The 232,714-nt window shown below is 40.3% G+C and overlaps 12 protein-coding genes across 29 annotated transcripts; 4 read left to right on the top strand and 8 right to left on the bottom strand.

Annotated features, from left to right (window-relative positions):
* Positions 1-1,356: 1,356 nt before the first annotated feature.
* Positions 1,357-25,024, bottom strand: scinlb (scinderin like b). Its single transcript, XM_061694614.1, has 17 exons — positions 24,921-25,024; positions 20,159-20,346; positions 16,353-16,507; positions 12,165-12,326; positions 10,606-10,755; positions 8,630-8,719; positions 8,265-8,397; positions 7,677-7,765; positions 7,340-7,555; positions 6,305-6,426; positions 6,131-6,221; positions 4,463-4,633; positions 4,209-4,383; positions 3,314-3,429; positions 3,150-3,227; positions 2,973-3,033; positions 1,357-2,026 (listed from the first exon to the last, which is right to left on the bottom strand). The coding sequence occupies exons 2-17, from the start codon at positions 20,337-20,339 to the stop codon at positions 1,866-1,868; spliced, it is 2,151 nt and encodes a 716-aa protein (XP_061550598.1). The 5' UTR covers positions 20,340-20,346; positions 24,921-25,024; the 3' UTR covers positions 1,357-1,865.
* Positions 25,025-30,160: 5,136 nt separating this feature from the next.
* On the bottom strand, positions 30,161-60,299 carry ccdc18 (coiled-coil domain containing 18). Of its 5 annotated transcripts, XM_061694609.1 has the most exons (25): positions 59,833-60,299; positions 58,201-58,359; positions 57,878-57,984; positions 55,278-55,406; positions 55,013-55,109; positions 53,098-53,219; positions 52,729-53,017; positions 52,511-52,598; positions 50,665-50,882; positions 50,408-50,518; positions 49,004-49,135; positions 48,581-48,715; positions 48,416-48,493; positions 46,840-46,956; positions 46,320-46,487; positions 43,204-43,346; positions 42,387-42,550; positions 41,333-41,546; positions 40,508-40,607; positions 40,288-40,419; positions 38,010-38,123; positions 37,768-37,905; positions 34,701-35,090; positions 31,728-32,384; positions 30,161-30,455 (listed from the first exon to the last, which is right to left on the bottom strand). In XM_061694609.1, exons 2-25 carry the CDS (start codon positions 58,330-58,332, stop codon positions 30,435-30,437), a joined length of 3,996 nt encoding a protein of 1,331 aa, XP_061550593.1. In that variant the 5' UTR covers positions 58,333-58,359; positions 59,833-60,299; the 3' UTR covers positions 30,161-30,434. The 5 variants fall into 5 exon arrangements, with proteins under 5 accessions (XP_061550593.1, XP_061550594.1, XP_061550595.1 ...); XM_061694610.1 differs by lacking the exons at positions 58,201-58,359; positions 59,833-60,299 and adding an exon at positions 57,466-57,631 and having other exon boundaries at positions 57,878-57,958; XM_061694611.1 differs by lacking the exons at positions 58,201-58,359; positions 59,833-60,299 and adding an exon at positions 57,466-57,602 and having other exon boundaries at positions 57,878-57,956.
* Positions 60,300-61,189: 890 nt separating this feature from the next.
* mtf2 (metal response element binding transcription factor 2) lies at positions 61,190-78,279 on the bottom strand. Of its 2 annotated transcripts, none has more exons than XM_061695061.1 (15): positions 78,107-78,279; positions 75,538-75,724; positions 74,294-74,375; positions 71,728-71,838; positions 71,539-71,639; positions 70,627-70,745; positions 70,443-70,538; positions 70,206-70,274; positions 69,517-69,640; positions 69,155-69,222; positions 68,877-69,038; positions 66,703-66,814; positions 66,511-66,569; positions 66,258-66,359; positions 61,190-62,837 (listed from the first exon to the last, which is right to left on the bottom strand). In XM_061695061.1, exons 1-15 carry the CDS (start codon positions 78,109-78,111, stop codon positions 62,462-62,464), a joined length of 1,773 nt encoding a protein of 590 aa, XP_061551045.1. In that variant the 5' UTR covers positions 78,112-78,279; the 3' UTR covers positions 61,190-62,461. The 2 variants fall into 2 exon arrangements, with proteins under 2 accessions (XP_061551045.1, XP_061551046.1); XM_061695062.1 differs by having other exon boundaries at positions 70,627-70,742.
* A 4,634-nt stretch (positions 78,280-82,913) lies between these two features.
* On the top strand, positions 82,914-95,022 carry dipk1aa (divergent protein kinase domain 1Aa). Its single transcript, XM_061693734.1, has 6 exons — positions 82,914-83,243; positions 88,482-88,616; positions 89,456-89,563; positions 90,683-90,859; positions 92,188-92,319; positions 92,473-95,022. The coding sequence occupies exons 1-6, from the start codon at positions 83,190-83,192 to the stop codon at positions 93,151-93,153; spliced, it is 1,287 nt and encodes a 428-aa protein (XP_061549718.1). The 5' UTR covers positions 82,914-83,189; the 3' UTR covers positions 93,154-95,022.
* An 882-nt stretch (positions 95,023-95,904) lies between these two features.
* rpl5a (ribosomal protein L5a) lies at positions 95,905-102,056 on the bottom strand. Of its 2 annotated transcripts, XM_061693737.1 has the most exons (8): positions 101,972-102,056; positions 101,649-101,718; positions 100,643-100,758; positions 100,430-100,564; positions 99,142-99,344; positions 97,705-97,882; positions 97,213-97,304; positions 96,849-97,010 (listed from the first exon to the last, which is right to left on the bottom strand). In XM_061693737.1, exons 1-8 carry the CDS (start codon positions 101,972-101,974, stop codon positions 96,908-96,910), a joined length of 900 nt encoding a protein of 299 aa, XP_061549721.1. In that variant the 5' UTR covers positions 101,975-102,056; the 3' UTR covers positions 96,849-96,907. The 2 variants fall into 2 exon arrangements, with proteins under 2 accessions (XP_061549720.1, XP_061549721.1); XM_061693736.1 differs by lacking the exon at positions 97,213-97,304 and having other exon boundaries at positions 95,905-97,010.
* Positions 102,057-111,290: 9,234 nt separating this feature from the next.
* gfi1aa (growth factor independent 1A transcription repressor a) lies at positions 111,291-119,342 on the top strand. Its single transcript, XM_061694645.1, has 6 exons — positions 111,291-111,402; positions 111,556-111,729; positions 114,522-114,889; positions 116,175-116,312; positions 117,787-117,952; positions 119,164-119,342. Exons 1-6 carry the CDS (start codon positions 111,291-111,293, stop codon positions 119,340-119,342), a joined length of 1,137 nt encoding a protein of 378 aa, XP_061550629.1.
* A 1,929-nt stretch (positions 119,343-121,271) lies between these two features.
* rpap2 (RNA polymerase II associated protein 2) lies at positions 121,272-135,898 on the bottom strand. Of its 3 annotated transcripts, none has more exons than XM_061693120.1 (12): positions 135,803-135,898; positions 135,678-135,723; positions 135,026-135,137; positions 134,785-134,883; positions 134,597-134,662; positions 134,404-134,492; positions 133,914-133,949; positions 131,798-132,782; positions 131,036-131,145; positions 130,664-130,744; positions 128,646-128,714; positions 121,272-121,456 (listed from the first exon to the last, which is right to left on the bottom strand). In XM_061693120.1, the coding sequence occupies exons 1-12, from the start codon at positions 135,846-135,848 to the stop codon at positions 121,312-121,314; spliced, it is 1,884 nt and encodes a 627-aa protein (XP_061549104.1). In that variant the 5' UTR covers positions 135,849-135,898; the 3' UTR covers positions 121,272-121,311. The 3 variants fall into 3 exon arrangements, with proteins under 3 accessions (XP_061549104.1, XP_061549103.1, XP_061549105.1); XM_061693119.1 differs by having other exon boundaries at positions 135,026-135,140; positions 135,803-135,894; XM_061693121.1 differs by lacking the exon at positions 128,646-128,714 and having other exon boundaries at positions 130,678-130,744; positions 135,026-135,140; positions 135,803-135,894.
* On the top strand, positions 135,811-152,216 carry glmna (glomulin, FKBP associated protein a). Of its 2 annotated transcripts, XM_061693117.1 has the most exons (20): positions 135,811-135,969; positions 136,235-136,297; positions 137,568-137,693; positions 138,881-138,994; positions 139,067-139,175; positions 140,349-140,643; positions 140,709-140,811; positions 141,281-141,462; positions 143,007-143,060; positions 143,716-143,746; positions 145,607-145,696; positions 145,810-145,851; positions 146,046-146,119; positions 146,308-146,392; positions 146,467-146,576; positions 147,671-147,734; positions 148,348-148,483; positions 148,564-148,634; positions 148,725-148,796; positions 148,948-152,216. In XM_061693117.1, exons 1-20 carry the CDS (start codon positions 135,847-135,849, stop codon positions 148,990-148,992), a joined length of 1,989 nt encoding a protein of 662 aa, XP_061549101.1. In that variant the 5' UTR covers positions 135,811-135,846; the 3' UTR covers positions 148,993-152,216. The 2 variants fall into 2 exon arrangements, with proteins under 2 accessions (XP_061549101.1, XP_061549102.1); XM_061693118.1 differs by lacking the exon at positions 148,948-152,216 and having other exon boundaries at positions 135,812-135,969; positions 148,725-148,886.
* Positions 150,015-162,015, bottom strand: cdc7 (cell division cycle 7 homolog (S. cerevisiae)). 4 transcript variants are annotated; one of them, XM_061693124.1, is made up of 13 exons: positions 161,860-162,015; positions 161,623-161,698; positions 158,803-158,889; positions 158,586-158,721; positions 158,368-158,461; positions 157,278-157,420; positions 154,923-155,241; positions 153,162-153,266; positions 152,791-152,954; positions 152,637-152,719; positions 151,282-151,431; positions 151,110-151,208; positions 150,015-151,027 (listed from the first exon to the last, which is right to left on the bottom strand). In XM_061693124.1, the coding sequence occupies exons 2-13, from the start codon at positions 161,696-161,698 to the stop codon at positions 150,912-150,914; spliced, it is 1,572 nt and encodes a 523-aa protein (XP_061549108.1). In that variant the 5' UTR covers positions 161,860-162,015; the 3' UTR covers positions 150,015-150,911. The 4 variants fall into 4 exon arrangements, with proteins under 4 accessions (XP_061549108.1, XP_061549106.1, XP_061549107.1 ...); XM_061693122.1 differs by having other exon boundaries at positions 150,015-151,208; XM_061693123.1 differs by lacking the exons at positions 161,623-161,698; positions 161,860-162,015 and adding an exon at positions 160,353-160,434 and having other exon boundaries at positions 150,015-151,208.
* A 296-nt stretch (positions 162,016-162,311) lies between these two features.
* On the bottom strand, positions 162,312-188,809 carry hfm1 (helicase for meiosis 1). Of its 5 annotated transcripts, none has more exons than XM_061694600.1 (41): positions 188,193-188,809; positions 186,493-186,586; positions 186,293-186,408; positions 185,826-186,075; positions 182,096-182,427; positions 181,613-181,654; positions 180,707-180,777; positions 180,486-180,618; positions 178,924-179,075; positions 178,761-178,838; positions 177,634-177,789; positions 177,351-177,551; positions 177,194-177,282; positions 177,077-177,120; positions 176,861-176,962; positions 176,585-176,730; positions 176,357-176,451; positions 175,362-175,495; positions 175,244-175,291; positions 174,804-174,884; positions 174,533-174,624; positions 174,333-174,439; positions 172,952-172,999; positions 172,756-172,853; positions 172,541-172,675; positions 172,384-172,469; positions 169,759-169,842; positions 169,456-169,613; positions 169,282-169,385; positions 169,009-169,194; positions 168,876-168,941; positions 168,637-168,761; positions 168,380-168,459; positions 167,729-167,826; positions 166,636-166,713; positions 166,474-166,511; positions 166,222-166,399; positions 166,020-166,065; positions 163,517-163,589; positions 162,818-162,954; positions 162,312-162,669 (listed from the first exon to the last, which is right to left on the bottom strand). In XM_061694600.1, the coding sequence occupies exons 1-41, from the start codon at positions 188,392-188,394 to the stop codon at positions 162,621-162,623; spliced, it is 4,632 nt and encodes a 1,543-aa protein (XP_061550584.1). In that variant the 5' UTR covers positions 188,395-188,809; the 3' UTR covers positions 162,312-162,620. The 5 variants fall into 5 exon arrangements, 4 of the variants coding, with proteins under 4 accessions (XP_061550584.1, XP_061550585.1, XP_061550586.1 ...); XM_061694601.1 differs by having other exon boundaries at positions 180,707-180,774; XM_061694602.1 differs by lacking the exon at positions 188,193-188,809 and having other exon boundaries at positions 186,493-187,661.
* A 117-nt stretch (positions 188,810-188,926) lies between these two features.
* On the top strand, positions 188,927-203,391 carry znf644a (zinc finger protein 644a). Its single transcript, XM_061693836.1, has 6 exons — positions 188,927-189,191; positions 195,083-197,525; positions 199,133-199,702; positions 199,967-200,092; positions 200,471-200,573; positions 202,498-203,391. The coding sequence occupies exons 2-6, from the start codon at positions 195,086-195,088 to the stop codon at positions 202,700-202,702; spliced, it is 3,444 nt and encodes a 1,147-aa protein (XP_061549820.1). The 5' UTR covers positions 188,927-189,191; positions 195,083-195,085; the 3' UTR covers positions 202,703-203,391.
* Positions 203,252-229,033, bottom strand: LOC133411442 (uncharacterized). Of its 2 annotated transcripts, none has more exons than XM_061693838.1 (13): positions 228,839-229,033; positions 228,444-228,562; positions 227,498-227,591; positions 218,015-218,441; positions 210,709-210,822; positions 210,431-210,547; positions 210,195-210,267; positions 207,082-207,148; positions 205,937-206,084; positions 205,167-205,227; positions 204,214-204,344; positions 204,038-204,127; positions 203,252-203,627 (listed from the first exon to the last, which is right to left on the bottom strand). In XM_061693838.1, exons 1-13 carry the CDS (start codon positions 228,943-228,945, stop codon positions 203,607-203,609), a joined length of 1,569 nt encoding a protein of 522 aa, XP_061549822.1. In that variant the 5' UTR covers positions 228,946-229,033; the 3' UTR covers positions 203,252-203,606. The 2 variants fall into 2 exon arrangements, with proteins under 2 accessions (XP_061549822.1, XP_061549821.1); XM_061693837.1 differs by having other exon boundaries at positions 203,253-203,627; positions 210,691-210,822.
* Positions 229,034-232,714: the final 3,681 nt, after the last annotated feature.

The raw sequence follows: 232,714 nt of genomic DNA, 5'->3' as shown, positions 1-232,714 counted from the left end.
GTAAAATGAGTTTGAAATATTAAATTGTTTTTTGTGGTATATTTATGATTTAAACAAAACTAAAGGCAATTATAAACATTGCAGTTTTGCGCTATTTGAGGCAGGGTTTGGTCCCTATCCTTGGTGAATATGGATAGATGATAATAAGCAGTACATAAAACGGATGGGATAGCAATTGTATTAAGTACGAATTTGAATAGAGTGGTGCCTCGACTTGCTAAATTAAATCCTTCCGTGATCACACTCAAAACTCAAAACACTTGTATCTCAAATCCTCTTTCCCCATTGAAGAGAATGGTAATGTCATTAATCCGTTGCAACCCCACATTGTGCTTCTTCTGGTGTGTGCCTTGACCACCAGAGGGGGCAGTATGATAGACACACAGACCCAAACAAAGTAGTAGTTTACAACTAAGTGACTCAATAAGCAGCGGTAATAGTTATTTTTCACCTAGAATATATGCCTGAGTGTTTTAATATTGTCTCTTTATGTGTTGCTGCACATTTGTGTTCAATTATGTATTCTTTGACAGTAAACTTTAACCGCGAGTGGCATTGAACAGCTCAAAGCGTCTTTTTACAAAAAACAACTGTTTACTATGTGCCAAACTGCTGCTTGCTGTGCATTGAGCTGTGTTTGCTGCCGCCATCCAGTGCTTGTATCTCAAAATTTTGCTCTCAATTCAAAGCAGTAAAATCCGCCAAAGTGTCAGCTCATATCACAAAATACTCGTAAGTCGGTCACTCGTAAGCCAAGGTATCGCTGTATTCTTCAAAGCAGACTGTAGTCCTATTAGAAGGCGCTTAAACTGAAGTGCATTTCAAAGTCATTTTCTCTCTGACAAGAAAAAAGCTTTCAATGGCAAATTGGCAACTTCAGGATAACTGTGGACTAGTAACTAGCACATCTGGCTCCCAGTTCTGAGGGTTGGGGTTCGAATCATAAGCGTAATTTACAGCGGGGACATGTACAGTACCAAACTGTTTTAAAAAAAATAATAATAATAATAAAAAAGTTCAAACCGCTGTTAACAACATGCAGTTTGAACCTCCAATTCGAATTCTCTCAGGCACCACTAGAGGGAGCCCGCACAATACCACACTTTGAGAGCCACTGCTCTATACTGTTGTTTTATTTGTATGTTCTCCCCGTAAATTTTCCTCGGGCCTACTTCCACCTTCTAAAAACATGCATGTTGGAAAGACTAAATTGCGACTGTGAGTATGAATGGTTGTTTGTCTATTTGTACCCTGCAATTGGCTGGCGACAACTTGAAAAGAATGGCGAATAAATGAGGGGAGTGCTTCTTTTGTATGATTGCTTAGTTGATTTGTTTCGTACACGTACAACGAGTGTTTCAACTCCAAAGAGTTTTATTTCAAAGCCACCCATGACAGCATTTCATGGATACAGTGCTAAATTGTGTGCATGCATAAACTTAAGACGTGTTTCACATCACGTTAAAAATGGAGCATGCAACCTCTAGTAAGTGCAACAATCTAGTACTAAAAACAATAACACAACATAGAAACAATGAGGCAATGGATTAAATGTTCTGTATGGCGGTGGTACAAAGATTGATGATATATTAGTAGATGAACACCGCTGTCTTTCAGGTTTTTTTTTAACGAGAGAAGGTGGCAAAATGAAGATGACAAGTTGTTGATGCAAAAGATAAATAAACCAATTATTTCGACCAATTATAACATCAAATAAAGAGGTAAAGTATTATTTTCTAGAATACTTCACCGCTCCCTCACCTTTAAACCTGATTACAGTTTTGGTTTTGGCACTTAGGAATTAAGAGGTAAGACAACCAAAAGGGAAAGGTGCAAAACCGGCCAAAGACGTTGGGGTTTGGTGTTCAGAAGCGAGCGCGGATTCTTTCCAACGGATCCGTCTCCCACATCTTGGGGTCCCAAGCATGGAACCAGCCGGTGAAAATCGGCGGTTCTGCTCCTTGTTTGATGGTAGTGATGGGCAGCCCCTTGCGGCCGGACGGGTCTGAATCCAGATAGTCCCTTGCTGTAGGAGATGAGTGAATGAAAAGATTAGGATGTGATGAAAAATAAACCAACATTGCAATAAATATCTTTCTGAAAATGTACATTTTATATGTCCAACTGAAAATGGAAAGGACGAATGATACGAGGATTCAAGTCTAATATTCTCTCCCTTGGTAAATGGGTGGATAAGAGGAGGGAGAAGGAATCAAAACAGCATTTACGTCCCGAGCAGTGTCTCTCCACATGAGGGGCAAGGCTGAAAAACAACATTTGAAAGCCTGTGACCTTCAATCCCTGAGGGAGCACTCTAATAATAAGCCAACGTGGGTCTATAAAGGATAGCCCTGCTTGGACTCGGACTGTACAACTCTACAATCTAATGAGATACAATACAAAATGCTGCCTTCACATAGATAATACTCCATTTTGATTAACACTAACATTCATTTATTATTGTGGCTATAGTTTGCAGTGGTGTGCAACTGAGAGGAGTTTCTTATCAAAAATCTTTTTTTTCGACATCTCGTTGTACCTAATAGTGTGTCCACAAACTACAAGCCACAGTCAATGTCATCCAGAGACATCGGACATGCTGACATCTCTCATCTGAAACATTCTCAGGCAAAGTGTGCGCATCGACGTCTTTGCCCTTTTACATTTACATTGTCACTGCTTAAAAAAGGCCACAATGTGAGGGTAGGGTGCTATGTGACGTGCCGATGGGTAAGGTGCACATCTCTTGAAAACTCCATTTAAGATCAAAAGGTTAGGAGTCATTTGATACGCTCATTGTTCATTTTTAAATGATGATTAGTGGGGGGGTATTGAGTGAGAGTTTTTTAGTGTCTCTGAGATCTTTGTGTGTGTTGTGTGTGTGAGAGGTAAATTTTATTGTTGGCCTATATGAGACCTTATACATAGCCACTTAAAGCTATTTATGGTTTTCTACTTTTTGTACAACCAACCTAATTTGGGAGCTCCAGTCCTTTCCTGTGCATTAGCTTCATTGCCAATCCAAAGGAAGAGCTGCATGGAAGAGAGAAATACTCACTAAGCCCATTTTGTATAATCTATAATCATAAGGACATAAGTGAGAATTGCATCTACAGTCTCAAAACATAAAAACAGAGTGGACATCATACTTGGCTCCAAGTGTCCAGAATCATGACATCATCAGTGGCCAGGTCAGACTGAGTAAAATCTCCTGGTACTTCTTCAACCTGAAAGGAATATAAGGAATACACTGTAGTGTGCCAAACCATTAAAGCACTACGTATATTCACTACTGTATTATGATTTCAGGTACAATGAGTCTTCCAGTTTTGTTGGAGCAGCCAAACAGACGCGGAGGCTTGATCACGTTCTGCAGAGTCTTGGACGTCTGGTATTCCTTCTTGCCACCGAGGGTGGACCAGAATGCAGCTGAGAGGAAGAACAATAGTATATACTCAGCACAGTCGCACACTCAGTCCTAATTTAATTAGTTCTGATATACAGTCACAACCCACTTCATTAGGTCTCCGTGTCTGTCTGTCTGTCTGTCTGTCTGTCTGTCTGTCTATCTGTCTATCCGTCCATCCATCCATCCATCCATCCATCCATCCTCTGACTATCTTATTGTGCAGATGTGCTTAATGTAGTGACTGTTCCTGCATATAACCAAAGACAATAATCAAGTGTTACCATTCTAGTAGTAAAGATCTAAATGGTACAGATTTGCGGTTAAGCATACGCAAATTCGCCTATTCCAGGGATGGCCACACTTGGAGTGGCCCCCTCAATTGATTATTATTCTTATTTATTTTTATTTTTTGGGGGGGGGATTTAACGTGGTAGAGGAAATATTGAGGTCCCTATATTAATTTTTTAAACATTAACTCGCCCAAGAAAATTGCAGTCCCATCTTTCCCACTGGTAGCGCTGACAAAAAATTGTGGCCCCCGCCATCATGTACGTTGCCCATCCCTGACCTATTTACTGACTTTTGGGGATCTATCCACCGTTAATTGCTGAAAAACTCACCATTACTAATATACAAATATTGCTTTGGCTTCAATTAGCCACGTCTAATAGAAAAAAGTAGTTTGCCGCCATCTTGAGGCATCAATAGTCAATAACAAACCTTTTTGGGTGAGCATCAAATTTTTTGCTATTCCATCAGGGGTTCACTGTATTGTCAGTCATTCCACAAGGTCACCCACCTGGCTCTTTTCCCTCGGAAACATGGCTGGCACTTCCTCCGAGGAAGTCCACCACGTGCTTAGCGGCTTCCATCTCGTCGGCGCTGGCACCCACACCTCGCCACACAAACAGACCGCTTGGCGACTTCAGTACAAACACGTCGTTGGTGTTCAGGTTGGAAGCGGAAACGTCAACCTGAAGGAACAAATGACGACCAGTGAAAAGTGGGAATCTTTACAGTGGGTTGACTAACTCTAATAAAGGTACTCCTCACCTCCACAGCCCTGGTAGCATGGGAGGTGCTCTGCCGGATGTGGAAGAGGCGAGTGCTGCTGGTTTGAGTCTGTCCACCTTTCCGTGACGTTCCTCCGCTGTGGATGATCATGGGTTTGCTCTTGAACAGACTCATCAGGTGGGGGGGCTCCTGGCCCTGAGTCACCCTCACCTATAGATCACAGTGAGCGCTGGCTTCAAATTACCTAAAAAATATATACTTAGCTCTCCAAGTACCACCATCATGACCAACATTAAAATTAAACACCTCAAGTGTTTATCAACAAGGCAGAGGCTTTATTACTAAAAGTATATTTAATATTATTGGAAGCCACATAACATTTTGTGTAAATATAGTAAATTAAAACAACTAAATATAGTTATGATTAAATTAAAATGTATTGCATATAAGTTAAATAAAAATTGTACCAGTTCTAACAGATTAAATGGAAATGTGTTGCACTTACTGTAAATTTAATACAACTGAGTGTAATTAACAAATGCACTCTACTGCGTTTTAAAAAAAGGTCTAAGCCACTAAAACATTATGCACAGCTTGAACATTTAATTCAGTGATTCTTTGCATACCACTAGAGGAAGCCCGCGTACCACACTTTTGAGATATACTGGGCTAGCTAGAACAAGGCAGAATTTGTTGCCATGCAACCCCTCATAATCCTAACAGCAATTAAACATACATCCCATGCGTACCCCTAAATTCTATAGGAATTTAATAAATGCCTATTTTTGAGAAACAAAACCTCATAATGTTGTGATAAGAAAGTCATATTTTTTTGCAAAAAAACTAAATATCCAGTCAATCAAATTTTATAATTTTATGGGTACACACAGGCACACAAAGTTTACTTGCTAGAGAATTTAAGCCTACCACACATTTGCACACAATCCATTACATATTTTTATGTTTAACTGACAAATTACTTATTTTTTATTTATGAGTAACATAGTTTGTAGCAGCTTCTCCTGGCCATGTGGAATAACTTAATTCATTGATAATAATTAACTTGCCATTTAGAGCATATAATCAGTAATCCATTTAGCAGAAATTTGTGTTATTATTACTGTTGGTATTATGATTCACAATAATCATGGTATGAAGACGCTTAAGCAATGGCCACAGTTAGAATTGATAGAAGAGCGCTCTCTGTTGGCCATTCAAAGGTGTTGTAATTTTCATGGCTGAAGAAAGTTGAGCGAAGCCACTTTCAATGAATGCTGCTTGCCTCTCTCACCCATACAATTGCATCCATCCATCCATTCTCAACACCACTTATCCTAGTTAGGGTCACGGGGCACTGGAGCCTATCCCAGCTGACCTCAGGCAAAAGGCAGATCGCCATTCAGTCGCAGGGCACATATAGACACGGACAACCATTCGCACTCACATTCACACCGTCACTGAGTGGGAACTGAACCCACGTCGCCTGCACCAAAGTCAGGCGAATGTACCACTACAACATCAGAGACCACACAACCCTACAATTTCTGTCAAAATAATGTGTTTCTGTGCCTTCATTTAATTAACCTTGGTTGCCTGCAACTTTCACCAAGTACTTCTTATATCATCATACTGATTGTACAGACTACAGATTGTTAAGTATTAACATGATCAAGAGGTGTAGTGTACAATACATCGACAAGCTCTAACCTGAACCGGTGATCCTCCCATTGAGTCATCCAACTTAACAGTGAGGAACGCTGAAGCAGCCAGTTCGTCCTGTGTAGCCTTCAGCCCCTGCCTGACAAAGTCACACGTACAGATTAATATTCACTTTTAAGTAGTTAAGTAGTCAAGAACCAGCAACTCCATACATACACATACCAAGTGTATATGATTTGTCCCGTCTTGTAGGTGTAAAGGATGAGGTAACAGTCTCCACCATAGAAGTGACCATAGGATGCGGGATCCACAGGAACCATTTCACCATTCTCCGCACGCCAAATCTACAAACCACACCAGATCAATTTGGACAAAATTATTTTAGATTCCATTAAATACACATATTTCTCACACACAAGGTACACCTGTCCAAATCCAAGAAGAGCGAAGAGAAGGAGGTGCATCAAAAATGCAGGTGAGGTTATTGATGGCCTTGAAAGTAAGCAGGAGGATTTTGAAATGTATTTTAGATTTAACGGGTAGCTAATGGGTTTACTAAAGAAGTCGAGCTGGTAAATGTAATTTCAGCCGATATAGCCAATGGGAATGAAATGTGCGATGAAGAGGAGGGGCCCCAGGAAAGAGTCTCGGGGCAAACCGGTGGGGACTGCTGAAGGGTGGGAGGTGAATTATTTACGATGAATCAACTTTACTTAATATTTACTATCCATCCATCCATTTTCTAAACCGCATATGCTCACCAGGGTCACGGGTGTGCTGGCGCCTAGCTCAGCTGACTTCGGGTGAGAGGCAGGGTACACCCTGAACTGGTGGCCAGCCAATCGCAGGGCACATATCGACAAACAACCATTCACACTCACACTCACATTCATACCTACGTACAATTTAGAGTCTTCAATTAACCTACCATGCATGTTTTTGGGATGTGGGAGGAAACCGCAGTACCCGGAGAAAACCCACGCAGGCACGTGGAGAACATGCAAAACTCCACACAGGTGAGGCCGGATTTGAACCGCGGTCCTCAGAACTGTGAGGCAGATCTGCTAACCTGTCATCCACCGTGGTGCAATATGTACTGTATTTGACTAACACTGTCATTGAATCCTATTTTGTTGTATTGTGGATTCAGTTTGCAAAGTTGTAGAACTGCATGATGGTGATTATTGATACAGCTTTTAAATGTACTCTCATTATTCTATATTGTTGTTGAGTGTCTATGCCCCATGGGTATTTTACCTGGAACTTGCCCTTGCCATCGTCTACCATGCCATGCTGAGCTGCCATGGCTTTATTGGAGTGCAGGCTGGACGCGTCAAAGGGCACCTGGTCCACTTTAGCAATTCGGCCAATAGTGTAGGCCTGACACGGCCCGGTGGTCTCGTCTTTGTCCTTCCAGTCACTGAAGAACTGCTTGAACAAGATGGTCTCAGCTCCTGCTGGAAGTACTTGGAGCTGCAAGAGGAAACAAGAAATACTGTATTTGACTTAAGTTTTTCTGGGCCAAATTGTTTGGTTGTTTATAGTTGCAGAGTAATGTGGCACAATATAGTAATGAAGTGAAGTGCAGCAATACCTGACACTTGTTGCTGTATCCTTTGTCTTTAATGAACTTTTGGCCTGCAGACATGGCGGCTTTACGCTCTGACATGTTGGCTTTTGGACCTGATTGAAGGCCATGACAATGAGACAAATGAATATCCAGTCCACTCACTGGACACGTCATTAGGTACACTTGCGCAATCTCAGCTCATCAGATTCAATAAAAGAGGTGGATCAAGGAGTTCTCTGTTGGCGTATACACTATCAGAAGCACTGACCTACATCCATCCATCCATTTTCTGTACCGCTTATCCTCACTAGGGTCATGAGCGTGCTCGAGCCTATCCCAGCTATCTTCGGGCACAAACAACCATTCACACTCGCATTCACACCTACGGGCAATTTAGAGTCTTCGATCAACCTACCACGCATGTTTTTGGGATGTGGGAGGAAACCGCAGTGCCCGGAGAAAACCCACGCAGGCATGGGGAGAACATGCCAACTCCAGACAAGCGAGCCCGGGATTTGAACCCCGGTCCTCAGAACTGAGGCAGATGTCACTGACCTACATTTACAACCTAAATTCTAATATTGGTTCCATGGATTTGTTATACGTAATTACCTTTCCAAACAAATATGTTCTTGTCTACTCCATTATCCAGAATGTAACACTCCTCGGGAGACAGCATGGCCTGTTTAAAGGGGCTGGATGGTGCCACCACAGACAACTTCATGGAACCTGAGGCATCAGAGATCTGAAATGAATAGAAAAATGACAGATACAATGGCTGTATCAGAACTGGCAAAAAAAAAAGTTGCTTTCTCATTGTATTAACATTTTTAAAATGCAATAATAATGGTTGTATTTTTTTTAATCAATCATTGTTCAATTGTTAAAATCCGTTTTTTCCATGCTTATTTTACTCAAGTTATAAATTGAAATATGGCAAAATCCACGTTTACAAAAAAAAAACTTATTTTCTTTACCATGTAGAGGGAACCCTTCTTCCTATTGGAGGCTTCCACTTTTTCATCATCAGGAGTGCTTGGTGCAATGGTAGTTTTGACTCCCAACACCTACAAGAACCAGAGGAGTTAACTACAGATCATCAATATATATTTTTTTTTTATTATGAGATGCACTGTAAAGTACACCTATACCATAACTATAGGGTGTATCAAACATGTACAAACAGATGGCTCAATGTACTGTATGTTTCTGTTGGCATTAATTGTAAACAGACTTGATAACAAAGGAAAATTGATCCTCAAATCCCACTGGAAGTTCGAAAAGAGTAGAATATTATGTATTATTTGCATCATAACCATTATCTTTGTATTATCAGCCTGGGACAAAACAGACATCAGTTAAAGGCATGGCATTATGTCATGGCATTCTTGTTAAACCAGTGGTTCTCAAACCTTTTAAACAAAGTACCACCTAAAAAAGGAAGTTAACATGGATCTTTGACTTCTAAAGCCGTCAATGACAGTGATTAATATTACTTTTACTATAACATGCAGTTTGTTTTTGTTTGTAACTTTGTTATTGATTTATTGTTTTCAAAATTGTGCTGTTTGATTGTCTTGTGGGTTATGTTTGTTCTTTATTTATGTACAGCACCTTGTTTCAGATGGAGCTGTTTTTAAAGTGCTCTATACATTTAAAATATTTGAGTTAAACAGGAAAATTAAAACATCTGTACTTTAATTAAAAAAACAAATAATCATGAACTAATAATAATAATAATGCATTACACTTACAGCGCTTTTGTAGACACTCAAAGACGGTTTACAATTGCAGACATTATTTATTCCCTCCACAGTCACATCTGTCGCCACAGCCGCCCTTCTGCCCTTTATTCCGCACCTCCGACCACCACCAAACATCCAAGCACATTCAGTCATAGTCAATATGGGTTAAGTGTCTTGCCCAGGGACAGGACGACGACATGCGCTCGTTGCAGGGCGTACTTCTACCCTCTGTGCCACGTCACCCACAGGCACAAAAATAAAGAAAAAAACAATGACCTAAATGTTTAAAAACAAGCAGTTCTTAAAGATTAGGTTCAAATGTCTTCAACTTTGATGTTAAAGAGAGAGAACCCACATGCCACTAGTGCTACTCGTACCACATTTTGAAATCACCGAGTTACATAATGTGCGTACATGTTGTGCATTTCGAAAATAACCCTTGAAAGGTCACTAACTAAACTGTAACCCCAGGAGTTTACTGTACAGTAGACCCCCTCACTATTAACAAATTAATCTTATGTTTTTAAGGAATCCCAGTTATTCATGGTAACCTATGTGTGTTTTTATTACCCGATCACCCACTTATTCGTGGAAACACCCACTTATAAAGAATTTTTCCACATGCCGATTATAAGGAAGTGTCAATTATTTGCGAATTTTCGCTATTCGGAAGGGATAAGGACCTAGTCCCACCGCGAATAGTGAAAATATGTGAATAATTAGAAGTCTCTTATTAACGACTGCATTTCAATATTTTTCTTTTACATGTTGTGCCTGTTTATTTTTTTTAATTATTTTTAGACACAGAAATAAATGTAAAAAAAGAGGTCATAATTCCAATGCGGCCTGACAGTCCCAAATAAGGTGTAAAATATTGACAGAATTTTGAGATGCCATGTATATTTTCCCCCCAAAAAAAGGCCCTTTGTAGCCTCTCATTAGTCTTCTGTAGACTTTTTTCCATCCTCCCTTCAAGTGTTTACAAGGCAGAGAGTTGGCCCCAACTTGGCCCACGAGCAGCTCATTACAAACGAAAGCATTGTGTGTGTTTATTCCCACGCTGACCATTTCACTGGACGTGACACGCATCTTCACAGCTTACAGCATCTGCTCACAGGAGACCACATTTGGGCTCAAACATCAAGTGCATGGCTGGGCTCCGCCAAGGGAGGATGAGAAAATTGTTTGCGTGTTTGTGCCGCCGTCACCTCTGTGATCTCCTGTGACTCTTGGCCCTCATCCACCATGTGCAGCTTGGCTCGGCCGTTCCTCTCGTTGTCTCGGATGTGTATGGCCACGTGGGAGGCCTTCAGCTTCTCGAAGCGGTTACACTCGCTGCCGCACCACTGGTAGATTTCCTGGTGACACAAGACAGGAAAGAAAAACAACATTGATTGATCGCGGGAGAAACATCTGGGGCAACTGTTTGATGACAAAGACACAAAGATCATTTGCGTTTTTATGACAAAACGAAGCAGGTTGAAGACTCGACATTGTCCATAAGTGTGAGTGTGAATGCGTGGTCTACCAAAGCCGGGTCACCAAACCGTTTTGAAACTGAGAGCTACTGTAACTCTTGGGTACGGATTCATGCAAAGGGCTACTAGCAGTTTGATACATACGTTACAAGTTTACTGTCAAACTAAACAAAAGACCGAGAATCTTCTCAAATTACCTTTATACATGAATACAAATAACGTTATTCACCTGTGTGAAGACTGATCATGTTAATGATCAATTATCAACAATGATTTAACAAAGTAAAAAAACATAAAATAGTAATAAGCAACATTTTATTTTTATAAACCTCTGCAAAATGTTCACATTCTCAAATGATCACTTCTATAACATTTCTTATAATCACAATGCCATATCACTGGTGAGCTATTAAGGGCAACATGTTGGTGACCCCTGGCCTATTCAGTGAACCCCAACTATTCGTGAAGGACAGGACAGGCCCTGCCATGAGTAACAAAAATCTGTGAGTCAATGAGGCCCCTGCTAAAAAGGTTTATAATTGCCTATATATGCCACAAGATGGCAGAAAAGCACTACTTTTTTTTTTTTTAATTAGGCAAGACTATAGAGCCTAACTAAATTAAATTTCTCTCAATTCAAATTAAAATTCCTAACTCCTTGGCATTAATATGCCACAAGATGGCACCACAGCAATACTTTTAGACAGGGTTTTAGCCTGCTCAAACACAGCAAGTAGGTGCTTTTCAGCAAATAAAAAAGGATAATTTGCCAATATGTGGTGGAACACTATACTGTCATATTTTTTTGCATTTATTTAGCTGTTTTCCCCCCAAAATAGATTTATGAAAACATCAGGTATTCATTTTGATTTATTTTTCATTCATTTATCTCATCGACTAATTTGGTGTACCCCGACTCCCACCCGAAGTCAGCTGATGATTTATTGTATATGATTAACGAAAACATATTTGTAAAATAAACCATTTTAAATACATATTGAATTTTTAAAAATCTTATTAAATAATTGGCGAATTCATAATAATTACATTATTAATACTACAGTTGAAAATGAGCATGATTTATTTTATCTATTTATTTATTTATTTTTTACATACACATTTTATTTCATTCCATCTACGAATGACATTGCCCATCTGTGTGATTTGTCTAAGTACTTCTTGGATTATTGAGTGTATCGAGAATATGTTTGTGTCTCAGCATACAGTATACGACCTCTCATCCACAGTCATACAGTCATCCAAACTAAGTGAAATGTCAGCAGGCTTACCTTTCCCAGGTCGATAATGAAGCAGTCCCCCTTGTTGAAGCTGGCCCAGGCCAATTCCACCTCAGTGGCTCTGATGGCCCTTCGACCTTTGACGTGAAGCAGTCGTTTCACGTTCACGTCATTGGTCACGACGTGTTGAAAACCAGATGCCACGCCACCTTTCTGTGAGAACATGCACAGACTTTTAGACACCTGACATAGGGGATTCAACTGAAGAGCATATGTGAATCAGGTCAAATGAGAATACTGAGGTCCGAAATACAGTTAAGCCCAAAACCTATTCATATCCTGGCCAAATTTGGAGTTAAACTGCGTTTTTATTTGGTGAATCTTTCAGCTGGAAATGACACAAGAAAGTAGCAAAAGCTGTCTAGAGATATTATCCATATACAGTATTCATTTTGTATGGCGCTTGCTGTCTTTTGGCTCACAATACCTCCTTGACACCAATTACTGCTTTCCTATTAGCCAGGGCTTTCATGCTATGCTGTGGTATCTTAGGGCACTACAGAAAGACCAAAAAACACACAAATAGTTGTTTTTTTTCGGTGAATAGCTGAGGATAGGTTCCAGTGGAAAAAAATGGAAATAGGTGAATAGCAGGCGGAACGGTGGTCGACTGGTTAGAGTGTCTGCCTCACAGTTCTGAGGACCGGGGTTCAATCCCCCCGCCTGTGTGGAGTTGGCATGTTCTGCCCGTGCCTGCGTGGGTTTTCTCCGGGCACTCCGGTTTCCTCCCACTTCCCAAAAACATGCATGGTAGGTTAATTGAAGTCTCTAAATTGCCCGATAATTCCCACTGTCTTGCAACATTTTGGTGCCAAGAAACTGTCTCAGTGGGTTTAGGATCTTCATTAAGACAAAGTAGTGCTTTGCCACCAATTTGTGGCCTATTGGTCGCAAGAAACTGTTTACGTGGGTTGAGGAGATTATTATAGACAAAACTAGTGCTTTCCCACTATCTTGTGGCATCTTGGTACCAAGGAACTATGTTGAAGTAAGTTGAGAAGCTTCAATTAGACAAACGTACTTCTTTGCTATCATCTTGTGGTATCTCTAGACAGTTATAAACCGTTTGGTGAGGGTGTCTTTTATTTACAGATTTTCGCTATTCGCTGCAGACCTTGGTCCCTATCCACCGTGAATAGTGGGGGAACACTGTACTTTCGTATTGTGTTGTCACTATTTGTCATGACTTCTGATTTCATATTTTATTTTAACAGTCAAATGCAGGGTCATTTGTGTATATGTAATAATATGATGCAGTGATTATACATTTACTGTATGATTTCCACAGTCGTGACGGCCCGCTGAGGGAAATCAAAACTACGATGTGGCCCGATGTGGATAATTTTGGGATTAACTGTACATGACAGGGTTGGAGGTTTGTTTACTCAGATGTTTTCATGAAACAAAGAGGTCACAACTTATAGCACAGTGAGAATGACTTGGATTTTACACAACACTGTAAAACGCCATCAACCCAAGAGACATCGCCCGAATCATCAAGGAGGAGGACCTGTGTTGTACCTTGGAGGATGAACTGTCTCGTAAAGTGCCGTCCTTTGAGAAGCCGTGAAGCAAAACAAGTATATTCACAAGTCACGCAAATGGAATTTACAGCAATTGAACAACAGACATACTGTATGCTCATTAGTGGCTGAATGGAGACAAATCAACAGGCCTTTTAGTTCATGAGAGGACAAACAGCATTTCTTCTTGTGGAACAAAGTCCCACTTTTCCCACAGGGTCTCGCCACAGTCTGGAGGAGTGGCTTCAAAAATGAAACCACATTCACACCGCCCGCCTTTCTCAAGAGCCGGGCCGTAAAGTTTTCCATGGCAACAATGTGGCCAGTGTTTGTTCTGATGGAAAGATTGATTCCTAAAAGACTCACCAAAATTATGGCAGAATGAAAGTACACAGTGTTCTACCAATAAAAATAGACCACAGCACACTTACAAAAAGTGGGCTTTAAAATTACATTATTTTTTTAAATCAAATGACGAATACACTGTGTTACTTAAGTTAAGCACAAAGATCTGCTAATAGAAGAGGAAATTGTGACTTGGCAAGATTTCTTCAAACAAGCATTTCTTTAAAGCCTTGAGCTAATCAAATCTCAATCACAAGTGAAAATACCTTATTAAGATTTTTAAGGGGGGAAAAAAAGAAACTTACATCTTCAACTACATTTCATTTTAACATGCAGGTCTGTGTCATACCCATTTAAGTGTTAATTTAGACAACAATTGCCCAACCATCCATCCATCCATCCATTTTCTGAGCCGCTTCGCCTCACTAGGGTCACGGGCATGCTGGAGCCTATCCCAGCTGTCATCGGGCAGGAGGCGGGGTACACCCTGAACTGGTTGCCAGCCAATCGCAGGGCACATACAAACAAACAACCATTCGCACTCACATTCACACTTACGGGCAATTTGGAGTCGTCAATTAACCTAGCATGCATGTTTTTTTGGGGGGGGTGTGGGAGGAAACCGCAATGCCCGGAGAAAAGCCACGCAGGCATGGGGAGAACATGCAAACTCCACACAGGCGGGGCCGGGGATTGAACCCCACTCATCAGAACTGTGAGGCAGATGCTCTAACCAGTCCAATTGCCCAACCACCATAGCTTAATGAAATGTGAAAGTATGAATTACTACATTTCCCCCGTGAGGCACTATGAATGTACATTCTTTCACCATAAGGCTTTAAATTAGCCTGTGCACTACAGACGTAAATGTAAAGTAGAATGTGGAATATAGTACTTAATTTAAGCAGAATAATCTGCTAGATTTTCTAAAACAAGTCAACATAGCTGGCCTAAAAAATATATATATTACCCATTACAATAGAATTATGGTATTTCTTATTTTAAGCTAAATGTACTCATAACAAGTAATAAAATATCAATAAGTTATAATACTGTGCAGTGTTGTTCATCTTTAACTACAATAAATAAAAAAACATTTTCCACCGTTAATTTTGATGTCTGATCATAAAATGTTCATGAAATAACAATACCACCAATTCACAAATTTTCCATAAATATGTATTTAAATATACAGGTACTACCTTCACTTATTAGAATAAGGGTATAGTATCAATTCTGACAAATTGTCCTTCCTCAGGCACCATAAATGTACATAAGGCGTTGTGTACATTAGTTGTGTAAATTAGCCTGTGAGGGTTTGAATGTGTCTGCTTGCATGTCAAACAAACAACAAATGTGTCTTTTTTTTATGGAACATCCTGTCTGACTGTGTTTTTTGGTCAAGGTTCTTGCATAGAGAAAATGAGTGTTTTTCCAGATAATTATAGCCAGCCAAAGTTAGAGGAGGAAGTTTGGGGTTTGAGACAACGAGAAACAGACGGGCAGTCGAGAAGCGGCCTTGCAACTTGTTGTGGACGCAGTCACGCCATGGCATGGAAACACTGAAGAAGGAAAGTGAACTTCAGACTCATCAGCATAACTATGCGACAAAGTGTGCAAGGAGACGACAATGATTAAACCATGGAGATATATTAAAGTTGCTGACACACAGCCTCTTCCATTGAAGTGATTCAATATAACAAGCTGTAGTTTTTAATCCACTCACTGCTCATCTAACATGGTCACAATATGGTAGGAGAAGGTGCTCTCACTTACTAACAACTTTTTTATTCAAAAGTTAGCCCCGACCTTTATCTAATTAGTTTTTATGGCTTGGTATGTGCAGAAAGATTATCTAAAAAGTCATTAGGTCGGTGATATTTCACATGATTGTGTGTCTAATTCAGCTTGTTTAGCTAGTCTGCCCCCTAAAATTGGTTATGCTAATTAAAATGTATTTATTCATTTCTTTATTGCTTTATCTTATTAAACAATTGGTTAATTAATTTATTGAAAATTATAACATTAAAAATGTTAGTCTGCAATATTTTTGTATTTATAACATTAATTGGATTGAATAATAATTATTTTCTTTAATTTAACTCATTAGACTTGTATCTATGTGTAAGTCAAAACAAAATATACTGTATGAGTAATGTCATAAAAAGAATACCGGTACATTTTTTGGGGTGACCTAGTAATTTTCATTCAGCATTAAAGATGACAGGTCTACTACTGTGGAGGCCAGTATTGGAGGAAATACAGCCCATACTTTGTACATACAGGGCTTGTAGTTTTGTGTGGAGCTCACCTTGTATGTGACGCCCATCTTGAAGTAGCCCAGGAAGGTGTTGGACTCGCTGTTCTGCACCTCGCGGAACTGCACTGGCCCGCCACCCAGGAAGTCGTCCAGTTGAGTGGCGAAGATGGCTGCCGCGCCGCTCTCGTCCTGAGAGCACTCGTCACCTGGAAGGGAGTCACAGTGGTACTTTTGACTTAAGAGTTTAATTTGACTAGACTTGTAACGCAATTTACCGTAATTTCTCGTGTTTAATGCGCACCCATGTATAGTACGCACCCCAAAGTTGACCTCAAAATTCTGGAAAACCCTTCTACGTATGTATAATGCATTTTTACAATGCATGATTTTGCTTCTACCCAGATGATCAAATCAAAGTATTATCTGTATGTTGTAGAATTTGTAAAATTTGTAATTGTAGAAAATTGTAGAATTTGTAAAATGTGTACAATTATTTAAAGAAAACATGAAGGACCAGGTGAAACACATTTAATTTTATTTTAATGGGATTCAAATTAGATGGTCAAGCATTTCAGAAAAGCATTAGCATTAAACAAAATATAACCATAAAGAAATTTATGTAATGGTTGTTCAGTCATCAGTCATATTAAAAAAAATAATAAATATTTCACAAATTCTGCCAGGGTATGTAAACTTATGAGCACAACTGTACATATATGAAGTTATAAGTACCCCTGTCGTATTGGAATGAAAGTGTAGGCTACACCTTTTTTATAACCACTAGATGGTGGTGGCATATGAGAATGAAAGTGTACACCTTTCTCATAACAACTCGGGGGCGGTGGCATTTTTGGGATAAATGTCTATAGCTTTTTCATAACCTGTAGATGGCGGCATACATTTATAAAATGGGAAAGTTTTTCCCTCCCTATTGTCCCCTATACGTATGTATAATGCGCACCATTGACTTTTGACAATTTGTTGGGGGGGGGGGGGAAATGCGCGTTATACATGAGAAATGACGGTACTTCCATCCATTTTCTTTACGCTTAACCTCACTAGGGTCACGGGCTGCTGGAGCCTATCCCAGCTATCTTCGGGCGGGAGTCGGGGTACACCCTGAACCGGTCGCCAGCCAATCGCATGGCACACAGAAAGAAACAGCCATTCGTACGCACATTCACACCTACGGGCAAGTTAGAGTCTTCAATCAACCTACCACGCATGTTTTGGGGATGTGGGATTTTTTAAATCTTAATGTGTGGGGTCTTTCACAGATAAAAGGGTTAGAATAAAATCCTTATGTGTGTACCAGGCCTGTACCCGTGTATTTCATTCTTTCAGTGCTTCTATATTAATTTCAGTGATGTTGTGAGCACGGTGCGGTGTCCTTACGGCACCTCTGATTCAGGGATGGAGACTCTTGACTCACTTCAGCCACAGCTGCTGGATGAATAACGACACAGTGCAAACTTTCCAGTCATTCTACAAAATTGCAAATCATTCAAATCTATGTAAGAAGGAGGGACTCCTTTTTGAAAGTTGACTTGCTATACAGTGAACCCCTGCATATATGCGGTTCGGCATTTTCAAATTTGCTGATTCACAATTTTTGGGGGGGAGCCTATCTCTGTTAGTCACTTTAAAAAGTCATCCATTCACTGTTTTGGTGCTCAGATATCACTCAAGTAAATTACAGATGCCTGAAAATTTTACTTAAGTAGAGTAATGAAGCATGTGTACTTGGTTCCCACCACTGGCAATAATACAATTGAATCCTTTCTACTCCTTACTGCAGTATATTTCAGTCTAGACTCTTTTTTTTTTTTTAAATGTACTTTTACCAAAGTATAGGAGTTGAATGAGAACTACATTTGGGAGATTCTCTTTATTTATTCATTTATTTTTTTACACAAGCATGTGTACTTCTACTAAAGATGAGCGTGTGAGTCCATTTGCCAAGTGGGATTTTTGCAGCTACATGTTAGTTGCAGAGGCCCATCTGTCTGCTGGCAAACATGTACGGGCTGGTTCCCGTCCCCCGTGGGTATTCCCGATGTGACTCGGGCTGATTTGCTTGACATTTGCAGAGCATGAGAAAAAGATCACGTCGACACCAGACGACAGTAGTATGTCAAGCTTGTTTGAATGTGAAGAGAACTGAGACTGAGAGTACAAAAAGAGGGAAGTGCGGATTCTCACAAACAGCTGCAACTTTTTGAGCACCACGGCATGAGTGCTTGCGGAACTTTGTTTCAGTATTGACGTTGTTTGCCTGATCTGGTCTATACGCACACAGGATTATGTATTATGTAACGTTCAAGTGCCAGAAGAAGCAATTCTGCTGATGTTAAATGGGCTTGTACAGGCTATGACAATAACGAAGGATTGCACTGAGATTAAAATCAAAAGTAAAACTGACATTTTTCATATATTTTTGTATTTTATTTTTATTATCCCTGCAAAATTGTTTTAAAAAATAATACAAATACAAAGTTTATTCATACAAATAACAATCATTGCCGATATTATGTCGTGTGTTTGTGGCAAAATAGAGAATATTAACTTCATTTTCTTTATACAGTACAAACAAAGATTTAAATATAAAAAAATATCTCCAGTTATAATGATAAAGTCCATTATTCAACTGTAAAGCTTTTTTTCAATGGTTCATGCCTGCTTCATCCCCCAAGTTTTATGTAAATTATTTGAGTAGCTTTTATGTAATATTGCATTACATAAAAAAACCTGTGGCACAAAAATCATTAGCTAACTTGTTTCATTTTGTTATTTACCTAAACTAAAGCGTGCCACGGAGTGTTTCCTAATTGAGTTCCTGTTTTGAAAACACTTGTTTTTTCTGCAAGATTTCACAGTGCAGCAGCAGCAGCAGAATGAAACCAAGAAGTTTCTGTATTGCACCAACACAAGCAACATGCAGTAAACAAAGTCAAATGAATGATGATTGCTTGTAGATCACATTCTTTCATCCGGCCCACTGAGCATTTACAAGAGCCAGAGTCCTGTCAATTCATTTATCGAATTAAATAAATGTTGCGATTATTTCCATTCACCACCATTTTCCGCACCGCATTTCCTCACGAGGGTTGCAGGCCTGCTGGAGCCTAACCCAGCTGACTCTGGGCGAGAGGCCGGGTACGCCCTGAACTGTTCGCCAGCCTATCGCGGGACACATAAAAAAACAACCAACCATTCGCACTCACATTCACACCTACGGGCAATTTAGAGTCTTCAATTAATCTACCATGCATGTTTTGGGGATGTGGGAGGAAACCGGAGTGCCTGAAGAAAACCCACGCAGGCACGGGGAGAACATGCAAAGGCCACACAGGCGAAGCTGGATTTGAACCCGGGTCCTCAGAACTGTGAGGCAGATGTGCTAACCGTCCGTGCTTAATTTATTCTAAATAAAATTTAAAATGTTCGAATAAACTATTTTACATATTTAATATTTGCATGTATTCAGTTAAATAATTGGTAAATGTATTTTTTGTAAATAATACAAATAATAAATAATAAGAAAATTGTACATATACATTAAGGTTTTTTTTTTTTTTTTACTATTTTGTTCAATAAGTGGTAAATTAATCTTATTACACAAATACTAAATAATTCAATTAAAACAAGATAATTCATTCTTAAAACAGGATAATTTATAATATGAGTCTCTTATATAACATTAGAATGAACTATTTTACATATTTTACCTACAAATGCAAACTATTTCCAACGAAGTAGCCGCCCCATCTGTCCGTTTGAAAAATGAAAAGCGGCACAAAAGTTTGCCCGCCCCTGCTGTCGATGAAAGCAAGTTGTGCTGTGTTGTATTGCGTTACCCAGCCACATGTGTATGTTGTATGCGGGCGCCGAGGTGGTGAAAAGCAGCAAGTAAGCATCTCCGCTGTAGAAGTTTCCATGCAGAGCCTTCGGAACGGGCTTCAGGTCCAAGTTCTCGATGCGCCACACCTGAAGGCCGGGCTGCTTCCCTGCACCTGCAAACTCCTTATGGGACACCATGATGGCTCTACCAGCGAGTGGAGACAAAGAAGAATGCTGAATGAATGATTTTGCATTGCAAAGTTCTGCACCAGCAAACTTGCAAATCAAATGTAAGCACAAAGGGGAAACTTGGGCAAACAACGGAGAGAACACACTACATGCATGTTCGTGGCTTCCTATTGTATAGAAACATTATGATCACATTCTCTACAACTGTGCTTCTCAAACTTTTTACACAAAGTACCACCTCAAAAAATTCTAAGTTCTCCAAGTACCACCATAATGACCAACATTAATATACAGTCACATACGAGTTAATACATTAAAAAAGAAAAGGCTGAGGTCTGGTTCCTGAAAAGTATATTTATTGTAAGCCACTGAACATAAACGCTGTGCTTAAATATAGGGGGAAAAAAACTATATTTAAATAATGATGCAATTCAAATTTTGTATGCAAATGCATTGTACTTAGAAGTTAAATACAACTGACGTGCACTTGACAAATGTATTGTACTCGATAAAAATAAAAACTCAAGTCACTGTAACATTATAATCATGCTCAGTTGGAAAATTAAGACTGCCCCTGAGACGTCAGCTGAGATAGACGCCAGTATACTCACAACCCGAGTGAGGGACTTTAGTATTCGTACGATTCAAACGTATTGCACATAAGAGTTCAATACAAGTTATATCAAAAGAAATACTTGGGGGGGAAAAAAACGGTCGAAAAAATTTATGCACATTTTAAAAGTTAAATACAACTGAACTGTATTTAACAAATATACTGTATTCAGTTTAAATAAAAGTTTCTCCATTTCTTTTTCAAAAAGAAAATCTACGAAGGAACGGCTCATAGTTTGAAAAACTCAGAAGTTGGGGCACTAGTAAGTCAAGGTACCACTGCAATTGCATAAAATCAGTTTTTGTTCCATTCTTGGTTTATTCACATAAATTTCCTTTAATTCCCGCAGAAACCTTGCAAACATAGGCTTTTCCCATGTTTGTACGACAACTGTTTGTTTAAAACCAGACATACTAGATATTAAGCATGGAAGTATTCTCCTCTCGCTGCGTCTGTATAAAAAAAAAATAATAATAATCGGTGTTGTCTAAAATACCTGAAAGCCATGCTTGAGTAAAAGTATCTTTATAATAAATAAACTTGAAGACTATTACTTGAGTAAAAGTCTTAAGTAGGTGACATTAAATGTACTTAAGTATCAAAAATCATTTTTTCACATTAAACGTACTTAAGCATTGGAAAGTGAGCAGTTAAGAGTTTTGCTTGTGTTTTTGTTGATTTTAATTCTATCTATTTATTTAACTTCAGCGGTGCAGTAAAAATATCGACATGTTGTCTATTGCGAAAAGTCATCTGGCACATATTAGCCTCTCCAACACGGTAACTATACGTATCTACACAGCTGCCAATGCACAGAAATTCACTTCCACAACAATTTGTCCAAATTTGTCTCAATTTCCATATTTTCAAAATGTTGTCAAGTACATTACCGCGGGACAGTTATTGCAGTATACAATGTAATAGAATGAAAATAATTCTGCATACTGTTCAATTGCACAACATAATCATTACTCTATAATCATCATCGTTAATAAATTATGGCTTCAATATTTGTTATTTTAATGTTTTTATCCCATCACCCTTTTAATTACGGACGCAGATGCAGTCTGAATAAAAGATTTTGACGCGCCATCGTCAAATATATCTGTGTGTATGGATTAATTTGCCTCTAACAATTCTGTTTTCATCCTTGGTTTAAAAAAAAGAAAAGAAAAGAAAGTCTATTAAATGAGATTAGTCAGATCTCAAAAGTCAATTAAAACTCAGCACTCTATTTTGCAAACAAATAAATAAAATTGATGATATATTGAATTGGATAGTTTATGCATGGAGAATAGTTGAGATTTCTATTTTGTAAATGTACTTGTATAGATATCTTCTCTTGCATGCTATTTATGTAATAGATTTCCTATATATTTCCTATATCCTCCATCGCTATTGGAATGATGGAAATGCCCACATTGTGGGACTAATAAAGGTTATGTTATCTTATATTACAAGTATTTATTTAAAAAAAATTTCTAACCTGACTCCGTTCTCAGATGAGTTTTCCAGTGACGTATGAACTCATTTCTGGAAATGTCCACAATATGCCGAACTGATGCTTGTTGTGAAATTCGCCGCCACCATCTGGCACTCGTACCTCAAACGTTTGCTCGCAGTTCAGACAACTAAACTGTCCGAGCCATGGCTCGATCTCAATAAAGTGCCACTGCATTCTTTAAAAAAGTGATTTTCGCATTAACCTGTTGTTCACAAAACTCCCCAAAAAAGCCACTTTTTTGAAAGGATTGTAAGGACAGTGCTATGAAAAAGGTAGCTTTCTGAGGTTTTGTGAAAATCGTTTTTTTTCCCCCACACACAAAAAAACTGAGCGATGCGTATGACAATTGCCCATGATTAAAACATGTCAAGCAAGCATAATAGCAACATACCAAATAAACTTTTGCTTTGGCACACTGGCTTTTGCCTAAACCCATCTGCCAATACAGTCGAGAAACTGTGATCTGTCACAATGCCAAAGATGCGAGCGAGATTATGCGATTACGCAAGAGCCAGATTATACATTTTATTGAGGCATCAGGATTTTTGGTCAGTTTTTTTTAAACATCAACCACACACACAAATGCATACAGTGCACACAATTAACACTTTTGGGGAAAGCCCAAACTCTTGCATTTAGAAATAATCTTGTAAACAACAAACATCATCGTAAAGCCCCACTAATGTGTCTCGGTCGGCTGTGTGCTGGTTTTATTGCACTGCTCGGGTTACAAATGCAGGAAATCGCTTTGTAGAGTAACTGGAATAGATTCTGATTGATACATTCTGAAGCAAGCACTCAGCTTGGTTCAATTCTTAATTTGTGCCAGCCAATTGATCGGCAAATACCACACAAAACAGGTATAACGGGGACGTCAAATACTTTTGGCTTTAATACCATTGTCATAAACAACTGTTCAGGAGTGATGATGTGTATTTTATAATTATATATGAATTTTAATTTTTATTTTGACCATGAAATAGGTATAATGTGCGCAGGCTGTACTAATTTGGGGGTTTAATGTCATTATCACAAACAACTGGGGACATTGAGGTATGTGAATGGAGCGCACCATTGCTGAAACATACAAACGAGAATGTCGTCTACCTTTTAGAGAAGGTGCAATCCATTCAGTTAACCTACTGTCCAGCAATGCTATTATTATCCATCCATCCATTTTCTGTACCGCTTATCCTCACAAGGGTCGCGCGTGTGCTGGAGCCTATCCCAGCTATTTTCGGGCGAGAGGCAGGGTACACCCTAAACTGGTCGCCAGCCAATCGCAGGGCACATATAAACAAACAACCATTCGCACTCACGTTCACACCTACGGGCAATTTAGAGTCTTCTATTAACCTACCATGCATGTCTTTGGGATGTGGGAGGAAACCGTATTATTATTACTATTATTATTCATTTGCATTTTTTTTGCGCACATTACACCTTCTTCTAGGCCACAAATGAGTATTGTGTGCTACTAAATACTAAATTGTGGCCAAAATATACTAATTCGTAGCCACAGAATAGGTAGAACACGTGTGCAAAGTACTAATACCTGGGTTTAATACCATTAGCATAAACAACTCAGGATGTCTGGTTTAGCAAATGGAGGGCACCTTTTGCTTAAACCTGCAATAAAGGAACTACCTCTCCGTTTCAAGAGAAGGTGTACATATTTTGAGCACATATTATACCTAATTTCTGGCCTCAAATTAACATTTTGTGGCTACTAAATACTAATTTGTGGCCACAACATAGGTGTGATGTGCGCGCTAAATAATAATAATAAACTTCAATATTCCTTACAATTTCTCAAGAAGGTATGCTCCGTTTGCTTACACACGTGTCCAGGAATGATTTTATTCATTTGTACTTTCTACGTACATACCTTATTAGTGGGCGTCATTTTGCTTCATTTTATTGCTAATAAATACGAAATTGCATCCACTACATAGGTATAACGTGCGCACGAAATACTAATTTGTGGGAACAACTTGGGACGTCTTGTGAAGCAAATGGAGCGCACCTTCGCGTTGCCGTGGTATGAAGGTGCGCTCCATTTGCTTGCGCAAAAATCCAGGAATGATATTAACATTATTTGCCACAAATTAGGGTTTTATTCGTAATATGTTACTATACTGTGTCCACATTTTAAATGTGCCGAGGGCTAAGTAAATCAAATCCCGTGAGAGTGTGGAGCGACATCACTGTTGCTACTTGTGTTCCATGAGGAACCTCACAAGGCTTTCAAGAGGAAACTCCAATCCAAACCCTGCACAGTGCCACTTTTATTACGTTACATAACGATTTACGCTCCCTTCGTACTTTTTTCTTTTAACCTCAAGGCGAGGAAAGTTTGTTCTTGTAACATATAAAAAAAAAAAAAAAAAATACAAGAGGATCTTTGCAATAGTCAACCAGAGGAAAAGACAATAATGAAGAAATAAGGTTACAAATGAAAGACTGGACTTACATTTGGAGAGGATGGAAGGACAGAAGTGTTGGCGGAGGCTGCAGATGTGGGAGTGATCCGGGAGGGAGGGCTCGCGCGCTCGCGTGCGCGTGCGCGTTGTCGGCGGGGCGGGGGAGAGGCGCTTTGATTGGCTGAGAGAAGCAAGAGAAAACAAATAAATAGCCAGATGCTCTTTTAATAAGACCCACAGCCTGTCTTTAATAAAGTGACTGATAGCAGATGATGGCCACTTCCTGCTCTTTTCCGGATGTAAAGTGTGTTCAAACAGGGAGGGTGCAAAGTTCACCGAGTTCACTTTAAACACAAGAGTAGCAATGTTAGCACCGTGGCTGTTTGCGTTTGAGCTCGAGGTAGTCGCGTGTGTGGCTGAAAACAGGAAAATGTTCGGCAATAATTTTTGATTTTTTTTTTAGCCCCCCCAAAGTAATTCTAATCAAATCTGGGGAACCACTGACCTTGCTGGTGTAACTAGCTTGCCAATTGTTTCTAGGCAGACTTCATGGGCCACGCTCGTTTGTACAATTTAAAACAGTGATTCCTGAATTGCTCCAAAAAACAATTATTGAATACAAATAGTGTATCTTTGTTCATCTATCTATGCCAGCGACGTAGAGTGACGGGCAGATTGAAGCTGTCAATGCTCTTCCACTAGATGGGAGAAGGTACAATTGAACCTGTGTATCCACACCTGTTGCCATCCATACGAGAGAATTCTGCGGTGCCTTGCAAAACGACTTTCATTAATTCCATTCCATTTGACTATATTGTACTAAAAATATACAATAGTTACATTATTGAATGTAAAAAAAAATAATCTAACCATTTTCTACTTTTTTTTCTTCTTCTTCTTCTCTGCTTTAATGGACATTCTGATATGCGCGCCTTGGCTGGCCACCTAGGGCAATATAATACAGATGTAGAAATATACATGGCGATGGTTTAAACTCCTTAATACGCTGAAGTAATATATCGATTTTTCAACGTTTATGGACAATGTGCACATATATTAATCAAAATAAAAAGAAATGAAGAGATGATTGCACAGGATTAGTCATTCTTCACAGAACAAAGAATACATGACTGTATTCTTCTACTGTCTGTCTGCATGTGTTGCTCCACCATTTATGTTGAAATAGTCCTTGTTTAAACAGTTATAACACTGCAACACTGATGCAATTCATCAGTCTGTCGATGGCATTTGTATTTTTTTTTTCAACATTAACCTAAACATACTTACAGTATCTAAAGCAAAGCTATGTGTTTTTCTTTTTTTAAATACACAACGTGCAATTCCGTTTCCTTTAGTTTGACACTGAACTTCACCTGGGAGTGGCAATAGACAGCTCGCCTCTTTTACAAAGAATTGTTCACCATCTGTCAAACTGCTGCTTAATGTGATGTGACTTGAGTTCACTGCCACCATGGTTGTATCTTGAATTTTTGCTTGCAAGTCAAAGCAAAAATAATCAATCCGAACAAGCTCGAATCTCCAAAACCTAACTAAAAATAATTTCGGTCACTCGTATCTCAAGGCACCACTGTATATACTTTTTGTGACATTTTTGCATGTTTGTCATTTAATGAAAAATATGCACCTCAGCTCAATAAAGGTTTGGGAATTACTGCCATAAATCAATGACCAAATTAGCATATGCCAGCCACACCCATTATTAGCATATGCCAGCCACACCCATTGTTATGCATTTTTTTTCACAATTTAAAACAATTCCCCATATGTTTGTTAAAACACCTCAGGGATCAAGCATTCGATCTGATTTAAAACTTGTCTTGCTGAAATGACCCTTAGCTTGCAAAATGCCAAAGAAAAAGCTAAATATTTACCATAGAGTCAGGCTTTCAGATTCAGCCTTAAGTGGACACTACATCCTCATAGAGAACCAAGTGTGGGGTTCGGATTCATTATTGACACAAGGCTACGTTTACATTGTACAGAAACAAAACCATGTAAGGAGTAACAATTAAGGGAGGTTATGAAATGGACAGGATGGGCCAGAATTCATGTCAGTGTTAGCACAAAATCTTCAGGCTTCTGCTAGAAAGCAAAAAAATAAATAGTGTTGATCGGTGGAAAAAGTTTCAAAAGGATTAATCTTGGTCTGTTTTTTTTTTTTTTGTAATCCGCGACCCAAGTGAGGATAAGCAGTACAGAAAATGGATGGATGGATCACCAAAACCTGGCATTTGAACCGGTATGTGTAGACTTTTTATATCAACTGTATCTTCTACTCCATCCATTTGTTTACATGAGGATACCTAACTGGTGCTAGAGTGGTGGCGCCGGGGCGAGTGTGATCGTTGAACAGGAAGTGACAGCAGGACCCGCTGGCAGGCCGGAGACAGCTGATGGTGCACATCCTCAGCCGCAATGGATTACTCATGGATCTCATCATGTCAGGCTAAAAGGGACATTATGGAGAACTGGAACACCAATTTTTTTCCAACCTCTTTTTAATGACCACTTCCACCATCGGAAAGGGGATACAATAATAACATGTTTTTAACTTACCATATACCGACATTTGAGCTTCTTTGTTTTTCTTGTTTAGATTAGATTTTCTTTTCTTTTAATTCCTCAATAATACTGTTTTTTGTTTGTACTTTACCCAACTGTCTGTCTGTCTATTTAACAGTTTGGAAGAGGGCATTTTCTTTTCCAGCATAGTTAATAAAATAAGCTCCACATCAAGGCACGGGTAGTTTGTCCAATCTTAAAGGTCACCATGGTAACCACTTCCGCCTTTTATGCGTGGGGGGTTGACTTGAATAATGGAAAGGCAACAATTGTAGCCATGACCTTACAATAAAGCACATTTTGAGGTTCTGATCCAAAATATTGCTGCTCCTCAAATGTCTCCAAAACTCCACTGAAATACAGTTTGAATATGCTACTGAATGTTAAAAAAGCCACACTTTGAGCCGTAGTCCGTGTGTGTTACAATTGAAGCTTCGGGGTGTGTGGTCTCTCAGATAAGAATTGCACTGCCGCATGGTGACAGTTTATCTCTGTAAACGTGGTAATGGAGGTGTCAAGTAGTCATTGCACCATAGGCAGATAACCCATTCAGAGTGGAAACCATTTCAAACAGAAAAGATCCCCTTTTAAATAGAGAAATGCTATTAGTAGTGCCGTCAAAAACAACACCAAAAAACAGCCCTATGATCAATGGTGGGAAGTAATCAAGTATAAATACTTGGTTACTGTGCTTATGTAAATGTTTCAGGTGTCTGTACTTTGAGAACAGGGCTGCAGCTATTGATTTTATTATTATTTTTTTAAATCAAGTAAATATTCTACAGAATATTCCATTGACTGAGTAATCAAATAAGAACTGATTTACCATTAATAAACAATAATATGCATGATTTGCAGCCATTATTTATGTCCACCTGGGGTTGTCATTCCCACATTCTATTGTAGTATCTGTGACTTTGGGTGTGTATGGCTTTAAAAAGGTGGGGCATGGCCTGGTGAATGATGTGGGCATCAGCGAATGAGAGTGTAGAGTTGGTTGGCTGTTGACGTCAAGTGACTCAGGGTCAGTTGTGGCCATTGGCAGCTTGCGTATAAATGTGCTTATTACGTGTTTATGTTCGTACCGTTTGTTCAATAAAGTGTAAAAGTGCTCCGGCGGCTGTGTCTATCCTTGACCACTTGCGGAGACACTGCAATACGTTTTAACCATGGTAGGCTATATTAAATTAGCTGACATCAATGCGTTACCTCGTGTTGGCGATCGTAGCCGTGCTGTTATGTGAAATCCTTTGAGTACAGAGTGTACGCACTATTGCCACCTCTGCTGTTAACTACAATCTAGGGAGTTGTCCGTCTAAAAGCAACATGTTTAATTACAGTATGTCAACACTGGGAGTTATCTAGCTCAGTTGTGCTTTGTGTGTGTATGACTGCACTTTCATCCGCCTTTAAATAACCCCTGCAGTCACGTCTGCAGTTCAAGCCTCGCAGCTTTGTCAGAAAGTATTTTCCAAACATGCCCAGCTATGACACTCGTCTGTCTCGTTTGTCCAGTCGTGAAAGAAAGTAAGATGACACTGCTAAGGTGACCATTTGCAAAGCTTCTCAACTATGATAGCTTCAGTTAATCACACAATAAAGATGACTTTGGGGGGGGGGGAAACTTGTCAATCCCTTTATAATGGGCATGTACCAAGACAAAATACTGAAAATAAGTCATGAGTTCGCAAAATGGAGACTAACATTGAAAGTAGGATGTAGACAGTGTGAAACCTGCAACTATTGTGAAAAAAATACAACATAGGAAGTTGAATGGAGGAACTAGAGCACTGACACAACATTGTAGCAAGCCACAGTCAACCACATCCTCAATATACAAGGCTCTTAACATGCAAAAGCAAAGAGATGATCCTCAGAAAATGCAGATGCTTGTAAACATCTGACTTTATCAAATTATTTTGTTTTTGTTTGTTTTTTTGTTTTTGTTTTTTTTGCTTAGGAACTTTCCTTTCCTATCTGAGCGGAAAGTACTTGTAAGAAAGGTTATTCGAATTTTAAAATTGCTTTGGAAAGGTGTCTCATTGAAACGTGTAACCCACCTTTAGCATAGGTTACTCCTGGCCAACATTTACAAAATGATGTTATCCATAACCCTTTACGACAGCAATATTTAAAGCAACGGGCCACCAACTATGTATGGTTTGCAATACTTGCCATCACACGATGACAGCAGTTAGTCGAATTCATTTGAAACAGTGCTGTCGTTTTGCTCTTAATATGTGCCTTGGCTCAACAAAGGTTGAGAAACACTGGCTTATTAAATGTGTTTTTTTTTTAAAGGGACAATCCTAGTTTTCACTAAGCTAGTAGAATTGGCTTTGAATGCAATTTTAAAAAGAGGCTTTAGAGGGTTGGGGTCTCTGGGGGGCTCATCCATTGGTGGGCCCCTGACCTAATGACCCCATGTGGGGATGCTGCACAGTTGTATATGTGGAGAAATGTTGATCTACAGAGAATTCAGTGGTTTTGTTAAAATGCCATTAATTGTGCCATTGTTATATAATCAGCACAAGATGCCAAACCCAAACAAGCTTGAGTCATGCTCGAAATTCAATTTGACCTTCACTGAGGATCCGGAGCCAAAGATTCCTGTCTTGGATTGGAAAGCAAAAGTCGCTATGGTAACAGGACCCCTCAGTCACCAGCAGCATGAGAACTTTAGAATGAAACACCTCTGGAGAATAACACTAGTAAAAAAATGAACATTTATTGAAGTATAAAAAAAATGAAAACTCTGAATGTAGTTTAGAAAGACATTTGACATGAAGCACACACATTCTATTTAAACATCATTCACACGCGGTAACTTGTTTAATTGTACAATAAAACACTTTTGAGTTTGTGTCCAGAAACAACAACACAACACTTGGACTGAATAACTTACATTAAAAGGAACAGAAAGACATGTTGAGGATGGGGTTGACGAGGATGTAAACAGTACTTCTTCTCTCCAATGCTTTTCATGCCTCCTTGGCATCCATCTGAGGGCAAACAAGCATATGTCAGTTCACTAAATGAAAACAAATTATTTCAAGATGTGGGAATGTGGCAGGCTCGTCGTCTTACATAAGAGTGATGTCCAATGTTTGGCTAGAACTCTCCTTCCCTTTGTCACTGCTGATTTTTATTTAGATTTCGTCAGTTATTTGGCACACTTTGTGAATTAATGGGGCTTCTCAATATGAGCCTCACACGTTCTAACTGAGTCCAAGTCTCCTCAACTACAGTAATTATTTGTGTAGCAGAGAAGCCACACTGTTCCCACTCCTCCTGGTTCTTTCTGAACTGACTTTTTAGACAGTCTGCTGGAACTTGGGTTTGCAGTCTGTAGGGCTGCACCTATGGAATATTTTTAGAATCTAGTATTCTACCGATTATCCCATTGATTAATCGGATAAAAATGTATTCTCCATTGCAACAACAACAATGCAACACAGTATGTGTATGTAAGGTGGAGGTATTATTTTTTGTCCACTTGAGGTCATTATCTATTCTACTCAAACATCTGTGACTCTGAGTGTGTATTTACAAGGGAGGCCTGGTCTGGTGAGTGACGTGGGCGTCAGCAAATGAGAGTGTAAATTTGGCTGGCTGGCTGCATGTCTGCCCCGCATGTAGATGCGCATATCCAGTGCATTTTTTTTATAAATCTAATCATCTGTAAGCCATTAATTTTTAAGGACAATGTTGTAAGATCAGTTTGAAATGCTATTTAAGTGTTTTGGCATAATAGTTTGTGGTATATTTACAGTAAGGTTTAAACTATTGATATAGGGAATCGTAAAGAAATTTGGGGCATGCGTCAAGATACTCCAAGTTTTTGTCCAATGTAAAATTGCTTTGGAACACTACCTGAGTATGATGTTAATTACGCCATTGCTGTCCCATCATTGCAACATACTGGATCAACGCCAGCTGGTGGACCTTTTACAATAAACATTGAACAAATAAATAAAGCACTTTATGTCCATTAATGTCGGGATGTGTTGCTACTTATATTAAAGATATTTTCGCACCACAACTCACAAATTTGTCTTGTGCCGAAAATCCAACAATACCCCGGGGAAAGGGAAAAGGAAAATCATCTTCCTGTATCGGCACAATGAAGTGGGCTACATATTGCTTTTCTAGTGGCCTTCAGTTGTTCACTACTTTTCTAAATGCATTGCGGGATACATTAATTGCACTATATAGAGGATCGGGAGTGATTTTGAATGGTCCTTCTTGAGTTTCTATTGGAGTGGTGCTGTTACCTGAAGGCTATGTCCACTCTGCGATGACCCCGGGGAGCTCCACAAGGATGGATCCTTCTGATTGGCTAAAGTCTGATTGACGAACCGCAACATTCCTGCCAATGAGCTCGTGTGGTTGCCCGGGGTGTCCGGCCCTACCCGTTCGTCATCTTCCTCCTCCATCATGGTTCGCTCCGTGCTGGAGATCGTTTCGCCCCCCATGTAGGTGAGGGGGTCGAAGGAGATCTCGCAGCTCGACGACGGCTCAGTGCTGCTGAGTCCCTGCCAGCTGGGGTCTATCGTGTCTGAGCAGGACGACTCCCATGGCTGCTGACTCAGCGCCTCCCTCAGTGTCCTCTTGAGGCTCGGAGGGAGCTCTAGGGACAGATCGTTGCTGCAACTCTGCAGCAGCAGCTGAAGGCCCGCATCAGATGGAGGGGAGGTTTTGGTTTGGCAGGGAAGGGAAGTCCAGGGGGTGTGTGGTGGAGAGATGGAATTCGCTGGACGCATCTTGGGAGAGGAAGAAGGGCAGTGAGGGGATGAGGAGTCCTCTTGTGGGTGTAACAAAGGATGGGCAGATGACAGGGAGCTAAGGGTATTGTACACAGCTGGATTCTGACGTTCGGCTGCTCGCTCCAGTCTGGAGATTTTGGCTTGGAGACGAGTTACCTCAGACTCCTGTAGTGGGATGAGAGGAGAGGTTGGCAGTGAAAAGTAATTCTCTGGGATTTTCAGAGGTGGCAAAAGTACTCACACTCTGTACTTGTGTAATAGTACAGACACTAAAATCCAATTTCTATACCCCTAATATTCATTAAGGTCACAGGTGTGCTGTAGCCTATTCCACCTGAATTTGGGCGAGAGACGGGGTACACCCTGAACACGTCGCCAGCCAATCACAGGGCACACATAGACAAACAACCATTCGCACTCACATTCACACCTATGGACAATTTGAAGTCTCAATTTAACCTACCATGCATGTTTATTGAATGTGGGAGGAAACTGGGGTAACCGGAGAAAACCCAAGCAGGCACTGGGAGAACTTGCAAACTCCAAATGGGAAGGCCCGAGCCTGGATTTAAACCCACGATCTCTGAATTGTGAGGCGGATGTGCGAAGCAGTCAGTCACTGATTGAACTCCATTAAGCAAAAGCAAAAAAAGTAGATTCTGAAATGTACTTGCACTTGTAATGGTTACTCCTTGTACTATTCCGAAATAAAGAGATGCCATTGTCCAACAAATGAAAAATCAAACCCCTGGTTAAGTACTGCAGTTTTTTTGGGTCTCAGATTTTATCACAACACCAGAGAAGACAGCTGACACATTTTGGCTGGCGCATTTTAGGAACCGCCTTTCCCTGTGGAAAAAGCAGTTGCCAAAAGATTTTAGTTTAAAATGGCTTACTTTAAGCAGGATCCCTCGCTGCATCATGGCCGTGGTCTGTTACCGCAATTTCTCGTGTATAATGCGCACCCATGTATAATACGCACCCCCAAAGTTGACCTCAAAATTCTGGAAAACCTTTCTACCTATATATAATGCATTTTTACAAAGCATGATTTTGCTTATACCCATATGATCAAAACAAAGTATTATCTGAATTTTGTTAGCTTTTTCAAATAATTATTCTGAAGTTAAGCACTTTATTTGAACATGTAATAGTTTCTTTTTATTGCTCTTATTTTGAAATTCACAGCCCTACTTTTATTTAATAAATGAGAAAACACAATTGCGCTAATATGTTTGATTACCCAGGCAGAATTTGTAAGATGGGTACAATTCTTTAAAGAAAACATGAAGTACATTTCATTTTAATGGGATTAAAATCAAAACTGTCAAGCATTCCAGAAAAGCATTATCATTAAACAAAACATAACCATAAAGAAATGTAATGATGGTTGTTGTTCAGTCATAAATCGTATTTTAAAAAAAAAACAATATTTCACAAATTCTGCCAGGGTATGTAAACCTATGAGCACAACTGTACATATACGAAGTCATACATGCCCCTGTCATATTGGAATGAAAGTGTAGGCTACACCTTTTTCATAAACTCGAGGTGGCAGTGGTATAATAGAATCAAAGTGCACGCCTTTCTCATAACCTCGAGGTGGTGGTGGTATATTAGAATGAAATTGTACACCTTTATCATAACCTCTAGATGGCAGCATACATTTATACAATTTTAAAGTTTTTTTTTCATTATCCCCTATACCTATGTATAATACGCACTATTGACTTTTTACATTTTTTTTGGGGTGGGGGGGATGCGCATTATACCTGAGAAATTACGGTATATGCCGGTCTCGGTGCTGTGAAATGCGTAAATCCACGCTGGCTGGCAACAGCTGCTAGTTAGCGGTAGCTGGCTCCCTCTCGTCAATCATCTGGCACGATGTGTTGAATAAATCTTGCATAACTTCATACAATTCATCTTGCTGCTCGCAGTCTACCATATACATCCGTGCAGTTCCTTATGGCCATTGGACACCTCTTTCCACGGAGATGATCGTCTCGGGGGAGACTACGGCTCAGTGAGCCACATGATCGGCTACAACAGTGGCTACAACTGTGCATATATGCACATGAGCAGTAAGTGGTGGCGTAAGTGAAAAAAGCATTGAAGCGCTTCAATACGTACTTTGATTCGTTTTCATTCGAATGCGAAAATTATAATACGGGATACATTTTTTCAAGCGGGCTCGCGAGTGAATCTGAATTGCCACTCATTCGTTAGGAGCTCTAATCTCAACCATTGTTGACTTTACTTCCCTCTGTTTACATCTTTTTTATGTCATGTTGTCAACCACGGATATTAAAAAGTAACCTATTTTGACAAAGTAAAAGTAAAGAAAGTACAGATGTCTGTTTTCAACTGAGGGGGTTAAAGTAAAAAGTCGGCAGAAAAATAAATAAGTATAGCTAACTGGAAAATCTAGAGTACAGTAATGACCACTGGTGATTTTAGCAACATAGCAAAGCACATTACCTTGATGAGCAGGGACTCACTGTTGGTCTCTATGGACCTCTGAGAGGAGTCAAGCTGAGTTTGGAGCCAAGCAGCTTGGACCCTGGCTTCTTTCAACTGAGCACTAAGCTGCTCCAGCTGGATTTGGAGCTGACTGTTCTGAGCCTTGACTTTCTCATACAAATTACGAGTCCTCGACAGTTGACTCTCTCTCTGCAGGAGCCCGTTCTGGCTCTGCTCTAATTGGGTCTGGAGATGACTGGTTTGGGCTTTGGTGAGGTCCAGCTCCACCTTAGTTTGTTCCAGCTGCATCTCCTGCTGCTGGAGTTTAGAGGCAAGCTTGTCCTGCGAGGATGACATGTGCGAGGACACTTTGAGGAGCTGACCTCGGGTCTGTTGCAGGGACTCCAGCTGACCAGGAAAAAACATTACATTAGCATATGGTGGAATTGAGAACACTCCAGCTTACGCACACATTCCCAAAACATGCATGTTATGCTAATTGCAAGACTCAGTGATTCTCAAAGTGCGGTATGCAAAAGAACAACAACTAACAAAGAAACCCAAGTACAGTAGTAGTTCAGTTCTATTGGTGAAGTTGAGGTCCTTATGTGCTTATCAATGTTTGCTAATGTTAGCATCAGCTGACGCTACGTTATCTTAATGAATGATACCATCTGCGCATATTTTGTCCAGATTTAAATGTGCCTTATTTCTGTAGTGTCCCTTTGATATGCACATTAACACACCAAGTTATACCTCTTCAGTTAGTTACTGTACATTTACAAATGTACAAGACTTGTGGCCATTACGTGACACGTGTGTACGAGTGTTTCTACTTTTAGAACACCTTTTACATAGTGGTTGCATGTTTGCATGAGGGAGGGCTCGAGGATACTTAACTGTTTTCTGTCACACTGCTTACTATTGCTGAGTTAGAGGTTGTGTGCAGCTTGTGATAAATTTCATAGTAAGCTTCAAGTTTTCCACATAACTCAGTGGTTGCAAATGGGCTCCTAGCTAGCTTCAGGCGAGTTAACTTTGTTGTGCTGACGTCAAATTGTGATCTTCGTGTCTGTTACTATTACGTGTAGAACATGCAGGGAGCAAGAACATGCGGGCAGCAAGAGTGATGCATTGTCATGTTGACCCATGTTTGAGAAACATGGAGGGAAATGTAGCATTTTAGGCCCGTTGCTATAGCTCACACAAAAACAAAACAAATAAACCAAACGGAGGGCGGCACGGTGGACGACTGGTTAGAGCGTCAGCCTCACAGTTCTGAGGACCCGGGTTCAATCCCGGCCCCGCCTGTGTGGAGTTTGCATGTTCTCCCCGTGCCTGCGTGGGTTTTCTCCGGGCATTCCGGTTTTCTCCCACATCCCAAAAACATGCATTAATTGGAGACTCTAAATTGCCCGTAGGTGTGACTGTGAGTGCGAACGGTTGTTTGTTTGTATGTGCCCTGCAATTGGCTGGCAACCAGTTCAGGGTGTACCCCGCCTCCTGCCCGATGACAGCTGGGATAGGCTCCAGCACGCCCGCGACCCTTGTGAGGAGAAGCGGCTCAGAAAATGGATGGATGGATGGATGGATAAAACGGGACTAAACTACCATGTATTGAAATGACTACAATGTGACTAAGACTAATAATAATTTTCATCCAAAAGACTAAACAACACTGCACTTACATTTTTATTCAAACAGTCACTGAGAAGTAAGACATTTGTGGCTGTGGCTGGATGTCTGACATAGTAAGAATTAGGGTATAAAGAGAAATGGAACTAACAAGGAACATGCGATTAAAAAGAGGAAACAACACCAGACAGAAATAGACAATAATTGTTCAATATTACATAATACAGAGGAATTAGGAACCATCAAAGGCTGTCACAGTATCATGATGACTGTGTCCAACCGCCAACAACAGTTAATTTGAGAACTGACATCAAACTGAAGGAGGTTTTTTCAGACTTTTTTCAGTTAGCATTACGTAGACCTGAACAATGTAATGTGAGAACAGCAGCATAGCAAAATGCAGTTTCCACTAATCCCCCGCTATTTGTAGGGATAGAGACCAAGCCCCGCAGCAAGTATTGAAAAACCACCAGTAAATAACCCCCCGCCCAAAAAACAATGTTTATTTATTATTGCCTAAATAACCATAAATACATCAAAAACTCTGGCCCCAAAACAGTTTAATATCAATTCAAACTTAAAAATAAATGGCTTAAAGATGATTTGCTTTAGGCCAGGGATTTTTAGGGCAGTACTGCTACCACTTGTGGTACGCGGGCGCCCTCTAGTGGTATGTGAGCCTATCATATGTTACAGTGGCTTAAACTTTGTTCAATACGTTTCAGTTATATTAAACTTTTAGGGACAATAAATTTGCATTTAATCTTACAGAACTGTTTGTTTTCACACATTCATTAAGGTACATCTTTTAACTTTTTGGTGCAATACATTGTTATTGAATCATTATGTAAGTAGTTTTATTTCCTATATTTGAGTGCAGTGTTAATATTGTTAGAGTGGCTTACAATAATAGGAATAAATAATTTTTAGGAATAAAAGTTCTGCATCTTTTTTGATGAACACTACCTACTACATGACTTTATTTCAATGTTAGTCATTATGGTTGTGCTTGGTGTAAAGTGATTGTAAAGTGCAATTGTGAAGTGTCTTTGACTATGCTGAGAAGCACTAAATAAGCATAATGGATCATCACTATCATTATTATTTAGACAAAATGCACCAGAGGTGCTCATGTCACACATGCCGTAAAGACTCTACTAACTTCCACTAACAACCCAGGCTAAACCCAGCTCTACCCCGACATATGAAGCTCATCGAAATGTATCACTTCAATATAACTTCTTGACACCAATTCCTATTTACAGCACAAAAAACGTGAATAGGTAAATTTGTGAATAGCAAACCGTAAAGATGTGTGGGATTACTGTATTTGATTGTGATTGTAGTTTGCAAAGGTACGGAATTGTTTGTAATTGTTGCTAATATTTGACTCTCTCAAAAGTGTATCGAAAAGAATAGAAACAAGTCTCGACATCGGAGTGTGGTGTACCTCGTTGTTGTGTTGATCCCGCTCCAGATCCAGCTCCCGCTCAAGACAAGCGACAATGTTCTGCAACCTGGCCTCGGACTCCTGCCAGCGTGTCTCCTTCAGAGCCAGCTCTTCTTCTGCATGGCGCATCCTCACATCCTGCTCATGTATATACACATTAGACTCCACCATGCCCGGTCTTGGAAGCAGTGAAGCTAGGGCGTGCATACATTTACCACATCAAGCTACTGAATGGTGTTTACCTGCTCCTTCTCCTGCAGCTTGATGGCATCCAGTTGTGACGTGAGAGCGTCACAGTGACACTGAGCTTTTTCAAGCTCCTGCAGTAAGGTCTGAAGTCTATGCTGATGGGAGTCCTGAAACACAGCATCATTTACATGTAAGAGCTCATCAGGTGTGCATGGGAAATTTTCACTCAATTGGTCTGAAATGTATTATTTATTTACTACCTTTTTTCATCTATGCCAACGACTCAGGCAGAACAATGAAATGCTCTTCCACTCGATGGCAGAAGGTACAATTAACCTGTGAATCCACCTTGTTGTCATTTATACGACAGAATAATAGCTTTGTGTTCTCCTAAACAGGCCCTGATTTCACACTGAGCAAGTCGCCTTTGGTTAAACCACACCTGTACAGTAGTATGCAACTCTCTCACCCCTGATATCTGGATTTTGGCCTATTTTACAGCTGGTTCTCTCCTCTCCTCCCCACTCCTCTCCTGCTCAGAGAGGGGGCCAGGTGGCGATGAGCAAAGTAAGGTATGTTGGTGTGGAGGATTCTGCACTGCACCGTGATGAGATGATGCTGTTTAAACTAATATTGTGTAGCATCATGACTCACATTTGTGAATAAATTGAGACAAGCATATCATTCTTTCAATATACCTATATATATATTTTTGTGAATTTTTTTAGGGTGGTGTGCCTTGTGATTTTTCTAATGTGAAATATGTGCCTTGGCTCTATAAAGGTTGGGAAACAATGATCTAACGATACACTCATAAGCAACAAGATGGCGTATGCCTGTACAATCTAAATGTATTCACTATCCAATATAACAGCTATATTACATTTACTCCTTTTTCAAAGGTAATAACTGACTGACTTTTACAAAAACACAATGGAGTGTGCTATTTACCAACAATAATTTTAAATATTTACAGAGTGAACTGAATTCTTCATTTTGAATATGTAAGAATGACATCCCAAAAGAGAACAACAAAATAAAAAGATTAAAATATATTTTTAAAATCAAGTTAGTAAATTACACGATCAAAAAGGAGGAGGAAGACAAAACATATTGTCTCCTACCTCATCTCAACTTCTTTATGATTCTAAATAACTATTACTTTCGATGAACATTGATATAATAATAATAATAATAGGCGGCACAGTGGATGACTGGTTAGCATATCTGCCTCACAGCCTATGTGCCCTGCGATTAGCTGGGGACCAGTTCAGGGTGTACCCCACCTCTCGCCCGAAGATTTCTGGGATAGGCTACAGCACGCCCGTGACCCTAGTGAGTATAAGCGGAACGGAAGATGAATGAATGATTAATAATAATAATAAGATGAATTTTTCCATTTTAATGAGGTAGAAAGATGTCTGTTATGGACAGGTATTGCTATTTAGTGGTAAATCAACGACGAAATGCAACTGGCGGACCCACAGCTCCATGGCAAATGAGCAGCTTTCAGTGATCCTGTCCCAAATTCTAAATTAAAATGACATTTTTTCTGTCAGTGTCAAAATTGCAGCGCTGTTAATGCTGCAGTGATAATGGTAAGTGACGTATGATGCGAGATAGAAAAGATTAACTAGACAGACAGATTTATCAAAAAATATGATTTCCAATTGTCCCTAAAGGCAACACCCAAAATAGATAGATAGACCAAAAAGTTTTAAGAGCTGCATTTCCACCGGCCGTACTTGTACCATGAACCACAGGATATAAAGTATTTTATCCCCAAAACAACAGTTCTGTCTGTTCTTTATCTAGGCTGTCACATGCGCTGTACTTTTTCAATTGGGATCTTGTGACCTGATTTGGTCAAGTCATATATATATATATGTATATATATATATATGTAAATATGTATATATATATATATATATATATATATATGTAAATATGTATATATATATATATATATATGTATATATATATATATATATATATATATATGTATACACATACACAAAACATTTATGTGTCTATGTATAATGCATTGTTGGAGTATCGGATCAGGACTGTATCGGCAGATCCTCAAAAATCAAAGACTCGGACCTGGGTGCAAAAAAAGGAATCCTACTACCTAGGATAAACCTAAAATGCACAATAACTTTATAAGTGAACTTAATTTGCCCTTGAAACCTTTGAATGCATGTCCAACTGTTCAATCTTTGAGTCCATTCTGCACAAGAGCTGAACGGCAAAATCCACAACCACAAGTTGTGCATAATATAAGAACCTACCCTTTACACAATTCTTGTGCAGTCTTATTCTACACCTGACCTTTGTTTCCCCGAGTTCCCTCTGTACATCTCTCAGCTCTTCCTCTCTGGCCTCCAGACTGCGTTCCAGTGCCTTCACCTTGATCTCCATTTCCTGCTTGTGCTCCCGGATGGCCACATCCAGCTGGCCCAGCTGAGGAACAGACAGCGAGACGGAAGCATATATAAGTGTTGTCCAGAAATAACACCTAATGTACTTCAGATAAAAACCTATGCTGTACCAGTGTTGCTCTCCGCTGGAGCTCCCCCTGTCTTTCCTTCAGGGCACTGTCCATATCTAAAACCTCATGAGTCCTCTCTTCCAACTCCCTCTGGGTCTCACTGTGAACATGCACGCACACGCACGCACATTACCTTATTAATAAAACCATGTTAATATCTCATTAATGATTGTGAACATTAGTAGAGGTTTATAATCAATAGTTGTATATTTGTGCATTTCTTATCCATGTTGCACAGCAAGTGAGAAGGCAGATTAGACTGCATATCTTAGTGTCATTTTTGTGTGTATGAGATTATTAAGGCACATTTTAAGGAGCGGGGTTGTTTTTGGAAACATTTTTTGGGGGGCTTTGCTTATGCTCTGAGGGACACTAACGTGTAGTGTGTGAAGACCAATGAACTGAAGTCTTGCAGTCATACAGTGAAATCTATATATTGTTAATGTATGTTCCCTTGAGTGCTTTGTGTAAAGTAGCTGTAGGCAGTAGCTTACAAAAAGGCTTTATAGATCAGTGGTACAGTATATACCGTCTTGAAATAGTAAATGATTACATCACAAAAAGAATGTATGATCAATAAGCTTAACATTTGTTACACGGAATTACAAGACATTTTTCAGCTCAAATGGAAAAGATTACATCATCTACAGATGTGCATATCGTTACATCACAATCGTTATATGAACTCTCAGTAAGAAAAGTATAACATTGTCATGATATGGTTTTAGAAAAGAACAATTGTTTCAAACACAGAAGACACAAAATAAGAGCTCGGCATGACTCCATCACGTCCGCAGAAGAGTTCACGAGGGAGCGTAGCCTCACCTAAGCCGTATGCTCAGTTTTTCCACCTCCACTTGCCGTTCGTCGGCAATGGTTTGGATCTTCTGCAGGACGTCATTGAGCAACTGGAGCTGCGTCAGAGTCTCGGCCAGCTCCTTTTGCACGGTCTGCAGCTGGCCGTCCAGGAGCTGGACCCTCTGGACGCAGTTGTGCTTGTCTGCCTCGCAGCGATGGAGCTTCTCCTCCAGGTCCACCACTAAAGACAGGAGAAGAGAATTATGAGCAGGCTGAAATAGAATGTGAAGATGACAAACTGGCTTACAGGGTTCCCCCAGCTATATCGCACCTCACCTACCACGGGCCCCGCTACATCCCAGATTTGTTTGTTTTTTTAGGTCTATCGTGTCATACCCGCAATATCGCAAAAATCTGTGGTTGATAGTGATCATTCTTTAATGGATTTTAACTAGGGATGTTCCATTCCACTTTTTTCAGACAAATACCTATTGGCAGCCATAACGAGTACCCGATACCTTGAAATAAGGCAGGTATCGACCCGATATTGATACCTGGTATTGGTACTCGGTCATCCCTAGTTTTCACAGAACACAGCGGTACCTTGATTTACAAGTTTAATTCATTTTGTGACCAAGCTCATATTTTCCTCATTGAAAAGATTTTAAATGTCATTAAAACATTGCAGCCCCTGAAAAAACACCACTTTTTTAAGTTTTGAATAACTAAAATAGTATTGTATTGTGAAATATAAAAACATAAAACATAACGTTGTTAAGCCGAAGGTCACGTACAAACACTGCAGTATTTGTGTGTTGTCAGTGCCTTTGAAATACATTTAAAAAAAATACATCAAGTTAGTAAATTACACATATTCAAAAAGGAGTAGGAAGAAGTAAAAACATAGTCTCCCACCCCTAGCTCAACTTCTTTATGATTCTATGTGCTCAACTTCTTTATGATTCTATATAACTATTACTTTATGTGAACATTGATATGACACTATAACTATTGAAAAACAAAATGTTTTTTAAAGTAATTTTCAGGTCAATCTCTCACAATGAATGGGGTATTTTCTTACCCAGGTCATTCTTGTTTTCGAGCAGACTCTTTGTTTGCTGCAGATTCTTGTCCATGATGCTGATCTGAGATGTCTTGATGGTGACGTCCTTCCGCAGACTCTGCAGCTCTGACTCTTTAGACATGAGCTCCACTTGGTAGTTTTTCACATCTGTTGACACTTTGCTTTGAGGATATTAAGATAAACAAGGTTCTCATCATAGGTAATTTCATTTAGCAATTACATACAACACAAGCATTTTACATAAGCCCAAATTTTAAACAACAGGCATTACATTCAACACATTGAATCTTATTCACCTCACCTTATCATGAGCACAGCACCCATCTTTAATATAAAGAGTACCCTCTGCAATTGTCAGGGACGCAAAAAAATGGCTTCATGTGTCACATGAAAAAGAGAGAACCCTCCGCAATGATTAGGGATGCAAAAAAAATGCTTCGTGCCACATGAAAAAAACAAATAAAAAATGCCAATGTGATTTTCCTCTGCAGCTGTTTGAAACATCACAATCCAGCAGAAAGAACTGGCTTTAAACCCAAGCAGATCCCCACTTATATACATACACACATAATGATGAATGAGGGAGGCAGCGCAAGAGGGGCTGTGTTACGCCTACTGTCATGCCATGTAATCATAAGACAAGGCTAATATTATCATCAAACGGGACAACATATTTTTTAAAACAAACATGTCAGTCATAAGGAAATATATTACATAAATAGTATTTGAAGTACATGATGTGTAAAAACACATGGACAACAAGCTGTTAATGAAATCTGTATATCTACTCGTGTGATGGCACTGCTGTTCTTACTTGAGCGTCTCAGACAGTTTGATGTTCTTCTCCTTCATGTCATGTAGCCCCTTGTCCTTCTCGTCATCGCCTTCCCGTCTGGTCCTCACCTCATCCTGCAGAGATGCTCGGGTTCGCTCCAGCTGATGCTCCAGAGTGGATACCTACAAACAAGACACCACGGCATGTCTTTGTATGTTATATGGTCGTACAATCTAGAATTCCACCAAGTCAAGATACACCTCTAAAGTCACACAAAATTGCAGTCATGCATCAGACTTCAAACCTCAGTTCCACCAGCACGATAGGGCTAATTCTGTTTGTGTTTAGATTTTGTTAAGATATGTTACGAAAAGTAGTAGAGAAAATACGGGCAGTTATGTCATGAAAGTAGCAACACTGCAAGATATACACTATAGCACTTTTTCCCCAGCAACACCATCGACAAGGAACCGAATGATCATAAAATTAAACTTTCTACATAATTCAGAGTAAAATCAAATACAAGCAACTATCAATTGCTAAAACTTTAAATGAATTAGGCATTTTACAGAGATTTTGGACAAAATTATACTAAACGCTCATGAAAACGGGTTGTTTGACATCTGATATCACCTGTTTCAAACCACACTGTTAAGTTTATCTCATGAACTGCAATGTTGCCACTTTCTTTTTTATTTGCTACAGAAAATGATTCATCTACCAAAGCAATGATGGTAAATCAAGCCAAAGAATGTACAGTGCATCCAGGAAGTAATCACAGCACTTTCCCACATTTTCTGACATTACAGCCTTATTCCAAAATGGATTTTTTTTTTTTTTTTGGGGTCATTAAACTTCTACACACAACAACCATCCGTCCATTTTCCATACCACTTATCCCCACTAGGACATTTGCCTCACAGTTCTGAGGACCCGGGTTCAAATCTGGCCACACAAATCCCATAATGAAAATGTGAAAAAATATACTTTTAAAAAATATATATATTTTGTAAAAGCTGCTTGTAACATAAAATGTACATTTTTAAAAAGTTGAAGCGCTATAAATACATTCCGGATTCATTGTACATGGCAAACACTCACGTAACATCCATCCATCCATTTTCATGAAATAAATATTGTCTGATTATTTAGTGTGCAATAATATCAGCACAGATACTGTTTTTAGAACATGCTGTGTGTAGCTCAGCTTGCTGTATGGCTAACATTGTCTTGGGAGATGGGACATGAAGTTACAAGCTTAAAACACTTCTGTGCTATTTATGTGGTCACAAGATTTGACTGCTTTCCCCCTGCAAGAAATGCTTCGTTATCTCTCGCACATTACACCCTTCGAGCTCTATGGGCACGCCGAATTAGCAGCTAGATCATCTATTTGCTAGTCAGACCACAGTCACCACAGTTCATAGGTTTAGGAAATTCTGTTACATAAACAAAAATCATTGCTCATGATGTGCTTTGGTTTTACTTTACATAAACACTGGTCGTCTTTTCGTTTTTTTTTTGGTCCTGTTAGGTCAAGCAGAATCGAGGATCTGTATCCCTTTTCTGCCGGGACAGTTTTACTGTGTCACAGTGGAGTTTTTAAGCTGCCGCTGTGGTTTCTATTGAGAATCAGAATCGATCAGTCGAACAGAACAAAGTTTCTAGAGAGGAGAGAGAAACAAGGACAAAAGACAAAGGACTAATTGTAAACAGGATGAGAAAAGTAAATCATTACATATCTACAACAATGAAACATTAAATGAGTATTGCATGGGGCTGTACTGTTACACACTGTGAGGGAAGGACAGGACAAGATAGAAGACAGGTGAAGAAACATGCAGGACAAGGGTCGTGAACCCGGCTATACAACTGAAGTGTGGTGGGATTGACCATGTAAATTATAAAAGTCGATTAGACGAGAGTGAGTGAAGGCCTCTTTATACTCCCGCGCTGGCGCGGCCAACAACGCCCAAATTGCATCATGTGACAAACGCATTGGCCCGCACGGCCACTCTGCATCACTTGACACGCACACGGCAAATTTTTTTGCTGCGCATAGAACGCCGCGGACATCATCTCTCATCATTGGTCACATGCTGTGATGACGTACTCAGCGTGCCCCTTGGTTCTACATACCATCTACGCCGCCGCCTTCTCAATCGATTTTGCAGCATAATTAAACGTATCATCTGGTCATCTAGGTCATTCTGGTCATTTGTTCTAGCAGATACTGTTCCACGGTCGCCATTGTTGTTGCTTTGTTCCTTGTTACTGAAAGGAAAGTAAAAACCTACTTGAAATGGCCAAAAAAATGCAGAGGAAACTCCACCCTGTGGTGTCCTAGCCAATACCAGCCGTAGCGACATTTTCAAAACTGCGCGCGTGGGTTGCGCTCGAGTATAAAGGCAAAACTACGCGTGGGATAGGCGCAATGACGACGACGCCCGCGCGAGTATAAAGAAGCCTTGAGGGGATACACAAGGAATTAGCATATTCATGAGTGATTTGTCAAAATAAGTGAGTGGCCCCATACCCAATGAAAGAGTCCCAGGAGTGTGTGCCTGCTGACACATGCAAGTGAATTGACACCGTTTTGCATGCACAAAGACTGACAGAAGTGTCCTGTAATTGCCTCCACCACGGAGACTGAGGACCCCACCCAATCAATCGAGGAGCGGGATCGGGCCCAGGGGTCCACCCGAGAGCAGCTCGGTGGAGGGGACACGTCCCACACCGAGGGAGCCAGGGTGGTCCGCCGGCCCCACTGAGGCGCCCCGACACCTGACCACCCGGTGTGGGGTTTGGTGGGGTCGCCTGAGTTGACAACATCTCCTGTGCGAGTGTGCTCAGTGTGTTTTTCAAGTTGTATTTATGAACAGCATTTTATTTCAGCTGTGGTTGTTATATAAATAAATAAATGAGTTGAGGTACATTTTACTGCTGTCACGTTTGATAAACGGCTGAAAAGTACATTGGTGACTGTCTCTCTCCTTTCCCACATTCGAGGGCATTACAGTAAGTATAATGTAAAAACATGAAAAGTGATCACAAAATTTTGCGAAACATTTTGGGGTGCGAACGATGAACCGTGGTATAGCGGGGGAACACTGTATTGGCAAATACAGTTCATGAATCATCAAAATAGTACTTACCTGTTGCTGCCAATGACTTTGGCTGTCCTCCAGTTCAACGATTCGGGCCGAGCTATCAGTCAGCATCGTCCGCTGCTGCTGCAGAGACAGCTGAAGCTGCACGTTTTGCTCACTGGAGCTTTGAGCCACCCGAGTGACACCATGAAGCTTTTCCTGCTGCGAACACACCTGAAGGGGGGGACGACAGGAGGTGACGAGAGAATAAGGAGAGCAGAGGACCAGAGATTTCTAACTGTCATTAGGCTTTCATCATTGACATTAACTTGGAAGACAAACAACAGGAAATGAGGGGGCGGGGGGGTGAACGACTTCAACAGCTCATTCTATATTACACCGGTAATTGAGACAAAAATCATCATTATTTCAATACTTTTTGTGACATGCTTGTTTGGTAGTGTTTCTAATGTCAAATATGTACCTCCACTCAATAAAATAATAATAAAAGTGCCCTTTACACACAGGGCAGGGCAATGTGAAAAAGACGGCTTAGATAGCCAGTGTGAAAGCGGTGACTGTGTACCTCATCTTTAGATCTCTGCAGCTTAGATTCATAGCTTTTCTTCATCTCCTCCATCTGCTGAAGATGCCATGTCAGCTCCTCTCGGCAGGCTGACAGAGATGACTGGAGCTCATTCTCCTGACGCGCGCACAAAAGTCTAAGTCACCACTCGCAGAACGTACAACTTTTAAAGGAGACATTATGAAAACTGGCTTATTAATTGTTTCAAGACAATTAGTTGGGTCTCTGCAGTGCTTGGCCACGTATGAAGTGTGAAATTAAACCAAGTCAACCTTTGGTTATCGTTCTGAAATGTGTCTGTGAGCAAGCCCTTCTGAAATCTGCTGAATTGTGACATCACACTACTATGGTTAAATAAGCCAGTAGTGGCTTTGCACAGGCGCCATCTGGGCTCAGAGGGGTGAACATCTCCTGCTCTGAAGGGAGCCTCCAACTCTCCAATACGGCCACAAAAAGTCACTAGATTTGAAAGATTTGGAAAAATACGGGTTTGAAGAATTGCTAAATATAGTGACAAAGTCGTCGTCAATATAGTCGTTGGTACCTTAAGATACAAGTTTAATTTGTTCTGTGACCACGATTATAACTCAAAAGACTGGTATCTCAAATCATCTTTCCCCATTGAAATGAATGGAAATGCTATTAATCCATTCTCGTCTCCAAAAAAAAAAAAAGTCTGTAATGTGTTTTCTAATGAGAAAAATTGCACAACTTCATAATATATTTTCATTACATAATTAAACAGAATGTAGAGAAATCAAACAATTGTTGCCACATTTTTGGTTCAATTCAATGGACATCTTGTTGCTTCTTCTTCGGTGTGCACTCTTTAGCCACTTGCAGTTTACTACAGACATACAGATATGGATATACATGAAGACGGGTGAGTCCTCAATAAGTCACAATAATATTAGTGGTTCTTCACATAGGATAAAGAATATATTCCTGTGAGTATTGTTATATTATCTGTCTACATGCAATCCTCCACCGTTTGTGTTCAAATATCCGTTGCTTATATGGTTATAAAACTGCCACATGAACGTGATTCGTTAGCCCATCTATGGTGTTTCCCATTTTGTGTTAGCATTAAGCTAGCAGAGTTAAAGGATAAGGTATGTGGCTGTTTTAAATACATGTAATTCTCTGTTTGATTTTTATTTTGACGGTAAACTTAAACTGGTAGTGGCAGTCAAAAACTTTAAACCTCTTCTTTGAAGAATTGTTCACCAATTCTATCTGCCAAACTGCTGCTAAGTTGAGTTCAATGCCACCGTAAACTGCTTGCATCTCAAGTTTTTGCTCGCAGCCCAAAGCAAAAATATCCAACGAACGATGCCTCATATCGCCAAAAGCTCGTAAAGCGGGTCACTCATATCGCAGCGCACCAAGGCCATTACACCTAAAGTATGTGAAAATGGAAGAAAATATTCATTTGTACGTCCACTCAAGAGTTTCTACGAGATAGCATATGGTCTTGTCCATTGATCCTTCAAACAAAGTGTGTTTACAATCTCCATTCAAGCTCATGTCCAAGGACACGGATTAGTCATGTGTTGCAGAACGTTGTTCCACTGACCTTGGTGGCAGACTCAGCTGACTGCTCTTTTAATCCCTGGAGCAACTCTTCATTGTGTCTTGCTTCAATCTGCTTCTCCTGGTGCCAAAACAAATGGCATCCACCCATTCACAAACAGCGTATTAAGCTTGTAGTAAATACACCTTGCCTGACAGGAATCCTTACCTGTGTGAGCTGTTCTACGGAGGTCCGGAGCTCTAAAGCCAGAGCCTGAGCCTCATCCCTTTCTCTCTGGAGAGAAGTCAGCTCCTGCTCCATCTCCAACACCCGAGAGTGAGCTTCCTTCACAGACAGCTGTAGCTGCAAATGAAAGAAAGAAATCCCTTTACATTTATCTTTAATTTTGCATATTACACAGTAAAAAAATATATAAATATTGCATTATTCCTTTTCCTCTTGTCTTAAGGTCACAGTAGCTACCTTGTGAAAGATACAAAAATGAACAATCTAGACAGTTTTTTTTTGTTTTGCACTATTCATTCCATCATGACTCAAATATGCAATACGAGGGTAAAGTGAACCAAGTCTACACTGTTTGAATTTGAGGAATGTTAAAAATATATACATGTATATGTAAATTCAAATCACCATGTCAATTCTGTGCTGCTGTTCGGTGCATTGCTGACTTTGTGACTGTTTAGTCTTCTCCAAAGATTGCTGGTACTCTCTTTGCTTTTTGCTCATCAGTGTTTGGTAGTGTTGAAGTGTGCAGCTCTTCTCCTGAATTAATACCAAAAAAAAAACAAGTTAAGATAAGAAAACAAGGACTATATAGTTATAGACGGCAATAAAAAACCTAAAAAATCCTAACTTCTAGATTTTCTCAAGCATTTTCAGGTGCATCTCAATTAATTAGAATATTGTAGAAAAGTGAAACACATTATTCTGATGCATTGAAAACTTGGGACAAAGGTGTGAAAATCAAGGGCCAGGGGCCAGATGCCACCCGCCACATAATTAAATGTGGCCCATGAAAGCAAATCATGTACATCAAGTTCCATGATTCTTGCTAAAATCCATGTCAAGATTTCAAACTGTTATATGTAATACATAATTACGTGAGCTATTGCAAGCATTTTTTTTGGTTACCAAACCCCTTTTTACAATCACTTGATCAATAGTTGAACAAATTATCATCCTTAACTTCTTATTTCAAAACTAGTTATCCATCAATTTGTTCTGTATAAGTAATATTAGGACAGAGAAATGGAACATTTACATACAGTATATGGTTTCACAGTCATAACCCTCTGTGGGAAACAGTAGCTACAATGTGGCCTGCGACAAAAATTTGTATGACACCCCTGATAGAATAATACTCTTCACAAGGCCAATTCGTGTCTAATTTCCGTATTGAAAAAAAAAAAAAAAAAAAATCAGTTTATATAATTTCTTGAGATGGTAAATTGTGGGTGTTCACTGCAAACGATAATAATCAAAATTATTGAAAATCAAATCATTAAATATTTCACTTTGAGTGTTGTGAATCTAAACAATGAGTTTCACTTTTTGAATTGAACTACTGAAATAAATTGAGTTTTCCACCATTAATTTCTAATGTATCGAGCTGCATCTGTATGTATTTGACAGCACAACTGGATAATACAGGTAGTTCTTCTACCCAGTTTAAATTCCAGTTCCAGCCCTAAAAACTATTTCTGTGACATAAAATTGATAATTGCAGGAAAAACGAAGTTGGAGGTTGCATATTGGCCTGTAGAGAAATGTGAACAACTGTTCGAACCACACAAAATGTGGACTTATCTCAAATAAAACTGTGACGTGCTTTGCACGAAAACAAACAAAAAAACAAATCTCATCTGAGGAAGGCAAACTACTTTAAATCTAAGTATCCCGTTGTGACTGAATATGATACTTATACAACTTTCTAGCGGGCTAGCATTTAGTGGACATGCATTTGGAGATTAAGTCAAAGAAAAATTGAGTCACTGTGTCAGTGTGTATACATAGGAAGGCGAGTTTGTTTTGTACCTGCAGTTGCTTTTCCAACTCCGTATTCTTCATTGCAGCCTGACTGTAGGCTGAAGTTTTCTCCTGTAACTGTTTTTCAAGCGCAGCAACTCGAGCGCTCTTCCTCTTTAGCTGAGTTGAAACAAAGAACAATGCAAAGCTCTGACACGCTGCCAAAACTGTGAAACCGCGTAAGAATACAAAGTGAAGTATTAAATTGTCACATTTGCTGCATGGCCAGGACAAGCAGAAACGGAATGACTGAAAAGTGGCATTACTTCTTTCTCCGAGGCTGTGGTTCTATTGCCTTTGTCCATCAGTTCCATCTGGAGGTTCTGGTAGTGGGAAGCTCTTTGGGCCAAGGAGGCCTGTAGAGAGGAAATCTCCTCCTGGGCTCGGTTCACACAGGTCTGAAGCCTCTCGACCTGGGTGCTTTGTTTAGTCCGCTCGGCCTCCTTTAACTGAAGAACTTGTAACAGATGCTGGTAACCTTCACCTGAGAAGGGAAGATGATAAAATGACTGGAAGGGTTGGGCTTTATGATGCCAATATTACTGTATTGTGTTACTTTGATGGTTTATTTAGGGCAGGTACTTTTGAGGAAATGTGTGTATGCATGTAGTAAAAATCAGTCAACTGCTTGCCTTTAATTTTCCGCCTTTCTTTTTTGTGTTGCGTCATATATGGTGTATCATGCCCGTTCTTGGTGAAATAATTAAAACCAAGTGTTCTGTTTGTTGTTGTTTTTTTTATTTTGGGTTCAGAGAGGTGGTACTGTGAGACTAGTGGATACCACATCTTCTTCACATTTCTGAGGCTGAGGAATGAATGAATCTCAGCTGCAGCCTGCCTGTGCGGAGTTTGCATGTTCTCCCCATTCTTGCGTGGGCTTTCTCTGTGTACTCCGGCTTCCTCCCACATAACAAAAACATGCAGGTTAGTTTAGTTGAAGACGAAATTAGGGGTAGGCAAGTGCCACATTTGAGTTTGAAATATGACAGATGGGGCAGCTGAATCATAGATGAGGTGGAAAAAAGAAAAAAGAAAAAAAAAAGAAAAATATGCAAAATATTTGTTTTTATTTACATTAGATTAATTAATTATTGCCATGAATAAATTATAATTTTCACATTAATCACTTACAATGAATTATAATTAAAAATTTATTTAATACAATGTAAAAGTATATTTATGGAATAGTTAATTTTAATATATAAATATTGAAATGAAAAAAAAAAACAAATTAAACTAAAAATAATTACATTCATTCATTTTCCGTACGGCTTATCCTCACTAGGGTCGCGGACGTGCTGGAGCCTATCCCAGCTATCTTCGGCAAGAGGCGGGGTACACCCTGAACCGGTCGCCATCTAATCACAGGGCACATATAAACAAATAACCATTCACACTCACAGTCAAACCTATGGGCAATTTAAAGTCTTCAATTAGCCTCCCATGCATGTTTTTTGGATGTGGGAGGAAAACGGAGTACCCAGAGAAAACCCACACAAGCACGGGGAGAACATGAAACTCTACACAGGCGGGGCTGGGATTTGAACCAGAGTGCTCAGAACTGTGCGTCAGATGTGCTAACCACCGTGCTGCCCAAATAGATTACAATTAAACAAAATACTAAATTACACATTCAATTCCAAAAATTACATAAAAATATTCATAATAATCCAATAATTTTTTTAGATCAATAAATGTTTAAATATTCATAAATACATTTTTACTAACCAATTTTTGGGGGCAAAATTAATAAAATAATGCAAGAAATATAAGACAACTTTTGATAAAGTAAATGTTCGTTGGGCCGGATTAAAGAACAGTGTGGGCCATAGGTGTGAATATATGAATGGTAGTTTGGCTATGTGTCCTGCGATTGACTGGCGACCAGTCCAGGGTGTTACACCCCCCTTTCGCCCAAAGTCAGCTGGGATAGCCTTCAGCTCACCTGCGACCCTAATGAGGATAAACAGTATACAGTAGGAAATGGATGGATGGCGGATCATAATGAAACTTGCATGTTGTATCCCTCTTTAAAAAAAAATAAAAAATTTAAATGCTGAGAGAAAAAAAGAAGAAAGGAAGGGGAAAAAAAGTTCTCGGGGTCAACCGTACCAGGTTGAAGCTTCATCATCTGTGCAGTTCTGGAATAGTCAACAGGGGGCAGGATGCAAGGCCTCACACACAATGGTCCCACAGCATCCTAAAATTAACACAGTAAACACATTACATATTATATTAACCTATTTTGGCTTTATGTACTATATTCAACAAATAAGTTATGAAACACTGATAATGAAATCATGTGAGGCGTAAACAAAGTATCTCTCCACCTCTCGGAGATGCAGCAGGGATAATATGGCCTCCAGGCTGGCGGTCTCTCCTTGGCTCTGCTGAGCTGCTCTGTGGCTTTGGGCCAGGCACAGCTCCTGGTTCTTGGTCAGAGTGTGCAGGTCTTCCAGTTGCTTGCGCAGAGAATCCAGCTCCCTGCATTCTGCGTTGCGGTCCGTCAGCTGCCTCCGAAGGTCTGAGCTCCGCCGTCCAGCATCCTCCAGCTGGGCCTTGAGGTCGGAATGCTCAGCAGCTGAATTCTTTGCCAGCCTCGCTTCCTCCTTTAGCTGGCTGTGAGACCCGTGAGGAGGTAATGGTAATGATGAATTAGACAAAATAATGATAGGAGCTAGTGGAGTTAACATGCATACCTGATTGTATGACTCTGATCGGCCTTGTCTCTCTCCAGGTCAGTACACTTTAGTTGTAACTTTTCTTTTTCTCGCACACACTCAATCAGATTCTGTTTTAATTTTATTTCACTCTCCATCACCTAGAAAACACAACAAATTATTGTTTTAATTGTATTTAGGCCAAGGATGTCCAAACGTTTTCTAATGAGGGCCACAAAGAAAAATGAAAGAAGGCGGGAGGCCCATGTCAACTTGTGTTGATGAAACATGCTAAAACCAATTTAATAATGCTGTAGGTCAACTAATACAAGCAGGTAAATGTATTTCAAGAAAAACAATCTCAACCTCAGAATGCTGTTATCACTTACAAAGTAACAATTATAGTATAGTACAGGGATTAGGGTGATATCTACATTTTTTTAATAAAGAAAACTGGGGGCTTGTCACATTCACATTTAGAGACAAATTTTAATTTACTGTAATTTCCAGTGTATAATGCAGACTCATGTATAATACGCACCCAAAAAGTTTACCTCAAAATTCTGGAAAACCAATCTACCTGTGTATAATACATTTTTACAATGCATGATTTTGCTTCTACCCATCTGATAAAAACATTAAGTATTATCTGTATTTTGTTAGTTTTTTCAAAATAATTATTCTGAAGTTAAGCACTTTATTTGAACATGCAATACTTTCTTTTGATTTACTTAATTTAATTTTGAAATTCACAGCCCTACTTTTATTTAGTAAATGAGAAAACACACAGTTGTGCTCATATGTTTGATTACCCAGGCAGAATTTGTGAGATGGGTAGAATTCTTTAAAGAAAACATGAAGGGCCAGGCGAAACACATTTAATTTTATTTTTATGAGATTCAAATTAAACTGTCAAGCATTTCAGAAAAGCATTATCATTAAACAAAACATAACCATAAAGAAATTAATGATAGTTATTGTTCAGTCATCAGTCGTATTAAAAACAAAACCCAGTATTTTACAAATTCTGCCAGGGTATGTCAATTTATGAGCACAACTGTACATATATGCAGTCATACGTACCCCTGTCATATTGGAATGAAAGTGTAGGCTACATCTTTTTCATAACCTCTAAATGGCGGTGGCACATTAGAATGAAAGTTTGCACCTTTTTCATAATCTCTAGATGGCGGCATACATTTATAAAATGAGTTTTTTTTTTTTCATTTTCCCCTATACCTATTTATAATGCACACTATTGAGTTTTAACAATTTTTTTGGGGGGGGGGGTGGAAATTGCATTATAGACGAGAAATGACGGTACCTTTTTCATAAGAATAATAAGAAAAAGAAGAATCCTCAATCACAATAATAATATATAAAAAGTGTGATCTTGTAAATTTCAACTTTCGTTACATTTTTATTATTTTTTAAATTGTAACTTTTGTAACCTTTCGATGTTTAATTTTAATATTAGAATATGGGACAGGCCAATTAGAAATGTATAGCAAACCAAAAATGGCCCTCGTACCAGGCTTTAAGCTAATATACTGAATATTTAAAAAAGAAAAAGAAAAAAGAAAAGAAAAGAAAAAACAACATACCATATACAGTGCGACTGCCAAATTCAACCACCCTAAAGCTAAAAGTTGTACAGTTTAGATATTGAATAACAAAATATGCTTCAAGTCACATGAAAACTAAGGTCTAACTTTCATTGTGAAATTCTCATGAGACTTCAGCTTCGTAAACATCTCAAGATTAATTTTTTAAGTGTGTTTTTACTCTTCTTCGGCTGTTTGTGTTGCCGTCATAAAAGGTTAAAATGAGACCTAAAAAAACAATAATTTCCTGTACAGCTATTAGAAGTTTTAGAATGGTAGCAGTTTCACTCTGAACATATTATTTCGAAGGACAACCTTAGAGGTTCCACTGTATCTGACTAAAAATCTACCTTTTGAAATTTAATGTCAACGGTGGCCTTATACTCTTTGAAAGCTGCTTTGAGTTTCTCTGCATTTTCGAGGGCTTGGTTTCTTTGCTGCTCTGCCCTGTTAAAAATGAGAGAAAACATGAGAACTACAGTACAAATATATCATGTTGTAAATTAGATAAAGAACAGTGCATTTTCAGCACAACTATATTTAACGTAATCCCAAAACTGTGAACTATAATAAAATGACAACATTGTTGAATTCCAAGCACAGCTAAAACGTTACCGTTTACACAGAGCAGTCTTGCTGGCCAGCTCTTCTCTAAGAGTGCTTAGTTTCTCGGACAAAGTTGTTACCATGATGTCACTGTGAGCCGCTTCCTCCTGGCAACGCTTTGCCCTCAGCTCTGCTGCCCTGACAAACACAAAAACACACTGGCTTTTAGGATATTCAGAAAGGAGGTGTAAAAAGTTATAGGGACATAGTTTTCAACACAATATAAAAAAGAAGTAAAAAATGATAAATATATAAAAAATCATGCATGAAGCCATTTTTACTGAGCCTTTAAATGTGCGTTCATATTTATGAGGGTTTATATACTGTACTAACACTGTTGACAACTATCACAATTCAGTTACCTGCACAATACCAGATTGTATAAAGTTTTCTAATAAACTCCATGCTCCAATAAATCTCAGATTGTGCCATACACTTGAAAAATAATGGAAAACAGTGATTCCCTTTTTCCCCCTGTAGAAAAGAATAACCTTAGGTCCCACTAGGAATCTGTAATTACCTTCACTATAACTGATACATACCACCATGTGTTGTGGTAGATGTCTTTACCACAAAACACACCACCTGCACAGCAGACATGGCATCGGTAAAGCTGACACTTACTGTGGAGTTTAATGTTGCTTATTCAGTATGGAACAGTCTTGAAGAAAATATATTACATATTTCAGCACTCAATAACAATTATGGACCAGAACAAATTTTATATATATATATATATATAATTTTTTAAAAATAATGAAAAAAATAAAGAATGTGCGTCATTTATTATTTTTGTTTTGTTTTGTCCTGTTCGGCTGTTGGATGGAAAATCTGTATCCCTTTCATGCCGGAACAGTTTTACTGTGTCACAGTGGAGTTTTTAAGCTTCAGCTGTGGTATTATAATTGACCTTTATTGAGAATCAGACTTGATCAGTCGAACAGAGTAAAGTTTCTAGAAGGGAGAGAGAAACAAAAACAAAAGACAAAGCACTAATTGTTAACAGGATGAGAGAAGTAAATCATTACACTATCTACAACAATGAAACATTAAATATGAGTGTTTTATGGGGCTGTAATGCTACATCCTGTGAGGGAAGGACAGGACAAGATAGAACAGGACAAGGACAGGAGAAGAAGCATGCAGGACAACGCTTGTAAAAAAAAAAAAGAAACAAACAAAGAAAAAAGCCTGTTCGTAGTTCGGCTAAAGTATTGTTAGCAAAGAAGGAAAGTGACCAACATTTTAGACAAACACGGATTTGTCTTGGCATCGCTTTTCGTCAGTGGAGAGCACTAAAGAAAAAACTTCGGCTGAGAACAGACAAGGATGTCGCCTTGCAGCTGTCAGATCAGTAATTAACCTGCTTTATAACATAGTTCGAGTAGGGTGTGTTGCTGTAACATGAACCATCTATCCATCCATCCATTTTCTGAGCTGCTTCTCCTCACTAGGGTCGCGGGCGTGCTGGAGCCTATCCCAGCTGTCATCGGGCAGGAGGCGGGGTACACCCTGAACTGGTTGCCAGCCAATCGCAGGGCACATAGAAACAAACAACCATTCGCACTCACAGTCATGCCTACGGGCAATTTAGAGTCTCCAATTAATGCATGTTTTTGGGATGTGGGAGGAAACCGGAGTGCCCGGAGAAAACCCACGCAGGCACGGGGAGAACATGCAAACTCCACACAGGCGGGGCCGGGGATTGAACCCGGGTCCTCAGAACTGTGAGGCTGACGCTCTAACCAGTCGTCCACCGTGCCGCCTGGTTAGAGAATTTATATTCTAGGAAATGGTGCTATAAATGACATGTTAAGAAATATAATGTTTGCCCGCATTGCGTGAAAGCCGCTGTGAATCCTTAGACGGTTACATAAAACGCCAATCTTAAGGTGAACATACATATCTATACTCAGATACAAATAAGCAAGTCTAACTAACTTATTATTTTGCAAAATAATTTTTAGACTGTTGTCAGACACCATTACCCCCAGAATGTATCTCCAAAGCAGAGTTGTACATGTATATCTAAAAAAATAATAATAAAAAAAAATTGCATGCGTGAATGCACAGGTCATTGTTCAACATGTGATTTCTTCACTTGTGATGCTGCGACAAATATACTGAGATACAAATTAGCATCCCTAATTAACATATTTTGCATTCCTGTAGCAGAAAACAAGGATAAAATAATTACCTCTTCCAAATAATCCATCTTTTTCCCCACTTGTTTTTCTTTCAAACATTTGAACATCAAAATGTTTGAGATGTGCTCTTGAAGACACGGTGGGGGAAGGGTCGGAAAGGTAGCCGGGTTGAAGGTGGATGAGGAGGCTGACAAGCGACAAGGCTTTGTTGTAATGCTGAATTCCAGCGTTAGGGGGCGCCAGAAATCGCAGATTATAGCTTTATTTAGAATTAGTAATGCAATTATGAATTATTTACTCTACTGTTGACTATATAGCTCCACCACCTGGCCTTGCATAATGACATTTAGTGCATAATAAATCCCTCAAAATCCCTCTCTGAGGTTATATAAACAGCCATATAAAACATATTACAGTACAGTATGTGTCAAATGGGATCATATCATGTATGTCATGACTTACTTTAGTTCTTTGGCTTTAGTCTCCACCTCTGTTTCAAGATTAAAAATCTGCTCATTCATGACTGACAGATTGTTTGCAGACACCATCCTGGAGCCTCGCAGGTGTCCCTGAAAAACAAAATGATTACATGTGTCATATGTCCATTATGACATATTTGCCTCAACATTCAATCCGTATTTAATTTTTTATATCCACTGAATTAATGTGATCCAAACAATTTGCTTAAGGCTTCCATCAGAAATTGCATGGCGAAAACAGATAGATAAATTAACCACAGTCTTGATATGTCTCAGGATGTTTTTTTTGTTTTGTTTTTTTTTAACCTGAGAGCTGGAGGATAGGAGTTCATACGGTGTAGCATCAAGGTCACTGATGAGTTGGACATCCTGCATGGCCAAACAGGCATTTTCTTGGCGTGCATAGCCCATCTTCCGCCTCGCAGAAACGGACTCCATCTCATGGACGGCATGAACTAAAATGGACTGAATAAGGATAGACAGGAGTGTGAATTAGAGATGTTTTTCTGGGGTTAGGTATAGATCCTAGATTATTTGTTACAGCAGTTACTATTTCTAATTTAAAATCTAAACTCTACATCGCAATCATTCCCACCTGCTGTGCTGCAGGTACAGGTACAATTAACCTGTACTGTATATCAACCTGTTGCTAATCATACAAAAGAAGAATATCTTTGTGCTGCAACTAATTTTTGTAATCGCTTAATCTATTATTTTTTGATGAATCAATACATTGGATTAAGAAAAGTTTTTAAAATTTCCATCCCTTTATTACCAAATTGGACATTATTTTAAATTGACAGTGCAGAAAATGAACAAACATAATTTGCCTATGATTCAGGTAATGGTTTTGTCCATAACATGTCATAAAACATGTACTGCATCAAATGTTTTTGATGCAGTACATGTTTTTGATGCAGTACCGCCTAAGGGATCAAAGGTCACGGGCATTCAATGTTGGTTTTCGGCCTTGCTGCTTACATGCAGTGATTTCTCCAGATTCTCTGAACCTTTTGATGATATTATGGACCGTAGATGATGAAATCCCTAAATTCCTTGCAATTGTACATTGAGGATCTTTGTCCTTAAACTGTTCGACTATTTTCTCACGCACTTGTTCAAAAAGGTGAACCTCGCCCCATCTCAGGGACAATTTTAAATAATAAAAAAAAGAAAGGTTCTCTAAATAATTAATCAATTATCAAAATAGTTGTTTATTAATTTGATAATCACTTAGTTGTCAATCAATTGTGACACCTCTCAAAAAACACATTGCAAGCATAAAATGTATGGAAAATACTGTACGTATTGTAGTGTTTTTGTGAAAGATACACAGAGCCAGGGCCTGGTGAGGTGGCATGTGACATTTGTGAATGCGTGTGAGTGTCTGGGCGTGAGCAGTGGCCAACAGCACCTCCTGCGGCGGTGTACTAAGTGTGTTTATGTGTTTTATACATGACTTAAAAGTGCATCAGCGACTGTGGCTCGCCGTTCGCAGATGCAAGGTCATTACAGTTAGTAAGTATACTGTTAACACTCTTTTTTTAAAAAAAAAAAACAACAAAAAACAATTGCTTTAAAAAAAATTTAGCAAATGATGAACAGCAATATAGCAGGGAAATATTGTATATACTTCTTTTCTGACTTTTCTGTTCGGTTGTATGCCATGAGATTTCCCTTGGCTCAATGGTTGGGAAGAACAATCACACGTGTGGATCGGAATGGTTTGTTAGTTGTTTGAGAAGGACAGCTGATTCTTTTACGCACACACCAAATTCTAAATGCAAAATGGAATCGTTAAAAATAAATCATAAAAATGCATTTTAAAAAAGCATGACATTCCAACAACTCACAAATCAATTTAAGAGACAAAGATTGGCATTCAAGTGCTACATTGTTACAATGAATAAAACATTAATTGCTATGTCATGGACTCACCCAGTTGTTGTCCCACACGTCTAAGCAGATTCATTAGGTGTCCGGACTGTTAAATCATCTTCAATGACATACTCGATGTTACATGCAGCCAGCTCAGTGATCGACAACGTTTACAGTGGTAAGCGGTCGACTGCTCCAATCAGTGATATCAATGTTGAATACACAAATACAAAAAATGTGTCCATAGCGGTACTTGTTGAACACTTTCAAGAACAAACGATGCATGACTGCATGTCAGCACGCTAAACGTAAACAACGATGGTAGCTAATCAACAGGTGGTTAGCCGAGAGATGTAAAGTCGCTGCGGTCTTTTAAACGTAAAAGTTACCAAATAACCAGCCGGGCCATGGTGATAAAATATATATTAGCTTGCTGTAAGTTTTTTTCTTTTAAAATAAATAAACACACTGTAATTTCAATTCATCTTCTCATTCCGTATTAGAGGATGACTCTTAGCATTAGCCAACAAAATCTTGAACAGTTTGTCTCCGCCCATGCTTTTTTTTAGTCCGTTTGGGATTGGATGGAGAATAACTACTTACAGAATGATTGGTAGAAACGTTTGTCAATCGCACGAGCCGCGAATAGTGGCGGAAGAATAAAATACCCAATTGCAATCGCGGAAGCAGAGCATAAAATACCCAATCACAAACGCGGAAACTAAACGTAAAGGACAAACCTCCCTTTAAGACCAAAATGTCGCTTTTATTTCGTTATTCGGAAATAGCCCCTTTTAACTTGTATAATGATTGATAATGTGGAGTAAGACAAGTCAATATCTACTTTGAAGTTAACCGCCTGTTCTTTGGTTGCAGTGATTCGTTTCTCAAACAAATAACCAATGTCCCTAAAAATCTGTCCATTGAGGTTCCCTGTAATGTAAGCAATGTGTAATCCACACACACACTTTTTGGGAGAAGGGCCAATTTTAGGCAAAGTGCCCTTGTGTGTGTGTGTGTGGAGGGAGGATGGGGGGGTAATTTAAAAAAAAAAAAAAAAAATGTTCAGCAGGAACCCCTCCCGCCAGGATTTCGGTCGAAAGAAGATCGATCGTCATCAAATATATACATGAAGCACGATACAATCGACTTTACTCAAATAAGTATTTTACCACCGCACAACTTAATATGAACAGGAACTACTCAGATAATGAGCAAATCCTGACAGTGGACATGACTGTATTAAAACAATTCAAGTATGACTTAAAAGCTCACTGTAGGTTGTTTTAACAAAACAAAACCTGTGTCAAAGTAGTCACAAGAACAGATTTTTGTGTGCCTGTCTCATCAGCAACACACAGCAAGCCCAACTGTTAAATTCAGAAAAGAAACAATACAGTATGTGACAATCATTGACGCAGCACTTTATTATTATTTTTTTTTTGATTATCAAACAAAGTAAAAACTCAATAGGTCCTTAAAGATTCAAATCACACCACTTTATAACGTGAATTTTGTTGTAAAGCTTTGGGTCTACAATGACAGAACAATATCTTTTAGAATGACCTAAATACATTGTCTGCTGAAAAACACATTTAGTTATTACATGTGTTGTTTTTAGGCCAAAATATTTTTTAAGAACTTAATAAAGAAATGCTGCTATATTTTGAGCATTTAACTTCTACTGTTCATGTGGGATCCAAATCAGGCATCTACCAGGCTGAACAGCAAAGACACACATGGAAGTAAAGTGGAAAAATGTACTGTAAAAAATAAATGTAGTTTATACTTAAACATACAGTATAAAACAACAATTTGCAGCAGCGCATCTCTTAATTGTCTCCTGAACAGCACAAAAATGAGCACACTTTCCAAAACTGAACTGAAGGCTGCCAGACACAATTAGAGGTACTTGCAGATGGGAACAGAATAGGGAACACACGTATAGAGGGATGTTATAACTCTGCAAACACTGTACAAAAATAAATGTCATCCAAGTGGACACAAAAGTTCACGGTGCAACATCAGTGGCAAAACAAAATTTCCCCTTATCATCACCCAGATTGGCAATGTCACAAGTTTAACACAGGCTACATTCCTTGAAAGAAAATGTAATTTTATACTCAGTTGGTTTGAAATTGACACGCGTATTAACTGGTTTTACAATAAAACACCATCATTGAAAGCCTACAGGTGCAGTGCATTGAACAGTTTTATGCATAACTGAGGGCCTGTTGTAAACATTCCAAGCAACGACAAAAGAAAAAATTGCTAAAGAGCAAAGAGATACAAATATGCCAAAGCCTCATATATACCAATGAACTGTAAGATATGTTTGAATGTATAATATTCACAGTGGACTGCACTGAACCAGTAGGCTTTGCAGAAAGCTTCATAACACTCCAGTCTAAACTAAACAGGTACATATTACATTAGCCTAATAGCACAATTGCCAAGTCATTTGTAACTTTAAAAAAAAATACCAAGATGCTTGCTAAAAAAAATTGTTTTCTTTACGTTAGGTTATGGTAATCAGCAAAGTTTGAATCACGACTAGACTCGTTCGTTGAACTGGTTGTGTTTTTTTCTTGTTTTTCAAAAAATGACAATGCAATTATGCTATAAGGCAAACAATTAAATTAATGCTCTGATTAAAAGCCAGGTGTACAGTTAAGACACCTCTTATAGTCTAGGAGGCAGTGACACCCTCCCACTCCACCAGGTACTGCACCTTGCCATCCAGGGTGACCCTTCGAGCCAGGACTTTGTACTTCTCTCCACAAGCCAGCCTACCCGCTGGCCCAAAATAGGTGCTGATGGAGCTCTTGAGGTGAGACAGCTGGCTGTTGGGGTCCATGCCGTGAACTATGTCTGTAGAGTGCAGTCCCGGGAGAGGGGTCGCCATATCTGCGCCAGAAGCATTGGGGTCGGCCTGCCTGGGGGAGAGGATCTCTGGGTTGCAAGGCGGCAAGGCTCGCCTTGGCCGCCCGCGTTTCCTTTTTAAGGGTGGAGGGAAAAGAGGCATGGTGGAAGTAGTCGACTGGGTCTTGCTGGCGCTGCATAGGCTGCGGGGTTAATTGGAAGGGATAAAGGGAGGTTAATTCGAATATTCATTGAATCAGTGTTTCCCTAGCCTTAATTGAGCCAAGGCACATATTTCAAGTTGCATGAAACCAAATTCTTTATTAAGCTTCTTATTACATTTGTGTATTTTCAGAAATTTTCCATATTTTTAAACTTATGGTCAAGAACATTCCCGTGGGATAGTTATTGCAGTTTATTATGTCATTGGATGAAAAATATTCTGCATACTGTTCAATTGTACAGCAGAATCATTACTCTATATCCTAAGTGTAAATAAATTATTGCTTCAATATTGATATATATATTAATATTTTTAATGTATTTATTACATCAACCTTGTAATGGCGGATGAGTTACAGCCAAATGCATGCTATTTTTGTATTTCCTGTCTCCACTATTGCTGCTGATATGATGCAAACTTCCTTATTATGGGACTAATAAAGGTTATCTTAGATCATAAATATTAACTATATTAATGTACATTTAACCTTAAAGGCCCGAACCTCCACTGTGACACAGTAAGACTGTTCCGGCATAAAAGGGATACAGATTTTTCATTCTGCTTGACCTAACAGCCGAAAAGGACCAAAAAAACTAACAACAACAAAAATCAAAATAATAATAATACAATTTTAAAAAGGCCCATTTTCTCAAGTGACGTAACGGACAACCGGTGGTGGACGAATTCATTTCCGGTTTCGGTCCCTGTGTGGCTGTCTAGCGTTATCGTGTATTATAGTAGTTTCTCTGTAGAAACTTATTAATTTGCCTACTATTTTGCTCTTCAAAGTTGATTACTCTCTGCTATAACGCTAGTTAGAAATCCTACATTGTTTACATATTTGCAGCTATTAACATTTAGTTCATGGATGACATTTATCAGTGAGTTTATAAACTCCTTTTGTGTGAGTGGTCTTTGAACACGCCATGTTTTTCCCTTTGCCGTTCTTGCAGCAAACTCTACAGTATTACTTGTAGTCCCGTCTCACACTTTCTGTTGTGTGTAGATGCCAAAGGACCAAAATAAACAAATTAATCAATCGGAATACGAGTCTGTGGTCTCTAACAGGAGCAGATCCCTCTGTACTTTGCCACTCTAAAATAGAACTAGCGGGAGACATCATACTCCCTTTTTATGATCCTCTGATATAACAGGTCCTGCTAGACCTATGTGACAAGTGTACTGTATCACTCAATCACTTATTTTGGTGTTTTGCGACGCCATGTCATGATAGCGTACCAATTGGCATGGCGTCCTTGTCACTCTCTTGTTAATTACTTCCCATACACCCTTCGTGATAATGAGAATTGTCTGAAGTGTATCTTATTCACTGCCATGGAGGCGAGGATTAGTGACTTATGCTGTGTTGACAATGGATGCAAAGCGAACGTTCACATCCGCGGCTCGGCATCATATTTAGCCGCATTAGCTTTAGCTCGTAGGTAGCTGGGGCGGCACATAATAGCGTACAACAAGAATTCCCCCGTAGTATCGTTACTACTGTTCAATCTGGATGTGCCATTTTTTATTTGTTTGTTTTTATAATACAGTGCAAACGACCACGCGCTGGTTGCTGGCTTGCATCATAACAACATCCTGTTTTGGCCATTTTATTTTGGTGACAAAAGCCTTTCGTTTCGAAACCGAAAATGCACTTTTGAGCCATTTTCGGTAGACATATTTCAGTGCATAATTAGGCTTTACACGATCAAGAGCTTTGGGGCCGATCACAAAGTTTAAAAAAAAAAAAAAAAAAAAACGATAACCGATCACAAGATGAAGCAATGTGTCTATTTAAATGACTTGTTCATTTACTGTATATACTTGTGTACTGTACACTGAGTATCTTAAAAAATATCTTGTCAGGTCATGTATTCTAATTAGTCAGGTCAAGCCAACATTACAACATGATAGAAATAATGGGTGCTAACTTACTGTAATTAAATTTCTTTATTGGAATTAAATTACTTCACACACACCGAAACTTTAGAGCATGATTCGACAGAACGCTGTTTACGTACAACCGTTAGTGCTAGAACTAGCTTTCTAGGCTACTTCACGTTTTGTTGCCTGCTTGCAAGCCATATCGTATTAAAAGTACGTGAACATACCTCAAGCAGTCCTTGAATTAAAGTGCTCTCTCGAGCACCGGTGACCACCAGCACATGTTTTCCCCCATTTTGTTCTTACAATACACACGACGCAATCCATTTCTGTTGTCGTGGCCGTGTTAACGAGTGTAACGGGTTGTGTTTGAGTTGACAAGATAAAGCTCAGTAATCGTAAAAGACGGGATGGGGTGGTATCGGACTAGAAGATTTTATTGCAGTAGTCTGACATAGTGCAATCGTGAAAGACTAAATTTGTCTTGCAGTCTGATCCAAGCATTACGTGTTGTCTGTCTCAGACGTGTTGTCTGTATGTACCACACCGCCGACATGTATTTTTCTAAATAACTTTATTGGCTGTCAGATATTTACAGTACTATGTCAAAAGACACGCGACAAGGCTAAAAATAAACTGGCTTTTGGATTCAAATATACTGTACACAATGGCGATGCAGAGTAAATGTCCTTTGCGGAGCCATCGGCAAATCCTTACTCATTGAAAGCAAAAGGTGGTGGGTCCGCGCAGCAAACTACTTACGGTGCCTCAAGCGAGTGGAAATATTTGACTAAAAATGAGATGGGTAGTGTGGTCACTTGTAAAATATGCAAGTCTATCCTCAAATATAACCAAAGCACAAGTGCTATGAACGCCCATTTGAAAAGGCATCCGCTCATGCTACCTGATAAACAGCCCAAGTCCTCACATCAGGTGCCAATTATCACATTCACCAAACGTCCTCCCGTAACAGTGAAGACTGAAAATATACTGTAGCCTCTAGTTAGATGATGAAACAAGGACGAGCAATGGTCCATCAACAACCTCTTTATGAAAACAAATGGTGAATGTCAGCCGTAACAACATAAAAAATAAAAAACATCCAGCTAGTGATTCAGCCAATCCTTCATCCTGCAGACATACGCCAGCACGCTCCTCCTGTACATCCTTCCAGTCGCACTACATCCCGACTCACTCACTGCTACACCTCAGAATTTATAGAACTCCAGCAAAATACCAACAATAACATTATTGCAAAGGATGCCCTCCTCCTGGGATTTGTTTTAAATAATGGTAATGTCACAAGTAGTGACCCTACTGTTTTGTTAGAGTTGTGTTGTTTTTGTTGTTGAATTGATGTAAAATTTCGACAATTCGACTTTCTGCAAGGCTGTGAAAGGAAGGTGTCTGAATGTGTTTGGATGAGTAAGGCAGTGGGTGGAGCGACTGTTAATATGGTTAAAACATTCGGCTGTCACAATCATCCCTGACGTAGAAGATTGCATAGCTAGTGTACCTGGATGGTCTTGAGAGGCTAGTTGAGGTAGTTTCTGTGGTGCTCAGGGCTCCGATAGACTCCACATCTGAGGTTTGAGATGACAGTAAAGACCTGTCACTCCTGGATTGTCACGTAAGAGAGACCATAAACACAAAAACAGAGACAGAAATACAAAACAAACAAGTCATTCGAATATTCATCATGGAACTCATTATGCAACTGGTTCTCACAAGGCATTTTAAAGGTTGTATTTTGAAGTTTATTCCCTTACTTGACAGAAGAAAAGCGATCCAGTGAGTGGGAGTCTAGTGGCGTGGGCTTTCTTAGTTCCTGTCAAATAATAAAATAAAGTTCTCATTTCTTGTACTAACAGCGGCTATGACACCGGTACAATAAAGAAATACCACTGTGAAACTAAGTGTACACCCAGTTCCCACCCACTAAAACACACAAATGTACACACGTGGGACAGGAGTTCACTGGAACATCTGCGTTTCGTCTGCCTTTCCAGTGCACGCGTTGCTTGCTTCCTCTTCTTCTTTTTGGACTTCTTCCGTGCCCCGTTGGTTAAGGTACTGCAAGTAACAACATTTCAAGTCACCATTCAGTGAGTTCCAGTCAGATTGACACAGGAAGCTGCCCAAAGTTTAACATAAGATTAAAGATTTGTTCTCAAATGTTGTAAGGATACTCTTGAAGAAATTAAAACATTCAAACATTCATTATCATAAACCTTGAGTTCAAGGAAACAATATGAAAATTTTATATTTAGTGACCAAAATGATCATGACTATCATCAGTATTATAACAATATTGCTAAACGTACATTTTATATACAGTAGGATTTCTCACATAGAGGACTAAAAATTCTGAGTCACAAATCAAAACACTCCAGTCCTACTGTAATGCTTGCTTAGACAAACGCATTTTTACTACATTTCAAAAATGTTAACAGAGAAAGAAATGTAAAACTAGTTTTCCATCCATCCATCCATTTTCTTCCGCTTATCCGAGGTCAGGTCGCGGGGGTAGTAGCTTTACCAGAGAAGCCCAGACTTCCCTCTCGCCAGCAACTTCATCCAGCTCTTCCGGGGAGATTCAGAGGCATTCCCAGACCAGCCGGGAGACAGTCTCTCCAGAGTCGTTCCCAGGGTCTCCTCCCGGTGGGACATGCCCGGAACACCGCACCAGGGAGGCATCCTAATTAGATGCCGGAGTCACTTCATCTCGCTCCTCTCAATGCGGAGAAGCAGCGGCTCTACTCTGAGCCCCTCCTGGATGGCTGAGGTTCTCAACCTATCTCTAAGGGAGAGCCCAGACACCCTGCGGAGGAAACTCATTTCGGCCGCTTGTATCCGTGATCTTGTTCTTTCGGTCACGACCCACAGCTCTTGACCATAGGTGAGGGTAGGAACGTAGATCGACTGGGAAATTGAGAGCTACGCCTTTCAGCTTAGCTCCTTCTTCATCACAACGGAACGATACAAAGTCTGGATCACTGCAGATGCTGCACCGATCCGCCTGTCGATCTCCCGTTCCATTCTTCGTTCACTCGTGAACAAGACCCCAAGATATTTGAAGTCCTCCACTTGGGCCAGGATCTCATCCCCGACCTGGAAACGGTATGCCACCCTTTTCCGACTGAGACCATGGTCTTGGATTTTGAGGTGCTGACTTTCATCACAACTGCTTCACACTCACCTGTGAACCGCTCCAGGATGAGAGTTGGAGCTCACGGCTTGATGAAGCCAACAGAACCACATCATCCGCAAAAAGCACAGCTGTAATACTGAGGCCACCAAACTGGACCCCCTGTACGCCTCGGCTATGTCTAGAAATGTTCTCCATAAAAGTTATGAAAAGAATCGGTCACAAAGGGCAGCCTTGGCGGAGTCCAACCCTCACCAGAAATGAATCCGACCTACAGCCGGCAATTCGGACCAAACTCTTGACACTAGTCGTACAGGGTCCGAACAACCCATATAACCCCATACTCCAGAAGTACCAAGCACAGGAGACCCCAAGGGACACGGTCGAACGCCTTCTCCAAGTCCACAAAATATATGTAGACTGGTTGGGCAAACTCCCATGTACCCTCGAGGACCCTGCCAAGGGTGTAGAGGTGGTCCACTGTTCCACAGCTAGGACGAAAACTACACTCCTCCTCCTAAATCCGCGATTCGACTAAAATTAGTTTTATGAAACCAAAAAATATAGAATCAGCAAAACTATGCACTTGCAAACAGCAACAACCATTTTCATACGTGTAAGTAGCACTGCAGCTAGCTAACATTTATAGAATCGAGTATTCTACCAATTATTAACCAGATAAAAATGGATTTTGCATTATCAAACAGTAACGTGGCTGGGAGTTGGAGGTAGGTTCTACTGTAGCATCTCTGACTGAGTGTGTATGGTTTTAAAAGGCAGGGCCTGGCCTGGTGAGTGACGTCGTCGTCACTGAATGAGAGGCAGCACTGTAGCAATGAGCTGACTGTTAACTGACTAACCTTTCAGCCAGTCTGCATGTTGAGTGACTCAGCATTAGTTGTGGCCATCAGGTGCTCGTGTATAAAATTACTATTTTATTTTTTGTTATACTTATTATATGTTAAAAAATTATACCTAGCATCTTACCTCATGCCAGATGGCAATTTGCTTGAGTTGACAGTGATCCCACATGAGGGGCGCTCCATGGGTCTGCTGGCTGGTTGCTCCCCACTGGGGGGAGTGGGAGGGAATCGAACCCTCAGTCCAAACAAGTGCTTCTTCTTCTTTACCTCCTTTCCCGACATGAACCTGGCAGAGACAATAAGGGAAGACACTGAACACTGACACTGAACACAACAATACACTGAAGATCTCAGCATTGGAAATATTGAACATATAGGTTATTAAGCATGGCAAGAACCTACTTGGTTGTGTTGCTGTTTAGTGCCTCAAGAACACACGCAAATCGCATTGATATTGGAGTACTGGAAAGCTGTTGATGTTACACCAAAGACAATCAAGATTTTAAAAAGGTGTGAGGAACCAACAGCTGTCAGTTTTATGTTAACTGCCAGTACTTACTTTTAATTAGTTTTACACATAAGAAAAAAACAGACAGCAATTTACAGTAATCAAGACTGTACATGTTAAATACCAAAATATTCCATATTATTAGAAAAGCTTCATCCGTAGAAACAATGTGGTAGCTTATACTATTTTCAGGTCATTTTAAACTGATAATAGCACATTTTATGATGATTTACATTATATCAGGTTTGATCCTTACCTCACCAAGCTGTAGCAGCTCCCAGTTGTTGTTGATATAGGCCATCAGGTCCATCTCAGATTCAAAGTACTTCTTCTTGTGGATCATAGTCAGGTTGTACAGGCTCAGGTGTGTCACATCCTCCCTGTAACATTTTATGTCATTTATGTGGCTTTGTTTTATATGTATGAGCATTTAGGAAAACCTATCTTGTGCAATTAATTTACTGTTTCAGGTATAACATTTGATATCGGAAAGAGTGACATGTCAATGCATTGCTTATTTATTAAAAAAAAACAAAAACAAAAAACTGCAGATTCTCAGTCATCCACGTCATAGTGATAAGTCCCACAGGTTGAATCAAGGCAACTGGACTTCTTGTTTGAGAAGTTTTCAACAAACAAGAACAGTCCATTTGGTTTGATTAAACCTTTGAGGATATAAAACAAAAATAAAAAATAGTTGTTACAGTTGTTATATTATATTCACAATAATTCTAGTGGCTATAAATAACACTAAGATAAAGGAAGGCAGGAAACAGACAAGTGCATTTAATTATGTTCAAACACAAGTATAAATTCCAAATTAAGCGTTGTTTGAAACTCTTCTTTTACACTCCTGTAGATAGCAACAATGCACAAAAAAAGCATCCACAGTCTTCTATGGAAATTCCAGCATTTGTTTGTACTGACAATGAAGCAGCAGCTTACCATCTGAGAGGCAGTCGGCTCAGATACTCCGGTCCACCGTTGCAAACAGAGCAAATGAAAACATAAAACCTGAACACAAAGAAAAAGAAAATATCAGATAATGTATCCAAGGTTATGAAACGCTGTTAGACAAATACAATTGATATATGAATGATTTGTAAACACTACATGGAAGTCATGTCGTGTCGTGAGGCGCCAGTCAATTTTAAACCAGGTAAGAAAACTGTGGCTTATCACCTGTCTCCATAGAGCATTGGCATCGGTAAGCAATGGAGGCAGGCTTCATGGAACCACTGCTCACACCTACTGCACTGCAGCATCTTCAGGTACCAGCTAGACATACATGACATGAAAAAAGGTGAAGCTGATTGGTTGCGGGTCCAGCTATGACAGATGACATTTTTCATCTTAGGTCACTCACTTTCCTGGACCTCCACAGTAGCAGTAGCACTGCTGCATGTTGGTTCGGTGGTCTTCATCCCACTCCAGTTCCTCTGGGGCATATGGGAAGGACAGTTCCATGTGTTGTGTGTCCTCCTGCTTCAAAACACAAAAACAAAACTATTCATTTGGCTTCCATGATCTTGTGATTTATTGAGCCTGAAATTTTTAAACGCAAAGGTATTATGGAAGGGCATTGCAGTGTTCCCACGCTATATCACAGTTCATCATTCGTGCTCCCATTACATCACAGATTTTTAAGCGATTGTTTTTAAGGGTTTTTACAGTATACGGTCAATTCCAAATTTAGAGTTGTACTCAAAAAGACGAGAGGCTGAGACAGTCTCCAACTGACCCACAGTAAGTCTATCCCACAGAGCACAGACAATATACTGTATGCCTGTGAGTATTGTTGTTTGTTTGTTGCTCCATATGTGTTAAAGTATCAGTTATTTGCAGGTTTATAATTACTGCAACATCTCTGCTAATTTGCGTTAGCCAGTCTATAGCGTTTCACATTACATGTTAGCAAAGAGTTAGCAGGCTTTTCATTAGATGAAATATGGTTTGGTTGACATTCTGTTTTTTAAATGTACATTTATTTCACTTTGTTTTAATAGTAAACTTAAACTTGGAGTGACAAACAGCTTGAAGCAAGCATGCTTTACCTTTTATTTAGAGAACTGGGAGCGAGAGAGTGAGAACAGGCACCAAGAAATACTTTGAAAAGTCAGTTTTAATGCATTCAGAGCGTGTAGGAAGGGCAAAACTATATAAAAAAAATGCTTTTTCATATGTTCTTTGTGGATTTTCATTAATTACGGGTAGATCTGGAATCTATCCCCCGCGATAAACAGGTGTTTACTGTGCTTAAATTAAAAATGAGCAATACCTTTGGGAAAGCATTGAGCTGACATTCGGAGCAAAGCCATTTGTCGTCCGAGTCAATGACAGCAGCATCAATGATGGGCGAGTGGCAAATCTGATGGTAGCCTGAGAGACAGCAAACACATTATAGTTTTTTATGACTCAAAAAATAAAAAATGAAAATTCAACCAGTTAGTTTCAATGCAAGGCATACCTTGCCCACACTTGTCACAAATGACAATCTCATTGGGTTCCTCGGACGTTTCATCCTGACATATGGAGCACACGATGTCATCGTCATCCTCGTCATCCTCGTCTTCGTCTCCTAAAACGGAGAAGATATTTATTATAAGGCAAGGAACAGCTTCCAAAAACCTTACATAACACGTTGAGAATACCAAAAAAGAGCGATGATGGAAAATATGTGGATATATGGGGTACAGTTCACATTAAAACGTACTGATAAAGGTAGTGTAGTGGGTCATTTTGTTAATATAGTCAGCCAGACCTGCGAGGAATACAAAGTTATCAATGTCCTTTCACCATCGTTCCTGTCATACTGCGTTGCGTGTTTTTGTTTGCACACGAAGGACAAAATTCCTGTTTGTTTTAATTTCTCATTTTAAAAAACAGTATTCAAACAACTTTTTTCATGTTTTTGAGAGTATTTTGAGGGTAATAGCCTGTCAGTGAAACTCCATCCTTTGTAGTTTAAAATGAACCTACCATATTTTCACGACCATAAGTCGCACTTCAAAGTCGTAATTTTTTTCCAAAATGGACAGGGCGCCTTATGTGTGCACCGAGTTCCAAAATATATAAATGTTGTTGTGTGATGCGCGCTCCGCTTGACTGATTAGGAGAATTTCCTGCCGACACGCTGCTTATACAGATGAAAAGCGGACGGGGCAGAGGACAGCATGCGGACGTAAAGGGGGAAAGGTGCGCGTGAAGGAGGACGCTAAAGGCACACCCCCAGTAGGTATATAGCGCCGGTCAAGCCAGCTTCCACTCGTTAAGTAGCAATCAAGCCAGCCACCCCTAATTTTGTTCATACTAGGCATTACGGTAATAAGTCGCCAACTCGCCGCGAAAGCCACCTTCAAAATAAAAGCTTCCCAATAATACGGACGTCAATGCGCTTCGGTTAAGGAATGCAACCACCAAGGTTAATTTGAATGCATTAAAAAAATGTAGTTTATTAGTTTTCAGAGACTTTTATTTTGAAATACAATATCAGATCTTCATCAAACCTCGTTTAGTGGAGTCCTTGGTGGTCTGTCACACAGATCTGGACTTGTCTTGCGATACCAATGGGATTATGTTGGGGTGGCTTTGGCTCAGTAGGTAGAACAGGTTCGAATCCCTGCTACGACTGTTCGTATGTCGAAGTGTCCTTGGGCAAGACACTGAACCCTAATTTGCTCCCAGTGGGCCTGGCAGCACCTCGCATGGCAGCAGTCACCCATTGGGTTATGAATGTGTGTGTGAATGAGAGGCTTTGTAAAGCGCTTTGGACACTGTGATGATGTTGATAAAGTGCTATATAAGTGCAGTCCATTTACCATTTATTTTTCCTAAGCTATCAAATAAACTACATTTTTTAATGTATCTCTGGATTCAAATTAACTTTGCTGGTTGCATTACTTAACCGAAGAGCACTGACATCCGTATTATGGGGAAGCTTTTATTTTGAAGGTGGCTTTCACCGCGAGTTGGCGACCTACTACCGTCCTACTACAAAATTAGGACCGGCTAGCTTGACTGCTACTTTACGAGTGGATGCTGGCTTGACCGCAGTCGAAAAATGCACCTACGAAGAGACACGCTTACGAAGCACAGTTTAAACTGCAAGCTATCAGTTACGCGAAGGAACATGGGAATCGAGCAGCCGCGAGAGAATTCAAGATCAACGAATCCATGGTTCGCAAGTGGAGGAAGCTGGAAAACGTCTTCTTGAGTTGGGAAACCAACTCAAGAAGACGAAGCCGAGTTTCCGCGGAAAAAAAAGAAAAACAAAACGCGGAAACAAGGCGAGGTGGCCCGAGTTGGAAGACCAACTCGAGCAATGGATTAATGAAGTCCAACCGCTGGACATCGGTGTAAACAGGGCGTTCAAAGTGAAGTTGCGAGCCACGTGGGAGCCATTGATTACAGATGGCGAACACAACTTTACTAAGACTAGGAGGCAGGGCCGGGGGAGTTACGCCACCATTTGTTAATGGATTGTGGATGCCTGGGCTAACGTGTCTGCTTGCACTGTTGTTCGAGCTTTCGTAAAAGCCGGCATAATTTCTGAAGAGCCCCACGGCAACGAGACTGACTCGAACCTGGCGTGTTTGATTGAGAACTTGCCCAGCTTTTCATTTCAGTTACGGAACATGGGGACTTTGATGGATTTGTGGATGAGGATAAAAAATAACATGAGTACATTGTTAAATACTTCAATAAAGTACAACCGAACTCAGTTTTGCTCCCGCTGCCTTTTTAAAAACATTGTTTTAGCGTGCACGCATGCTACCATATGTTTTAAGATAGCGTATGTTTTACCGTGCCTGAGCCCAATAATACGGTGCGCCTTATGTATGTGTTAAATACAGAAATAGACCCCGTAACTGAGAGTGCGCCTTTTAATACGGTGCGCCCTATGGTCGCTTATGGTGATAAGTCTGTCTGCAATGGACAAAAGAGCATGGATGACATTGACAGTAGTAATCTAGCATGTCAAACAAAATCTTGTCATAAATTGTAAAGTATGGAACTAATACTCTCCTGCTTACCTGTCTGAATATCTTTCCAGAGAACCCAAGATTTGGATCGATCCTCAAACACCACAAAGCATCGCTGCTTTTCGCGATCGATCTGCAAGAGTCAAGAAACATTATTTAATCAATTCAATCTTCCTTTCTTTTGTTTGGGCAGGAATTTGACCAGAATGTTCCAGAAAAATACTCCTCAAAGGTGAACCAAAACATCAGAGTTCAAACCGCACATGTAATGTGAGACTAATGTCGTGTGCTTGTGTTTTTCTTTTATTTCGCCCTTATGTGGCTCTTTTAAGTTATTCCAAAAGAAGGACCAATCTCATCAGAAGAAGCATGTGTGAAAATAAGAATATACAATGGCACCTTGACTTTAATTTGAGTTTAATTTGTTGCATGACCAAGCGTCTAATTCAATTTATTGATACGACAAATCAATGTTCTCCATTTAACTTAACTGAAATTCCATTAATCTGCCCTCTACCCTCTCCCTCAAAAAAAATGTTTTTGCTACGTTTTTTTTTATTTAAAAAAAAAAAAAAAAGGAATTCTCTTGATTAAAAACATAAAACATGAGAGAATGTAAAGAAATAAACTAGTTTTGTGTAATTACTGTACATATTAACATTCTAAACCGATGTTAAGTACTTCGATACCGATACTGAAACGAGACAAAAACCTAAATGATCACTTTTTTGGGAGAATTGTTTGTTATCTGCTGAACTGTGCAGAGGTACCGGTACCAAAAACATGCAGTATTGTTTCGTTATTGACAGTGAGGTATCGCTATGCTTTTCTAGTATCGGTATATCATGCAACCCTAGTACGTGCAGTAGTATTCGTGTGTTGGACGTGTACCATTAAGGGCGTGGCTTAGTACGTGACATCAGAAGTTCCTGATGGTCTGTTGTTTAGTCTGCATGTGAGCGTCTGGGCGTGAGTTGTCACCTCCAGCAGCTCTTTGCGAGTGTTCTCATTTTGGATTTGTGTGTTGAACAATGTTAAGTTCAATAAATGGCTAAAAGTGCATTGGAGAATGTGGCTTTCCTTGCCCACATGCGAGGGCATTACAGTACCTTAATTGCAAAAAAAAAAATTCCGCTTCATTTGCGAAGTGGCATATATAAAGCTTGCTCATAACTCAAATTTTGTCTCGCAACACAAAGCAAAAATATCCACGAAGCAATGCCTCGTAACATGAAAAACTCGTAAGTTGGGACACTGCTAGGTCAAGGTACCATTGTACTTCCTTGTGCACTAACCTTAGCGATTGTCCCCAAGTAGATCAAGCCATCGGACCACCGGGCCAAGACGTCCTGTCCCTCAGTGAACCTGTCCTGTTCTCCATACACCACACTCGCTCGGCTCGTGGGGGACAAGGGAACAGGCTGCTGCCGTGAGGGGTGGGATCTCTCATCGACAGACAGATGACTCAAAACGCCTGAGTCTCTGGGGGAACATGGGGAATGGGAGAAACGTTAGTAAAAGGAAAATGTGTCATTCATTCATCTCCCGTTCCGCTTATCCTCACTAGGGTCGCGGGCGTGCTGGAGCCTATCCCAGTTATCTTCAGGCGAGAGGCGGGGTACACGCTGAACTGGTTGCCAGCCAATCGCAGGGCACATATAAACAAACAACCATTCGCACTCAAGCGTTAAAAAAAGCTGTTTCGTTTTGCAAATAATTAAACAATTACATTTTTCATCAAACATAAGGAGGGTAAAGGGTGTTTACTGATGCGTGTTTGATACAATACTAATACATTATCTATTCTGTGGAAATTTTTAAAAAGCAGTTAAACACAAGCGATGGGAAATATCGAAGTACAAATACGTGGTGGCTGTACTTGAGTAGATTTTCCAGCTATACGCAGTGAGTATTTCATTATTTTTCTGATGTCTTTTTACTTTTACTCCCTACATTGCAATGCAAACTAGAACTAGCAGACATTCCAACAGGTTCTTCCCTCTTGCGATCAACATCTTAAACACCTAACCTACAATTCCATGACAACATTCTGGCAACTTTTTGACTTGAGTTCGTTATCACATTTCTGTGGGGCCAATTATACATTACTCGTGCACTCACTGTAGTTGTCTCGCTACGCTGCACTATTTGAATATCTGTTGTTGACCGGCTGATAATTAGCATGTTATGCTTATCGGCTGATCAGCTTTAATGTCATAATTCGCTGATCCGATCAATGACGTTATTGATCTGCTCCACAAAAGACATTTAGTCCGCATCTCCATCGTGTAGAGTATAGTTTAATCCAAAAGCTAGTTTATGTTTAGACTTGTCACGTGTCATTTGACGTAGTACTGTACATATCTAACCGCCAATAAAGTTTTTTTTTTTTTTTTTTTTTAAATGTCGGCGGTGTGGGACAGACAACACGTCTGAGACAGACACTTTTACGATCACTGGGCTTTATCTTGTCAAATCAAACGTGACCGGATACACTCCTTACCATGGCAGCAACAAAGGATCGCGCCGCAGAACAAAATGGGGAAAACGTGTGGTGGTGCTCACCGGTGCTCGGGAGAGGACGTTTACTGAAGAATCTCTTGAGGTATGTTCACATATTTTTAATACGATACGGCTCACAAGCAGCCAACAAAATGTTATGTAGCCTAGCAAGCTAGTGCTACCATTCACAGTTGTACGTAAACATGCCGGCGTTCTGTTGAATCATCCTCTAAGTTTCGGTGTGTGTGAAGTAATTTAATTACTGTAAATTAGCATACATTATTTCTGCCATGTTGTAATGTTGGTTTGAACTGACTGATTAGAATAAATGACCTGACTAGAGAATACTTTTGAAGATACTTAGTGTACAGTACACAAGTATATACAGTAAATGAACAACTCATTTAAATAGATACATTGCTCCAGATCGCATCGGTGATCGATTATCGTTTTTTTTAAACTTGGTGATCGGCCCCAAAAATCGTGATTGTTTAAAGCCTAATTATGTTTGTGATCATTTTTAAGATTTTAGCTTACAGCTAACAAAAACACACATTTTAGCATTTCAAAGAAATTAGAATATTACAAAAGACAAAAAAATATTTTAATATGTTAATAAGGTTGGAATTGGCCTTCTGAAACGTATTTTCTTGTGTTGAATGAATATGCATAATTCATGAAATTTCAGTTTTGGAATTGCAATGCTGAAATACAATGAACTCTCACACAGTATTCTAATTTATCGAGATGCACCTGTATTTTTTTTGTTTGCATGTACATTGTCTGCATGCAGTGACTTTTTTTTTTTGTGTGGGAGCTTTTTTTTGTGTGGGAGCTTCTCCAATATCCATTTAGCTTCACCAATATCCATTTATAACAGCATAACATCTACTCATCTCATGTTTTTTTATATGAACTGTGGAAGTTTCAAAAGGCACCTTATTGTCGTATCATATTGACTCTTTTAAGGACTCGAATCAGTACTTCTGCTTTTACCTTTGCATATATTTTTTTATATTCGTATCTTTACTTTTACTAAAGTACAAAATGTGTCAGTAGTACTTTTGCCACCAAAACATAGAGTTATAGAAGAATTGTTTCTTATTTCGGTGTCCTGTCGTGACTGTCCCTTTGTTTGAATGGCTGCGCTCAACCACGTTAAATATGAAAACTAGCCATTGAGAGGTGACACTGAGGAAGCAAAATACATATTCTATCGTTGTCAGAACCCCAGCCGAGCCAAAGTGTTTGCATAAATTAATCCGCGGAGCTAAATCTTTAGCCAAGCCAGTCGGACCCCCCCCACACACACACACACATACACACACACACACACACCATCACAGGAAAACATGACAATACCTCATTCGGGCACCTCCGCTTCTACAGCTCACTTGAGTAAACAAAGTCAATATTCGCGTGTTGATTTTTTTTACAGCAAACGAGAGCAGCCCAAACGTATCGACTATGCACCCTTCTCAGAAAATAACAAACGGCTCATTTTCCCCGAGCACGTTCGCCATTTTGGTTTCCCGCTGATGCTCAGCGAGTGCATTGTGGGAAGAGCTTCAACGGCCGCTTCCTTATCTGTTTACGTTTCAATTCCGGACTAAACCAACAACTAGACATGTCTTTCACAGTTTCACAGACCAATGTATCAGAGTTGTGGTTTGAGCAATTTACAAGCACCTTTTAACGAGATGTTTGTCTAAATGGGGGATGACAACAAAATGCAAGCCATGTTTAAATGTCGCCACATTTACGCATTTTTACCACTTTTAGAAACACATCATGCTTTCTAAACAATTGTAAGACATTGGAACAACAATAAAACAAAAAAAATCTAAGGTTAACTGTCTACCAGTTTGCATAATGTTACCGGAAGTGTATCATATACTTGTCTTCTTCTTGTTGAATTTGATTGGCTGTTGGCAACCAGTGGGCAGGTGCATTACCGCCACCTGTCGGACTGAGTGTGGATCCGTAAAAGGAAGAAGACATTTAAAAAGAAAAATAAAGAAAGAATGGCTATGTCTACAGTATATCCTTTTAATTAATTCATTTAAACCTCTATCCGTCCAATGTAGCCCTATGAGGGCACAAGCCAGTGCAAACTGTAGGCCGGTCCCAAGCCCGGATAAATGCAGAGGGCTGCGTCAGGAAGGGCATCCGGCTTAAAACTTTGCCAAACAAAAAAAAAAAAAAAGAGTATCAGATCGAGTGATGAGGCTGAAACTTGAAATTGAGGGTGTTATGTATAATGTGGGCGGCACGGTGGCCGACTGGTAAGAGCGTCAGCCTCACAGTTCTGAGGACCGGAGTTCAATCCCCGGCCCCGCCTGTGTGGAGTTTGCATGTTCTCCCCGTGCCTGCGTGGGTTTTCTCCGGGCACTCCGGTTTCCTCCCACATCCCAAAAACATGCATGAATTGGAGACTCTAAATTGCCCATAGGTGTGAATGTGAGTGCGAATGGTTGTTTGTTTGCATGTGCCCTGCAATTGGCTGGCAACCAGTTCACCATGAACACCCGCGACCCTAGTGAGGAGAAGCGGCTCAGAAAATGGATTGATGGATGGATGTATAATGTGATTAGTGGCTATGCCCCACAGGTAGGATGTGACCTAGAGGTGAAAGAGAAATTCTGGAAGGAGCTCGACGAAGTAGTTCTGAGCATCCCAGACAAAGAGAGAGTCGTGATTGGTGCAGATTGTAATGGACATGTTGGTGAAGGAAATAGAGGTGATGAAGTAGTGATGGGTAAATACGGCATTCAGGAAAGGAACTTGGAGGGACGGATGGTGGTAGACTTTGCAAAAAGGATGCAAATGGCTGTAGTGAACACTTTTTTCCAGAAGAGGCAGGAACATAGGGTGACCTACAAGAGCGGAGGTAGAAGCACGCAGGTGGATTACATATCAGAATCAGAATCAGAATCAGAATCATCTTTATTTGCCAAGTATGTCCAAAACACACAAGGAATTTGTCTCCGGTAGTTGGAGCCGCTCTAGTACAACAACATATTGTGCCGATGATGTAATCTGAAGGAGGTTACCGACTGCAAGGTTGTGGTAGGGGAGAGTGTGGCTAGAGATGACTCTGGTGGTGGGGAGGAAGATTAGGAAGACAAAGGCAGAGCAAAGAACCATGTGGTGGAAGCTGAGACAGGACGAGTGTTGTGCAGCTTTTTGGGAAGAGGTGAGACAGGCTCTCGGTGGACAGGAGGAGCTTCCAGAAAACTGGACCACTGCAGCCAAGATGATCAGAGAGGCAGGCAGGAGAGTATTTGGTGTATCTTCTGGCAGGATAGGAGAGAAGGAGACTTGGTGGTGGAACCTCACAGTACAGGAAATCATACAAGGAAAAAGGTTAGCTAAGAAGAAGTGGGACACTGAGAGGACCGAGGAGAAGCGAAAGGAATACATTGAGATGCAACACAGGGCAAAGGTAGAGGTGGCAAAGACCAAACAAGAGGCATATGATGACATGTATGCCAGGTTGGACACTAAAGAAGGAGAAAAGGATCTATACAGGTTGGCCAGACAGAGTGATAGAGATGGGAAGGATGTGCAGCAGGTTAGGGTGATTAAGGATAGAGATGGAAATATGTTGCCAGTAGTGTGCTAGCTAGATGGAAAGAATACTTCGAGGAGTTGATGAATGAGGAAAATGAGAGAGAAGGGAGAGTAGAAGAGGCAAGTGTGGTGGACCAGGAAGTGGCAATGATTAGTAAGGGGGAAGTTAGAAATGCATTAAAGAGGATGAAAAATGGAAAGGCAGTTGGTCCTGATGACATTCCTGTGGATGTATGGAAGCATCTAGGAGATGTGGCTGTGGAGTTTTTGACCAGCTTGTTTAATAGAATTCTAGCACGTGAGAAGGTGCCTGAGGAATGGAGGAAAAGTGTGCTGGTGCCCATTTTTAAGAACAAGGGTGATGTGCAGTGCTGTGGGAACTATAGAGGAATAAAGTTGATGAGCCACACAATGAAGTTATGGGAAAGAGCAGTGGAGGCTAGACTCAGGACAGAAGTGAGTATTTGTGAGCAACAGTATGCTTTCATGCCTAGAAAGAGTACCACAGATGCATTATTTGCCTTGAGGATGTTGATGGAAAAGTATAGAGAAGGTCAGACGGAGCTACATTGTGTCTTTGTAGATCTAGAGAAAGCCTATGACAGAGTACCCAGAGAGGAACTGTGGTACTGCATGCGGAAGTCTGGAGTGGCAGAGAAGTATGTTAGAATAATACAGGACATGTACGAGGGCAGCAGAACAGCGGTGAGGTGTGCTGTAGGTGTGACAGACGAATTTAAGGTGGAGCTGGTACTGCATCAGGGATCACCCCTGAGCCCCTTCCTGTTTGCTGTGGTGATGGATAGGCTGACAGATGAGGTTAGACTGGAATCCCCGTGGACCATGATGTTTGCAGATGACATTGTGATCTGCAGTGAAAGCAGGGAGCAGGTGGAGGAACAGTTAGAAAGGTGGAGGAACAGTTAGAAAGGTGGAGGCATGCACTGGAAAGCAGAGGAATGAAGATTAGCCGAAGTAAAACAGAATATATGTGCATGAATGAGAGGGGTGGTGGGGGAAGAGTGAGGCTACAGGGAGAAGAGATAGCAAGGGTGGAGGACTTTAAATACTTGGGGTCAACCATCCAGAGCAATGGTGAGTGTGGTCAGGAAGTGAAGAAACGGGTCCAAGCAGGTCCATCCATTTCCTACTGTATACTGTTTATCCTCATTAGGGTCGCAGGTGAGCTGAAGGCTATCCCAGCTGACTTTGGGCGAAAGGGGGGAGAGGGGAAGTGCCCTAACACCCTGGACTGGTCGCCAGTCAATCGCAGGCCACAGATAGCCAAACTACCATTCATATATTCACACCTATGGCCCACACTGTTCTTTATTCCGGCCCAACGAACATTTACTTTATCAAAAGTTGTCTTATATTTCTTGCATTATTTTATTAATTTTGCCCCCGAAAATTGGTTAGTAAAAATGTATTTATGAATATTTCAAAATTTATTGATCTAAAAAAATAATTGGATAATTATGAATATTTTTATGTAATTTTTGTAATTGAATATGTAATTTAGTATTTCGTTTAATTGTAATCTATTTGAGCAGCACTGTGGTTAGCACATCTGCCTCACAGTTCTGAGGACCCGGGTTCAATCCCTGCAGGGCCCCGCCTGTGTGGAGTTTGCATGTTCTCCCCGTGCCTGCGTGGTTTTCTCCAGGCACTCCGGTTTCCTCCCACATCCCAAAAACATGCATGGAAGGTTAATTGACAACTCTAAATTGCCCGTAGGTGTGAATGTGAGTGTGAATGGTTGTTTGTTTCTATGTGCCCTGCAATTGGCTGACGACCAGTTCAGGGTGTACCCCGGCTCCTGCCCGATGATAGCTGGGATAGGCTCAGCACGCCCGCGACCCTAGTGAGGAGAAGCGGCTCAGAAAATGGATGGATGGATGTTTGGCTAGATTATCTGCATTCTCATTTGCTTCTTTTCCTACATGAGCAGGAATTTATATAAATCAAACACTGAATAGCTTACAGTAGCGGTGTGCCTTATAAATTAGCTCCAAATGGCATTATTCAACGGTTTTGCGCAGCAAAATAAGGACTGTGACAGTTTTTTCTAAGGCACTGAGGAGGCACTTCAGGAGTTTGTTTTTAAAGAAATATATTTCAACATATACATTTTGTTTATTTATTATTTCTTCCTCTTCTTCGTCGATCTTTAATATGTGCAGCACTTAGTTAACGACTGCGGTTGTTGTTGTTTTTTAAGTGCCCTAGAAACAAAACTGTTTTTTGTTTTGTTTTTTTTGCAGCGAAAAAAAAATCGCTGTACGTTGTCAATATGATAAAAGTAAACCATAGTACTAAAAAAAAAATACCTTTGAAATATGACTTTATCTTTAGCGGAAGTGGTGGTGGATCGCCATCGCTTGATTTTGAAGGATAACGGAAGTGTAGTCATACAAGCGAATAGCGTCAAGCTCTCACTAGACACTCCGTTTTGTATCACTAAAGTATATGAGGCACTGGTAAATGGCACACCCGTTTTTCATTTGTTTCATTTTGATGGAAAACTACCAAATGTTTTTGTTTTTTAATTTAATTTAATTTTCCCCCCTTTTTTCCCTTTTTTTTTTAATGCTCCGTACACACCGCGCCTGCGCACTGACCCGAGCCTACTGCTGTTTTCTGCATTCGGGTCCAACTTAATTTTCCTGGAAAACCAGCTGCTGGGACGAAGAAGACAAATGTGCGGACAGACGGCACAGCACCGCGCCGCACACGATGACCAAAAACAACATTGGTGAAACGAGATAATGTGCATTGATTTCTATACGTTGTGCACGCGAGGCGAGACGCTCGATCCTGCGTGGCTGATGTTGACTGATGTTCTCCAGTTTTGAGATGATCTATTTTTGTGATGGCGAAGGGGCTGTTTCCACGGGCCTGGGTGAAGAAGTCATTCTATTTCCAAGTAAGACAGCTTGCCGTATAATTGTGTGTTTTGAATGAGAACTTGAAGCGTGTGTAATATATGTCACATCAGGCTGACAACTGGCTGCAAACGTCTCTTTCCTCGGTTTTATAATACCTGAGGAATGTCGATGAAAGACTGTCCTGTTGACTCTGAAGCATCAGTGATCACATCCGAGATTAAGATTATTGTTTACCCACATTGTCTGCATGTTTTGGGACTGAGGCGCGACAGTATTTTGGTTTTAGAATAACAACCCAGGGAGGATGGAGGCTGAATTGTGGACATTTTACAGCGAAAGGCATACGCGGAGTGTCAGAAAAGATATATTTCAAACTACAAACTACCATCAACCATCACGTTTGCTTCGTTCTGTCCACGAGATGAGACGAGAGTTATGGCAGGACAACACAATATCCCTGAGCATCGGACAGTTCCTGGCTGAGAAGAACATCGTCGTGCTTGGAGCAAACTTTTCTACTAACCTGACCTGGCTCCGTGGGATTTTTCCTTTTTTCTCAAGGGGACCCGTTTTGAAGACGTGGATGACATCGATATAACCCTGACGATGGAGCTGCAGAGGATCCCGGAAGAATCCTTTCAAAAGTGCATGCGCAATGCATTAGACTCCAGGGGGATTACGTGGAACTTTTCTGACACACCACTCATACAAGTGTTCAAGCAGGGGTTGTCAAACTTTTTGTGTCCAGAGACTCCTTACGGAGCAGATGTTTTTGTAAGGAACCCCTCACAATCCTGACGCCAACTGAGCATAACTAGCATGTGTATCCCTAAATGATATAGGATTTGTTTTTAAATTGTCTATTTTCGAGGGTGGAAAAAAGGCGAAATGTTAGGATAGCAAATTCATATTTTTTGGGGGAGGAAAAAAGTTGTAATTTTATCAGAATAAAGTTGTAGGTCTTCAAGAAAAAAACAAATCGGAAGTTTTGTGAGAACAAAGATTTATTTGATCTGGATAAAAAGTTGGATTCTTATGAGAATAGAGTTAATATTTTTACAAGATTAAAGTCTTACGATTAAAATTATTATTATTGTATTTCAAGGGGAAGAAAGACATTTCAACAGTTGAATTTAAAAAAATACAACTTTATTCGTGTAATATTTTGACTTTCATTCATTAAAAGATGTCTTTGTTCGCGACAAAAATAGGACTGTACTGTGGTACCTTGACTGAAGAGTTTAATTCGTTCCAAGTCTGAGCTTGTAACAATTTACAGTGAACCATATTTGCGGTTCGGCGTTCGTGAAATCGCCTATTCCCAGATTTTTTTGAGCGAGGGAACATTTTCTTTCCCCTTTGTCTAGTATTTGCTGTTTTATTTTTGTGCTCAGGCCACAGCAATAAATTGTACTTTTGTTTTTAAAAACTAGGACTTTATTCCTGTAATAACATTATTTTTGTTCTAAAACAAAACACACTTTTTCATACAGGGATGTTAGATTTATGTAGTGCTACTGTACATCAAATCATAGAAAATTTGAATTCACCCAAAGCTAAGGTATGGGAAGTAATTGGTTAATTATGTTGGTTTTATTGGTCTGCTGGTCCCCATACGTACATATGCACTCTTTTAAATGATACAACATCATAATATATTGCAGAACAATTGTCAGAACCCCAAGATACGGCTTGCGAAGCCCTAGGGCTCCAGGAACACTAGTCTGAGAACCACCTTTTTTGTCGAGAAAAGTCTTGGGAAGCACAAAATGACCCAGTTGGATAGTCGCCTGTCCCCTCTACAATGCATTCGCCCAAAGGAACAGCTGTGCAAGAAATGTTGCGGCTCCCCAGTAAACAGAATCATTGATACATTCTTCCCATAACTAAGATACTGTCGTCAAGATGTGAGACACACAGGCACACATATATGCAAAATGTAAATATTATAGGTGAGGGGAGAGTCAAAGATGTTGCTCATGGACATTTATTCCGACAATAAATCCTCCTCGGGTGTATGAGCAACAGGTTGCTCGGCAACATGTGAACATGATACTGATGGCCTTTGTCTTAGCTGCAGCAATACTGCACTGAAAACCCATAATGATGGAACATGGCTAGTTACTAAATACAGAATGGGTTGCAATGTGGTTTTGCATATTTGTTTGAAATGGGTTTTCATCGAGGGCAGCACAGTGGACAAGAGGTTAGCATGTTTGCCTCACAGTTTGCCTCACAGTTTTCAGGTTCCTACGGTTGGAGTCCCAACTGCATTGCCCTACACTACCATTAAAAAGTTGATTGAACGTTTATTTTTAGGACTGCAACGATTAATCGAATAACTACAAAATTAGATTGAATAAAAGTTTAAACAAGATCATTGCCTCGAAGCTTCGATTGTTTTCCCACACAAACTAATGTGACTGCAGACGCACGCACCGCCCGATTGTAGAAATAATTTGGCACGATGGCAATGAGCCAGGAAGTACCCCGTACCAGTAGCTACACTGTATCGGTACACTGAGTCAAACTTATTTAGAAGTTTGGCGTCACCCAGACAATTTCCTGATTTGCATAAAAACACACTATCGTGTATTTACTGTACATACAGTGCTGTTCAAAAGTTTGAGGGTCATTTATGTCTTTTTAAAGAAAAGCACTTCTTTTTTTTTTTTTTTTTTAACCACAATAACAATGTGCTTTCCAATAAAAAATAAGGACATTAAGAAGTGACCCCCACCCCCAAACTTATGAACGATACTGGGGCTGCAACTATTGAATATTTTTAGAACGGACTATTCTACCGAACGATAGTGTATATTAGGAGTTTGTGTGGGTTAAATGTTATTGGGATTGTTTCTAACAGGTCTCTATAAAGGATTATCGTTTTGTGTATACTTGTCAATATGATGTGTTTGCGCGTCTTAAATTCAGTGTGCATGTTGCTGATTAGTATTAGTATATATTGCACATACTGTAAGTCCATTGTCCTGTTGTATTGTCTGCGTCAGATTTAATGGCAAATCTACTGGAGCCAAAGTAAGTCGGACAGTAGTGTGCCTGCAGGCTCACTATTCATTCTTTACATGCTCATCTTTTCAGGCCGGATAGTTGTGTCTCAAGTGACGCGCAAAAGTGCTCTTACAGCAATATGGGTCAAGTGGAGAAAGGGCGAGGTCGGGTTGTTAATACAGTAGTAGCTTCCCAAGCTTTTTATTTTTTTAATTTATTCATTTATTTTTATAACCTCAAGGACCAAATTAGAATTCTAGTTCCTCCCAGGCTGCAGTTAAGTAATTACAGCCTCAAACAATAAAACCGGCCCTGCCTTACTGGGCCACATATATGAGAAAAGAAATTTGCTTTATCCTCAGATTACTTGAAGAACAACATCCACATTTTGGCCCTCACGGAAGGCTCAAACTATTGCTGACACAACAAGTTTGACCATTTGTCGTTTCAGTTTTTGCTAAACAGTGTGCTTCAGTGTTCACCCGTCTGCTGGATAAACACTTTCAGAAGCACTGACCTACATTTATAACTGAAATTCTAATATTTGTTCCATGAAATTTTAGTAATTTATTTCCATCCATCTTCTGTTCCGCTTATCCTCACTAGGGTCGCGGGCGTGCTGGAGCCTATCCCAGCTATTTTCCGGCGAGAGGCGGGTTACACCCTGAACTGGTCGCCAGCCAATCGCAGGGCACATACAAACAAACAACCATTTGCGCACACATTCACACCTAAGGGCAATTTACAGTCTTCAGGCAACCTACCATGCCTGTTTTTGGTATGTGGGAGGAAACCAGAGTGCCCGGAGAAAACCCACGCAGGCACAGGGAGAACAGAACATGCAAACTCCACACAGGGGGGGCCGGGATTTGAACCCCGGTCCTCAGAACTGTGAGGCAGATGTGCTAACCATGGCCACCATGCCGCCCAACAATAACATAATTACATTTATTGAAATTAAAACAATTAAGGCTGACTGGTTAGAGCGTCAGCCTCACAGTTCTGAGGACCCGGGTTCAATCCCTGCCGGGCCCCGCCTGTGTGGAGTTTGCATGTTCTCCCCGTGCCTGCGTGGTTTTCTCCAGGCACTCCGGTTTCCTCCCACATCCCAAAAACATGCATGGTAGGTTAATTGAAGACTCTAAATTGCCCGTAGGTGTGAATGTGAGTGCGAATGGTTGTTTGTTTGTATGTGCCCTGCGATTGGCTGGCAACCAGTTCAGGGTGTACCCCGCCTCCTGCCCGATGACAGCTGGGATAGGCTCCAGCACGCCCGCGACCCTAGTGAGGAGAAGCTGCTCAGAAAATGGATGGATGGATGGATGGATGGACGGTTAGCACATCTGCCTTGCAGTTCTGAGGACCAGGATTCAAATCTCGGCCCTGCCTGTGTGGGTTTTCGCCAGGTACTCCGGTTTCCTCCTACATCCCAAAAATATGCATGGTAGGTTGATTGAAGACTCTAAATTGTTTGTTTATATGTGCCCTGTGATTGGCTGGCGACCAATTCAGGGTGTACCCCGACTCTCGCCCGAAGATAGCTGGGATAGGCTCCAGCACGCCCGTGACCCTAGTGAGGATAAGCGGTACAGAAAACAGGTGGATGGATGGATGTTATTGTTATTTTATGTTCAATATTGTAGAGTGCTATTTTTCTTCTTAAAAACGTGGTGTTTTTGGGGCGCTGAAACGAATTAAGGGATTTCCATTCATTTCAATTGGGAAAGACAAGATACAAATATTTTGAGTTACGTACATGATCACGGAACAAATTAAATGTGTGATTCAAGCCATCACTGTGTTTTAGAGGATTTCATTTGAACTGATGTTTCTCTAATAAAGAGCAACAAGAACAAAACAAATGTGTTAGTTATTGTTAGTTTAAGTGTGTTTCTATAGTTTGCTTCCTATTCAATCATTTTCAGTTCAAATCAATTAATTTGCTGCATTCGGTCAGATTCTTTGAATGTAATTTTCAAGAAAATGTGGTACGATTAAAAACAATTGTACTTTGTACACTTATTTTCAGTGGTGGGAAGTAATGAAGTACAAATTATTGGTTTCTGTACTTAAATAGATCTGTCAAGTGTTTGTACTTTTCTTGAGTATTTTTTTTTCCTCTGATGACTTTTTAACTTTTACTCCCTACATTTGAAAACAGTTATCTGTACTTTTTTTTTTTTTAACCTCAGCGGATGACGACACAACACGGACGTGCCCTAATACAACTATATAATACAATGCTCTCTCGTCTGTCTTTGCAGGCCCGTATCTCCTTTGTAAGGGTGAAGTACTTGTTCTTCACCTGGCTGACGGTGCTGGTGGGGAGCTGGGTGCTCTACGTGCAATACTCGGCCTACACAGAGCTGTGCAGAGGACACCAGTGCAAAAATGCTATTGTGGGTTGAGTTATCGATTGGCTTGTGTTTATCTTGAACACATTAGGAGATTCTCATTGATTGATTTATTTATTTTTTAAATGCGCACGCCGCAACGCTGTGATATCTTGTCGATGTTTTAACACAATAGGTTGGGTGGCTGTCTAGGTCAATGTTCTTGGCCTTCCACAGCTCCATATTAAATAAGATGACACATTTTTGCTACCCTGTGTATGTAGATTGGTAATTGCAGTTTAACTCATTTAACAACATTATCATTTAATGTTATAAGAATAAAGTCTTATTTTTTTTCCCTCCAAAAAAATCATAATCTTTACGACAAAGGCATATTGTTTGGGATAAAAAGTAATCTCTTGAGAATAAAGTCGGATTATTATGATATTAAAATCAAGTTTAACGAGCAAAGAGTCATATTTTAGCAAGTATATTTTAAAAAATACATGAATATATACAACTTTAATCAAGGAATATTATGCCTTTTATTCTGGAAAAGATGCCTTTATTTTTATTTTGTTTTCAAGTAGGACTATACGTGGTACCTTGATTTTGTCATATTTTTCAAGTGGTATTTTTTTCAAGAAAAAAAGATGTAATCTTTACAAGAAAAACAAAAGATTTTGTCAAGATAAAAATTCTAAATCTAATGAGAATTAAATTGTATTTTGTACAATCATGATCCAGTGGAGTAGCAGACCCCCGCATACTTGCGGTTCAGCACCTGCGGCTTCACCAATCCGCACTTTTAGACCATAGGATGCAATTCAACCAATGTGTGGTCATTGGAACCTGTTAGTGAATAAACATGACAACACACAAACTGTTTGGTCTTCGTCTTAAAGTGTGACAAATATAGGAGAGGAATCATTGACGGGTCGGCCTGCAGCAGCCTGTGTGATAAAGACACGTTCTACATGAGCAGATGTCTGTCAACACTCCCAAACAACCAGGTAGGAAATGTTGTTTCTCTCTTGCACTGCTTCCAGTATGTGGATGTTAGATTTCTTTTTTTTTTTTTTGTCTAATCAGATTTCATGCGTTACAATGTCAATCAAATCTGCCTCGGACCTTCAGAATTAGTAGGACTTGTCACTTCAACTATATTAGCAATTGGACTGTTTCTTTAACCTAGGGGCGTGAAATGTACAGACCAGGGGCCAGAACTGGCCCACCGGGGGGTCCAATCTAGGCCGCGGGCATTTTATTGCCCGTCAGGCCAGTTTTAGTTAATTTGTACATATACTCTTATTTTTAAACTTATTTTTCTTAAGAGATAGAAAAAAGATTGGTGTGGTGGGGCAGACCTCCAATTCATATGTTGCAAGAGAGTGAGACTTTGTGTGAAGCAATGCCAATATACAATTGTATCATATCATGTATTGTTTGTTAGTAATTTCATGTTCAAATCAGAATAAGCTTTATTGGCCAAGTATGCAACAAGACACACAAGGAATTTGTCTCCGGTATTTAGAGCCACTCTAGTATAACAGCAAACAGCCACTATGACGGAATATACATTTAGGACATTAAAAACGTAAGTGTGGAGAGTCATCAAGCAATGAAAGTGTACATTAGTGTGGTGATACTAATATAATGGCAATTGTGCAAATGATGCAAAGTCCTCAAGCAATTTAGAGGAGTTTAAAGTGATTAATAGTGCAATGAATGATCTGATAAAGTGACAATTGTGCAAATGGTGCAGAGTTCTCAAACACATGAGTGGTCAGTAGTAATCAACAACGGAATGCAAATATCCATCCACCAATTTTCTGAGCCGCATATCCTCACAAGGGTCGCGGGAGTCCTGGAGCCTATCCCAGCTATCATCAGGCAGGAGGCGGGGTACACCCTGAACTGGTTGCCAGCCAATCACAGGAATGCAAATAGTGCAGCATAATAAAACAGTGAGTGTGTGGATAATGTAGAAGTGTCCCGACATTTATTAGTGTCACTGTCAATCTGGCTGTATACAACTACAAGGCAAGTGGATAATTGCACTTTCATTCTGAAAAGCTCCCCACTGAAGGCCCCGTTCACGATTAAAAACATGTATATCGGTCTTTCACCAGGTGTACACGGGAAGCTGGGGAGATCACGAAGGGATCATTCGCTGTCATTTGGGGAAAGTCACGCACTACGAGATGGGCGATGAGCCGGAGCCTCAGAAGGAGATCCCTGTGTTCGATACCCCCACTAGAGGCACATCAGTGGAGAAATTCCGAGAGATGGTCTTGAATCACCTCAAGGTAAAAAAAAAAAAAAAAAAAAAAAAAAAAAAAAGTGCCAAGGGCAAAGGAACCATGTGATTTATCCTAGTCAATAAGAGAACATGTATAGAACTGATTCCCAACCAGTGTGCTGTGGGGAAATTACCCAATTTCACTGAATTGGTCCCAAACATTTTTATTTACAACAAATAATGTATCTTTGTTTAACTATCTATGTCAGCAACATACAGTATAACGACAGACAGAACATTTAAATACTCTTCTACTAGATAGCAGATGGTACATTATTAACCTGCGTATCCATGTTTTGTGAGATTTTTGTTTGGTGGTGTGCTGTGAGATTTTTCCCAATGTAAAATGTACACCTTGGCTCAATAAAGGTTGGGAAACACTGGACAGACAATAAACAAGTACTATACTTAAATAAATTGACGTATTATCGTAATTGTCCATTGAAATGCATATACTGCCTAATTTTGTGAGATTTTCTTTTCAATATAGCTTACATAACAAAATGTATTAAATAAAAATAATACCGCCAAAAGCCTGAGTTGAACTGATCTGTACTATATTATATATATATTTTTAGCTGTAAATAAGACAAGTGGCAAAATACCTTGTGCTCAGAGATAATAGTTGAATATACAGTACAGTGTATACAACGCGTTCTTTTGTTTTGGATCAACAAAAATATAAATTTTTAAGAATGTAATAATATAAAAAGTATTTTACATGAATAGCTCTTATTACAACTTCTTAAAGCCTTGGGGTCATTGTGGTCATTTCCAGGTAAAAGATACTCATTCATCTATATCAGGGGTGTCAAAATTTTATTTGTCACAAGCCACATTGTTGGTACGGTTTCCCTCAGAGGGCCATTATGACTGTGAAACCCCAAAAATGTTTCATTGCCTCATCATAGTATTATATATATATATATATGCAACAAATTGATGGATAACAAATTTTGAAATCAGAAGTCCAGGATAATAGTTTGTTCAACTATTGCTCAAGTTACTGTACAAATGGTTTGGTAACAAAGAAATCCTTGCAATATTACAACATTATTTATTACATATTATGATTTGAAATTTTGTTACAGATTTGAGCAAGAATCGTGGAAGTTGACAAAAATGATTTGCTTTCACGGGACATATAAAGTGATTTTGTGGGTCAGATGTGGCCCCCAGGCCTTAAGTTTGACACCTGTCATCTATCAAAAAATTGACTTTAACATGTTCAGTGTATAAAGGTAAATATAATTTTAATAATGTATGTCATGAAATTAAATAACATACATACTTCATGTTCTCTCCCATGGCGCTTTGTGTGTGTGACCTTTCTAGTCCAAACTTGGAGATCAGACCAACCTTGGCGGTCTGGTGAGTGTGATCCTTTCTGTGGCGGACGGCAACAAAGACGGAAAAGTGTCCCTGCCAGAAGCTCGCTCCATGTGGGCCCTCCTGCAGATCGATGAGGTGAAATGACAGCCGACATCATTGTTTCCATTGAGGTGTAGAGGAGTGGATGCAAGTAACAAAGTTTGACTCTGTGCTTCTACTTCAGTACAGAGTCTGAGTACTGGACACAAATGGCGCAGTGTGTTTGGCTGACCTGTTCTGTTCTCTCAGGTTCTTCTGGACCTGCTGCTTCAGGAGCGTGGTCACACTCCTCGCCTCCTCGGTTACTGCGGCGACCTCTACATGACCGAAAGGGTCCCCCATGGGCCCCTATACGGTTTGTCTGTACCCTGGCCGCTGGTCTCCTGGGTGCCTGGCGGCTTACAGCGCACCATGGACCAGTGGTTCGCCCCCTCGTGGCCTCGCAAAGCCAAGATCTCCATGGGCCTCCTGGAGCTGGTGGAGGACATCTTCCACGGCACGTACGGCAGCTTCCTCATCTGCGACCTGGCGGCGGCCCACTTCGGCTACACGGACGGCCACGAGCTGCGTCTCACCGACACCCGAGCAGTGGTGCCGGAAAGCCAGTTCCGGCGGGGCATGCGAGCGCTGCGCTGCGAAACGGATGCCGACTGCGTGTATGGGGTGGACTGCCGGACGTCGTGCGATACGGTACAGAGACGCTGCAGGGAGGAGCCCGTCCGGCCCAATTTGGCCAAAGCGTGCAGTACGCTGAAGGACTACCTGCTGCACGGGGCGCCGTCCACCCTGCGGGACGAGCTGGAGAGGCAGCTGTATGCCTGCATGGCCCTCAAGGGCGATGCTGGGCAACTGAACATGGAGCATTCGCTGCTCCTCAACAACTTGAAGGCTCTGCTGTGGAGACAGATCTCACACACTAAGGACTCATGACCAGGAGGAAGTATGCTCTAACAATGCTGTGATATAATATGTGAATAAATGACATTTAATGAAGTTACACTACTCACACAAAATGTAAGGGTTATTGGGCTTTCGGGTTTAGTTTCAGGGCGGACCTAAAATGTACAACTGTTAAATGAACTGAAGAGCTGAACTGCTGGGCAGTATGGCTTTTTTGTTTCTTTGCTTGTATTTAGCTTTTTTTGTAATCGTATCGTTCAACTTATTTGAATAATTTCTGCCCTATTTTGTTTCAGTAATTGTTTCACAACTTGCTGTTCTCTAAACAGAACATTTAAACCTAATTAAACATAGGGCTGGGTGATATGACTTTTTTTTTTTTTTTAAATCAAATTATTCAATTCATCGTGTTAGCCTGAATATGTTTCAGTCATTTTTGCACAATTGGCTGTTATCTAACAAGGAGCGCAACAGAAAAATTCATAACACATAGGGCTGGGCGATACAGCTTTTTTCCCCCCTAGCTTTCTTTCGTAATCGAATTACTCTTGTTATTCGATTGATCGTATCAGCCCTAATTTGTTTCAGTACTTTTTGCACAACTTGCTCGAAAAAGAACCTGAAGGGAAAAATTCTCAACAGGGGTTTGATCGATGAAAATTTTCAAGCACACTCACTTCTGTCCCTTTCTGTGACTCTTCTAGTTTCTCTGTTGTAACCTGCTGATGGCACTCTGTGACACTCTTCAGTAGCCACTTTCCTCTGAGAAGATCCTGTCTAAAGCCTCGGCGTTGCAAGAGGGAGGTGGCCACTGAGACTGAGCTTACAATGTAATAAGCAGGTTACAACAGAGATACAGAGAGACTGGAAGAGTCACAGAAAGGCATACATCCTTGGAAGTACATTCATTCATGGATCCTCCTTGTTGAGGAAAAACAAGTAGTGCAAAAAGTATTGGGAACAGTTGGACATAAAAGGTCTAAGTTCACCTGTAAAGCTTATAGTGCATTTAGGTTCATTCTGAACTTTCACCTCGCAAAGAGCAATATCCCAAAAGACATTATGGACATTTGTATACACACTTCATTCATGCAGTATATATTTTTAACTTCCTGTAGGTGTAACGGCCATGTGTACAAATTCTTTTGCCCATATAGCGTAGGTTCAGGGGCTGGAAATGACAACCGGGTGATGAATATTTAGAGAACATAGACTCTTAAAGCTGTGTAATCACGTTTTGGAAAACTTGAGCTGGGACACTCGTTGAAGACTATCCAATCCTTGTGTTTTTCTGGATTTTTTTAACAATTCATATTAGCGGGGGTTTATGTAGTATCAAGAAATATGGACGGTCCCCATTTATTGTGATGACTTTTGCATGCTTATTTTTTATGAAAACGTATTCATTCGAGGTACTGATACTAACCAGTTAAGGCGCTAGTTATGAAGGTTAAATATTTTTTTTACATTGTCAAAACTCTAGTAACACTGGTTCAGAATGGGTTTTGCTTCAAATTTGGAAGGAAAGTTATGCATTTTCACTGTCACATTTCCAAAGGATTCGGTAGTCAGTGGATCATTTTGGGCATTGCTAAGTCACTGAGCGGAAGCACAATCGTTAGTGACACTAGAAGTAAATCTGCAAAGGTTGAATCAAGGCAACTGGACTGTTCTTGTTTGTTGAATCTTTAATCCAAAAGGCTTCCTCAATTCTAAATTCCCGGTGTGGCTCGGTGGGTGTGTTCCTTGGTGGTGGTCAACAATGTGGTGTTGCCCAGTATGGTGAAATGGCCGTCTTGCATAGCAATCAATCGTTTACTCGTCTTGTGGAAAAACAGCTCATTTGGGCCTCCCTTCCTGTTGAATGAGGTGATCCTCAAGGAGTTGGGGGGGGGGGGGGGGGCGACGTCAGGACACTGTTATTGGCAGACAATAAGTGATGCCTCCTCCTCTGTTTATAGATGGCTTTTACCTCTTTCTAACCAGTGGTCATCCCTATCCATAATGTGTACGTTGTTGTCCTCAAAGAAATGGCCATTCTTCTTGAGATGCAAATGAAACTCTGATTCTAGACCCGAGTAAACCTCCCGTTGATGCTGTGCTATGCGCCTGTGCAGCAGTTGCTTAGTCTCTCCAATCTAGAGGTCATTGCGTTTCTCACTGCACTGCACAAACAACATTGCTGAGTTTTCTTCTTGGGATTTTGTCCTTGGTGAACCAGGTTTAGTCTGAGGGTGTTAGTGGGTTTGAAATGCATTGGGATGTTATGTTTGGAGAAAATCCTTCTGAGTTTCTTTGACAAATCCGATGAAGAAGCCTTTCAGATTAAAAGTGAAACATTTCAACAAACAATAAATCCAGTTGCAACCTTTGCAGATTACCATGACCTGTATGACTGAGAATCTACACAGACATATGATACTTTCATGCCTGGGCCATGAGTTGTGTGAAGTGTTTGTATCTTATATTGTTGAATACTAATAATCAATCACAGAGCTGTATAGTAATTTGTGAATGTTAGCCACTTATTTTTCCACTAGAAAAAGAACGACCTTATTGTACTGCCTCAATTTTGGGTTTCACCTATCACAGTGCCATAAGAAACATGCTAAAAGTCTTATGAATGTTGTGTGAGAAGATCTTTTTCCAATCTAGTGGTTGCACTTGAATGCTGTATAAAAATGCACAAGGTCTATTCAAGGCACAGCTGATAGGAAGTAATTTTTTTAACTCGTGTAATGTCATGATCTACAGAAAAAGCTGCTCAACGCTGCTGTAGGGACTAAGATGTTTTAATAGAATAATACATGCATGATTTTGCACAACTGAGAATAAAGTACACACTATTTTGCAGTCTTTTACCACATGACTTTCATTTTTAATTAAGTGGGAAAAATGCAACTTACAAAAATGTTTATTGGGCTTTGGGGTGAAATTTCAGGATGAACCTAAAATGCACTGTAACCTTGACTTTTTGAATGCATGTTCAGCTGTTTGACGTTTCAGGTACTTTTGCACTTGCCATTCTCTAACAAGGAGCTAAAGGGCAAGATTTACAGCAGGTGTTCGAACCCAATCACTTTTTTTGCCTATCTGCCGATAGTCTCGATACAGTACCTCAGAAATGAATTGAGAAGAAACAAGTGCTTCCAAAATGTTTACATTTTCTTATTTTTGGAATAAAAGTATCCTGACATGATACTTTTTGATATGGTTATAAGTGTAGTGCAGCAGAGGTTCAAATCAAGTAAACTCTTTTGATAGCATATCATTAGTGCCGGACAAATAACCAAAATGTTTTATTTAAATAACAAAAAAAGATCTTAAATTGACAATTTTACAGAGTGCAAAGTAAGTAAAACTAGCACTGAACTTTTAAGAGTGTTCACTCACAAGAGGACTGCTTAATTTACCAATCCTTGAACCAGGACATTTATTATTTGAGTGATAGAATAAACACCTGCTTTGAATTTTGCCGTTCAAGTTGTGCAAAAAGTACTGGAATACTGAACAGCTGGACTAAAGCGTAGGCGTCAAATTACATTAAACTGTAAATGTTATAGAGCATTTTTCACCTGAAACCCAAATATCCCTTTTTGTGAGTAGTGTATGTGCCAAGGTACCAAATGTGAAAGATTAAATCAAGTATGCCATTCCCATGCAATTAACAACTCATCCATCATAATTCCACAAAGTACCGGAATCAATGGACATAAACCCTGAAGTTGACTTTGGAATAAATTTATTTGTTTGTGCTGTGCGCTGAGGCGCCGGAGCGGAGCCGCTAACCGTTGCCGGCCTCTCGCTCTTGCGCTCGTAAGAAGCTGGCCTTTTTCTGGGCGATGCGGTCCTTCCTTTGTGCCAGGGACAGCTTGGCGCGGTTCCATCTGCCCAGAGAGGAGCAAAGAGTGGTACCATTAACATTCAGAACAGTTGGGGGAGTGCTCAGCAGGAAGTTGAAAAAAAAGAATAATAAATACAAATCACCAATTGTATGACAAACTTGGCTACAATGTCACAAGCCAGTTTTGTGAAGCATGCACTTTTGTCACTTGATTGGAAGGAAAATAAAATTTATACAAAACCCACCTCTTCTTCTTTTGGACCTCTTTTTTGGGTTTCTTTTCATGAACAGGGCTCGCTCTGATGGCGGCGTGTGCTTTTTTGTACATTTCCTCTACCTGAAAAGTACAAAAGCCCCTGTTCATGTCTACATTACTGTGTGATGAAACCACAGTACAGTATTGTGCTTCTCTCAGAGAACCACTGTCAGCTTATGTAGTAATATATAAAAAAAAAAAAAAAAAAAAAAAAAAAAAGATTGGACAGAAGTTTAAATTGTGGAACTTGTGAGAAGACTGCTTGGTTAGTAAAATTTGAAAAGTGTACAAATGATGAAGCTAATGAGAGCCATTTTCAATCACCAAAGGAAAAACTAATTAGCATAAAATACGTAAATTTGGTCTTTAAAGAAATTCAATTAACATTTCAACTTTGTCGAATGAACATTACAGTCAACCACTGCTTATTTGTGGTTTGAGTGGGCAGCCCTCAAAGGCGAAAGAGTGACCTTGGACGTACTGTGTCCGGTGTGACCCCGTTCTTGATGAAGCGCGAAAACTGCCTTTTGTAGGTGTCCTCGTCCTCCTCCATCAGGTACGACATGTAGTCAGCCACATTCATGCCCATGATGTGCTTCCGATGCACCTCAGCGTTAAATTCTTTGCTCTCCGTGTCATAACCGGGGAAACGTTTCAGGCTGAAAACAACAGGGAGACAAGACCTCAGCAGCTCATTCAGTCAATAATTATGTCACAAATGAATAGATCAGCGATACCGAACCAGTGCTTTGAGAGATTGAGTAAAAAGACGTAGTTAAAAAAAAAAAAGTCAAGGTTTTTGGGCAAATCTCTGTTCCAGTGACTTACTGAATAGTGACAGGCAGAACAAATGCTTTTCCACGAGGTTGTACAATTTACCTGAATATCCACCTATTCTTTTTTTCCTTCATCCTAGCAGAGACTCTTCTGTCACATAACACACCTGAGACCTTCCTCCACCCGTTCCAACCTGCTTGGACCTGTTTCTTCACTTCCTGACCACACTCACAATTGCTCTGGACGGTTGACCCCTTGTTATTTAAAGTCCTCCACCCTTGCTATCTCTTCTCCCTGTAGCCTCACTCTTCCCCCACCACCCCTCTCATTCATGCACATATATCCACCTTTTGCCAGTCATAATAGAATAAACAGACCTACAATTCACCCTGATTAAACACATTTGTGAATAAATACGATTATTTCAGTATCGAGTAAACTTAGCATTTTGTCATTTGCATAATTGCTCTTTATTTATTTGTTTAATATATTCTCCGTTATTCATTTGTGCTCAGGCCAACGCGATTAAAGTATTAATTTGGCGACATGGTGGAATTTAGGCGTTGTTGTTAGTTTAAATATACTGCTATTATTCAACCAAATGTGAAGGTTGTTTGTGTTGAATAATTTACCTACTGAATATAGTTATTATTGTAACATGGATTCATAATTGTGTACATGCTAGATGCACAGTGTTAATCCTTTATTTTAACTTTCAAGCCAGCGTGTGACTATGTATACTTTCAGAGGTTCGGGGGTCAATTACTTATGGATCTTTACTATTCGCAGCAGGCCTCACTCCCTATCTTCACTGTATACACTTTGTGACATTATTGTTTGGTGGAGTGTTGTGGTTGTGAGATTGTTTTAATGTAGTGCCTTAGCTCAATTAATGTTGGGAAACTGACCTAATTGTTAAAATCAGGTTGGTTGGTTGTGTTGCTTCTCTCAGCCCCGTCTTGAAAGGACAGTAAACATCACCCAATGCAAACGAAGGACCAACTACATTTTGCTCAGCGTGCTTGGGCTCATCATCAAGAAGCAGAGAACCACCACCCACAAATTGGACCAGTCACTCACCGCAAAAATTACCACCAAAAGAGTCAAATATAAAGACGTCCAGAAATCGTCAACAACTGACCTGTGAGGAATGGCCAGCCCCCCATCGACGGCTCCCTTCAGCGCTCCAAACACTTTGTTCCCCGTGGTGGTTCTGGCCAGGCCGGCGTCCAAGTAGCAGGTGAAGGCGCCAGGCTGACCGTCCACACTCTCCACGTTGAACTCGTCGCCCGTCACCTCCACCTGACCCTCGTACACCTGATCCATGCCAAACTTGTGCAAGAGCTAAGACAGAAAAGTCCTTAGAGCAGAGTTTCTCAAACTGGGGTCCACAAAATTTGCAATAAATTATGCCATATTCATTTATTTTTATGAGAAAAGTTGTAAGATCAGTTTGAAATGATACGGGAATAGAGAGTAGTAACATACAGTACCGTATTTTCACGACCATAAGGCGCACTGCACTAAAAGGCGCAGTCTCAGTTATGGGGTTATTTCTGTATTTAATACATACATAAGGCGCATCGTATTATTGGGCGCAGGCATGGTAAAACATGCGCTATCTTAAAACATATGTAGCATGCATGCACGCTAAAACAATGTTTTTAAAAAGGCAGCAGGAGCGAAACAGAGTTTGGTTGTACTTTATTGAAGCATTTAACAATGTACTCACGCTATTTTTTGATCAATCCTCCTCCACAACACCATCAAAGTCCTCATCTTCTGTATCCGAAATGAACAGCTGGGCAAGTTCTCAATAAAACACGCCAGGTTCGAGTCAGTTCCTCGAGTTGGTCTTCCAACTGGGGCCACCTCGCCCCTTTTCCGCGGAAACTCAGCTTCGTCTTCTTGACTTGGCGAAGCTCGTTTTCCTGCTTCCTCCACTTGCGAACCATGGATCCGTTGATCTTGAATTCTCTCGTGGCTGCTCGATTTCCCATGTTTCTCCATGTAACTAATAGCTTGCAGTTTAAACTGTGCTTCGTAAGCGTGTCTCTTCGTAGGTGCCATTTTCGGGGGTCCTTAGCCAAACCGATGCACATACCGGAACTATATACGTACTGGGGGCGTGCCTTTAGCGTCCTCTGTCATGCACACCCTTCCCCCTTTACGTCCACATGCTGTCCTCAGTCACGTCCGCCTTCCTCTATATAAGCAGCGTGTCGGCAGGAAATGCTCCCAGTCAGTCAAGCGGAGCGCTCATTAAAGTCACACAACAACAGTTAGAGATTTTGGAACTCGGTGCGCACATAAGGCACGCCGCAATATAAGGCGCCCCGTCCTTTTTGGAGAAAATTTAAGACTTCCAAGTGCGCCTTATGGTCATGAAAATACAGCACATGTATATTCGGAAGTACTTTAGTTCTTACCCGGCGGGCCAGCACGAGTCCAGTACAGTAGGCCGCAGCATAGTTAGTGAGACCTACAGCGATGCCATATTTAGGTAGCTCGTGGGAGTAAGCGGCACACACAATGTGGTCTCCTTCAATCTTTGCATAGGCAATCTGTCAGGAGACATAACACAATACAGTTAAATGGGCCACCAGAGTACATGGGACCAATTCAGGTGTGCCGCAGCTGACCTGGCAGCAGATGTCCCTATTAGACAAGCGGACGATCAGTCGATACTTGGGTGTGTTGTACTTATTCTTGTCCTGTACCACCAGGCGTTTGCGGGCATAATAGTCCGTTTTCCCCTCTGGAACACAAAACAAATTAGTTAAACGGTTACTCGGACACAAGGCAAATACATTACGAGTGCATTAGTGGATAAAATGATCCACATATTTATGACTTTCCAGAGCCAAAAGGCTCTGGAAAGTCCTGGTCATACAGGCATGTTTCCTATCAATTTAGATAAAACCCATACTATAGAGGGGGATCGGGAGTTAACCCAAGTAACTGATGCCCCCACCCCCAAAACATATTTGCCTATATTAAGTTTAAATTGTAACTTTACCACAAGCTAAGATCTCAAGACACTTTTACATCATTTCAAACTCATCTTACAACATTACCCTTAAAACATAGCACACTTGTACATGTCGAAGACTCTCCATGACAGCTCAGGCTTAACCTAGGTCCTCCACTTAGCTCATTAATGATTGGGAAACACTTTAAAATCTATCATCAAAACCGAAATTGTCATGATTACGTACATTGTCAATACATTTGATTTTTGTATAGTTGGTGATTGGATTTTTGCTTTGTCAATGTATTTACAACTCTGAAGTTGCTCAAATGTGTCTTCATCAAACTGATATTGAGATTGTTATTTCAGTATATACACTTTTACCAATTGATCAAATACCAGGTTGATTGGTTGTGTTGCTTCTCTCAGCCCCGTCTTGAAAGGACAGTAAACATCAGCCAATGCAAACGAAGGACCAACTACATTTTGCTCAGCGTGCTTGGGGATCATCATCAAGAAGCAGAAAACAACCACATTGATTGTAGGCAACGAAATACAAAGTAAGAAGTGAATTGAATCAGTACGTTTGCACAAGCAGCAGTACTCCTACTTCAGTACAGAACGCTGAGTACTTTTGCCACTTCTTACGATGTCATTTGGTGTTAAAAGTGTTATACCTCTCCTTCGCCTATATTTGACTTCATATCTCTTGAAGTAAGCCTTGTTCTTCACCACTTTGACGAAACCCTTAAAAGAAACGAAGCATCCAGATGCTTGTTAGGAACCAGTGACACATACACACAAAATGTTACAGGGCAAGTTTTAGGCCAGCTTGAGTTTCGTCTGCCAATAAAAGCGCCACGCTGGAACTCAACGCCGGCCTTTAAAATCTGACGCCATCCGACCTCCAAACCGCAGTAAACACTCAACAAACATTTATAATCTACGTTTACACGTACGCACGGGATGAAAACATCGAATATCATGACGGTTAACTCACCATATTAACGGGGTTTCTTCACGTTTTCCTCTCTGAATCGATAAAACTAGCTAGTACCCTGCAAGCGGAAGTTAGCCAGTTGCTTATAGTACCCGCAGCGCCATCTGCAGCATTGGAGGCAACATGACATCAAGACCGACAGAGGGCAGCCTATTCATATTCATATTCATTCGTCCATTTTCTGTACTGCTGGACCCTATCCCAGCTATCTTCGGGCGAGAGGCGGGGTACACCCTGAACTGGTCGCCAGCCAATCATAGTGCACATGTTTTTCTCATTTATTTATTTATTTTAAATTATTATTATTATTATCTCTACTAAAAAAAACAATGAAGACTTGTTTGTTTGTTTTTAACTGCAGAGCCGTGAAGACATTGACACAATTCCAACAACTCGGAATGCAGAAATGAAATATAAGTTGACAATGTACCCCATTATGATTATTTGATTAGAATAAAACAGTGTTTCCCAACCTTTATTAAGCTAAGACCACAGGTGGATAGAATGGCATAAAATTGTACTCAAGTAAGAGTACTGTCAGAATACCATCACTCGGGACAACGACAACTACTCGTGCACTGAGTAATTCGTGAGTAACTGCTGATCTTTTTTTTTTTTTCAATAAGAGTATGAACATTATACAGAAAAACACATCTACGCATTCCTGTAGTCCAGTTTCTACATTCAAACACAATTTGACTCGGAGGTCTTTATTGTTACCAATTTCATGCAATAACAAGCTATTATAGATCTTCTGTAGCTGAATATTTTTATGGAAGAATGAAAAATATCCCTAAACGCTATTAGATATGACTATATTTGTATATTATTAATCACTCACTTGTCATTAGGTATTCCAGAATATTAGAAATGCATTATAGTATAATGTGTTGCAGTTGTACCGCACTGCAAACTTCACCCACAACTATAAAAGTATTGTTCAATTAAAACAACTGCAATAAATGCCACATTTCAGGCCTCAAATTTCTATACTCAATCAGAGTTGGTTCACTCGTTTTGTGATTTATTCCACCTGTGTGACTATTATAATAGGAGTGGAGCAAAGTTTCAACAGCAGTGGTTTATTAGACCAACGTGAGCAACAGGAAGAGGAAATGTCACATGGCTCACAGTGTGGCTACACGGATTCCCACACCCAAACACCAAGTTAGCATTGGGAGGGCCCTATCCATACAGTTCCATGAAAAAGTATTTGCCTGTTCTCAAATTCTCATTTTTATAGTTTCAAATGTAAATAGCAGACAAAGATAACCCAAGTAAACATAACATGCAGTTTTTTAAATGGTAATATTCTTTGATTAAGGGAAAAAACTTTACAAAGCCACCTGATACTGTGTAAAAAAACAACAAAAAAGTAATTGCCCCCCTTGTTAAATTATGAATTATCCATCCATCCATCCATTCTCTGAGCCGCTTATCCTCACAAGGGTCGCGGGAGTGCTGAACCTATCCCAGCGATCATCGGGCAGGAAGCGGGGTACACCCTGAACTGGTTGCCAGCCAATCGCAGAAATTATGAATTAATGGTGGCTAATTAAATTTTTTGGAATGCTGAGTTGATTTTTACTGACCACACCCAAGCCTGATAACCTCCTGACCTATTCTATCAAGAAATCACTTAAATAGAACCTGTCTGACCAAATGAAGTTGGTCAAAAGATCTAAAAAAAACTGTTTGAAAATAAGGAAAACAAAGAAACAAATTCAAATTCAAACACATTCAAGAACAGTCAAGAAATAAAGTAATTGACATCTGTCAGTCGGGAAAGGGTTACAATGCCATTTTCTAAAGCTTTAGGATTTCAGAGGACCATGATGAGAGCCATTATCCTCAAACAGAGAAAACATCGGTGAACCTTCTCAGAAGTGGCCGGCCTACAAAAATGACCCCAAGCGCAACCGCGACGACTCATCCAGCAGGTCTCAAAGGAACTCAGGACCACATCTGGAGAACTGTAGGCTCATTGCTTCAGTTAAAGTTCGTGTTCATGACTCAACAATATTGGAAGAGACTGGGCAAAAATGACATCCATGACGGAGTTCCAAGGCGTAAACCTCTGCTGACCAAAAATAACATAAATGCTCTTCTTAATTTTGCAAAAAAAAAAAATATCTGAATGATTCTCAAGATTTTGGGAGAATAGACCGACGAGACAAAAGTTGAACTTTTTTGAAGGTATGTGTCTCGTTACAGCTGGTGTAAATGCAACACAACATGTCAGAGGAAGAACATCATCGTCAGTCAAACGTGGTGGTGGTAGTGTGATGGTCTGGGGCTGCTTCTTATTCAGGACCTGGACGACTTGCTGTGATTGATGGAAACATGAATTCTGCAGGTGGGTTTGGAACATATCCCAGGGATTAACGGAGGTTCACTACTTCACTATATATTTTTTTTGTATGATATTTGCTGGAGGGAGCTGAGCAGGGAATAAGTACAGGCAAGTAAGTATTTTATTTTTAGACCAATTTAAAAACAACAGCTGAAATAAAGTGCTTGACTAAAAACAAACATAAAACTTAAGACAATTCAACATAACATGAAATAAAAAACAAATAGGACACTAAAACAAAGGCAATCTCATAAGAGTCTCATGCTGTGTTGTATGGATTAAAAATGGGTCAAAGGCAGGTTTTAAAGGTTCTGTATTTTAACAAACCAACTTTTTCTTGTATTTGGGATGTAATATTGGGTCTCTGGGGCCTCAGTAAACATGCAAAATATGAATTAAAATTATCCACGCATTCCTAAGATCCAGAAATGTTCTGCCTGGAGGCCTGAAATCAGATCATTCGAATTTCTCGACCTTATCTCCTTCACTAGCGAAGATCTCCTCCTACCTCTCCACTCCGAGCCAGCGCTGTCAACATAACAAACACGTGGGCTCTCACAAGTGGGTCTTCTACGCAGAGGCAACCAATCAGAGGAAAGGGAGGGAGCTGTTTTAGCCAAATAGGGACAAAGTGGATAAAAAAACAGGGGCAAACAGAAGTAGCTGTCAGAGGAGCCTTTTCTGGACCTAAGTACATGTTAGAGAGCCACTCTATGGAGAAATAGCCAAAATATGGGACCTTTGAAAATGGACTTTGAGGGTGGCTTGTTGAATGTGCATCAAGAGGTCATTCCCTAATTTGGGACCAGCAACCGAAAATACACTATCCCCTCTGAGTTTCCTCTTAAATGTTGGTATACCATTTAGAGATTTAAATAAAAATACCAAAGTCCCAACATTAAATATAAAGTGCACAAGCAGCTGGTGTAGGGAGGCTACAGTCGGAGTTATATGGTCCCTCTTACGTGCTGCAAGTTAAGAGGCGAGCGGCAGTATTCTGAACCAAATGGAGACGTTTCAGGGAGCACTGGCTGATGCCAAAATAAAGTGCATCAACAAGTGGAGCTGACAGATATTTCCAGACACCCTCTACATTGCAAAAAAAAAAATCTTTGCTTAATCAAATGATGAAGTACGAACCCGTGAACTAATAAAAATCCAACCCAAAAGCAGAACCAAAATCTTCTACCTTACAGTTCCAGGCAGATAAAATATCTCAGTGTCACGCTCTGGCATTCTCATAGCGCGATAAGAAAAGTCAAAGTCACTCTTGCGGGCCGCTTTTTCACAGACGTTCAAGCTTGTTTTCTGCAGAACTGATTTCACAATGAGGAGAAAGCAAATGTCCAGTCATCTGACAGCCACAGTGTTCAGCAGTTACACCGTAAATGATGTGATCTGATACTGAGTGTGTCAGTACTGTACTCAATGCTCATTTTGGGAGCTTAAAACAATGAGCTTTGTTCCACATTTTCACTTCTTTTCTGGTAAGTGTGAAAATGAGAAAGCATTTTTTGGGGGGGTTTGTTTTCAGTGCAATTCTCAAAATGAATAAAAAGCAGATAGCAAAATGTATTTTCTCTTCTTACAATGGAAGAATTGTATGAATGGAACACACCATAACTACAGTGAACCATCATGGTTCACTGTAGTTATGGCAGCATAATGTTTTGAGGCTGTTTTTTTTTTCAGATGGAACTGGGGCTTTAGACAATGTTGATGGGATTATTGACAGTTTGAATTAGCAGTCAGTGTTGGCACAAAACCTTCAGGCTTCTGCTAGAAAGCAAAACACACAAAAAAAGAAAAAGTGTCAGGAACAGCCTACTACAACATCTGAAATGTATTTGGGATTTATCAGAGGCTCTTGAAATTGCTGATGTGTGCTGACTCCCATATAACATGAATTTGAATATGATTAGTTCATTCTGCACAGCCACGGCCCTGTTGTAAGGGGGTGTGCACACTTGTGCAACCACGGTATTTCAGTTGCTTATTTTTACTTCCGTCTCTATCCAGTCGACCACCGTGCCGCCCGTCTTGAAAATATATTTTTTTAATTATGTTGTACAGGTTATAGATCACATTCATTATTTTTCTTGGTCTCCTTTTTTTTATTATGTTGTACAGGCTATAGATCACATTAATTATGATTATTTTTTATATAGTAAAATTGCATTTGAAAAGGGTTGTGTAGACCTTATATCCATTTGTGACTGTCTCCATGTCATTTGTGGTTGTGTGTGGCTATTGGCTACATTATAAAAATACATTTCCATCTAGTCCCCCTGTCAAGAGTGTGAGAATTGAAGTGAGCTGCCACTTCTTTTTGAACACCTTTGATTTATTTTGCAATAAACGTCTTTCAAATGTAGGCCATATGAATGATTGTTTTCATGCATTTAATAGAAACAAAAGATATTCTTTAAAATGCAGATGGAGCAAAGTTAACAAAACACCAAATTTGAGTCACTACCTTTGGTTTGAGTATGAGAAGAAATTCTATTAATAAATTAAGCATGACCTCTGGCAAAGATCCTATGCTCAATTCTTCTTAAATGTCAAATAGAGCAAACAAACACCTGTATAAACATACAAATGAGCCACAGGCATGAACTGTGACCTTCCAACACCCCCTCAACCCCATCCAAAAGACGCACAGAGACACACAATAACCAGGAAGGGGTGAGCAGCTTTCTTCACATCCACACTCCAACGTTCCCTGGATGAGGTCCCCAGCGTAGATTTACAACCAGAAACGGGTCGCTTGCAAACAAGGGGAGCTGCTGATCACAGTGACAGATGAGGGGGGGCTGATTTGTAGACTGTTTAAAGCATAAATCCAAGCATCCAGTTTGGTGTTGAGTGTTTCTTCCGTTGTTCACACTTTTAAGGATCTGACCACAGTTTCAGCATCGCTGTGTGATATAATCTGAGGGCAGAGGTGGTAAAAGTAAGCAGAATCTATACTTTACTAAACTAGACTACAAGTACAGAAATAAGACTAATTGAAGTGCTCAACATAAGTGAAATTGAAAAAGTATAGACTTTGAAATGTATTTAACTTCAAAAGTAAAAAGTAGAAATGTTTCTTTTACTGTCAATTAAATACATTTACGTACCCAATTTTATACATAATTTGTTCTGCCTCATAAACTCTCCCCAAGCTCTCAATCAATCAAGATTTCAACCACTGTATGTCACTTGAGTGTGACATACAGTGCAACTATATGTTGGTGAGAAAAGCTGGGCGTGTATCTTTAATAGAATGTGAATGTGGCAAATAATAGATAATAAATGTGATAATAATAGATAATAGAATGTGGCAAACAAAAATGTGCATGCAGTGTTGTGTCAGCGTGCAGCCAGTAATTTCTATCAACTCTCTCCATTTACATCTTTTTGATGTCATGTCATCATCCACACAGGTGGATAAAAGTAAAAATAGTAAAGTAAGGAGCAGAACGTTTTCAAATGTAACGAGTAAAAGTAAAAAGTATTCAGAAAAATAAACACTCAAGTAAAGTACAGATAATCTGACCAAACAATCATCAGTAACAAAGTACTTGTATTTTGTTACTTCCCACCACTGTCCAAGTACATCAAGTACATAATTGAATCAAATCAGTAATAAAAGGCTAATAAATTACAGCAGGATTTGGTGTGAGAAGGGTGAAGAAATAAAGACGGTAGCTCTTGTGCGAAAGAAGAAGTGTATTGTGGTCAGCAGCGTCCAGTAAATCATATTCACTGTGTTCAAACTTTGCTCCTATCTGCGAGTTGCACTCGGGCCACCTTGGAGGTTGTGGGGGAACAGCGGTGGGCTATGAAATTGTAATAATTATTCCCAACAGTCTATTGTCTTAACTCCAGTCTTTTTTCTTAGCTGCAGTTTTTTTTGTCCATTCATATTTAAACCTCTATTTGTTGCCATGTGAATCTAATCTGCCCCGTGCCTTAAGAAGCAGTTGTGCTGGCCCATGTAATTTAAACTATATTAGCAATGGGATTGCTAATATAGTTTAATATAGGATTGCAATGGGAAATTCACCTTACAGGGCCAGCTGTCTGGCCCACTGTGATGTCAGCATTTTCCCATCCTCTGATTGGTTGGTCAGAGCAAAACTGTTTGACGAGCAAAACACATCTATAGCAATCTGCACACATTCATACGTAGATTTAATAATCACCATCTCTGGTCATACTGACCAGAGATGTTTTTTTAATTATTATATTATATATATTATATATATATTATATATATATAATTATATTTAAAAAAAAAAAAAATTGTCATGTTATCAGCTAAATATTGATTATGAAGCATGTTTTAATGTAGTATTAATGGTTTTATAATTTTGGCATGATAGTGGTGGTATTAAGAGATGGATTAAGTCAGTTAAGTCCCAACAGAAGGCCCGGGTAGGCCTTCTGTAGGGACACTCACAGGGGCCGCTTGCGGTCAGGAAAAGGACTCAAATCAGAATGGAGTGTCATGCAGAGATGGTTTACATGAGTAGGGGGCGTTGGGTGTGTGGGGGGATGTCACTCTGCGGTTAGGCTGCAGGAGTCAAAGGAACCTGTGAGGGGATGAGATAGCGATTTGTGGTTTTCATTGAGATGCAGGACAAACGGACTAAAAAAAAAGACCCAGACCAGGGAAAGTCAGTTTGACAGTTCAGGCTTTTTGGGGCATACAGCCAGTTTTAAAAATCAGTTGCATGTGACAATGAAGGCTCTTAGTAGACTATGAGACTGAGAAACCTTCTTTGTTACCTTAAAAACTGCTTATGTATAGAGTATTTATTGATACGTTTTTATATAGTTTTTGCTACTTGTTCACATTCACATCTACTTATACTCGTTATAAAATAGTTCAACAGCCAGTTGAAACCAAATGAATAGAGATAAGAATACATGAAATACAAGATAAATATGAACAATGTAGCACAGTGAACGAGTGGTTATCACATCTGCCTCACAGTTCTGAGGTTCTGGGTTTGAATCTGGGCTCAGGCCTTCCAAAATCAAGCATGTTAGCTCCACTGAAGACTAAATTGTCCATAGGTGTGAATGGGAATGGTGCAGTATCAGTGCACTGTGAGTACGGGGCCACATGTTCTTAAGTGTGGGGCCTATCGCGCTCCCTCCAGCTTCATCAAACAACCTCAGTTCCCACACGGAACACAAATCCACACCACTTTGACCTTGGCTATATAGCCCAAATCTCTGATAGGATTTGAAACTGACAGATTTCCTAACAGATGTCATGTTGCAGTTACATATTTGTGCCCCCCCCCCATAGTGGGCAGACTAATTGAGAGCATGCAGGTAGGGAGCTTTAATGGTGTAAAACAATCAGGCTGAAGTCAGTGGTTGGTAAGTTGAAGCAGAGCAACTGTAAAGTTACACCTCAAGTCTCCACCAGCAGGCTGTTGTGCTGTGTTGTGTGTGTTGTGTGGCGGGCGGCTCTTTTAACAGGATCGGCTTACAAGCTACCTAACAACAAGGCCTCTATATGTCAACTTGTCCGGGTCATCCACAATACACAGATGCGCTCTTTTTTTGCTCTCTTTGAAAATATAAACTGACTGGCCACCACATTTATGCCGACACAGTCAAATGGAAAGTACTTTTCTAAAATGAAAGCAAAAATAAGCAAAGTAATTTCTAAAAGACATCAAACTTTGGAATGCAGGCATTACAGTCTATATATACACTGTACATACACTTGTATATTTGTTTAAGATATAATGACATTTCTACACTATAATATTCAAGAAATGTACTTTATTTAAATAAAGCTAAGTTATCGACACAACAAAATGTGCACTTGATTTGAATAATTCATTGACATAAAAACTATCCATCCATCCACCCCGGTCCTCAGAACTGTGAGGCAGATTTGCTAGCCAGTCGTCCACCGTGCCGCCGACATAAAAACTAGATTTAACTAATGCATTGACTTGCAAAAACTAGATTTGAATAATTGATTGAAGTCACACTTTTTTGAGGCAAAGAGTTGGCATTTTTTTTAAGTCAATGAATGAATGAATGTGGTTGAATGTTTGGTGGTGGTCTGAGGGGCCGTAGGCGCAGAATGGCAGCCATGCTGCCATCAGATTGCCCCAGGGCAGCTGTGGTTACACATGTAGCTTGCCACCACTGGAGTGTGACTGAAATGAAGGTGTGCAATTGTAAAGCGTCTTTCAGTTCTGTGAAAAGCGCTATATAAGTCAAATGCATTATTATTATTATTAAATTATTTGGACTTTGGAGCGGTAGTGTATATATTATAAATACATAAATAAGGTAAACTAAATACTGAAAACACTTATCGGTTTTGATACAGTTCTTAGAATCTCAGTGCGTACGTGCGTGTTTTGGTGCATTTTACAACATGATAAATTGCAAAAAATAATGTTGTTGTTTTTTTTAATACAAAGCTCTCAGTGCACTAAACAAAAAAGTACTTAATATTCGGTTGCACAGAATTAAAATGTGGTAAACTGACGTATTTTTCTCCTCTTTTATTTGAAAATAATCAAATAATGTTAGTGTTTAACTTATTTGGGCTAACAGTGTATATAGTGAACACTAACAGTGTATATAGTGAACACTTTTCTGGTGTCGCGGTATATTTACTATTGTGGTTGAAGTTTGCAGTAATGTACAAATGCACTATATTTAATGTTATGGCTCTGAGTGTCAATTGATCTTGATTTGGTAAGACTTACATGTACCTGTGGATGCATTCTAACTTTGAGGAGGAGGCTGGGGGTTTGACCACCTGTCACGCAACACCTGGCAAGCAGTGCGGTCTCTCTGCGCATGCGTAATAGTTCTTAAAAAAAAAAAAAAAAAAAAAAAAAAAAAAACAGTCCCAACCCCAAGTCGCTCAAGAGCCAAGAAGCGTTCCAGTCAAGTGAGAGGCAGTGACAAGTACACAGAGAATTGATAGGCAAAATGCCGAGGTCTTTCTTGGTGAAGAGTAAACGGGCCCACAGCTACCACCAGCCCCGATACCTGGATGACGTCTACATCGGCCTGGATGCGCTCCTGGCTCACATCAGCGCGGGTTGGTCATGCGTAATTACGCACGGAATTACGCACCATCTAGATCTCTTTCGCTCTCTCTTATAACTCAAATCAACAGATTTGACAAAATAATGTCCAATGAAAACATTATTATTGTTATTATTTTAAATCATGCTTCTGTTGTTAACTTTAGAGACAAAATGTCAAGTGGTGTCGAGCCTGGAGGCCGAGACCACGGACAGGCTGCCCCCGGGGCGCCAGCTCCTGTCTCCGGGTTCACTGCCGTCCAGCTCGCCGCTGAGCTACGGAGCGAGTGACCGAGCTTCGGACTCTGATTTGTGGCGTCCTCCGTCTCCGTCCTCGCCAGGTCTCGTTGTTTTTAAACTGTCTTTTAGCGGCCGTAAAGTACAATCAAAGCATCGTTAAAAGTTAAAAGTTTACAGTTTACATTGTTTAAAAAGCCGCAAATAACACTTGGAATGTACTATTTGGAAGTCAAACTATATTCATTTTATGTTTTATCGATATAATTAGCCAAACTAATTGTAATTTAAAAAAAATATATATTTTGTTTAATTTTAATATTTCTTTTTTGATATATATTATGGCGTATATGACTGTCCCACCCAAAATCTCTAACTTGAAATTTATTGTAATGGTATTTTCTTTAATTTAACTCATTAGATTTATAGCCAAGCCATGTCAATAAACACAATCAAATAAAAAATAAGTATAATAACCAATGAAAGCTTTGGTGTGGGCAGCGTGGGTTCAGTTCCCACTCAGTGCCGGAAAACTAATGAGATTCTTAGATGCCACCATAAAATTACAATACATTTGGCCGATTATACAAAAATAAAAACATAACATAGAGATATTTGAACATCCAACATTTGTTTTTACAGTTGTTTTCAATGTGTACAGCAAACTTAACAGTCGTAAGTTTGTAAAAGTGTATTTTGACATCCAAATAGTACATCACAATTGTTCCTTGCATTTTTTTGGGGGGAGGGAAGGAATGTAAACAGACAACTTTTAACATTTTCTACAACTTTATTTAGTTTGGCTATATGGGTTGGTCTAGAATTGGAAGACAGTTTATGTAGGAACTTTTTTTTATTGATTTTTAAAAAGAAATATGAGTAACACGGTTGTGTTAGTTTGAGTGACACACTCCCTTACGGCACAAAACATTGGAAAAATATGAAAAATAGAAGCTGACTTATTGTAGTCTACCCATGGTCAGTGCAATTAGCTTGATGAAGCAATTTCTACTGAGTCATTTAGCTCACTTTTTTTCTCTTCTAGATTGCTAAAAGGTTTAGTAATTGTGTGTTGCGTTGCATGTAGTGTATGTTCAGAGACAACTTTAGACCATAATTATGATTACTATTCTAAATATCCTGTATCTGTGATAAAACCAAATTGTAAAGAATTACAAGGAAGACATTAACAAACTTGTTCAAACTTATTTTACCTGTAGTATTTAAAACACTATTTAGTCTGAAACACTTTTTGAATCAATTGAGCTTACTTTGTTACGTGAGTTCATTTCCCGAATGTGCCAAAAACAACCTTGTATACGGCGGTGCGAGATACCAGCTAATGCGTTAACGCCTTGCCGCGACACGGTGTTCTGTCGTCCCACCCTCGCAGCACATACACAATGAATCGGTTGCAGCACATACACAATGAATCGGTTCGTTCACAGTGCGTCGTGCCCTGCTAAACGTGACGTGAAAAGACTTTTACGGACGCACGCACACACTGTGTGTGTGTGTTTTGTTCTCCGCCGAAACCCTTGGGTTCGATCGAATCCAGGTTAGGAATGACTGCATTAATTCATTAAGCCTCCCGGAAAACAACAACAACAAATTCGGTAATGTTTTTTCATAAGGAAAATATCACTCTATCTTGCTTTATACAAACATATAGCGATAACATAATTAAATAGAATGTAAAGAAGGAAACACTTTGTGCAACGTGATTCATTCGTTGTGGCTTACTCGGCCACCGAGGGGCAGTATAATTCAGTCATGAAGACAAAAATGAAGAAGACTTTCACAACTCCTGACTACAACTGTAAGTGACTCAGTAAACTGTAATAATATTAGTCATTTTTGCAGAAGGTAAAAAATATATATGCCAATGAGTGTTGTTATATTGTCTGTCTACGTGTCTGCGACATTTTGTGGTCAAATATTCATTGCTTAAATTGCTTAAATACGGTGGCAGCGAAAGAGCACAACAATCGCAAACGCCAGAACACGATACATTAAAACTACATTAAGGTGCAACAGAAGCGACCGCGGGACTCCCTCCGACTGAATAATTCATAACTCACTGCCAGGACCAAGTGACTAAGTGTTATTGAACGAAGTTGGAAAATGGATGAGTTATGACATTCCGAAATTGCTTACTTTTCAAAATAGCTTACTTTCACTTACTTTCCCAACTTCGTTCACTGAAACTTGTGCAACTTCCCACCTCAGTCACTTTTTTTCCCTCAACTTTATCAAACAAAGTTATTACAAGGATAGATATCGTTAACGGTTTTGAAATGTGATTCTTTAGCTTTTGGTGATATAGATAGAGTGAGGTATTTAGTTCTATTCTCAACTTTAATTTCATTAGGATCATTTTTTTAAAAGAGATTTTTGCTTATTAGAGATAAAAGGAAGCCCATTGGTCCATCGGCAATATGAGTCCCGGTAATCCGGAAGAATTATACAGTCGGAAGGAATCCCGGCGCTCACTTCCGTTGTACCTAAATGTCACTGTGTTGTGCTTTTAATGCGTTGTGTTGTGGCGTTTGCAATTGTTGTGACCTGTCTCAGCCACCGTAGTTATAACACCGCCACTCAGATGTTGTTCATTATCCTGTCTATGGCGTTTACCCTAATGTGGTAGCATTAAGCTAGTGGACTTTAAAAGCAAAGTTACATGGTTGTTTTAAATACACAACGTGTAATACTGTTTGTTTCATTTTTAGTTTGACACTAAACTTCACTGTCACCGTACAGCCCTCGTACCTTCAATTTGTGCTCGTAAGTCAAAGCGAAAAAGTCATCCCAACAACGGCTCGTATCTTGAAGAACTCGTAAGTTGGGTCACTCGTATTTCAAGACACCACTCAACTCAAATTTGACCTCATTCCAGATTTAGAGGAATGCTCCACACCCACAGTGGAGGACGGCCACCACTTCAACATGTCCGTCTTCCCCGCTTACTCCTGGTCCTCCTACCCCGCTTCAGACCTGAGGCACACGATACCAGCTCCGTACCACCGACGCCTGCACCAGCTGGACCTGGAGCAGGGCCACGCGGAACCTCGGACCAAAGGGTGCTACCAGGACTGCTCAGCTCCGATCCAAATCCAACAGATTTGCGGGATGAGGAACGCGGACATGTTTGGGGACATAAAACAGAAGCAATGTAGGTCTGAAATCATCAAGCGTGAAGATGAGTTCATGTGCTTCAACCAGCTCGATCCTGACGGCTCCTACAAGTGCATCAAGTGTTATAAGGTAATGTCACCTCTACAGGTTCAACAATTAATCGATTAATTGATAACTAATTGACTGTCAAATGAATCAACAACGACAGTATTTAGGTAATTGACTATTTAGAAACCTCCTTTAACTTAAATTTGTCCAAATCATTGGAATTTCCGCCTCTCAAGAGTAAATATTCTTTAATCAAAATAAGACATTTGCAAACATCTGTTTTTACTTTGGAAAACAATGATACATTTCCCCCCCCCTATGTTTTTACGTTACGGACCAAACCAGTCACTGAATCATCAGTTTATGTGATTTCCCTCTACACTGTCAATTTGAAATAATGTTCTGTTTTTTATTGAAGGGATGGAAATATTTTTTTTTTATCCAATTCATTGATTAATTCCATCCATCCATTTTCTGAGCCGCTTCACACAGGCGGGAGCAGGGATTGAACCCGGGTCCTCAGAACTGTGAGGCTGACGCTCTAACCAGTCATCCACCGTGCCGCCTCATTGATTAATTGAAAAAAAATAATTGGCAGATTAATTGATTAATAAAAGAATCAATAGTTCCAGCCCTGGTCACCTTACCTGCCATAACAGACGGATCGATAAATTGCTATTAGGGGTTGAACTGACATCTTGACTACTCTGCATCTGCGTTTAACACTTAAAAGTCAACTAACCGCTGACCACACTACGTGCAGTACTCCCACTAATTACAACCACCAGTAGTGTAATGGTGAGCTGTATTTTTAAACATTTGTGAAACTGGTCCGTAACGCCCTTCTTGACACAACCCACCCATTTTTTTCATCATCACCCATTTTCAAGGAAAAAAAAAAAATCATTTTTATTCACGGATGGTGAAAAAAGTAACAAGCATATTTTGACTAAGTAAGGAGTAGAAAGTACAGTTATGTTTTTTTTTTTCAAATGTAGGGAGTAAAAGTAAAACGTCATCAGAAAATTGTAAAGTACAGATACCTGAAAATTTCTACTTTCTACTTTGTTACTTCTTACCACAGTCAGAGAGCTATTCAGGATGTGTAATATTAAAATTTGTAGAGGTACTAATCTCATATTTTGTCATATAGCTGAAAATGTAACCAAAGTATGCCAAAGTAACCACTGCTAATAATGTTAAATGAATACCTCTCTGGCATGTTATTGTAAAGGCAAAGTTATTTTTGTCATCAGATTGTGCAATTGCACTGATTTTTTAATATTTCCCCATTGATGACAATTGATGGCAACAATTCAGTTCTTCCAATGAGACTAGTCTGAATGTCCATCTTTTGTCCCCAAAGGTCTTCTCCACGCCCCACGGCCTGGAGGTCCACGTAAGGCGGTCGCACAGTGGGACGCGTCCGTTCGAGTGTGGGATTTGCGGCAAAACCTTCGGCCACGCGGTCAGCCTGGACCAACACAGGGCGGTCCACTCGCAGGTATGTAGGCCAAGTTGAAATCATAAATGAAATATTCATTCTCCTTTTTAAATTGTGTCATTTTTAATGCATGAATTTATGATTAAATAAACAATTATTTTATAAAATAGATTGTTGTCACAATGCCAGATTTCAGACTTCTATAATATACCTGCATAATGTTCCTTTATACCAACTGAAATGATGCCATGAGCATAAAGCTAGCGGGCCTTCGTTTGACAAAATTATGTGGTTTTGTTTGACATTTTGGCGCTTAAATATACTGCACAATGTTTAATTCCCTTAATTTTAGGTGACATTCATACAGTAAACATCAAGTGGGGGTTGTATGATATGTGGATTAGACTTTTGCCTCCCATAGCTGCTTGCCGTAGTTATTGGGGGGGTCCCGGAGGCTGAATGAAGTACACTACAGTCTACCACGTCACGCTCATCTGACTTGATTTTTTCCCACATAAAAAGAATAGAAATAAACAGCTTCAAGCAAACACACCTAGCCTATTTATTGCTGAACTGCGCAGAAGTACCGGCCCTAAAAATATGTGGTATCATTTCATTTTTGACAGGGTGGTATTGCGGTACTTTTGTAGTACCAGGATACTGTACAACTCAAAATTAATACAAAAATATAAAATGTAAATGTATTTTGTATAATCATTTGCAATAAATTAATACATCCATCCATTTTCTACCGCTAAATTAATACATTCTTTAATAAATTAATTAGAAAATAAATGTAATATATAGATAAAATATTTTAATATTTTCTATTTTGATTATTTACAATAAGTTAACAATCCATCCATCCATTCTCTGAGCCGCTTCTCCTCACAAGGGTCGCGGGTGCGCTGGAGCCTATCCCAGCTATCATCGGGAAGGAGACGAGGTACGCCCTGTACTGGTTGCCAGCCAATCGCAGGGCACATACAAACAAACAACCATCCGCACACACATTCACACCTACGGGTAATTTATAGTTGTCAATTAACCTACCATGCATGTTTTTGGGATGTGGGAGGAAACCGGAGTGCCTGGAGAAAACCCACACAGGCACGAGGAGAACATGCAAACTCCACACAGGCGGGGCCGGGGATTGAACCCCGGTCCTCAGAACTGTGAGGCAAATGTGCTAACCAGTCGGCCACCATGCCGCCTATATAATGTTATTTTACTTATAAATATTTTTTCAGCCCTGAATTAACCATTGTATCCACTTGTTACTATTCATACAAAATAATTAATTGAATATACTGTACAAATACCGGAACACCACATTTTCACAAAGTACACTGACACAAGATAATCATTACTACAGTATACAGCCAACATATACAGTATATATATATATATATATATATATATATATGTTTTTTTTTTGAAGGTGTGCTGTGAATTTTTCTAATATATGTGCCTTGGTTCAACAAAGTTTGGAAAACACTCATATAGACATATATAAATATATATGTGTGTACAGGATAGAAGCTTCAGCTGCAAAATCTGTGGGAAAAGCTTCAAGCGCTCATCCACACTGTCCACGCACCTTCTAATCCACTCGGACACGCGGCCGTATCCGTGCCAGTACTGCGGGAAGAGGTTCCATCAGAAGTCGGACATGAAAAAGCACACGTTCATCCACACAGGTACGAAACAACACTAAGCAAAGCCCTTTGAGCATTTATTGCAAACCTTGATATCCAGCTAAAGGACCATGCACGAGTATGCTTGTCCTCACTAGTTAAAAAAAATCACTCGTAGACCGATTATATTTTACTAGTAATGTTTTTTACCCTACTGTATGATATTTCACCCCAGTACTTGGACAACTACTTTACTAATGTCACAAAACTGTGCACTAGTTGACAACGCTACTAGCACTACTAGTGAAACTGTAGAAACTGTTACTTATAGAATTTTATAAGGTCACTAGTAGTACTAGTAGCATGCAGCTGTCAACTAGTGCACAGTTTTGTCTCACTTTTAAAAAGTAGTTGTCATAATAGTAAAGAAAGTATGGGGGGGAAATATTACTCATTCTACTAGTGTACCCTAGTTATTCTCCTAGTTCACTGAATTGTGTTACTAGTTAAGAAAAAGGCATACTAGTATGTGGACCATAAGATGGGTATCAAAGATGTCGAAGAAACGCTCAAACGGCTTCAAGGGTTGCCGTTTGAGCCTTTATTCTACATGCTTGATAGGCCCTAGTTGGCAACTTTGTGCTACCAGTACTACGAGCGACATTAAAAACATTCTACTAGTTAGCATCTCGTGCTTCACTACAAGTACAAGTAGTACATCTTAAGGTTAATGTCCTGGTACGCTCTGTCCTCACCAGAAAGACAATTCAGAACGCTAGTAGAACGACTAGGGAAGACTCGTAGGAGATCTGACTGGCAACATTTTTTCCCCTGGACTAGTGCCACTTTTGCCCTACTAAACCTCACTAGTAAACTACTGCGCTGCACTAGTAACACTATTCAAACCAACTAGTAGGCATGTGTTGCACACTACTAGCCTCTCAGACCCAACTAATGGCACCAAAAATCCCACTAGTTGTTTTGTCTTATTAGTAACGTGTAGTTGCTCTACTAGTATGACAAAGTTGTCTTACTAGGGTGCAGAAATGCCAGACAGTAGTGGAAAAAAAACATAAGTAAGACAATCTTTCTACTTGTACACCTTTTTCATTCAACTAGTGCATTGAATTGTTTTACTAGTGAATGGCAAAGAGCATCCTAGTACATGGACCTTAACGTGAACATCAAGGATGTGGACTAAATGGTCAAACGGCCTGCTTAAGAGCCATCTCAACAAACCGACGTGTGATTGCCACGCGTCCTTTTGCGCGCAGGCGAGAAACCGCACAAGTGCCAAGTGTGCGGCAAAGCCTTCAGCCAGAGCTCCAACCTGATCACGCACAGCAGGAAACACACAGGATTCAAGCCGTTCGGCTGCGATCTATGCGGGAAAGGCTTCCAGAGGAAAGTGGACCTGAGGAGGCACAAGGAGACCCAGCACGGACTCAAATAATCGCTTCCAGTTTGAGCCTGAATTGCACTTTCCCCCCCATGTTGTTATTGCTAGACGCATGCATAGCTACACGATTGTGTTTTTGACTATTTATTTTTATTTAGCCTGGCAAGTCTGCACCTGGGGTTGTAACTACTATTATTACCATGAACATGTATTTATTATTCCTAATTATACTTGTTTCCCCTCAATAAATGTTAAAACAAATCACAGCTCAAGAATTATAATTTATGGATTGTGTTTATTCCCCATTTAGATTTGAATGCATTTTGTTTTTCTAACGCTTTATTGAGCAAGCACATAAATTTTTTTCTTGTCAAACAGTTCCACACGGTTGCTTTCCATGGCTGACAATGGGGCACTCTAAAAGCAGCCACACCAGTAGACTTTTCAAAGATGCATTTTTGACGCAGCTAGCTAACTGCACATCGCGTCTGTGCCTGAACACCTTTGATGCACACAAAGGCGCGCATGTTAACGTATAGGGGGTGCCACGCTTGATGCCAAAGTGCGTCACAAAGCACCATTTTCGCCCTGCCCAAAAATGGTACATGGTTCTAAGTCTTTTCATGTTTTCAGCAATTATCTCCAAACATTTCTAATGTATTTAGAAACAACTCTCTAAATTCACTGCACGGGTTCTTTAACCCTATTCAAAATGGGACATCAGACGATATATAGGGCAGTGGCAAAATATCTATATCTATATACATATATATATATATATAATATATACTGTGTGCATACACACACACACACACACACACATATATGTTTTCACTTGCTTACTCATTTTAATCCTCAAATGGAGATTTTAAGAAAATTATTGAATTGCATTATAATGGTATAAGTGGAATAAGAGGCCAGTGGGCTCTTGGAAAAGTAATTCCAGCCCTCTGTATTTTTCACATATATTGGGGACTGACAATAAATGCTACCGTACCATATCGACATACTGCAGTTGTTGTGACTTTCGCTGTCTCGATAAAATGGTGCAAAAACGAAAGTGTCATGAAACTTAAGAGGAAAACAAACATTTGGGGTTGAAATTTTGAATACTGGGTCTTAGTCTTACAATTACTACGAAGAGCTACATTACAAGGAAATATTACCATTTTATTTCCTTTGCAAATGAGAAATAACAAAAAAAGAACCTGTATCTGATTAAGTGATTGCTTGCATTAAAAAAACAACAAAAAAAAGTAGCGCTTTGCGAGCTATCAATCAGGTCTCCAATCTATCGACATTGTAATATTACTTGCACCAAACAGAAAAAAAAAAACGTTTTGTTGTGACTGCCATCTGGTCAATATCAAATACCATACCCATAGAACAAATGTCATTAAGGTGCCATAAAGCAGCCTGTGAAGGAAGTCTACTGGACTAGCGTCACTTTTATGACCAATGTCAAATATCTTCCTAGTGCAGCAATAAGCTGTGTGTCCACATCACTCTGTTTTTACTGGGTGTGATTTGTTTGGATACACGCAAAATTCGGAGCTGTAAGAGTTCCGAGGAACTGATTTGCACACAGCTCACCCTTGGTTTTGCTAATGCTGCTCAATATATATCTAGTAACATGACAAAAACATGGAAACATTAAACAGTACACATCATACTCACCAGAGAAGCCCATTATTAAATGCATTAATTTTTGCTTGTCGAACTTGGCCAAAAACAACTTTTGCTCTGACCAACCAGAGGATGGAAAAATGCTGATGTCATCGAGGGCTCTGTTTATATGATGGACCAGCACTGCTGATTCTAAAGGCCCTGGGCAGATTAGATTGACATGGCAAAGGCTAAAGTCTGATAGGACAAAAAAAAATGTTATGGACATACACATACTGGAACACATGGAGGGGAAAGAAAAAAAAAAAAAAACAAGAACTCAAATTAACAAACAGAAAATACTTTTATTTGGTTCAATTACAGCCATGTCCATTCCCTGAAGTGTATTGTGTGTATGTCAGTGTGGTGGGGTTTTAAATGGCTGGAGAAGGTTCAACAGGTCTTGCTGCTGTAGGCCCAGCTCTTCCATGAGGGTGTTTACGTATGAAACTGATGAAGGCGTCTTCAAGGCTTCGCCAACCACTGGAGACACACTGGACAACCTGCAAGAAAAGTGACGCTGACACCATTTTCAGGATGTGAAAGGCAGTTATGAGGCAGAATTTAATAAAAACTCACTGCTTGGTCAACACTCAAGCCAGATCATAGAATCATAAAAAAAATTAATTAAAAGAATGTAAAATGTAAACTAGACATAAATACAGTGGTATATTGACAGCATTGCTTTTTAAATAGAATTTCAATCAGAAAAATATGACTCAAAATGTAACAAAATTGTTTGTACCATTGTGTGTGTTTACCCTATTTTGTCTCAGCTCTTGTGAATCTTACAAGAAAAAACTCTCAGTACAATGCAGTACTGTTACAATGACAATCGAAACCAAGCATTATTTTTTCCCCCTTTTGTATTGAATCTCAATGTACCCAACATGGATAGTTAGAAGGATGACAATGATTCCATGTGGTGCATCTCTAATAAGACACTTGCACCTTATCTCCTGCCTCTGTCCTCCATCTCTACCTGTGTGGAGTTTGGTTTATCTGCAGTTCTCCTCAGGTTCCACTGTTGCAAAGGGGGACATCCATTATTCAGGTGGCTTGAACAATAGAGGCCAGATGAGCTTCGCAGCTGCTGGGTAGCAGATAGATAATCACACCATGCCAAATTATTCATGGCGGAGAAATAGAAGCCTAGATTTGAATGGGAACTGATGAAATCATGAGGTACCACTGGCATTGGTTTATATGTACGGGTGTTATGTAAAAATGAAAGAAAAGTCACCAATCAATCCAATTTGAGATTCACCCATTGGATAATGACCAATTATTACAGTGATACATTCCAGGCACACCAGAAGCCTTGCAGGACAATTGGGGGCCATTGTAGGGCATAAAACAAAAAGTGTTTTATCAGAGAATGCGTGATTTTTACCAGCAGCCAAGAGAATGAGATGAGGGTTCTTAAATGTTCATTATTTTATACATTGGGAGTGAGCCACGCAGCCAATAGAAAAACAAGTAATTGACGTCCCCCTAAAAAAGGTTGATAACTGCCTGAAGATGCCACAAGATAGCAGCAAAGCACTACTTTTGTTTAAATGAAGCTCCTTAACTCACTTTAACACAGTACCGTGGCACAAAGATGCCACAAGATGGCCCAAAGGAATACTTTTATTGCTTTGGCCTGAGCACAAAAACAACAAATAGTTTTACAGTTTTTCAGCAAATAATGAGGATATGTTTAAAAACAAAAGCCACAAATATAAATATATTCACTGTACACATTAACATAACTGCATTGTAATCAATATTTGTTATTTTACAATTAAAAAAAAAACTAAAATAGTTTTTTTTTATATAAAAAAAAAAACAAAAAATAAAAACTTGTAAAACCACCATAAAAATGATCTCTATAAAACACAGATTTCCACATTATAGTGGGGATTTCTAAGACAGACAAATAGTTATGTTCTGAAAAAAAAAACTTAAATATAACAGGGCCGTGGTAGGTGAATCACAATATAAAGCAGTGGGGGAACACTCCAATTTTCAGTCTTACGATTAATAAATGAGGCGACAGCATCACAACAGTTTTTGGAGATATAAGCCACTGATCGGCCAAATTTTCTGTCTTGAGTTTTGAGTAAAAATCTCAGTTATGAGCACTCGACGGCGGTAACAAACTTCACAACTCGCAGCAGTTCGGCAGGCAGTGTACAATTCTTCCAAAAAAGAGGCCAAGTACTTGCTTCAAGCTGTTTCATGCCACAAAGAGAACGTGTACTAAACGAATCACCACATAATCTGACTGATGAAAGTCCGCTAGCGTAATACTAACACACAATGCACAGTGCCATGGACAAGCTAAGAAAACTAGCATCAGTGTTGCGGTCTTATAACCCTTGAAGAGACGGATATTTGAACACAAACTTTGCAGGAACACATGGAGACAGACAATATAAAAATACTCAGAGGCTAAAGAATATATGCCTTTATGAAAAACGACTAATATGACTGCAGCTTACTGAGCAGTTGTGACCATCTTGTCTGTGTATAAACGTATGCATGTTTTATACTCCCCCCTAGTGACATACACCAGAAGAAAAGAAATGCATGAAATTGTGACATCAACTTTTTAATTCTTTACCTTCTCTTTAATTGTTTATGCTTTGTTTTTATAAAGAAAAATACTCTGCAGTGCTATTTTTCTTATTCATTAACAAAACATGCATTGCATTTGCATCCATTTCAATAAGCAAAAATTAAATGAGATACATTACGAGTTATGAGTGAGGTCATGGAACAAATTAAACTCTTAAGTCCAGGCACCACTGTCTTTCGCCATTGGATAGTTCACAGAGCAACATTATTTTGTTTGCAAAATGTTTGTCAAATATTAAAATAACGATGTTGTTTTGTAGGTCAGCTAGGATGTTGACGTAACTTACTTGGGTCTCATAAATCAGAGCCAGTTGAAATCAGGTGAACCTTTTCCCAAGTGCCAGTTTAACGTGCATGTGTGTGTGCGCGCGTGTGTGTTTAACTTAAGAGGTGAACAGGGCTGCTTGTGTGCTTTCCGTCCTCCATCACGGATCTGGAACGGGACAATCTGGGTGAGATAAGGCCAGATAAAGCTTGTGTGTGTACTCAGATGGGAGGAGCTGTCCGTGAACTGCCGTCGCCACGAGCGCATGCACCCTCGCATGCCATATGGCGCGGACGCGACAATATCCCATGCACCGCAATGCCATGGCACAATGCAGGAGATACATGACTTGCCTGCTTTTGTATGAAAAGCTGAATCATACGAATTATTTAAATGCATACGATGGATAAATATCCAGAGACCACTTACAGGGGAGACATTTTTCAAAGGGCCGCCTCTTAAGCCAAAATGTAACGAAACTTCACTAGCATGTGGACCCCTGAATGCCAAAGCAATTAAAAAGTTGCCTATCTTTGAGAGACCAAAGACCAAAGAGCTGTCAAAGGACACCAGAAACTAAATTGTAGACCTGCACCAGGCTGGGAAGACTGAATCTGCAATATGTGAGCAGCTTGGTGTGAAAAAAATCAACTGTGGGAGCAATTATTAGAAAATGGAAGACATATAAGACCAATGATAATCTCCCTTGATCTGGGGCTCCACGCAAGATCTCACCCCGTGGTGTCAAAATGATCACAAGAACGGTGAGCAAAAATCCAAGAACCACCTGGGGGGACCTAGTGAATGACCTGCAGAGAGCTGGGACCAAAGTAACAAAGGCTACCATCAGTAGAACACTACACCGCCAGGGACTCAAATCCTGCAGTGCCAGACGTGCCCCTCTGCTTAAGCCAGTACATGTCCAGGCCCATCTGAAGTTTGCTAGTGAGCATTTGGATGATCCAAAAGAGGATTGGGAGAATGTCATATGGTCAGATGAAACCAAAATAGAACTTTTTGGTAAAAACTCAACTTGTCGTGTTTGGAGGAGAAAGAATGCCGAGTTGCATCCAAAGAACACCAAGCATGCGGGTAGAAACATCATGCTTTGGGGCTGTTTTTCTGCAAAGGAACCAGGACGACTGATCCGTGTAAAGGAAAGAATGGATGAGACCATTAATCGTGAGATTTTGAGTGAAAACCTCCTTCTATCAGCAAGGGCATTGAAGATGAAACGTGTCATGCCTTTCAGAATGACAATGATCCCAAACACACCGCCCGGGCAACAAAGGAGTGGCTTTGTAAGAAGCATTTCAAGGTCCTGGAGAGGCCTAGCCAGTCTCCAGATTTCAACCCCATAGAAAATCTTTGAAGTGGGTTGAAAGTCTGTGTTGCCTAGTGTTAAATATATTGTAGAAGTTATCATTTATTTGCTTTGCTTGCATTAGTATTATGGACGATTTTGAGAAAGGAAGATGTCTCGCCTTCAAGAAGATGACTCAGCAGGAATCATCCGATAGAAGGGCGCCTTGACCAAGGACGTGGCCGGGGACGTGGCCGGTGTTGGTCTCATGTCTTCACCTTGAAACCCTCCCCTTAGTATGTTGTGTCTTGTAGCTTAGTATGTTATGTCTTGTAACTCAGAAACCTCCCTATTTCAAATAAATACAGGAGCGACGGGAGAGATTGTTTAGAGCGTGATGAGAGGCTGTAATCTGAACAATCTCCCATACGTCCTCCTCATGAGCAAAAGACACCAGCGTCTTCATTCCTTTTGTGTCTATTTTTATAGGTGTTGGGTGAGATAGATCCAACATTAAATTGGTCCTTCGATCCGGATGTCAACACACCTGAGGATTCCAGTTGTGGAGCTGACTTCTAGTTAAGAGACCGTGGCCACGGCAAGTAAGACCCTTTACGAGACTGGTCTTCGTTCTCCTCAACTGGGATCTGAAGGTTGACGACAATCCACAGTATTGAAGACGACTTTGGTGAGTTAAAATAATTTAAAAAAAAAAATTAAAAAAACGTTATTAAAGAGTGAGTGAATTGCGCGACAAAGAAGTCTGCAGCAGAATAAACCTTGTGTAATACTAGTCACTGACAAGTAAAAGAGGGATGGCGGAGTCCGAGAAATTCCGCGAGGACGGCGGAGTCCTGTACGTACTTAAATTCCGTGTTTCCGCGTGTTTGTAAAAACGTTACTAGTATCGTGTGAATGTGTAAAAGTATGAATGTATAAGACAGGATTGTAAGTGACAACTGGGTTTGGAAGCAGATGCAAGAATCCTCCGCCCTGTGTGGGTAGAAGTTAGAGGATTACCAAAACCCAGACATTCATTGTCACCCTGTCATTTTGAATAAAGTCAGTATTGAGGTCACTCTAGGTGCAAATAAACTGACTTCCAAATTCACAAAATGGGAAACAAATAACAGTAAAACGGATCCAAAAGAATGCTTAACGTGTAAAGACTGGAAATATGTTCAACTCCAAAACCCTTCCAAAATAAAACATTTAAACACGTGGATAACCAAATACGGTTTCGGTTCAACTTCGAGACGAAATAAAATGTCGACAAAAAATAATATATCAAAAATGGAAAAAGAGGGATATGACAACTTATTCTTCTGGCTAAACATGGAGTCTAAAAGAGAAAAATGAAGTAAGAAAAAGAAGGACTTAGAAAGTGAACAGAAAAGGCAGGCAGGTAGGGATAAAGACATGTTGTTTCAAAGACAGGAAGATGACGAGACAGGACCAGCAGTAAGAGTAAGCGGGAAAAAGATGGTTGAAAAAAAGTGTGAAAAGAATGAGGAAACAAAGGCATCAGCACCCTTGTACACGTTTTTGCCACCTCATGAACTTCCTCCAACTCATGAGTCAGAACCTCAACGAGTTTTACGATCAGGAGGGTCAAAAATTAATTGGTCTAAAACTATGGGAGGAACATTGTCTCCCATTCCGAAAATAACAAATATAACCACAGACGAGGGAGAAATGGATTTATATCCAATGATTGAGGTGGCAAATCCAAACGTCCAAGAGGACCACAAAGAAACTATTTTCGTCTATAGGACCTGGACTAATGAGGATGTGAAAAAGGCCGTAGCCGGCATCACACCTTACAAAGTACACATTGTCCAGTTTGTTGAGGAAATGGAAAATCTTACACAGTCCTATCATTTAAATGGAACAGAAACTCAACAAATTTGGATGACTGCAATGGGGCCTGATTGGCACCTTTGCCGAGGAGATTGGGACCCAAAACACCATGGTGTTGTAATGCCACATAATGACAGAGAATTACAACATCGAGTTAGGGCTTTAATAGAAAGAACCACAGCCAGGTTCCGCAAAAGGGCAAATTACACGGAAATTAGTAGGGTGAAACAAAAAGACGAAGAACCTTTTGAACTATATGGGGTTAGAATGACCGCTTGTTTTAAAGCAAACAGTGGCTTGAATGAGGATGCCAATCCTCAGGGCCCTTATCAACAACAGTTAAAAAAAATTTACTGTGAAAGTCCAACCATTTATTCACAAGTAATGACAACACGCATGTCTAAATTCACTCCCCGAGGAGGGAGCCAAATTTTACTATATGTAGATGATGTTCTCCTGGCATCTCCAGGTGGAGAGACATGCAAAGATTCATCGGCCTTACTGCATCATCCAGCAGAAGAGGGACATAAAGTTAACAAAAATAAATTGCAATTGTGTAAAAGGCAAGCTAGAAGATAGATCCAACACCTAGAGACAGCCCCAAAACATCACTGCTCGAGAGGAGATCTGCATGGAGGAATGGGCCCAAATACCAGCAACAGTATGTGAAAACCTTGTGAAGACTTACAGAAAACATTTGACCTGTCATTGCCAACAAAGGGTATATAACAAAGTATTGAGATTAACCTTTGTTATTGAGCAAATACATATTTTCCACCATAATTTGCTAATGAATTCTTTAAAAAAATCAGCCAATGTGATTTTCTGGATTTGTTTTTTCTCATTTTGTCTCTCATAGGTGAGGTATACCTATGATGAAAATTACAGGCCTGTCTCATATTTTTAAGTGGGAGAACTTGCACAATTGGTGGCTGACTAAATACTTTTTTTTACCCCACTGTATATTTTGGTGACGTTATGATAATAAAGTTGTATTTTTTCAAGAAAAGAAGTAACCTTTACAAGGACAAATGTATTTTGTTTGGATAAAAAGTCAATCTTAGGAGAATGAACAATTGTCAAGATAAAGTTGTAATATTATAAAAATAAAGTAAAAAAAACAACGGCACAAAGTCTCATTTTAAAGTCAATTTTAAAAACTAGAACTTTATTCCTGTAATAATACAGCTTTTATTCTGGAAAAGATGCTGTTAGATATATTTTAGTAGTTATCATTTATTTGCTTAGCTTGCATTAGTATTTTGCATTAGTAGCTTGCATTAGTATTATGCCTTTATTCTCTAAAAAATAGGACTATACTCTTGAAAAATATGACTTCTGTTCTTGAGATAAATAGGACTTTATTACTGTAAAATTAAGGCTTTTGCGCAAAAAAAAAAAAGGATGTCAAATTTATGTGATGATATGTCAGAATCATATCTGAGCTTTTTATTGGCCCAAAGCTAAAGTAGGGGTTTAGTTGGTTTAGTTTGTATTATTGGTGCACCTGTCCCGATATGTAGGTATGGACTTTCCTAATTAAGTACATACTAATTAATTGTAAATTATTTTCCGGACCACCAAGCTACAGCTAAGGGACCACAGTTTGAGACCCAATGATTGAAGTAGAAGCCACACTTACAGATGGAGAAGCACTACAGCAATGAGCGTCCATTCAGGAGGTTTGTGGATGATGTTGGTGTTGGTAAACCTATGGTATTATGAAACAAAACCCCAAAAAATAGGCAAGGTCAGTCCCAATATGACACATCACTGTCTTAGCAGGTGAAAAGCCTGAATGTCATTGTTGTATGAATGTAAAACGTACACATTCAGAATGAGTGGCATAAACATGGCTTTGCTGTACTACGTGCCATGATGTATGTCTTTTTGGCAGCAGCGCATATCCTTTAGTTTCTGTTCAGGCGTGTCAGCGGGGCCTCTCGGCAGAAAACAATAGAATTCCTGGAAGCCGGAGTTCTCTTAAATCACCGACACAGTGATTTAAAAGCAAACCCGTTGAAAACGTCTTAAACAACCAACGGGGTAAAAAAACAAACAAACAAAAAAAAAAAACTAGATTTGTTTGTGATTTTCATTCCTTAATTTCCTTAATTTCCCACAAACATCATTAATAATATCAACTCATTTTCTATAGCACTTATCCTAACTGGCCTATCCTAGCTGACTTTGGGCAAGAGGTGTGGTACATCCTGGACTGGTCGCCAGCTAATCACAGGGCACATATAAACAAACAACCATTCACATTCACACCTATGGAAAATTTTGTGTCTTCAATGAACCAAACATTCATGTTTTTGGAATGTGGGTGGAAGCCATAGTGCCCAGAGAAAACCCACGCAAGCAGGGGGGGCTAACGAACTCCACAAAGGAAGGCTGGAACCGATATTCAAATTCCGAACCCACAGAACCCAGAGACAGACGTGCTAACCACTCATCCATCTTGCTGCCCTCTATCACTACAATAGAAGAATTTTTTCTTTTCTTACTTCTAAAATTTTTTTAAATTAGGGTTTGCCACGGTTCTTCCCTTCTTCTTTCTTTGGATTAGCCATAATTTCCTTGTTTTTGAGCAATAGGGTCACTTTGAGTCAGCCGGATGATTTGCTTTGTTGGCAAATTTGAACGCAACATATATTTCTTCTTTTACATTTGCTTAATGACACAATTTGATCTGCTACGTTAAGAATTTTTTAAGAAAAAAAAAATATGCATGGTAGGTTAATTGAAGACTCTAAATTGCCTGTAGGTGTGAATGTCAGTGTGAATGGTTGTTTGTTTATATGGGCCATGCGATTGGCTGGCGACCAGTTCAGGGTGTACCCCGCCTCTTACCCAGAGTCAGCTGGGATATGCTCCAGGACGCTCGCAATCCTAGTCAGGATAAGCGGTTCAGAAAATGGATGTATGGACAGCAGAATGTTTTGACTTCGACTGATGACTGAACAACAACCGTCATTAATGTCTTTATGGTTATGTTTTGTTTAATGATAATGCCTTTCTGAAATGCTTGACAGTTTAATTTGAATCCTATTAAAATAAAACTAAATGTGTTTCGCCTGGCCCTTCATGTTTTCTTGAAAGAATTGCACCCATCTTACAAATTCTGCCCGGGTAATCAAACATATGTTTGGTAAGACATACATATTTTCTCATTTACTAAATAAAAGTAGGGCTGTGAATTTCAAAATAAGAGCAAGTAAATAAAAATAAAGTATTACGTGTTCAAATAAAGTGCTTAACTTCAGAATAATTATTTGAAAAAACTAACAAAATACAGATAATACTTCATGTTTTGATCATATGGGTGGAAGCAAAATCATGCATTGTAAAAATGTATTATACATGGAGGTACAAGGGTTTTCCAGAATTTTGAGGTCAACCTCGGGGGTGCGTATTATACATGGCATTATACACAATAAATTACGTTGTTTTTTAAAATCTCAATTACCCAAGAGCATATTTGTATTGCTTGCATTTTGCAGATCATTCCGTAATAAGAGTATTGAGTAGGCATCAGTTGCTGCTGTGAAACATGAACATGTCCCAGTGGAAGTGTGTCGCGGGTGTGTGTGTGTGTGTGTGTGTGTGTGTGTGTGTGTGTGTGTGTGTGTGTGTGTGTGTGTGTGTTGCAGTCACCTGAATGTCCTGACCAGGTTGTTGAGGTCACTGGTGATGTCACTCAGAGTGAGACTCAGCGGGCCCACAATGTTTCTGAGACTGGACAAGAAGGACAGAAATGACTACAAACCAGTAAATCTATAACTAACCAAAACAATTTTCAGTCTCTTGATAATTAGGCTTCCAGTAGTTACAGTGTATACAGATCACAGCATTTATTCATATTTCTGCTGGTTATTCCTTGGCACAGATTATCATAACCTGAGATATGCTCAGAGAGCAAAAGAAAATGGGTGTTCACATATGAAAAAATTGTGATATAGGACACACAAAAGACAAATATTTGCATTGGAATGTGTGAATAAAATCAGGAAGATTGTGGACACACACCAGCTGGCCAGCTTCTCCACCGTGATTCGCTTCTGGATGACATGCTGAGCTTTGGAGTCAACCAGCGGCAGACATGTGGAGTCACTTGTGCTTTGGTCCTGGATGGTTACCTGGTGGGACAAACACATGACACATTTTTGATCATAGTGTTTTGAAATGTTTTGCTGATGCAAGTATGGGAACTCGGCAGGCTGATTAAAGCGCATCACGATAAATTGACGTGTCAATATGTAACCGATGAATTCACTTTTCAGGAACACTGTTTTAGGCACGTAAAGGAGAGCACTCTAACACTGCTAAGCTATGCTAACTGAACAGTTTAGCTCACAAATAGCTGGTCCAACAATGTGCATCATGTCATATTTAATTGAGAAAAACAAAGTATTAGACAAAGTGGAAACTGGTTTTGGAACCTTTAAAAAATATGTGATCGTGTTAGTACAGATATTGAGTGTGAAGTGGCTTATGTGCAAATATATGCTGTCACTGAGTAAGATTATATGACTAGACTTTTGACTTGCTGAACCCAAGTAATTACTTGACTTCCTTGACTTTTAGTTTGAACTTGACTTGCTTGATTTTTGCCACAGTAAGCTGGGAGTTGCTTGAAACTGGAAGGTTAAGACTCAAGATAAAACCAAAAATGCCTGAAATACTATCAGTGGCCCTACTTCTCCCTAAGCCACAAGTGCTACCAATGTAATTACCTAGCGCTCCCTTGTGGCCACCAACTTTCACACTCATGTTTCCCCCTTTACTCACCTCATTTCCATTCATCTTCTCTGCGTCCTCAGGCACAATCCAGATGCCTTTGTAAAACTCTCTGACCTTGAGTACCATATGCTGGGTTTCCCTTTTGAGTGTCTCATAGTCCGGAGCTGCCACTACGGCTCTCCTCTGCTCCCCTCCTCCGGTCCCCTCAGTCACATCATCCTCAAGGTCATCTTCATCTAATTCCTCCTCCTCCTGCTCTTCTTCTTTCATGTACGTAGAGGGCGAGCCAAGCGTACGGTCAGCACCGTGCAGGAATTTAATGCTCTCGTCTGTGAGCCAATCGTTCAGTGTCACTCTTAAGGATTCGAGGAGAGCCTCTCCAATCAGGTTGTGTTTTGTTGCTGGGCCGTGGTTCTTGAGAAGACTACATAACCCCGTGGCCCCTCGCTTGCTCATCCCTACATGGATGATATTGAGGCTGGGCAGGCTGTCTGCATTCAACTCGACCAGATCTCGGCCATTTTGTGAAATGCTTTCACTTTGGTGAGTTGATTCAGTAAGACTAGAAGTGGTTGGGGGAGTTGTGAAGGCTTTGTGAGGGGGTGTTGCAGCATGGAGGCTGCATGACTTCAGTTGATCCGTCACCTCGTTCACTTTGGCTTCCTCACGCACTTCTTCATGGTTCGTTTCACTTGCAAAAGACTCATCTCGTGTCATTTTGCCTTCCTTTTCTACTTTCTGCTTTTGTTGACGCCGTCTGCTTTCTACCTTTCTCCTTTCTGCCTCCAGACGTCCAACTCGTTCACCTTCATTTTTACATTTTGGCCGGTCACCCCAGTGCACCCTGGGTCTCTGTTCCCGGGAAACCACCCTGGGAATGAAGTCCTGCTCCCGTTCGTCGTCGCTGCTGTCGCTGTGGCTGGCTGTGAAGGAACGCTCCCCCGGGTCCTCATGTTGAGTAATCAAGGGTTGTTCAATGTCATCCTCTTGGAGGCATATCGCTGTCAGACACACCTCCTCACCAGAACTTCCGCTGGACACAAGAGTTTATATTTTTCCATGGTTATTTACAGTATTTCACTAAAGTGAGTACAACCCTCACATTTTTGTAAATACAGTGGTGTTTAATGTACCGTAACATGCTTGTAACTTGAAAACTTGTATCGCAAATCATCTTTCCCTATTGAAAGGACTGGAAATCCTGGCTTTCTATAACATTGTACTTAAAAAAAAAAAACATACAGTAATGACTGAATTAAACAATTGAATGGCGATTGTGCTGCTACTTGCTGTCTGCCTTGGCCTCCTTGGGGTCAGTATAAAACAAAAAAGACGGATATACTGATCATTGAGATGTCTCACTTCCTCTCTCAGCTCATCAGTACGGCACTAATACTAGTCGTTCTATGCAGACAATCAAGAATATGACTCGAGTACTGTTATGTTGTCGGTCTACATGTGTTGCCACACTGTTTTTGTTCAATCCTTTGCTTAGAGGGTTAAAGCACTGGAATATAGATATTTTGCGTTAGCAATGAGCGAGCGGATTGAAAGGCTAAGCTATGTGGTTGTTTTAAATACATAAGGTATAATTATTTTTGGTTAACTTTGAACTTCAACTTCAGCTATAAACAGCTTGAAGCCTTGTTTTTGATGAATTGTTCATGATTTGCCAAACTGCTGTTTTTTTTGTTAAATGAGTTTAATTGAGTTCACTGCCACCATGTAGTGCCACATGATTGCTTGTACTTCGAACAACTCATAAGTCGGGTCCCTCGTATCTTAAGGCACCACTGTATTTCTTTTCATGGGAAAACACTGAAGAAAGGACACTCAGTGTACAGTATAACTTTGTAGATTTACTACTTTGACACACCTGTTCCCCATTCACACCTGAGACCTTGTGACACTAATGATTCACATGACACCAGGTAGGGAAAATAGCTGATTTGTCCCAATTTGGACATTTTCACTTAGGGGTGTATTTTCCTTTGCTGTCAGCGGTTTAGATGTTAACGGCTGTGTGTTGAGTAATTTTGAGTGGACTTTGTCCCATGAAAAGAAAGTATATTATCAAAAATGTAAGGGGGAACTCACCTTAATGAGATACTGTAAAGGAAAAAATATACTGTAATGGAATATTATCAGTGAGGCAAATACATACATGTCGCCTTTCTTCCTCAGCTTGATTTCTGGAGGTCTGCAAGAAAACTCAATGATTTTTACTTTATTATTGTGCACATTCATACATAGGGGGGGAATATGGCCACAATATAGATATAACATGCACACAACATACTAATTTGTGACCACAAAATATTACATTGTGGCCACGAAATTGGGTAACAAGTGAACAAAATACTAATTGGTAGGTTTAATATCATTCTAAATCTCATAACTTTAACATAATAAAATGGACAGATCCTTTTCTAGAAACTATAATACATAGAGAAGTATTTAAACAAATATTCTATAATATTAATAGAAAGAGAAACTAGGAGTGCTAATCTGTTGTGTCCACCTTTGTGATTAAATATTGACATTCAATCGATAAACCCATGTCTTTACTCTTTTGATATTATGGTTATTTTTAGTGTGCGTTTCAAAATGCCAAGTCACACTTGTGTTTCAAATTGGGAGTTTTGCTCACGTACCTCTCATCCTTCCGAAGCCAGAGTGGGGTCTTTGATATCTGCAGCTCAAATTCTTTGGATGCTTTATAGCAAAAGTTACTGCAAAAAGACTACACACAGAGAAAGCCAAATAATAATTAAAAAAAAACAGTTTGTTAGGGTGCAACACATATTTCCTGAACTATTCTATTTAGTCAAATGCAGCAGCACTCACCTTGCGTTCCGTTATGTCATACACCTTATTGGTCTTAGTCGAGATTTTGTACTGTTGCTTTGGGATCTGTAAGGTAAAAAAATATATATATAATTTTAAAAAAAATAAAACGTAGTATCAGAAAGGAGGATCTATACAGTACATCTGTGGTGCACATTAATAAAGGTATGATGAATGAATGCAGATACCTTTCCCAATTTATTTGCACACAAAGGATAACCACACAATTTGGTGATGAATCTTTCCTCCACAACATCTTTGTAATTAGCAGCGGTGATTAACTTGGCCTGTATGGTGAAAAAAAATAACGTGAAGAAATATGAATGAGTTAGAAATCCTCCAGTAAAGTCTAAACACCTTGGGACTGTTGAATAGTGACTCTTGACTTTAAATTGGAGGTAAGGGCCAAGAAAAGTGGCCTAAACTCACACAGTCGAGCAGGAAGTCATCAGACACGCTGTCCTCTATGAGACGCTGTACCACCTGTAGGGCTCTTTTCTCCAGTTCCAGTCTCTCTCTCAGCGTTTCCCGGATCACATCTCTCCTGACAAATACGCACATGAGTATTAGAGTACATGGGGAGAACACAGCAGAGGGATGTGTTAGCACAGTGATTCTCAACCACTGAATTATCCAATTTCCCGTAATCTGTCAAAGAATTATCTTGTATTCTATATATATGCCAGCGACGTATATACGTATACGTATGACAAGCACGCATTGTGGCGAATTCATTTTCTTTTGCTAGCCAAAAAACTACGAGCTTGCGTTTGAAAAGTCTCGGATCTGAAAAAAAAAACATACATGTAAGGTGCTTTTTTTTTTTTTTTTTTTTTTAGCTGTTCCCATTAGCTATTTCAGCTTTTTTTTAATTTGTATTTTAGCAACAACAACAACAACAACAACAAAAACACTGGAATTTGCTTGCTTATTGGGCAAAATGATCAAAACAGGTATTGTATACAATTGACAGTAAAATAACCACATACATTTTTTTTGTTTTATGATGTAAACTACGTGCCCTGGCTGGGAAAAAAGGGAAACACTAGTTAGTAATACAATAAAAAGCCTTTATAAACACCTCCTTGCTTCTTCTTCCGCACTCAGCTGCTTGGCGTGTTCTCCACCTGCCACGACAAACAAACAATACAGTGAAGTACAGTGAAAGAAAAGCAAATAATTATCCAAAATAAACTCTCAAATGACCTTTTTTAGCCGCTTTCGGGAGAATTCTCCTTTCCTCGGTCTCCATGTTGTTTCTGCTTGGTACGATTTCAACTTTGATCCGTGACGACACGAATCGACGGCGAGACAGAGGAGCCGAACTTCAACCAGGGATTCTTCACAAACTAGCGTGGGCTTTATTTGTACCGGTAAAGTCAAGATTGTTTCATTTTACTCGTCCCATACTAACTACACAATTACTAATATATGTCCGTGATTGAAAGTGGTTTTAGCAAGCTTTGAAGTTTTCAAAGAGGTATTCTCGACGTTTCGAGCGGCTAAAATCATAGCTACTAGCATTTACTCGTCTATTTACAGTGACTGGTGTACTCTAGTGTTAATTTCTTTCATTTCAATAATTTTGATGAGCTCAAGCACATTATCACTAAAGTGTTCAGTCGTTGTTTGTTTTAGGATTGTCCTGTGAAGACAAACGGAATGGCTCTGGATCAATTCAGTGATGTGGTGCAGAGATGTGTGAGTCCAAACTGGGGGAATATTTTACAAAACCCCCACATTTTCATTATATGCCAATAAGAATGTGTGTTCCATAATTCAGCCCAGTGTTAACCAACCTTATTTGAGACAAGCAGCTCACAGTTGACATTAGAAAAAGCTCATGGCACACCATCAAACAGAAATGTCACAAAAGAGGAAAAACTCTTTTGTCTCGGGCCGCCTTGTAGTTATGATTTCCCTCAGAGGGCCGTTAGAACAGTGAAACCATATAAATGTTTAATCATCACAAAAACATATTATTACCACTACACAACAAATTGAGGGATAACTAGTTTTGTAGTCAGAAGACAATAGTTTGATCAAATATTGTTTGTTACTGTAGAAGAAGGGTTTGGTAACAGAAAAATGCAATATCTCAACATTATTGTTTATTATTATGACAATTTAGAATTTGGGTACAGATTTTTGCAAAAATCACGGACGTTGACGAGCATGATGTGCTTTTGCGGGCCACATAAAATGATATGATGGGCCGCATCTGGCCCCCGGGCCATGAGTTTGACACCTATGCTCTTGACGTTAATTGTCATCTCGTGAGAGAGCATATTTGTACTGCTTGTTACTATACGTTGTTGGCATAGATAGAATAATAGAATAAGCTATATTATTTATAGTAATGATAATATTCAGACAAATTAAGTGAAAGTGGATCCTTTCCCTCGTTTACGGCACTAAAAAAATACAAAACTTTGTGTGAATTTTGAAAGACAATTTTTTTTATTGTGCATCTAAAAACAATGACCATTTCATTTGTTGAATTTCCCATTTTACGACACTAATTAACACAAGATTATTTTAAAATTCATGCTTCAACATCACTATTTATTGGTTTTGACTTCTTTGAGCAAGATGCATTTTCATTCCACTGATCAGTTTCTAAATAGACAGCACGGTGACTATTGATTAGCGCACGTGCCTCGCAGACAAGGTTCGGAGTTTGAAACAAAATTCTAAATATTGAATCAAAGGTGAAATCGAGGACAGAGAAGCAATTGTATGGCATTAGGGAAGATGATAGCAATTACTAAACATCCAATAGCTTCCAGACACTTTTTGTGTGTCCTACCTGACAGTATAGTGGCTGGAGGTGTTAAATAACTTCAGGAGCAAGGCATCGATCAGGAGTCATGTGTGCCTTTATTAGTACAAATGCATGTCTTTGTGGTTCATTTTAGTGGACGTGAGATGTTTTCCACCCTGTTTTTGTCTCTCTCTCTCTCTCATCTAGCAAGCCCTCCCAGCTGACAGCTACACCCCTGAAGATCACAAACTCTTTATGACTGCTGGTCGGTCATGCATCGAGGAGGGAAATAGTGCTCAAGTACTCAGTATTGTGTTGGATGATACAAATCAGGTATATAACATATGTTCCAGACTCACACAGAAGAGGTGAAAATCTGCAACATAGCAAGACCATAAAAAAACAACATTTTAATAGTTTTACCCCTCCCACACACTTTTAACAAACGTAACTTTTTAAAGTATCCCTTACTCTCTCACTGTCAAGAAGTGGGAGAGTAGCATATAACATCACTTTGAGGAAACGAAAAGAATAACAGACTCTCGCGTGTCTAAATAAGAGACAAAGCGTCCTTGCTTCAAGCTGTTTATTTGTTATTCCTCGTTGAAGTTTACTGTAAAATTGACATAAACGAATGAGAATGAAACGTATATTTAAATACCAAAATGTTCAACCAAGCCATATAATTTAATTGAATGGCAGTCCGCTTGCGTAATGCTAACATATAATGTGCAACGCTATAGGCGGGGTAACAAAAATGAGCATAAATGTTACAGCAGTTATAAAACTTCAAACAATTGCTACTTAAAGACACATGGAGCAGCAACACATACAAACAGAGCAGAACAATACTCACAGGCATATATTTTCTCAGCTCTGTGGGACCAATTATCCATCCATCCATTTTCTTCCGCTTATCCGAGGTCATGTCGCGGGGGCAGTAGCTTTAGCTGGGACGCCCAGACTTCCCTCTCCCCAACCACTTCATCCAGCTCTTCCGGTGCGATACTGAGGCGCTCAGAGGCCAGCTGGGACATAGTCTCTCTCCTCTCGGTGGGACGTGCCCGGAACATCTCACCTCACCAGGGTGGCGCCTAGAAGGCATCATAATCAGATGCCCGAGCCACCTCATCTGGCTCCTCTCAATGCGCAGGAGCAGCGGCTCTACTCTGAGCCCCTCCCGGATGACCGAGTTTCTCACCCTATCTCTAAGGGAGAGCCCGGGGAGGAAATTAGAGACCTGCTCTGCTTTTTCTTCTTGCACTTCTATTATGCTGCATGTTTTCCAGTAGACATCAGTGTGGCCTGTTACGGCTCAAATTGGTACGATACTGAAGCTGCACAACTATAAATTTGGACTTGCCTGTATACTATAAAAATCTATAAAAACGATCGCTTAAGAATCCACGATATAGTGGGGGCACACACGACAAACCAAGATATAGCAGGGGTTTACTGTACTGGCCAGCGACCAATTATTAATCTTAATGTTGCACATGTAAATGTCTGTTCCTGTGTAGGACATGGTGAGATGTATGGGGTGGAACCTGCTGGCTCCTCTGGTTCAGGTTCTATTGCAGAAGGAAGACAAGAACCTTCCTCACTGTCTGGCCATTTTCAATCATCTAATAGAGGTTATTGGATATTTTATCATGCCTATTTGTTTTTGCAAGGTGTTGTTGATTTTAGTGGTTGTTATTTTCTAGACATGCAGGCCTAAAGAGTTGCTGATTGGCCTATTGGAGCAGTTAGAGCAGGAGGAACCAGTTATCATAGCAGAGACCCTCCATCTGCTATTGAAGCCTTTGCAGAAAGGTTAGGAATGTCATTCAGCTGTGCGTACTTAACTTTAGAAAATCTCATGGCACCCCCCCACCCAGAAAAAGGTCACAAAAAGTACTGTACACAGTGATCTTCCGCACAATCGGAGTTCACTTAAGTTTTTATTGGAGGAACCTCTCCCGTGTTATTTGCAGAAAAACTAAGCTATTCCCATTTTTTTTTTGCTATTTCTGAAATACCCTAAGATGCCACAAGATGGTGCCAAAGGTCCTGTCTAAATTAGAACGTAGTAATGCTGTTCCAAGGAAGTGCGTTAAAGTGATACAGTTCGCCTGAGAGACAAGCGTTGCATGTCGGGGAGGAACTAAGTTTAGCCTGGGTTGTTAGTGGCGAGTCTTCATTGAATGTACACACTAACTTAGGGTGCATTTTTTTCTGAGTAAGCCATTTGATTTTAAGGGTAATGTACAATGAGTTTAGGACTGTCACTATCTAATCTTTTTACAATCGATTATTCCATTGAATAATCACCGCCCCAAATAAAAAAATAATAATAATTCTTTAGAATTACTCACAGATTTTATTCTCATTTATGAGGAATGGACAATCATTTAACTGCATACGTTGGTACTGACTGTATGGTTATATGAGGATGTGAGTACAGGAGAAGCTTGTTCATAATTGCTTTTGTTTCCTTAAAAAGTATTTCTTACACACTTTCAAAAGGTTAATCATGCCACTTTATACTCCCACTTGATCTCTGCTTAGCCATCAGACAGCCATCTTTGTTCACAGGGGGCGAGCTTTGCTTCATTTTTGTTCTTTTTTCCTTTTGTTTTTTTCTTTTTTTGGTGGGAACCTACCGCCAAAACGCTTTATCCCCACTTTTTCAAGTTTTTTTCCCCCAATGCAATTATAATTGCCGTCAATTATAGCGTCCGGCCCGGTTCCTAGACCCACTGTATTCTGTTGTATGAATGGCAACAGCTGGATACACAGGTTAATTGTACCTTCTACCATCAAGTGGAAGAGCATTTATTTCTTCTGCCTATTGCTATAGTTTGCTGGTATAAATAGATGACCAACGATGCACTAAATAATTATTTTTGCACCAATTAAGTGACATTGGATAAATTCCCATGGCACAGTATTGCTCTGTGGTTGTAAACCGGTCTGTTTGACTACGGTGTGTCTTGATGCCGCTAGTGTTGCTGCGTCTGGGCAGCCGTAAGGCGTCGTCTTTGGGCATGGCCTTGTCCTCCGCCCTGGAGCAGTTGGCCAAACTGCCCATCCCTCAGACCAAGGAGCAAGAGGAAAATGACATCTTCCTGCTTAGTCGTTGCTGCGCTGACTTGACTGACTTTGTCAAGCCCTTCATCCAAGAGGCTAAACAAGAGCTCCGCATCAGCGACTGCAAGCTGAGCGCAAGCTCTGAAGAGTCAACCAAACTTGACTGGGTGTTGCTGGGTCAAGAGGAACTGAGGACAGAACTTCTGAAATTGTAAGTGACAAATTATTAATTGTGTTAAGCCCTTATCCTGATTCCATGATGTTTCTCCCTTGCAGCTGTATGAGTTCATTGAATCATCCTCTTCTGGAGGTGCAACTCAATGGTCCAGACACTCTGGCTTCTCCTTGTCCTCTGAGGGATTTTGCCACAGAGATTTTGGTTTGACAACCTCCAACATCATTTGAATAGCCATCCACCCATTTTCTATAGCGCTTGTCCTCATTAAGGTCACGGATCATCTGGAATATATCCCAGATGACTTTGGGCGAGAGGCGGGGTACATCTTAGACTGCTCTCCAGCCAATCGCAGGACATGTATGGACAAACAACCATTCACACTCACACCAAAAGACAATTAAAGTCTTCAGTGGCGCTAACATACATGTTTTTGGAATATGGAGGAAGTTGGTGTACCTGCAGAAAACACACACAAGCTACTCACTTCAATATACTATTCTTTATATTCTAGAAAAATGCATTCAAGTGTAAATATTGTCTCCATTATTTGCAGCACAAAAGGCAGCTGGGATAGGCTCTAGCCTGACAGGGATCTCCATGAGGATAAGTGCTATAAAAAAATGGATGGATGAACTTTCCAGCTGAGTGTGCTTGCGTGTGTGTCTTGCAGAACAATCTCAACGCTATCGGGGAGTCCACGCCGGGCCTCGTGTATCAGGCTCTGTCCAAGAGGAAAGAGGCGACAGGCTTTTTAGAGGAGGAAGTGCGCTATCCCAAAGAGTCCTTAGCCAGCCTGGCTCACCTGGTGTTCGTTCATCACCTGGCCGCTGACACCTTCCCCTGTGTCTTTAAGTAAGAGAACTGTAAGATAGCCAGGGTTTTTACTCTCAATACAGGAAGCCGTGAACGTCTCGTTTAATGGGTTAGAAGAGTTCCTTGGAGCTACGATTGTTGCAACATCTTGGTTGATTTGACGGCTTTAACCAACTATTAAGATTTGTTTTATTTAAAGTCCCTGTTTAAGTCAAAATAGCTTCTTAATTTGACACACAATTTGAGTGTTGTTATTGTGCAACATTTCAATGATTATAAAAAATTGGCAAGTACGGTATATAAAATGAGGCTTCAAAATTGTGAAAAGTCAAGCCATTTATAGGCTGAAATATGTGCCACCTGGAATTGAATTTGAATTTACAAACTGAATTTGAAAAACATAATTCCATCCATTTTCTGAGTCGCTTCTCCTCACTAGGGTCGCGGCCGTGGTGGAGCCTATCCCAGCTATCATCGGGCAGGAGGCGGAATACACTCTGAACTGGTTGCCAGCCAATCGCAGGGCACATATAAACAAACAACCATTTGCACTCACATTCACACCTAGGGGCAATTTAGAGTTGTCAATTAACCTACCATGCATGTTTTTGGGATGTGGGAGGAAACCGGATTGCCCGGAGAAAACCCACGCAGGCACAGGGAGAACATGCAAACTCCACACAGGCGGGGCCTGGGATAGAACCCCGGTCTTCAGAACTGTGAGGCAGACGCTCTAACCAGTCATTCAAAAACATAATTTATAAATAAATAGATTAAAAAAAAAAAAAAAGCTCCCCGCCTTGCTCTTCCATCTGCGCAGTCATGACTGACGAAATGCTCTAAAGCGACCATGCCAGCGCGAAGCCCCAGATGACACACTGGCTGTCAAGTCGGACATTTTGTAAAAAATAAAATAAAATAAATAAATCCTCCCTCATTGCACTTCAGTCTTTCTTCGCGTGACGTGCGCACACTCACAGCCGACAATGAAGCCCTCTAAAGTGGCCATGGCAGTGAACTATCCGAAAGGAAGATGCATTTTTGGGGTGGAGGCAGCTACATGTCGCAACTGTGCTAGATAATTGCTGATGCAAATGATGGCGCTCAAGTTCTTATAAATTGGGGGGGAGGGGCGACTTATACTGCAGTAAAATTTAAATGATGAAAAAAAGTTTAAGGCAATATCTCCACAGTTGAGTAACATATAATTCTCGGTCTTTTCATGAAATACCTTCAAATGTATAATGTTGCTGAAATGCATATTGGTAAGTCACAGTCTTCTGGGACATTGTTTTTGTGACGATTGTTTGTTTTTCATTCTTTGACAAAAGGGCTCCACAGTTTTGTCTTGACAAAGAAAAAAAACTGAAAAAAATGAAACTGTTATGTTCTGGACTGCTTTGCCGACTCATGGTGTCATGAACCTGTGAGGAAAAAGAGAAGGCAGTTTTCCTGCAATGTATTTATCATGAGTATGTTTAAAGCTGCTCGATTGTGGTGCTATTAAGATTAGTATATGTGTACAGTATATAAATGATGTGTGATAAGGTGTGCACATGCTTACACGGTGCTCTGTCTTGCAGTCCGGTGTTCTGTCTTCGGTGTAATATGGATCACGTCAACCTCCTGCTGTCCAGGTAAATGCAATCCACTCCCTCTGAAATACTGTTGGGCCATCTTGGAGTCTGATTTCTGTTCAAAACACATCTTTCCACATCTCGTGTTACAAAAGTATTTTTATTAGTACTTAGGACATGGAAACTCCACACAGGCGAGACCAGATTTGAACCCGGCTCCTCAGAACTGTGAGGTAGATGTGCTAACCAGTCGTCCACTGTGCCACCCATCAGCAACATATTGGGGGAAAAAAAAGAACTATGAAGTAATTCGTTTTTTGGACCGGTGAATTGAACTCTGAACTAGTTTGCATAGAAAAGGAACGTTCCCAATACTGATCCTGTATTATTTTACATTGCAATATATATCACAGGTTTACAAAAAATGGCTATGTAATTTTTTCCCATTGTCGTGCCTATATGTATGTCAAATTCCTTGACATGGTGAATTTGTTATAATGATCAAAATTATAAACACTAAACTCATGAAAATATTTCACTCTTTGTGAAGTGACGCAATATAATAAATGAAAATAACTTCGCCCTGATATTCTCATTTATTGAGATCACCTGTACCACGGGCTGCATATTCCCCACTCCTGATCGACAGCACTAATAGAAATTATCATGTGGCTCTTGTCCTCATTATCTCTTAACATCCTTTTGTTATTTTCAGAAGTGAAGAATTCAGGATTCAGAAAGGACTGGTAAATATTTTTTGTGAAACACACAGTGGTGTTTACATGTATAATATATATACAACGGCAATTCCAATGAAGTTGGGACATTGTGTTAAACAAATAAAAATAGAATACAATGATTTGCAAATCATGTTCGACCTATATTTAATTGAATACACTACAAAGACAAGAGATTTAATGTTCAAACTGATAAACTTTATTGTTTTTAGCAAATAATCATTATCTTGCAATTTTATGGCTGCAACACGTTCCAAAAAAGCTGGGACAGGTGGCAAAAAAGAATGCTCATCAAACACCTTTGTAGTGTTCCTCCTTGCAGATCCTCTCCAGTTCTGTCAGGTTGGATGGTGAACATTGGTGGACAGCCATTTTCAGGTGTCTCCAGAGATACTCTTGGGTTTACAATTGGGTTTAAGTCAGGGCTCTGGTTGGGCTATTCAAGAACAGTCACGGAGTTGTTCTGAAGCCACTCCTTTGTTATTTTAGCTGCGTGCTTAGGGTCTTTTGTCTTGTTGGAAGGTGAACCTTCGGCTGAGTTGAGGTTCTGAGCACTCTGGAGAAGGTTTTCGTCCAGAGTGCTTTCGTCCTGTACTTCACCGCATCATCTTTCCTTCGATTACAACTAGTCGTCCTGTCCCTGCAGCTGAAAAACACCCCCACAGCATGATGCTGCCACCACCATGCTTCACTGTTGGGACTGTATTGGACAGGTGATGAGCAGTGTCTGGTTTTCTCCACACATACCGCTTAGAATTAAGGCTAAAAAGTTCTATCTTTGTCTCATCTGACCAGAGAATCTTATTTCTCACCATAATGGAATCCTTCAGGTATTTTTTTTTTTTTTTTTTTTTAGCAAACTCCATGTGGGCTTTCATGTGTCTTGCACTGAACAGAGGTTTCCGTCGGGCCCCTCTGGCATAAAGCACCAACTGGTGGAGGGCTACAGTGATGGTTGACTTTCTAGAACTTTCTCCCATCTCCCAACTGCATCTCTGGAGCTCAGCCACAGTGATCCTTGGGTTCTTCTTTAGCTCTCTCACCAAGGCTCTTCTCCCCCGATTGCTCAGTTTGGCCGGACCGCCAACTCTAGAAAGGGTTCTGGTTGTCCCAAACATCTTCCATTTCAGGATTATGGAGGCCACTGTGCTCTTAGGAAATTTTTTTTGTAACCATGGCCAGATCTGTGCCTTGCCACAATTCTGTCTCTGAGCTCTTCAGGCAGTTCCCTTGACCTCATGATTCTCATTTGCTCTGACATGCACTGTGAGCTGTAAGATCTTATAGAGACCGGGGTGTGGCTTTCCTCATCAAGTTCAATCATTATAATCAAACACAGCTGGACTCCAATGAAGGTGTAGAACCATCTCAATGATGATCAGAAGAAATGGACAGCACCCGAGTTAAATATGAGTGTCACAGCACAGGGTCTGAATACTTATGGCTGTGTGATAATTTCAGTTTTTCTTTTTTAATAAATCTGCGAAGATTTCACCAATTCCTTTTTTTGCCCCCACCAATATGGGGTGCTGTATGTACATTAATGAGGAAAAATATGAACTTAAATGATTTTAGCAAATGGCTGCAATATAACACAGTGAAAATTTTAAGGGGGTCTGAATACTTTCTGTACCCACTGTGTGTCTGTGTCTATATATATATGTGTGTGTGTGTGTGTGTGTGTGTGTGTGTGTATATATATATATATATACACATATATATATATATATATATATATATACACACACACACAAATTTCGTGTGCATCCATGCACGTTCATGACAATAAAAGGTGATTCTTCTTCTTAAATGCACGTGTTGAATATACACAAAGAAAATGACTGTTGTTTCCTGTATGCTGTGCCACAGGAGCTTTATGAAAATCGTCTTGTTCGTGTGGAGGATAACAGTCTGCCTTCAGAGCTATTGGAAATCAAAACATTCCTTACTGTACCTCAGGTAAACCTTCATCAAAGCCTTTTTTTCCCCTTTTTATTGAAACTATATGTAGCTGTGATTATCCTTTGCTGGAGACACTACATGCCAGTAATTGTTTATCTATTTGTTTGTAGAACTTAACCAAGGTCATGACCATATGTCCAAGACATGATTTGGTAAGTGGATCATTTCCTCTCACTCAGCCATTTTATTTGGTACACCTGCAGTTGTAATGAGGTCCAATACAAGAGTTTTCTGAAATATTGAGAAATATAGCAAATCTGAAATTTTTGTGATGTAGCAAATTGAATCTCATACCTAGGTTGCGGCTCATGCACATTAACATGAATCAAATGCTCTTCAATCACAGAGATCCAAAGCTTTGAAGGTGTTCCAGCTGAGCATTGAGAAGTTCAATCTTGAGGCCAAGTACAATTTTTTCAAGTAAGTTCCACCTCACAGCCTTTAAAGTTACTACAGTGTATCTGGAAACTACTCACAGGGCTTCACTTGAGAGACTTTTAGAATTTTGAGGGAAAAACATTTGTCAGCATAACAAAATGTGAAAAAAAGTGGAGCGCCGTGACGACTACTTTGGTGTAACACCTTTTTAACCAGTGGCTTCATTACAGGTTTATGCTGAAGATGAGTAATCACTCCGGCATAGAAGGCTACATCATCAAAAACATCAGAAGTCAGATCGACGTTGCCCTGCGAGTGAGGCGGCTCTTTACCGTAACTGTGGGTGTCATCAGATGTTCCTTCTCTCATCGCGTTTGTCTTGTATGCAGCCTGGCAACAGTAACATCTGGTTTGAGGGGGTTCACCTGCTCCCTCTGCTGCGATTTGTCTTCACTCTCCAAGACGGCCCGGAGACTGACCTCCTGCAGTATCTGGACAGGTGAGGTCCATGTATTAGTCGCCCATTACCCATTAGTAAGAATTCAGCGTACTCATAGAAATGACTATCTTACTGGTAATGTTTTTTTTCCCAATACTGGGTAACACTACCCAGTAACACCACTAGGCCAAACTAGGAGGCATGTGTCATACACTAGTAGCTTCCCAGACTTTACCAGTAGCATTAAAATGCCCACTAGTAGTTTTGCCTCACTAGTAACATGTAGTTGTACTACTAGTGTGCCAAAGTTGCCCAACTAGTGTGCACAAATGTCATACAGTTGTGTAAAAAATTATTACTAGTAGACAGTTGTTCAACAATGTGACCTAGTCATTCTACTAGTGTTCTGAATTGTCAGAGACACTGTTAAATGCTGTTGGGGTCGTAGGGTCCTTAGTAGGTGCCTAGTGTGCTTTTGTCTTAGACAGGCTGTTTTATTATTGCTATTTACGTTTTTTTTTTTTTTTTTTAAATCAAGGAAAATACAAAACCGAGAATTATTTGGCCAAGTTGTATGTGTAGAAAGGATACGTTATATACCATTTTCTACTTTAGATTATTTATTTGAGTCTGTCGGGACACTTCTACATTATTCGTGCACTCATTGTAATAGTCTGGCCACTCTGCACTATTTGCATATCTGTTGTTGACCAATACTGGCCATTCATGTGCTTGAGAATTATCTGTACCATTTGCACAATTGTCACTGTTCCAGATTCTCGCACCACTAGTCACTTTGAACTGCTTAAAACTACTGTGTTTATGTTTTTATGTCTCAAAAGTGTCATACTAGAGCGGCTCCAATTACAGGAGACAAATTCCTTGTGTGTTTTTGACATACTTGGCAAATAATGATAATTCTGATTCTGATAGTCTGCTATGTTTAGCTAATGTCTGGTCTATATTTATACTATAGATCACGACCCTAGTGAGGATAAGTGGTACAGAAAATGGATGGGTGACAATTCTAGTTAATTCTAGTTTTATTTAATGTATTCTTCTATTTTATGTTCATTCATAGGTGTCTTTGCGACTTATTAGGCTGAATTGTAATTGCATAGTTAAATTTTTTGTTCGCGTTGTTTTCCCACCAGGGTCATGGAGTCTCTGAACTTGCTGCGTTACCTCGTGATAAGAGACAAAGTGACGGAGAACAGGGTGAGCTTCATTCTGACTTACAACATTGTGTGACTCTTATCTCCACATTAGCACCTTACTCAGGCTTTTTACACCAAATACCACCTAAAAAATACTTGGCTCTCCAAGTATTTTAAAAGACAGTAGCGTACTAGGCCGCTCATCATCAAAAACAAGACAGAGGTTTTATTCCTAAAATTATATGTGATAATATTGTAAGCCACTGTAACATTACGTAGTTTAAACATTAACACAGTCCTCAATATAGGGAAATAAAAACTATTTAAACAATGATTCAGTTAAACTGTATTGTACATAAAGGTTAAATAAAAATTGCACCTAAATATATATGTTTACATAAAGTTCTTAAAGGTTAAATGCAAACATGTTGTACTAAAAAGCTAACTATAACGGAACTTTTCTGCACTTCAGCAGTGATTCTTTCGTGTACCACTAAAGTGAGCCAGCATAGCACTTGTGGCAATAGTACCACATTTTGCCAATCTCTGGTTTAAAATATCTAAAAAGTAACTCAAAGTTCCACACCAATAATAGGAAATGTGTATTAGTGCATATAATAATTTTACATGCCAATAGTGGCTCCATTTGCCTCAATGATGTATCAATCTTTCAGACTGGAATCTGGACAGAGCTACAGAAAATAGAAGGTGTGTTCATGAAGCCCCTGCGTATTGGACTTAACATGTCTAGAGCCCACTATGAGAGGGAGCTCAGCACCACCCTGGAGAAGAACAAGAGAAATGTCAAAGGTCAGGCCAACACATGTACTTATTACAGATATTATTAAAGATAATGCATTATGATGATCATTATACCTTCCTCTCCACAGAGACATCTGTGATTTCCGTATCTGTCGGTGACGAGAAGCTGCCAAACATGACGTCGGAGTCTCAGATTCAGGTGAGTGGTTCAAGTGTTATATTTTGGTTGAATTGAATTTACTTGGAAGAGTATTGTGACGATGTTATTCTCATCAATGTTCCCCAACAGGCCCTCCATTCGGCCCTGCACACCTTCGACATGATGGAGAGCGTACTGGTACGAATAGAGGAGCTCACGGAGGTGAAGGGCTCCATCTAGACTTCAGCATCACTTTAACTTGTTTCAATTCACTTCATGTTAGCATATGTCTAAAATATGGCTACATTGTCATTATGCAGTTTGTCTCATTTTTTTTTTTTTAAGCAAGTCTGCTAACAAACTTTTCTGTCAGGTGTGGGAAGTAGCTGAACCCAAGAGCAGGCCGAGGCTGATGTAAAATGATGAACAGTTTATTGAGCAAAGGTTATGGAAGTGGTCCTGGATGTGTTGACAGGCGGCACCGTGGACAGGTGGAAGGCAGTGGATAGAACGGGGCTGGCAGGAATGACGTGGATCAGGAACACTGGGAACGAGGAGACTCAAGAGTTAACAAGGGAACGATGACTCGAGTAGGTTACATGAGTACGGTGGGCCGTGGTACCGCTAGGAGAGGCTGCAATACTTTGGCGAGGATTTCCGGGAACAGGCAGGCTTAAATACCAGTGGTGATGAGGGTTGATTGGAGACAGGTGCGTGGCTTGAGGAGAAGCTGAAACAGAGAGGGGAGGGGGGAGAGAGGACGAGAGGGCGGAAAGCGCCATCTAGGCTCCAAAACGGTACTGCAGTGCTGTACATGGCATTTTCTATACAACACAGTGCTTTTTGTACTGTAAGTAATGTTTTCTATATTTAAATTATGGTCATTTGGAACAATTCTGAAAGCATGGGTGTGTTAATGTGTATGTCACATCACTATGCACATAAGACAATCAATACATCCCAGTCAGAATGTTTTATATATATTTTTGAATTTTAATAGAGAAGTCTATTAAGATATACAGGTTACTTTTCTTTTAGCAAATAGCTGAACTATTCCCTTAAAACAAAATTTGGGGTAAAGATGCAGAGTGAAAGACACTGACCCTTCTTTAGGCAGGGGTGGGAAAACCTTTGGGATCAAGGGCAACATTAGGCTTAATATGAACAGATGAGCCGGCTCTTTTGTAGATGATTTGATTTTTTTTTAAAAAAGCATCGCAAAATATGTAAAATTCCTATTCATTTTTGATACTCTACCCTTCCTGTATATTTTATTATAATTTAGTTAACCCGTTTTTAATAAAATAACCATTTTGATTAAATCTATATTCCTAATACTTTATTAATGACAAATTTTAAATCAGTGAACCAATTATTCATTTGTGATAAATGACTAAAAAAAAAAAGATTTTAAAAAAAAAACATTGAAACTATCCACTTTTAGGGGAGAAGTACTTCAGTTTTATTATAATTTAGTTATAACCAATTAACCAAATTAATAAACTGAAACTCTTTGTTTCAAAGATGTTAGCAATAAAAACAAATTAAAAACAGAAAAGGTATATAAAAAAAGGCAAAGCAGACATTTTAGACATGTTCAAAAGGGGATTGAAGTATAAAATGTGTTAAATTACGTTTTACTAATTTTTTTAATTATATACAATAAATCAGTGAACCAAATGTACAATTGAGATAAATTAATACAAAATATAAAATAAATTTTAACTAAGCAATTTTAGGGGGGAAACTAGCAAAATTAATGCAACAAATATTACAAGACTCTTGATGTTTGGTGAGCTGGATTAAGGAACATATACTATATGTATATACTTTGCCCACTCCTGTCTATACATATACCATTAGCTATAGAGTCATTAAAAATGCAGAATCAGAATTTCTACCTTTACAAATAAAACTCAGCTGAAATTGACACTCTTTACCTTACTTACTCTTCTACATCATAGCTGCCATTTAAATGAGAAAGTGAAAATTTCCATGGAGGTCTACTTCTATGCTAATCTCTGTTGCAACCTCTGATGACACTGTAGCCACTTTCGTCTTGAGAACATCTTGTCGGAAGCCTCACTGAGTTCTGAGCGTCACAGAATGTTATCAACAGAGATAACCAAAAGAGTCACAAAAAGGCATTCAAAAGTTCAAGGAAGGTCAAATGAAGTCCACCTTTAAAGGCTATAGTGCAGATTAGGTTCATCTTGAAATTCCACCCAAAAGTCGAATATCCCAAAGTTTTTGTGAATAGTGTAATGGTGGGGATTTACAAGTGTTTGAAGAGCGGGTGCTCCAGGGCTTGTGCTGCTGTAAGTCTGGTAGTCGGGTTCAGATCCAGTAGGCGGTCCAGGAGGTCGTAGGCCTCGTTGGGTACTGTATCCCACCCCCGTTCATCGTGGGCCAGGCAGTCCTTCCGTGAGGAGGGTTTTGGGGTTTTATCCTGGCTTTTCGGGAACAGCGGCGGAGTCTCGCCTGCTTGGTTTTTAGGTCGTTCATCCGAAGGTTTAGAATCAAACTTGGACTTACTGATCGACGTGACTTCTTCTGGTCTTTGTACTCTGAGCGTCTCACAGAGGAACCTTAGGTCCTGCCGGGGAAGTTCCCGACTGCACAACACCACCTTGCCTGGACAGAATGGATGATGATGATTGTGGTGGATCAAGCCACAATTACATTTAACAATCATACTGATACGCACCGAATTCCTTGGCAGCTCGTACAGTCTCTCTGGAACCTCGTATCGTCATAATCTGAGTCAGAGCCACCATGTCGTCATTGGCTTTGAAGAACGGGTAGCGTCCACTGAGCAGCGAGAGCAAGGTGACGCCAGCTGACCACACGTCGATAGCTGAGTAAATGACCAAACACATTTATTTGAAAAACACAAAGGAACCTACAGCTACCATACAAGGTGTTAAGGCTTCTTTATCCTGCGCGCAGTTTGCCTTTTTACTCGAGCGCAACCCACGCGTGGTGTTTTGAAAATGTACTGCAGTTCTCTTCCAAGTCGGAGGTGTCGCTACGGCTGGTGTTGGCTAGGACACCACAAGGTGGAGTTTCCCCTGCATTTTTTGGTCATTTCCGGTAGCCGTTTTTACTTCCGGAACAAAGCAACAACTACAGCGCCCGTGGAACAGTGTTTTTTGATGGTTGTTTATTGATTATGGTAAAAGAGAACAACAGTCAAAAATGCTGTGCTTGTGCTTTTCGTAATGGCCTAATATGCCACAAGATGGCGCCAAAGCCGTGTCTAAAGTCGGTTTAGGGCAGCACGGTGAACGACTGGTTAGCACATCTGCCCCACAGTTCTGAGGACCCGGATTCAAATCTGGCCTCGCCTGTGTGGACTTTGCATGTTCTTCCCCTGCCTGTGTGGGTTTTCTCCAGGACAGTTAATGCTTCACAGTCCCACTATATTGCAGATTTTTTATTTGTACAATGGTGGAACAGTGGACGACTGGTCAGCACATATGCCTCAGAGATCTGAGGACCAGGGTTCAAATCCGGCCTCCCGTGAAGAGTTTGCATGTTATCCCCCGTGCCTGTGTGGCCTATCTCCAGTTTCCTCCCACATTCCAAAAACATACATGGTTGATTAATTGAAGACGCTAAATTGCCCGTAGGTGTGAATGGTTGTTGTTGTTTGCCCTGCAATTGGCTGGCGACCAGTTCAGGCTGTACCCCGCCTCTCACCCAGAGTCAGCTGAGCTAGGCTCCCGCATGCCCACGACCCTTGTGAGGATAAAGCGGTACGGAAAATGGATGGATGGATTAAGTATGTTGAAGTGATACGTCTCAACTAGAGACAATCTTTTTATGTCGGGGAGGAGCTAAATTTATCCTGGGTTGTTAGTAGAAGTTACTGAGACGTTAACATCTTTGCTGCATGTAGAGAAAAATCTAATCATTATAGGGCCATTTATTTTAAGGGCAATATTTTAAGATGGGTGAGAAATTAAATTCAACTGTTTTGGGATAATAGTTTGTGGTAATTTATGGTTTAAATAACCAATAAACATTTGGGGGGGAACACTTTCTGTTTAACACACCCACCTGTGCCTTGATTTGGACACTTGGTGAGAACCTCTGGCGCTCGGAAGCCTGGAGTTCCCGCCCTGGGAGCCACCTGCTGCTTCCTTTGGAGGCACAAGAGAAGCGAGTCAAGTACAAGAAAGCCAAAAGGCAGCCTAAAACGTCAAGTCTTTACCTAGACAGACAGACGTTGCAGACACGGTCTGTTTGGAAGCAGTTACAGGTGAGAAGCGGGTGGACACCTCGCTTAGCTTTCTGCGTTCTGACAGTTGCTGGTCCCCCTCTGGCTGAAGGGAACCTTCGACTTGAAAGCTCTCCTGTTTTCACAGGTTTTGCAAACTGAACAAGAGGAAAACATTAATTTAACAATATAGTCTTGACTTTGGCTGTAGGTTACATGTTTGTGAAACTAATCAAACGGGATCACTATTTCTCTTAAGTTGTTAAAAATTTAGCAGCACAACATTCTCTAATGAAGACAAACACTATTGAAAATGGTTGAAAAAGGATGCTGAAAATGTACTGATTTGAAGCAACAAGGCTTACTTGTGTCTTAGTTTCTTGTTTGGTGGTTGTGGTAGTTGAAGCGCAGCTGTTCAGGTTCCTCTCGCTAAATACGGGCCTGGGTGCTTTGCGTAACCCCACTAAATCCTGGAAACAACAAACATGGATAAGTGTAAAAAGGAACAGGACATAAACTTAGGGGATGTTTTGGGAATCAATCACTTAATACCTACCCACTTTATGGGGATTTCTATACAGTGGATGACAGTTCATAAGAAAATTCCTAAATAGTGATTAGGAAGTAGGGAATGATTCTGTGCGGAATCATTCACTCATTCCCGACTCTCTAATCATAATATAGGCATTTTTATATAGTGGACTACACCCATATAGTCCACCTACACCTAGTTCTGAGACATTATAAAGCAGGGGTGTCAAACTCATTTTTGTCGCGGGCCACATCGTAGTTATGGTTTCTCTTGGAGGGCCGTTGTGGCTGTGAACCCATATGAATGTATGATTGTCTCATATTATTACATATGCATAAATTGATGGATAACTACTTTCAAAATCAGAAGCCAGTAAAAACTGTTTGTTCGACTACAGTATTATTTTAGAATGAGGATCGGCAACAAACATTTGCAATATCTCAATATTTTTAAAGGTTTAGACAATTTGCAATTTTGGTATTTAAGAAACACGAAGTGGATGCACATGATTTGGTTTGGCGGGCCACATAAAATGATGTGGCGGGCCGAATCTGGCCCCCGGGGCACCAGTGTTATAAAGGGTAACTTCAGACATAAAGCAGAAAAGCTGACGTCCTGAATGTCAAAACAATGACGAGGACAGACCAAAGCTACATAAAGAAGAAACAGAGCTGAAGTGTTGAATCTTAGATTAGCTCCCTTGAGCTTCAGGACAAAAAAACAGAAACATACAGTTAAGTCCATCCATCCATTTTCTGAGCCGCTTCTACTCACAAGGGTCGCGGGTGTGCTGGAGCCTATCCCAGCTGTCATCGGGCAGGAGGCGGGGTGCACCCTGAACTGGTTGCCAGCCAATCGCAGGGCACATAACAAACAAACAACCAGTCGCACTCAGTCACACCTACGGACAATTTGAGTCACCAATTAATGCATGTTTTTGGGATGTGGGAGGAAACCCACATGCAGGCACGAGGAGAACATGCAAACTCCACACAGGCGGGGCTAGGGATTGAACCCGGGTCCTCAGAACTGTGAGGCTGACGCTCTAACCAGTCAGCCGCCTACAGGTAAGTCCTGAATCTCAAAACAAGGCCCATGACAGATAAATGGTAAAGAAAAAAAACAGTGCTGAAGTCTCGCATTATTTATTAGCTTCCTTGCCAAGTGGAACAAGGTAATTTTCTTTGTGCTTATAAAAAGATAGTTGTATGCTTCACTGCATTTTGTCCTGAGCTTGTGTTCGTTTGTACTTAAGTTTTCAGAGTTCGATGACTGCACATGGTGTCTAATGGTACCAATCTTCAATTTAAGTGCAGCACCCATCTGAAAATGTCTTGCTCTTGAGCTGAGGGACAGCTACATTGCATTTCTAATGACCATAATTTGTTCACTACTTTTCAAATTGCATTGTGGGATACATTAAGGGCACTATATAGGGGTAAGCCTATACTCAATATATCCCACATTTGAAAAGCACTACAAAATGGCAACCTCACAATATAGTGCCGTATATAGTGGATAGGGAGTGATTCTAATTAGAACAGCTTTTTGCCCCATTCGCCAGGAAGGAAAGTGGTCATCCCGGTGCAGACACCTTTGTGTGCTTTGTTTGAGAAGTAAAGGCCCCCGCTGTGGTCGTGACAGAACGTGATTTTTTAATCTGCGCTTTCCGAGTCGTTGAAGAGGTGTTGGCGGTGGAGGAAGAGGAGAAGGAAGGTGGGTGAGCTGTGGATGGTGGTGGAGGCAGTGAGGTGGAGGCTGTGTTGGTAGAGGGGGATCGAGGTGACGCTTTGTCTCGTCTCTCTCTGGAGCCTCCGGCTTTGGGTTGTGACAACTTCTGTCTGACCACCTTGAGCAACTCGATCTGAGTGTTGGCAGTTCCCTGAGCCAGGCCGAAGTCCACCAGGGCAAACCTACACACACACACACACACACAAACATTGTGTATCTATGTTGGGGTATGCATGTACTGTATGTACAATAATGCCTTGTGATACGAGTTTAATTTGACCACACCCGTAACACAAAACACTTGTCTCTCAAACCATCTTTCTCCATTGAAATGAATAGAAATGCCATTCGTCTGTTCCAGCACCCAAACCCAAAAACTAACTAAAATGTTTGTTTAAATAAAAATAGCACTCTATATTTAATAAAAACATACAATAATCGCATAGTTAAAAGTAAAGAATTAAACAGCTCCTGTCACATTTCTTTGCTTAAATTTAATGGCCATTTTGCTGCTGCTTCTGGTGTGCGCAATTTGGCCACCTTTATATTAAAATAAAAAATTATACATATATTTGAAAATATCATGAAATATTTCACTGAGTGTGTGTAGAGCATCTATGGGTTTCACGTTTTGAATTTAACTAACTAAATTAAGCTTTTGACACTATTCTAATTTACTGAGATGTACCGTATTTTCACGACCATAAGGCACACTTAAAAGTCTTACATTTTCTCCAAAATGGACGGGGCGCCTTATAATCTGGTGCGCCTTATGTGTGCACCGAGTTCCAAAATCTGTAAATGTTGTGTGACTTTGATGAGCGCTCCGCTTGACTGACTGGGAGCATTTCCTGCCGACAAGGAAAGGCGGACGTGACTGAGGACAGCATGCGGACGATAAAGGGGGAAGGGTGCACGTGAAAGAGGACGCTAAGGGCACGCCCACAGTAGGTATATAGCGCCGGTATGTGCATTGTGTAAAACCTCATAGGTTAGGCTAAGGACCCCCGAAAATGGCACCTACGAAGAGAGACGCTTACGAAGCACAGTTTATGAACTGCAAGCTATCAGTTACGCTGAGGTACATGGGAATCGAGCAGCCGCGAGAAAATTCAAGATCAACGAATCCATGGTTCGCAAATGGGGGAAGCAGGAAAACGAGCTTCGCCAAGTCAAGAAGACAAAGCGCCGGACGAGTTACGCCACCATATGTGAATGGATTGTGGATGCCTGGGCTAATCTGCTTTGACTGTTGTCCGAGCTTTCGCAAAAGCCGGCATCATTGCTGAACAACGAGACTGACTCCGACAATGACGAGGGAATCCGGCATTCGGATGGAGAACTTGCCCAGCTGTTCATTTCGGATACAGAAGATGAGGACTTGTGGATGAGGAGTGATCAAAAAATAACGTGAGTACATTGTTAAATACTTCAATAAAGTTGAGGAGCGATCAAAAAAATAACGTGAGTACATTGTTAAATACTTCAATAAAGTACAACCGAACTCACCGTTTACATTGTTAAATACTTCAAGAAAGTACAACCGAACTCAGTTTTGCTCCCGCTGCCCTTTTAAAAACATGCACGCTAGCGTGTTTTAACTAGCGTATGTGGTACCATGCTTGCGCCCAATAATACGGTGCGCCTTATGAATGTGTTAAATGCAGAAATAGACCCTGTAACTGAGACTGCACCTTTTAATGCGGTGCGCCTTATGGTCGTGAAAATGCGGTACTTGTAACTGTACCTGTGACGACCGACAATGCCAGGAATATAAATAATGCTGTCACGGCTGCGAGGCAAGTTATGGTATAACTTTTATTTGCTAAGGAGCTATTTATTTGTAAAATATACTCTGTTGCTAAGAATGCACCACAGAAGATAGGTGATTTATCCATCAGATATATTTGTTTTTTTATTAATACACATACAGATTTTTTAAAAAGGCAAGAAAATGTCTCTCTTGTATCGGAAAAATATCGAACTGTGACACTTAACTATCAAACCGAACCGTGAATGTTCTGTTAATGTCATAATTCGCCAATCCGAATGTTCACCCCCTAATATTATATACGTACACGCACACACACAAGACAAAACTGAAGATGAAGATGTTGCGTGTTGGTATGTGGTAAGTCATAAAGTGTAGTCTTATTAAACATGTTTTTGATGTTACAGTTGAATGACAGGAAACATGGGTTACATTGTTACTACTCACGTCTTCGCCTTCCTGTTGTAGAGGAAGTTGTTTGGTTTGACGTCGCGATGGATTATACCAAACTGATGAATGTGTCTGAGGGCCTTCAACAGGTGGTAGATGTACAGACGAACCTCTTCAAAACTCAATGAGCCGATGATGTCCTAGTTGTTATATTTTGACCACATCAAATGTTTGGTTAGTATATTTCAGCAAACTGAAATCTATGTGCTGCTTGTTTTAGGGACTCTACACCAAAACATTATGTACACATGCAAAATAAATTGGATTCATATGGTAGATGCCATGACAGCTGGTATTTACAGTGAACCTCGAAATAACAGAGCTGGAACCAACGGACTACGGATTTAATGGACAGAAATGGTAGTTTCAGTTGGAACTCAAAACACCTCTTTGTACCAGACGAAGTCCGTTAGTTGCAGAATTGGCAGCTGTTGTTTACTGCCGCAACCAACAGAGACTGACAGTTTCGGCTTCCGGGAATTGTATTAACCTTATTATCGGTGACAAATTGGAATTAATGAAGACGTTGGAGTCGGAGGTTTCCGTGGCCAGAGTACCAGTATGTGAGGAATACGTTGGCTTTGTTCTTCCAGCCCAAACAAGCGGCTCATGAAAGCGACCTTGGCTTGCCACCACCAACAACTTTCTCCTACCAGCATGCCATTAGCACCCCTCCCAAGCACCAGCACTGCTTTGGAGTTCTATGGCTTCAAGTAATTCCTACTGTCGAGGCCCCAGTATACACTGACGCCACTTTCACAGCAGTATTAGACTATCACAGCAATATTTAAAGGCAAGTATAGGTAAACTAAAATGCTTAAAACATTTTTACATTTATTTACAATAATTTTCTTCAAATTAAATGACAAACTGCTTTAACAGACGACACCCCCTCCCATTAGTGTGTTAATTTGAGGTTTCACTGTATATTTTTGGGGGGTTTTAATGCTTGTGATTGTGCGTCAGTTTGATTTATGTATGCTGTCCTGTTCTATCAATGCACTTTGTAGATGTGTTTTTAAAGGTGTTGTATGAATATGACTTGTATGTCTGATTAGTTTGTTATCTTAATTGAAATGTTTCTTACCACTATTGCTTGATGTTCCATATAAGGCATGACAATCACTACATGATCCTCCTTCCTGAAGCAGTACTCCACACCCATTACATTTTCCCTGCCCCTACAAAAAAAATAAAAGAGTGTGAAGTGTACTCTTTAGGTTTGAGCCAACAGGTCATTTAAAAAATAAATAAATAAAATGACAAGTCAGTAAATCCAGAATCTTCCAATCAAAATCAACAAACCCAGCAACGGTGAGACACTGGAGCTCGGCAGCAATTCTAGCGGGATGGCTGGTAGGGATGAGATGTTTGAGGGCAAACACGTCTCTGCTACCGTCACGCATCCGAGCCTCACCAAGGTAGACTGTGCTGAATGTCCCTAGCACAATTGAGAAACACACGCAAAGCAAACTGAGTATGTATATAGAGAGAAACGCGTGACAAATGAGTAACAGTGTACCTTCTCCGATTTTGTCTATGATGCGAAAGGTCTTGGCAAGCTGAGGAACAGCCTTGTAGAGGGATTCAATGTCTGACTCCACATCCCCTGAAGGAAAACAGGAAACCTTTTATATTTGGCAACCAACCCGAGTCTTGTCTGTGCGGTCGACAGGCTAACCATCAGTACACTGTGCTGTGATTCATCTGTGATTCTGAACTGGTTGGGTCGGGACCCAAAAGTGCGTCATTCACCCATTTTGGCTGGGTGGGTATTTAAAAAATACAGGGGGCTCTCGGTTTATGACGGTAGCGACATATGACATTTCGGGGTTATAGGAGGAGTTTTAATACAGTTTTACATTTTAATACAGTACAAGAAGGCACGCGCAATTAGAGCTGTGTTTTTCATTGAATTGTTATACACCTATGGCCTGGAAGTGTTTTTTATACAAATATTTACTGTAACTATGACCTTACTACTACATTAGCCTAGGTTAGTTATGGGTTAGTAATTCCGATTTGCATACAAATTAGCGCTACGTTGCCGCCGTAGGAGCAGTGAAATATTTAACATAAATCCCTGGTCGGACTTGCCTTTTATCTGGAAAATAAAAATAACATTTTGACGAGGAGTATAGATGCAACTTCCAGCGGCATATGAACAGCCGACATTACAATACAGTAGTTCATTCAAACTGTTACGGTGGCTTTGGTTTACGTCCTTCATTTCCTACAAAGACAAACTAGTACTGATATTGCACTTTCCTAAAAATGAGATCAGTGTCAACATAAACATATAGTTATGTTTAAAAATATGATAAACTTAACATACATGGCATGTTTTCAAATGCTACTTTTCAACAATACATGTTCTTTATTGTTCTTTGCGATCAGGATTTTTGGGGCCGATCACCGAGCAGCGCGTTTAAAAAAACGATAACCGATCCCAGGATGGAGGAATGTGTCTATTTAAATGACCTGTTCATTTACTGTATATACTTACTTGTTCAAAAAATTATATTTACAATAAATAATGTATCTTTGTTCCTCTATTTATGCCAGTAAGGCATAATGACAGGCAGAACAAATGAAGGGTCTTCTATTAGATGGCAGGAAGTAAATACAGTAATTAATGTATCCACTTTTTGTGACATTTTTGTGTGCCGTGAGATTTTTCAATTGTAAAATATGTTCCTTGGCTCCAAAAAGGTTGGAAATCACTGCTCTAGTCAGATCGTGTATTCTAATCAGTCAGGTCGAATCAACATTACATAACAGAAATAATGGGTGCTAACTTACTGTAATTAAATTACTTTATTTTTCATTAAATTACTTCACCCACACCAAAACTTTAGAGCATTATTCGACAGAACAGCGGCATGTTTACGTCCACCCGTTCGTCTTAGCAGTAGCTTGCTAGGCTACATAACATTTTATTGCCTGCTTGTGAGCCGTATCGTATTAAAAAACGCGAACATACTTCAAGCAAGCCTTAAACGAACGCCCTCTCCTGTCCTGAGCACCGGTGACCACCAACACACGTTTCCCCCCATTTTGTCCTTATAATACCGTCGGCGCGGCCCACTCTTGTTGTCGTCGTCACGGTAACGAGTGTATCCGGTCGCATTTGAGTTGACAAGTTAAAACCCAATGATCGTACAAAACGGGATGCGGTGGTTTACAAGATTTTATTGTAGTAGTCTGATCGTGAAAGAGCAAATTTGTCTTGGAGTTTGATCCGGGCATTACGTGCTGCCTGTCTCAGACGTGTTGTCTGTCCCACACAGCCAACATTTTTTTTTTTAAAATAACTTCATTGGCCATCAGATATTTACAGTACTACGTCAAAAGACACGTGACAAGGCTAAAAATAAACTAGCTTTTGGATTCAAAAATACTGTGCAGGCGGCGACTCGGAGTAAATGACTTGCGGAGCCGATCAATGACATCATTGATCGGATTGGCGAATTATGACATTAAAGCTGATCAGCATAAAATGCTAAATATCGGCCGATACCGACCAGTCCGATAAAATCGGTGTAAAGTGTAATTACTATGCACTGGAGTGTAGGGGAAAAAAAGACCCACGCAGTATTTTTCAGTACTGTCGTCTGTCTGTACTTTTGCCGATATGATAAGCCAACAGACACGGCAAATACTCTCTGTGCGGCGCAAAAATACTGCATACTATATAAAAGCTTGTGCTCAACTATGGTTGGAAACTTGCTGGAAGTTACGTGCATGTATTACATAACATATAAACAATGCAAATATGAATTTTAACTGACCAAATAACATCTTTGTCACCTGACCTTTAAAACATGCAATTCAATCAGAAATGTTAGAATTAAGCTTGTAGCTATGTATACACCCTATTTAAGTTATTTTAATACAGTAAAGTACTTTTTTTTTTTACTTTTCAAGTACATTGTTTTTTTTAATGCAGTTCAGTTGTATTTAAAATTTTAGTCCAGTACAACACATTAACCTTTAAGCTTAAAGATCTGTGTCTTTAAACATTTATGTGGAATTTGTATTTAATTTATGCGGACTACATTTTAATAGAATCATTATTTAGGTACACTTTTTTCTTTTCCTATGTTTAAGTGCAGTGTTAATATTCAAACTGTGCATAACGTTTACAGTGGCTTACAATAATAAATATACTTTTTAGGGATAAAACCTCTGCTCGGTTTTTGATGAACACTTGGGCTCACTATGTTACTGTATCCTATTGTGGGTCATTATGGTGGAACTTGGAGAGCTAAGTATTTTTCGAGGTGGCAGTTCGTGTAAAAGCTTTGAGAAACACCGGATTAAATCATACACCTTAACTCACTTGGGATTTTTTTCTTTCCAGGCATGATGCAGCCGTCTGTTGCAAAGGTTTCAGTGCAGACGACAGAAGACTCCATCTAAGAATCAGGAAGACGAAAAAAATCATATATGACAAATGGCACTGAAATTTAGACGTATTTTATTCGAAGCAAACTATTCTCCTTTTACATTTTAAGCATACGAATGCTACTCTCTTAGTTTACCGACGAGGTTACCAACAAAATAAGAAGAAACTTACCTCGTCGACGTAAATAAAGTGCAGCTATATTCAATGGGTAAACCAAGGGTTAGTACAACGTAACATACAAGTCCGGAGCGATTAGGTCCAATTGTTAAACGATGGTTAAGAGCTCTACAGGTGCAGAAAGCGAAGTTTCGCCTTTCTTTTCCGCCAACAAACTACCCGCTAAAATGACGTCACGGCAGCGAGCTCTCGCGATAAGGATGAAATGAAATACCGTGAGAGGCGGGGTACACATCAATTTTAAAATAATATTGATAGGTTTTCCTTACTTTGTCTAAGTTATATACAAACTTTGTTCAAGTAGCTCTCGAAAGAATGTTTGACACAGCTCATATATTATATCTCATACTGTAGATTGTGCACGTGTACCGAATGAAAGGTGCAGGGAACCTACGAGGGTTCTCGTTGTAAGTGATTGAAATAATTGATAATTCATTGACAATGTCTTGTCTCAGTCATAAATAATTTTAATGAATTAATAAATATGATGAAATGCAAACGATGAAAGTACATTATCTTCTTGAGATGTAAACAAAAACACAAACTTGAAATGAGGCCCTAACAATAGCAGTGGCCCAACAATTTACAAATTCACAAATAAATACAAACCTGTCATTAATATCTTAAGCATGTACCGTTTCTTTACACTGAATAAATATGTTAATGACATATAACATAACAAACCGTATCTGGGAAATATACAACATCATACAACATTCATTAGTGGGGAAAAATATTTTTTTCCTCCAGTAGTTCTAAAATATACCATCAAATATTCCAAGAAAAGCTTCTTCTTCTTCTTTGCTGTTGGTGGTGAAAATAGAAGGTTTAAAAAAAAGGGTGGGCATATATTAAATTACATGGACACAATGCCAAAACATTTGAAAGAAAAAAAAAACAATGAAAGAACAAATTATTTGAGCTTTAGCTTTGCAATTAAATGTGCCCGTACCTGCTGTTGTCAGTCGCAACACTCGGTACACTCATTGTTGAAAAGAAATTAAATCTTTGAGTCAGTGGCGCCACACAGGTTGAAGTCGCTCTTTCTGGTAACTTTGTTGCGATTGCTGTACTGAACATGCTTGAATTCTGCTCGTGAAAAAAAAAAAAAAAAAAAAAGAATCATGTACAAGACGTAAATTCTACCAACTGCAAGTAGAATAAAGATTTCACTGGGTTTAGTTGTTCACAGGCACTTCTGGTCAATAAAAAACATATTACTATTTTGCTTATATTTACATCTGCCCATACAGCGATACTATAAATTTTTTTTGTTGTGAGCAAGAAAATGTATATGATGACTTCAAAAACATCATACACATATCATCAGCAAATATTGTATTGATATGTGTAATTAAATATGGAGGTGTTCAAAACAAATATTTTGTAGGATAAACACTTCATGACTAAGTAGCAGTCTTCAAATAAAACAGTATTAACATGAAGCGTAATGATGAAATGAAAACTAAATAAATTAATAAAGCCCAAACCAATGTGCAAAATTACAGCTACACTTTTACTACTAAAACATGTATTGTGGTTCACATACATGTTCAATGTTAAACAAAATTGATATTTTACTGTCTTCACTTATCAATATGTCACACGTCTTATTGTGTGTTAGTCAGTCTGTATGTCAGCATACACACACCATTGTTTGGTTCTGCTGTCTGGCTGTAAATGGTGAGGGTCCAGGATTGTTCAGTGTAGTCTGAGAAACTGATCTGAGGGGAAAAAAAGTAGGGTCAAAAAGTCACATTTTACAGTTTCCTTAGTGTATATAAAAAAAAAAAAAAAAAAAAAAAAAAAAAAAAAAACAATAAATCCTGTAATGGAAGACTTGGTTTTAGCTAGGGTTGAGACGATTAATCGAATAGCTTAAATAATTCGATTACAAAAAAGTTGATGTAAAATCTCTTCCTTAAAGCTTTACCGTGATAATTTTTCCACATGGAGTAATGTTACAGACTCACGTACCACTGCATGTAGAAATAGGTTTGTGAGAAGGTGGCGAGCCAGGAGCAAAGAATGCGTAAAAAACAGAAAATGTCTAAAATCTAAAAATATTCAAAAAATAAATATCCAAGCCCTACATTTAGTGTCCCCCTGAGCTCAACTTGAATTAGATAAGCATATCATTTGTGACAACATAAACGTAGATCATTTTACGCTTGAGACTATGTGAGTCCCAGGATGGACGTCTGGAAACAATGAGTTGCAGCCCTGGAACAATGAGTCCCTGCAACATATCATCACGGCGTACAGATAGTAATACAGTTGCTTTGCGGTCCCGCTATATTGCAGATTTTTATTTGTACAATTTGTACAATGGTGGCACGGTGGACGACTGGTTAGCACATCTGCCTCAGCATTCTGAGGACCGGGGTTAAAATCCGGCCTCCACTGTGTGGAGTTTGCATGTTCTCCCTGTACCTGCTTGGGTTTCCTCCCTTTTTAGGACGATATATTTTCCGAAAATCTATCACGATAAACGGTAGTATCGTTCATGTTTTTTGGGCCACTGATATAATGATATTGTAAAGAATAAGTACATCCTTTTTAAGAACAATGAACTTTCAATTCTAAAGAACATTGAACATTGGCATTGTATTGCAGAACAATGAATAAAATTAGATAGATGAGATAAAGATTAGATAAAACATTCTCACTCTGTTCACAAAAAAATTTGCACTTAAATAAATATTAAACATTTGGCACATAGGTAGTCATTAACCCACTCAAGGCCCAAAAAAATCTTAAAGCCTACCAAATTTTGGATGACTAAATAAGCGGCTCAGAAAACAGATGGATGGATGGAAATAAAACACCATGTATGTACTCGAAAGTCTTTGTCACCGTTTTTATATCTGATGCCATATTTTAATATCAGTTATTTTTTAGTCTTTATTTTTATTTATTGTAGGTGGCACGGTGGTCGGCTGGTTAGCACATCTGCCTCACAGTTCTGAAGACCTGGGTTAAAATCCCGGCCCCGCCTGCGTGGAGTTTGCATGTTCTCCCCGTGCCTGCGTGGGTTTTCTCCAGGTACGCCAGTTTCCTCCCACATCCCAAAAACATGCATGGTAGGTTAATTGAAGACTCTAAATTGTCCATAGATGTGAATGTGAATGCAAATGGTTGTTTATATGTGCCCTGCGATTGGCTGGCAACCAGTTCAGGGGTTACTCCGCCTCTCGCCCGAAGATAGCTGGGATAGGCTCTAGCACGCCTGCGACCCTGGTGAAGATAAGTGGTACAGAAAATGAATGAATGAATGCATTTATTGTATGAATTGTACGTACTTTGTTATGTTGTTTTGTACAATTTCTGCTGCCTGTATAATTTCTTATGCCTCTTTGCTTTTGAAAAGGAGATTTAACTCTCAATAAATAAATAAAATGTAAAATAAGCCCTGCCCTCGAGCTGCTGGACTGTGATGTGAGACCTTTACCTGTCAATCAAATGATCCTGAAAATGACAACAACTGCCAGAATATTGATAATGTATGCCGCTGTGGTTATTGTTTACAAACAGTTAACTTTCCCGTGTGCGTGTGTGTATGTGAGGAACACCCACACAACTCAGAGCGCTAATGTTTTAACAATGTCACCGTGGTCGAGTGAGCTTTATAGCTCCAGCCCTTAGCTCGCTAGCTCGAAGGGTAGCGTATGGAAAACAGTTTCCCTTAAGTGTCTCAGTTGTGTGCCTTTACAGAGTAAACAGGTTCTGCCAGCAGCTTGTTGTATCGTGAGGGGCGTGGCGGGTGTTACCACAACGATGAAAATTTATCTAATCCAGAAAAAAATCCCGTGTCCATTGTAAGGAAAGATAACCCACCCTACTCTGCCTCTGATTGGCTAGCACTAAGACACGATTCATACTTTTGATTCATTGTATGTGGAAGCTTTTCACCAACACACACAAACACACATACAGACACACACACGTAGGGTGGGTCTTAAACCATGCGTCTATGGATGCAGAATGAATATGCTGCTAATTTTTGTGCGTCTCAGAGGTGGGACGCATCAAAGGAAAACCCCTGCATAAATATTTTGCAGCTATAGTAAAACTTGGGCAATAGTTTGAATGTTTCATAACAACATTATTTAGTTACACATTTGCAGTGAATGTAAGGGATGTTTTGGCCCTACCTCAGTGCAATGGCAGTAGGGCGACACGGTGGTGTTGCCACATAACCTGCATTTGCAAACATAAATGTCATTGTTGTGTTACACTCAACACTTCTGACTTATTAAAATGACATATTGAACTAAATGTACACAAATATAAAAGAAACAATCAACACACAATTTTCACAGTGAGCTAACAATAACTCAAACCTAATGAGGCTACCTGATATGTTGCATCCAGTTGATTGTTGAGTTTGAGTCAGTGACGTTTCACTGGCATGGACGGATTTCTCATCATCAAAGTCGCCCCAATCATTTCCCAGGTCGAAACTGACACTTGGTATTTGGGACAATGTCTCACTGGTAATGTGATTGTTCTGATTTGACACTTGCCAGGGTCTCTGTGGGATAGCACATGCTTGATAGAGTAGGCTGTGCTGATTGAGTTCAAGTGCGCTTTGGGGTTTTAACTTACAGCAGTATGTGATCCGGCATTCCTCCACCCATCGGAAGCTGAGTATCAATTAAAACAAATGACAGGGCAGAGATTAATTATTTTTGCTTAGTTGTCTACGTTGGGCTAAAGCATGAAAATCAGGAATTATGGTTTAAAGCTAAGAGAGTTGGGGTGTATAACCTTGTTGAATACGAGGTGCAACATTAGCTTGGACTGGCTTCTCCATCGTTCTGTGCGTGTCCATAAAAATAACATCATCTAAAGAGAGAATACGAGATGCCAAAAAACACTTTGGTCAGAAAACATACACCACTCCCAAAACGTTAGGGATATAGTCAATTGTAAATGGACTGCACTTATATAGTGTTTTCTCTACACCATCACAGTGCCCAAAGCGCTTTTGCATGAAATTTCAGGATGAACCAGCAGCTCTGTTCAAACTTGCTGATGACACTCTGTGACACTTAAGCCATATATTGTATGTCAAACTCGGGCTCGCAGGCCAAATCAGTGTTGCAATTATATTTTGACCATATCAAATGTGTATTTTGACCATATCAAATGTGTATTAGAGCTGTCCTACCAGTATATAGTGCATGTGCTGCTAACACTACAAATCCCAGAATGCTTTGCTAGTGTGTTGGCTTGTCAGTCAAGACCGGAAAGGGCCCCCTCCCTTTCTGTTGCAGTCATTAGCAACTATGCTACCAGTCTCCTTGGGAAAACCTATACCTCCCCTTCCCAAAAATTGCCCAACGAAAGATGGAAAAGGGGAGCTTTCAAGACAGGTGGGAGGCAGATTATCTGTTCATAACAGATTTTAGATTTAAAATCTGCAGATTTTATCTATTTAAATAAGAAACAAATACCAGTAATGTGTCATTTATTGCACATTTGATTTGTCATGTGGTTATAATTTTATAGTTTGCTTATTCCAGATTTGGTTTCGTTTTTTTTCATATGATAAGGTTTAACATTACATATCTGGAGAGAAGGGAAAACATGCACAATCGCAGTCAATTGCCAGTAAATATTGAGTGTGGCCTCCGACTTTGACCCAATTTTTTATTTTGGCCCACTGTGAATTTGAGTTTGACACCCCTGCTCTACGCTCGAATTCGAGCTACTGTTGATCAGTTTTAGGTGTCGGCTTTGTCTCATGTCAAAATATGAAATCCATGATGAAGAGGACTGTTTGAACCTGGAAATGTATTTGTTGATACTTAACCCTGCAATGACAAAAGTTAAGAATTTTAAGGAGTAACAGTGGTACCATTGTCAAAGTCATCCATATGGTGTGGATACTGTGAAGAACCTTCTCTGGTCTGATCCATCATCACAGCGGGAGCATTGTGGTAGTATCCGTCATTGCTTCAAGCAACATATAAACAGTGCAATTAAACCTTTTGACTTTATATTTAATAATTGTGAGAATGCTGAAGAGCATGTGTTGTTCTGCTCCCAAAAGTGTGTTTATTATTATCCCCCCCCCCACACACACACACACACTTTTTGGACATTCTACTCCCTTCACATTTCTCAAAAGATTCAAATCATTAAAAATACCAAGATAAAAAAAAAAATAATCAAGAAAAATCCACATTTTACACTCAATTAACTCCCATTCACGTGACTGGGACATTAAATAAAAAATTTCCGCATCCTTCAGATTCCAATTTCAAGCTATTCAGCTCATTCAGGATATTTTGGGAACTACTGTATATTTCACATTTATTTTCTTATTCCCCATTTCTTAAACCAATTCAAACCATTGCAACTTCACATTCGATATTTGAACAATTCAATTAAATCCACAGTATTTAAGTTCAGTGTCATCTCTTCAGCATTCATACACAATTTCTACAGAAATTGCATTCTCTAGTTGTTGATTATTGTCCCATTTGGAGAAAAAAATGGAGATCACCTGTACAAGGCATGTAGTTTCCTAGGTTTGTATGAAAACTGCCGCATGTTGACACCCACAGAGTCCTCCGACATTTTCATCTAACGAGAAAACAAAACCAATATTCAAGTGTGACTGAAATCATAATTAAAAAAAAAAAATCATACATTTTTCTCTGGTCAATGTAAATAATCATCTTGCTAGCCAGCAAAAATAATGTGTTGTATTGTATCCCCTGCTATGTTCCTCTCACCAGTGGGAGTTGTGTATCATCTCACCTTGAGTATTTTCACTGGCGTGGGTGAAAGTGTGTCACACCTACTCCTCAGATCACTCAAATATGAAGAAAAACCTCCGGCTTTGCTTGCCAGCCTCTTTCGTGCCACAGTTACACCGATTTTACCTTGGGGCCAGATGAAGGATTCTCAGTAAAATTTGGACGAGGGGTATTTATGACCAAATATTGTTTGTATAGATGCAAGGACAGACTCGTAGAATGATGAATGATTATACTCACAACAGTCATGGCCACACTGGTCCTTATTCTTGCAGAGGTGGTTGCACTGTCTTTTATTACCTCCATCTGATCACATTGAATAAATGGAAATTGATTACTTTTACATTTTCACCAATGCAGATGAATGTAGTACCTTGCTCTATAGAAGATGTGGTGTTTCCCCTTCGAGGTGCAGCTTTGTCAACAGAGTGTAGGTTTGCTGCTGACTGCTGTGGTGTCTCTTGAGCAGACTCATGTGACAGGTTGTCCAGATTATCAGTCTCAAACTTGCGTGCTCCAGAGTAGTACACATTGAATTTCTGATGGATGTCGAGGCCAACTGTAAGAGACGAAGAGGCATAAAATACAATTTGGTCATAAATTGTGCATACTTTTGAACATTCGTGTAAATTAAACATAATTTCACCATATTCTGAACTGATGAGATTAACACTGATCTCATCTCCCTTCAAGGCCTTTACCACCTCAATTTTCTTTGACCAGCTACTGCACCTTAACAACAAAAGGTCACTGGAAAAAAGTTAAAGGTTATTACTTTTTAAGCAGTACACAATCAGTCAGTTTGTCAAACATCCCCTACGTGAATTTTTGCCGGAAGACACAATTGTTGTTAGAGTCTCCAATGACCAGAGACACATAGTGATGGTTGGGAGCTGTTCTCCTGGACAGCAGCAGTTCTCGGTTTTTGAGGTTCACCTTCACGACAATCTCAGCAATATTGCAGCTATACCTTGGCAGCTGTGAAATACAGTAGTGACATGAGGGAAAGTTGAGAATTATATAGCTACTATTCCTAAAGAAAACTTACATTGGGGATATCTAGCCATCTTAAAGCTTCAGTACATGACAACACTCCTGTGAAACCTTTAGCAAACATTTTTACCTGCTCCAAGGTCACCTCATACTTCGGGAGGTGCAGGATAAATTCTTTAATTTGGTTTCCAAATGGTGGATGTCTGTTGAGAATCTGCACAAAACATATATTGCTGTGTAATTTATCATATATAATTACATAATATATTAATAAATAATATACAACTTGGAAAAGGCGTTCGACCGTGTCCCTCGGGGGGGGGGTGCTTCGGGAGTATGGGGTACCGAACCCCCTGATACGGGCTGTTCGGTCCCTGTACGACCGGAGTCAAAGTTTGGTCCGCATATCCGGCAGTAAGTCGGACTCGTTTGCAGTGAGGGTTGGACTCAGCCAAGGCTTCCCTTTGTCACCGATTCTGTTCATAGCTTTTATGGACAGAATTTATAGGCGCAACCGAGGCGTAGAGGGGGTCCGGTTTGGTGGCCTCAGTATTGCATATCTGCTTTTTGCATATGATGTGGTTCTGTTGGCTTCATCAAGCCGTGACCTCCAACTCTCACTGGAGCAGTTCGCAGCCGAGTGTGAAACGGCTGGGATGAGAATCAGCACCTCCAAATCTGAGACCATGGTCCTCAATCGGAAAAGGGTTGAGATCCTGCCCCAAGTGGAGAAGTTCAAGTACCTTGGGGTCTTGTTCACGAGTGAGGGAAGAATGGAACGGGAGATCGACATTACGGATCGGTGCAGAGAGACTACATCCTTCGGCTGGCCTGGGAACGCCTCGGGATCCCCCCGGAAGAGCTGGATGAAGAGGCTGGGGAGAGGTAAGTCTGGGCGTCCCTGCTAAAGCTACTGCCCCCGCGACCCGACCTCGGATAAGCGGTAGAAAATGGATGGATGGATGGATGGATATAAAATTATGTACAAATACATGATTGGGCAAAAGTGTTAGGTCAGCACTATCTTGTAAAACATTAACTAATAGGACACTGAAGCAAATACAAAGCTACATGTATACAAAATATATTTATGTATACATTTGATCATACATATACACATCCTAAATTAAATTTTATTATCTCAATCAACACCTTGTGTAATATAAAATATATATAGTGACACATTACACTGAGAGCATGTTTTGCCTTGAATGTAAAAAAAACATTAAGGCAAACAAAATGGTTTAGGAAGGTTTGAATAAATATTTTTTAGATGCATTGGTCAATGAGGGCCAGTTGAAAGGTCACCACAGCCACCAGACCTCACCCCAATGGATTTCTTCTTTAGGATGACGTCAAACATAAACTATATTCAAGAGACTGTGCACTGTTGATGACATTCCTACGTTCAGCAAGCAAAATTACTCACAATCAAAACCTTTGAGACCAAGTACATTTCAGGGCAGAAACCACACTATTGCATTGTTTGTTATTGTAATGGTAACCCAAAAAACGCTCTTTTTTTATTTATTTCCCACAATAAAATCTGTACACACTACGTTTGGCACTTCGCTTTATAATTTATAAAAATAGCTAGCATGTAAAATAGCAGAGGATGGTTTCGATCCATTGACCTCTGGGTTATGGGCCTAGCACGCTTCCGCTGCATGACATCAGTGGAGTGTCCCAGAGTATTCCACATCTATGTCCACCGTATTGCACTTAACCCAGAGCCTTTGAATCCCCTAGCCTAGGTGGATTCTGTTAAGTAAACAACGAGCGTAGTGAATCACGTGCATGATTTTTTAGGATTGTCTTTATTTATTTTTGATGCCATCCATACAATCCTGACACACAAGACTATTTTATTCGGATTTGGGACCCGCACTGTGAAGCTCCATTGACCGGGTGTCCGGGCACTAGCCAGGAATCGAAATGTCGCCGGCTCCATTAAAGGCAGCAGGATGTACCAATAGTGGTACAGGATGTAAGATAAACTGATCAACAAATTGTAGTTCTAGTACTGTACAGTAGTGTAGAAGAGTAGACCAGTGTTTACCAACCTTTATTGAGCAAAGGCAGATATTTTGCATTATAATTCCCATAGCACACCACTGAAAAACTCATCTATTGTCTGTTTTTGTGCTCAGGCCCATGTAACATCAGTTGGCATCTTGATGACAAGGAAAATATTTAAAGTGAGTTGAGGATCTTCATTTAGACAAAAATAAGCCACCATTTTGTGGCATCTATGGAAAATTATAAAGCCTTTTAGGGTTCCTATCCCCCCCAAGTAGCAGGGGGTTCACATACAGTATTGCATTTTTGTTGCATTTCTTGCTTTTTTAATTTTACATATCCAACTTGGATACATTAAATTTTCATGATTTTTTTTTTTTTTTTTCATTTTATTTGTTGTTTGGTTGTTTCGAATGACTTTTTTTTAATGTTTGTTTGATTGCTTTGAAAATTTGGGAAGTAATACAACATCCCCTTTTCAGTAGTTTTGGACCTCAACATTGTCTTCCACTGGCATAATCAAAATACCAGTTGACGCCATACTATAGGAAAGACCATATCCTTTGACACTAAAATACATTGAAAATATTTTATCATTTTATATTTAGCATGGCAAATAAGATGTATTTGGGAAGGTCTATCTAAAACTAATAAATCTTGGCCCAACTTAAAAGAAATTAATAAATGCATGCTCTTTAAGGACTTTGAAGAGTGCTCATCACAGATGTAGACTGACCAGCTCAATCTGTCGCGGGTTGGTTTGCTCGATCTTGCTGAATGTGGTGAGTCCAGCATTCACCATAGCAGTTGACAGGGTTTGGCCTGAAACACAGTATTAAACGTTTCACATGGACTGTTTGTGCAAGTGCAATGCGATTTAGCGGCTGACTCACCTATCTTGTCAAGTTGTTTCGAGACATACGGAGAGTTCTCCCAGAGTTTTGCTCTGAAACATTTGGCCAGGATCAGAGAGTTGAGCAGAGTACTGAAACCCATTTTGGAATGCTGACTCAGGTATTCAGAAAGGCCTGATTGGAGTCAAAACATTCAAAGTTGTAGTCTGCTTTGAGAACCCAAATACATTTGTTGTCTGCTTTGGCTGACGTACATTTGCTGATGCGCATCCCATTCCGGAAGATCTTTGCTGTGTCTTGAGTAAGGCCAAACTCTTGAATTGAGATAGACCCTAAATGAGCTTGAATCAAGCTGCAAAGTAATAAAAACACAGGGTGAAGTGCAATTTGACATAGGTATTTCCTCTTTATTAGACACAACCTTTCCAATGAGAAAAAAAATTCACCTACCAGTTCACTTTCATATTATTGCTTTTGATCTTTCCTTCCATCGGAAACCTGAGAAATACATGTGGGCTTATCTGACCTAAACTTGACCCCACTTCCTAAAACACATCATTGCTGTCGGGTGGAAACCTCGTATGTCCAAACATGGTCAATTTAATATTTTTTCCACAAGTCAATACTATTGGTCTGTCCCCACGCTGTCTGTTATTTTATGCATTATTAACCAATTTATTAACCAATGTGTTGAAAACAGCTTGAGCACAAATCTATTAACTCTCTGGAACGCTCAACTGCCTGAGTAGGATTGTAACTCTGCGGGAGCCATGTAGCATTATGTCACCTCAAGATGGATAGTCTTGATGATTTTTAGATAAGAACAAGTGAAAATAGTTAGGTTAAATAGATTTGAGTAAGCCTATTTTGTTAAAAATTGATTGTTGTAATTCTTTGGTACAGTAGGAACTGGTCAGCCACAAAGGTTAACTGCATGAAGATTAATTTCCACCTAGCTCATCATTTTAATTATTGAATCACTCATGGCTCTAAGACTACGGTGGACCTGAAGTGCAAAACACAACAGCAAATAACTAAACACAACGGCAAATTAATAACACAAGAGTAAATAACTAAACACAATGGCAAATAAAAAAACGACAACAAATAACTAATCACAACAGCAAATAACTAAACAACAGCAAATCAAAAAACACAACAAATAAGTAATCACAATAACTAAACACAACAGCAAATTAAAAAACACAACAGCAAATAACTAAACAAGGGCAAATTAAAAAACACAACAGCAAACCAAAATCACAACAGCAAATAACTAAACACAGCGGCAAATTAAAAATCACAACAGCAAATAACTAAACAACGGCAAATTAAAAAACACAACAGCAAATTTTTGTTTTTTTTAATTTGCCGTTGTGCTTAGTTATTTGCTGTTGTGTTTAGTTATTTGTTGTGGTGATTAGTTATGTTGTTGTGTTTTTTAACTTTGCATTATTTAGTTATTTGCAGTTTTTTTAATTTGCTGTTTTGTTTAGTTATTTTCTGTGTTTTAACTTGCTGTTGTGTTTATGTATTTGCTGTTGTTTTTTTATTTGCCATTGTGTATAGTTATTTGCTGTTGTGTTTTCTAACTTGCTGTTGTACTTTACTTTTTGTTGTTGTTGCTGTTGTGTTTTGCACTTCAGGTCCACCGTAAATATAAGGTATCATTCCATCTTGAATGATGCAGTTTGTTCACTCCAACAAGATAAATTTTTTTGCTTGTTTCCTGAAAAGCAGTGATTTTGGAGATGCAAGAATTCTGCCTGACAGCGACGATATTGAAATGATGACACATAAATCAACAAAGGTTATGATAAATAGTAAATGCCTGATGGTGGTTCTGTTCTTGTCCCGGTTGAAGGTATTCAAGGGCCTTTTCTCTGTCACCCTTAGCTGAATGTCACTGAACTCTTTGCTCTTTGACACCAGCTCAATCTGCACACAGAGACATTTCTTACTGATAGCTGTAACAACAGGAATTCCACCAAAGTTAAAATAATTGCTGGTTCGCCTGCTCAGGTAACCTACCAGGTCAGGCAGGTTCTCCGTGCCAGACACTTTGCTGAACTGCAGCATGGTGTCAAAGGCAACACAGTACCTTGCCATCAACTTGCCAGCCTCTGGGGGAAAAAAAAAAAAAAGGGTGGGATATCCTGAGAGCTCAAACCTCTGCCAAGGCTTAGTAAAAAAATTAAGCCAGAAAGTTTCACACAAATAATTGGACAAAAGCCCAAGATGAAAACAAAAACAGGTAACAACTTAACTTTATTATAAAGTGCTACTTAAGGTGCTTCACGACCTGTAGGTTTAATATTGATGTCCTCATCCATAGTGATCAGATTGATAGAGGACAGGGAGTTGAGGTTTTTCAGACACAGTTCTACATTAGGAGAGGAGAAACAGAATTTTAAATTGAAATTAGGAGATAGTAGCACCTTCCACAATTATCCCAATATAACAAAGAATAACGAATGAGGATTCTGTGAATCTGTTTGAATAATCTCCAGATCCACACAATGGATAATTCATCCATCCTTCATAATGCAGGTGAATTTGAGCCTATCCAAATTGACTTCAGACAAGAGGCGGGGTACACCCTGGACAGGTCGCCAGTCAATCAAAGGGCACCTTTAGAGTTTTCAATTAAATGCACATGATTTTTTTGAGAATGTGGGAGGACGTTTGAGTACCTGAGTAGCTATGGACAATTAACTCCAAGAAAGAAAAGCAAAAGCCTACCTTGAAGTTTTGATTCAATTCCACACTTGTCTATGTCAGCAGAGAAACCTGAAATGGTGAGTTACAAAACTTTTAAAGCTGTCTCCTAATGGTGAGATACTTTCTGCGGAGAGATAACCATAGTGTGTTGGATTTTTCAGCGCTCGGATGTAGAGGAAGGTGGAGCGTATCCAGTCCAGAGCCATGTTGACATCGCTGATGGTTTGGAGAACTATCTCGGCATTCAGGTGCTCCACCAGGTGACTGTGCAAACTGTCCGAAACACATTTAGTGCTCTTTGGCATACAGTGTTCCCCCGCTATATTGCGGTTGACTGTATACACCCCCCACCATATTGCAGATTTGTAAGCGATTGCTTTTTAATGTTTTTTCATATTATATAGAGCTGCGCACCTTCGGTGTAGTATCACATTTTGTGTGTGTAGTATAACATGCCAGGCAGCGCTGAGGTCTATTGGAAAACATCCAGCATAATTAAGAGCAAGAAGAGGCAGAAAAGGTCCCCAACAAATCTGGAGTAGTGGTTGTTGTGCTCGCAGAGCAGGGAGAATATATGCCTTTGAGTATGGTTGTCTGCTCGGTTTGTATGATTGTGTTGCTGCTGTGTGTGTGTTAAAGTAGCAGTTGTTTTAAGGTTTATAATTACCATAACATCTAATGGTCATTTCTGTTAGCCCATCAAAAGTGTTTAAGCTAGCAAACCTTTTTTTCTTTTTTTAGACAAAACTAGATGGTTTGGTTGAACATTTTGGTGTTTAAATATACAATGTTTAATTCTCTTTTGTTTAATGTGGTAGTTGGTTAGGGTTAGTAAAGTAAAGTAAACTTCAACTAGGAGTGACACATAAACAGCTTAAAGCTTATCTGGAGAATTGTGCGAGCGAAAGAGTGACAACAGGGAATAAGGAATACAAAAAGGTGTGCTTGAACAAATTTGAATGTGTCTAAAGCATATGTGAGGAGTAAAACTAGTTCTAAACAATCTTTTTATATGGTCTCGCCCTATTGCTGATTTTCACCTATTGCGTGTAGGCCCGGAATGTATCCCCCACGATAAACGGAGGTTCACCGTGCTACGGTTGTATCAACTTTCCCTCTGAAGAAATGCAATACCTGCTCTCGATAATCTCCATCCCATTCATCAGTTTCATATGCTTGTCTCTGGTTTGCAGTTTGGTCATGATCACTGCAGTGGCAGATGTGTCAAACTAACAAAACAAGAATATTAAGTCATTAAAAAGCAGGTTTGTAGCACATCTAAACACCACATTTGATTTTTTTTTCATTCCATTTTTTTTAAAACACATTATATTCTTACTAGCAAGTCCATTGTAATTCTACCTGCGGTCTTCCAGCCCGACCAATCATCTGCAGCAGGTCCACCTCACTGTACTCTTCATAGGACCCTGCAACATACTGCATGGTGGACTTGACCACCACCAGGTGAGCAGGCAGGTTCACTCCCATGGCCAGAGTGCGTGTGGTAACTACAAGATTGGAATACAGACAGACAATAACACTGTAAATGTGCATCACCAAAATGAATGGTACATGGAGAAGTTGTCTGAACATATGGCCGAAAAGAAAAACAGAATCATGTGCCTGACACAGTCTTACAAAGGACAGGCAGGTCTCCAAGAGTAAAAGCCTTTTCTATCAGTTTTCTGTCCGATGCTTCCACTCCAGCGTGGTGGTAACCAACCCCTAGCATCACCAGCTCTAGACACCAAATTGTGTTATCAGCATGAGTCCAACATTCAACTGCTCAGTGAATTACATTACCACATTTTTGCTCAACTGGCCAATATAATTTTGCATGACCAAAAAACTCACCTTTCAGTTTTGAATCCAGAATGGACTGTGCATATGTCATCAACCTGCGAGAAGAGATGACAGACTTCCAAAGCTGTTACATGCAAGAATGTGTAGTTTATGCTGTTGAATGTGCACCTTTGCTTGTGTTCGGCGGACATAATAAACCGTGTATCCTTAGCCAGAACAGCAGCTGACTGCTGGGTTCCTTTCCTAGTGGAGCAAAACTATAGAAGACGATGATTGTTGTCACAAGGTTAATCCAACGTTACATTTAAAAAGGGAGTAGACGCACCACTAAAGCAGGCTTCTGGTCAGAGTAAGTCTGTATGATGTTGGCCATCTTGTAATTGAGAGACAAGTCGAACTTGAACTCTGTTTGGTTAGGGTTGCAGGGGAATCCTAACACCACCTTCCTCAGCTTCACCGGGCGGTGGCTCTCATCCAATTCCAGATATGAAGCTGGACCCTTCTCACTGGATAGCCAGTCTGCTACCTAAACATAAGGAGATAATACAGGGACTAGTGATGAAGCTTTACTCGAGCTACAGATGGGAGCAGAATTCGATTGTACTTACATCAGAAATATTGGGTATGGTGGCTGACACAGCCACAAACCTCATAGAGATGCCTGTATCTTGGTTCTGGACTGTCCTGTAGGCATGTACAGCCTTCATTCTGCTAACCACCACTTCTAGAGTGGCACCACGGGTTGCATCCTTCACTACATGAACCTGGAAGAACAAATGATTATCTTTAATAATTTAAGGGGTTATATTTTTCCAAGACAACCTTTTCTAGTATTTGGGATGTAATATGGTCACTATGGTGCCTTCGTAAACATCGATCCACATTCCGTACCGCTTATCCTCACTAGGGTCACGGGTGTGCTGCAGCACACCCGTGACGGGGTACACCCTGAACTGGTCGTCAGCGAATCGCAGGGCACAAATAGACACACAACCATTCGCACTCATATTCACACCTCTGCACAATTTAGAGTCTTCAAATAACCTACAATGCATGTTTTTGGGATGTGGGAGGAAACGGGGAGAACATGCAAACTCCACACAGGGAAGGCCGGATTCGAGCCCGGGTCCTGAGAATTGTGAGGCAGATGTGCTAACCAGTCCCCCACCGTGCCACCTCAGTAAACGTGAAATATAAATTAAAATCTTCCATGCATTCTTGAGTTCCAGACTTATTTCTGAGAGGCCTGAACTCAGGTCATTAAAATTTCTCGAGCTTATCTACGTCACTAGCGAAGATCTCCGCCTTCCTTTTCCGCTCCCAAGCCAGCGCTGTCAACGTAACAAACACGTGTGCTCTCATAAGTGGGTCTTCTATACGGAGGGAACCAATCAGAGGAAAGGGGGCCGTCTTAGCCAAATATGGACAGAGCGATACAAAACTAGGTCAAACAGAAGTAGCTGTTAGAGGGGCCTTTACTGGACACTCATATGACAAAACCAAGATGTTGTTTTTTTTTTGTTTTTTTTTTAATGAAATTGGCACTATACTACGGCCATGTTAGAGAATCGCTCTATGGAGATCTCAATAGCCAACATACAGGACCTTTAATGAAGGAATTTGCGTCATAGGAGGTTGGGATTCAGATACAAAAAAATATATCATCCTATCAGTGTCTATCAAAAAGGAGTTCAATTTCACACACAAGGGCGTAGTATTTGATAAACAGACTAACCTCATCAATAAGGAAGAGCCTGACCAACTGCAGCAGACAGTTGTCCTTCCACTTTCTTGTCATGCTGTCCCATTTTTCCTGAGGAAAAAAACATACCGTGATTTGACATACTCAAGTAAGCCTTTTGCTCAATTTTTTTTTATGTTGCAGTCCTGTCACATACTGGAGTGGTCAGGATAATGTGGGACTCCTGAATTTCAAAGAAGTCGTCGATCTCAGTGTCACCAGTCAGCTCCTTGCAAATCAGCCCCAGAGGTCCAAACTTTTTTGTCCAGTTCTCGAAGCACTGACTGCAGAGAGCTTTAATGGGAGCCACTGGCAACCAGAAACAATCCATAAATGTACAATCTCTATTGAATTTAAAATAAATAAACCCAAATTATTTTAAACCCATTATCTATACTATATTTCCTTCACTTCTCCAACCTTACAACAGCTAACTACACAACTTGATTTTATTTAGTGATTTTATGTGTTTTGCGATTTCACTGTTTTGTTTAATCTTTATCATTCATTCTGTTTTTATGTTTGGATTTTATCTTGTTCAACACCTTTTCAATTATTCTTGTTTTAATCATTATTTCTTTACCTCTGTTAGGCACTGTATTTGCCTGGTATATGATCGCTGCTATACAAATAAACTTGCCTTGCCTTTAACTGTCACAGTAGACATCCATCCATCCATCCATTTTCTGAGCCGCTTCTCCTCACTAGGGTCGCTGGCGTGCTGGAGCCTATCCCAGCTATCATCGGGCAGGAGGCGGCGTACACCCTGAACTTCTTGCCAGCCAATCGCAGGGCACACAGTAGACATCATTTGTAAATTTTTATAAAACCGAGTTGCTTCAATGACGATGTCACTCAACAATGGCAACTCCGATGGGGACAGACCGTGAATGGTAAAACATAGTAATTTACTAGATTCTAAAAATATATTTATCTTTATTTAGTCGGCAGCCGGCACGGTGACCGACTGGTAAGCACATCTGCCTCACAGTTCTGGGGACCGGGGTTCAAATCCTGCCCCCCCTGTGTGGAGTTTGCATGTTCTCCCCGTGCCTGGGTGGGTTTTCTCCGGGCACTCCGGTTTCCTCCCACATCCCAAAAACATGGGCGGTAGTTTGATTGAAAACTCTAAATTCCCCGTAGGTGTGAATGTGGGTGCAAATGGTTGTTTGTTTCTATGTGCCCTGCGATTGGCTGGCGACCGGTGTACCCCGCCTCCCGCCCAGAGATACCTGGGATAGGCTCCAGCAGCCCGCGACCCTAGTGAGGATAAGCGGTAAAGAAAACGGATGGATGAATGGAAAAAAATATTAGCATTGAATTATAATTTTTAAATGAAAACATTTCTGATGATGTTTAAGTGTCTTAAAATATTTAAAATACACTAACACATTAGCTATGGGCTTACATGAGATTTATTATTGGATTATTATTGGCCTGGAACTGAAGTTGTTTAGAGTGTATAATGAGAAATTGAAGAAATTGAGGTTGAATGCAAAGAAATGCTGTGACAGACCAGAAATACCAACAAATATTATAACACTGGTAAATATATCAATCCCCAGATACAATGCAATGCAATATATCAATCTCTAGATACAATGCAAATATGTATGTATGTATATGACCCACAAAAGGATATTTTAAAGAGACATTTGTAATTCTTATTTTTTGTTACAGAGGACAAACTGTGTGAATCGAGATCAATTGTAAACTCACTATATACAGCTTTGATGCCTCTCCAGGGCTCTGAGGTCTCCATCAATAGGTGAATGATGGCGAGTTCAAACAGCACAGTTTTACCAGATCCAGTTGGAGCACATGCCACAAAGTTCTTGTCTGTGTAAAGAATCTGAGACAAACCAACAGAGATGCCCAAACTGTCTAAGTCACTTCTCTCAAAACTTGAAGAAGCAAGACTCAGTTGAAGTAATGCTTACATCATCTAGAGCTTTAGACTGGACGTAGTTGAAAAAGGGGAACTCGCTGAAGACGGGTCTGAACTTAGCTGCTGTTAGCAATGGGTCAGGAAACGAAAATGTTAATTATTTGTGAAAAAAATAGAAGTAAAACATTTCATTTGGAGACCCTGTAAAGTAAATTCAGAGATTTGTATCTAAAAACGTAGTCCTCAACTGATTGGGGAGATAAAGCATTAAACTGTTTTTCATCATTTCAGTTTTCCTAATTATTGGGTGTGGCTAAAACAGTGCCCAGTGACACGCTTGGCATCGTCCATGAGTCCCTCAGCTCCCCCACTCTATAAGAACTTGAGCACCTTCAATCATATCAGTGGTTATATGCCACAATTGCAACGTACAGTTTGGTAGTTAGCTATGCTAACACCCCAAAAATGCATCTTTGCTTCGGATAGTCAACCGGGATGGCCGCTTTAAAGTGCTTTATTGCCAGCTGTTAGTACATGTATGCTACACCGAGAAAGGCCTTTTTGCCCAGCGTGTGGACCTGGGCTTCGGGCTGGCGTGGCTGTTTTGGAGCACTTTGTTGTCGGCCATGAGTGCATGCATGTCACAGATCGAAGGCAGAAGAGCGAAGGAAAAAAAAGTTGGACTTGACAGCCAGGCGTGGGTGCATGCATATCACAGAGAGAAGGAAGAGCAAGGTATAAAAAAATTAAAATAAAAGTCCAACATGACAGCATGTGCACAGAGACTTGATTTTTCACAATTTTGAAGCCTCATTTTATATAATTGGCAATCTTTTTAATCATTCAAATTTGGTACGATTGTTAACAACACTTCTCTCCAATTTGTCAAATTTACCTTTATTTTCACTTCACAGCGACTTTCTTAATTGTATTTTTTTCATATAATAAAAAAGGATACAGATCTCAGAGACTGGGCGCAAAATGTCAGATCCTGAATATCCTACAATGCACACAAGACACATTAAAAATTAATGTCACACTGGACAGGACATTTAAACTTACCATAAAATAAACACACTTTTTTCATATGTACTGTATATTTTGTGATATTTTTGTTTGGTAGTGTGCTGAGGGATTTTTTTCTAAAGTAAATTTATGTGCCTTGGCTCAATAAAGTTTGGAAAACACTGGGATTTTCTCTCTATCCACCTACTGTTCCTTTCTGCCACCTACTGGTACGCATGTTCACTTAAGCTATCCAGTCAACGGAGGAGCTCACCTCAGTTCACCATCATAACCCAAACACATTGTGCTAGCTGCTGTGATGGCCACACATTTGCATGCTCATTAGCTGCAACGTTATTCAGAGGCTATATGGTAATCAGTAAGAGTGTTTTTTAAAGGTGTTTTCTTTTTTAAGCGTGTCTTTGCAGTGCAACACCTTGGATGTGGAGCGGCTGAGGCACGACGGATGGAACCAAGGCTCTCATTGTGCCCTTGTCCTGCCTTTCTACATAGGCCGCCTGCTGGGAGGATTTGACGCTCGCTGCAGATGAGAACAGAGGAGGGGGGAGGGAAGAGGCTGGCTGGAAGGGGAAAGGAGAAGCGCCTTGGCTAAATGTCGCCCTCGGTGACTGAAAAGGAGGCGGAGGTGCTGTTGCCATGGCAACGGGACTGAGAAAAGTTTGAGGTCCGGATGCTGTATGACTACTACAGAGGTCGTTTGCATTTGAAGAGTCACCTCCACGCTTCGACACGGGAACCTTGAAAAAGCTGTTGTGGGCAGGAGCACAGCAGAGAAAAAACATTAACACTCTCGTAGCTGCAGTCCAGTGTAGAGGTTTTTTTTGTTAGTTTTGGTCCTGTTTCGTTTTGGAGGATATGTGTCCCTTTTGTACCGGAACAGTTTTACAGTGTCACAGTGGAATTTTTAAGCTGCCACTGTGGCTTCGTGGTATTCTGATGGATATTTATTGGGAATTACAGTCATTCAGTTGAACAGAACAAAGTTTTTAAAGGCGAGTGACAGAAAAAACAAAAAGGAGAGAGAGTGAAAAGGTAAGTAAATAATATAGGAAAAGAAGACAACAAAAGCGAAAGCACTGGCTGTAAACAAGATGAGGAAAGTAATGCATTATAGACCTAGTACAAGGACATATTGGATTCAAGTGTTGTATGGGTCAGTAGTGCTACCCCCTGTGAGGGAAGGATTGGACAATATAGGACAGGACTGGACAGGACAGGTACAGGAGGAGAAGCATGGAGGACAGGGGTCGTGGACCCGGCTCTACAACTAAAATGTGGTGGGAGTGGCTTGGAACATTATAAACATCTGCAGGACCAGAGTGTGAGGGGAAGGTTACTTTAAAGGCAAGCTTTGAGTAACAATAGTAACCTTAAAAGATTGAGCCTCCTTATGAAATACACTAGTGAGACCCAAACACTGTGCCCCAATTTTAATAAATCGGTCCGAAAATTATTATTTATTGACTACAAATTGTTCATTTGATCTTTGCCAGTGACGTCTAGTGACAGGAGGAAAATGCTCTTCCACCACCACCCCTACTACCACACATGAACATTATTGCAGCATACAGTGGTGCCTTATAATAAAGTGACCAAACTTACACACATTTCAAGATATGAACCGTCATTCGGACAATTTTTTGCTTCGACATGCGCGCACAAATTTGAGATATGAGTGCTGTATGGTGCAGTGAACTTAACTCCCTTTACAACAAGCATCGATTTGGCAGTTAACAATTCTTCTAAAAAGAGGCTTCAATGTGTTTCTTGCCAGTTGAGTTTACTGTCAAATTAAACATAAAACAAATAGAATTACACATTGTGTATTTAAAACAACCACAGAACTTTACACTAGAACAGTGGTGGGCAAACTACGGCCCGCGGGCCACATAAATCACATTCAATCCGGCCCACCAAAGATTGGTACAGAATCGCCCAAATCACATGACTACATTAATTTAACCTTGTCCTGTAATGCCGAGTGGTTTCACCAGGTTGTGCTGTAAGGCCCAGTGGTTCCACCAGGTTCTCCTGTAATGCCCAGTCCTTGCACCAGGTAGCGCAGTAGGTACAGTGATACATTGAGTTGACTTTGGCTGTTCTGTTTTTACTCTGCTACTGCTCTGAACCCTTCTTCAACCATGAGTGGACCAAAGAAAAGAAACGTCGACAGTGAGTGCTGTGTGTTTAATATAGAATGGACAACTAAATACTTTCTCACTGAAGCCCGGTCAAAGGCTGTTTCTAATTTGTTAAGAAACCATTGCGGTTTTAGAGGAATATAGCATCAGGTGTCACTTTTCTACCAAGCATGCTGATTATGCTAACAGCCAATCAACGCAGGAATTGATGGCTACGGCTCAGGGGTTAAAATCAAGCTCAGCAAAACACTTTTACCTGACAAACTGCCATCCGAGATTCAGTCACACAAGACCCTGAAACAGCGCCACAGGAGCTGCAGATGGAACTGATTGATCTCCAATGTGATACCGTCTTAAAAGAGAAGTTCAACTCTCAAACTGGATGAGTTTTATTCTTCATTAAACGCAGACAAATTTCCAAAAATCCGAAAGATGGCAGATAGGATGCTGGTGCTGTTTGGCTCTACATATGTGTGTGAACAGACTTTTAGTGTGATGAACACCAACAAAACATCCTACAGATCCCAGCTGAGTGATGAACACCTCAGATGTGTTCTGAGAATTGCCACAACAAAACTAACACCAGACTTTGATGCACTGGCAAAAAAAAAAAAAGGTGATCGCCAGAACAACACTGTTCCCATTCATCCATCCATTTTCTGAGCCGCTTCTCCTCACTGGGGTCCCGGGCGTGCTGGAGCCTATCCCAGCTATCATCGGGCAGGAGGCGGGGTACACCCTGAACTGGTTGCCAGCCAATCGCAGGGCACATACAAACAAACAACCATTCGCACTCACATTCACACCTATGGGCAATTTAGAGTCCTCAATTAACCTGCATGCATGTTTTTCAGATGTGGGAGAAAACCCACGCAGGCACGGGGAGAACATGCAAAGTCCACACAAGCGGGACCGGGGATTGAACCCCGGTCTTCGGAACTGTGAGGCAGACGCTCTAACCAGTCGGTGACCGTGCCGCCAACACTGTTCCCATTAAAAGTAAATCTAAGTATGAACACTACAAACTGTTTGTTTATTTTTTATATGTAAGCATTTGGTCCTGGCTTGGCCTGCCTGTCAAATTTTAAAAGTCAATCTGGCCCCTGAGCCAAAAGGTTTGCCCACCCCTGCCCTAGAAAGTCCGTTTAACTTAATGCTAACAAAAAGTGCAAAACACCACAGGCAGGCTAACAAATAGCATCAGTGTCGCTGCGTTATAACCCTTTAAAATCTATATTTGAATACAAATGGGGAACCAACACATGTAGACAGATAATATAACTAATTACAGGCATATATTCTTTATCCTCTGCAAAGAACGACAAATATTACTGCAGCTGACTGAGGAGTTGTGACCATCTCCATGTATATCTGTATTGTAATGCCTCCAGGTGGCCATGACATGATTAACCAGAAGAAACAGCACAATATCAATTGAATTGAAGCAAAAACTGTGGCAAAAACTTTAATTACTGTATGTTTTTATAAAGTACAATATCATAGCGAGATATTTTTATGAAAGAACAAACCAAAAAAAACATAGTAAAAACATAACTAACTACAATGAAAAGAATGAAACAGTTTGTGCATCATGATTAATTCATTGTGGCTCATTGTAGTGCACAATTTGGCAACCGGGGCTCAGTATAATACAGACGTAAGGATATACAGTACATGAGGAGACTGTCACAAAGGCACAGTAAGCTGCAGTAGTATTTGTCGCTTTACGTAGTGTAATTCTCTTTGTTTGATGTTTAGTTTGACAGTAAACTTCAACTAGGAGTGGCAAGAAACAGCTTGAAGTCTTTTTTTGAAGAATTGTTCACTACTGCCATACTAGTTCACTGCCACCATACAACACTAAAATGTAATTTTTTTTGGCAAGTTAGAGCAAAAAATGTGATAGCCCTAAACAATAGACTAATCACCAAAATGAACATGAGTGCCTGAAAGCATTGTTCACAACCAGATGTACAGCTAGAATAAATATGAACTGCCACTTGCCTTCTCTGCAGAGGTGGACCTTTTCTGTCATCCACAGATAAATACTTCATACTGATGGTTCCTCGATTAGTATCTTGTGGACTGTCATTTTCATCCACACTACTCTGACGGGGACCATAACAGAGGTCCCTAAAACCTTCACTGCCCCAGGGGCCATCGTATCTACTGTTGCTGCGGGAGCCATCTTTGGTCTCTTCATTCTCCTTTTCAATGGGATTGGTTGACAGCTTTTGTGGGAATCCTGCGAATTCTAAAGCAGTTAGATCTGAGGTTGATAGCAATTATTATGTGAATGCTTCTTAGAACACTTATCCTAATTTGTTGACAAGGCAAGGAAAGAGAAAAGCCTATTCAAGCAATCATCACAAGTGAGTTACGCAGTTCAATTTAGTTTAAGTAGCCAGACAAGGAGCAGTTTATGCAAGTGAAGTGAAAAGGAATTCACCCTAATCCAGAACATAACATACTGTACAGGGAAGCGAGCGACTTAGCCTCTTCCTGCATAACCTGTGTGGGTGGAATCTGTGAAAGAGATGGAGGTTCTTCCAGCTGCCATGGCCTGACCTCCTGGTGCAGTGGCTTTCTGTTGAAGACAACCCAAAAGAGGCAAAATGTTAATTGAATTAAAAGGGTTGAGAGCGAGTTTTAGGGGTCTCGTTGTACTCACACTTTGTGGACGAGCGGTTTCTCGAAAAATAGATTGTCCAAGGACAAGGTGCAATCATCTGAGTCCAACATCTCATTCAATAGTGTTTCCCAACCTTTATTGAGCCAGGGCACATAGTGTCCATTAGAAAAATCTCACAACACACTACCAAAATAAATGTCACAAAAGGTATCTATCAGTACTGAGATAATGATGATCTTGTCTCAATTTACTTAAAAAAACAACTTCTGGGCCTGTTTAGTTGAACACAAACCTATTATTCTGTTGTAATAATGTAAACAGGGGGTTACACAGGTTAACTGTAGCTTCTGCCATCTAGTTGAAGAGAATTTAATTGTTCTGCCTGTCACTATACGTCACTGGCATAAATAGATGAACATACATACATTATTTTTGGAGCAATTGGCGGTAAGTGAATTTGGTAAATTAAGATGATGGTGTGGTGTCAGTACCAGAAAAATAACAAAATATTAATGGGTCCATGAACTGAAATGTTTCTTTTGATCTACACATTGCCAACATTGGCTGTGTTTCGCTTTGGTGGAGACATGCCCTATTGAATTCAACAGTATATATGTAAATTTGTCAGTAAATGTTTCCCTTTGTTGGTATCAGAATCAGAATCATCTTTATTTGCCAAGTATGTCCAAAAAACACACAAGGAATTTTTCTCCGGTAATTGGAGCCGCTCTAGTACGACAACAGACAATCAATTAACAGAGAACACTTTTGACACATAAAGACATTGAGAAAAACAGTCACTGAGCAATAAAGGGTTGCTAGTTATCTGGTAATGCCGGTACATTTTTTTTTGGATATGGTATATGCTATGCTATGGTACAGTATGGTAGCATTCATTGTCAGTCCTAAATATATGTGGAACATGTAGAGGGATTAAATTACTTTTCAATTACTTTTTGTGATGCTGTCACAAAAAAACAAAAAACAAAACAAAGACTATTTCCATCCATTTCTATGCTGGATGAACTGGTCATCTAATTTATAAAAAAAAAGAAAAAAAAAGAGCTGGCGACCAGTTCAGGGTGTACCACGCCTCTCGCCCGAAGATAGCTGGGATAGGCTCCAGCACGCCTGCGACCCTAGTGAGGATAAGCGGTACAGAAAATGGCTGGCTGGATGGAAAAAAAAATCTCTGTCCATGATACCGCTTATCCTCACTGGAGTCGTGGGTGAGCTAGAGCGTATCCCAGCTGACTTTGACCCAGAAGCGGGTACACCCTGGACTGGGCCAGTCAATGGCAGGGCACATATGGGCGAACAAGCATTCACGCTCACATTCACAGTCTTAAATCAACCTAACATGCAAGTTTTTGGAATGTGGAAGGAAAGCAGAGTACTTGGAGACAACCCATGCAAAAATGGGGGAAAACAGCCTCAAAATGACCCTGTGACAAAACCAGCAAAATTATATATTTACCTTTTTTCATATTTAACGGTAATATTTGATTCTAAATCTATCTGTGTCTGAACATAACAGTTGCTACTTAAATTAGCCAGTTGGACATGCACCTTTCTTTAGCCCAGTATATTTTAACTGTGATTATTACAGCTAGTTAACAGTATGGTTTTACAGCTAGTTAACAGTATGGTTTTAACAGATAGTTAGCATTTTATTTCAAATTTAGATGTAATAGGAACAAACTGGATATGAATTTGACACATAATACATTTTTGTTTACCGGCGCGGATAAATGGTGTCCTATGCTGATAGGAGCTATAATTAGCGTAATACCCAATCTGAATGTAAGAGATTTTAGTAGTCGTGAGTCTTGCCGGTTTGGTTCCACCAAACTCCAGATCCCTCTCAAAGTAAATATTTGGCAGCTTAATATTTTGACGAACAGACGGTGGACAAATATCTGGATAATTATGGAAATTCATGTAATAATAGGGTGGGGAATTCAGGTTTTTCTTTATGAGGGTGTAAATCAGGCAAATTTAGGACTACAAAGAGCACAATTCTATTTATTTATTTGATTATGTTGATGATTATCATTATTATTTTCAAAGAGCACGGAATTACCTCCCAAAAAAGTTTAGAAGGCGTCATACGTAAATTATATTGACAAAAGAAATGAATTCAATTCGATTCCACTATTTAAACGTGATCAAAGCCGCAACAAAGACCATTGGGGCATTATGGTAATCAACGAGGCCGACCCCTGCTTGCGTGAGCGCAAAGTTTATATACATCATCCAATATTTTTATTTAATAAAAAAACACAGCTGTAAACTGAGATTCACGCCAATTACACCTTTGAAAACCAATACATATTTACCACCCAGCTACCAAAAATCTGCCACCAAAGGGAAGAGGCTTATTAACTCATTTTTTATGCCTCCTCTTTCGAACGAACCATTAATACATCTCGCGGGGGTGCACGCGTCGACTCGTAATATTGCGTGACTAAATTCAGCGCGAAGGCAACTCCACTCACTTTTATTCGGAGCTTTAATGTACATTTCTCACTCGTTTAAACGCCGCTAATGGTCAGTTTGTTGGCTTTACCGCCGAGCAGGGAGGCATATATACAGCTACCCATTTTCAAAAACAATGATCTGTGCCACACCAGACCACCACGGAAAATGGCGACTGTGAAGTAGATGGAAGACGAAAGTCAGAAATTATCAAATGCACGGAATTCCCTGTCTCCGGTCTCCATCTACACCGTTGGGGGGTAAAGTGTGCTTGTTTGTTCCCTTCTCCCAACATTTCTTTGATATCCGTGTCGAATGTGGCTATGAGTGTTTTGTCATTAGCTCCAGTTTAGCCTAGGTAATGAGGTTTTTTGGGGGGGTATGAAGCAAGCAGCCTTGTTGGAAATGCTCTGCAGCCAAGCAGCATCCAACAACACGGGCGAATATTAATGGTAAACATGACGTATTTTCTAAGAAACAAAATGAAAGCAGCGCGTAGCAGACAAGCTTTGTCTGGAAACGTATCCAAACTATATTGTGAGCCGGTGTACGTCCATAAACTACAGTCATGAAAGTTTAAGTTTTTCACAATAGTCACAGGCGTTTAGTGAAAAACATTCATGTGACCTGTCCATTCGCGATTTTGTGTGGAAGTTGTGCTCGTATTTTGTTGTGGCTCATCCAATTGTTATGACACATTTATTGCCCTTCAGTTCCAATACCTCTCTGGTTTCGACCTTGTGTTCTTTAGAAAATGGTTCCAATTTAATCGTCAAGCCATGGTCATTTATGCTGTATTCGTCTTGTAAAACATTGTAACAGCCGATGATGGACCAGTAATGCTTCAGTGACCTGATTCCAATTCTGCATTTCGGGCCAGAAACAATAAAAGTACACAAAAAGGTTGTAAACAAAACAATGAAACGTTAATTTACATGTGTTTCCCAACCTTCATTGAGCCAAGGCAAATGTTTTACATTAAAAAAAATCTCACGGCACACCACCCAACTAAAATGTCACAAAAGCACATACACAGATGAATTGTGTACCTACTGCCATCTATTGGAAGAGCATTTAATTGTTCTGCCTGTCACAATATGTCGCTGACATGGATAGGCGAGTGAAATACATTATTGGTAGAAAATAAATAATTGTTTGACTAAATAAATAAAACTGGATACTTTCCCGCACACAGCGGATGGGAATCACTGCCTTTAGACTGTAGTCGGGGTGCCAATAACATGCACACTTCTGAAACAAGGTTTTTGGTATTTTACGTTTAATGAGATGCCACCCCCATTGTTAGTTGGTGATACAGTAAACAGCCGCCTCTTCGCAGTTCTCGATTTACATATTCACCTATTCGCGGATCTCTGTATTTTTGTGATCTTTCTTTAATGCCCTAAGATGCCACAAGATGGTGCCAAAACCAGAGCTAATAGTAAAGTAGTAGTAAGGAAAAACAAACAATTCAACGTTGCCTGTCTCTGTGTGAAAAGGTAATGGACCCCTAAACCTAATAACTGGTTGGGCCATCCTCAGCAGCAACAACTGAAATCAACCATTTTCTATAACTGGCAATGAGTCTTTCACATCTCTGTGGAGATAATGTTGGCCCACTCTTCCTTCCAGAATTGTTTGAATTCAGCAAAAACTGAGGGTTGTCAAGCATGAACGACCTTTAAGGTCATGCCTCTGCATTTCGATTGGATTCAAGTCTGGACTTTGTATGGTCTCTGTATATTAAGGAGCCAGAGTTGTTAGTGGTTACAGAGAGTTTGCAAGTTTTTAACGGTACGGTTGTAAGATGAGTTTGAAATGAATCTTAGTTTGGGGTAGGGCTGCACAATGATGGCCAACATAATAATCATGATTCAATTTGATCAATATTGTAATCATGATTATAAATTATAATTAGTCCTCATGTTAGGGAAAAATCTCAATATTTATTGCACTAGTTTTCCACAAACAATATGTAACAGTTTTCAGTGTAAAATTAATCTTTAAAGAATCAATGATAGATAAATAAATATACCCAAAAACTTCAACTTTACCAAGGGCTAACTGAATAAACATGCTATTACAAAGTGCAATCACAAATTGCAACTTAATGCAAGCAAATACAGTTAATGCATAAAATGCAATAACATTAGGCTGTAAGCAACAACTTTTCATTTGAGATATATAATGAATTGTCAAGGACGGGTACTAGTGAGGATAAGCGGTACGGAAAATGGATTGATGGATGAATGGATGGGTGGGTATGTCTCCATTGTTCTGCTTGACAGTCGGTCAGTCGTGCACGGTCACAAACTTCAACGAATTCGACAGTTGTGATTTCCCTCTCTATTTACTCCTGCCGTTTTTTCATTGTGGTTAGTCCAGCTGAAAATTTTAAGTCAAGGAAGCCGCTACAACGATTGGTCACAGTGTCTTACCGTGACACGCCGCCTCTCCGCCAACGTGCCGAGAGCCAACTGCAAAATAAAAGCTTTATATATTACTACATTGGACATCAGTGACATTTTAGGCTTTTATTTTGAAGTTGGTCCAGGAGCGCTGTGCCGGCGCTTAATGAAGCCTTCACCGTACGTTTGCCACCACGGGGGGCTGGCTGACAAAGTTGCTGATTGCTGCAAATGAAAAGTGCTTCACTTGCAGCAGTGCTCGCATCCATCCATTTTCTGTTCCGCTTTATCCTCACAAGGGGCACGGGCGTGCTGGAGCCTATCCCAGCTTTCTTCGGGCGAGAGGGCGTGGTACACCCTCAGCTGGTCACCAGCCAATCGCAGGGTACATAGAAACAAATAACCATTCACGCACACATTCACACCTATGGGCAATTTAGAGTCTTCAATCAACCTACCATGCATGTTTTTGGGATGTGGGAGGAAACCGGAGTGCCCAGAGAAAACCCACACAGGCACAGGGAGAACATGCAAACTCCACACAGGCGAGGCCGGGATTTGAACCCCGGTCGCCATGTCCCAATCATAATTTTTCGGGACCCGAGTCACTTGATTTTTGAGTATCTGCCGATACCGAGTCCAGATCCCATACCTTGGCAATGCATTAAGAAAAACTCTTAACACATCTCAGACCTAAGGAGAATCTGATAATTTTATAAAACATAATATGATATGGGATTTGGCGTCCTATGTTGGGAAGGGGAAAAAATTGGTCCAAAAACAGCCCGATTGTTTTGAATGCGTGTACTGGAAGTTACTTCACTTCTAGGAGGAAGCTTCACGTTCAGTCAGAAATTTCATGAATAGAAGTGACGTTATCAGCCGGGACCTTTTTGTTCTGCAAGGCTGGAGGGGAGCGAGTGTATGGGGGATAGGGCATCAGGTTTGCTGTTGCGGGATCCAGGTCGGAAAGAGAGGCTGAAATTAAATCGGCTCAGGAAGAGGGCCCAGCGAGCTTGTCAGGGGTTAAAGGGTTTGGCGGAACGGAGGTAAGCAAGGTTCTTGTGATCAGTCCAGATGATAAACGGTACTTCAGTTCTCTCCACCCAGTGCCTCCATTCCTCTCTTGCCCAAATTATGGCCAGCAGCTCTCGGTTGCCAACATCGTAATTCCTCTCAGCAGGGGACAGGCGATGGGAGAAAAAGGCACAGGGATGGAGTTTCTGGGACGTGGGGTCCCGCTGCGAGAGGACGCCCCATGCCCCAGTGTCCGAGGCGTCAACCTCCGCCACAAATTGGAGGGAGGGGTCGGGGTGGCGCAGGATGGGAGCACTGGTAAAGAGGGTTTTGAGTTGGCTGAAAGCCTGGGATGCTGACGGAGTCTACTGAAAGGGGGAGCTGGTGGATGTAAGGCTGGTGAGGGGAATTGCGACCTTGCTGTAATCGCAGATGAAGCGGCAGTAGAAGTTGGCAAATTCGAGTAGTTCTTTCCGGGTGGTGGGTATGGGCCAGTCAATGATTGCCTGTATTTTGACAGGGTTGGGTTAAAATTGTCCTTTGGCAATGATGTAGCCAAGAAAATGTATGGAGGAAAGGTGGAATTCGCATTTTTCGGGTTTGACATACAGACGGTTTTCGAGGAGGCGCTCAAGTTCTTGGCATAGAGTGGGGTATTGAAAGCGGTCTTCCATTCATGCCCCTCTCGGATACGGATGAGGTGGTAGGCATTTTGTAGGTCCAATTTGGTGACTATCTGGGCATTGCAGAGGGGTTCAAATGACGGGTCGATGAGTGGTGATTTGTTTTTTTATGGTGATGTCATTGAGTCCACGGTAGTCTATGCATGGGCGGAGAGTGGTGTCTTTTTTTTCAACGAAGAAAAAACGGCCCCTACCGGAGAGGAGGAAGGGCGAATGAGTCCAGAGAAATTTCCAGGTCTTTACTGAACACCGGAGAGAGATCATGATATTCTTCGGGGACTCGGAGAGGTCAACTGGTGTGGTAGGTGGTGGTGGTTTACAGGAGGGCAGTATAGCAGAGAGCAGGCAGTGTGAATGGCAGTGAGGGCTCCATCCAGTAATAGATAAACGCGTCCAGTCTATGGCGGGGTTATGTTTCTTGAGCCATGGAATTCCAAGGACTAATGGGGTTCAGGGGACGTGATAACAAAAAGATAAATGTTCTCACGGTGACCTCCGGAAATAAGCAAGGTGAATGGCAATGTTTGGAGGGTGACAGGGGATATGACTCGGCCATCCAGGGCTGTGACTTTTTTGGGAGACGGAAGTGGTTGGAGAGGGAGTTTGGGCTGATGTGCTATTCCTTCGTGAATAAAATTATCGTCTGCACCGGAATCTATTCGGGCAATAAGAGGTGCAGAAGGCGCGGTGCTCACTGTGGAAGTGATCTTACGCTCTCGAACCCCCCTCTATCGTGCTCTCTCTCGTAGTCTGTGCGAGTGCGATCAGATTCTCTAGAGGGGAGCGCTTGTCATGGGCAGCGAGCTCGTCCATAAATTGTTCAGAAAGACCGTTCAGGAAAATCCCCCTTAGCGCAGCGTCATCCCACCCGCATTCAACTGCAAGTATCCTAAATCCGATGGAATATGCAGCTACGGAACTGGCGCCCTGAGTGAGCGTAAGGAGGCGGTGGGTGGCTTCGCTGCCCTGAACGGGGTTGATCAAAGACCTTTTTTAGTTTGGCGGGAAAAGTATCAAATGACTGGAGTACCGGGATGTGGACCATTTAGCTGCTTTGCCTCGGAGGAGGTTAGTGACAAACGCGACCTTGGATTGTTCGGTGGGATAAATGTACGGTTGAAGGTTAAAAACTAGGGAGCAATTAAGGAGAAACTGGCTACATGCACCTAGGTCCCCGGAGTATGGCTCGGGTGGAGGGACATGAGGTTCTTTGTACGGGAGGCAGGGTGGCTCAGAGGGAGTACTTAGTGAGGAGTGGTCGGATTGCATTTTTGAAGAAAGGACGGAGACTTGTTGCGTGAGGGAGTGTAAGGATTCCACGATTTCTTGAATTGCCTTGTCCTGTCGCCCTATGTGGGCGCCTTGGAGGGTGAGTGCATGTTTTAACGCCTCCGGGGTTGCTGGGTCCATGGTTGGCCAGAGTATTCTGTCACGAATGGATTGAGATTGGACCCCGTAAACACCGACTTTTCATTTGAAAATCTTTGTCAATATAGTGAATTGTCAAGGGAGGGTATGTCTCCGTTGCTCTGCTTGATTGGTCAGTCATGCATGGACACAAACTGCAAAGAACTCGACAGTTGTGATTTTCCTCTCTATTTACTTCTGGCATTTTTTTTTTTACGTCAGTTAGGCCAGCCGAAAAGTTAAACTCAAGGCAGCCTTTACGATTGCTAATAGTGTCTTACCGTGACACGCTGCCTCTCTGCCAACTTCAAAATGAAATCTTCATACATTACTACATTGGATATCAATGCCATTATAAGCTTTCATTTTATAATTGGCCATGGAGCGCGGTGCCAGGCCTTAAGGATGCCTTAACCATTCGTTCGTCTCTTAGTGAACTGGCTGACAAGGTTGCAGGCACTGCTGCAAATGAAGCACTTTTCATATGCAGCAGTGCCTGCATTTGATATTAAAAATAAAAAACAAAAACAAAACGCCAACAATCAGACTCATTTAATCGTGGCAGCCAAAATATGATCAATTAAAATTAGATTCATTGTGCAGACCTAGATTTGACTTTTTTTTTTTTCTCTCTAGGTCATGGCAGCTGAAATGTCATGTCTGACTGGTGTTGATGGAGATGACAAAGATGCAGATCCTGACATCAGTGCCCTCATCCTTCTGCAAGAACCAGTGAAAATGGCAGAAAAATCAATCCCTTCCAATGACTCTTTTTACAAACCTTCCCAACAGCAATCCAGTGTCCTAGATGTTCTGTCAAACACTGATATGTTGTCCCCAGTTGGCTTGGGAAATAGACTCTCTTTACACGAGGCAACACAGGCGGATGACGTCAACACCATAACGATAGAGAAAGATGAGGAAAGAAGCATAACGCAGTTAAAAACTGTGCAAGACATAGATACAGCTGGAATTTGGGGTTTTGATGTAGAATCACCAGAAAACTCATCAGATGGCTTAAGCAGTACCAGTGACCTCCAGTGGGACCCCCGTAGAGAGTTTATGCACTTTCTGTGGGAAAATCACAGTGATTCCTCTGGTGAAGAGCCTAAAAAGGAATTGCAGTCTCTCAACAGCCAGAGCAGAAGAAAACGGAAAATGGACATGGTTATGATGGTGGATCCCACAGAGGACCTATGCCCTGATTTGACTCACAAGTCATCTCAGGATTTTTCTGATAAAGAAGACCATGTGGACTCCATTTCTCTCAACGTCAGACAGTCAAGGACTATCTTCAAGTTTCAGACATCACAGACGGAGAATGTTCCAAATTATCCCAATGGAACCATGAAGGCGATCAAGCAAGTTCTTCGCAGTGCACCTGGAAGACATTCACACGAGGACAACCCAAGCCGTGGTCTTTCACCATTTAAGGGGAGGCTCATGATAAATTCCCATTCTGAAGAGAGAGCTTCTTGTTACCCGTGCTCAAAATGCAAGCTCATTTTCAAGAAGGGCCATCATTTGCAACGCCATATGAAAAGTCACGAAGACCCGCCAAATAATTTGCCAAAAACCTTTATTTGTAGAGAATGCGGAGAGTCTTTCAGACAAAGTAGTGTACTCATTGAGCATGTTAATATACACCATGAAAAAAGATCAACACTACCTGACAAACTCAAAGGATGGACTGATGATAATGAAGATAACGATGCAAAGCTTTTCTGCCCTCAGTGCCCATTCGGAACCAACTGCCCCAAAACGTTTGTGCAACATGCAAAAACCCACGCGAAGGACAAGAGAATCTTTAAATGTGACAAATGTAACTTCAGGACTCTGAGTTGGGCTGATCTTCGGCGACACATCATACAGCACACTGATTATGCAGTTAGAAAACAAATCAGGGCCAATCAGTCTGATATCTTCTCCTGTAACATTTGTACTTACAAAGCTTTTAGCAAAACTATTTTTAAAAATCACCTTTGGCGACGCCACCAACTAGAGTTGGAGGAATACCAAGTCGAGCAGTTTGGTGAGATAGACGCACAACCATCCGAAGAGCTTCACATTCCTCCTCGCACACCCGTAGAAGATGCAGAGTTAACGTCAAAAATCATGATCAAGAATCAAGTCTCTTTAAAAAGAGATTCTGCCACTGAGTCAAACGACATTTTAGATTTATTCAAAAATAACAAGATGAAGAGAGGTTTAAAGTCCCAACTCACTGAATCCAAACTGGACAAATCCATTAATGTTCTGCTATCACGACAAAAACATGGAAAGAATACTGCAGAACAGATGAAATCTGCTCATGATTCAACTAGTGGAAATAATTCTGATCAAGGAGCAGCAACACCAGATAAGGAAGATACAACTTTATCTACAAATGGCCTCACAGGATCATCACATGGTGCTAAAAGAGTTCCTAACAGAGGCGGTTTGCCCAACTGCATCCCAGATCAATCGCCCATCAAGAAGTCCCCATCAAAAAGAAAGATGTCAACACCATACCGCAACATGTCTGACCAAGAGTCATGCTTCGTCTCGCCAAATCCTTTGCCAAGCCCTAAGAGACTAAACCAAGGAGATCTAGAAGACTGCAACAAAAAAGACATTTTCCATTTTAAAGATGCAGACAATCTTGAGAATGGTGTCAATCAAGAGAATCATAATATAATTTATACTTATAGCAGAAGAATGTCCATACGTGGTGCTCTGCAGGCATCGAAGAGACTCTTTGAGAAAGTGAAGACTGAAGATCAGGACGACAAAGACCCCACAATCAAAGAAGAATGCATTGAAACGGAAGTGTTCCAAGAAGCCTTTGAGTCCCCCCCGATGCCGTTGACCGAATCCTATGCGGACGACATGCCAAAGTTGGACTTGGACTGCAAGAACTGTCCATACTGCCCAGCAATCTTCCAATCGGGAGTGAGTTTGTCCAATCACGTGAGAGGACATCTTCACAGGGTTGGACTGACCTACACGGCACGCCATGTTCTGACTCCCGAGCAAGTGGCTTGTGAAGACAGGCCGAAAGTTCGACGGAAGATAGCATCATTCCGAAAGCTGAAAAAAGGTATCTGCTGATTTATTTTTGGGGTTTGATTAAATAACTGGATTCTGTAAAGTCCCTGAAGTAAATGTCTTGTAAATTTGACACCCACAGATAAGTGTTGTTAACAACCCTGCTAAATTTCAATGATAAATAAAAATGGACAACAATATGAAATGAGGCTTCAAAATGGTGAAATATCAATCTGTTGTCTGCACTCTGAAACGCTGTGGGCATGTGCACTTAATGCACTGAAACCACACCCTACTAAACTGTCAACTGTCAATCAAATATTAGTTCTATGATCTGGAAAAACGAATGCTACTTTGGCTAACATCTGTCTTATGCCTACACATAACTACATGCTTGAGCCATGAAAATATATCCGCCTACAGGCTCCAGTGGCTGGAATATATCCCACCGGGTTGTTGTGGGGCGTTTCTACCCAAGGCGCTCTAGTAGGCACGCCAGGTTAAAGCCCTGGTCCACACACTGGCTGTCAAGTCTGACTTTTAAACGTATTCTCTCTGCCCCGCCCTTCCATCTTAAGGCCTCTTTATACTCTCGCGCAGCCGACAACGCCCGCATTGCATCTCATGACCGACGCATTGGGCCGCGCGACCCCTGTGCGTCACTTGATGCGCACACGGCAAAAATTGTTGATGCGTGTAGAATGCCGTGTAGATCATATCTCGTGATTGGTCCGTTTTAGTCGCACCCTATAATGAGGGACTCAGCGTTCCCCTTGGTTCCACATACCACCTACGCCACCGCCTTCTTGATCGATTTTGCAGCACAATTAAACGGATCATATGGTCATCTAGGTCCATTTGTTCTAGCAGACTCTGTTCCACGGTCGCCATTGTTGTTGCTTTGTTCCTTGTTCCGGAAAGTAAAAACGGCTACCAGAAATGGCCAAAAAATGCAGAGGAAACTCCACCCTGTGGTGTCCTAGCCAATACCAGCCATAGCGACACCCCCGACTTGGAGGAGAACTGCAGTACATTTTCAAAACTGTGCGCGTGGGTTGCGCTCGAGTATAAAGGCAAACTGCGTGTGGGATAGCCGCAGTGACGTCAGCGCGGTCGCTGCCCGTGCGAGTATAAAGAAGCCTTTACTCTGCAGGTCGTGCATGCACTGACAGCTAGGTGACAATGAGGCGCTCTACAACGGTTATGCCCAAAGCCTTGGTCAAGTAGGACTTAATAAAAAAAATTAAAAAAAATCGCCCCTTCTTGCTCTTCCATCTTTCTCTGCGTGACGTGCACACTCCTGGCCGGCAACGAGGCGTTCTAAAGTGGCAACGGCAGCATACTCTCCGAAGGGAAGATGTTTTTTTGGGGTGCAGGAAAAGGTAGCTAGCTAACCACAAGTTGCAATTGAGCCGGATAACCATTGACGCGAACAAAGGTGCTCACGTTCTTACATACTGAGGGGTCCAAGCTGCTGGGGCCCAAGGGCGTCACTGCGCCTCGTTTTAGCCATGCCCAAAAAAACATTCAGTAGTACATTGTTCACAGTCTTTGCAGGTTTTCATTATTATATACAAACGTGTGTAATGTATTTAGAAGCAAAACTCTGAATTCACTTTACAGGGTCCTTAATGGTTGTCTTTTGTTATCTTGTTGCAGTGTTGCAGTTGCAGCCCGATTCTGAGGAGACCGACACCCACTCCTGTCCATTATGTGGGGACGTGTTTGATAATAGGAAAGGACAGTCCAACCATGTACGTGGCCACCTCAAAAAGATTGGTCGAGCCCATTTATCAAAGAACAAATCCCCAATAATTGTACTCAAGGAGTTGATGCGCAACAAGAAGGAGTATTTGAGGGCTGTTCATATTCTAGGAAAGAGACGAAATAATTTTCATTATGGTGCTAATAATTTCACGCCATCCTCCTATGGAATCCCCCAAGATAACACTGACTCAAGGGTGTGCGCTGATGTCAAACCACTCATACCTGCATTTTCAATATTGGAAACAGACTCTGGCAGAAGGCAAATACAGACTAAGGTAGAGGAGCAAGATTCGCTCACAGACACGACCGCATTAATAGGAATTCTGAAGAAGAGAAAGTGCCAGGATGAAACCAAACCCAAGGGAATGTTGAATATATCGAGGTATTCGGTAGCAGTTTCCTCCAACGGTGAACAAAGTTCAGGAACAAGAGTCGTGTCTTCACTGCCAATCCCAATATCAGGTAAGAAACATCAAAAAGGAACTCACCATTATTTTGAAGCATACATCCCGTACCCACACCTTTGCACTTCATTTGTCAAGGTTTTTAGTGTGGAAAATGGATGGATGCTTGCAAAATCTACTTAAAGTGTACTTTCATGTTACTTCCCATCCCTGCTATTATCATCACTCATCATCACTATTTTTAACTATTAAAGTTGAGGAGTTGAGTATTCTGCTCAAGGTGAATTGATATTGAGGTGATACGTGTATGTGCCATTTACAGAGAAAGGTGAATTCAACCGGAAGGTGTGTGTCCACTGCGGCGCAACTTTTCACAGTGGCGTTAGCCTTTCTAACCATCTGCGAGCATGTGCAAAACGGAAAAGAATGGCCTTGCTCGAGGGTACCGGTAAGTGCCCCATTTTAAGTTACAAAAAGTACTTAATAGTTACAAAGTGAGGAAAATAATTATTTGATCCCCTGCATAGGGGGATTGTATTTAAAGAAGTGGGTGGGCGTATTTTCATAATGCGTTGGCTGATTTACATTTAGTCAAGAGTAAATTTTACAAAATTAGAATTACTCACCCTTGGATGAAGTCTCACATCAAGTGACATCACGCAGAATGATTGCTTGAGATTCAAGTTTTTGTGGAAATTTCAAGGCATCATTTTTCCAGAAAATTCTGGATTTCATTGAAAGGCAGTTTGGAATCAGTCCAAAAATTTCAAATGTCAGCCTCCATACTCAGTCATTTTTAATTTAAAAGGTAAATGGTTTCTTTCAGAGGTTGATTGTAAAGCGAGGAGGCAGCGTTTAAGGCCCAGCTCAAAGAAGAAGGTGACTCCGTTAACACAAACTCCAGAGGAAATGTACAGACTTACATGCAGGTAAAACGTCTTTATCATTGCCCCTTTGTCCCAAGTCATTCGTAGATTAATTTAAATTCTGGGGGGGGGGGGGGGGAAATGTGGATGTAAAATAGTTTATTTTAGTAATATAAATTCAGTTTAATGATTAATAAATAATCAAGCCAATCTTATAACAAAACATTCATATGTAAAATAGTTTTTTTACTCACATTTTTTTATTTTATGTAAAAATACATTTTAATTATAAAATATTTATTCAAAAAATATTAAACTAAGTTTATGTAAAATAGTTGTTACAATAAATCCATGCATTTTCTCTCTATTCTTGTATTTTATGTAGAAAAAGAAAAATAATAAAATAATTCATGCAATGTTTGTATTTCATTATTTACAATTGTTTAGCAAAATAATGCACACTATTCCATAAATATATATTTTTTAATTTTGTGAAAAAAATTAAGAGTAGCGGCACGGTGGGCGACTGTTTAGCACGTCTGCCTCACAGTTCTGAGGACTCTGGTTCAAATCTGGCCTCGCCTGTGTGGAATTTGCATGCTCTCCCCACGAAATGTTGTTTGTTTATATGTGCCCTGCAATTGGCTGGCGACCAGTTCAGGGTGTACCCCGCCTCTTGCCCAGAGTTAGCTAGGATAGGCGCCAGCACACCCGCAACCCTAGTGAGGATAAGCGGTATGGAAGATGAATTAAAATAGCCAATTATGTAAAACTATACAAATTACTCTAATTTTAATTTCCATGTAAAATTGTTGATTTTAATAAAGCCATATTAATCATGATTTCTTATCCAATACCGATTTTAATATTGTCAAATGTAATAAAATTATTAATTGAATTCTATTCATTTTATTTTAAGCAATCATCCAATTATTAAATGCAAAACAATTTAAAATGTATTGACTATCACTTTATTGTCTTCTCAATTAAATGCATGACTGACTTCAAGTTTAGTTAATGGTTGACCAGGTATCAGTGACCTTAACTGTTAATCTAACATAACTAGCTGCATCTGACCGATGAACGTAGACCTCGTCGACGTTGTCTTTTATCTTTGAGTTGCAAATCTTGCATGTTGTTCTAAAAAAAAACTCATCTATGAATCCAAATGTAATAACCTTTAGCGTTCCCTCCATTATATTGGCTCAATTAGGTGGCTCAGCCCTCGTCTCCTAGCGGGCTGGTGGCAGGGTTGCCAGGTTTACGACAGCACGTCGAGTCCTTAATAGCCAAGCAAGTCCGAAGTCCTAAAATTGGCAACTCCAGTCTAACTCGAGTCCCCCACCTCTGTCAAAGGTTTTTTCGTTTGAATTAGTTCATTGCGAATGACAATAACACTCGAGCCCAGTCTACCACACCCGCCCTCCCGCCCAAAAGCAAAATGTTTAGAACGCAAACGCGCTGATACACTTGAATACAATGCGCTTTTATCATTTTTAGTGCGCATGGACACCTACGCGCTACTTGTGTGCATTAATTACACTTAAATAGCGCTTTTCTAGGCACTCAAAGACTCTACAAATTCACACATTATTCCGTCACACCCCGGTGGTGGTAAGCTACATGTTTGGCCTCAGCTGCCTGGGGCAGTCTGACAAAAGCGTGACTGCCACGGCCCCTCCAACCACGACCAAACATCAAACCACATTCATTCGTAGGCAGTGTTAAGTGTCTTACCCAGAAACAAAACAACGACACCCTCGGGGATATGAACCGGCGACCATCCAGTTGCAGGGCGTACTCTTACCGTCTGTTCCCACAAATTGTTTTTTTTTTGTTATTAACAATTACAATTAACAATTTTCATAATGAAATACATTTAAAGTAAATTTAGGGAAAAAGCACTTGTACTAAAAACTGCAAAAATATTACAGGACGCTTAACGGAGCTGTACTGCATGCGGCTACTGTTGCTTTTGTGGTTCCAGGTTCTGCGACCTGGTCTTCCAGGGTCCCCTGTCTGTCCAGGAGGACTGGATCAAGCATTTACAGAGGCACATAATGAACACTGGTGTCCCTCACACTGGGCTGGGCATGGTGGAGGTCACTTCACTACAGACCACTGGCTTGGCTTCTTGTGTCAAGACGGACCCGGAGAGCTTGCAGCCGACCAACGCACTCGCTGCCTCCTGAAGACGGTGGGCACCTTTTTTGGGGTGGCGGGGGTGTTAGATTTTCACTAGACTGTAAGGTGTATGTACATTTTTCACTTTTTTAGTCAAACAAGTACTGGCCAAAAGTACACTATTGCTCTTTGTTAAGAACCTTCATTATTCAGGATATTGCCCCTTTTCTGTTTTTACATCATCCACCATTTTGGAATACACTTCCAAATGGGACTGTTTTGTTTCATGCAGTACGTGTCTTTTGAAGACAACTTTTACCTCAACCTTTTTCACAATTTGGGAGCACCTCTACTGTATCAATTCATATAGCATACTAAAAGCAAGTTTTCTACTCCATCGTTATAAACCCATTGGCACTTTGTATGGCACGGAATTTGAGTATTTCAAGTGATTCGTATGTTAAAATTCTTTTTTAAAAAAAAAAACAAAAAAAGGTGACAAAATGCACATTTGTTTGAAATTATTATTATTATTATTTTTTTTAAAGTATTTCAGTAATTTTGTTTCAAAATAAATTTTATTTGTTCAAAAAAAAAAAAAACTTAACATCCAGTGCTGTTCACCCGCGCTTCACCCATCTACAATATTTAATGATGAAATATACAGTTTTTAAATAATTTTATTTTGAAATGTATTATATCACAAATACAAGGCTGAAAACATTTGTGTTCTAAATAAAATTAAAAAAAACGCACAACTTGACTTTGCCTCATTCATGTTTTTTTTTTCCTCCCATGAAGGTCGGCTCAGGCGGATGAACAAAAATGAAACAAAAACAAATTTGTTTATTTACCTGAAAGGCTCAGAGTTTGTAATTTAAGTCTTGACTTGTATGTGGTTATGATGGTGGAAGTTTGTTGTTTACTTGTGGCAAATAGCACCATGTGTTGATCATCTTTCGAGGGCCGTTTTCATTCAAAGTGGCTGAAACCCTGATGGGGGAAAAAGGATCAATTAGGTTGGTAAGAAAAAGCAGTGCTCAACAAAATTAAACCTTGAGTTTCAGAATATTGGATAGCAAATACATGCCGGAAGCCGTTTGAGCATTTATTCAATATCCTTGATATCCAGCTTAAGGTCCATGTACTAGTACGCTACTAGTAGACCAAAAGTGGCAATAATAGTGGGGGGGGAATTAAACAAAAAAAAACAATAGTAAGACTCATTCTACTAGGGCACTGAATTGTCATACTAGTGAGGCCGAAAAGCATACATGGCGTAGTATATGGACATTCTCCTGGATATCGAATAAATGCTCAAACGGCTTTCCTTGGAAGTATTATTATTTATATATTATTTATATTATTATTTTATCTTTTTTTGTTATTATTTAAAAGCATACCTTGATGAAATTCTCAAACTGAGGCCGCAACTCTTTCATGATGGTATCTGCTTTGTCAAGTGAAGCGCGTCTCCGTTGTGCATCAAATTCCTTCAAGAAATCAACAAAACCGACGGCATTTGTTGAGCAAAATTCCATTTTCAGCATATATGCTCCAAGATGAAGACGGATGCTACCTTCGTGTTGGAGAGGTGTTCCGGAGAGGTAATGTGATTCTGCACGGCCGCCGCCGATGTTGATACGAGGACCTGGCACGCTGCACAGTGCAACAATGACACCTTTGTCATGTGGTCGTTCTCTTGCAGAGCTGACCACAGATGAGAAATATGGTAGGTTAAGGCACTGATTCTCAATCACTTTGCTGCAGGAAATTATCCTCACTTAAATGGTCTGAAAATTCTGATTTATTCACTCCAAATAATGTAGCATCCATCGATGCTAGCTACGTATAGTGACAGACAGAACATTGAAAAGCTTAACCACGACATGGTGGAAGGCTAGTATTCAGGCCAGTAGTATTGATGAGCCTCGTGAATTTTATTGAATAATTTAACTACTGTTTATGTGACATGGGCGGCACGGTGGACGACTGGTTAAGAGCGTCAGCCTCACAGTTCAGAGGACCCGGGTTCAATCCCCGGCCTCGCCTGTGTGGAGTTTGCATGTTCTCCCCGTGCCTGCGTGGGCTTTCTCCGGTTTCCTCCCACATCCCAAAAACATGCATTGACTGGAGACTCTAAATTGCCCGTAGGTCTGACTGTGAGTGCGAATGGTTGTTTGTTTGTATGTGCCCTGCGATTGGCTGGCAACCAGTTCGGGGTGTACCCCGCCTCCTGCCCGATGACAGCTGGGATAGGCTCCAGCACGCCCGCAACCCTAGTGAGGAGAAGCGGCTCAGAAAATGGATGGATGGATGGATATGTAACATGGGTTCATGATTGTGTACATGCTAGATTCATGGAGTTGATTGACACTTTATGATCCTCTCCATTTTAACTGCTTTTTCAACATCTTGTGGAATCAATACACAATTACAAACCCCCTTTGGGGTTTTTAATTATTTGCCGATTTTAATTTTTTGTGCCAAGACTCGGTGCCTATTTCTTTGCTAATAGCAGTCTATTAATACCTTGAAGCGCACGATAATCAATGGCTCGGCTGCACTTCATACTCTTATACAGCATGACATCCTGCAAACAGAATTAGAAAATGAAAAACAGACACTTAATGGGTGAGAACATTGACAGGTCACAATATTAATAACTTGTATACTTGCATCTACACATTGACTTGTTTGTCAGTTCTGGAGCATTTTTTAGAAATCAAATAATCTGTAAGCCATTTATTTTTAAGGGTAATGGTATAAGATTAATTATAATTAAATGTCTTGGATCATAGTTTGTAGTCTACTTATTTGTGGGATGAATTAGTAATTGAAACCTTTTTAGAGGGGGGTGTCAAATGCAGTTTTTCACTATTTGCTGTGGAGCTTGGTACCAAATACGAAAAGTACAGGGGCATCTTAATAAATTACAATGAGAAAACTTCATGTATTTCTGTAGTTCAATTCAAAATGTCACATAGAGTCAACTAAACAGACTAAACTATGATTTTGTTATTATTTTGATGATTTTATCTTACACTAATGAAAACCCACATTTTACCATCTCTAAGAAATTAATAGGTTACATAAGAAACAATCAAAATGATTTTAAAATGGAAATGAGTTTTGAATTGGCCTTCTGAAAAGCATTTTCTTGTGTTGAATGAATGTGTCAAATTTCTGACTTTCACTTTTGGAATTTGCAATGCTGAAATACGATGAACGATCCTTAAGTATTCAAATTTATTGAGAGGCACCTGTAACCTTGCACATAAAACAGTGTGATCGGCTCTTACCTGCAGGAAGGCTATGGACATATCATCATAGGTATTGTGCTTCTGGATGTGCTCCATGGTGTCCCAGTGAATTTTGCTTTCCAAGTGTTTCTTCAGCTCCTGCCCATTGCTCACTTCGATGTCACATAGGTCACAGTTGATTGTTATCCTTCAAAAGACAATTCTGTAATATTATTTTGTAACACCACTGTGTCCCGCTGGAGGAATTTTAGATTAAAAGATTAGACGTAAATATGTAGGTAGGTAGATATCTGTTTCCATAGGTAAATTAAGGAAGATGAGTGATCCAATCATAGCAAAGCTTATTTACATGTCACATATTAATGAGAAATCCAACCGTTTCAACTGCCATCCTTAAAAGACCAACAAGAACATCTTAAAATATGGGCTCTGTGGAAAATTTTTTTTTAGCCTCATATCATAATTGCCAAAGCTGTTTTTAACTAACTGTCGCAATATCAAAAAATACCAACGTGCTTGCTAAAAATAGTTTTTCTTTATGTCTGTGAAGATTCTCAGTCATCCATCCAGGTCATAGTAATCTGCAAAGTTTGAGGCAACTGTATTCTTTTTGTTAACTATCTTGTGTTTTTTTTTTTTTTTTCTGAAAAACGTTCAAAAATGACGTTTGCAATTATGCTATTAGGCTAAGGAGGTTTTACTTCTGTTTTATTGCTGTGTTCATACTCATGTAACAGCTGTTTTATTTAGTTGCTTTAAAATGATCATTTCCCAACATCTGTTAGCATTAAGTTAGCCAGCTTGAACCAAGAACACTTTGCAGTAATTTGGAGAACTGTTAACTGAGAGTGTGCGCATGAGCAGAGCAGATCTGAATACCAGTTGGAATGCTTCAATCCAGAAGAATGAATCAGATTTTAAAACGTGAACATTTAACACTTCAATTTGGAGCTCAAATTAACATAATGAACAGGAGACACAATTTTGGTGAATGTGAATGAATTCATTTTGAATGAATGTGATGGTCCCGGAGTCAAGAAAATCTGCAAATAAGCCGCATAGTTGCTTAAGTCACAAGGGTTCAAGTTGAGTTCTGAAAGTTTTGAACTTTCCGGTAATGACTGAATTAGTAAAGCTCTCCATGTAGTGGTTTCACACAATATAGAAACATTTGTGTTACTCACTGGTCCATTCGTACAGATTTTCTCATTTTTCTTTTTATCCTTTTTGCCAGTGCACTGGGCTCCGGTTCTGCAAAGCAGTGGAAAAACAAATAAAAACACATTATTAGAGTTACAGGTGAGCTGGAGCCTAACCCAGTTGACTACACCCAGGACTGGTCGCCCGTCAATCGCAGCGCACATACAGTGGGTACGGAAAGTATTCACACCCCCTTAAATTTTTCACTTTTTTTTTATATTGCAGCCATTTGCTAAGATATTTAAGTTATTTTTTTCCACATTAATGTACACACAGTACCCCACATTGACAGAAAAAAAAACGGAATTGTTGAAATCTTTGCAGATTTATTCAAAAAGAAAAACTGAAATAGCACACAGCCATAAGTATTCAGACCCTTTGCTCAGTATTTAGTAGAAGCACCCTTTTGAGCAAATACAGCCATGAGTCTTTTTGGGAATGATGCAACAAGATTTTCACACTTGGATTTGGGGATCATCTGCCATTCATCCTTGCAGATGCTCTCCAGTTCTGTCAGGTTGGATGGTGAACGTTGGTGGGCAGCCATTTTCAGGTTTTCCAGAGATGCTCAATTGGGTTTAAGTCAGGGCTCTGGCTAAGCCATTCAAGAACATTCGCGGAGTTGTTCTGAAGCCACTCCTTCTGTATTTTAGCTGTGTGCTTAGGGTCATTGTCATTTTTGAAGGTGAACCTTCGGCCCAGTCTGAGGTTCTGAGGTTAGGGTTAGAGAAATTACTACCAGCATTTTGTCTTTCTTCAATGGAGGCTAAAACTGTGGCTAGTTATAGTCGATATTTATACTTGTGTTTGTATTTTTATATCATAATGCAGCCCTATGGGGGGGCACAAGTCAGTGCAAACTGTAGGCCGGTCCCAAGCCCGGATAAATGCAGAGGGCTGTGTCAGGAAAGGCATCCGGCTTAAAACTTTGCCAAACAAATATGAGCGTTCATCCAAAGAATTCCATACCGGATCGGTCGTGGCCCGGGTTAACAACGCCCGCCACCGGCGCCGTCAACCTGCAGGCCGCTGGTGGAAATTCAGCTACTGTGGGTCGAAGAAGAAGAAGTGGAAAGCGGGTTCTTCGGCAGAAAGAGAAGAGGAAAGCACAGGGCCTAGAACTGAATGTGGGGACTTTGAATGTTGGGACTATGACAGGAAAATCTTGGGAGTTGGTTGACACGATGATTAGGAGAAAGGCTGATGATATATTGTGTGTCCAGAAAACCAGGTGGAAAGGAAGTAAGGCTAGAAGTTTAGGAGAAGGGTTTAAATTATTTTACCATGGTGTAGATGGAAAGAGAAATGGAGTCTGGGTTATTTTAAAAGAAGAGTTGGCTAAGAATGTCTTGGAGGAGAAAAGAGTATCAGATCGAGCGATGAGGCTGAAACTTGAAATTGAGGGTGTAATGTGATTAGTGGCTATGCCCCCACAGGTAGGATGCGACCTAGAGGCGAAAGAGAAATTCTGGAAGGAGTGAGACGAAGTAGTTCTGAGCATCCCAGACAGAGAGAGAGTCATGATTGGTGCAGATTGTAATGGATATGTTGGTGAAGGAAATAGGGGTGATGAAGAAGTGATGGGTAAGTACGGCATCCAGGAAAGGAACTTGGAGGGACAGATGGTGGTATATATGGATATACATATATATATGTATATATATATGAAAGTTCTATCTACCTACCTATGTAGATAGATAGATAGAACTTTCTCCCATCTCCCGACTGCATCTCTGCTCAGCCACAGCGATCTTTGGGTTCTTCTTTACCTCTCTCAACAAGGCTCTTCTCCCCCATTGCTCGGTTTGGCCGGACGACCAGCTCTAGGAAGGGTTCTGATCGTCCCAAACGTCTTCCATTTCAGGATTATGTAGGCCACTGTGCTCTTCGGAACCTTAAGTGCAACAGAAATATTTTTGTGACCTTGGCCAGATCTGTGCCTTGCCACAACTCTGTCTCTGAGCTCTTCAGGCAGTTCCTTGGACCTCATGATTCTCATATACTCTTGACATGCACTGTGAGCTGTAAGGTCTTACTTATATAGACAGGTGTGTGGCTTTCCTAATCAAGTCCAATCAGTATAATCAAACACAGCTGGACTTCAATGAAGGTGTAGAACCATCTCAACGATAAGAAGAAATGGACAGCACAGCAGTTAAATATGGGTGTCACAGCACAGGGTCTGAATGCTTATGGCTGTGTGATATTTCAGTTTTTCTTTTTCAATAAATCAGCAAAAATGTCAACAATATTTTTTTTTTCTATCAATATGGGTGCTGTGTGTACATTAATGAGTAAAGAAAATGCATTTAAATGATTGTAACAAATAGCTGCAATATAACAAAAGAGTGAAAAATTTAAGGGGGTCTGAAAACTTTCCGTACCCACATTGTAGACAAACAACCTTGTAAATTTATAGTATGGATGTTTTAAGTCTTCAATTAACCTGAGTTGGAGTATCTGGATAAAATTTAGGCGAGCACGGGGAGGACATGCAAACTCAGGACTGAAGTGCTAACCAGCGGTCCACTGTACAGTACATATGTTAGGTACAGTCCAGTTGTCATTAACTTAAGTATAAAACAATTATTATTCATTTGGGCCTTGATGTGATGAGGTACAAATGTAATAATTTATTTATTTATATATATATTTTTAATACAAAAATACTTCAAAACATACAGCATGTTCTCTGGCAAATATAAAACTGACAAACATCCATCCATTTTCTGAGCCGCTTCTCCTCACTAGGGTCGCGGCCGTGCTGGAGCCTATCCCAGCTGTCATCGGGCAGGAGGCGGGGTACATCCTGAACTGGTTGCCAGCCAATCGCAGGGCACATAGAAACTAACAACCATTCGCACTCACAGTCATGCCTACGGGCAATTTAGAGTTTCCAATGAATACATGTTTTTGGGATGTGGGAGGAAACCGGAGTGCCCGGAGAAAACCCACGCAGGCACGGGGAGAACATGCAAACTCCACACAGGCGGGGCCAGGGATTGAACCCGGGTCCTCAGAACTGTGAGGTTGACGCTCTAACCAGTCGCCCACCGTGCTGCCACTGACAAACATTACATACCAAAAACATTTTTACCTTCTTTTACGGGCTCCTCGATTTCGAAGTCCTGCTGCAACGGGGGCGAGGATAATCTAACACGTGGGATCATCTGCGGAGGCGAATATGAGGCGGTTGTTTCAGAAAATCAATGTATTGTCAACGATTAAATACTAAAAAAACAGAGCACGAAAAAAAGCTAAGGCCGTGCTAGGTCAAAATGATCCACTCCAGTCCTGAAGGTGGCAGTAATGTGCAATATAAAGTTTAGCAACCTGCATCTGCTGGGTTTGGTGGGTTGCTGCCCCAGTGCAACCTGCGTGTATGGTCTTCTCCTTGATTTCATAGTCCCGCTGCAACGGGGGTGAGGATAATCGAACACGTGGGATCATCTGCGGAGGTAAAAATGAGGCGGTTGGTTCAGAGAATCTTTGTATTATCAGCACTTCAATACAAAAACAAGGAGCATGAAAAACGCTAAGGCCATGCTAGGTCAAAATGGTCCACTCCAGTCCAATAGGTGGCAGTAACGCACATTATTAAGTGGATCAACCTGCGTCTGCTGGTTTTGTTGAGTTGCTACCCCAATGCAACCTGCTTGTACGCGCTCCTCCATTTCGTAGTCCCGCTGCAACATGGGTGAGGATAATCTAACACGTGGGACCATCTGCGAAGGTAAAAATGAGGCGGTTGGTTAAGAGAATCCTCATAATTCAAGATAGAAAACAGTGAACAAGAAACAAGGCTGTGCTAGGTCATAATGGTCCACTCCAGTCCTGTTGGTGGCAGTAATATGCATTATAAAGTAGATCCACAGATATTTGCTGATTTTGGTGGGTTGCTGCCCCAATGAGAGTGGAATGAAACCACAAAAATTTATCCCCGATATACACATTTACATTAAGTAAAACAATTGGGCCAAAGGTGAGCATTTTCCCTCAGAAGGTTTCACTGTAAGGTGCGTTTGAAATGATCATGTCTTTTGGGTTTTCATAGTTTGTGGTAAATTTACAGTTTAAACTATTAGTATAGGGCTATATACACTATATTGCCAAAAGTATTCGCTCACCTGCCTTGATTCACATAGGATTTGAAGTGATATCCCATTCTAAATCCATATGGTTTAATATGATGTTGGTCTATCCTTTGCAGCTATACAGCTTAAACTCTTGTGGGATGGCTTTCAACAAGGTTTAGGAGTGAGTTTATGGGAATTTTTGACCATTCTTCCAGGAGCGTATTTGTGAAATCAAACACTGGTGTTGGACAAGAAGGCCTGGCTCACTGTCTACTTGAAATCAACCCAAAGGTGTTCTATTAGTTTGAGGGCAGGACTCTGTGCAGGCCAGTCAAGTTCATCCATACCAAATTCTCTCATCCATGTCATGATGGACCTTGCTTTCTGCACTGGTGCACAGACATGTTGAAACAGGAAGGGGTAATCCCCAAACTGTGTGACTGTCCAAAATCTCGTCGTATGCAGAAGCATTCAGAGTTCCTTTCACCGGGGCTCAGGGGCTAATATTTTGGACATTTCCAACTTTGTGGGACTAATTTGGAGATGGCCCCTTCCTGTTCCAACATGACTGTGCATCAGTGCACAAATCAAAGTTCATACATTTATGGGTGAGAGAGTTTGATGTAGATGAACATGACTGGCCTGCACAATCCTGACCTCAACCGTATACAACACTTTTGGATGAATGAGAGTCGAGACAGGCCTTCTCATCCAACATCAATGTGTAACCTCACAAATGCACTTCTGGAAAAATGGTCATAAATTCCACAAACACACTCCTAAACCTTGTGGAAAACCTTTCCAGAAGAGTTTAAAATTGTATAATTGCAGAGGGTGGGTCGATGTCGTATTAAACCCTATGGATTAAGAATGGGATGTCACTTAAATTCCTATCTGATTGAAGGCAGGTGAGTGAATAATTTTGGCAATATAGTGTATTAATGCCTTTGGTGTTGGTGGATGAAAATCTAATGTCTTATAATATGTGACCACTTACCATAAGTGGTTTCCTTCATTTTATACGATTTCTTTTTTTTTCCATTGGATGTTCATGATTTTGCCATGTCCCACAGATTGCTCTCCTATGACTAAATGAGATTAAAAACATTTATTTATTTATTTATTTATTTGCTTTTTACAGTATTTAATTGTGTCATTTTGGTCATGTATATTCTATTTTCTTGAATACAGCCACAAAGGTAAATTTGTATACAAATTAATTTTCACCTTTTATACTGCTTAGTCAGTTTATCGTTTTCTTCATGGCATCAATCATGCCTCTACCTTTGAGAAAGAGTTTGGGTGTGAGCACAGACTTTGATGCGGTGGCATCGTGTTCTAACGTTTTAAGTCAATGACAACGTAATAAATTAGTGATTTTTTGTTTTGCGTATTATATGAGTGATTGAACATGTTTTTCAGGGTAGTGTTGTGTTGATGTTGGTGCGCACAGTATATGATAGCAATAGAAGGTATTAAACGAACTTGACCAATGCAGTGTTTCTTGATAAGCAGTCATTTCGGTGATGTGAGTATTCCGCCCAACTGCGACAATACGCAAGTCCCTAAAATTGCTGTCTATCCTATCATTATGGGGTAATTTCCCCTTTAAGAAATCCATTTGATGTTTTGAGAGAAATTACTACCAGTATTTTGTCTTTCCTCAATGGAGGCTAAAACAGTGATAGCTATAGTCAATATTTATACTTATTTTTGTATTTTTATATCATAATGCAGCCCTATGGGGGGGGCACAAGCCAGTGCAAACTGTAGGCCGGTCCCAAGCCCTGATAAATGCAGAGGGCTGCGTCAGGAAGGGCATCCGGCTTAAAACTTTGCCAAACAAATATGAGCGTTCATCCAAAGAATTCCATACCGGATCGGTCGTGGCCCAGGTTAACAACGTCCGCCACCGGCGCCGTCAACCTGCAGGGCGCCGGTGGAAATTCAGCTACTGTGGGTCGAAGTCGGAGAAGAGGTGGAAAGCGGGTTCTTCAGCAGAAAGAGAAGAGGAAAGCACAGAGCCGAGAACTGAATGTGGGGACTTTGAATGTTGGGACTATGACAGGAAAATCTTGGGAGTTGGTTGACATGATGATTAGGAGAAAGGTTGATATATTGTGTGTCCAGGAGACCAGTGGAAAGGCAGTAAGGCTAGAAGTTTAGGGGCAGAGTTTAAATTATTTTACCATGGTGTAGATGGGAAGAGAAACTGAGTCGGGGTTATTTTAAAGGAAGAGTTAGCTAAGAATGTCTTGGAGGTGAAAAGAGTATCAGATCGAGTGATGAGGCTGAAACTTGAAATTGAGGGTGTTATATATATAATGTGATTAGTGGCTATGCCCCACAGGTAGGATGTGACCTAGAGGTGAAAGAGAAATTCTGGAAGGAGCTAGACAAAGTAGTTCTGAGCATCCCAAACAGAGAGAGAGTCGTGATTGGTGCAGATTGTAAATGGACATGCTAGTGAAGGAAATAGGGGTGATGAAGAAGAGATGGGTAAGTACGGCATCCAGGAAAGGAACTTGGAGGGACGGATGGTGGTAGACTTTGCAAAAAGGACGCAAATGGCTGTAGTGAACACTTTTTCCCCCGAAGAGGCAAGAACATAGGGTGACCTACAAGAGCGGAGGTAGAAGCACGCAGGTGGATTACATCTTGTGCAGACGATGTAATCTGAAGGAGGTTACCGACTGTAAGGCAGTGGTAGGGGAGAGTGTGGCTAGACAGCATAGGATGGTGGTGTGTAAGATGATTCTGGTGGCGGGGAGGAAGATTAGGAAGACAAAGGCAGAGCAGAGAACCATGTGGTGGAAGTTGAGACAGGACGAGTGTTGTGCAGCTTTTTGGTAAGAGGTGAGACAGGCTCTCGGTGGACAGGAGGAGCTTCCAGGAGACTGGACCACTACAGCCAAGGTGATCAGAGAGGCAGGCAGGAGAGTACTTGGTGTATCTTCTGCCAGGAAAGGAGAGAAGGAGACTAGGGTGGAACATCACAGTACAGGAAATCATGCAAGGAAAAAGGTTAGCTCAGAAGAAGTGGGACACTGAGAGGGCCGATGAGAGGCAAAAGGAATACATTGAGATGCGACATAGGGAAAAGGGCAAACAAGAGGCATATGATGACATGTATGCGAGGTTGGACAATAAAGAAGGAGAAACGGATCTATACAGGTTGTCCAGACAGATGGATAGGATGTGCAGCAGGTTAGGGTGATTAAGGATAGCGATGGAAATATGTTGACTGGTGCCAGTAGTGTGGTAGATAGATGGAAATAATACTTTGAGGATTTGATGAATGAGGAAAATGAGAGAGAAGGGAGAGTAGAAGAGGCAAGTGTGGTGGACCAGGAATTAAAGAGGATGAAAAATGGAAAGGCAGTTGGTCCTGATGACATTCCTGTGGAGGTATGGAAGCATCTAGGAGACGTGGCTGTGGAGTTTTTGACCAGCTTGTTCAGTAGAATTCGAGCGTGTGAGAAGATGCCTGAGGAATGGAGGAGAAGTGTGGTGGTGCCCATTTTTAAGAATAAGGGTGATGTGCAGAGCTGTGGGAACTATAGAGCAATACAGTTCATGAGCCAAACAATGAAGTTATGGGAAAGAGTAGTGGAGGCTAGACTAAGGTATTTGCGAGCAACTGTATGGTTTCATGCCTAGAAAGAGTACCACAGATGCATTATTTGCCTTGAGGATGTTGATGGAAAAGTACAGAGAAGGTCAGAAGCTGCTACATTGTGTCTTTGTAGATCTAGAGGAAGTCTATAACAGAGTACCAGAGAGGAACTGAGGTACTGAATGTGGAAGTCTGGAGTGGCAGAGAAGTATGTTAGAATAATACAGGACATGTACGCGGGCACCAAAACAGTGGTGAGGTGTGCTGTAGGTGTGACAGACGAATTTAAGGTGGAGGTGGGACTGCATCAGGGATCAGCCCTGAGCCCCTTCCTGTTTGCAGTGGTAATGGATAGGCTGACAGATGAGGTTAGACTGGAATCCCCGTGGACCATGATGTTTGCCGATGACATTGTGATCTGCAGGTGGAGGAACAGTTAGAAAGATGGAGGGCATGCACTGGAAAGCAGAGGAATGAAGAAGTAAAACAGAATATATGTGCATGAATGAGAGGGGTGGTGGGGGAAGAGTGAGGCTACAGGGAGAAGATATAGCAAGGGTGGAGGACTTTAAATACTTGGGGTCAACCGTCCAGAGCAATGGTGAGTGTGGTTAGGAAGTGAAGAAACAGGTCCAAGCAGGTTGGCACGAGTGGAGGAAGGTGTCAGGTGTGTTATGTGACAGAAGAGTCTCTGCTAGGATGAAGGGCAAAGTTTATAAAACAGTGGTGAGGTCAGCCATGATGTACGAATTAGAGACAGTGCCACTGAAGAGACAACAGGAAGCAGAACTGGAGGTGGCGGAAATGAAGATGTTGAGGTTTGCTCTCGGAGTGACCAGGTTGGATAAAATTATAAATGAGCTCATCAGAGGGACAGCCAAGGTTCGATGTTTTGGTGACAAAGTTATACAGAGCAGATTTCGATGGTTTGGACACGTTCAGAGGAGAAATTGTGAGTATATTGGTAGGATGATGAAGCTTGAGCTGCCAGGCAAGAGAGCTAGAGGAAGACAAAAGAGAAGGTTGATGGATGTCATGAGGGAAGACATGAGGGCAGTTGGTGTTCGAGAGTAGGATGCAGGAGAAAAGGATGACGCGCTGTGGCGACCCCTAAAGGGACAAGCCGGAAGGAGAAGAAGTTTGTATTTTTATATCATGTTTATAGTTGGATTTTGTCAAGCTTAACATTTTCACTCTGTCTCAGTTAGACATCAGAACCTTTCAGAACCTTGAAATACATTGTTAAAACAGTACAAAGTCAGTTTGTTAACTGAATCATGTTGCTTAAGTGAAGGTCCACCATGTGGTCATAAAATGCTAACATTAACCAAAAATGTTCACCCTGTCATTGTCCATTATAGATATGAACACTAGATATGCCAATGAGCTGTAGCCGCCCAGCTAACAGACGTGCCAGACATGATGGGGACGCCATAGTTCACATTGCTTAAGTCGTAACTTGCTCACTTCTCAGCTGATTTTCATGAGGATTACGGTTTTGTCACTGCCAAAGCGTATGCTATCAATGCACATTTGGAAAAAAAAGTAACCCAAAAAATAAAATTTGCATGTGAAAAGGACTCAAAGTGCGGGATTTAACAGTTACCTGGCCCTGTGAGAAAAAGGAATGGTCCCCAAATCTAATAACTTGTTGGGCCATCCTCAGCAGCAACTAAAATCAAGTGTTTAAGATAACTGGCGATTAGTCTTTCACATTTCTCTGGTGATATTTTGGCCCACTCTTCCTTACAGAATTGTTTCAATTCAGCAAAAATTGAAGGTTTTCAAGCATGAACGGCCTTTTTAAGGTCAAGCGACTGCATTTCAATCGGATTTAAGTCTGGACTTTGACAAGGCTGCGCCAAAACCTTCATTTTGTTTTTGTAAGCCATTCAGAAGTTCATTTGCTGGTGTGTTTTGATCGTTATCCTGCTGCAGAACCGCTTCAGCTTGAGGTCACAAACTGATGACTGAACATTCTCCTTCAGGATTTTCTGTTCAAGAGTTTAGTTGTCCAGGGCCTGAAGGAGAAAGCAGCCCAAGACCATTACACTACCACCACCATGTTTGACTGTTGGTATGAGGTTATTTTTCTGAAATGCTGGAATACATTTGGGCCAGAGGTAATGAGACGCACACCTTCCAAAAAGCTCGACTTTCATCTCGTCAATCCATATAATAATCTCCCCAAAGTCTTGGAAATCAGTCAGATGTTTTTTTTTTTTTTTTTTGCAAAAGTAAGATGAGCCTTAATGTTCTTTTTGGTCAGCAGTGGTTTTAGCCTTGGAACTCTACAATGGATGCCATTTTTACCCAGTCTCTTCATTATTATTGTGTCATAGAAGTTGTCCTTAGTTCCTCGGTGGCCTCTTGGATGAGTCATTGCTATTCTCTTTGGGTAATTTTTGTCGGCCGGCCACTCCTGGGAAGGTTCAACACTGTTCCATGTTTTCTCCATGTGGGGATAATGTCTCTCCCTATCGTAAGCTGGAATCCTAAAGCTTTAGAAATGTCTTTTGTAACTCTTTCCAGACTGATAGATGCCAATTACTTTATTTCTCGACGGTTCAGGAATTTTTTGGATCGTGTTATTTTGTTGCAGCTTTTTTAGATCTTTTGTCCGACTTGATTTTGTTGGGACAGATTCTGTTGAAGTGATTATTATTTTTTTTTAATTGAACAGGTCTGGAGGTAATCAGGCTTGGGTGTGATCAGTGAAAACTTTCCAAAAATTGTGATCAACCACAATTAATTCATGATTTAACAAGGAGGGGTAATTACTTTTGCACACATGTCCAGGAAACTTAGAATGTTTTTATTTATTTTTTAATAAATGAAATCACCATTTTAAAAACAGCATTTTAAGTTCACTTGGGCTGTATTTGTCTGATATTTACATTTGTTTGATGAGCTTAAACATTATATTGGAGAAACAATACAAACAAAAATATAAGAATTTGAGAAGGGGAGCAATAGTTTTTCACGGCACTGTATATGTTGTCCATCCTGTCAGCAAGCTCAAAAATGTTTCTGTTTATGTGCTTGCAGTTTATAAAAATTGTGGGAGCTTGAACAATATGCATTTCTAACAGCATAAGTTCTCCTTAATACAATAACAATATGAAGTTTGATGGAAAAGCTAAATTTTTGGGGGGAAAATGAAGACTCAAACCTTATGGTGATATTGACTCATTACCAAGGATCTGGTCCCTATCGTTGACGTACCGTGCGTCTGTATTCAGGCCTGGTCATCTCCTCTTCTCCGTTGGTCCTCTCTTCTTCAAAAGAGACAGAATACTGTTGACCAAATGAGGAGTCAACACGCCTCTCAGGGGTGAAAGCTCTACGAGTAGATCCATAACCCAGAGGCTCCATCGATTTCATGTTCGGGCTGTACGCCAGTCGCTCAGATAGCTGACAAGGACCCGGACTATCAACGCAGCTCTCGCTGGGTCTGCTCTCTGGGCTGAAGTCATGTATGTCTAATGGTTGTCCCAACTGCCACGGAGGGTTGCCACGGCAGCTTCTGTCCGGAGACAAACGCTGCCACTCGAGGTTGTCATCCTGCTCAGGCGGGGCATCGCAGTCTGTGTCCCATAAACTGTCATTGTCTTCCAATTCAGGTGGATCAAAGTGCTCGTAAAGTTCATCCCTGAAGGCAGCAGAGGGAGGATGGATGACTGTTAGTGTGTGCTTGACTGCAATTTTGGAGAAACACATTGCGGTTGTGGCATTTATATTAACACAGAGCCTTGAGTTACAGCTGACCAAACTTATGAGTTTTTCGTAATACGAGCAGTCGTTTGAATGATTCTTTGCTTTGAATTGCGAGCAAAAATTTGAGATATGAGCGCTGTATTGTGGCAGTTAACTCACGTCTCAACAAGCACCAGTTTGTAAAATGCCAGATAGTGAACAATTGTTTAAAAAAAAAAAAAGGCTTCAAGGTGTTGTCATATTATATAATCATTTTATTCAGTATTGCTTGCTTAAAACCAGATGAGGCCTCAAGTAACCTGGCCATTTGTATAACGCCTTGTGAAATATCCTTCCAGGTGTGTGCTTGTATAACTTGTTTACAGGATGGCGAGTAAATCGCGGAAAGTACCAGTCAACATTTGGGGAAGAGAAATAACTCATCACTCCCTTAGATGGCGCAATCAACAGGAACCAGGTAGGGGGGAGGCAGCAGAGCAAGATGAAAGGGAGGGAGTCAAGTGAGGCCCAACAGCTGTCGGATGATGTGGCACTCCCGCACTTGTACTGTTATCTACAAATTGTGAGGGCTGCGAGGTAAAGGTGCTTTTTTTGTCTCCATCTGCAGCGCGGGCACGAGGTCTGTTTCAGTGAGAGAGAAACAGCCCAGAATTCTGTTACACTGTACTCTTACTGAACTCCTGAGATAAAAGACGGAACAAATTGCAATCTTGTGTGAGTTTCTTTATTGGTGACCTTTTCTGAGAAAACGAACATGCAATGGTGAGTTTGGCAAAGGTTTATTAATTTGGGCCTCGGGCCCATGGTAACAGGCAATTGGCGCAAACTCTCCAACAGTGTTTATTGCCACTCCCAGTTGAACTTTACTGACAGTAAAACGAAGAGAATTACATGTTTTTTAAAACAACAACATAGCTTTGCCTTAATAAAGTCTGTTTAGCTTAATGCTAACAAACAATGGAAAACACGATAGATGGGTTGACAAACAGCATCGGCGTTGCGGTGTTCTAACAGATATTTGAACACAAATGGTCGAGCAACTCATGTAGACCGATAATATAACAATACTCAGATATATTATTTAGCCTTTGTGAAAAATTACTAATATTACAGCAGATTACTGGGTCAGTTGTGGAACTTTGTGTGTGTTTCTATGGCTATTCTACTGCTCCCAGGTGGCCAAGGCACACCTACCAGAAGGAGCGGCACAATGTCCATTGAATTGAAGCAAAAAATGTGGCAAAACCTTTTAAACTTTAAACAGGTTTTTCTCTCTCGGTTTCATACACTGCAGACGCTCTTTTGCTCACTCTGCTTGCATTTGTTCTTGCTGGTAAGCTTGTTTTTCTTCTAAAATAAATTAGAAGCAGCGACTCCTGGATATTTTTAAACCTGTGGGACTGTACTTTTTTTTTGTAGATACAGTTGTTGCTATATTCCAATATTTTCTGATACCCTCTCACCATTACGTGAAAGTGGCCTCTAATTAGCACAAGCCTGCTATTAGCAACAAGACCAGAAATCAAGATGTCTCCCTTTTCCACTGAGGACTGTCACGGACTGCTGCAGAGGATGTCAATCCCGGAAACAAAAATCCACCGTCTTGAAGTGTATGTGGATGTGAATGGACAGTCGTGGAATGAAACCACTCTATTGATGTCCAAAATGGTGAGCAGAAGTGTGATAAGAGACAGTCACTTATCTCAACAAAGAGGACAGATGTGGCCTGTGGAAAGGGTAATGGACTATCCAGCAGTTCTCCCTGGAATTTACTGGGAGCAAAGCCCAAAGATATGGGACAACATCTAAAAGGGAGGACACAACACCAGCAGATTACAGAGGAATCCGGCTGGCCTGCGTTGCGAGCTGCTTCAACCCTGAGTGAGCGGCCGTGGACGGTCGCTACAGTGAAGGGCAAGAAAAAAAGGACGCGAGTCAATACAAAACATTGACATCAGACTTACAAAAAGATTTGAGCCACTTTTACAAGACCCTGGCCAAGAATGCTCATCCCCCACCACCCCTGAAATGTATGAAACGAAATCATACAAGAAAAAAGTACTGTGTTTTACCAATGACATGGTGTCTGATAGCTCTAAAAAAAAATCCTGGAGATCACTAATCAGCAACCAACTGTGAAATATGCATATATTCTCAAGCAGCAATCAGAGGTACTAAAGCGATATTTCATTGATCACCAAAAGTGCAATGTTTGGATGCTGAGGTTTTTATTAGTGGACCTCTCCCACTTGTACGATTTGGAGATGAACGTTTCTCTAGGCTCAGTCAATTCAATAAGTGGCTCAAAGAAGTGTGTACTGCACTATCCGTAAGTTTCATTGACAATTTCTGCATTTTTTGGGAGCGCAGACATCTTTACAAGGCAGAAGGTTTCTGTCGAAATAGACAAGGGCTTAAGTTATTGGCTGCCAACATGTTTTACTGTGTATGTCATTCAGCGGCGCAAAAAGAAAACACTGGCCTTGATGACACGGGTGAAGGACAAAAAGATGCAGTTGTTCCCAAACAATCGGAGGAACAGGAGATAAGGCGACACAAGGCACAATCAGCGTCATCCAAATAATTGGAGGAGAGAATGACAAATTAGATGAGCCAGCACATTGAATCTTCCACACCGCTCCCTGCCCCGTTTAAGCAAAGCCCAACGCAAAACTCACTCTCTCTAAATTCTCTGCTAGGTGTGACGGACAGGATGAAGACCATCGTCAATATTGGAATCCAACGCACACCACACCAAGATCTTCCTCCCATCCCCCCTCGCCTGAAACCACCGTCCACTAAGATGCGAAGGGCCCCTCCTACACCCATGAAGAACCTTATCTGCGAATCTGACTGATATCGGCAGGGTCTTTTCCAGAATAAGTCAGACCCCTATGGAGATCAGGATTTTTTGATCCCTGTAATTACAAGGGATAGAAAGTTGGTCAAAGAAATATGGCACAAAAAAAGTAGAAATACAAACTATCAAACCATTCTCTCCAGTTATCTCTGCGAGACTAGCTCTTTTCAATATCAGGTCACTGGGTAATAAATCAATGTTGATTAATGACATAATTACAACCTATGATCTGGAGTTTTTATTACTAAATTAAACGTGGTTAACAGAAAGTAGCTGTAATACTATTTTAAATGAGGCAACACCAGAAAATCAAAATTTTATGAACAAGTGTCGAATCGGGGAAAAAGGCGGTGGTATTGCTGTTATTTTTAAGTCATTATTTCAGTGTAAAGAAATTATACTTGGTGATTTTAGGTCTTTTAAATATCTCTTTTTTTAGTTAAAGGTGACCTAAAGGTTATTGTTTTAGTAATTTATAGGCCTCCAAGATACAATAGAACATTTATGGAGGACTTTTCAGTACTGCTGTCAGTTATTTGTACGGACCACAACTATTTTGTCATAACGGGAGACTTTAACATTCATGTTCATAATAACATGAAAAAAAAATCTAAAGAACTCTGCTATACCAGACACTTTTGATCGCTCTCAACATATTAATCGCTCTCAACATATTAATCGCTCTCAACATATTAGTCCAACCCACACTCAAGGTCACATCTTAGACCTGGTCATCTCTCAGGATGTTGAAATTCTATCCATTGACATCAAGGATATGGCAATTTCTGACCATTTTTGTATATTCTTTGAATTACAGACTATTCCAAAAGTTCAGACCAATCAGCAGATAAATGTTGACCAAAAACTGTAGAGAAAACGGTTCAATAACTGAAACCATCAACGAGGTGTCTTGACTCAATACCATTTGACTTTTTCAAAACTATAGCGAAGTCTGTGCTAGCTGATTTGCAGTAAATAATCAATTTCTCACTTCAGTCAGGCAAGTTTCCTAAAGTTCTTAATGCCATTAAGCCTCAGGGGAAAAAAATAGAATGATAAATAACTGGATGAGCCAAAATTTTCTTCAATTAAACCACAACAAAACTGAGATAATTGTTTTTGGCAATAAAGAAAAGAGGAATGCTGTTAGTAAATACCTGGAGTCACTCGCGTTAAAAACCAAAGACCAAGTCCAAAACCTTGGTGTTCTGATAGATTCCGACCTGACTTTCAACAGTCATATTAAATCAATTACTAAAACTGCCTTCTACGAACATATCCAGAGTGAAGGCTTGCATATGTCAAGCACACCAGGAGAAGCTCATCCATGCTTTTATCTCAAGTAGACTTGACTATTGTAATGGTCTTCTGACTGGACTCCCTAAAAAGAGCATTAAACAGCTGCAGCTCATTCAGAATGCTGCAGCTCGGGTTCTGACCAGAACAAAGAGGTCAGAGCATATTACTCCAATTCTGAAGTCTTTACACTGGCTTCCAGTCAGCTTTAGAATAGATTTTAAAGTTCTGCTCCTGCTCTATAAATCACAACGGTTTAGGTTCTGAATACATGAACAAATGCTAATGTATTATAAACCCAGTATGGCTCTGAGATCGACAGACTTAGGTCAAATAGTGGAGTCCAAAGCAAACATGGTGAGGCAGCATTCAGCTATTATGCTGCACACAAACGGAATAAGTTGCCAAAAGAAGTGACGTCAGCCCCAGGTTAAAATGTTTGCTCCCCATGCCTTTTAGAGCCTTTCCACTTTTAAATTATATTTCTTGCACTTTACGCTGTTTTAATTGTATTTTTGTCTTTGTTTTAAACGTTTATAAGTTGTTTTTTCTATGTTTGTAAATGCTTTTAATCACGTACGATGTCAATCCTGGAAACGAAAATCCACCGTCTTGAAGTGTATGTGGATGTAAATGGACAGTCGTGGAATGAAACCACTCTACTGATGTCTACTTTGCTTCCATGTTTTTTTTTTTTTTTTTTTTAATCATCTTGGATGTGTTTTTAGAGAGTTTGTAAGATAATTTGTGTTGGAAATGCCCAAAACGTTGTTTTTTAAGCTATTCTAGTTGGTCTGTTCCGCCTGAGCATTTGAGATGGTCGGATTTCTCATTATGTGAGATGTAAAGGAGCATTGCTTTGATTGGCTTGCTCATCTTCCGCAATGTAAATATGGAAAACAGCTTGGCTCTAATTGGTCCATATCATGGCGTCTGCCAGACAGCAATGTTGTTTCCTTCAATGCCTAGTTCAAACTCACGTCCCTTGCAAGAGTTAGATCCTGTGAGTTATTTATACACACTGAACGCGTATTCGCTTCTTTTGCGGCACATTCAGGGGGTTGCGAGAGGGTGCAGTGAGTGGCCACGGCTCGCCGAACGCGAGCGTGCCAACGACCCCACCTTGGTCCTCTTCAGCGGGCCTTCGTGCTGTGAGCAGCACTCTCACCGGAGGACCCACTGAAGACGACCGAGTTAGGAGAAGCATATCAATGTGGCGCAAATGAAGCGAATCTCATCGAATCAGTCCTGTGTTCTTCCATCACAGTCTGGTTTGGTGCTGCTACAAAAAAGGACAAACTCCGACTGCAACGGACAATCAAAACTGCTGAAAAGATTTTCGGTACCCCTCCACCAACCCTTGAGGATTTGCACGCTGCCAGAACTAAGACAAGAGCGTGCAAAATCCTCCCTGACCCTGTCACCGGCACTTCCAGCTCCTTCCCTCAGGTAGACGCTACCGATCAATGCAAACTAGAACTAGCAGACATTCCAACAGCTTCTTCTCTCTTGCAATCAACTTCTTAAACAGCTAATGTACAATTCCATTTTAATATGCTGCCAATTTCTTTTGTCTTGAGTTTGTTGTCACATTTCTGTCGGGCCAATTATATATTACTCATGCACTCACTGTAGTAGTCTCGCCACGCTGCACTTTTAGCATATCTGTTGTTGACCAATACTGGCCACTCATGCCAGAGTAGCATCTGCCCCATTTGCACACTGAGTGAGGAGTATCTGCAACATTTGTACAATCAACGTTGTCCCAGATTATCGCACTACTAGTCACTCTAAACTGCACAAATTCCTTGAAGTCTCGGCGCCCTTTGCAAAATGGTCATTGCACCGGACTATTGCTATATTAGTCATTCAAACTGCTCTAAGTGCTAGAGGACTCTGTGCATCTTTTTGCACAATTGTCCCAAAAATTATTTTAAATAAAATAAATAAATGTATACCGGCATTACCAGATAACTAGCAACCATTTACTGCTCAGTGACTGTTTTTGTCAAGGTCTTTATGTCTCAACAGTGCTCTCTGTCAATTGACTGTCTGTTGTCGTACTAGAGCGGCTCCAACTACCGGAGACAAAATCCTTGTGTGTTTTTTGGACATACTTGGCAAATAAAGATGATTCTGAAGTGGAAAGCCAATCACACCACCATAAATTTGCCTCGATCTGGTGCTCCTTGCAAGATTTCTGACAGAAGAGTGCTAAGAATAATCAGAAGAGTTGTTCAAGAGCTAAGGACCACCTGTGGAGAGCTTCAAAAACACCTGGAATTAGCAGGTACTGTTGTCACAAGTAAAACAGTGAGTAATGTAGTATGCACGCTCACCACGTAAGACCCCATTGCTGAAAAAAAAAAATACATGTCAAAGTTTGTTTAAAGTTTCCTGAACAACATTTGGACAAGCCAGTTAAATACCGGGAGAATATAGTCTGCTCTGATGAGAGCAAAATTGAACTCTTTAGATGCCATAATGCACACCAAGTTTGGAGGAGAAATGGCACTGCACAAACCAACAGTGAAGTTTGGAGGTGGGAACATGATGGTGTGGGGCTGCGTTTCAGCAAATGGTACTGGTAAACTTCACATTACTGAAGGAAGGATGAATGGGCAAATATACCGAGACATTCCTGACAAACATCTGCTGCCATCTACGAGGATGATGAAAATGAAACGACGGTAGACATTTCAGCATGATAATGATCCATAACATACTGCCAAGGAAACTCCCAGTTGGTTTCAAGAAAAAAAAAAAACAAAGCTGCTAGAATGGCCCAGCCAATCACAAGACTTTAATCCAATCGAACATTTATGGAAAGAACTGAAACTCAAGGTCCATAAAAGAAGCCCACGGAACCTTCAAGACTTGAAGATTGCTTATGTGGAGGCGTCTTGAAGCTGTCATTGCAAACAGAGGATTTTGTACAAAGTATTAAATCAATACAAGCTGGCGTGTTCAATACTTTTTCCCTGTGTCACTTCACACAACTTAATTTCTGATCTTATTTGTTCTACTTTCTTTGAATGTATGGATTACTTGGGTTGTTCCCAAAAGCTGGTGAAATTTTCATGTCAATATTCATCCATCCATCCATTTTCTGAGCCGCTTCTCCTCACTAGGGTCGCGGGCGTGCTGGAGCCTATCCCAGCTATCATCGGGCAGGAGGCGGGGTACATCCTGAACTGGTTGCCAGCCAATAGCAGGGCACATACAAACAAACAACCATTCACACTCAGGGCAATTTATAGTCTCCAATTAATGCATGTTTTTGGGATGTGGGAGGAAACCGGAGCGCCCAGAGAAAACACACGCAGGCACGGGGAGAACATGCAAACTCCACACAGGCGAGGCCGGGGATTGAACCCGGGTCCTCAGAACTGTGAGGTTGACGCTCTAACTAGTCATCCACCGTGTCGCCATGTCAATATCACCTTTGGAAATATATTTAATGAGAAAAATGGTGATGTTAGGATAGGTTGAAATATGCATCTGTCATGAACAAAAAAATGCTTTATTTTGATGTATAAATTACCAGTCATCAAACAAAATTACACTGAATGAGTCAAATGTTTGTCACTTTTTCGCTTTCAAATCTGCCGCCCTAAGCGACAACGTTGCCTCTTCCGGTTTGACGCATGACGTTAGCAGATGACAGGAAGTTGCTTTGTTTTCTAGTTCATGCAATAGGAGCTCAGCAAAGAGAGTAGTTGTTGTCCAGACAAGTTAAGATGCCGAAACGTTGTGTGGCTGCAGGATGTTCCAATGTGACTGCAGAGAGCGTTAGCCTGTATAAATTTCCAAAAGACTCCCAACTTAAGCGGAAATGGACGAGACAAGTCCAGAGAACGCGGGACAAGTGGGAGCCCACAGCCTACGAGGTGCTGTGCAGTGCACATTTAATTCAGGACTGCTTCGAAACGGTACCTGCACTCTAAGAATCCCTTGGATTTAGTGTACAGCACAAGAGGAACTAAAAAAAGATGCGGTACCATACATTTTCAAGTAGCAGTGGAAATGTAAATTAATTTCAATGTGGAAAGGTCATTTTAGATACTAGTGTTTGAGGTTACACGCGTGGTCACGGAACGAATTAAACTTGTATCTCAAGGTACCACTATACTCAATAATGTCACTAAATAAACAACGAAACACAGTGGCACCTTAATTTCTGAGTGCAATGTGTGACCAGCCGGCACGGTGGACGACTGGTTAGCACATCTGCCTCAGAGTTTTGGGAACCAGGGTTCAAATCCCGGCCCCGCCTGTGTGGAGTTTGCATGTTCTCCCCGTGCCTGGGTGGGTTTTCTCCGGGCACTCTGGTTTCCGACCACATCCCAAAAACATGCGTGGTAGGTTGATTGGAGACTCTAAATTGCCCGTAGGTGTGAATGTGAGTGCCAATGGTTGTTTGTTTCCATGTGCCCTGCGATTGGCTGGCGACCGGTTCAGGATGTACCCTGCCCCCTGCCCGAAGATAGCTGGGATAGGCTCCAGCAGCCCGCGACCCTAGTGAGGATAAGCGGTAAAGAAAATGGATGAATGGATGGAATTTGTGACCAAGCTTGAAACTCATTTTACTCATATCCATTCATCCATTTTCTATACCGTTTATCCTCATTAGGGTTGCAGGTGTGCTGGAGCCTATCCCATCTAACTGTGGGTGAGAGGCAGGGTACACCCTGAATAGTCACCAGCCAATTGCAGGACACATATAGGCAAACAATATTGGTCAAATTGCAATTTTGTATGACTTTTAAGGGCATTCGACTTCAGAGGTGTTACCAGACATTTGTGTTGGTATTAAAAAAAATGTGTGGACTTACCTTTCTTCACTGCTTTGCTCCTGTGATTCATCTTCAGGATTTTCCTGATCAATTGGTTTGAATGAATTCTTCCATTTACAAGGAGGCTGTTGGGCTAACGGGTCAAACAAAATGAGAAGATATTTTCTTTACTCAGTGGATATTTATTTATTGTGTGTAGATAAGTGAACACCTTACTGTACACCTTAAAAAAAATTATCTGTAAAATACAACTATCTGGAAAATATGACTGTTTTCTGATAAAATTATGACTTCTCTCTAAAATACACATCTTTTTTCTTAAAAATACTTTTCTTTATTCCCGTAATACTGTTACGATTCCAATCTCGAAAATATATGACGTTATATCTAAAAAAAATTACTTATCCTCAAAAATATACAACTTTATTCTTGTAGTATTATCACTTTTATTCTCTAAAATACACCTTTTGATTTTCTCAAAAATATGCCACATTCGATCTAAAAAAAACCAACAACTTTATTCTTCTAATATTACAACCTTAATCTGGAAAACAACTATCCCGAAAATGTTTAACTATTCTCACAGAATTAGGATTTAAATCTTTAAAATGTATAACTTTTTCTTCTCAGAAAATGACTTTGATCTCAAACACAAAATTATACCATTTTATTCTTGCAATATTACGACTTAAAACTTTTTATCTTGAAAATGCTCAGATTGTTTTGCTCAAAAATACACTACTTTTTTTTTTTTTTTTTAACAAAGAGATGCTTTCTATGTGTTTCTTTTCAGTTTAGCCACTAACTTTGTACTTCACCACCTGTTTAGAATTTAAGAGGTGAGAACACATTTCCACATATTTGTCATATGCTGATACCAAAACAAATGTTAAACTGTTGATCATCACTATTAGTCCATTTAATCTGTTAATGTGAGGAATATAAGTGTTACTAGTTTTTCTCTTTTTGTTCTTTTAAGGTTTACCTGGCCGAGCCTGAGCTCCCTTTCCCCCCGTCGCCTGAGCAGATGTGCTGCTACTCTTGGGCTCGGCTGCGCCTCTCATTGGAACGTGAATCATGCTTTCTTTAAAGCCTCCAGGTATTCTGACAAGTAATACATTTCAAAAATATAAAAGTAACATGCCTCAATAATGGCCCAAATATAGGTAAAATACGGTTGTCGTTATATAAGCGCCTAGCACAACTCGTATCAAGCTAGTAGCAAAGCTTTTGGCTTTAGCCACAAAGCTCCGAAACGTACACACAAGAACAAAAACCCTAAAGTGGTGTAGTTATGTTAAACAAATTGACATGCTAAGGGTGATGTAGTTGCCCGAACAAAACATGCGCCAACACACTATTAATCGAGTACAAAATTACCTGCTGCTAGGTTGTTGTTGTTGTTCACTGAACCGACCGACTCGAAGAATCCCCTTGACTGCTGACTGTGTAGTGTTCATATTAGGAATATTCTGGTAGGGATTCATGGTTTAATTGGCTATTTTACAGAAGATACAAACAGACGTCTGAGTGCAAAGCAGACTGCACTGAAGGAAGTGCCCCCTCCCGCCCCAAGTATCCACTAAACAACCAGCGGGTGCTGCTGCTGTATAACGTTTAGGATTCATGGCACAGGGGTCCTCAGGTTACGACGGAGTTAAAGTACATTCGTACGACAAAGACGTAACACGAATTTGTGCGTACGTCGGAATACGCTAACAAGACGTAACACGAATTTGTTCGTATGTCGGAACACGCTAACGACTGTACTGACATTCAGTACGCAAGTAGACAGATACCTGTGTATTAAAAAAAATAAAATAGAAATAAAAAGGCCAGTGATTCTACTCCTTTCCTTTTTTGTATCTTATTGTGATTGAGTTTATTAAAAATGCATGCTCACAATAAGTAATTTAAAAAATATATATTTTATTGTTGCTTTGAGTCAATTTAAAATTCATGCTCACTGTGATTAGTACCATCAATCAGTAAAAGTAGAGTACAGATATTTAAAAAAAAAACGTTAAAGTAGTACTGATTCAATTCCTGTACTTTATTGTGTTGTTGACTGAGTTTATTAAAAAATACACACTCATACTAATTAACAGCACTTAAAAGGAAAAATATGTAAAAAAAAAAAAAAAAAGACTTGTAAAAGTGGAAGTATTGATTACGCTCCTGTACTTGGGTAAAAGTTAAAAAAAAAGTTGATACATGTACTTTATTTTATTGTGCCTTTTGATTTTATGAAAATAATGTTCACAGTAAGTAAAGGTAAAAAGTCCAGCTACTGTACGAAAAAAAGACTAGTAAAAGTAGAAGTAGTGATTCAACCCCTGTACTTTTTTGTGTTTGTGACTCTGAGATGATTAAAAATACATGCTCACAGTAATTAACCGTACTTACCTATAAGTAAAAAAATAAAAGTACATATCATTGTGTAAAAAAAATAAAAATAAACTGGTAAAAGTATAGATATTGAATACTCCTTAGGTAAAACAGGAAAATCTTGGGAGTTGGTTGACATGATGATTAGGAGAAAGGTTGATATATTGTGTCTCCAGGAGACCAGGTGGAAAGGCAGTAAGGCTAGAAGTTTAGGGGCAGGGTTTAAATTATTTTACCATGGTGTAGATGGGAAGAGAAATGGAGTCTGGGTTATTTTAAAAGAAGAGTTGGCTAAGAATGTCTTTGAGGTGAAAAGAGTATCAGATCAAGTGATGAGGCTGAAACTTGGGGCTGTTATGTATAATGTGATTAGTGGCTATGCCCCACAAGTAGGATGTGACCAAGAGGTGAAAGAGAAATTCTGGAAGGAGCTAGACAAAGTAGATCTGAGCATCCCAGACAGAGAGAGTTGTGATTGGTGCAGATTGTAATGGACATGTTGGTGAAGGAAATAGGGGTTATGAAGAAGTGATGGGTAAGTGCGGCATCCAGGAAAGGAACTTGGAGGGACAGATGGTGGTAGACTTTGCAAAAATGATGCAAATGGCTGTAGTGAACACTTTTTTCCAGAAGAGGCAAGAACATAGGGTGACCTACAAGAGCGGAGGTAGAAGCACGCAGGTGGATTACATCTTGTGCAGACGATGTAATCTGAAGGAGGTTACCGACTGTAAGGCAGTGGTAGGGGAGAGTGTAGCTAGACAACATAGGATGGTGGTGTGTAAGATGACTCTGGTGGTGGGGGGGACGATTAGGAAGACAAGGCAGAGCAGAGAACCATGTGGTGGAAGCTGAGACAGGACAAGTGTTGTGGAGCTTTTTGGGAAGAAGTGAGACAGTCTCTCGGTGGACAGGAGGCGCTTCCAGAAGACTGAGGCCACTGCAGCCAAGGTGATCAGAGAGGCAGGCAGGAGAGTACTTGGTGTATCTTCTGGCAGGAAAGGAGAGAAGGAGACTCGGTTGGAACCTCACAGTACAGGAAATCATACAAGGAAAAAGGTTGGCTAAGAAGAAGTGGGACACTGAGAGGACCGAGGAGAGGTGAAAGGAATACATTGAGATGCGACATGGGGCAAAGGTAGAGGTGGAAAAGGCCAAACAAGAGGCATATGATGACATGTATGCCAGGTTGGACACTAAAGAAGTAGAAAAGGATCTATACAGGTTGGCCAGACAGAGTGATAGAGATGTTGACTGGTGCCAGTAGTGCGCTAGATAGATGGAAAGAATACTTCGAGGAGTTGATGAATGAGGAAAATGAGAGAGTAGGGAGAGTAGAAGAGGCAAGTGTGGTGGACCAGGAAGTGGCAAAGATTAGTAAGGGGGAAGTTAGAAAGGTATTAAAGAGAATGAAAAATGTAAGAGCAGTTGGTCCTGATGACATTCCTATGGAGGTATGGAAGCATCTAGGAGATGTGGCTGTGGAGTTTTTGACCAGCTTGTTCAATAGAATTCTAGTATGTGAGAAGATGCCTGAGGAATGGAGGAAAAGTGTGCTGGTGCCCATTTTTAAGAATAAGGGTGACGTGCAGAGCTGTGGGAACTATAGAGGAATACAGTTCATGAGCCACACAGTGAAGTTACGGGAAAGAGTAGTGGAGGCTAGACTCAGGACAGAAGTGAGTATTTGCGAGCAACAGTATGGTTTCATGCCTAGAAAGAGTACCACAGATGCATTATTTGCCTCGAGACTGTACATACATACATAGACATACCTGTAAGACATTAGACATTTCATAACTTGCATTGTGGATATTGTATATCTGTACTGATATAAAGAGATACCTTTTATATATCTCCATAAGGATTAGGATTCATTTAGAAAATGTATCTAATTAGAAGCTGGCGGCACGGTGGATGACTGGTTAGAGCGTCTGCCTCACAGTTCTGAGGACCGGGGTTCAATCCCCGGCCCTGCCAGTGTGGAGTTTGCATGTTCTCACCGTGCCTGCGTGGGTTTTCTCCGGGCACTCCGGTTTCCTCCCACATCCCAAAAACATCCATAGTAGGTGAATTGACACCTCTATAAATTGCCCGTAGGTGTGAATGTGAGTGCGAATGGTTGTTTGTTTGCATGTGCCCTGCGATTGGCTGGCAACCAGTTCAGGGTGTACCCCGCCTCCTGCCCGATGATGGCTGGGATAGGCTCCAGCACGCCCGCGACCCTAGTGAGAAGCGGCTCAGAAAATGGATGGATGGACGGATGTTGATGGAAAAGTACAGAGAAGGTCAGAAGGCGCTACATTGTGTCTTTGTAAATCTAGAGAAAGCCTATGACAGAGTACCCAGAGAGGAACTGTGGTACGGCATGCGGAAGTCTGGAGTGGCAGAGAAGTATGTTACAATAATACAGGACACAACAGTGGTGAGGTGTGCTGTATGTGTGACAGACGAATTTAAGGTGGAGGTGGGACTGCATCAGGGATCAGCCCTGAGCCCATTCTTGTTTGCAGTGGTGATGGATAGGCTGACAGATGAGGTTAGACTGGAATCCCCATGGACCATGATGTTTGCAGATGACATTGTGATCTGCATTGAAAGCAGGGAGCAGGTGGAGGAACAGTTAGAAAGATGGAGGCGTGCACTGCAAAGGAGAGGAATGAAGATTAGCTGAAGTAAGACAGAATATATGTGCATGAATGAGAGGGGTGATGGGGGAAGAGTGAGGCTACAGGGAGAAGAGATAGCAAGGGTGGAGGACTTTAAATACTCTGGGTCAACCGTCCAGAGCAATTGTGAGTGTGGTCAGGAAGTGAAGAAACGGGTCCAAGCAGGTTGGAACAGGTGGAGGAAGGTGTCAGGTGTGTT

The sequence above is a fragment of the Phycodurus eques genome, chromosome 13 (genome assembly GCF_024500275.1).
Source record: "Phycodurus eques isolate BA_2022a chromosome 13, UOR_Pequ_1.1, whole genome shotgun sequence".
Taxonomy (NCBI): Eukaryota; Metazoa; Chordata; class Actinopteri; order Syngnathiformes; family Syngnathidae; genus Phycodurus; species Phycodurus eques.
This window is presented reverse-complemented; position numbering and strand designations above follow the sequence as displayed.

Excerpts from the sequence above, each read along its gene's own strand:
- scinlb (XM_061694614.1), bottom strand. The coding sequence starts at position 20,339 with ATGGTGTCCCATAAGGAGTTTGCAGGTGCAGGGAAGCAGCCCGGCCTT. Across the intron at positions 8,398-8,629 it reads AGAAGGGTTCCCTCTACATG|ATCTCTGATGCCTCAGGTTC; the intron begins GTAAAGAAAATA and ends TATTCATTTCAG. Across the intron at positions 4,634-6,130 it reads TGGGAGGATCACCGGTTCAG|GTGAGGGTGACTCAGGGCCA; the intron begins GTTAGAGCTTGT and ends TGTGATCTATAG.
- ccdc18 (XM_061694609.1), bottom strand. The coding sequence starts at position 58,332 with ATGGAGTCCGTTTCTGCGAGGCGGAAGATGGGCTATGCACGCCAAGAA. Across the intron at positions 38,124-40,287 it reads GGGAACTCGGGGAAACAAAG|GACTCCCATCAGCATAGACT; the intron begins GTCAGGTGTAGA and ends GCTGTGTTTCAG. Across the intron at positions 37,906-38,009 it reads AGCTGCAGGAGAAGGAGCAG|GATGTGAGGATGCGCCATGC; the intron begins GTAAACACCATT and ends ATACATGAGCAG.
- mtf2 (XM_061695061.1), bottom strand. Across the intron at positions 74,376-75,537 it reads ACTTGGGGACAATCGCTAAG|ATCGATCGCGAAAAGCAGCG; the intron begins GTTAGTGCACAA and ends TGACTCTTGCAG. Across the intron at positions 66,570-66,702 it reads CCAGTGAACTCCTGTCCCAC|GAACTAAGAAAGCCCACGCC; the intron begins GTGTGTACATTT and ends ATTATTTGACAG.
- dipk1aa (XM_061693734.1), top strand. The coding sequence starts at position 83,190 with ATGGCGAAGGGGCTGTTTCCACGGGCCTGGGTGAAGAAGTCATTCTAT. Across the intron at positions 89,564-90,682 it reads CAACACTCCCAAACAACCAG|GTGTACACGGGAAGCTGGGG; the intron begins GTAGGAAATGTT and ends GTCTTTCACCAG. Across the intron at positions 92,320-92,472 it reads CCCTCCTGCAGATCGATGAG|GTTCTTCTGGACCTGCTGCT; the intron begins GTGAAATGACAG and ends CTGTTCTCTCAG.
- rpl5a (XM_061693736.1), bottom strand. Across the intron at positions 99,345-100,429 it reads GACTCGTGCTGGCCCGCCGG|CTCTTGCACAAGTTTGGCAT; the intron begins GTAAGAACTAAA and ends TTTCTGTCTTAG. Across the intron at positions 97,011-97,704 it reads ACGGGGTCACACCGGACACA|ATGGAACCGCGCCAAGCTGT; the intron begins GTACGTCCAAGG and ends CTCTCTGGGCAG.
- gfi1aa (XM_061694645.1), top strand. The coding sequence starts at position 111,291 with ATGCCGAGGTCTTTCTTGGTGAAGAGTAAACGGGCCCACAGCTACCAC. Across the intron at positions 111,403-111,555 it reads CCTGGCTCACATCAGCGCGG|AGACAAAATGTCAAGTGGTG; the intron begins GTTGGTCATGCG and ends TGTTAACTTTAG. Across the intron at positions 114,890-116,174 it reads AGTGCATCAAGTGTTATAAG|GTCTTCTCCACGCCCCACGG; the intron begins GTAATGTCACCT and ends TTGTCCCCAAAG.
- glmna (XM_061693117.1), top strand. The coding sequence starts at position 135,847 with ATGTTGTTTCTGCTTGGTACGATTTCAACTTTGATCCGTGACGACACG. Across the intron at positions 136,298-137,567 it reads GTGATGTGGTGCAGAGATGT|CAAGCCCTCCCAGCTGACAG; the intron begins GTGAGTCCAAAC and ends TCTCTCATCTAG. Across the intron at positions 148,484-148,563 it reads GAACAAGAGAAATGTCAAAG|AGACATCTGTGATTTCCGTA; the intron begins GTCAGGCCAACA and ends TCCTCTCCACAG.
- rpap2 (XM_061693119.1), bottom strand. The coding sequence starts at position 135,848 with ATGGAGACCGAGGAAAGGAGAATTCTCCCGAAAGCGGCTAAAAAAG. Across the intron at positions 135,141-135,677 it reads GCGGAAGAAGAAGCAAGGAG|GAGAGATGTGATCCGGGAAA; the intron begins GTGTTTATAAAG and ends CGTATTTGTCAG. Across the intron at positions 132,783-133,913 it reads CTGAGGAAGAAAGGCGACAT|CGGAAGTTCTGGTGAGGAGG; the intron begins GTATGTATTTGC and ends TCTTGTGTCCAG.
- cdc7 (XM_061693122.1), bottom strand. The coding sequence starts at position 161,698 with ATGGAGTCTTCTGTCGTCTGCACTGAAACCTTTGCAACAGACGGCTGC. Across the intron at positions 158,890-161,622 it reads TGGAAAGAAAAAAATCCCAA|GGGATGTGGAGTCAGACATT; the intron begins GTGAGTTAAGGT and ends GTTTTCCTTCAG. Across the intron at positions 153,267-154,922 it reads CTCAAACAAAGCACACAAAG|GATTTAGTGGGGTTACGCAA; the intron begins GTGTCTGCACCG and ends TGTTGTTTCCAG.
- hfm1 (XM_061694600.1), bottom strand. The coding sequence starts at position 188,394 with ATGAATTTCCATAATTATCCAGATATTTGTCCACCGTCTGTTCGTCAA. Across the intron at positions 180,619-180,706 it reads AGTCTAAAGCTCTAGATGAT|ATTCTTTACACAGACAAGAA; the intron begins GTAAGCATTACT and ends GGTTTGTCTCAG. Across the intron at positions 172,854-172,951 it reads AATAATATGAAAGTGAACTG|CTTGATTCAAGCTCATTTAG; the intron begins GTAGGTGAATTT and ends ATTACTTTGCAG.
- znf644a (XM_061693836.1), top strand. The coding sequence starts at position 195,086 with ATGGCAGCTGAAATGTCATGTCTGACTGGTGTTGATGGAGATGACAAA. Across the intron at positions 197,526-199,132 it reads ATTCCGAAAGCTGAAAAAAG|TGTTGCAGTTGCAGCCCGAT; the intron begins GTATCTGCTGAT and ends ATCTTGTTGCAG. Across the intron at positions 200,574-202,497 it reads ATGTACAGACTTACATGCAG|GTTCTGCGACCTGGTCTTCC; the intron begins GTAAAACGTCTT and ends TTGTGGTTCCAG.
- LOC133411442 (XM_061693837.1), bottom strand. The coding sequence starts at position 228,945 with ATGAATCCCTACCAGAATATTCCTAATATGAACACTACACAGTCAGCA. Across the intron at positions 207,149-210,194 it reads CGAGGAGCCCGTAAAAGAAG|AACCGGAGCCCAGTGCACTG; the intron begins GTAAAAATGTTT and ends ACTGCTTTGCAG. Across the intron at positions 206,085-207,081 it reads AAATCTGTACGAATGGACCA|GATAACAATCAACTGTGACC; the intron begins GTGAGTAACACA and ends TGTCTTTTGAAG.